Genomic DNA, 288,358 nt, shown 5'->3' on the forward strand with positions numbered 1-288,358 from the left:
GAACATTCATGTGGCCTTTGATGGTAACACATACTGTGACCATCAACACGGCCTTCTCTGGGAGCACAGACCACGGACATCCATGCAGCTTCCATTGGCAACACTGACCATGGATCTCAACATGGTCTCCAGCTGCAGTTCTGAACACTGACACCAGTAAGTACTAAAAAGCCCTTTCAATTTTTGTCCACTTAAGAACTTTAAAAAATGTGTCTTGAAAATACAGTTGCTTTCCAGTGGCACTGGGTAAGCTAGATGACAGATTAGTTTTTCACAAACACAATTAAAACATGAGGAGCTAGCTGTTTGCAGAAACTCCAGTGTTTGCAAACAGCGGAGTTGTAATTGATGGTGTTGGGCTGATAAATAAGTTACTTCACGAGCAGCTCTGAGACAGAGCCTGTGGTGTGTGTGTGTGTGTGTGTGTGTGTGTGTGTGTGTGTGTCTGACCTCTTCACTGCTTGCAAACTGTGAAGCTTCTGGTGTTTGTGTGAATCTCCTTCTCCAGGTTATCACTGGCTTCCTTCTGCCAGGCTGCCAACTGAGAGGTTGGTCAGGAGGTTGGAGTCGTGACTCCCTCAGAAGCACACTGAAGGACTGTGAAAGAAATGAACTAATGTTCCATGTAGAAAGGGGTTGAGCGATCCTTTGGCTCTTCAAAGACTTTTAGTTCACAGAAAAGTGCAGTGAAACTATAAGTTGAACTGATTCTTCTATGAGGACAGATATTGTGAACTTATGCTTTTTGAATTCCAAATACTTCCAAGTTAATTTATTACTTAGGAGATTTTTTGTGAGTCAATGACAGTCTCCAGGTTTGTCATCCAGGGCATTGAGAACTTCAGCACATATCTTTGCTTTTAAATGACCTAACCATGCCCACTCCCCCATTTCCATGGTGTCCTCAGCTCACTTACAGAAACCATTTTTCAGAATATTTTTTGTAATGTTAAAAAAAAAGAAAGAAAGACAGCGGTGGGCAGAAATAAAACCTGTCATGTTCTGCCAACAGTCACCCTACAAGTCAAAGGTTTGTTGTCATTTTCGAAAATTCAACAATGTGGACAAGGATTCTGGATCCCCTCTGGAATCTGGATCCCTGGGTGCTGGGGGAAGTAGGGTAAAGGTTCTGCCCAGGGCCCCTTGGATGCTAAGGAAAGATGCCTTTAGCTCTGGTTACTATTGTTCTTGATAGGAGGCTGGTGGCCACCTGATTGCAGAGTCATAGGGAAAAAGACACTTCTAATGTAGCTCTCCTGTGTTCACCTAGAAACATGGCTTTTGCTTAGTGGTACACTCCTGTAATCCTAGCCCCCAGGACGTGGAGAATCATATGGAGATACTATTGCAAGGGAAAAAAACATAACAAGAAAGAAATGGAAGAAAGGAGGGAGGGAGGGAGAGAGAGAGGGAAATTTGTTCCTCACATCTCTTAAAGCTTAAGTTCCTTTCAATATGGTAATACTCATATCAGTCATACGCATTTCAACATTAGTGAGTTTGCTAGGTCGTCCTGATTCAAGATTTTCATTAAATTGAAGACTGGGTGAGAGGAAAGATTAAGACATGGGGAGGTAGAGGGGACAGTATGCTCTTCAGATCAAGCTAACATTCTGAGGTTGTCAAAGGCTATAAGCTTGGACTGCCTCTGACTTGAAAATGGTGTCCTTTGGAGCCATTCAATTGGAGCTGATTGAGTTCATCTGGGCGTTTTGCTTGGATTAACTAGTGCAGTAAATGGACTCATGGCTAAGGCTGGCTCCTGGCTCCTGGCTCCTGGCTCCTGGCTCCTGGCTCCTGGCTCCTCCTGGCTCCTGGCTCCTGGCTCCTGGCTCCTGGCTCCTGTCAGTATCGGTGAGACCATGAGAAAGAACACTACCTGTGAATCTCCAGCTTGTGGCTTCCAGGTGGCAATACCTTGCCACCATCAGGACCTGATTCTTCTGGAATATGTCCCTCTTTTCCTCAGTTCTGTCTCTGTCACTGTTCAAAATGCAAAAGTTCACCGTAATACTTTTAATTTTTAAATGCTGGTAGCATTAAGGTTTTTTTGTTATTGTTTGTTTGTTATTTTTGGCTTCTGCAGAAGCTCTCTCAATGGACAGGCTGTGGCTCCTTGGATAATGTTAAGTCAGAACAAGAAGGGAGATTCTGGTTCCCTTCCTACTCTAAAGTTGAAGGTTTAGAAATGGTAGGGTCAGAGGTCATGGTTTGAAGGCTCAATCCCTGACAAGCATGAGAGTTGCTGAAGGAGTTTGAGACATGATAGACCACAAGGTTCCATTTAGACACTGCAGGAATCATTCATAGATCCATCCACAAACCCATCAATCCATCCCTTTGTCCATGTATCCATCTGTCTTAGTTAGGGTTACTACTGCTGCAGTGAAACACCATGACCAGAAGGCAAGTCGGGGAGGAAAGGGTTATTTAGCTTACGCTTCCACATTGTAGTCCATCACTGAAGAAAGCCAGGACAGGAGCTCAAACAGGGCAGGAACCTGGAAACAGGAGCTCATGCAGAGGCCACAGAGGCTTACTGGCTTACTCTCCATGGATTGCTCATTCTGCATTCTTATAGAACTCAGAACCACCAGCCCAGGGGTGGACCCACCTACAATGGGCTGGACCCTCTCTCATCAATCACTAATTAAGAAAATGCCCTACAGCTGGATCTTATGGAGACATCTCAATTGAGGTTCCTGCCTTTCAGATGACTCTAGTGTGTGTCAAGTTGACATCATTTATCTACTTGCCACTGGCAGATACTATTTAAATGTTCAATATGTGCTGGGGAGTGTTATGGCTATGGTACCCACAGCAGTGAGGGGAAGTTCATGGCTGGCTGTTCCCAGCTGATTAAGATGCTATCCCAGAAACCCACTTACCAACAGGCTGTGCCTCTGGTTCCTATAAACTCAGATAGCTCCTGGCCCTTTGACTCAACTCCTGGACAACATCCATGTATGGGCTGCAAGACGGAACCAGTGACCAGTGGTCAAGAGGAAGTTTGCTTAGGATAGGTAGAAGAAAGCTGTCTCCATCCCCCACCCCCAATTACCTGGAAATGACCTCAGGGCAAGATTCCACCTAACTAAGCTTCTAACTTGTAGAAAGGAATTAAAGAAAAGCTTAAGCAGCGAAGGAAACCATCAGCAATAGACAGCACATGTAACAGAACGAGGGGCTCAAGTTCCGGGCCCAGCAAGCAGCAGAACATGGCAGCTTTGGCCATGTGATTCTGGCTTTAGAGACAAAGTTACAAGAAAGGAGTTATAGAATCTTCCTCTGTGACTGAGGAAAGCTGCTGAGGCCAGACATGTGTCAGGGGTGTCCCTGAATGGAGGCCCAAAGGGGCTATTGTGTAAAGCTGTGAAAGTGAAGCCTGGATTGCCTCAGAGATCCCAAGATGTTGGAGATGCAAGAGCCATGGGATACCTGTCGAGGAGAGCTGCTAACAGGGAGAAGTAAATTGCAGTTAACAAAGCTGTAGCAGTTAGAGATCTGAGGTGTGCCTTGACATCAGACATGGAGATGCAGAGTTCATATGTGCATCAGTCCTACTCTGTCTGGAAGATGCTGTTTCATTGAAGTCATCCATTTCCTCTGACTCTTACCATCTTTTCCGTCCTCTGCATAGATTCCTGAGGCTGGAGGGGAGAGGTTTGATGGAGACATCCCATTTAGGACTGAGTGTGCCCAAGTCTCTCACTCTGCACACTGTCCACTTGTGGGTCTCTGTGTTAATTACCATCTATTGCAAGATGTTTTCTCTGAGTGAAGAAGTGATCTATGGGTACAGCAGTATGTCATTAGGAGTCAATTTATTGCTATGCTCTTTTAGCAGAATAAAAGTAATAGGTTTTCCCTTAAGGCTCAAGACCTGTGTAGTCTTCTGTGAATTACTTAAGTGACCTTTTCTGTTGATCTCTTTTTTGTTTCCTTCTCCCTGCTTCTCTGTCTCTGCTATGTGCTCAGTTGGATAAAGCCATGTAGCTCTCAGCACCTCTTTATATCATACTGTTCTTTGATAGTGTTAGCTTCTTCCATGCATAGAGATATACACTATTAGAGGTCGCATTTCCATTCAGGGAGGGCTGTAGCCCTGAGCCCTTGAGCAGAAATGGTATGTGGTCCTGCAGAGAGACTTAAATCTACTCCCATCTTTGACCTCTTTTATGCTGAATATGACTCTCTCCACTCCACTTATTCTCTACATCACTCTCCTTCCGATTTTCCTTTCTCAACAAAATGTCCATGGCCCTTTAAATTCTAAGTGAGAATAATTAGCAAAGTAAAAAAAAAAAATCTAGTTCCCTTTCTTGTGGGTAAAGAACAGTTAATCTTCCAAATTTTTGAGGGAATAAAATGAATTATGTTCCAGTCTTCCAATGCTGTAGGGAAAAATAAAATTAGGAAATTCCTAGCCGGTTGTAGATCTGTCTGTTTCTTCCATGATTATATCCTTTCTACATGAGTTTTGAAGCTCTGTTGTTAAACACATACTTATGGAGGATGGAGCCTCTTATGCAGATGTCCAGTCCCTCTTCTCTGTTGGCAGTACCCTTCTTCCATGTCGAGTCCCTGTTGTTTTATATGGGTCTAATCTTTACCCCTGATAACCAGGCTAACCCTTGACATAGATGTGACCAACCCAAGTGTCCAGTCTTGCAATATAATTAGTTTCAGAGTATGAGCATAATGTCAGATGGGCTGACCAGAGCCAGAAAACCCATTCCAGGTGTTTCACTGGACTCTTAGGAACTGGACATCCACCTTGCTCCATGGACTGGCAGTTAATCAGTTCCTGTTATTAGACCAGGTCCAGCTGCTGAGCTCTGAGTTGCTCGTGACCCAGCATTCCTATCTCACTTCCCATGCTTCCTCTAAGTGTAAGGGTCAGACATCAATGGGAGGAGATCCAGCCGCTCCTCAGAGCAGTTCTGTCCTGAGCATGTTCTTCAGAATATGTTTATGGATGCTGCCTCAGTTACTCTGACATGATGCTTTAGATTCTTGTTAAAAACAGAAAAAGTACTCTAAAAATAACTTATGAAGTCAACTTCTGAAGATCCTCTCCACTCTATAAAATGTCTCCTTTGAAAACCTTTTATGTTTTTTTTGCTCCTTGCCTTGAAGTCTGCTAGTGGGTTAGCCTGGCCTGGCCTTGAAGTCTGATGATGGGTTAGCCTGGCCTGGCTGAGTTCCACTCCTTCTCATAGAACTTACTTTACAGAATCAGCGCTTAGAGAAACTTGGCCAGCCCAGGAGAGGCCCGGGACAAGCACTTGCCTATCACTGGGAACCATAAAGTGTTCTTTCTATTGCTAATATCTCCCGTAAGACTTCAGGCTCTAAATAGCCAGCCAATGATGCATCACCCTGAACCAACTGGGGACCTATATGATCCCTGGCCTCATGAGCCTGACAGTGTAGGGCAGAAGTGAACCCGAAGCAATAAAGACACAAGTATGTAATTGGTTATTATGGTGATAAAGTGTTAAATTGTACAGGTCTGTGTGAAACTCTAACAATGTGCTGGACCCTGGTGTGGCCTCTTTAATCACAAAACTCCCCTCCGTGCCTTGCAATTCTGTCTCTAGCCTTTTCTGTGCCAAATCTAAAGCTATTTTGAAAGACAAGTCACACACATTTTTCATTTCCAACATTATTTTATTTTGGGATTTCTAAAGAAATTCTATCTTTATTGTCATATCTTAGGTTGACTTTCTCATTTCATTCATCTCTTTGCTTTTGTTCTTTTTAGAGTACATTATGCCTTCTTTTAATTGTTTGAACATACTTATGATTGTTCTTTTACATTATTTGTCTGGTAGTTCTTCAAAGTCATTACCATTTGGTTCCATTATTATGGGATTAGTGATTTTCGGAGTTGTCTTCTGACCTCTTCATGTGTGCCATGGTATACACACACACACACACACACACACACACACACACACACACACACACACAGAGAGAGAGAGAGAGAGAGAGAGAGAGAGAGAGAGAGAGAGAGAGAGAGAGAGAGAGACAGAGAGACAGAGAGAGACAGAGAGAGAGAGAGAGAGGCACACACTGACACATACACACTAATAATATATTTGAAAAGAAAAATGAAATGTACTGAAGTCTCTAATTGTGGGTTTTTCTATTTCCACTTTAGTTGTATCAGATTCTTATTTCATGTATTATAGCTCTTTCATTAGTTCTACATACAAATTAGGCCTTTAGTATCATTTAAAAAACTTGGCCTCTTTATAATTACTTAATACCTGTCTTTATTGCTGATAATATTCCTTGTTCTGAAGTCTTCTTTGATATCAGTGTAGCAATTCCAATTTTCTTTCGGTTAGGTTTTTGTTATTTTTTTTGAGGCAGAGTCTCACTCTGTAGGCTAGTCTGTCCTGGAACTGAAAATGTAGCCTAGGCTGCCTTGAAGTTCTGAGTCTGGGGTGTGGTGGTTTGACTAAGAATGGCCTCATAGGCTCATAGATTTGAATGCTTGGGCCCCAGCTGGTGAACCTATTTGAGAAGGATTAGAGGATATGGCCTTGTTGGAGGAAGAGTGTCACTGCATTAGGGTTTGAGGTTTCAAAAGCCCATGCCATCCTCAGTTAGCTGTATCTGCCTCCTACTTATGGATAAGGATGTAAACTCTCAGCTACTGCTCAAGTTCTGTGCCTGCCTATCTGCTGTGATGCTTCCCACCATGGTGGTCATGGACTCACTCTCTGAAACTGTAAGCTCCCAACAAACTCTTTCTTCTGTAAGTTACCTTGGTCATGGTGTTTTGTCACAGCAACTGAAAAGTAACCAAGACACTGGGATTACAGATGTGAGCCACTATGATTGTTTTATGTGTATATTTTAAACTATGTTAGTCTTTTTGTTTTGTTTTGTTTTGTTTTTTTGAGGCAGAGTCTTACTGTATAGTTCTGGCTAGGCCAGAACTTGATATGTAGACCAGGCTGGCCTCAACTTGCAGTCATCTTCTAGTCTATGCCTCTTGAGTACTAGGATTGCAAGTGTATGCCACCATGTATGGTTTATATAGGTCTTTATATTTAAAGGGGTTTCTTGTAGAAAGCATGTATTTAGGTTTTGCCTGTTCTTTTTTTTCAGTTAGGAATTCTCTTTTATTTTAATTATTTACTGTTATTGTTTAGAGTGTATGTGTGTGTAGTCTGTGTGTCTGTGTATCTGTGTCTGTGTGCATGTGTGTCACATATGTGGAGGTCAGAAGACAACTTTGTGGAGTCAGTTGTCTCCTCCCATCTTTGTGTGAATCCAGTATAGGGACTGGATTTAACTCTTGGTTAGGCCAGCAGGTTGCAGCAATTTCTACATCTCCCAACAGCTTTCAAATCTGTCATTCCTTCATCTTCTGACTAGCAAGAGATTTGTTATAATTCTTCTTTGTTCCTTCATATATAATGTAGTTTTTCTAATGGTGAAAAGGTGTATATTTAGAATTAGCCAGCTGGAGTCAGTTTAGATGATTCCAATTTTGTTGGCACATCCAGAGCGTCATGATCAGAAACCCATGGAACATATACCTTCTCTCTATCAGGCCACATCAGTGTCATAGAGTTTCTTCATAGCTTGTTTGATCTGGTGCTTGTTGGCCTTGACATCCACAATGAACACAAGCATGTTGTCTGCTATCTTCTTCATGGCTGACTCAGTGGTCAGTGGGAACTTGATGATGGCATAGTGGTCAAGCTTGTTTCTCCTGATTGCACTCTTTTGAGGGTATTTGGGCTGCCTCCAGAGCTGCAGGGTCTTGGGCTGCTTGAAGGTGGGTAACATATGGATCGTCTTCTTTTTGTGATGTGGATGCCTTTCAACACTGCCTTCTTGGCTTTCAAGGCCTTTGCTTTGGCTTCGTCTTTGGGAGGGGCAGGAGCTTCCTTTATCACTTTCAGTGCCATCTTGGCAAAACCATAATGTAGCTTTTTAAAAATCTCTACATTTGCCTTCTAGATGTCCCCCTTTTCTGATTTAAGTAGTTTTAATATTATATTCCTGGATATGTATGTTTTTAGCTTTCCTGTTCATCTTGGCACCACTGAGCTGTTATAATCTACAGCTTGGTGTCTGTCAAAGTTTTGGAAAATTCTCAGCCATTAATATTTCTTCTACACTATTCTCTTTGTTTCTTGCAGTCAAAATGTCTGGAATGTCTGACATTGGCTTTTAACATATGGATGTTCTGTTCTCTTTTCTTGTGTCACAGCTTGGGTAACTTCTATCAAAGTTTGTTAATTCTTTCCTCAACTATGCCAAGTCTACTGATGAACACACCTAAGTATTCTGTCTTTCTTTCCCACTATATTACTTCCTGTTTGCTGATCTAGTATACTGTCCATCTGTTCCATTTCATCATTAACACAACTATCTCAGGTATTCCAAGCCCTATGGCAAATAGTTCCAACATTAGCATTGTACCCCAGTCCAAAGACTCTGCTCTGTTCTGTTGTCTGTTGTGGTCTGGATTACACATATAATCCTGGAACATGTTTCTGAATTCTCCAGGCAAAGAAGTTTCCCCCTCACCCTTCCTCCAGATCCAAAGGACTTTCACCAGTGTTCTGGGGTATTGTCCTTTTCCCAGCAGAGCAAACCTTTCCCTAGAGGAGGTGGGGGGGTGACATTCTGCTTAGTCTGAGCCCCTGCCTACATTCTTTAGGCATGTATGCATGCATGTATGCACTGATGCACAGACACATATAAAGACACAGACTTGTGCACACACACAGACACACACACAGACACACACACATACAGACATACACATGTGTTTATTTTGTGCTGGATATTGGTATTATTTATTCAAACATACTTGCTTTCAATTAAGCCACTTCTTCATTCATTTATTTACTCATTTAATAAATTATCGACAGGCTCTGGTCTCGTACGTCATAGCCTGGTCTTCCTGAGTAAAGGGTGTTGGTGTGGAGAAACATGCAGTTTAGTGGTCTGAGTGCTCTGGTCATCTCAGAGATGGTCTGAGTGAGGGTTATGGAGGAAGGGCTGAGCATCTGCATGAACCCACCCCCCACACACAGGCAATGCCCTCCCTGATGTGACCTGTGTGCTGGCCAGGCATCAGATCTCCATGGGTGACACAAACAAAGAGTACAGATTCTCATCACACCATGTAACAAAACCTGTGGTCTTGCCTTCACTTGCTGCTTCACCTCATGGGCCTGTGTTCAGAACCCCATGTTCCCACAGCTAGCATCATATTCTGGATCTTAAAACATCCCTCCTCCCCACTGCCTATCTGTTGTAAAATATTATTTTAAGATGTGTTACATTCGTTTATCCTGTGGAACATTTGTTTAATGATGCAAAGATGTGTTGCATTCTTTAATATTGCATTTGTTTAACTCTGTGAAACTGTGTTACTTTGTCTAAAATACCTGATTGGTCTAGTGAAGAGCGGGATAGCCAATAGCTGGACAGGGAAAGGATGGTGGAGCTGGCATGCAGAGAGAACAAACGGGAGGAGAAAGCTGGGAAAGGGAGGAGCAAGGAGTGAGAAAAGGAGGAGAGGAGGATGCAAGGGGCCAGCCACCCAGCTACACAGCAAGCCACCAGAGTAAGAAGTAAAGAAAGGTATACAGAATAGAGAAAGATAAAAGCCCAGAGACAAAAGGTAGATAGAATGACTTACATGAAGAAAAGCTGACTAGAAACAAGCCAAGCTAAGGTTGGGCATTCATAAGTAACAATAAGATCTGTGTGATTTATTTGGGAGCTGGGTGCAGGAGCAAAGATTAAAAAACAACTAACAACACCTATCCAAATTTCCATGCCCATCAATGCCAATTTAGGTGCCACCTTCTCCAAAACTTTGTCTAAATTCCCCAGTTAGAACTACTAATGCTAGTCACTTAGCTCTCATATCTAGTTGCTTGTGTTTCTCTTTACACTTAGCCTTGCTTGATCTTGCTTCACTGAGGTGGCTCCTGAGGGCTATTTTCACAATCCTCTGCTACTCCTAGGTTGTGCTCATTATTGTTGAAATAAAACCATATGTTTTCTGTATGAACCGTTCCACTGCCTGCCATTGCTCCCAAGATCAAGTTGAACTTATGATGCTCTGTGTGATTTGATCTTCCCCTCCCTTCTCATCGGCAGAGCCCTGGAAGCAGAGCCAGGGCATATCTGCGTTATTATCTCTTAGATGTTTCCAGCATCTACCTGGAACTGAGTAAGTACTCCATAAATAAATGTTAAAATGAAATGCAATGGAATTCCAGGTGAATCATTGATTAAAATGACTCAGCAATGATGGACTTGTCTTCATTGTTCACACCCAGCCTGATACTCTGCCTGCCTCATTCCATACTCCTCCAGTGTAACTTGGAGGGAAATTGAGTTATCATCACTTTATAAAACATGCAGATGGTCCCCTCAGTCTCAAGAATGCTATGACTCTGTTAGATATGGTGGTTCATGCCTGTAGCCCTAGCCCTTTGGGATTACAAACCTAGATCACAGGAGTCAAGAGAGACACAGGATGAGATGGTCTCAGGCTGCACACAGTTCAGAGTCAGTCTTAGATCCCTAGCTAGCCCCTATCCCAGGGGTGGGGGTGGGGGGAGGTAGTTTATGACCAGCAAACCCTCATGACAGCAGACTGGCTGTTTCCAATTCTTTGGGAATGACAGCAGCAACTGGAGTTCTGCCAGCCTTTGTCTCTGTCTCGTAAGACAGTGAGTGAAAAGTCCCTACATTGTTTTCCACATTTCATGGGAAGAAGAGACCCAGGGTTCCAGGAAACTGTTGAGGTGAGGTGGACAGCTCCTCCTGCAACAGCAGAATCTAAACTTCAGCCTATGGACCAGGACACATCCTAATATGTCCCTTCCTCCCCTTCTGGCTCATGGAGTTTTGCTTCTCTGTGTCATTGTTTCCATGGCTGTCATGAGGTGATATGAGGCCTTGTTCTTGGGAGACCGAATGAAGTACAGCCAGTGATGATTCTAAAAGCATTATAATAATATGTGGAAGTCTGTGTCATTGGACTTTGGGAAAAGTAAGAAATGGTGTGGAGTAAGGGGACACAGGTTCTCAGGAAAGCCATAGCTCAGTTTTAACAATGTTGAACTGTATCTAAAACTGCAGTGACATCCTGGGGCTTTTTTCTTAAGATTTATTTTATTTTATTTCATGTGCTTGAGTGTATTGCTTGCATGTATGTATATGCACCATGTGCATGCATTGCTAATAGAGGCCAGAAGAGGACACCGACTCCCTGGAACTGGAGTTATCCATTGTGTGGGCACTGGGAATGGAAACATAGGTTCTCTGGAGGAACGGCCAGAGCTCTTAGCCACTAATCCATCTCTCCAACAGCTGGGGAAGCTGACTCTCACATCTCTACTTTAGAAAGAGGCTGACTAAAGTTCTCCTAAGAGAGTTCTGATAAGTGGAAACTTTTTTTTTTTTTCTTTCTGGGGCCCTCATGAAAATGCTGGTGCTAGCTAGGGACATGCAACCAGCACTGGCCCCAACTCCTTGGCAGAAGGCCTTGGAGTCATTTGGGGGATTTCATTAACAGGGTAAATTTGGGGGCTCCTGAGAACATGTATTTTGAACATTGAGCTCAAGTCAGTAGTGAGATCATCCTGAAGACATGAGGATGCGTCAGAAATAATGGCAGGGTCCAGGTAAGGGTGCTCTGAGGGTCAAATCTGGAAGCTGCTTGCCTTGACTATCTGAACTAGCCAGTGTGAACTAGCACAGTATTCTGTACCCACAGTGTGTCCACAGTCAGAGCAGCCTGGGGGAAAGCCCTTCATTACCCTGGAAAAGGTGAGGCAAAATGTACAAAGAGCTTTCCCTCCCCCTTTTCCCAGAGTGTGAAAAACAGTTTGGCCAGCCCTTCCCTTCTGATAAAAATTTGGCTCAGACCTGTGCTGGCAGAGGCCTCCATGTGATGCCCTGGAAGCCCATGCTGCATCTGTGGAAATCCCCCAGGCAACGTCTTCCCTGAGACTTTTCAATCTTAATCATGCTGTGTCAGCTTCATGGGCCCTTAAGAGAAATGCCTATGTATTCAGGATATGATTCTGTTGCATACCAGATATTTATTATACTACCCGCTGCTTCCATGCTCCAGAAGGTGGAAACAGTGCACATGAAGTGTCCATGCTCATAGGCCCAGCAGGCATGGCCTCCAGACCACCAACCTTGAGCATGAGCTTGAGACAGCCTTGGTTTTCTTTGTGTCTAAAATAATAGAGGGAGGAATCCTTTGGAAGGAGAGTTACATTTTTACACCCCTATCCCCAGTGGAAACCTTTCTTCACAGGTTACTTATATAAAGTCTTGGGAAATGCAAGGCAGTCTATAGTGACAAACAAACAAAAACAAACACACAAACAAAGTAGTGTAGGGATCACCCTGGAAGTGGCCTTAGGGAGGAGGGAGGAGTATTAAGAGCTTTAGGGGTGTTGAGCAAATGCTCCATGCTTTGACCTTGATGCTTTATGGGTGTACACATACACCAGCATATACAAAATTACCTAACTGTATAATTAAACATGTTATTTGTCATGTTGATTATATGTAGAAGACATTTGAAAAGAAAACAGTTGCAATACTTTTTTGGGGGAGGGGTTGGATTTCTAACTTCAAAAGCACAGAAATGCTCACCAAACTCTCTCCAAAGCTGATCCTGTGAACTTGTTCTGTTCAGTGTTGAGCCCAATTCCTGTCCTGCTGCTCCTCGGTGGCCCCACCAGTAGATAGATGCCAGAGGTCCCCAGGAAGATAAGCAGGGGAGCTCTTTCCCTTGTACCAGCAGGAAGGCTTGAACCCTCAGTGTTTCTTTCTCCTCTCTCCCTCCCACTTCTTTATCTCCTCCTCAACCCACTATATAACCCAGGCGGGCAGCTCCCCATGCCTCAGCACCACAGGTGTGTGCTGTCACCCCTGCCTCAGTTTGCTTCTAACTTTTGCACCATGTGCATGCTGGTGCTCAAAGAGTGTGTCTCTCCTTTACTGAGCTTTCCATTTGCAGAGTGAGAGCAGTAGTTGTGGGTCAAGTCCTCTTTCTCTCTGTGTCCAATCATGATATGTTGGGTGTCCCCCATCCTGTCCTCCCGCCCCCACCCATCTGCTCAAGTGCCTAGGATCTGTACCAGGACTAGAGATGAAAATAAGCCTTGAAGCCTTTTGGTCAACAGTTGCTACTCTGAGACCAGACGGCTATAATCATTCCAGGGATGTGACCCACTCAAATGTACTACCTCCTCAAATCAGAGACAGAGCTACATGTCATTACCTGCACCCCTTTCTTGCTTACAGATTTTAAAGCCTAACTCAGCCCCTGAAGTAGCATTGTGTCTATTCATTTAAAATGAACTAAGAGGCTGGAGAGAGGGCTCAGCAGTTAAGAGCACTGGTTGCTCTTGTAGAGAACAGCGATTTGGTTCCCAGTGCCCACATGGTGGCTCCCAACCCTCTGTAACTTCAGTTCCAGGGGATCTGATGCCATCTTCTGATCTCTGTGGGCACCAGGCATGCATATGGTACACACACATAAATGCAGGCAAAACATTCACATTCATAAGATAATATAAAACTATTTGATTTTTAAATTAACTAAATAAATTCCTTTTATATTCCTAGAAGGAGTAGGTGTTATTGTACTGGGAGATTTCCAGTTGACAAATGTGACCTTGGAGTATAGCTTAGCCAGAGCCTTACTGTAACAGCAATCCAGCTAAGGCAGCTTTGAAAGTCCATGTTGGAGGGCCTTCCTCTGCCATTTCTTCTGCTTGGATTGCCATCGCCTACCCTGAAAATGATAATCTGTTTGCCAACACCCTGCTGAGCCTTGAGTCCTCTGTAAAACCTTTCTTGGCTCTACAAGCATTTGGAAATGTGTCCCCCACCATGCTTCCCCAGTACCTCAAGGTCACTTAGTACAATGTAAGTAACATCCCATCTTGACACTCACATATGTGGCACACAAGTGGCCTTTGGGCATTGTTCATGATCGACTTGGTGCCAGGGTATCAGATGAGGCAGGAGCAGGCTCTAGTTGTTTCTTTGGAGAGTGAGAGATTCCAGTCACCAGGCACACACTGAGAGGATGTGTGGTACCCCTGTGCCTGCTGCTCCTGTGGAGACTGCCCTCTCACGGTGAGCGGTGTGCGTCTTTTCTCAGTGTGGTGGTGAGCAGTATGAGGGCTGTACTGAGAAAAGCCACACCCTTTCCTAGACACTTTCTCAGAAACTTGAGCGTTGCCCTAACATTGTGCCCTGCCAAGCTCTTCTGGCTCATGGCCAGTTTCTGTATCTCCTAGAGGCTTCCTGACTCTGCAGAGACATGGGCTCCCTTGTGCCAAGGCCAGAGATAGGCTGGGAATGCAAGGAGACTGCCAGGGAGCAGCTCAGGGGCTGGATGCCCGTGGAAATGTGGACTCCTTCTCCATGAAGATTGTGGAGAGGCCAAAGCTAAGAAGACGGGTTCTAAGGAGTCCTGCTGTGCCTACCCAAGCCCAATCCCAGGTTTCCCTGTCTTTGCCCAGCAAGAGCCACAGTTGTTTTGTTTTTGACAGGGTCTCTTTTTTAGCCCTGGCTGTCCTTGAACTCACAGAGATCCTCCGCCTCTGCCTTCTGGCTGCTAGGATTAAAGTCCCTGACTTTTCAGTTTTCTTTGACCGGATCTGATCTAATTTAAAGGTCTTAATCTTATTGTTATCACATCTCATTTCTCCTCTCATCTTTATCCTCTTACCCCAGCTTCAAAGAGTCAGCAAAACCTTTTAACAAAGATCCACTAGTAGCTTTAAGTCTCTTGGCATTAACTATTGTTATTAAATATAATTTAAGTTCTTTGTAGGTCTCCCCAAAGGTTACCAAAAATAGTATGACCATATCATGGAAAAACGGAAGACAGAAAGGGAAAGACCTTGTACACTCACAATCCCTTCATTGTGAGTAGTTACTGGGCATGCTCCCTCCTAGTTAGCGCCTCCCTGAGCCAGCATCTGAGTGGCTGTGAATGCCATATGCCCTTCTCTGCTTTTCCTCTTTAGCATTGGGCTGTAGTTATTTTCCACCTTGGAACTGAATGGTCTCCATAAATCATTTTAGAGTCTGTAGACTAGTAAAGGATGAAATTTCTTTGAAAACTATCTCTCATTTTCTCTTTTAAAACTCTGGAACTACTTACTCCTTTTAGAGTGCTGGCACTCTGTCCCAAGGCTCACCTCTGAAGCCCCACGTCTTTGTCCCAGACTTTGGTATTATTATTATTTGTCTCACCTATGGAGGACATCAAGGGCGGTGGGTGGGCTGGGCGAGTGCTGTCCAGACTTGTGGAGTAACGGAGTGAGTTATCTTAACTGGTTCCTGAGTTGCATGTGGTGGTGCATACCTGAAATAAGCCCAGGGAGGCTAAGGCTAGCGGACTCCAAATGTGAGGCTAGACCCTGCTGCACAGCAAGACCTCATCTCAACAAACAAAACTGTTTCTTGATTCATGATGGAGGAAGTTCAGCCTGTTTTCGAGTCTTCAGGTTGACAGTTTCCCAAAATCCCTGAACAAGAAATGAAGCAATAAATCAAGAACAGAAAGGACCTCTGTCTCCTTCAATGTCTGTGCTAAGCTAACTCAGATGCCTTTTTCTAAAGGGGCAGGGGTGACTTAAGTTCATAAAAGATTTCTTGGGTGTCCCCATTACCACGTGATAAGGCCAATGTGTTTCCTATATTGCATCGAAGAGGAATTACCAGGAAAAAATTTGCATAGGTGTCTTTTCACCAATAACTTCAGATGCCATTAAGACAGACACATAAGACCAACTGTGGTGTAGTTGGGGGAAAGTTGAGGGTTTTCAAAGGTCATTTGTATTACTCTGGTACTCTGATTCCACCCTGACTTTAGGACAAGACGTAACTCCATGAACTGGCGCAATGATCTGAATCAGTTTGGTTGTTCTTTCAACATTTGTCACTGTGGCTCCCACAGTGGGAAGTGGCATGTTACAGGAAAAGCAAAGAGAGGGAGTTCAGGATAGTGAAGTGTCCCGCGCGATAGTCTTGCCGGCAAGAACAACACAGGACACTCGGATCCTTCTGCAGTAAAGCTTTATGCGTCTTGAGAGAGAGAGAGCATAAGCTTACAAAAGCGGAGACCCCGAGCCAAGAATCCCATCCCCTAATAAAGGCTGGCAACCGCCGCCTGGGACGTGTCACCCTATGATTGGCTGCAGCTCATCGGACCATATGACGCCACGGAATAGGCAGAGATCAAGGAATGGAAAGTTACCCAGCGCCTGCGCGCATTAACTTGTTTACATTCGGTGCCTGCCGGATGCAGGCGCCATCTTGTAATGGAGAATGCAGGGACGGCTCCCTACAGTGAAGCAGGAAAGTTACACCTACCTCTTAACCTGTTGCCTTAAAGCCTGTGTTAAAGTCCTTATTCCAGGGGAAATGGGCCAGACAGAGTCTGAACACCACATTCCCCAGTTTATAAAATGAGATATGATGCCCTGTCTTCCAATCACAGGTCTCTATAGCTATTCATTTGGCTGGTGCCGGTTGGGTTTTCCTTTTTCCTTCCTTCCTTCCTTCCTTCCTTCCTTCCTTCCTTCCTTCCTTCTTTCCTTCCTTCCTTCCTTTCTTCCTTTTCCTCCCTCCCTCCCTCCCTCCCTCCCTCCCTCCTTCCCTCTCTTCCTTCCTCCCTTCCTATCTTTTTGTCAGCTTGATTCAGCTACAGTCATCCGGGAAGAGGGAACATCAGTTGAGAAAATGCCTCCATCAGATTGGCCTGTAGACAAGTCTGTGGAGGCATTTTCTTGGTTAATGATTACTGTAGCAGGGCTTGTCCCACTGTGGGTGGTGTCATCCTTAGGCAGGTAGTCCTAGGATATTTAAGAAAACTCAGGTTATGAGCACTGGCTGCTCTTCTAGAGGATCCAGGTTTGATTTCCAACATTGTCTTGGTCACTCACAATCATCAGTGACTACCATTCCAGGAAACCAACACCGTCTTCTGGCCTCTGAGGGCACCAAGTACACTCATGGTGCATAACACTCGTGTAGGAAAAACACAACATAAAAATAATATTTAGAATTTTTTAAGAAAAAAAAACTGAGCAAGCCCTGGAGAGCAAGCCAGTAAGCAGCATTCCTCCATGGTCTCTGCTTTACTTCCTGCCTCCAGGTTCCTACCTTGAGTTTCTGACTTCCCTTTATGATGGCCTGTAAACAGTAATATGAAAATTAACTGTTAACTCCCCAAGTTGCTTTTGGTCATGGTGTTTATCACAGGAATAAAAAGCAAACTAAAACACTACCTTCAATAAACGTAAGCATAAAAATACACATTTTTCTGTTTCTTCGGGTCTTTGTTTTTGCATTTAGTTGTTTCTGAATGCTGAACTGAGATGTGTCACTTCTTATATATTTCTTGTTAATCTTCCTTTTGTTAAGGTCCTCAGTCATGATAGAGATGGCGGAGTCAGAGGCTGTATCTGATTGGCTGCTGTTGTCAGTGTCAGGGACAGTCTGGGTGGCTACATGGCTTGTGCCTGCAAAGGCCCATGCTTGCTTTGATGCTGCCTGAAGATGATCTGCAACCTGAATTACTTTATCTTGCATTAAAAAAAAATCATATCATGGAACTAGACTTCCTTATCTGTGGAGAATACATTCCACGGTGCCCTGTGGAAGCCCCAAATTCCAGATGGTACTGAATCCTGTATATGTTATTTTTTTCTATAGATGTTAATACATACCTAAAAATTAATTGTAAATTAGTCACAGTGATTAACCAGAACTCATAAAATGCTGTAGTAAATGTGCTGTAGTAAATGTTATTTACTGTTTATGAATTGAGTATTTCTGGAATTTTTTTGTTGCTATTTTCAAATTATTGCTGGCCACTTGCAACAGAAATTGCAGAAAGTGACACTCTAGGAAAGAGGGGACAATTATAAAAAAATACACAATCTAAAGTTTACTATTTTAGACCATTGTAAGAGCCAGAGAGATAGCTCAGTTTGGTAATGTGAGTTTGAGTCCCAGAACCCATGTAAACAGGCACGGAGGCACAGACAGGTGGCTCCCTGGGGCTTGTGGAGCAGGCAGCTGACTTAATTGGTGAGTCCTGTGAAAGGTCCCCATGAAAGATCATTTCCTAAAGCCCAAGGTGGATGGTGCCTGAGGAGTGACACCTAAGATTGATCTCTGACCCAACCTATATACGTGTACACAAACACACACACACACACACACACACACACACACACACACACACACACTTACACTCCCCCACACATGAACAAACATATACTATTTTTAAAAATCAAACCATTTTTAAGTATACACCCATTACAATCAGAAATATAAAATAGGTCATAAATATTATCATCAAGTACATTCACAGCCCTTAATGCCTATTACCATCATCTAGCTCTAGAACTCATCATCCCAAAGAAAGATGCTATCCTCATTAAATAATAATTCTCCATCTCCCTGACCCCAACCATGGGTAAGGCACCTCAATCCTGCTGTCTCCATGAATTCCACAGGTATATCATTCAGAAGAAACAACATAGTATTTGTCCCTGTTTCTGGCTTGGTTTACTTGGTAAAAGATCTTCAAGTTTCATTCACTTGATAGAGTGTCAGAATTCACCATCCCCTTTAAAGGTTGAATTCTAATTCTTTACATGGATATACCATTTATTCATACATCTCTCTATGAACTCTTGGGTTATTTCCACCTTTTGTGCAATGTAAATAATGCTGCTATGAATGCCAGAACACAAGTTGTGACTAGTTTTAATTAATTGAAAAAAGGAGGCTAGATGACACAATAGATAAAATCTGATGAAATCATGAAAATCTGATACCCTGAGTTTCATCCTTGAGCCTGCTCCTCAGAGTTTTCCTCATATGGACTTCGAGACACACACACACACACACACACACACACACACACACACACACACACACACACCCCACTAATAAATGGAATTTGACAGGTAAAAAAAAAACAACCCTTCAAACACAAAGGACAATGGGATGAAAATTGCAAAAAGATTTTGTGGGTATTGAAAACATAGGGACCTTCTGTTTAAGGCACAGTTGTTTCCTTGTTGATTTCCCCCCCACCCCACCCCGGTTTGTTTGATCCGATCTGTTTACCCATGACCAACTGTCAGACTTCTCATTGACTTAGTTGTAGAGCCAGGAATGGGAACGAGGTAGCAGCCATGATGTTAAGGGTACCTGCCACGCCGTGCCTCCCACTTACAGAAATGCTAAATGTGCCTCTTGTGGCTCATCACAGAAGCTGGGTGAAAGGTGTGTGGATTCTTTCATTTCAATATGGTTTTCATTTTAATAAGAAAACAAAAACTAATTGGAAGTATATGCAGTGAACAGTGTGTCTAGGATTGAAGGGATAAGGGCCGAAGGGTCTAACCACTGACTTAACCTGCCTTTCTTTTCTTTCTTTTTTTTTTTTTTTTTTTTTTTTTTTTTTTTTTTTTTTTTTTTTGGTTTTTCGAGACAGATTTCTCTGTGTAGCTTTGGAGCCTATCCTGGCACTCTCTCTGGAGACCAGGCTGACCTCAAACTCACAGAGATCCTCCTGCCTCTGCCTCCGGAGTGCTGGGATTAAAGGCGTGTGCCACCAACGCCCGGCTTAACCTGACTTTCTTGGCTCAGTCCTCATCTCTGGGAGCTGGCATTCTGGAACCCAGGACAATTTGTTTGGTGCTCCTCATCTTGCTCCAAGGCCAAGAGCAGGCACTGCAGAATCAACTCCTCATCTCTGGATCATTCCTCATCTCTGCACCATACACATCAATTGCCCTGATGTGAATTCCAGTAAAATGGACTTCCTAAATGGAAGAAGAAAGGAGGGAGGAGCCCTTGTTCCCAGGCAACACCTCTAGAGGTCACCCGCAGATGGCCAGGCCTGGCTGAGCCCCAGCTTTGGGGTGGAGTGGCTGTAAAACCATGTTGCCTTCAAGCCTCAGCCCCCGCTTCCATGTAATAAATTGGGAATCTGAACCAAAGCATGAACCTTGGACTTGATAGTGATCCTGAACCAGGTTTTCAAGTAGTCCTCAAACATCTGCTGAGAGACCATGAGCTGAGGTGGGATGGGGTGAGGGGTTGAGTCACTGGGGTCCAGCCTCCTATTGGCTGGGAGGATCTCCTGATCTGGCTAGGGTGGGGTAGGAAAACCAGTTTGGCAGCCCTTGGAAGGCAGCAGTCAGCAACTGCCTGGCTGGACCATGCTGGAGAACAACTCCCGCCCCCCAGCCTCTCCCAGCCCTGGCAGTGTTAGTGGCTTCCCCAAACTGTCTGCAATGTTTGGAAGACAGTCCAGGCTAGACAGATGAAGGGAGACAGTCCACCGTGGCTGCCAACACAGTCTGTGTGAGTGCCCGCCTTGTAAAGACCAGGTCATGGGAGCTGTCTGGTTTCAATGAAGCAAAAGTCAGAGATGTCGACTCTGAGATGGTTGAGAGCCTGTGAGGGCATCTTAATCCCTCAGGAAAGTCATGCTTTCCATGGCAGCTGCCCCTGATGCTTTGACTCTTTAGAAACGGGCCTGGCAGGCAGTTCTTAAAGTCAGCCTGTGTAAAAAAAAAAAAAAAAAAAAAAAAAAAAAAAGAGAGCCAGTCTCTCTATTGCAGCCTTCATAACACTGTGACCCTTTAATACAGTTCCTCATATTGGGGTGACCCCTGACCATAAAATTATTTTCACTGTTACTCCATAATTGTAATTTTACTATTATAATGAATTATCATGTAAATATCTGCATTTTCCAGTGGTCTTAGGTGACCCCCGTGAAAGCATCGTTCCACTCCAAAGAGGTTGGGACCTACAGGCTGAGAACCACTGCTCTATTGAAAGCCAGTGCTCTATGATGGGGCACAACTTCTAATCACAGTTCTCGGAATTCCTAAAGGCTGGCTCTCCAAGAGTCTAGAAGCAACTGGCCAGTTACCTTGGGCTCCTGGTTGTAGGTTCCCAGCCTGCTCTGCTCTTTCTGCCACAGCTGCTGGCTGCTCCTCTATGTGTACCTGCAACAGGATTTTCTTTTCTTAAAAAGAATCGTAAAAATATAGCATGTTAGCTGATAAAGTAGTGACTATCTACTATTCAGGCACAAGCTCAAGGTTTTTAGGTTTATTCTGGTTGTCATCTAAGTATAAACTTAAAGGGCTTTTCATCAGGCCAAAGGCACCTCTGTCCAATCCATACCTGGCTCTCTGGACAGAAGAAAAATGTACATGCTTCTAGTCCAAATCTATAATTTTTGCTAGGACTCAAAATTATAAATATGTTCCTGCTGTTTGAACAGATCCAGATATCTGCTTTTTTCTGCACTATGGGCTTCAGTAAAGTTTTAATGTCTGTTCCCAGCTTAAACATGTCTTAAACAGGTTTCTGCTTCTGGCAGACACATCTGAGTATCAGTTGCTGACTACAGGCTGCTCCTAAGTAGACTGAGAGCTCTGGACTTGCTGTGGATGTGAACCAGTCCAGCTGATGTGGACAACCCCTGTCTCTGCAACAGAGTCTGCTAACCAGAAGCTCCTGATGGATTCCCCATTGCCTAAATTCCCTTTTTTGCTTTTGACTAGCATTTTAGCCTTCTTGGGTCCCTAACTTCATCCCAAAGTCAGCAGGAAGTAGAATGGGAAAGAATACATCACCCATTTTTCCTGGTTGAAATGCTAAGTCAAAAAGTACTCCCTTACATAGGGGATGCCAATACCTCTCACTCCCTGATGGGGATGCTGGAGAGACAGCAATTCCATGATTGGAATCTAAAAAAAAAAGGGGGGGGGATGAAGGGACCAGCTCCCCATTTCGGCAGCCATAACAGCCGAACACGTACTTGCCTGACCTTGCCTTGGTCACTAGGAGGTCAGATGCCAGTCTCGTGGCAAGGAACCAATCAGAAGTTAGCTGGTGGTGCTATGCTCTAGGGCTCTGGGTGTGCTTTATGGACAAGTGCATAGCAATGACCCTGGGAAGGCCTATGGGCCATAACAACCAGTTGACCAATCAACACAGGGCAAACCCTCCAAGCCTGGAGGCACACCAATCCTGAGCCTGTGCGTACCCCTAGACACTCCCCTTACACTGCCCTATAAGATCTCTATGTAGACTCTTTGCAGCATCTTTAATAGCCATCCGCCATGGTGGGTGGATGAAAGACCCGAGCTAACATGGAGTTAGCTGGTTAAACAACTACAATAAAGCCTCGTGCAGTTTGCATAAAAAAATTACAACAATTATAGTACATTTGGGGCTATTGCACTGTCCTGAGGATGTGGTGAAAAGGAAAAGGGAGAGGAAATACTGTTAGTTGTAGGAATTAAAACATAATAAATGGCTTCTAAAAGTCTGTTGGCTTGTTTACACACACACACAACAGAGACACACATTTTAAGATGGTCTGGATGTATGCCTCAAACTCAGATCCCCCTGCTTCAGCTCCCAAGTGCTGGGATTGCAGAGATGGGCTACCACACCCAGGCTTAAAAAGTCTTAACATTCACCAGCCTGGATGTCGAATGCCCACACCGGTTTTCTTTAATCTTCACTGCAGGTCTCTGGAGGTGGTATCCACATCCTATAGGTGGAGGCAGATGAAGTAACTGTGGCTCCAGGTCATGGGTGACTGAATCGCTGTTCCCACTAAGCTCCACTGGAGTCCCTAGCCCATGCCTCATCAGTGAGAGACACCCTTGCAGGCCCTCCGTAGCCCTCTCATTACTCAATGAGGCCGAGGCTTCAAGGTCCCAAGGGACACGCTCAGGTCTTGAAATGAGTTCGTGCAAAAGCAGGGCCCAGAAGCCAGGTGTCCTCAGAGGCAGCCTGGGAAATGTGGTGGTAAGAGCTTGTGTTGATGAGGAAACTTTAGGAGGTTGATTACCATAACCGGTGCTCCCATGTTCAGATGCTACATGGGAAATAAATCCCCACCTCGGGAAGGCCAGGCTGTGGGAGCTGCACCTGGTTTCAGCTAGCACAAGTCAGAACCCAGGACTGTGTGAGCGCTGTTGCTTGGGCAAACCCCGTGCTTACTCTGGCAACAGTGCCATCATAGCTGACCCCTTGTTTTCTACAACGCTAATAGGCAAGCCTTCCCTTGACTGGGCCGATCAGCACTGGGTCCAGGGAGGCTTTTGCCGGTCCTGGCTAACAGGCAGACGGAGCCTCTCACTTGGACTTTTTTCAGATGGAAAATCAAAACTGGAGCTTGGTTTCTGAGAATTTGGCTGACATGGGCTAGAGCCAATTTAGTAGGAGGGAGAAGATGGTAGAACAGTGATGACTGTGTTGGTATGCCAGGCCTCAGGGGATTCTGGCCTCCAACCGGGATAGTTGAGGGCAGTAGTTCTCAACCTACCTAAAACTGCCACCCTTCAATATAGTTTGTGTTGTAATGACCCCCCAACCATAAAATTATGTTGTTGCTACTTCATACCTGTACTTTTGCTACTGTCATGAACCATAATGTAAATATCTGATATGTGACCACTAAAGGGTCATGAACCACAGGTTGAGAACCACTGTTTAGGGGTAGTTGGTCAGATGATAGCAACAAGTTCAAGGCCAAGGTATGTTTCCGTGGGGATCTGTTGGCATTTGTAGGGTGCCATGGTTAGAGGTGACCCCTACATGGCAGGAGATCTCACTGGACTAAAGCTGGAAGCAGTAATCACTGGATCCTATTGAGGGAAGCCAGAAACCTAACCAGGACTTCACTGTGAAACTGCCCAGCAGTCACTGGGCGAAGACTTAAGGGACTCTGCCTCATTGGTGCCCTGGGCTCTTTCAGGGAGACCCTCAGGGCAAGCTTCTTGGTGGTAAGGGCCCTCCAGCAGCTCCTAGCACCTCAGGGACATTTAATATATATTATTTCCCCTGAAGGGGTTTCTCCTACTTCATAATATTGATGGTTCCTCAACTCAGTCCATAGTTTTCAGTGCTAACCTTGTGTCTCCCACAGAGCAAGTGATCCTTCCAGAAGAAAGTTTGAGGCAGTAGCTAGTATGAGGCTGTTCCCAGAGAAGGTTCATGACTTTTGAGCTCTGGGATAGGTGGGTCAGACCTCATGAAGCCCCTAGACGTTATTTTTTAGTTTAGTTTTGTTTGAGATGGGGGTCTCAAGGAGCCCTTGCTGGCTTGGAACTCACTGTGTAGAGCAGGGCTGTTTTCAGATTTGGTATCTATCCTCCTGTGTCTAGGATTACAGACATGGGCCACCATGCCTGGTGAGTACTGGGCTCTGATATTGAGGGGCCCAGGATCCAAGGGACAGGGACCATTAAGAGAACAACCCTGAGAAAGGGGGTAGGTGGCTGAGGGTACTCCATTGATACCTAGCTCCTCATGGTAACATTCCCCTTCTGGTATTGTTCTTAATGCTGTAGCATGGGAAGGGGGAAGGCTATCTGGCGCCCCCTAGAGCTCCAAGGCTGGAATGCAGTCTGGGAGCAGAAGCCATTGTAAGGTCCTGAGCTCAGAGGCAAGGAAGCACAAGCCATCCTCTCTAGGGCCTGAACTCTCTTAGCTGTATAATGTGCCGAAGGGACTGTTGGGAACAGATCTGAGATGGTTGATGCAATGATTCGAAGGCATCAATACTACTTGATCTCTGTAGAACTGTCCTGATCCATTAAAAACAAAAACAGAACAAAAAGGACCAAGACCCTGGCCATGAGATAAAGCCTGCCTAAAGCAACAAACTCAAGAAACAGAACAGTCTGGAACTGCCTCTCACAGCTTTGATAAACAGAATGTCCCTCAGCTTCCACAGCATTGTGGCAAAACAGGAAACCGGGACTTGGGGCTGGGGGGCGGGGCGGGGGCGGGGGTGGGAGTCAGCGCCCAAGTCATCACTGATCAGTGTGTGATGTGTGTGTGGGAGGGGGGAGAGGGAAAGGGAGAGAGGGAGTGGAGGAGGGAGGGAAGGAGAGAGAGAGAGAGAGACAGAGACAGAGACAGAGACAGAGAGAGACAGACAGAGAGAGACAGAGAGAGACAGAGAGAGACAGAGAGAGACAGAGAGAGAGAGACAGAGGAGGTGAAGACATTAGCTCCACCAATGGGGATTCTTTGTCTCGGGTTTGCTCTGTAGCATCTGGAACCATTGGGGCAGGTAGCAGCTCTGAGGAAGCTAGAGGAACAGAAACTCAATCCCAGCACAAGAATTCTAGACTTCAGACAGTGATAGCTAGAGTTGGGAATGGCTGGAGGGACTGCCAAAGCTGGGCTCGATGGGGTAGAAGCTACCAGGATGCTGGAGTTTAGAAGAGGGAAGGTTGGAAAAGAGGGGCATGCTGAGACCCGGGTGTAGTTGGTTGTTTTTACTCTTTGGGGGCCTGCCACCCAGCTCCCAAATAAATACATGGAGGCTTATTCTTTCATATGAATGCACAGCCTTACCTTGGCTTATTTCTAGTCAGCTTTTCTTAACTTAAATTAAACCATCTATCTTTTGCCTCTGGGCTTTTACCTTTCTCTGTTTCTGCATCTCTTTTCTTTACTTCTTCCTCCCTGGCTTGCTGTGTAGCTAGTTGGCTGGTCCCTGGTGTTCTCTCTCCTTTTGTCGAACCTCAATCTCTTCTTCCCAGATTTCTCCTTCTATTTATTCTCTGTCTGCCATCTCCACTTACCCTTTCTCCTGCCTTGCTATTGGCCATTCAGCTCTTTATTAGACCAATCAGGTGGTTTAGACAGGCACAGTAACACAGCTTCACAGAGTTAAACAAATGCAACATAAAAGAATGCAACCATCTTTGCATCACTAAACACATATTCCACAGCATAAACAAATGTAACACATCTTAAATTACTATTCCATGATGCCCAGGAGTCTAGCTACATTGTGTGAAAAGGAGGTGAAGCCTGGATTGTGGTGTGCAGTGGCTTGGCGGGTTTACACACTGATCACTGGCTGAGCTGGGAAGCCTATTCCATAACTCTTGAGCCAGCACACCCTACTCAGCTTTGTACAAGTCTGTTTGGTCTTTACATGCTTCACCATGGCAAAATAGCTGGAGACTGGCTAGAATCTATCTTATAGCGGCAAAGTCAGAATGGCTCATTCCTTTGGTTTGGTGACTGATTTGAAGTAGAGAGTATTTCAGACAAGCTGGTGGTAATTGACACCAGCCTCACTGGGAACAAGGTGCCTGCTTTTTCTCAGTATGCACAGACCTGCACAGTTGAGTTCTTAGATTAAGTTCACCTGAAGTTCTCCCAGGACATTTTAGCCATAGAAAACTGGAACATCTTTTTTTGTTTTTTTTCCTTATGAACTTGAGTCTGATCTCCATTGATTTTCAGTGTAGACAGTGGCAACTCAGCTATGTCCTATGTCCGTCATTCCCACCATTGTTGTTCCTCTGTTCTCTGGTCGTCATACTCGAGCAGATAAAGCCTCTACCTGCACCCTCCAATGATTTCCCCGGAATTCAGCAGGGTTGGAAGCCTGTTTACTTACTGCACAGGAACACTGCCGTACTCCAAGTACCATGATCTGCTTCAGGGGAGAAGCAAGATCAGCAGGACACAGTTCTTGCTTTCAAGGAATTTGTAGACTCAGGACGTGTTATTAAATGAACCATTGCGTGCAGTGTTATGTGCACTTACGAAAGTCTGTGCAAAACCCAGAATGTACCTAGGGGAAGGAATTCTGCCTGGGGAGGTGAAGAGAGCCACCAAGGACATGCTCTGGATGACAAAATGGGAGGCAGGTAGGTTGGAAGCAGGCTGTGCTCCTGTGATGCCACTTTCCTTGGCTTTGCTTTAATGCAGTGGTTCTTTGGTGCCCCTCCCCCATGGACTGACCCTTTCTAACTCATAATGTTGCCTATAGAGAAGCTGGACTTAATCTCTTTGGTCACAAATTGAAGTCATTTGGCCACATGGGCTACTCTGGGCTCTCTAGCCTGAGAAGAGATGAGTAGGTTGTTTTTTTAAAAAAATTGTTTACTGGGCTTGGAATGTAGCTCAGTTGTTACAGCATTCTTAGTATGCTTACCTAACATGTGTGAAGCCTTGGGCTTGACCCTCAACACCACATAGAACCAGTGTGGTGGCTCATGTCTGTGATTCCAGCAATCAGGGGATAGAGATAGGAGGAACAGATGTTCAAGGCAACCCTTGGCTACTTAGTAAGATCAAGGTCAGCCTCGACTACTTGAGACCCTGTCTCCAAAGACCAGAACAACAACAATGAAATGCTGCCAGGATTTATCTTGCTTTTAGTTTCCTTGTGCGGCCAAGTAAGAAGTGGCTTTTAGCACAAGCACTCTCCCAAACCCTGCTGCTCCCACAACAATGCTGTAGAATGGATGCACTATGAGAAAATGTAAAGACAAAAGCAGCAAATCACCCAAATTCCACCTAAAGTCAGCTGATGATAACCTTCAGCTAACGTCATGCCTGACATCTGTCTATGCACAGGAAGGAACATCTGGACGAAGGCAGAGACAGAATCAGTCGAGCTGATGAAGATGCTTCCCAGTTTGGCCACCACTGTGCACCCATGATCACATGTGCAGAAGTGAGTTCTACACTGAAGTTGAAGTGAATTTAGTGGGAACTTCAAATAATTGTTTCTCATTACCAAAAATAAATTCCTATAAGGTGCTACGAAATGTAAGGAAATTCAATAAGGTGAATTCAGTGTGTGTGTGTGTGTGTGTGTGTTTGGTTATGCATGCAAGTGTGTGTTTGACTGCTTATGCAGATGTGTATTTGGGTGTGCATACCTGTGTGTGTCTGGATATTCATGTATGTGTGCACTTGGATGCCCGTGCACGTGTGTGTTTGAGTGCACATGTATATATATGGGTGTAGAGACTAGACAGCAATCAAGGTTTTATTCCTCAGGAGCTCTCTGCCTGCCTGTTTGTTTGTTTGTTGGGGTTGCTCATCCTGGAGCTCACTGAACAGGGTAGCTTGGCTGGCCAGCAGGTCCACAGACCCAGCTTTACCTCCCCAGTGGGATCATGAGTGCACACCACCAGACCTAGCCTTTACAGGTTCTAGGGATCAAACCCAGGTCTTATGCTTGCAAGGCAAATGCTTTACCAGCAGAGTCTGCACAAACTGTGTGTTTAAAGCGTGTCTTCCCATGAACAGCATGGGCTGGTTATATCTAGGGAAGACAGAGGACTGACACTTAGGTACACACTCACCTTGCCTTCTTCCTCCCAACTTTGGTGCCTGCATTAGTCTAACTTTGTCGGCCTTTCCCTATTCATTCTCAAGCCACTGTTCTCTTGGTGTCTAACTGCCTCCTGAGTAGAAACCTCGTTCTCACCAGGCACCAGAGAAACAGGATGTTTCATTTTGACTCACGCTTGAGATCACAGGGCTCCACTATCAAGTCCATTTTCCAGGAGGACTCTTAGATGTGAGTCTTTCTATGCCTGGAAATACAATCTCCAGTCTTTTAACTCTCAGTCCAGATCAGCTGTGAGGGGTCCACTTGGATCGCACTCTCTTTCCTCCTGGGACATTTTGGCTTTGTTATGGCACTGGTTGCTGCTGGAAGAGCATCTGAAACTGCCCTATTCTTCTTCCGGTGGGCTTTCTTTTTGTCTTGAGTATGAAAGTATGTATATACTTCTAAGTTTAATGGGTTAGCCAGAATGTCTGCTACTGTAGATGTTTCCTAATAAATGATGTTTTCAATCTTTAAAAAATGTTTTATTATTATTTATGTGTATGGGTATTTTGCCTGTACACAGATGTCTGCGCACCACATGCTGTGACCACAGATCCAGAAGAGGGCATTGGATCTCCTGGGACTGTAGTCACATATAGTTGTGTCCCACCATGTGGGTGCTGGGAATTGAATCTGGGTCCTCTGGAAGACCAACCATTACCCTTATCACTGAGCTGTCTCTCCAGCCTGTGTTTTCAACCTTTATACTCCTAGCTAGACCCATCAGTAGCCATGTAACTTCAGAGAGATTGCTTGTGTTCATGAGCTTTTGTTTCTAGAATAAGCAAGTAGTAGCAATATTTGTCTTAATCACTACACAGAGCCAGCAAGGCAATAAAGAAACAGGCATGAAGTCATCCCACAAGTTGTGCAATATAAGATATCATTATTCAGGTGCCAGGTGGCATGAAGTCAGGGTGTGCAGGGCCCCACTCCTCCAGTTTCATTGTAGTCAACTCCAGATTCTTGAAGGGCTGGCTCAGCTTGTCAGTTATCTAGAAGCCTCAGTTCCCCTTCTTTCTGCAGGGTGACCGATGATGCCTTTCTAGAATGTAAACTGCCCACAAGGTGTAATTGACTTGATGCCAATTAACCCCAGAGCATGTGGTGGCTGGGGGCTAAGTTGAACAAACCTGAACCTGAGCTTAACCGATCGTAAGAATTCCGGCGATTTGAGCCATCCTTGTACTGTGCCCTGACAATGACTTACAGAAACTGTGGTGTGCTGATTTTCTCCAGGCAGAGCATCTCAAGGTGGGTTCCTGTATCAGTTACTTTTCCCAGTTACTGTAAGAGACTACTATAGCACGTTTTCCTCTTTACCGCCAGCTCCCAAATAATGACACGGAGACTTATTATTATTAATTATGAAAGTTCAGCCTTAGCTTAGGCTTGTCCCATTTGCTCTTATAACCAAAATTAGCCCATATACTTTTATTAATCTACATCCTATGTAGCTCATGTCACTGATTTCTGACACTTTTAAAGTCTGTAGACTCATAAGTACAGTGGCCAGGGTGAGAGAGAGAGGTGACACTGGGTCCCATGAAGATAGAAGTGTGGTGGTACCATAACTGATGTACCATCTCCTCTGCTGTTGGAGACTGTTCTCAGCCATCTTCCCTGTGCTCTCAGCTGGTGGGAATGGGCAAGGGTCCACCTCCCTGGCTCTGGTGCCCTGTGCTTCTCCACTTCAGCAAGGGCCTGTGAGCTGCTCAGAGGCTCAGTCATGTCAGCTCTAGGGGTTTTACCTCTGTCTCATTTTCACTTAGGAGAAACACAGGACAGTGTTCTAGGCTAGGGGACACCAGGGTGCTGGTGACAGGAGGCATTTGTTCACACCAACCATCCTGGTTGTCCTTATTGTTGGTTCCATTTTCTCCCTTGTTTGATACCTAGGACACTAAGACAAGATTTTGGCCACGGAAGCTGAGATGCCTATTAAATAATTATAATTAATTACTTAATTGTAATTAATGCCTATTAAATTAAGTTGCCTATTAAATGCAATTGAGAAAGGGAGGAGGAAGCACGAGCCTGGGGCGCCACCTAGGGGAGGAGGTGTCCCTGTGCTTACTGCTAGTTCAAAGTGACATCACTCCGACACTTGGTTTATGAAAATCTAAAACCACACACACACACAGGCAATGAGATGGAAAGAAAACAAATAGCCATTCACAGCCTGAGAATTGTTTCTTTGTTTCTTGTTTACAGGGCAATGCCACTATCAACATAGTTTACAAACCTTTTCCCCATGGAGGGGAAGACAGTGGCACTTGCATGAAGCACCAAAAGCAATCCCTGCCCTTTCCTGAGAGCAATACACATGCATTCAGACAGTCTTCTTTTTGTCTTCTACATCTTTCTTTAACACAAGGAAATGAACACGGAGGAGTGTCCCTGGAAGGACAGCTGATCTTCATTCCTTGTTGATGTTTCATCTAGGACAAGGCTGATCAAGCTCTAACTAAGGCCAGGAGGTTCTCACATTAAAATCTCCATCTCTAACTCTCTCCTATACCCAGCCTGCATCATCTCAGGGCCTGCTGGGCAACTCATCTAGACCAATGACCTTCCCTAAACCATAAACACTCCCCCACAAACAGCTCCCTCCCCCACAGCTTGGTGGCTCCGAGAGGCAGCCCAGAAGTCAGCCTGGACTCTTCTCTCTGTCAACTCCATCCAATGGATCCACTGGGGACTTCCCAGGCTTTACCTCAACATATGCCTATAATCTGAAACTGCTCACCACTGCAATGCAGTTTCAGATCCCAGAACAACGCCTAGTCCCAGATTCTTGCAATAGCATCGTTGCTGGCCTCCCTGCTCACAACTCTGCCCTCACTGGAGGAACTCTGAGATGTGAGATGGTGATTACCCTCTACTGGAGAGCTTGCAGTGGCTTCCAAAACAAACAAACAAACAAACAAACAAACAAACAAACAAAAAGCTCAAGCCCAGTAAGTTCCAAGGCTCTGCATGACATGTACCTAGGCAGCACAACTTCCTCCATTATTTGCCCAGCTCACTGCTCTACACACTTGCCTCTTCTCTGCCCTAAGCTGGCTGTGCACTGGCTGTCATCTGCTCTTTTCCTTGATGCCTGCACAGGCATCTTTCACTTTTTTCAAGTGTTTGCTCAACAGTCACCACCCCGAGAGAAGTACCTGAACAACTGCATACATGGAGTGTATTTTCTCAGTTCTCTGGAGCTGAGGAAGTCACAGTAACATACTTCAGCTTAATTAAAAGTAGAGTATTTTTATGTCCTGGTTTGCCTGGGATCATACCAATTTACACCTATTACCCGAGTATAATTAAGTGTTGCTTCCACAGTTCAGAAGTGATATGGTTTGGATTATAAATTCTAGGATTGTCCTGCGGGCAACCTTTGGCACACTTGGCTTTCTTCCCAGCTCTTGTCAACAGCGTGCTAAAGGTTCACTGCTTATCATCACCTCCTTGCTTTCTGCTGATCTTCAGAGCCAGACAACAAACACCTCTGAACTTTCCCTCAGTCACCCACCCACCTTTCTTTCAAACTGTACAGACTCATATGAGCATGGATGAACAGACACACAAACACATACTTCTGTGATATTCTGTGGAGATAGAAGGTACACTATGTAAGGGCAGCTTCTGACTACTGAAAAGTCTGTCTTTTTTTTTTTTTTTTTTTTGAGATATAGTCTCATGTAGTACAAGTTAGCTTTGAACTTGTTCTATAGCCAAGGGTGACCCTGAACACCTGATTCTCAATCCTCCTGCCTCCACTTCCAAGTGCTAGCATTACAGGTGTGCATGACAATGCCTGGAACACACACACTCTCTCTCTCCCTCCCTCCCCCTCTCTCCCCAGAAGAATTCATTGCCACTTAATTAACTTTCCTGTGTGGTTTCAAGCCAACAGGATACAGGTGCCCCAATACCCTTAATCTTTTCCTCAGCTCTCCTGCTGAAAAAGTGACCTCGAAGACAGGCTACCTGGTGGACTTTCCCTTGCCCAGAGTCATGCTAAGTAGCCTGATTGCACCACATCAGTGATGGGGTGGTTTCAGTCTTGTTTTTGGCAGCACTTAACAAATGTCACTGTTCTATCAGCATCAATAGGGCAGAAGCTCCACTTCCTTTAAGTGGTAATGCCTACCAACTTTCCAGAGCCACCTAGATGATGTTTGTCTGAGCTTACCCTCTGGTGACACATGCCACCAGCAATACCCTAGCCTCCAGGTTGCTTCTGGTGTGTTCCTATGCACCCATAGCTGTAGTTTTCACATGGGTCCTAAGTTTCCAGATCTTCCTAAATCTAGATGGCATAGTGGTGCTAAAAGGAAAGAAACGATGTTGTGGAATATTACTTAACTAGGCAAAGATGTGTTACATTTGTTTATGGTGTGGAATATTGCTTTAATTAGTCAAAGATATGTTACATTTGTTTATATTGTGGAATATTGCTTTAACTGTGTAAAGGTGTGTTACATTTGTTTATGCTGCATGTTTAATTATGTTAAGCTGTGTTCCAGTTTCACCTTGCCTGCCTAAGGCACCTGATTGACCTAATAAGAAGCTGACCAATAGCGAGCCAAATGAGGGACAGGTGGGGTTGGTGGGCAGAGAGAGTAAGTAGGAGGAGGAATCCTAAGCTCAGAAAGAAGAAGGGAGAAAGAGAGGGAGACTTCTGGGGCCAGACAGACAGATATGGAGTAGGACATACAGAATGAAAGAAAGGTAAAAATCACAGAGGCAAAACATAGATGAAGAGAAACATGTTAATTTAAGTTATAAGAGCTAGTAAGAAATGAGCCTAAACTAAGGCCAGGCATTCATAACTAATAGTAAGTCTCCGTGTTATGATTTGGGAATTTGTTGGAAACCTAACCACATATAAAAATAATACATTTTTAAAATGGAAAGTTTCAGCTGTACAAGATGAAAGAGTTCTGAAGATGGGTAGTGATGCTATTTGCACCACATTGTGAGTGTCCTCAATGCTATTGAACTGCACACTTAAAAATGGGTAAAATGAGACATTTTGTGTAATTAAAAAAAATAACAAGAAAACATTAGCTGAAGTTAAGGCAACATTTATTCATTTTGCAATTGTATCATATAAGGCATATATAGTGGTGGCTATTGACAAAGACACCATTTCTTTTAAGGCCTTCGATGGTTGGGTTTTTATTCTAACACAGTATGTTAGGCAGGTATGAAGTGGACAGAACCTAATATATTTCGCCTCATCAAGGCTTGGTCAATTGCAATCACTGTTGCAGTAGTGCTACCCTGAAGGTCACCTGGCTACCTGTTCTGTGGCCTGGCCAAGTAAAGGTGGTCACCGTGCTGTGATCTCTTCAGGCTGTGTTCTGAATGATCAGGGCAATGCCTTGACCACCTCCGATGCAAGCTGACCCCACTGCATATTTTCCACCTCGGCGCCTAAGAAAGAATGAAAAATTATTATTGGGGCCAGTGAAATGGCTCAGCAGGTAAAGGGGCTTTCCACCAAACCTAGATCAAGTTCAATCCCTAGAACCCACATGGTGGAAAAAGAGAACCATTTTCCTTCAAGATGTCTTCTGACCTCCACACACATGCTGTGGAATGTGCTTACTCTTCCGTGCGCGCGCATACATACACACACACACACACACACACAATTAAATAGTATTAATATTCACTCTTAACCAGCTTATCTTCCAAGATCCTTCCCCAATGCTTGATTCTGGTTTATGGTCACAATAGATAAAAAAATTCAGAAAGCACAATATCCTTACTAAAAAAAAAGAACAACAAGAACAGCACAAAGCAGCACACAAGAGGGAGACAGTGTAAAGGAGGCAGGGCAGTTTCAGGTTAGAGGATGGGAACAGATGGACTTATGCAGGCTGAGGAGAAGCTGCAAATGCAGAGGTCATTTACATAGTGGGGTGATGGGGGGCAGCAACAATGAGCATGATTTTAGATTCCCAGGTCACTTAGAGTAAATGCAACTGATGCAGTTCGTCTACTGAAGGGGCGGGTCATTTAGGAAGGGATCATGTCCTAGTCATAAGAAATTAGTCATCTGTTTTCAATTCTCTGTCTTGACCTATGACCTTAAGAAATTATCCAAGCATTATTTTTCATGTCAATCACTGATTGCCATCTCATGCATCATTAGGTAACAGAAGTCCTCCCTGTCAATCACTGATTGCTATCTCATGAGTCACTAGGTGGCAGGAGTCCTCCCAGTTCTACCTAGCAGGCCGAAGTGAGCTTGCAGCCTCACACAGTCAATACATTTTCAACTCTCCTAACAGAACTAAATGGCCCCAAATACACAAAGCCAAGAGTTTTCCTACCCAAACTGGAGAATATCAAATACCTAGGACATAGTAAGGTAAAAATGTAGCTTGCAGAGATTGCCAGTTTGCTCAGGTGTCTTTGACAGTGTCATCTAGAGCTGTACCTTCTCATCATTTTGACTTATTAAGTAGGTTTATCTTATTACAGCTGTAGACACTAAAATGTGAGCCATAGAAGTTGGGCCTCACTGTTGGTCACCAGCACCAGGGTGACCTAATGTGGCTGGTTTCCTCGGTGAGCACTCATCAAGTGCTTGTATAGTGCACACAGCAAACTCCAGAAAGAGCTTGCAGGGTCACTAACGAACTGACTAGTGCTTCTGAAATGCCCAGTGCAAAATGTCTGCCAAACAACTTGTTTCTGGTCAGAACCAGTACAGGGGATATAAAGAAGGAAAAACATGATTGTGTTGAGAAAACCTAAACTCATGTGTTTCTATTAAAAAAAAAAAAAAAAAGAGCTACATTTGGGGCCTAGAGAGATGGCTCGGTGATTAAGAGTACCGACTGCTCTTCCAGAGAACCTGGGTTCAATTCCCAGCACCCATATGGCAGTTCACAACCATCTGTAACTCCAGATCCAATTACCTCTTCTAAACTCTCCATGTACCAGGCACATACATGACACATGTACATACACGCAGGCAAAATACTCGTACACATAAAGTGATAAAAGAAATAAATCTTCAATACCAAGTGGCACATCAAGCAAGTACCTTAATTCGTGAACCAAGTGTGCAGTGATTCTCGATCCAGAGCCTCCCAGTGGGTGACCCAGGGCAATGGCGCCTCCATTCACATTGCTTTTACTGGGGTCAAGATCCAAGCCTTTCTGAACAGCCAAGTACTGGGGAGCGAAAGCTTCATTCACCTTAGAATAATTAAAACCCACAGAATCATTACACACAGGCTAGTTTTTAGCAAGAAGGTCTAGTCCTGTTAACAGCTATTTCCTAGATCATCTTATTTCAATTGTCTCACAATGTTATTCAAACTTATCTTCAATTACTCCATGTCAAGACTGTAGGTCCTCAGGGGTGTGGGGGGCGGGGGGGGGGGAAGCTCACAGGGATAGCTTTCATTATTATTTGTCAACATAATCTTGTTTAAGGTTATTTAGAATTATCTTCCTTTACAAATTATCCTTCCGTACAAATAGGTTTAAAAACAGGCACAGAGCTGGGTGCAGTGTCACACAACTCTAATTCTAGCTAATTGGGAGATGGAGATGGAGATGGGAGGATTCCAAGTTAGAGGCCAGCCTGGGCTCTATAGGCAAAATGTACCTCTTTAAAAATAAAAAGAGTTGTATATTTCCTAAATGACATTTCGGATCAAAAGCATTCCTTAAAAAAGCTATCTATAATAAAAATAGATGTGTGTTAGAGGGAGTAGAGATGGTAGAGAGCCCAGGGGTTTAAGAGCTAGATGGAAGGTTCCAGTTTCACTTGTTAGGATGTGACCTTGTGTGTACTTTTTAATACCCTTTTTTACTTGAATTTCCACAGCAAAGTTCAATTCATTTTTCCCAGGTTAAATAAAGTCATGGTTAGAAAGTGTCTATGTGCATTTCCTGACACTACATGGCTGCTATTATTACTTGGTACTAAGCCATCCTTCCAGGAAGACACTGACAGATAAGAATACACCGTCCTTGCCTAAGGCACAGGAATTGATAACTGTGTTAGGTGTGGCAGAACTGCCAAGCACCATTCACATCACAGTGACACCTGCCAGCTGCCCATGAGAAAGGCTACACTTTGTCTACAACAATCTCAGCTCAGGAATTCCATAAAGAAAATTGACTGTAAAGAAGGTGATTGTTACAGAGTTGGGGTCAGATTTCAATCTCCTTATCTTTTCTATTAGATTTTTATACTCTCCCAAGATGGAGTCTGATTCACCCTTCTGTTTTATGTAGTAGTTCTCAAGGAGCTGTGACAGGATCTGGAATATGCTGGGAAAGCAGGCTTCCAAAGCCCAGGGAACAGTGTGTCAGGCTCTGTCTTGAGTATCTATACATCCAGAGATGAGCACAGGCTGCAGGCAGGATGCTCTAGCTCAGAAATGTAGTGGTAGCTTGCTGATAAAAAAATGATAGGTAAGCAGCCCCCTTGAGGCTTAGAGCAAAAAGCTACTGAAGAGGGAAGAAATATTTATGTTTCTTAAAACTTGGTTTCTGGAGTGAGGGGTTATTACAGAGAAAATCATCCAAGTGCTTAGCCCTTCTCTATGAATTTTGTTAGCGATTGCCTTTGTTATATTGCTTCTTAATACCAAACAGCATCAGTTTAATTACCTACAATTCTTAATATTCCCCATATATGGAACATTGATAGTCTATCATTGAGAAGTTTCTTCATTGTCTCTTGATGTTATGTAGCCCTTGGATTCATCCCTTCTTTTAATTATGCTAAATATTAAGATGCCTTTGTTCTACTATTACCATTTATAAAAGCTACTCAGGGCTGGAATGTAGCTCAGTGTGGAATATATGTTTAGCATACATTAATTCCTAGAATGACACACATATGTGCACATGTGCAAGCACACACACAATCATTCTACCAATAAATTTAAATTTCCAGTGTGAAAATTGGGATAATCTTTTTGTACACTGTGTGAAGATTTGTCTCTGTCCTTGCTCACCTACCTAAGGCATTTTCTGATTGGTTTAATAAAAAGTTGTATGGCCAATAGCTATGCAGGAAAGGATAGGTGGGACTTCCAGGGAGAGATAGAAATTCTTGAGTTGAGAGATTCAACAGCCAGACAAAGAGGAAGTATAATGAGCTACGTGGCAGAATGTAGATTAATATAAATTGTTAACTTAGGTTTTAAGAGATAGTTGGTGGTACTGAGGAGAGGTAACAAGCCATGTGACAGAATGTAGATTATAATATAAACAGGTTAATTTAAGTTTCAAGAGCTAGTTGGGAACAAGTCTAAACTAAAGTCAAGCTTTCATAATTAATAAAAAGTCTCCGTGTCATTATTCCAGAAAGACCGGTTACAGTAAGTGTATTCTAAATCAAGCCACAACTATGGTGGAGAAGCCAAATATAAATTTGAAGAGCCTTGAATTTGGGAGAAAGGGCAAGTAACTTCTAGATCAGCATTATGTATTGTTTTTCTATTAGGTAAGTGATTTTATCTACATTTCTACTCTTCATTCTTGACAACTTATTTCCCACCCTCTTGACACAGCGTCACAGGCATGCTAAAGTCTAAACGATAGCAGTATCCTAAGAGGTTCTAAGAAGTTTCCAGGATTAAGAGAGATCAGAGTGCTTGAAATCACTCAGAAGCAGGTGAAGTGAGACTGGGGAGATGGCCCAGTGGATAAAGTATCTACTGGGCAAGCTTAAGAACCTAAATTAGCTCTCTACCGCCCCTGTGAAAAAGCTGGGTAATCCCAGTGGGGTTGTGGAGATGGGAGGGTTCCCTCAGGCTTGCTGACTAGCCAGTTTATCCAAATTGGTGAGAGATCCATCTCAAAAACTAAGGTGGAAAGAGATGAAGGGAAAAAAAAAAAACTATACAACCTATGTTCCCATACATGCACACATATATGTGCATGTGTGTGCACACACAGACACAAATCACAAAAAAATAAGCACAACACTTTAATACAGTGGGTAACATGCCAACACAAAGCATGCACAGTCAATATGTATGTGGGTGGAGAACAGGTGGCAAAGTTCACAGTACTAAAAGAAGAGCTACAGGATACCAAGCTAAACCATTTGCGTTATACAAGTAGGTGGCTTATTCCTATTGTAAAAGAAAACACTTACATCAACCAAATCCATGTCCTTAAGACTCAGTCCAGCTTTCTTCAATGCGCCATTGATTGCAGGAACTGGGCCTAAGGAAGAATAAAGGAATTAGATGGAAATATATGTTCTCTTGTTATTCTTTAAGCCAGGCGTGTGGTGCACACCTGTCACCCCAACCCTCAGGAGGCTGAAGTGGCTGGACCGTAAGTTTCAGATCATCCCGTTTATACAGTTAGAACGTAGCTCACAGAACAAAACTCCCACTCCTATAATATACAAGGAAATGATTGCACATCAGAAAAAAGGGACAAAGGCGAAAAGCTGACTGCAGTCGACTGTGGGTGAGAGACCTACATGAGACAGTCTACCTGGCTTTAGGATGTTGAGCAGCCAGGGGCTATATGCAGGACTTACATATTATACTGATCTCAAATGACCAGGCAGACCAAGTGTTCCAAGGTGGAAACTATTCCCATTCATTCACTTCGAACCTTTAGCCCATTTGGATAAAAAGCAGGGAACACAGTGGCATCTCCATAAACCAGATGTCTGCCTAGGGATAATTTCCTTCTCTATTTATCCTTTGAGGAAGAAAGTGTGTAAATGACTCATCAGAAAAAATCTGCTGTGAAGTCACATGGCTGAACAGGTTTCACCCAGTTAAAAGGCTCTTTGGACCAGTTTGCTTGTCAAGCATGACCATTCAGATAACATGATTCAGTTTAAAATGCAGTTCCAAATAGCTACTGATTTACTAGAAGCTAACTCCAGATTCTTTACACATCCAACATGAAAACAGGATGACTGGTATTATGGTTAATAGTGACTGTCAACTTGACAGGATCTAGAATCACCCAGGAAACACCCCTATGAGGGGTCAGCTAGACAAGGTTAGCCTCTGGGCATGCCTGTGAGAGATTATTTAAATCAGGTTAGCTGAGTTGGGAAGACCCACCCTAATGGTGGGTGACTGGTGGACTGGTGCCTTGGATTAAGAAAGAAGAAGTGAGCTGACCTCTAGCATTCGTCTCTCTGTTTCCTGATTGCAGACATCATGTGACCAGCTGCCTAAAGTTCCTGCTGCCATGATGTACTTGAAGTGACAGCCAAAAATAAAGCCCTCTTCTTTAAGTTTTCTTATGGTTAGGTATTCTGTCATAGCTACAGGATAAGTAACTAATAATATAGATGTTGGTTGGGGCTGTTGCTGTGATAAACCTGGCCATGTGCTTCACAGGCCTTTGCTTAGCCCCACACTATGGAGCACACAAGCTTGTAGGTGACACAGGCACCGGACACTGAGGGGCCCTTGGCACGGACAGTTCCACAGTAGCGCTACTTAAGCATTTGAAGCCAGGGAAACATTTCCTTTGCTCACCAGTTACTGCTAATCCACCAAACCCCATTAAATGAGGTTCAACTGAAAAACAACTATAAAAGAACTGATTGAAACCAGAGAAATTTGATAGCTCATCAAAGTACCCAAGGACTCAGAAATCAAAAGCAGAAACACTGACCGCAGGTTACAGACCTATTGCAACAAAATCCCCAGAGGAAGAGTTAATGTGGGAACCAGTGCAGTGGGTGTGATGTGATGAATGCCATTTCACTCCACAGAGGTTTTATTTTTCAGGCTACCTTCTATTTCCAAGGTAAAATCTTTATGTAGCTTTTAAGTCCATGACATAAAAAAAAAAGCCCTGATTTTAGCAGTGTCAAATTTCCTGCAGTTGATGACATAAAGTTGACATAAATTTGAGATAAGCAATGGAAGGTAAAAAGGTGTGAGCACGCCAGGCTTGTTTCCTAGTAATTCTTCCCGGAGGGAAGCCTTGTCTGAAGGGCTTGGCTTCCAGGGCACCTGGGAGCTGACTTAATCCCCGGGCAATAGTCACAGAGTCATCTGAACATCTGCTGACATGGCAGTAACGCATTATCCTCCTTCCATCTTGACAGCCATCTTAAAAAACAAATTAAGGAGTCAAAAAAGGCCCAAACTCACAGAAAACTCTTTGGTCTGTCAAGAATCTGAAGTCCAGACTGTACGGAAGGCTCTTCTTTAGGACATGGGGCCACGGGTGAGATGCAGAGTACCAGGGTCACGTGTGCAGTGAGCACCTAATTGGCCTCTTGTTTCCTTAAAGGTGGGGATAATAAGAAAGACTAAAACTCTCCTCACTGGGGCCAGTGAGATGGCTGGGTGGATGAGGGTGCTGGCCACCAAGGCTGGTGGCTTGAGTTGGATCTCCAGAGTACATAAAGTGAAATGAGAGAGATGACCTTCAAAAGTTGTCCTCTGACCTTGACATACAGGCTGTGATTTGTGTGTCTACATGTGCGTGTGTTCACACATACTCATTCACAGAGTAAACAAAAAATTAAAAATTTGCATCAGAGTCTCTGTGTACTTAGTAAAAAGAGCTTTTGTTTTTTTGTTTGTTTGTTTTTCTCTTCTTTCCTTTCTCTCTCTCTTTCGAGATAGGTCTTGCTATATAATCCTAGATGGACTGCAACTTGCAGTCCTGCCTCTGCTTCGTGAGTGCTGGAATCAGATGGACACCACCATGCTCATATATCCTCTGTTCCATTTCTAATTAATAAAAATAGTCTGGGCCTGAAAAATGTCAACAGTTTCACATCTCCCTCACATTAGTGCCTGTCACCCGACACCTGCCTATAGTTCGCTTTGCTAAGAAGCCTGGGAGGAGCCAGGGGACATTACCAGCCTAATGATGACTTCCTGAGAGAGACCTAGAGGCATGTGCTTACCTTTTTCTGGTCTGGGAACTACACACTCATTTACCAGAAGTCCCACTAGAGTTGTAAGGGAAGACTGAGTGAGAGTCACTAGTGACTGCAGAGCTGTGGTACTGCCTCCCTGAGCAGGTTTTTCTAAACCACATCATGACTTCATTGTGCAATTCTGTTTCCTTCCTTTCCCGTGGTGCTGGGGACCAAGCCCAAAGTCTTACACATGCTATGCTCTGTCACAAAGCTACAAATCCAGCACCCTCTATTATTTTGTGTTGATTTTTAAAATTTATTTCTATAATATATATATATATATATATACACACACACACATACATACACACTCCCATCTCTCTGTATTTGTGTGTATGTGTGTGTGCACACGTGTGTGTGCTCATGTGCAGCACACACACACACACACACACACACACACACACACACACACACACACACGAGAGCATGCATGTGTGTAGAGTGCCCATGGAGGCCAAGAGAATCAGATACTTCTGGATCTGGAATTACAGGCAGTTGTGAGTCAGCTGATGTGGATGCTATAAACTGAACTTGTATCTGCAAGAGCACTCCCTCTAGCTTCTCTGTGGGATGACTTAAATACCCTAGACAGACACTGTGCCATGACTGCTGCCCACAGAGGGTTTGCATCAGACAAACAGAATGCTATGACTGCTGCCCACAGAGGGTTTGCATGGTCTTGGTTGCTCTGTTACATACAGGACAGTTCTTCATAAAGATGATCTAAGGGATTTCACCAGTAATCTTGATTTGGTTGCATTTCTGAGACTCTGAATGCCCAAACAGACCTAACTCTAGTAAGAGAACAGAACAGTTTTCAATGATAAACTCACCAATACCCATGATACTGGGATCACATCCAGATACAAAGTAGCTCACAACTCTGGCCAGTGGTGTGAAGTTATGTTTTTTGACAGCATCTTCACTAGCTATGATGACAGCTCCAGCACCATCAGAGACCCCCTTAAAAATAAAAGCAGCAGATTAAAAACAAAACCAGTAAAAGAAGCGACTTAAGGTTAGAGCTAACAGTACTGTAGATCACAGAGTAGAATTAGGGTTAGGACGTCCATAGGAAGCTCTGACAATGTGTGGGATATCAATGGAAGGACTTCAGAGAACATTTAAGCATGGAGTAAAACTTGACCAAAGGACAACAGGAAGGAATGCAAAAGAAAAAAGAAGAAATTAAAATCTTAACATCAAATATGTGCAGATATAAAAAGAAATCTGATAAATTATGTGAAAAAGAAAATGTATGAGGTATGAAAACTACCATCACAAACCAGGAGGGTCTCCTTTCAATATACTGAAATCAGATTATCTGGGTTCCTGGCTACAGGCTTTGCATTAGACCACGAAAACCCAAATTAACAAAATATGAACACTATCAGTCTAAGTTAAACAACTTAAGGTAGGAAGTTTCTAGACATATCTGGAAGGGACACTTCACCATCACTTGGCAAGTACATATTGGCAAGAGCATAAGCCGATGCCGTGACACACCGAGGCGTTCCCCGCAGTGACAGTCCCTTCTTTCTTGAACACTGGAGGGAGCTTTTGCAATTGTTCCAGGGTTGTTTGGGGCCGAGCATGCTCATCCACTTGCATCATCTGTTTTCCTTTCTTTGTCTTCACCTCAATGGGTACCATTTCCTCATTAAAGTAGCCAGCATCGTTAGCTGAAACAGTAAAAGACTATCATCAGAGTGAAAACTCCAAAAGGAAGAGAAGCCAGCGGAACCGTATCTGTCAACTTAACTCTTGCTCTATCTGATTGGAGGGTTCTTAGTCCCTTCCTACTTAGCAAGCTGCTTCCCCTTTGGAGGATTTAACATACCCCCTGGAGTCTACACAGTAAGTCTGCACCTTTTTGAAATTATCATTCAGCATGTGTGCTGCAGGGGTGTGCATGTGTGTGTGTGTGTGTGTGTGTGTGTGTGTGTGTGTGTGTGTGTGTGTGTGTGTGTGTGTCTATGTAGGTCAGAGAACAGCCTTGGATGCTGGACCACACCTCCCACATTGCTTGAGGCACAATCACCTTGTGTTATTGTTGTTGCTTCTTGGTGTACACCAGACCAGCTAGCAATGAGCTTTTGGGGATTCTCCTGTCCCCACCTTCTATTTTTCACTGGGAACATGAGGATAGCAGATGGAGTTACCATGCCCAACTTATGTGGGTTCTTAGGATTTGAACTCAGGTCCTCATGCTTGTATAGCAAGGGCTTTTACAAACATAGCCTGAGCTCCTACTCTTTTTTTTTTTCTTTAATTAAATGTTTTTATTATGAGATGCTAGCCTGACAGTTGTATTAGATACAGATCTAATAGTACTAAGTACATCTAACTCGGGCTAGAGAGATGGCTCAGTGGTTAAGAGAACTGCCTGCTCTTACAGAGGTCCTGAGTTCAATTCCCAGCCACATTTACATTAGGTTTTGATGCCCTCTTCTGACATGCAGGTTTACATGAAAAACACTCATACATAAAATATAAAAAAAAAAAAAATTTAAAAATGCATTCAACCTTTCGGGTGAAAAAAAAGTAACTAAACTTCACAGAGTTGCCTCTGCCACCAAGAAATTGATGGTTGAGACAATGACAACCTAAAGAGATTGAAAGAGCTGTAACTCATGTAATTATATGTAAAACACTGTATTTATCTTGAACCTCCATGGATTAGAATGGAGTGGAGTCATCTTGTCCGTGTATGTGTGTGTGTGTGTGTGTGTGTGTGTGTGTGTGTGTGTGTGTGATATCCATGTGTACACACGCATGTTTGCACAGAGACCTGAGGTATCCTGATACCCTGCTCTCACTCTCTGCCTTGTTCCCTTTAGGGAATATGAAGCTCACTGTTTTCATTAGCCTGGCCAGTCAGCTAGCTCCTAGCATCCGTGTCTCTGCTTCCAATGCTGGACTGTGGCCATGCCCAGCTTTACATGGGTGCTGAGGTTTCAAACTCAGGTTGTCATGCTTGTGCAGCAACACTGCCACCACTGAGTCTCTTGACAGCCCTTCATCTGAACTCTGATATCATATTTCAGTTGGAAAACAAAAATAAAACTCCTCCCCTTATCTGCCCTTATTTAGTTTGACTCTTCCTGTATGAGAAACAGGAAGGTTAGGTTTATCATCTCTATTTTATAGGTAGTCTGGAAATAACTGTCTTTGCTGAGGTCAGGCACCTTCTCCACAATGGAATTAGAAATCCATGAGATGAGATGGCTTTGTGCCCTCTGGACTATGAGTGCCTATTGGAAATAACTGAAACTTAGATGAGCTGGATGGCATCAGCTCCATTCCACTTAATTCCTCTCAATGGATCAACTACATCATCCTCATTACATCAAAAACATCCCTAAATAAGAATTTGCATTGGATTATAATAGTAATAGTTCATTTAAAGTCCCCCCCTCCCCAGAGGACTGGCAAATTCCTTCAAGCTGCCATTGGTAAGCCAACGGCTGTCCTGTTGCTCATTCTGGAGGATCAGGACAGCAGAGTGAGGATCTTGGAAAAATTAACTGAGTCAGATGCAATGAGTAATGGGAGAAGGAGGTATCCAAAGACACCCAGCTGGTCACGCTCCGGCAGCAGACAGATCCCTCTCCGAGTAATTAGGATATGGCTCATGGGAAAGGCCAGTTATCTACTTTGGACTAGAGTGGACTGTGTTATCCTACTGCTTCTGCAACTAAGTCAAGTCAGGAAAAAAAGATCAATTTAATCCCCTCACCCCAAGTCAGGGTCTTACTTTGCTGTTCATGGATTGCCTGGAAATCACTATGAAAACCAGGCTAGCCTGGAACTCACAGAGATGTGACTACTCAGCCTTCTGAGTAGTGGAATTTAAGGTATATAACCTCCATGCCTGGCTACTTTATTCTTGATATCATTTTACAGTTGGCAAACAAAATGAAACAAACAAACAAAAACCCCAAACAAAACCCTGCCCCCACTGCTATAATGAACAGTTCCCTCTGGTGGAGTGAACCAAATGCCTCAGTGTGTTCTGTGGAAAAAGGACCAGTTCAGGACAAAATCCCCATGTTCAGATTGTACCAAGTGACATCCCACTTTTTCTTTTATTAGCTTTAGTTATTAATTTATTGCTTATGCGTATGTGTGCCTGGGTGAGATTCTATGTACCAAATGTACCCATGGATGCCAAAGGGCATCAGATCCATAGGAACCTGAGATATATGCGGTTGTGAGTCAACTGATGTGGGTGCTGGGAACCGAACCTGGGTCTTCTGCAAGAGCAGTAAGCACTCTTAATTACCAAGGCATTTCTTCAGCAACCCTAAATACCACTTAAAAAGAATTTGAAAATGTATTTTATGTGAATATGTTTTGCCTGTGTGGATGTGTGCCACATGTATGCAGTGCCCACGGAGGCCAGGAGAAGATATTGGATGCCTTGGAAACTGGAGCTATATGCAGTTGTGAGCTGCTATGTGGGTGCTGGGAACCAAACATGCGTTCTCTGCAAGAATAGCCAGTGCTCTTAACTACTAACCCACCTCTTCAGCCCTCAATACTGCTTTTAAAAAGTAGCATTAGCTTATTACACAAGAGAAATTCCACATGAACCTTTCAATACAGAATTACCTGATCCTCTAAAACCTAAAGAAACAACAAAAACATGATTTTCAAAGATATGAGTTTTAAAAATGCATCACTATAATCTTCGGGATGAAACCTCCCCTATGCTCTTGTCTTTATACCAACCGGCTTTCCACCTCTGCTGGGACTGCAGTGCGTATCTGTCACAGTCTTCTCTGCTTATGTTGTATTTTGCAGCAAGGTTCTCTGCAGTCATTCCCATGGGGAGCTTAACATGCTGATCTGTTAATCCTGCCCACAAAGTATCTTCCAGCTATAAAGACAGTCAGGCAGTGATATGTTAACACACATCTTTGGAAGGAACATGCCATAATCTCTTTAGATTTATATCACAATTGCATTTATTATTTCTATTCACATTTGATTCTGGGACATTAAGAAAATCTAATATTTAAAAAGGAATATCCAATGTCTCACAAATGTTCATTTTATATCACTCTAAATACACAACTCTAAGTATGCAACAGGAGTTTACCCCACAACCCCAAGTGCATCCTTTGACCCAACACTGGGCTTATGTAGGGTTTTTCTGCAGCCCCTTTAAGTAAACTATCATGTGATCTGGAGGGAGGAACACATGTGTGTGGCTTTTCCATCCCAGGCCTTCAGTGTCAGGTACAGCTGGCTCTATTTGTTATTACTAGACTAAGAATAACCAGGCATGGAGTAACCGAGGAACAGAAAAGATTGCATCAGAGCCAACTGAAAATGACATTCCAGTCACTGCCCACAATCCCTGTGTTCAGCTGTCTCTGCAGAGTTTTAAGTACATCCCATGTCTGAAATACTCATGTTCTCAAAGTCTCACTCCTTAAGTGCCAAAAGGCCATATCTTATTTATATTATCTAGTGTGTGCATATATGTGTGTGTTGTGTATGCATGTGAGTTTGAGGGTGTGTGTGCACAAACACGGATGACTTTAGGTGGCTTCTTTACTGTTCATTATTTTATGCCTTTAAAACAGGGTCTCTCACCGAAGTGGAGGCTTTCTCTTTTATCAAGGCTGGTTTGCCATCGTATTCCTGGGATCTGCCTGTCTCCATTTCCTGATACCAGGGTTAAAGACACTTGCAGCCATGCCTGGCTTTTTAATGTAGGTGTTGGGGACTTGCCCTCAGGATCTCATGCTTGAAAAGCAGGCACTCTTATCACAGATTCATCTCACCAGTCCTCGGAAAGTGCTTAGAGATACAGAATGCTACTAGCCCTTCCCTATGCGCAGGGTAATGAACTATCATTCTTTATCCGAGCTGCTCTTATGGAATAGCTGTCAGAGATGAAGGATCAGATTTTTCCAGACCAGTTCGGATCAATAGAAGTATGCAGACACAGCACTTTTTGCGATGAGGAAACCTATTCAATGGACATTGCTCCACAAGCACAACTCCCATAAGCCATGGCAAAGGTCTAGTCCCCAGATTGCCTATGAATCTATTTCTTTTCTTCCTCTGCCTTTCCCTATGGTTTCTTCTATATGAGAAGTATAACCCTATGTGTATTCAAACACTAACACAAACAAGTTTTGAAATAGTCTGTAAAATTTAAATCATGCAAATCTTGGTAATATTCCATGAACAAAACTGGGTTCAAAATTAGTTTTTTCTCCCTTAAAAAGTTATGCTATTAAAATTACTTATATAACTAGCAGAAGTCTAAATTTAATGGTCCAGACCTTGAGATCTAATCCAAATTTGGTCCCAAAGCGCACATTTCTCACACAGTAGGGGGCTTGGCTCATGCTCTCTGTTCCTCCACACAAGACGACTTCTGCATCTTTGACACAGATTTCCTGTTTAAAAAATTAAAAAACAGACAACGAAAGTCCTTCTATGGTATCCAGAGTAAAAATTGAGAAATACAAAGACTTTATAAATTAGTGGTGATTCAAACAAATACTGTGTTTTCATTTGCAGCAACCTGAAAAGAAATGTTTAAAGTCAGTGAAAAGCTGATGTTAAAGAATCCATTCCCCAGATCTAGAGAGTAAGTGAACAGACCTCAATTGTGTGTGCTAAAGTAACATACCCTACCTATTTGCCTAAGACTAGTCTGTTTTTAGAGACAGGGTCTCATTCTGTAGCTCACCCTGGCCTCCTAAACTCTGAGATTATACAGATGCAAGACACACCCAGCTCTAAGGACAGTAATTCTTATTACAATATTAATCTGGAAAACCCACAGGGATACTTATCTCTGGTTTAGATATGTAACAGATAATAAAGGGCACATCTATTTAAAACTCACAAAAAATGAAAATAAAAAAAGGTCTTATTAATGAAACTGGTGAACTACAGGGCTCATAAAGGGGTCTATTTCATTCTTCCAGTTTCCATCTCTCAGAAAAGATATAAGTAACGTGCTCCTAAGAGGCTGGCTTTGTGTTTCAAGTTAACCCTGCGGGAGTAGGGACCAGAATATAAAGTGTGTTGTCATAGAGACCAATGTGAAAATAACTTACCCATCATACCATGGCTGTGCCAATTACCTAGAGCAGTGAGAAATCAAAAGCTACAATGTCATATTGAGGAGGAGCAGTTATTAAAGTAGCTGGCACTGTGTAGAGAGGAAGTAAGGGCTGCCCATACCTGACATCCACTCACGATGGACTGGAAACCAGAGCCACAGAGCCTATTGAGGGTGAGGGCTCCGATCTCTTTTGGGACTCCCACTCGCAAACCCACATGCCTTGCTAGGTATGCTGCATCTGAAGAACTCTGGAAGAGAAAAATAAGTCACTTAGAAAGGCAGTAACAATAATAAAAGAAAAAAGAGATGAAAATGTTGTTAATCTGTAAATTATATGGATTCAGGGAGAAAGGATATATGCAAAGACTATATACATGATTTTAATAAATACTGCAATTTAGTCAATAGTGTTTTCCATTGTTTTATTGTGGTAAAATGCATATAACAAAATGCATTATTTTGTTTATTCTTAAGCATACAGTTCACGGCCATCAGAAACATCTGTAATGTAATATTCTGCAACCATTAATAATTTGTTTTTTAGACAACTGAATTTTAAACACAAGAAAATTTTCTTCTACTTAGGAAATTTACATATTAAGTCCTCCAATGTAAGATGGAAATCATAACAGTTATCACAGACGCAATCAAAGAGGCTATCTCCAGATGAAGAAGTATCCAGATTATGGTTTTCAACCTTGGCTATATGTTAGGAAGATTCCAGAAGCTTTGCTAGAATTGCTGTATGCAAGCTCCTGACTGGAAAAGCTGGATATGGTGGTATTTTGTTTGTACTCTAACAAATAAAACTTGCCTGGAGATCAGAGTGCAGAGCTTGCCAGTAATCAACCATAGATGCCAAGTAGTTGTGGCACACATCTTTGGTCTCAGCACTTGGGATCTCTTGCCTTTGATCCCAGCACTAGGGAGGTGTAGACAGGAGCTTACCCTTTTTCAGTCTGAGGATTTCATGGTGGTAATAACTATAGTGGCTGGCTGTTCTGCTTCTCTGATCTTTTAGCTTTCACCCCCTAATATCCGATTCTGTTTTTTTATTATTAAGACCAATTAGAACTTGAGCTACAGCTAGAGGTAGGCCCTCATCAGCAGCAGTTACTTTTCAATGCATCTAAATACCTCTACCGTGAAATTAGTTGAGAAGTGAAATTTAGGGCAGAGATAGATGAACACACAGTCAGGAGAAAAGGAGGTGGGTATTTGATTACCTTTTATTATAGGAAAAGATCAAATAAATGCAATAAACCATGAAGAATTGGTTCATAACAGTAGAGTTTGCAGGATGCTCATTACATTGTTCTTTTGTAGCAGTTTGAAATTTTTCAAATTAAATTCAACAAATTTTACACACTTATGCATTGTTGTAAACAAAATCTCAATTGTTTGGTTTTTTTAAAATAAAGACTGGGAACCCAGATGCTGGGGTGAAAAAGCCTGTTAGCTCAGAGAGCAGAGAGAGCACCTAGATGACCTTCCTTCTCCACCATCATCCCAGAATACCCCCAAACTCAATGTCTCTCCTGACTGCCATGAGATGGGCAACTTTCCTCTACCACTTCCTTCAGTCATAGTCTTGAAAGCAAAAAGCAATGGAGTCAACTTAGTATGGGCCATGGCCTTTGAAACTATGATCCAAAAGACATCCTTCCAGCCAGCCATAATGGTGTATACTTTTAATCCCAGCAGAGGAGGTGGATCTCTGTGAGTCTCAGGACAGAGTGTTCTACATAGTGAACAGTCAGACAGTCAGTGCTATATTATAGAGATCCAAAAAAAAAAAAAAAAAAAAGAAAGAAAGAAAGATCCTTCCATTTTAAGTTGTTTTGATCAGGTATTTGTCACAATGGTTAGAGCATCTCAGAAATATACAATCAGGCCTGTGTTGCTCTATCTTACTGTTGCCTGCTGATCCAGATGTAGAACTCTCAGATAACTCTCCAGTACCATGTCTGTCTGCATGCTGCCATGCTTTCCACCATAACAATAATGGACTAGACCTCTGAAATGTAACTCAGACCCAATTAAATGTTTTTCTTTATGAGTTGCCATGGTCATGGTGTCTCTTCACAGCATCAAAACCCTAACTAGGACACTAGGCAACTAGTAAATGGCTGTATACTTTAAAGGAACATACAGCCTTCAGTTGTCTTCATATGGATGATCTAGTTTGTAGATGATGCATGCCAAGATAGAGAGAGGGTAAGGAGGCTGCTCATTGACACAAGAAATCCTGACCCATTTCCTAGAAGGTGTAAAAGATTATGTGAGGTACATTACATTGCTTGGACCTACCACTTCCTGCTATAAATTGGATCTAGAATGTCCCTAAATCAGTAATTAGGGGCATGCCCTCAGAGAGCAGATTAGAACCCTGGCTCTCTATCTCTCTCCCTTTGCTTCCTGGCTACCATAAAGTGAAACAGGCCTTCTCCAACACACATTCCTCTCATGATGTGGCTGAAAACAAGAGAGGCAACTGACTATGGACAGAAACCTCTGAAACCATGAATCAAAACAGTCCTTTTCTCCTCCAAAGTTAACATCCCAGGCATTTTTGACTCAGTGATGGGAAGTTGACAGGTGTACTTCCTTTAGCAATACATGGAAAAAGCTAACTTTCTTCTCCTAAGCCTAGTGACTGCTTTGTCAGAAGCACTGAGGTGGGGCTGGAGAGAAACTCAGCACTTAGGACTGATCTCTACGCCTGCAGAGGACTTGGGTTTGGTTTCCAGCCATCCAAGGTGGCTCACAACTGTCATTAACTCTAGTTTCAAGAGATCTGATGCCCTCTCCTGACCCTCATTATTGTAAGATACACATGTGGTGTACATACTCACAAACAGGGAAACATTCATACATAAAATAAAAAAATAAAAATAAAAAGCAGCACTGAAATGTGTTCCAAGTCAGATGGGACATATGTTATGCTGCTTTGCGTTATGTTTGCTATTGCTCTTAGAGTCAGAGGGTGACCAAGGTTACAAATGTCAAACACTGATAACTATTATTGTGTCACCATGCTAACACAGTAAAGAAGTTAGTCCCAGAAAATGATCAAAGAAAGAAACAGACATGAACATTCACCCCTCCCCACTAACCTGCATGACATTGCCCACGATGACACTGTCAATGGTTTCTGGTGGGACTTTGCCAGCAGCCAGGGCAGCCCTGGCAGCAAATTCAGTCAAGTCAGTAGCAGAGAAGTCCTTGAGAAGACCTCCGTAAGCTCCAAAGGGTGTTCGCTTAGCAGCCACGATAAACACACCTAATGCACGGAGGAGCAAGCAGTCACAGGTTAGTCAGCATCTCTAACATGTTCAAGTTACCTTTCTTTGAAAATTCATGGTAAAGGACAATTTCCAGTTAGGTAACTGAAGAACTTTGTCATCCAATAATTCATAGAACCAACCACACAAACAGAAACAGAGTATCCAGTGCAGGGTCCAAGAACTACATTGTAAATAAATTCTTCTTAGGCAACACTCTTACTCTGTTTACAACACTGGAAACATTTGAAAACTGAAATGCCTTTTCTCTGTGCTGAACCAAAGAATCTCCAAACTAGAGGGCACCCTAGGTCGCTGAAAGTTGTCTGAGGTTAACTGACCTCCTAGAACTCCTTCTGGAACATTCCTGCCAAGAGGCTCTTTCTAACTTTCAATAAGAAAGTATACCCACCCCCATGCAAAGCAGCATGCCCACAGACACACATTAACAGTTTATGACTGTTCTCCATCTAAGCTGATTTGCATCAAACAACCCCCCCTTCTCTCCAAATGCACCCCAAGAGAGACAGATACATGATTTCCAGACCATATGGAGCACTGAATAACTTACATGTGCCACTGCTTCTGTAGTCATAGGATGACTTGAATGATAAATTTCCAAAGCCCTGAACTATAATTTTTTTTGCTATTGTTATCTTTTACTGTGCAATAAAATGGGCAGATTTGGTTGCCATTTACACATGAAATTCACTCGTGGTTGGCTAATCTAAGGAATTCTCCAGACTTAGTGATTCTTTTATCAGGTAAACAGAAATCATCCTTGCTGGGGCCGGGGTTAAAGCTCAGTGGTAGAGTATTGCCTAACATGTATGAGGCCCTATGCTCAATCCTCAGTATAATAAATAAATAGGTGTAGAGGCCAGAGGTCAACCCCAGGCATTGTTCCACCAGTAATAGCCACTTTTTAAAAGATAGGGTCTCTCTCACTTTACCCTGCTGTTTCAGTGAGGCTGGCTGGCCAGTGAGCCCCATGAGCCTGCCTGTCCTTTTATCCCAGTGCCGAGGTCACAAGTACACATCACTATGCCTGGCTTTTTTCATGGTGGATTTTGGGATCAGACTTAGGGTCTCATGCCTGAACATCAAACAGTTCATCAACTGACACATCTGATCAGTCCCTTGCCCTATTTCTGTATCAATGTCTTCTTTACTTTCCAATGCTGGCTTCCTAATTTCATTAGTTCTAACTCTGCTTTTGCTTTCATATGCTGCCATCTGACCAACCCTCTCACAGATAACAACAAAGAACTATAGATGACGTAAAGTCACTGGAACAAACGGGCTCTGATGCACCAATAATGTTCAGGGCCATTCACAAGCACTTGAACACTGGGTTGTAAAGAGCTGAGTAGATTGTGTGCAGCTGGGGTGCACATATTCCCCCACATTCCCTTACATTGAGAGTTTCTCAGAGCAGGAATCAAAGCAAACCAGAAACATGGTAAATTTGATCTGCTCTGTGTATGAGGTCATACACATAAAACTGTTGGAACTCAATTAACAACAGTGGTATAATGTCTGGAAATTAACTATACTTAGTACTGCAATACAAACTCACTGTAAAACGTCTTATAATTCCCCCCCCCCCATCTTCTTTTTGTGGGTAGGGGAACAAACCCTCACTATGTAATCCAAATTGGACTCAAACTCACATTCTGCCTGCTTCGGGTTTTGGGAAATGAACAAATCGACGCAGGCAAGGAAAAGAGTTAACTGGCAGAGAGTGAGTGTTCAGTTTACTTGCATAGTATCTAACTGGAGGGCTAGCAACCCATGCTGCATGGAGTGGCTGGAACTCACAGTCACACTGAGGACAAAGTTCACAGCAACAATACCCACTGGAGAGGGAGAGAGGAAGGGAGGGAGGGAAAAGGAGCACCCCAAAAGAAACCCAAGCTGTCCCAACACACTCTACCCAGATAGTTCAGCCTTAGTCACACACAAATGGGCTGGTTACATGCATGTGACTGCAGCTGAAACACTGCATGTGGATTCTGGCTACTACTTCTTGTAAGGAAAGACAGCTTGTAGTCTGACTTCAGCCTGCAGGGAAACATTGTCAACTGATTTGTGGTTGGTATGCATTAAAGGAGAAAACAGAATCCAGTCTCCACACTGTTTCATCTGCTGCATCCGAAATACAATTAAAAATTAGGGTCAGCGAGATGATGGCTTAGTGGGTAAAGGTGCTTGCTTCTAAGGCTGACTATACAAGTTCAATTCCTGGCACCCATATAGTAAGATACACCCGCAGGTTCAACAGTGACAAGTGTTTTGGAGGGTGACTAACTGCTTTCTGATTGAATTTCTTCATAGGAGGAAACTCATGTCTGATACTATAAATTTAGCCAAGAACCTATGGTTGGAGAGCTCACAGTCCCCAGGGGTGGACCTACTATTTGCTAAATAAACATGGTATCAAGCTGCCTTCTAAATTCCTATCTCTACATCTATAAGTTAGTGCAGCATTCAGACTTCTGTAGAGGAGTTTCCTTGTGCAGTGGATGGCAGTTAATGCAGAAACTCAAAACTGGCAGCAAAGTATCACTGAAGTGCTCAGCCACAAAACAGTCTCTATTACCCCTCCCCCAAACTCAGGGACCATTGTGGAAGAGGAGGCTGAAAGGCTGTAAGAACCAGGGGCTAGGAAGAACCAGAGTGAGACAGTGTCTTCTGGACATGACAGTGCCACTGTCCTGGTGAACTCAGAGCAGTTGAGACTGCCTTCCACAGGAAGGAGGCAGGCAACATTCCAGCATGAAGTAGGGAGGGGCTCAGGAGCTCCCTCCCAAGAAGCTACTGACAGCTGATGGCTTCTAAGGGAGGAGGGGCCAGTTCTCTTTCAGGGTGTGTATTGCTTTTCTGATTCTGTGATAAAAACACCGTGACCGGCGGCGTCACGCCTTTAATCCCAGCACTTGGGAGGCAGGGGCAGACGGATCTTTGTGAGTTCGAGACCAGCCTGGTCTACAAGAGCTAGTTTCAGGACAGCCTCCAAAGCCACAGAGAAACCTTGTCTCAAAACAAAAACAAACAAACAAAAACACCATGACGAAGGCAGCCTAAGGAGGAGTTTATTTTGATTTAAGGTTCTAGAAGGACAAAAGCCCATTGTGGTGGAGACTTATGGCAGGTAGTGGCAGGCATGGCGGCAGGAAGCAGAGTGAACTGCATGAGGGAGGGACAAGGCTATTAGCTGGTGAATGTCAGTCTGGGTTGTGACCCCTTTGGGGGTTGTACATCAGAGATCCTGCATATTAGATATTTAATAATTTATAACAGTAGCAAAATTATAGTTATGAAGTAGCAAGGAAATAATTTTATGGGTGGGGCTCACCACAACATGAGGAGTGCATTAAAGGGTCGCAGAATTAGGAAGGCTGAGAACCAGGGCTGTAAACTCTCAACACCTGCTTCTGAGTCATGTACTTCCTCCAGCAAGGCTACACCTCCCAACAATCTCTGGGACTGGGGACCAAGTATTCAAATCTGTGAGCCTATGGGGGACACTTCTCATTAAGGCCATCACAGTACAGCTGTTGGTAGATTGATCACACAGTGCATGGTCCCATACCTATGAGTAATTTATTGGCAGCACAAATTGGGCTCAGCAGTTATTCAAAAAGTAAAAGGGAAAAAAAGAGGACATGAAATTGGGAGGGGATAAGAAGTGGGGTCTGAATCTGGGAGGAGCTTGAGGGAAGAGTGGGGGTGAAGATGATCTAAATACAATTGTAAGAAATAAAGAAGAATTCTTAAAATGTTTCAAAAATGGTCAAAGGATCTGAACAAACTGTTCATCAAAGAAAACACACAGATGGCAAACAAGCATATTGTAAATTAAAATGTTACAACCACACAAAGGTTCCCATGGCTGAAACCCAAATACTGACACTATTAAATACTAGTGAGGCTGTGTAGCAACAGAAAGCCATTTGTTGTCAGTGGAAGATAATACACTTTGGAAGGGAGTTTACCCATTTCATACAAAAACATATCTTAATCACATGCTCTAGAGATTCTGAGCCTTTGTATTTCCCCAAGTGATTTGAAAGCCTACACACATGGATGTTTACTTGTGATTATCAAAACATGGCAGCGACTAAGATGCTCTTTGATATGTGATAAAATGTCATTTATAAATGGAATGAAATACGGAATCTTTTGTACACACTGCTAAGTGAAATGAAGTCAGTCTGAAAATGTCATACACTGTATGTTCTTACTTCATAATATCCGGAAAAGGCAAAGCTACAGATAGTACAAAGATGACCACTTGGAAAAGGGCTCAGAGACAGGAGTGAACAGGTGGGACATGGGATTTTTAGGGCAAAAAAAAAATTTCCTCTGCATTATGCAGATGATACCTGTCATTTATGCGTTTGTCAAAACTCAAAACCTGAGTTGAACAAAGTGTGGACCTTGATGTAAATTATGGACTTTGGTAAATAACAATGTGTCAATATTAGCTAATCAATTGTAACAAACACACTAAATCCCGCAGGATGGTGAACGTACACCTTCCTCCTACACCCTAGCACACCATTGTGAAACCTTTGAAATCCCAACACAAGGATTTTTTTTTTTAAAGATTTTTATTTTAGTTATTGAGTGCAGTGCTCATGGAAGCCAGAAAGGGGGAGTAGGCTGAGCTCTTAACCACTAAGCCATCTCTCCAGCCCCCACAACAAGGGAATTTTAAGCCCGGAGGGTGGGGTGGGGGGGTGGGGAGTGGCTGAGGGGGAAGTACCTTATCTACATGGAAGATGGAATGATCACACACGATCTTGCAGAAAAAATGGAGGCTAATTTCTTGTTTCTTCACAAGTCCCTTTCATGGCTACAATCCCTTTTTCTTTACAAGCCCCCTTTGCCACAATCCAAAAGAATACGAGCGAAGTATTAGTAGTGAAATAAGTGATATCAACAAAGAAGAATGTGGTGAAATAAGACCAAATCCACAAACTTCCCTTTCCTTGTATTATTTACTACTCTTCCCCAGTGATCCCAGACCAGAAATGTCAGCCTAACTGTATTAGTTCAACTATTTAAAAAATAATGTGGGATGCGATACAAAGACAAAACCTTACAGGTTATTTCATAAGCCATTTCAATACCAAGCCAATATATGGATATTTAAAGGTGTAAAAAATCTTTAATATCAAATTAAAATCTAAAATGTTCTGAGAATTCAGATGCTAGAAACTTCTAAAAGATAACAGTAACAAACTAAAATGCCTTAAGTCAGGAAAGAGACATTAATCCAAAGAACATGGAGTCAGAACTTCATGGGAAAACATGAACTGTATTGACTTGTGTGTGAACTTTGCTACATAAGTTCTCATTTTGGGGAGCAACTGTCAACAACTAAGGGAAAGGCAGGGAAACTGCAAGTCATCCATTTGTTTCAAGAGTAAGTCGGCAGCCCTGCCTGCTTGCCTGAAGGGTCCTGAACCTTCCCAACAAAGCTAAAGAGAGTAGAACTAACACTGTCAGGTGAAATTTCTTGACAAACAGTGGAGTGGGTGCTAACAGTGTTTCTCAACCTGTGGATCTGGGTCACCACCCCTTTGGTCTATGACCCTTTCACAGGGGATGATTAAGACTATCAGAAAACACAGATATTTACATTAAAATCCATACCAGGAGCAAAATGACAGTTATGAAATAGCAAAGAAAATGATTTTATGGTTGGGGTCACCCCAACATGAGGAACTGCATTAAAGGTTGGAACGTTGAGAACTGCTGGAGATCATTTATAATGCTCATTACATTCCCACTCAAATGTGTCTTCCTTACAGCACTCAGTCCAGTGGCCTTCTTCCTCGCTAGTCTCACAGGTAGTTGGTATGCAAATTGAGAGCAGAGCCTTGTCTTCTAACTAGCCAACAACAATCACTACCTCAAGCTCAAGGCTTGGGTTCTTTCTCCTCATACGCAATATCTGCCTATGACAGGCCATCATTGACATTCTAGATATTTGTGTCCTAGTTGAAAGTCAGAGAACTAGAAGAACATTAACACAATCTCTAACACACACACACACACACACACACACACCCCTGTCTCTGAGTCTCCTTTGACTTCGAGATCCCACTCACCAGGGCCTGCTGACATCTCCCCTTATGTACTTCATAGGTATCAAAAGCTTCACCTAAAACGAATTCTCGGTCGTTCCAAGTCTTTCTTCCCCAGTGTCCCTCCAAGTAGTATCGCCCAGAGCAAAGAAGTTCCACAGGACCAAACTTGTCATTTGACATTTCCTTCACATTTACCCTCCGCAGTCTATCTATTGCCACCTTACTGTCAAACTCGAGTCACAAGTCAAGGTTATTGCCTGCAGTCCTTTATTTTAAAAGCAGCGCCAGAGCTGAGAGAAAATCAAGACAGGGTAGCGACCAGACGGTGCCCTTCCGGCTTGAAATGCTTGCATTGCCTTGCCCTGGGTTTATGATAACTCCTGCAGAGTCCATTATTTGCATCACCAAAATGGTTTTAATGTCACGTGAAGTCTTCTCCTGCCTCAGGAATTTGATATGCATTCTTTCACCCTCATGGTCAACAGAGACTTGGGTCTCTAAGTTAAAATTCCGTTTCTTGTGATAAGTTGCTATGAAAAAGGAGTTTGACATTTCTTAAAAAGAAAACAATAACCCTGCAGTTATGTACTGAGGGCCTGCACTTGTCTGCAGTCGCTCACACTAAAGGAACGGAAGAGAAAAAGGAGTAAGGTGGAGTTTCATACAGACCACTACCAATTATTTTGAGGGATCAGGGCACCCAAGCGGAGGTTCCCTGAAGCCTCTTGGGGAATATTATCTTCCCCACACACGCGTGACTGAGACACGCTTCATTGCACACCTGCTCTGCCCCAGTCCCGCGTGCTTCTGGCACAGAATTCACTACCACACCAGCGACCTCCAAGGGCAGGAGCATAGCCAATCCTGCTCTCTAGTCTGTCCTCTGGAAACTACACCGAAATCGCTGTGGCCCGGGCCTTCTACGTAGTTTCCTCCTCAATGCAAACCATGTCCACCCCGACCCCGGCACCCGACACCTCGGCCTGCCCACAGAGCTCAGAAGCCGAAGCTCGGACCGCGGTCACCAAGGGTGGGGGGCTCACCTCGTAGCAGCGCCATGGTAAAGGTCTGTTACTCCGCGTGGCTGTCTTGACGTAGCCCGGCCACCCTCCCTAGCCTAGCTTTAAGAGTGTGGGCGGCGACCCGCGAGGCCGCGCCCCTGCCCTTTCCCCTACATCGCTCCCCGCCACCCCAGCTTCCCAGCTTGCTCCCAATTCCTGCGCCGCCAGGGTCAAGGTTACCCTAATCCTTGCTCCGTGTGCCTGGCGCCCTCCCCTGGGAACCAGAGATGACCTGGGCCACACATCCATTTGTCCTATCCCTGGCTTCTAAAACTCCGCCCTCTGTCTATCTCCAGGGGTGAGCTCGGCAGAATGGGGCTGGCGCCAAAACTCCAGCCCCTCCACCGCGCCCCCCCACGGCGGGAAGTGGGCGGGGCTGGCGGCGACTCGGTGAGATCGGCTGCCTCTGCGCCTGCGCAGTTTGATGGCCGAGGCCTGGGCTAGTCTACGGGTTGCAGCAGCGGCTAGCTGGGGCGTCTGGAGAAAGGATGGGGAATGCGGTAGAGCAGGGTGCGCCTGGGTCCCCGACCCAGCCCCGTGTGAGCCCGAGGTATTTTCCTTATATGATCAGGCCTCACGTGGCCGGCGCTGCTGGTCTGGAGCCTGAGAGGATTATGAAAACGTGGCAGGTGATGGGCCCCGGGGACCCGGCGCGGGGAGCTGAGGGTGAGGGACCGAGGGGGAGGTGAGGCTGAGTGGGGGGCGCAGGTTTAGGGATGCCCACGCCGCCTGCTTGAGCCCTGCCGATGATGACGTGACCACTGCGCAATCTGAGTTCTGGGAACCAGGTGATGGAGTGTGCTCGAACACTGAGGCTGGGCGAGCAGGAGGCGGCCTGGGCAGAGGGAAGATTGAGAGCGCAGCCCCCACCCCCACCCCAGGCGCCGAGCGGCCTGGACTGGGAATAGGAACAGGGCGTGGGTGGAGCTATTGCTTTGTATTAATTCCTCAGCTGCTGCCTGCTCCACAATCCAGCTTTGTGTATGTTGTAGGGACTGCTTTTTAAAAATGTAATCTTCTTCTCCTCTCTCCCGTTTTTGTTTGTTTGTTTGTTTGTTTTTGAGACAGGATTTCCTGCTGTGCTGTTCTGGAAGACTAGGCTAGCCCCGAACTACGAGATCCGCCTAAATGCTGGGATTAAATGAGTGCTCCACCATCATAGCTTTAAATTAATCTTTGTGTGTGTGTGAAAACTTTCAAGAATACAGAAATGTGGAAAGGTTCGTGCAGGGAACCTACTACTTATAATTTTACACCCACCTATTAAAACCTTATTTTTTTAAAAAAATTGAGTTTACTTCACCCTTCGAACACTTGAGCACACGTTTATTTACAGTTCTTTTAGGAGTTTTCATGCAGTCATTTGCATACAAAGCTCAAGCTAGGTGAACATACATCTGTGCTCTTGCTTGTGTTCTTCTATTTCATTTGCCTTCCAAGTCACCACTAAGAGGGGCTTCCAGGTTCAACATGAAAAGTTAGTATACACTCAAACAGGTATGGGTATATCTGCAGTTTCAGTATTAGAAAAGGAAGTAAGGCGCTCCCTTAACCAGATAATCAAACTTAGAATCACCAATAAGGAGACCATGGACTCCCTAATTGGGAGGAGGACATAACTCACAATTGAATCTAATTACAGCAAGACAAGCCCAAGTTAGCTTGCATGTAGGAGACTGGCTTTTGGAGGCTTTGCTTTGTTTTGTAGTTATAGGCAGAAATGTTTAGTTGCAATATCTGCAACTAAAGTCAAGGGAAAAGAGATGCATATAAACAGAGTAAGGAGAAGGAAAACAAATGGCAAAAATGTTACTGAGGAATGGGAAAGTGTGTTATGCTCTACTATTTTCCCATTTCTTCACAGAAAGGGGAGGAGAGTATCCTTCAACTAAGCTACAAAATTACTTATAAGTATCTTTAAAGTAGTTTAGACAGATACACTTGTAACACTACACCTTTCAAAATGTAACAGGGGCCTAGACAAGAGGCTTCTGAGATAGTGTTATTCTGTTCTTAGAGGTTTAGCCTCCAGTGTTTTTAGAAATGCAGTTATCTCTTTCTTTAGTTAATTTTGGAGGGGAAGATGTAGTGTAACATAAAATTGGAAATTAGTGAGTCCATTGTAAATTCTACTGTTACGATTACCCAGGATCTCAGAGCTGTCCAGCTCCAGTCCTTCTTCCTACTCTTTGAGTCATTTTTCCATGCTTACACAGTTTTCCCTCTTTTCCTATAATCAACATTGATAGAAGTTACAGTACTGGCAGCTGAGGAGAGCAAGCAAAGTCCTTTGGAGCTGCAGTAGTTTTATAACAAATGTATGATGGTGAGTCTGGTGCATGCCTATAGTCATAGCACTTGAGAGGCTGAGGAAGATAGGAAATCCATCCATGTCGGCATGGACTACATAGTAAGACCTGTGTCACCCCCACCCCTCCACCACCAAATAGTGACTGTGCAAATGGAAAGCTATGCACATACACACAGTCTGCCTTGGTGAGAACTTCAATTATAAGGCAAATAATAGCTTAGCTGTGGTTTTTGCTTATGGCAAATATCTGCTCTCCTGGAAGTTCAAATTGCCAAACAAGGATAAAGAAATAAACTATAGACATGCAGTGGCAGAAGTTGATTTGAGGTTTATACAATGGAGTACTACTCAGCAGAAAAAAACAATGGAATCCTGAAATTTGCAGGAAAATGGATGGAACTCGAAGAAACCATTCTGAGCGAGGTAACCCAATCACAAAAAGACAAACATGATATGTACTCACTCATGTGGATTTTAGACATAGAGTAAGGGATTACCAGCCTACAATCCACACTGCCAGAGAAACTAGTAAACAAGGAGGACCCTAAGAGAGACAAACTTTGTGCCCTGGAGAAGGGTCACGATCCCCTGAGCAAATTGAGAGCATGGGAAGAGGGGTGAGGGAGCTACGAGAATGAGAAGGGAAGAAAAGGAAGAATGCAGAGGTCATGAGGGAGCAGAAAGGTTGAGTCAGGTTAGATTAGAAGAAAGGATATATGATTGGTAGGGTTTTAGTTGGGGGGTGGTAGGGGAGGAAGGGAGGGAGAATGGAACTGGGATTGTCATGTAAATCAATCTTGTTTGTAATTCAAATAAAAAAAGCAAGCAAACAAACAAAAAGAAATAAACTATAGACATGAAGTGGTAGAAGTTGATTTGAGATTGCTTATTTTAAGTTTACCCTGTCTTGATGAGTTCCAGTAGCTGTGAGGCATTGTCTTAGACATGAAAGTGTTTTTCTTCTCTATTTGTCTGCAGGCTATTTGCAGATTCTAACAAGCCTTTGTTAAAATGTCATGTAGCAATACAGCTTAGAACAAAATTTGGTACATCCTTGAGTACAAAGTCACTCTGTAAATCAAAAATGTTTGTCAGGGAAGACAACATGGTTTCGATGTCTTTCAGTCAGATGGGTTCTGAAACACACTTGTGGTTAATGTTCATACTAGGAGGGAAAGTGCACACCAAGGGCATACCTCAAGGAATTGGCTGGTATCTCAGCCAGAAGGTATTAGGATTTGGTGTTTGGTTTAGGGTCCAAAGAAGCAGGAGCTCCTGTCTGGAGGTGGGGGATCAGGAAATACTAGGCCAGCTAGGTTACGTAGTAAAACCTTATCTCTAAAACAAAAGAATAGAGACCTGGTCAAAGATGTATACTTATTCTCATTGAGCAATACAATTTATGGGAACACTGTTGTATACAGTCTGTGAGAAAATCTTGTGGAGTGCTTGTGTAATCATCTCTAAGATTAGAGCTTGGCTAAAGCTACACTTTGTGAAGAAGCTACAGTCCCTCATAGTAGCTGGGACACTTAGCGTTCCATGGTTTCCATTTTTCTGTGCTTAGATGAACTTACGGAGTTGTCTTGTTTCATCTCACACCAGTCACAGTTGGTGCTGGCATTTTATAAGATCATGTGTCTATCTGGTTGTACCAACCATGTGGGCCTTAGTCAGGTCCCAGATTTGGAGCTGCCTTTCTTTCTCAGCCATTGGGGGTTAAGGGTTTCTTGTGTAAATACAGCTTATGTAAAATGTTAAAGGCCTAGCTTGGAACACCAGGTGAAGGCTTCCTTAGACTGTATTCTACTGCCAGTTGCCAGAGAAAAGGACTCCATCCTCTTGGTTGGAATCTGGGTCCAGAGACTTCATTAATACATTGTGAACATTATACCGTTTTTAAATGCAGAGCTGGAGACCAAACCAGAGTCTGATACATGCTGCACACGCCTTCTACCTCTGAGCTACACCTCTGCCTAGTGAGAGCATTTCAATAGTGGTTCCTAGAGATGTGTGTCTGAGAGCATCATCTATCCATGGAGATGCCTTGTTTTGTAAGTGTGGGAAGGACTTGAGATAAGATCTTTACCAATTCCCAGGTGATTTTGATGCTTTTTCCAAGGGAGGAAGTAGGAGTTCCATGTTTCTGACTCCAGGCCAATCTCACATAGCTAACTGGCTGGAGAAAGGCTTCCCATCTTCTAGAGGAGCTTTTGCTATTTCATAGAGATTTTAGAATGGGCTTGAATTCTACAGCTCTAGAGTAACTGCTCAATAAACCTTATCTTCTAGAACAGTGGTTCTCAATCTTCCTAATGCTGTGACCCTTCAATACAGTTGCTCATGTTGTGGTGATCCCCAGCCATAAAATTATTTTTGTTGCTACTTCATAATTGTAATTTTGCTATTGTTATGAATTGTATATATGTTTTTTCCCAATGGTCTGAGGTGACCCCTGTGAAAGGGTTACTCAACATCTAATGGGGTCATGACCCACAGGTTGAGAATCCTTCTAGAGTAAGCCCTTTCCCATCTCCAGCTCACAGGTGGCTGCATACTCAACCCTAATTCAAACAATCATGTATAATTGAATCTATGCCCCAGAATTAAATTTCTCAAGGAAACATTAAAAGTAGGGGTCAGGGAGGTAGCGCTGGATAAGAGAGAGCATATTCTGTGTGAGTAGGAGGACCTGAGTTCAAATCCACATCACACACACACAAAACTGGATGCACACGCATATTTGTAACCCCAGTATTGGAGGGGCAGAGATAAGTGGATACTGACAGCTTGCTGCCTAGCCCTGGAAGTAAGCATCCAGTTCTACGAGAGACCTTGTCTCAGTGGAGTAAGATAGAGAGTAATGAGAAAGGTCCTGAGCATCCTCCCCTCACATGAACTGGTATGGGCAGGTGTACACACACACATGCAGACAGACAGACAGACAGACACACACACATACACACCACGAGACTATAGAGAGATGGCTCCGGTTAAAAGCACTTGCTCAAAACTCACAAGGACAGATTTCAGTTTCCAGTGCCCACCTAACAAGCTAGAAGAGTCACTGGGGTTGTGGTCTTCCAGCCCAACAGAGGAAACAGAGCCCCAGGTTCAGGGATGAGGTTTTGCCTTGAAGAAATAGGCAGAAAGATTGAGAACACAGTGCGCACACCCCACACATGTATGTACACACTTATATAGGTACATATGCATACACGCATGCATACAAATCTTTTAAAAATAGACTTTAGGCAGCACTACTTTTAGTCAAGCTGTCATATTAAATTTTGTCCAGGTTTGGCACACCACTTTATTCAAAAGCATTTATTTTCACAATTTTTTATCCACAGCTGAATAATTACAGCAACCATTATAAGCATTTTCCTATAACAAAGCTGTAGTTTACAGACTTATCCAAAATGAAAAAAAAATATTTTTCAGTAGTATTTCTTCTGCAATGTTAGATTAACCCCTGAATACTTTGTGAACTCTCTCCGAGAGGCAGGCTTTTATCTAAATGCCAGCTGATTGCAAAATGTTATATCCAAATTGGCTTCTTCTTACCAGCATGCTTTCAGACAGTAGCCTAATTCCATCTGGTCGATTGCCTTTGTTGGAATGTACTTTGTTAATAGTGTCTGTGAGTGCAGACTTGTGCCATGGCTCATGTGTGTAAGACCTTTCACTGTGGCCTCCAGAGATTGAAAGGCAGGTTGTCAGGCTTCCATGGCAAGCACTCTTACCCACTGAACCATCTTGCTGTCCCAATTCTTATTTTAGAAAAGACAAATTTTAGTATCCAATGATGATCATAAGAAAAAACAATCTTGTTTGTCATTGGCATTATCCTTTAATTTTTCTATACCCTGTAATTCTGTGATTTTGGGGACCAATGTGCAAAAACAGGAAATTTGGGGTATTTGACTCATAGCAAGTTAACTTTAGAGATCAACTGCAAATACTATGAGGAGAAATGAAAGCAGTTAATAACCACTTATAGTGCTCAAGTGTTTGGGAAGTAGTTGTTTATGCAAAAGAATTGGATTCCAGTTTGCTGCCATAATCCTCAGTGCATTCATTAGGGCTCTAAAAGTTAAATTAGGGGTAGATTTTAGGGACCTACAGTCTCCAGACTCCTAGTTTTCACAAGAGCCTTAACATTTTATCCTAAGGAAAATCGGGAAGCAACTCCTCTGCTGTGTTGTGTTCCATGGAAAGGGGGAAAGCCTGCAGGTGCAGCTGGGATGGCCTGGGGAGGATGTGCACAGATCACATGCTTGTCTGCTCCAGTGACAACTAGTTTACGTGGAAATGCACCATTGCTATAGGGAGGTGGGTAGTGCCCGGGTGATAATGCTTAAAACACAAATGGTAGACTTATGAATATTGGTTAGTTTTTATGGTGCTTGCTTCATGAGATGAATGGGAAGTCCACAGGGTGCTACCTATACCGAACATTAAATTCTTCCCACAGCAACTCCTTCAGGGAATAAGTGGTAATGTCTGTTATTTCAGCAACTGCTAAAGGCAAATGATGGAAAGATAAGCAAAGATACCTAAGCTTTTATTTAATGAGCCTTTGCACTTCCTGACCAACCAGCGACAGGAGAGTCATAACCCAATGGGGTGGTTGGGGCAGGGAGATGGTGGTTTCAAACTGTATGGGCAGAGAGCCACATTTGGGAAGACATTGCTTCTTAGAAATGCTTAACAAGGCATTTTTGGTGTTCTTGGGGGTTAAGGACAGTCTTTACATGAGTCAATTTTGAACACTAAAGTGTACTAAAAAGCAAATTATATTCATAATCAACTTTAAAGAGGTAGCCACAGATCCAGTTGTTTTAAACTGGCTTTCCAAAGAGTTTGCATTTGGTGGTTGAAAGTTCTGATATCAGGGGCTATAACTCAGGGTGGTGGGCTGCTGTTGGAGACAGACACTTAAGAGCCAGATGTCAGGGGCTATAATGGAGGGGGGCTGCACTGCTCTTGGAGACAAACACCCAAGAGCAGTTGGGGTGCTTACTGTGGACACAGAAGGGACGATGCAGATAACAATGCATTTGTTGTCAAATTTAGTCTCAAGCCAGGTGCTGTTTCTTGTTCTGGCCCCACCAGGCAAGGAGGACTATGGGCACAGACCCATAAGAGCATGGGATTTTAGGGCTTGGAGTCTTCTGTATTCCCAAGAACCTTCTAAAGTGGGTGACACTCCGAGAGGTCTTCTAAAGTATGGAGAAATCTCAGTGTGATAATGAGGCTCCTGTATGATTTGCAAAGAACCTGAACTGTCATAGGGACAGCACATAATTTTAATAAATATTGATTATAAAAATGGGTAAAAAGAATACATAGGTTGTCCAACCAAACCTTTGTTCTTGAGCCCAGAAAAGTCACCCAGAGCAAAACAAAATCCTAAGAGCAGCAAATACATAAGCCTGTTCCATTATTACTAAATATTCTTTAAATCCTTATTTCATAGTAAAGTATTTACATTGATTTTAAAGTTTGAAAAAATGTTGAAAATAACTTGAGAAGGGAAAGTTGGCTCTAAGCTATTGTAGTTTTTCAAGGCAATTAAAAAAAACTCATAAATCTTTGGATAATAACTTAGTGATCCTGCATTCTCCTACAGACAATTGGTTTCTGGAACTGAGTCTGTTTCCCTTATGCTCTTGGGATCTGGAATCCACAGCACACTGTGAGGCCCTTGTCGAAGGGTTAGTGTCATTGGGGAAGTTAAAAGCTTTCACCCTGGTTTGGCTTTTATACCTGCAAATAAAAGTTATCCATTCTCATCTACTATTTTTCATACTTATATTATTGCAGAAGCTTTGCTGGCCCCATAGCACAGGAGACTGTATTTGTTCACCTTTCTCACACTTGGTACCTGTGATGGCATTATGTTTAACGTAACTCTCACAAACCCGAGACTATCGCAAGAAGTCAAGCATATCTGCATCATCCAGTTTGCTTAGAAATGGTATACAGTATGCTTAGTGTGGAGGTCAGTTGTACCATTGTCTCCTATTCACCAGCATTAGTGAATACTTTGGGGAAACTTCTGCAGAGGTTCGGGCCCATACGTTTGTTTTTAAAACACCTCACTACAAGTTCACGCACACCTTTGGTTTATCAATGTATTCCATTTTTTTTTTTTTTTGATTTTTCGAGACAGGGTTTCTCTGTGTAGCTTTGGAGCCTATCCTGGCACTCGCTCTGGAGACCAGGCTGGCCTCAAACTCACAGAGATCCACCTGCCTCTGCCTCCCGAGTGCTGGGATTAAAGGCGTGTGCCACCAACACCCGGCAACGTATTCCATTTCTATGGCATTCGTATCATTCTTTGTTGAAAGACCCACAAAGTCAATTTATGTCATCATTTTTTAATATTATCTTAAATTGGACATTTTTCCAGTTATATACAAAGATCAAAACTAGGCACTTCCACTCTGTAGAACTGGCATTTTTATATGGCAATTGGAGCTACACAGTGGCTATTCATTATGATGTGTCTTTGTTTAAACAATCTCCCACATTTCAAGTGTTTTTATTCTGAGCAGCATATACAAACACTAGTGAAATATGTGTGTCACTTTGTTTAGTTCGGTACTCTCCACGGGTTCTCTAACTCTGGTTTGATCTACTTTGGGTGTATTTAACAGATCTAGAATTCTCTCAGCTGACAGTGCATGCCTTGGAAACACGCATCCTCAGACTTCATTGAGAAACTCCAGACTGAGACATGCCGGGATGTGGATTGAGTCCATGGTCAGGGCAGACGGATTAAATGGAAACAGAACAGGAAACATGTGTTTGGAGTCCAGCAGTAGCTGCTGAGGGTCATTCCTCTCTTGTAGTTGGGCCTGGGGAGGGAGAGTAAGAGCATGTAAGTCTTTAGAACTTAAAAAGTTTATGTAATTTCACCAAAGCGAGCGGACGTAAGGTATGGAAAGATTCCTAAGGTGATGAAGAAGGTGTGCAGGGTCAGGAGAACATGGTCTCCCTGTGCACCTGAGGCATGTAGCAGAGACAAGCCCTAGTCTGGGGTGTTGGAGATCAGATGGTTAAGGACTTTCTCTATTCTAGTATTATGTTAATGCTTCCAGCTACAGGAGAAGGTGCAACTATGGCTTAAGTGCAAATCCCATGGAGAGACTGTTGTGGCGTGGTTCATGGTCCAGGTTCTACAGCAGTGGTTCTCGGCCTTCCTCATGCTGTGACCCTTTAATACAGTTCTGCATGTTGTGGTGACCCCCAACCATAAAATTTCATTGCTGCTTCATAACTATAATTTTGCTACTGTTACGAACCATAATGTAAATATCTGTGATTTCCAATGGTCTTAGGCAACCCCTGTGAAAGGGGTGTTTGACCACCAAAGGGGTCATGTCCCACTGCTCTAGAGGCAGACTCCCTGCCCTGAACAAATGTCCAAACCCTCCTATGTCTTAATTTTGTCATCCACAGAATGGGACGTCATGGAACTTTCCAAGGCAGGAAGTCTAGAGGTCAGCCCCCCACTAAAGCAATTACTGAGTTTGAAAGTGTGATTCTTGTTAGCCATTTCAAAATTCTGGGACCCACTTAGAGACTGTTATAGCCATGCTGATGAAGAGAGAGGCTGATCTCTGGGAGCATGTGGCTGAACCTGCTTGTTTGCCCCATTCTTCAGCCTCAAGTACGCCTAAGATGATAGACGCCCACATTCCCAGAGTAGCTGGGGGGTTCCAGTGAAAGCAATGGAGTTTTGATCTCTAAAAGTTTGAGATTGTGCACTTTGGTTCATCTGGTGGGATTCAGCATGGATACTTGTCTTGGATAAGGTTTTTCTTGGGGTATAGTGGTTTGTCTTAGTGGCATCAATTGGAATATTTAAAAGGATGAATTCCCTCTTCCCTTCCCCTCTCTTTGAAGACATATGTTTTAAGAAAAGTACAAAAACCAAAATGAAATTCACTAAAGGAGTTCCACAGCAGACTGGTAGAAGGGAGACCGAGTGAGCTGGAAGATAATAGTGTTGAAGTGGAGGCAAGAGATCAGGGTTCAAAGTCATTTTCAGCTACATAGCAAGTTTGAGGTCAATCTGGACTATGTAAGACCCTGAATGAAAACAAACAAACAAACAGAGCTTGAGGGTTCGGGAAGCAAGGTATTAACATATATACTATAGAAGTCCCAAAAAGTAATGAGGGAGAGCGGCAGAAAAACATTTAAATAAAAACTAAACCCATCCCGAATCCAATGGGCAGTATGTATGAGTACATCCAAGCTCACTGAACTTTAAGCAGGATAAACTCACACACCAAGACATACAAATTGTCAAAACCCAAAGGCAGGGAATATTAAAAAGAACAAAGAAACACATTTGTCATAGAGCAGCCTGTAATGAGATTAACAGCTGATTTTTCATCAGATGCAGTGGACATTAGGAAGCAATAGGATGACACACCACAAAGTGTGTGTGTGGGGTGGGGGGATGAGAATTTTACATCTGACAAAATCTCAAGAACAAAGGAAAATCTATGTCATTTCTGGACAAAGACGTTTGATAAAAATTTCAATTCACCATGAACAACTGTAGATGGAAGCACAATCAGAAACAGAATATTTGATGCCCAAATGGACTGAACTGAAGGGAGAAATAGCTCTCCATTAATAGCGGGACACTTTAACCTCCCACTTTCAATGACATAGAGCATTGTAAGGTGAGGTCCATAAATAGACAGTTTTTTCATGATGGAAAAAACTTTAGGATGGAAGTTCATCTTTAGGATGGAAGTTAGGTCACTGGGGCATGCCTTTGAAGAGATACAGGGACACCAGACCTTGCTGTCTCTTGCTCCCAGGGTGTTGTGCAGTGAGCAGGTATCCCCTGCCCAAGGCTAGCATCATTACATACTGTGTGTTCACAGACCCTTAGAGCAAGGTTGAGTCACCATGGATTAAAATATTGGAACGTGAACCAAGATGAACCTTTTCCCTTGCAAGTTGATTATCTCAGGTACTGTGCCACAATGACAGAAAGCTAAATTGTATACATACAGATTTCCCCTTTGGGGGCGATGGAGAGAGCTCTATTCGATACACTTGAGTTCAGTTGCTGGCACCTGGCAAGTGCTGTATTTGTCATTAGTATGTCCTACTTTGCTCTTCCTCCCTTGGAATTAACCATTAATGGTTGAACCATGGACTCCAGCCAGGAGTTGTACTTTTAACTAAGGTCACTGAACTATGGGAGTGTTGTCAAAAGGAAGATCTATAAATCTTCATCAAGAAAATACAGGTCATGCCATACCAGCTTGAGGCACAAAAACCTTGTTTTGTTTTTCCTTCTTTGGGACAAGACACTATTGTTTCAAATAGTGACAGTGCTTGATATAGTATAACTTTCTAAAGTTTCCTTGTTACCCAATGTTAGAGTTGGAAGACCAAGGGCTGTATCCATAGCAGCTGGCTTCACCAGCTCTAGCACTCAGAGCATGTTTACCATTGCTCTTAAACCTTGAAGCAGGCTGAGGCCTGCAAGTACCAGCAGCCCTTTAGAATGCTATAGAGGGCGAGCCGTTTGAGTACAGGCCTCTGTGAGCTGGATGGGCTGTAGAACATCAAATTGCTTGCACTTTGTTCATTTACCTGCCTGATGACAGAAAGTGCTGCTTAAGCCTCCAGATGTTAGCTACAACATACGCATTGCTGGCATCTGAAGCCACAACTTCAAAGTAATTTAAAGGGTCTGACAGAACAGTAGGATACAAGAGGGGGGTTTGGAGGAGATGAGGCTATTTATGGAGGAATAATCAACAAACTTCACTGATTCAGAGTACCAGTGGTGGCTCTGGTGGGACCTGGCATGGTCTCTTACTGACGGTTTCATTGATTCTTACAGAATGGCCACCCAGCCATGATGGTGGAGAGCAGGAGGCTCTGCAGAAAGCCACTCAGTGCTGCTATTCCTCATATTTCAGGTCATTAGCTACATTGTGGACTCCACTGTTTAAAAGCCCCAAAGAATGCTCACTTAATTTTTAAAAAAGGAAGCAAAAAATACACCCTGAAAAGAAAGATAGCCCATCAGCAGACAGTGCTAGCACAACTGCAGAAGAACAAAATCAGATTTCTATCTTTTACCTTGTACATCATCAATTTAAAATGGATTAAAGACCTTAACTGTAAACCCCAAACCCTGAAACTTTTAGGGAACTTTTAGAAAACAAGATAACGGGGTAGGCTACAAAAATGGACTTCATGAAATAAAAGATCTCCACACAGCAAAGGAAACAACCAGCAGAGTCATCAGTGCACAGAACAGGGGCAAAGCTTTACCAGCTACCCACAGGCCAGGGGAAAATATCCAACATTTACAAAGAACTGCAGAAATTAAATACCAAGGGAATAAAGCTGCCAACAACAAATTGGCCAATGAACTCAACAGACAGCTTTCCAAAGAAAACAAAAGAAAGAAACACAAACGGCCAGTAGCTATTTTAAAAAGTGTGTAATTCCCCAAGTCACCAGGAAAATGCAAATTAGAACTACTTTGAGTTACTACTTCACCCCAGTCAGAATGGCTATCATCGAGAAATCAGAAAAAAAAAAAAAAAAAAGCATGTTGAAGAGGATATGGAGAGAAAAGGTAGGAGTGCAAATTAAGACAGACATTATGGAAATCTGTTTGGAGCTACCATATGACCTAGCTATTTCACTCCTGAGTATATAGCCAGAAACTCCATACCCACTATAGAGATTTCTATAGTAGTTGTAGACCTGGTTGTCCACAAACAGATAAATGAAAATTTCATATATATATATTAGTGTGTGTGTGTGTGTGTGTGTGTGTGTGTGTGTGTGTGTGTGTATTCCACTGCATATATAGTGGAATATATTAAGGAAAAAAATGAAGTTTAAAAGTTTCAGGAAAATGGATGAACTCAGAATGTATAACATTAAGTGAGATCACACAATCTCAGAAAGGAATAAACATGTAGCATTTAGCCAATAATATATGCACATAGATAAACACGCACTTGATAAACTTGAGGTACCATATAACATGAAGAGAAGAGAACAAGAAAGGCTGACAGACTGAATGCAGGTAATGGGCATGAGTTATGAGAGAGGACATAAAACTAATTGTTTTTTCTAGTTCTAATTTGGTCATAGATTTTTTTTGTTTTGGATGGTAAACATGTACCTAAAATATATTCAATACTGAAAGTGTAAAATTTAACATGAAGACTCACAGCTTCTGTTCCGAATGCCAACCCTAACTGAGTATAAGCTCACTAAGTTGTATAGATTTTGGGTCTGGTTAATTTCTGTATGTGATGTTTTTATTTGCAAGTTTTTTTTAATAATAAAGTTCTTAAACAATACCTTGAGGAAACTGTAAAAGATTTAGAGGTGAACATGAAAAGGGGAGGACAGGAGAGGCTACGTGACAACAGTTTCAGCTGGGCCTCAAGGCATAGGTACATGGTCTCACAGAAAAGCCCTGTGAACCCTGTGGTGGGGTCTAACAGCTCTCAAGCTTACAGTATCAAGTTTTAATATTTAAGTGTTTTGATGGATATGTGGAAATCATACATATTTATGAGTTGCTGTGCAACGCTTCAGTAGTTCAGGTGAGTGTTTTTAAACATGTAGACTGCGTACAGAATGCAGGCAATGGTATGCCTTACAAGCAGCTTTGACTGTTGGACATGAGACCAAGTGTGGTGGGGTTGGGGGTGGTGATGGGGATGGGATGGGATGGACTGGGGGTGTGGTAAGGGGACTGACTGCTCACCGGTGCCTCTGAACACTGCATAGGGAGAAAAAACTATAGCTGGCAAAAACAAACAAACAAAAAACAAACCCAAAAAACTCCAAAACCAGTTTTTGACAGGATTGCCATTATTTTCTGTCAATATTTAATCCTTGCATTCCAGGTTATGGCTTTCCTCTCTTAGGCCTGCAGCCTGCTTGGCATATGTCAGTGTACTTTGGACTGAACCCCTTCTTGCAAGTTGATAGTTTATAATGAGTTATGGTTCTTCCTCCAATGTGTCTCAAATTCAAAAGATGACTTCCTAAACTTGTACTTTTGTTTGAGTTGCTTTTCAACCTTCCACAAAAATCAGTAGTGGGTCAGGTATCTCATGGCTTCTCTTCTGTCTCCCAATTCTTGGTATTTGGGAGCTGGCTCTATGCTCATCCTAACCCATCCTCCCACTCAGCACCTTCTCTCCTCTACTTTGATGCATCTGTTGTGTGGGTGAGCTGGCCTGCTCTGAGGGTTGTATGCTTAGCAGGCCCTGGCATTTCTCCACTACCCTAGAGGCAACAGCTACCTTTAGTCTGATTTGGCATCTGTCATTCGACCTCTGGCTTTATCTCTACTCAAATACCAGGCTAAAGTTCAGTTATTCTTTTCTGTGGGTCTCTTCAGAGCCAGGATGCTCTTTCTAAATCTCTACATTGCTTTAAATCTTGGAATAAAATCCCCAGCCTTGCAAAGGAGAACAGCATTCTATACAAAGCTCTTGTCTTCTCGGGGCCTCTTTAACAGCTTTGGTAAATCTCCATTTTTCCAGTCTCCCCTTCTAGGCATGTTCCTCCATTTCCCATCCTTGGTTCATGCTGGTCAACACAATGTGTCTGTCCAGCGTATCCCCCCACATGTCACTGGGGGAAATGAGTCCTACTTAGTGGAGTCACAATCAGCTCCTGTCAGTCACTGTCACACAAGAAGGCCCCCCGACTAGACCCAAAAGTCCCTGAGCTCAGCTTGAGAAAACTCACGTCTAAAAATTCACATTTCAGGATGGATCTAAATACACATCTGCCCAGTAAGTTTCTTCCTACTGTATCCCCAAAGACAAATACTGCATGGATCAGAGACACAATTTAAGAGTTGATTGAATTCTTAGTGTACTTCTTAGTTGCACATGGGTGGAATTGAGATTAAGCCCCTGTGTTAAACCCACCCGGTGCCTTGATTCAGTAAGCTATTCCTAGCCAATGAAATGCTTCAGTCAGAAAGCTGAGGGGCAAAGGTAAGTCCACCTGTCTGTGTGTTACTATTATTACTACTACTACTACTACTACTACTACTACTACTACTACTACTACTACAACTACACTGAGGCTCATGTTCATTTAAGCAGGAAACCTATGAATGCAGGCTTTTCTAGCACACAGTGTAGCCAGCATTAGTAAAGAGAAGGTTAAACCCTGCATTTTCAATGCCCTTTCTGGCTTCTGACTAGGACTTTATGAAACTGGTACAAGACTCACCTGGATTGTTCTTATAAAGGACACTGTCACCCGCTCTTCAAATTCATTCAAAGGGGTGTAAAGGTTTAAAATTTTGACAATCTGTTGGAATGAAAACAAAGTTTAGCGCAGAATTAGGCAAACTGAAGACAACTCTGAAGTTTGAGACTCTGTGACAGCAGCACCGTACAAGTGTATAACTCTCTGGAGAGACCCCACTGGGTGTGTGGTCAGGCTGTTGTTTATGGAGTTTCTACCCATGGCTGCTCCTGCAGGGTTTGAGCTCCTGTATTACATCCAGGTCTTCAATGTCCACCCTTTCCCTATGCTTGGTAGCTTATACACAATGAGTTCAGAAAACTGCTGTCCGGAGCCCGCAGCCTCTTTTCTGTGGGCAACTTAAAGGTTCTTCAGAAGAGTGCCAGGGATCTTAGATGAGGGAGGGCTTAACCATACTTAACCATGCTTACACCTCTTCCTTAAGAAAATTCATCTATGCTGGGCAGTGTTGGAGCACACCTTTAATCCCAGCACTTGGGAGGCAGAGGCAGTGGCAGGAGGACCTGTGAGTTCAAGGCCAGCCTGTTCTACAGAGTGAGTTCCAGAACAGCCAAGGATACAAAGGGGGTTGGTTGGGAAGGGCATGCATTTGATTGGAAGAGACCGGTTTCCTTTGTCTGTGGCCCATTTATAATTGGCCATGATCAAAGGTAAGATCAGGGACATATCTCTTTATGGACTAATCATATGTCTACAACCAAATTATGGTATGAAAACTGTTTTGGGGGAGAAGAATTTAAAATGACACTTAAGAATCTTTAGATCATTAAGGCTTCATCTAAGATGATATAAATGGAGTCAAGGCAGGGAGGCATTTAACTTTTCCCAACAGCATGAGAGTAGCTTAAATGCCCCATCTAGTAGCCTGCTTTTTGCAGTAAAGGTGAGGGAGAGAGCAGCTTGCTCAGCTGAGCTCAAAGAGAATTAAGTTCTCATACATACACTGAACTTCTCTCCAGAGAAACCTCCAAACTGTGAACAAATAGAACTTTTCTTGAACTAAATGCATGGGTTTTGGTAAGGTCTGACTGCCTGGCATCTATGAGGAAATTGGAAAACATTTGAGATACAAAGCACACAGGTGTTGGTTTATAAGGAATCTTTTGTTGTTTCCCCTCCCCACCCCCAGGGGTTTCTCTGTGTAACAGTCCTGGCTGTAGACCAGGATGGCCTCAAACTCAAAGAGATCTGCCTGCCTCTGCTTCTGCCTCTGCTTCCCAAGTGCTGGGATTGAAGGTGTATGCCACCACCGCCAAAAAAAAAAATATGGCCATATGAAAATTATAGTTGTAAAGAAAATATATAAAGAAAGCAAACAGCCTCATACTGGCAGATTCAAAAAAAAAAAAAAAGAAAGAAAAGAAAAAGAAATCTCCTAGGTAATAAATTATCTGGAACTGTTTTTTAAAAAGTTGTGACATGAGGCCAGCAAGATGGCGCAGTGGGTGAAAGCCCTTGCCACCAAGTCTGATTGCCTGAATTCAATTCCAGAAACCACATGATGGAAGAGAGAAGCGACTCCTTTCCAGTTACCCTCTGGTCTCCATAATACACATCGTAAAACATGTGCACATGCACACACAGTTTTAAAAAGTTGTTATCAAGGTTTGTGGGTTTACCACCTTGTAAGATAGCACATAGGAAGGATCAGAAATTTTCGGGGAAATAGCATCAGGTTTTACAGACCAAAGTGACCTCTGCTTCATCAAGACCATTTTCATCAGTTGCAAATGGGAATTGTGTTAACAAGGCTGGGAGCACCACATCCAAAAACTCCTGGGCAAGAACAGACTGGTGGGGCCAGCACTGGTCATGAATGGCTGTTACCTGCTGGGTGCTGAGGGCAGTACACAGAGAGCAGATGGCCTCAGCATCCTCTTGTGTTTTCTTTTTCAACTGGAGGAGCTGGGCCGCCTGGATCAAAGGTTCCATGGTCTGAACTGCTCCACTCTGGTGAAGGTTTTTTCCTCGAAGCCATTCTTCAAGTTGACTTATGTTGTACCTGTAGAAAGGGAGCTGTGTTAGGCCCTAATTCTTGGGGGAGGGAGGGCACCTGTTGTGTTTTGCAGGCGAGGTGTAACTAATGTTATTCTTGCCCTCACTTTAATCATCTCATGTGGTTAAAAGCTTGCAGAGTGTGGGTAAGGAAACAGCTCAGTTTGTAAAGTGTTTGCCTTGAAAGCGTGAGGACCTGAGTTTGATCCCCAGACCTATATTTAAACACACACACACACACACACACACACACACACACACACACACCACCACCACCACCACCACCAACAACAACAACAACAACAACAACAACAACAACAAAGCTAAAAATGATCATGGTGGCACACAGATGTAATCCTGGGGCTGGGAGGTGGAGACACCTCATTAGCCAGCCAGGCCACACAACTTTGGTAAGTTTCAGTTCAGGGAGCCTTTTTTTTTTTTTTTTAAAGGTGGGTATTTGAGTTGTCATCTAGCCTCTGTATGTTCATGTACACATGTATGTAACACTCCTGTAAGCACACACACATGTTAAAAAGAACAAACTCTGCAAAGTGCCTAGCATTCAGTAACCATGTTGAGAAAAGAGTGAATAGAAGAGGAATGCATGCTTAAAATTAAGCAAAGATGGAATACCTAATGTGCCTATATGGTAACAGGGAGGGAAGCATTAAATATGTTAAAATCTATATTTAACATTTACAAACATTTACACTTGAGAGCCGTGATAAGCCATAACTCATCCATCTTTCTCACTGACCTAGCCACATTCATTTATCTTCAAAGGACATTTGAGCATCGCTAAGCTAGTGTGAGCATGTTTGTACTAGTTTGTTTTTCTAGATCATAATCTCAGCAGGGTAAGCATTACCAATCAATAAAAAGGTAATGGATTTGAGTGAGAGTCACATACTGACTATGACAAGGGCCACCAGTTAGATGTGGATTTCACCTTGGAGATAACTGTCTTGTGTGCTGCCACCAGCCTGAGTTGGGCCCTCAGCCTCCACATGCTGGTGTGAGCACCTCTCTCACCTGAGCTGCATGCCTGTGCTCCAAGAGCAGGCATCTTTCCGCAGGAGCAGGTTGTTAAGAGTCACAGCGTTGATCATATAGAAGAGCTGTTTGAACACCTGCAGGATAATCTCAGGGTCCAGGCCCTGGTCACACATGACAGTATGAAACGAATTCATCTGGCGGATGATAGCCTCCAGGCAGTATGAGTTCTCTCCATCCACCATGCTAGAGGAGCGCTTCCTGTAGCCAGTTGGCCTCACACCAGATAGTGCCTGGATGCTCTCATTTTCCAACATGGCAGAAACTGAAAGGAAGGTGTGGTTAGACAAGTTTGTATGTTCCCTTCAAAACTCTGCTGTAGGATCACTCGGCTCGATGAAACCATTCAGATGTGCACAGTGTCAACATATGCAGGGACTTAATACATTTGGCAAAGAATTCTGGATGTAGTGAATGCCCATTGGACATAAAATAACTATGGAGCAAATTGTCACTTAAATTCATTGGGGATTGGACAGATAAAGGATGTGTACTAGCTGGATTTGGTACTACCTGTAAAGCAAGGCAAACTTGCCACACAACCCCCTCCAGACCGCACAATGTGTGCTGGGAACCTTCAGCAGCAGCTTACCTATCATAGGTTGTAACAAGCCCTCGGCAATTTTAATGAGCTGCTGATAGATCTGAATGGAAAGGTCGCTTAGCACCTGCCGATATTCAGTGAGGTCAAAGTTCTTGAGACAGTGCTCATTCTGCTTCGGAGTGTTCTGCTTCATGAAACCCTGAAGAGGAAGAATGTGCATTAATGAGCTTCTGGGGGCTCCTGGGCTCTGCGCACCTTCTGGAACATGGGCCACCTTTTTGCAGGGCTCCACTCAGGCCTTCCCTACATGTAGTGTTCTAGAAAGCAGCAGGCCTTTGGGACAGCCCTGGACCTGGAAGGTGGTGAAAATCGTATGATGGACAAGTCAGAACTGTGTAAATAAAAAGGCCTACATCATTCAGATCCTCAAAATAAAGTGAGTTCTGTATATTAAATACCCAAAGCCAGAAAAAAAAAATAATCCCGTGCTTTCTGAATGTTTATCTGGTATTACCTGCATTCAGATTGCCCTAAAATATCTTAGGCTATACAAGACTCTACAGGAATATGGCATAGGGCAGGTTCTGTTCGTAGGAAACATCTATGGACTCTGTCATTTATCACTTACCAGGTCAGCAGGAATGGTGACAGCATTGTCCTCTTACCCTGCTGTGCTAGGATGAACATGTAATCTGGGAGAAGTACTGACACCAAAAGGACTTCGTGACTGGGGTCTTCTTACTGTTCTCTCTTTTGTTTTGAGATGGTCTTGCTATATCGTCTAGGCTGTCTTTAAATTTGTGGTATTCCTACCACAGCCTCCCAATTGCTGGGATTAAAGTCATATGCCACTGAGCTTAGCTCCAGTGTCCTTTTTATCCAGCCCAAGAGGAATCAACAGCAGCCAAAAGAGATCAGGACTGTCAAAGAGGCAGCCATACCCCTCAACCTCTTACCCTCATCTCAAATTAGAAAGCAACTTCTAATAAGGGGCAGAAGTAGGAGTGACTGTGGTTGCTGAGAGATGGGAACTTTCACTCTTGTTTTTAGACCACACAAAGTTAGTTACACTGTGGTTAAAATCTTGTTTCCAAGAGCAGAAGTGCATGGAGCAGCCCAGGGTCATGGCAGCCTTAGGCTTGCCCTTTTTAATACTCTGGATATGCAAGGTAACATTGGTTACTTCTAATTGTCAACCGGGCAAAGGTCTAGAATCAGCTGAGAGGCAGGCCTTTGGAGCATGCCCATGAGGGATTTTCTTAACTGGGTTGAGGTGAGAAGACCCACCCTGAATGTGGACAGCACCATTTCAATGGCTGGGCCCTTGACTGAATGAAAGGGACAGAGGGAGCCAAGCACTGGCCTGCATTTATCCCTTGCTCGCTCTTCTCTATTGTGGCTGTAATATGCTTCTGCTGCCTTGATTTCTCACAGTGGTGGTCAGATACCTGGAGTTTACTGTAAGCCAAACAAACTCTTTCTCATTAAGTTGTTTTTGTTAGGGTATTTTATCACAAAGGACACTAAGACACTGTGTAAAATGATGAATCTTGATGAAGTAACATTAAGTGCTCCACAGGTAAAGAGCTTGCATATGCTATTGCAAACAAGGCATCTGGTCTGAAACAAAGGGTATTTCTTCCACCTTTACCTTCCCTTTCATTGTAAAGGCAAGTGCCTAAACTCAGATTCTAATTCTTGAAGGGAGGTGGGGTCAAATGCATTCCAAAAATGACTGATGGAGGCAGAGCAGTTCATTACCCTCGGGAGAAGAGTGTCCTATTTGTTCAGGCACAAAAGATAGAGTAAAACTTTAAAATATTGTTGCATGGCTTTTTGTTTGTTTGTTTGTTTTGGTTTCTCGAGACAGGGTTTCTCTGTGTAGCTTTGGAGCCTATTCTGGCACTCCCTCTGGAGATCAGGCTGGCCTTGAACTCACAGAGATCCACCTGCCTCTGCCTCCCGAGTGCTGGGATTAAAGGCGTGCGCCACCAACGCCCAGCTTGTTGCATGGTTTTAATTCTTGTTCCACCTTGACTTTGGGCAGGGTGAGGTATGTGAAAGTGGGGGGGGGAGTTGAGACTCTGGGGATGGAAGGCCTGGATGCAGCAAAATTCTCACTAGGGGAACTGGAAAGTGTACTGTGTGGCATGGAGCTGAAGGCATTGCACGGCAGAGGGCAAACCCACCTGTGTTGGGAATGGTGAGTTCAAGGTAAAGCTGGACTCAAGAGGTCTAGAGTGGAACGGGAAGTGATTTTTCAACTGGGCCTCAGGTCAGGGAATTGAACTAAGCTGGAAGCATGAAGCTTGGCCTCAATGTCCATTTGTACCTTGATGTTCTATAAAGGGTACCTCTCTTTTTTGTGGTCAGAGCTTAAGAGACACCCTAATATACCAGACACTTGACCTTTCTCCCAGTCTTCACTGCCATGGCTCCTCTAGGACAGCTTTAAAAATACAAGTTCATAAGGGTCCCTTAGAGAATGAAGGGGATTTCTGGCACTGTGTGATTAAGCAAACTCAATTCTATAACTATGCTACTCTTTTGATTAAGGAGTGGTTTTTCAGGGGTTCTTGGGCCCACTGAAGCCCAAAGTCTCCTGTGCCCCCACCCAGTCCTGCTAACATATGCCCACAATCTGAGGTCCCAGCAGGTGCCTCACAGACCTTACACCATCATCTAAGGGCATCCAAAGCACCCCAAACTGCAAATAGATAAAGTGGGGCCCACTGTGGGGCACTTTGCTCACCACTCACCTCATCCCCACTGTACTGCTTCAAACAATGAAGGAAGCGGCAGGTGTTGGATAGCCAGAATGATGTCATCTCAAAGTCATCATTGTGCTTCTGTGAAAAGAAAAGCACAACACTGGCTGACATATATCCTTGGTGCCTCTCTTTCTGTTTTTCTGTGTTACCTAGCATTCCCGGGCAGCCCCAGTGTATGTAGTCTACTTTGCAGTCACACAGTGGATGCCCTTTGCTGAGGTTTGCTGTTCCTCCATTCCCTGAGATGGTACACAAGATGGAACCATTCTCTGGTCTCTTGATGAGTGGTGTCTGCACCTGCACATGTGGGAAGAACAGGCTATCTCCCAGAGCTAAAGAATGTGAAGCTATTTTACAAATGGAGCTTAGGCCCATCAGCCCCAGGCTCTAGTCTAGGCTAAAGCTTGTCCTGGCTGACCCTGATTCTAACCTACCAGCTGGCCAAAACAAGGTGTGCCAGGGGCACAGCAGTAAAGTGCACTAGTGTCCCACTGATCTAAAAGTCAGATGTTCAGGGGCAATAAACTGAATGAGCAAGGCTGCTTAGCAACCCATACACAACTTGACCTATCCAGCTCCTGCATTACATCCACTGACTTCTCAGAGCCCATCCTGTAACACAGCACCATTACTTAAATGCAATGACTATGATCTATAACAATAAAACAAGGCTGACCACACAGGCTATGGGCTAGAGCTGGCTAATCCAGCTCAGAGCTATAGAAGACCTCTCTGAAGAAGTGATGTTTGTCATCCTCGGCTGCCTTAGACTCTAGCTAGAGCTTATAAGAGAGGCCAAGGCCAGAGACACAAATTTGAGAGTGACCAGCATGTGCATAATACATTTCAGGGCAATTAGTAGGTAACTATGGAGCCTGCCGTGGAATAATCCTTTGAACACTGTGAAGATTTGTCGCTGTGATTGGTTTAATAAAGAAGCTGACTGACTGACACTGAAAAGGATAAAGTTAGGTGGGAGAGCCTAATTGAGAATGCTGGAAAGGAGAAGGGCTGAGGGACGAGTCACCCAGCCAGATGCAGAGGGAGCAGGAGATGAACGTGCCATGCTAATGGAGGTACCGGCATGTGGCAGAGTGTAATTAAGGGATATGGGTTAATTTAAAATGTAAGAGCTAGTTAGTATTAAACCTGAGAATTTGGTCAAGCATTTACAATTAATATAACTCTGTGTGGTAAGTCAGAAGTGGCTGCTGGGAGAGGAAAACTCCACCTACAGGAGCCTGAGACAGGGAAGGCAGGACAGCTGCCAAGGTCATGCTGCCAGGAGCAGAGGCTAGGTCTCTTAAATCATGGATCACAGGCTGGCTAGACCAGAAGAGGTCTGGCCACGGTGCTCTTGAGGATGGTTTGCCTCTTTGGAATTGGCAGTGTTGGGGAGGTCACAAGTCAGTCTATGACACAGAATGAGCTGTCTCTGTCTCTAAAATCTCTTCCTGCCACCTGGCTCCAGCTCCTTTGTGAACTTGCCTCATCACCAAACAGCTGCTCCTACATTGATCTTGTGTTTTAAGGTGACATTATTGAGCTGTTTTAACACCCACCCTCACCCCCCAGGCTGCCTCATCTTGTAAACTGATGAATGGCAGCAGCTCTCTCTGTGTCACCAAATTGATAGTGTGTCCCAGCCCCTTGGAAAGGTGAAAGAGAGTATGGCTTCCTGAACTTGGCTCAGAGGCAGTCCCTAGCTATGCTAGTGGGCAGCCAGGCTTTCCTGTAAACACAGATTCAGCAGGGAGGTTGCTGGAGGCCCACACTGGAGTTCTGGGCTTCCCGGCATTTGCAGTCTTGAGCTTGCTCTGAGACCTGCTAGGCATCCCGGGTAGTGTAATTGGTGTACCAGCACAACACAAGAGAAGCGATGGAGGTCCTAGCTTTGCTTGGGCTATCGGGAACTGAATCTGTCTGCACAGGCGGTTTACTCACCTTGAGGACTTTCTTAATGCCGTTGATGGTAGAGCTCAGCAACGAGTGTACCTTGAGGTCATCATTGGTGTAATCCGCATGCCTGATGCACATGTAGAGGATGTAGGCAGGCAAACAGGGCACGGTGCCCGACAGCATCTGGGGCTTTAGGTCTAACAGCAATAACGTGGGAGTTAGAGTTATTGGGACAACACTCTGCATTATTTCCCTGCAACTCACCTAGGAATCCACTTCTCACAGGAACTGAAAGAGGAATAAGAGACTGTGATAGTTTGAAACCCCTATGGACTCACGTATCTGAAATCTTAGTCCCTACCTCTTGGTGCTATTTGGGGGCAGGGTTATGGAACCTTCAGGAGGTGAAGCCTTGCTGGAGGAAGTGCATCTTTGAGGGTTTATAGACTTGCCCTACTTCCTGCTTCCTGTGTGCAGTTGAAATGTGATCAGCCAGTTTCTTGCTGGGGCACCTGTTGCCATGTCTTTTTTGCCTTTATGGCCTCTATCCTTCTGGAACTGTAAGCCAAATAAACTCTTTTCTGAGTTGCTTTGCGTTACGGTATCTTATCACAGCAACAAGATCACTGATGTACACACTGATGTAGACACAGGTCAGAAAGCAAATGTAGGGCCTGGCCAGATGTACTGGCACGTGCCTTTACTACCTGCACTCAGGAGGTAGATGGATATCTATGAATTTTGAGGTCAGCCTGGTCTACATAGAGAGTTTCAGGTCAGCCAAGGCTACAAAGAGAAACCCTGTCACAAAACAAAAGAACATATTACATTTCTAGGCGCTTGTATTGTAGCAATAAAATAAATAGGCCCCTAGTGATTTATCTGACACATGGAGGAAAGGGCCACAGGGTACAAACTCATGCCATGGTCCTTAGGAAGGGGCTTACAGCTAGAGACAGGTTGTAAGATGGCTCATGCAATGGGGTGAGAATGCCTCCATTTCTTGGCACCTGAACTTTTAACTAGGCACAGTGGGCTTTTTGATATTGAGGATTGGTATCAGGAGAATTTAGCAATATTATATCTCATAGACTATCATGTTCCCAATGATAGCCAGTTGGCCAAGGGCTGAGAAGGTTGGAACAACCTCTGGTCCATGGGTGTGCTACTTAGTTTTTTGTCACCTTATACAAGTAGAAAGAAAGAGCTTCAGTTGAGGAAATGCCTCCACCAGAGTGGCCTGTAGGGCATTTTCTTGATTAATGATTGATGTGGGAGGATCCATAACACTGTGGGTGGTGCCACTCTTGGGCAGGTGTTCCTGGATGGTATTATAAGAAATCAGGCTGAGTAAGCCATGGGGAGCGAGCCAGTAAGCAGCGCTCCTCCTCGTCCTCTGCATCAGTTCCTGTCTCCAGGTTTCTGCCTTGACGTCTCTTCATGATGGAGTGTGATCAGAATGGTAATGGTGTTCACTGCAGCAACAGAAGTCAAACTTGAACAGTGGGGCTGTCAGTTTGGAGTGACTTCTGTCAGCCCTGATGTTGCACAGCTGAACTGATCCAGCAGCACACTGCCACTCTGCCTTCAACTCAACAAGTAACTTTGTCCAGCTGCTCTCTTCTGTCTCTTTCCCTGCCTTGGACTGTCACCCTATGAACTCCATGTTGACACTCAAGCTCCTTGCCCCTCTCTCCTAATGCCCTTGGGAAACTGTATTATGGATTACAGTGTCTTGGGGAGCTAAGAAGCCAGGTTTAAAGCAATGAGTAATGGCAAGAAACCAGAGCAGTGGGAAGATAGGTCTGGTGCCAGGTTAAGATGATGGGTGAGAAAGGGCCCTAGCATCTCACTGTGGCTCTGTCTGTATCCCAGCTCTCAGCCTCAAGTTTCCATATGCTGCCAAAACCAAGCCCCCAAAGCCTTCTGGGCTTGGAACTCACAAATGGGGAGGCCTCCCATCCTCTGCACGGGGCCAGCAGGATCCTCAAGTCATCTACCAAGGCAGATAAGGGTTGGGTCCGGCTGGGCTGCAAGTATCTTCAGTTAATTTACAGGTTACATCATTCTCTCAAATATTTCCTTCTAGTTAGTGTTACAGCCATAACACTCTGTATACATGGTCAGCATTCTGGCATGTTCTAGGTTCTAGGCTACACATTGGCTCTTGGCTCTAATTAGAATGCTAGCAGTCTCCATCCAGGAAAAAAAATGCATTTCATAGGCCCATGCTTCCAAACTCTAACATCTTGCTTCAAGTTTTTCCCCATGTGCAGATTTTAAGTAGCTTGCCTTGCCTTGGAATGTTCTATTGTGGTAGAACAGGCTCACTTCTACTTTTTATTAGGCAGATGTTAGCATCTCAGGGTGGGGATTACAACTCTACTTTCTTCTCTCTGAAGCAACTAGCCAGTGATGGGTTCCTAAGAGGTGGTCCATCTATGTATATTGGGTTGCTATATAGGCAGGAGGTGATCACCTAGAGCCATATGAGCAATAAAAGCAGGAAGGGACCCTTAACTCAGACTTATTTAAGTTATAAAATTTAGAGACCTATTTACTTAGTTAACTCTGATATTGTAAACTTTCTGCTTCATATTCACCACAGAGTAACCTTTATAAGAAGCATGACAGCCATTAGCAAGCTACTAAAAATGCCCAAATCAAACAACCAAAGGGAAACCATGAAGAAGTCACATTCTATATATATTGGCCCGGGAGCAGTTCTCAGCAGAGGCCTCACTGCCCTGGAGTGATCTGCTCTAGGGTAATGTTTACCTCAAGCTCTGACTCCTTATGTGAGAAAGCCCTGCATTGCACCCAGTTTCCTCCCTGGCTCTATTTCAGAGGCTGGAGTGGGCTGGGTCAGTCCCACCATCTGTTTGACAGAAGGAGACACTATAGCACCACGGAGCAGAGCCAGTGATATAAGACTAAATGATAGGATTACTAAAGGATCCTCCTTTTGCCCATCAGGACTCTTTTCTCTAAGATCTCATCTTGGTTCTGCAGGAAGCTTCTGGGCTGGGCTGGATGGTGCATAAAGGGGCTTGCTGAAGGCAGATGAGAAGAGAGGAAGGGGACTGAACCAGAGTTAGTGAGGAAAGTGGCTCCCAGGAGTCCTGTATTCCATTCCTGAAGGTAGCATCCATTACTGACCAGAGAACTATCTTGACATAAACCTCAACAACCTGCAAACATGACTCAGACCCCTAAACTGAGCATCCTTGAAGAGTGACCCCATGGGCAGGAGGCTCTGCCCTAACTTAATAGGGAAAAAACCTTCCCTTTCCAGAGCTGTGGGGACTAGAAAGTGGGTAGCAGGTGTTCTAGTCCCGAGGACCAAGCTGGGAGGAGTCTACCTTTCCCAGAGCTGCTGAAGCTGCTGGGTCACTACCGAGCTTCTATCACCCTGCTTCTCATAACGTCAGTGTGAGGGTGTTCAATCCCTTAGAATAGGAGTTATAGACAGCTGTGAGCTACCCTGTGGGTGCTGGAAATTGGACCTGGGTCCTCTGGAAGAGCAGTCAGTGCTCTTAACTGAGCTCTCTCTCCAGCCTGGTGTTACAGGCTTTATCACTTTCTCATGTCACACACAAGAACACTGGTCCTCAACTACATGGCTAATGAGGAAAGGGGTAAATTTACATATAGGCTGTCCAATTCTAGTATGTGTGCTGGATTGCACAGTACTACAGACTGTAAATAGAGGGATTAGAACCTCTGACTCACTGTTTATCCCTTGTGTGACCTGAGCAAGTTACAAGAATGATCTCAGTTATACTCCAAGATGAAGTCAGGATTTGTATAGTGCCAACTGACATAGATGCTGGGAGAGTTAGACAATCAAGGAGGGCATGGCATTTGGCACAGTTAACAAGCCTGCACTGCTTGTCCCACTATTGCCAAACCATCATGGCCTACCGTCAACTTCCCCAGAGAAAGAAGGGGTGCAGCAGCCACCACAGAGAAGCATGTGGTGGGCAAGAGCCATGCAGCCACTGGCAGAACAGAGGCCCCCCTACCTTGTGCTGATACAAGGCTATAGGGGGTGGGATTTTGGGAAGGCAGAAGGGGGAAGCACAGGAACAACTGGAGATGATGGGCTGAGGAGAAGGAGGACATTAAGAAGATCCACAGGGAGATGAGAGGGTTGGTGGGGGGGGGGATAGAAATTGGAGAGGAAGGAGGGCTGGCAGCATGTCACTGCAGATCCTGACCTGTCACCAGGTTCCGGATGAGGAGAGCCTCGTCCTCTTTGTGGTACTCCAGCATGCCTTGGAAGTCTTTTTCTTTTCGCTGGACCGTGACCTGTCTTGTGAGTTCATGGTGCCTCCTGTCACTCTGTGCCAATGCCTGGGCAGCTGAATGGGACAGAGATGCCAGAAACAGGGTGAGAACATGCAGCTGAAGGTGGCTCACGGGACTGGAGCGCCCATACTCTATGTAGCCTGTTCCTGCGGCCTGAACCCTATCTATCTGTGGGACGTCAGCACTTGTGCTGGGATCTACTGCAGACAAGGGGGAGGAGAATACCTGAGAGGAAAATGGGTAGGTTTTGGACCAGAGAAAATATGAGAAGTGGTGGCAGTCATGTTCAGTCTTCCTTGCTGGCAAGTACTTCCCTCCTCCTACCAAGATGTAAGGAAGGTCCCTGAGTCTGGGAAGAGAGCCAGCCAGACCAGTTCTACATAGTTCCCTGTGCGTACTACAGCACTGGCCATCATGACACTATGATGGTACAGTTGTGAGCTGGCCAGGGGAGCAGGTGGTGCCAGTGGGTGGAAACACTGTACCTAGCATCTAAATGCAGCATGAGCCTACGTAAGCACATCTATCTGGGAGGCATCTTAGTGGTACCCACCGGGGTATCAAGGACTTGTTAAACTCCAAAACTCCACTCAGACCTTTCCCCCAGCCCAGAAGAGGATAACAGACTCCCAATATTTATTCATTGCACACCTGGGCACCAACAGTATGAGGGTATTGTCATCAGCACAGAACAGATGTGGAGTCCCCAGTTTTGTCCCCACCAGTAGAGCTGAGGAGATGCATTTGTGTGTTAGCGTGGAAAAACACTTGACAATGCAGCTTGTCCAGGTGCCATGCCAGGAGTGTGCACCATAGGTGCTGGTGGAGGCGGGACACTGAGAAGGATGAAGACTGAGGGGTCTCAGGGCTACAAGCAGGGTGACACTTGTTTATGGAGCAAAACAGTTACAGGAAAGAATACGCCCAGGACTTTAGGAAAGTAATTTAGCCTTCTGTCTGCCCCTCCCTTTGGGCTAGACTCCATATTGGGAGTTTAATTGTGTCATCCCATGGTGTGAGGTGAGGGCCCCAGGTCTTTGTGTCACAATGTTCTTTCAGACCAGAAAGCCTCGCCTCTGACTCTATATCCTCCAAAGGCAGCTGCCACTATGAACCTGTGTGTCACTCCTCCAGCCTCCAGAGTCTGGTTCATATCCTCTCAAGCAGCTCTCTCTGCCTGCTGAGGTGTGAGCTCCCAGGAAGTTGAATTCTTCCATGACAGGGCTGGAGCAGGCACCGTCACCAGAAAACTGATGAAGGGGACTGTAGGCTGAAGTCCCACAGGCTGGCAAAGTCACCTCTGCCTCATGCACACACTCAGGCACATACTCATGCACACCCAGGAACACTACCTTCTAAGTCCTGGGCTTTCTTCATGTAAATCTTCAGCTGCTTTTTCAGCTTCCTCTCATTCTTCTCCAGCTTCTCTACCAATTCCTTAAAATCCTGAAAGCACAAGAGAGCCGTGTGAGAGCAGGATGCTCACCTCACACTGAAGGAAAGGGAAAATCCTTGCTAGGAACAGAGGGGCCCAAGAAGGCTAAGGATCTCCACTCAGGTAGGGGAAGAAGGGCTGTCTCACACCGGCTCAGCACCTGCTCAGAGCCCAGAAGGGCGATGAGTCAGAGTTCATTGTGCCAGCAACAACAGGGTGAACTCCTCCCAGGGCAAATTCCTCCCACTGGGGCACTCTGGCACCTTGTGAATCCTAGGGCTCCCTAAGTCAAGGCTCCTGAGAGGACACCCAGCCAAGGTGTCCAGGGGAGTGGTGAGCAGCACTCTGGGTGGAGGTTGGTGATGCAGGCATAGAGCTGGAAGGGCCAGCAAGCCAAACAGGACAGGAATGGTGGCCTCAGTTCCTAGCAACTGTTGCCATTGGAAGCGAGTCAGTCCATTGGGACCTAGAACAATAAGCTGTCTAGGGAAGGACTTTGCTATCATGATCCTTATCCAGATGGGCAGTGGCTCTTTGAGGTAGGGAAGGGAGAGAGGAAAGGAAAGGAGCCCTGCTTTCACCATTGGAGCCAAGCCTAGGTAACTAGAGCAATGGAAAAGGAGAAGAAGCACTTCATCCCGGGACCTCTGAAACATCTTCCGTGTGTATTTTCACACCCACCCCTATGTGTGTCACAGGGTGTAGAACCCAGGTTAGATATGTGCTAGGGAGTGCTCTATCACCAAGATAGAACCTTTGCCTATGGAGTCCAAGGCATAGATGACATTTTAAAAAGGATATATTTTATTTTTATGTGCATGTATGTCTTTGAGTGCTGTGTGTGCCTTTGTGAACAGGAGTGCAGGTGCCTGTGGGGGCCAGAGGATGGAGAAGGCTTTAAGGTAGACCTGCAAAGGAGAGTCAGTTACAAGATTAATACCAGTGCTATGGGCTTCGCAGACAAGTCTAATTATAGGTGTCTTGAGGGACTTTCTCTTCATTTAAAAGGGGAAGAGGCTGGCAAGGTGGCTCAGCAGGCACTGGCACTGCTTCTAAGCCTGTTTGATCCCCAGAAGCTACATGGTAGAGAACTGACTCCTGGAAGCTTTTCTCTAAACTTCCACACGTGTGGTAGGATTCTCCACAAGTAAATAAACAAGCAAGTAAGCAAACAAACAAATCGTTAGATAGTATAAACCACAAAAAAAACTTCTCAGATTGAGGGGCATCTAAATGTTTACCTAGTTCAAAGGATGGGGTGACAGCACAGACAGCTGGGGAGGAGGAGGGGGAGGGAGAGAGGTGGAGGGAAGAGGACTGAAGGATCAGAGATTCTGCAAGAAGTTAGTTGGTACAAAGTACTTAAGTATCTTGCAAAACTTTAGTAAAGATTCTTAGGGGACAGATGAAGTCTTCTGTTATCTTAGTCACTGTTCTATTGCTGTGAAGAGATACCTTGACCAAGGCAACTCTTATAAAAGAAAACATTCAATTGGTGGCTGGCTTATTGTTTCACAGTCTTAGTCTATTATCATCAAGGCAGGGAGCATGACAGCACACAGGCAGGTGCTTGAACAATAGCCGAGAGCTACATCCCGATCCACAGGATGAGAGAGAGACTGTGGGCTTGGCATGGGCTTTTGAAACCTCAAAGCCCACTCCCAGTAACACTCTCTTCAACAAGGCCACGCCTCTGAATACTTTTAATCTTTTCAAATACAGCCATTCCCTGGCGACTAAGCATTCAAATCTATGAGCCTATGGGGGTCATTCTTATTCCAACCACCACACCTGTGAGCCCTCCGGTTTATCCTGACCCCATCTCATCCTCAGGCATCCATCCAATTGACTAAGCCAATCCACTGAATGAGGAATGTTGCAGACCTAGTCAAGGCTCTGATACTGCAACTGCCAGATGATGCCCATGAATGTGATGTTACCAAGTCCAGAAGACAAAAATGTGTTCAGGTCTTCCCATAATTGTTCTTAACAAACTTTCACAAAACCCAAGGGGATAATCAACAAATTCCCTGATACCTGCGTGCACCTCAACACCAGACATAACAAGTAAAATGTTGGGTAAAATCCAACATCCAGGCTGCAGCAATCATTCTGTTTCGAGGCAGAGACTCCACAGCGGCCTCTCCACAGGAGTCTGGGAAAGGCAGCCCTCCACACGAATCACTCCCACAGTTGCTGACTGCAACCCATGGTGCTGAATCTTGTTGGACAGCTCTTCAGGTTAACAGGCCCTGTTTAAAATGCCAGGAGCCTTCTTCTTAATATGCTAAGCAGAATCATGTAAAACTGTGCTCCCCACACGTGCAGCACCCTGGAACCACCTGGGAGTCTTTAAAGCCTGGGCTCAGCAAACTTGGTTTTATGTCCATGTGAGTAGGAGCCTGAGGTTCTGGGTCTATGAAGACCAAAGCAAGACCAAAGCTGGCAAACTTGTGAGGCTACTAATGAGGTCTAAAGCCACAGGGGCCACAGTGATGGTGACCAAATTAACCTAAGAGAAATCTTGGCATCGAAAGTTGAGTGTGTCTGAAGCCATCTCTCTAGTGAGATGCTACTGAGACAATGACATCCTCACACCACCCACAAGCCTCCCTAACCTCTTCAGTCAGAATTGCCCTGAATTCCTGTACATTTAGTTCTTAAAGTTCCCAGCATGCTGTGTTGTGGACAGTTGTTTACACATGTCCCCCTCCTTGCCCAATGCCCATGCATGACTTATCTACTAGCAATTAGCTGATATAGATATTTACTGACAATGGGGACATAAAACACAAATAGTCCCTAGAACTTGCTACATGTTGGCTCTGTTTCTGGGTCACAGTTCTAGACCATGTGACACAAGTCTTCCCAAAGGTGGCAAACTGTAGCCTCCTGGTCCCTCTCCTCATCTTCATAGACCCAGAACCTCAGGCTCCTACTCACATGGCAAGGTTCACTACTCTAGCAGATGGGCCCATGATACAGTCTCACACATAGTTTCTTCTCAAGATGGGACTGTCTACTGACTCTCTTAGGCAGCAACTGAATACAGCAGCTCTATGTAATACAGCTCTCTTTGCTAGCTGGTCACCCACAATATCATATATCCAGTAGCCCTCTAGGAAGTATAGACCTGCAAATGCATTTTCTAGGCTATGTCATGTACCAGAAGCTGGCTCAACAACTTATTTTTTTACTTGGCTCTTGGTTATATACAAAATAGGTTTCATTATGTTTTCTTTTTTTCTTTCTTTTTTTTTTTTTGGCTTTTCGAGACAGGGTTTCTCTGTGGCTTTGGAGACTGTCCTGGAACTAGCTCTTGTAGACCAGGCTGGTTTCGAACTCACAGAGATCCTCCTGCCTCTGCCTCCTGAGTGCTGGGATTAAAGGTGTGCGCCACCACCACCCGGCTCATTATGTTTTCATAAATGTATATTATTGCCAAAAATGTGTACATTTCTGTGCTTCAGGCCAAGAGAACATAATATAGGAAAGAAAAGGAGGAGGAATCGTGTGAATCCAGTACCTCACCTCCTCTCTTTGGATTGGCCCAAACCCAGGCTTCTTGGCCATCAGGGGCAATGGTGACCCAGCTGGGCAGGACTGGGAGCCCTGTCAATGTATGCCCTGCCAATTAGGCTTGAGTACCTCCTACTGTTCCCTCATAGGCACCCCACCCCAGAAGACATGTGAGCCCCACTTTTGTTCTCCAAATATCTTCTCTTCCAATTTCTTCTTTTTCTGTAATGTGTGCTGCTAATCCCATGGAGAACCATGTTTTTATGAATACTGTCTTCCTTGTGCCCTTCATTTGTCTTCCTTCTGCCCTGCAAGTTCTCACAGGGTATATACTCTCCACCCTTCTAATAGCTGCCATGGCCACCAAAGGTAGCCACCAACAATTTCTGCTCCCCTCAAGGGACAAGCATATCCCTACTATATCCAGCTGAGCCGTGATGTTCTGGTCACTTAGCATGGGGGCAGATGTCATACTGGTTCTGGATGGGTCTTTAGGAGCCCCATGGCTCCTGCTTTCATTTTCTTGGAAGCCAGTACCACATGTAACATCTCAGGCTAGTGCCACATATAGCATCTCAGGCTAGGCTAGGGAACGAGACAGGGCACACAAGAGAGACCTCATGGAGGAAGACCAAAGTCCAGACACCAAATGAAGCTATATTAGATCTTCCAGGTTCACATGGAGCATGGAGCATAGGCAAGCTGTCCCCATTGGGATCTGCCATTTTAATACATGAAGTCCTAGGCCCTTTGTTTCAGTTATCACTCCTCAACAGATGGGTTTTCTAGGTCTCTATTCCTACTGCAGAGCTAAGGACATGAGCCCTGCCCATCTGGCAGCTCCTGATGCCATCCCATCCAGAACTGATCCTAAGAGCTACAATCCACGAGGCACAGCCACTTACCAGGTTCTCATTGGTCAGGCGGGATATCTCCTGCTGGACACCAAATTCCAACTGGGCCTCTGGGGAGAGCAGCAGGGTCTGGCAGAAGGTCTGCTGCTGTTTGTCCATCTCCTCCTTCAGGGTCTCCACCTGGGCCTTGAGACGCTCTACCTCTTCCTCATGCTCCAGGCTCTGGGCCTGCAACTGTGCCTCCAGCAACCTGCACCCAGGAAAGCAGGCCAGGTCACCATGTGGCTGGGATGGGCACCCACAGTGAGGGGCCAAAGACAGACACAACAGGGGAGCAGCCAAGCGCATAGCAGGAGCAGTCATACGGCCCTAACAAGGATGAATGCAGTGGTGAGGTAGGTATCAACAGGCAAGCAAGCTAACTTGCCATCCTCTCAGATGACCAGAAACCAAGGCCAAAGGCACCTTTGAGTTTAGGCTTCTTTTGCCACCCCCCCCCCCATGGGCATAGATTACTGGTTTGGGATTGAGAGATTGTCTCCATGACAATATGCCATTAACACTGATAAATGTCTCATAATGTCCTTTAGATAGCGGCATCAACGTTTGCTCAACGTTTGTAAGAATATCCTTGTAAAGACAAAATATTGATAAACAGCACTAAGCATATTAGTTTATTTTCCCTTCAGCAGATTCCTCTTATTTTATTTTATTTTTTTTTAGAAGGAGAAGAGGTAATGTCTTGCCTTTCGTTTCCACATTTACTGCCCTACTTTACCTCATATGTCACCTTTTACAGTTTTCCCTCTGGTCTAAAAAGCTAAGACTATTTGGGGGGGGGGATGTACCATAAGAAACAAAGATCCCGAGGAAGCTTGGGGAGGCTGGAAAGAAGGCTCAGAGACTTCTGTCTAAGAGGCTCATAGCTAGGGCACCAGGCACCCAAGGAGAGCACCTGCCTGGTTTAGCAGAGGCAGGGGTCTGTAGCTTAGCAGCAGCAGCAGCCTCAGCTTGGATTTGGCCCTGACATGGCCAGATCCAACAGGGCCATCTTCTGGGACTTCAGTCAACTGATCTAGCTTTCTGATCTAGTTAGCCACCTTCAGCAAGAAGGGACATGGTGGGTGGGGTTCTGAAGGACACAGTCCCCCAGTCTTTTCCTGATCTGTAGTAAAGATTCTGCCAAAGGTGGTGCCCAGGGACATCTCCTATAGTCCAGATGGCAAGGAATGGGAAGCCACCATGGGTATGCTGTTCTGCTGGTTTAGGAGCTAACTACCATAGGGAAGGAGGAGCAAAAGAGAAAGAGAAAGTCTGCTTTGTTGGCAGAAGTGGCCACATTTTAGGCAGCCAAGTCACCTCTATAGACTGGCATGTGTAAGGGCTTCTCAGCAAATGATGCAAATGAAAGAGAAAACGATGAAGGGATTTGCCTACCACAATAGGCCTATTACTAATGGAAAAAAAAACAGTAACATGAGCTGGCAGGAGATACATTAGTAAAGAAACCAGCATTTCAGCTAGCACACAGTATTCAGACAACATTCAGCATTGGCTACAACACACTAATACTTCATCAGTGTAAGATGTAAAGTTAACAGGAAAGAGGACATGGACCTTTTGGTTCTAGGGAGCTGTCCCAGGAACTCTTTCTGACCTGCTGTGTGTCCCCTGCTTGCATCTGCCTTACTCAAGTGGATTCAGCTCAGGACTCTATGCCAGGAGTAAGATTCCCATCCAAGCATCTGAAAGATCTCCTGAAGCACAGACCTGTGTGTTATTTTCTAATGCATTCACTTGATTGTTCTTTGTACTACATCCAATCTCATGATGGAAGCGAGGAGTGCCCTAGAAATGCACACATGGATTCCCGCTCTGACTGGCGGGGCTCTGTCCTCATTGAATAACCATCACAGTAGAAACAGGCAGCAGCTAAAGCATCTGTGTTTTCTACATATGGAAAGCTTCACCTGGGGCAATCCTTTTCCTTGTGGTGGCTCAGTGAGGCAGAGCCTGCTCTGATCCAGGTTATGGGGCCCAGCAAAGGCTGCAGCACTAGGAGATTTGCTGCTCCCCTCACTGCCATGTAGGAACCTCCATCATCTTACCAGCAGCAGCAGCAGGGAGAGGCCACACGACAGATCTAAGCTGAGGTATGGGTACCACCCAGTCACTGAGGGAGCCAGGCCTCCCACTCATCCACATCTCTGAGCCAGTTTCCTCTTTTGAGAAACTAGCCCTGATGACCACCACCACATTTCTTGTTTTGCTTCTGTTCTCTAAAAGTCACAGCAAATGTGACAGGTCATTGTGCCATCTGCATATGCCCCTGGATAAACTGTTAACCTGCTGCTGAAGGTGGATGTGTGGGGGGGTCAGTTTTGTTGCTGATATCAAATGTTAGATTGTCTAGTGAACCAGGACTTAACCAGTCTCCTAAAACTGCCCCACTGAACTCACAAGGATGCTGTGAGGGTCAGACAGCACAATGTACCCGCAGTTCCAGCTCTTAGGACCGGGACCAGCTGCATGCTGATAGCATGTACTAAGGAGCCTTGCATTTGCAGCACAGCCAGCATGCAAACTAGGCCAATGACTGTGGCTAACCCAGAAGGGTTAAGAAGGTTGGCATGTAGCATGTCAGTAGCATGGGCCCTGGAGTCCCACAGCTAAGTTTCCTTTGCAGCCTAGTTGTGTGATTTCTGCTACAGAAACCCTCCCTTTTTACTCCATCTATAGAATGGGCCATGTGGTTTCTAAGGTTCAACTGGGCCAACTAGTGCCACCATATTGACCCAGGCAAGCAGCTTTTGCTGATGTCATCTACACTGCCCAGACATAAATGATGAATGGATGCCACAGGGTCTGCTAGTGAGAAGCCCATATGAACTGTGAGAAGTCCCATACTCTCACAGTTGCTCATGCCAAAACAAGGAACACAGACATGAGCAGGCACATAGATGAAGCACACACAAGACGAGAACATGTTTGACCTGGCAACTTGCTTTAGGCCTTGGTAAGCCAAGCCGAGTTCTCCATCTTCATTCAAATATCCCCAATCCTCAGTCTTGCTAGAAATAAAGTACAGAAAAAGAGGGTGTCCAGTGGAGAGGAGAGAGGCATTCAGAGACTGGAAAGAGCTTACAGGCAAGGCTTGGAGTCAAGAAAAGGGTACAGACTGCAGGCTGTTTCCCACACTTCTCTCTAGCTCCCAAACTCTAGGTGCTTGCAGACAACATCCTCCTCGAGTTTCCCAGGTTTCAGGTACTGTCTGGGAAAGAGGTTCATGTGGTCTCACAGAGATCCACCAACAGCTGCAGATCAGGTACATGTTGCCACAGACAGCAAAAAAACCTGTAAAACTGTACTTGTTCCAGTAACTCTACAAAGAACAGTCACACAGTAGCACAGGCTAGGCCATGGCACTTCCATGTCTCACACCCACAATGCTTTCTTCCATCTGAAGGAGTTGAAAGAATAGGGAGACAAGTCTAAACAGGGTCTGAAGAGAAGATACAAAATGTGCATATGGCACCACGGGGGCTGAGCAGGCCCTCACAGTATGGAGGATGTTGTACCACAACATAGAGTGGCAGGTAGGGCCCCCGGGGGATGCTGGCCTCCCCCAGGGTAAGGAAGGAGATTGCATATTTACCTTCCCTTTCCATGCACAGCTTTTGCTATTCTCTAAGAGCATGTAGTTGTTTACTAACCTTAACTCTAGCTCTCTTTATAAAGGAGTGTGTGTGTGTGTGTGTGTGTGTGTGTGTGTGTGTGTGTGTGTGTGTAAGTTAACTACAACAACCTTACAGGCTGAGAATTGAATGATGTCTTCCCTTAAGTTACATCCCCTGTCCAGTCAAACTGTGAAAGCAGATCCCTGGTATCTTCTATTGGTCATGTCATTGGCTTGATGCCAGCCGAGGTGGTTCTTGGAGGTCACTGTGCCCAGTGCTCTTCTTATCCCACCCCCAAAAGTCCTGGGCACAAGGGTATTTTTAAAGGCCAGTGGGCTAGCAGGTGGAGGACATGACTCATGGAGCAGAAGTTACACCACATAGCCTAACAGAAAGGTCACTCAGCCCATCCCACAACCCAGATAGCAAACCAAACAGCCCTGGTCAAGCCAGCTATCATCTTGCTTTGTCACATTTTGAGTAAAGTACAGGGGCTAAAAGGGTATCCATTCCAGATCCTTCTAGAGCTAGCCTCTAGCAGGAGGCCCCAGAACTGCATGCTTACATAGTCTGCTTCATGGTCTGGGGTGCCCAATCTGTACCAAGCCCTCTCTGAAAGTCCACTTCTGGGACCTTTCTATGGCTTGTTCCTAGTCTATGGCCAACCCTTAGTGTTAGAGGCTCCCATCTCTATGTCAGGGCAGTGAGGATGACTGTTGCCAACAAGGTTATTTTGAGGAACACCCTTATCTAAGTCTTCTGCCTGGTAAATGCCTAGAACTTCACTAATGTGGTGGTTTGGATGAGAATGGCCCTCATAGGCTTATATGTTTGAAAACCTGGTCCCCAGTTGGTGGGAGTATTAGGGAAGGATTGTGTGTATTGGGGGGGGGGGTCTTTGTTGGAGGAGGTGTGTTACTGAGGGTGGGCTTTGAGATTTTAAAGGACTTTGCAATTCTCAGTATTTCTCTCTCTGCTGTGTGCATCTAGACCAAGATAAAGGTGCTCAGCTACTGCGCCAGCACCATGCTGCCATGTTCCTCACCATGATGCTCATGGCCTCTAACTCGATGAAACTGTGAGCCCCAAGTTATCTTTCCTATAAATGGTTTTGATCATGGTGCCCTATCACAGTAATGGAAAAGTACCTAAAATAGCCAGATACTGCTTTCTCTTCCCATGCCCAGTGGTTAGATGCCCTGGGTAATCCACATGTCCCAGAAAATCCATAAGGACCTACGGCTGTGTTGAACAGGGGCTGATATTTGAACCTCCTGTTCTCAGATGCTGAGTCATGCGTCTTCCTAGGGTCCTTTGTAGTAATGCTTTACTCCAAAGGAGGCCCTGGGGGTGCAGGAGTTATTGGAAGTGCCCAGCAAGTGTGCATCAGGGCTAAAGAGGGATGAAGGCCAGCATGCCGTACTCCAGCCATCCGCTCTGCTGTAAATGGAGACATGGCTGGACCTCTGGGGAGGGGAGGGGTCTCCTAATCGTCTTTTGAAACTTCCCCAGCCTTGCTGGCTGATCTTTCGAGCCTGAGGGCGACTGCTGGGTCTCTGAGAACATTTCCTCACTTCTGTAATTGTCATCCTTTCCAGAGTGGCACATGGGTGATGCCCAGACATACTTCTTGGAAGTTAGCATCAGTCCTTGTGTTTCTAGGGGAATTAGAGTTTTGAATTCTGTCACATGCTGGAGATCATGGAGAAAGGTAAAAGGTAATAATGTACAGCCCAGACACTCGGCTTCCAAACATGAAAACAGTCACATGAATGAATTAAAAACTAGTGAACCGACTCAGGACTACTGAGGCTTTTGTTCCTAGGGGAAAGATACCCAAAATACCATAGTCCCAGACCTCTTCCTGCCTATGCTTGGGAGTGTGGCTGGGAGGGAGTGACACCTGCTGGTGTGAAGAGGAAAAACCAAACAGCGCAGCTCCAGGAAATCAACAAATATTCGGATTCCCCTGTGCATAGGCACACAGGAAGTGGCTAAATACAAAGGAATAAGCAGCAAGGCTGCAGTTCAATGTGGAGCCAGGAGCCCTACCAGGGATGTCCTTCTGCATTCCATGACCTGATTTTCCATGTGTTAGGTTAACATAGTGAACTGGATGACCTCAGAAGTATTTTCTACTAGTGTAGAGATCATGCATCAGAAATGGCTTCAGAAAGGATGCACTCCCCTCTCAGACTTTGGAAAATAGGACCAAGCAACCATATTCTGGCATATGTCCATCCATGTTGAGGCTGGTTGGTACCTTGTGTATAGGAAGATCTCTATTTGCTCTGTGGGTATTTACTTCTTTAACTCATACTGAATGGTCTCTCAGCAGCACAGGAGCTTTGCTGGGGCCTCTGAGAAGTAGATCAGGAGCACAGACAGAGGGAGAAAGAGGCCACATGAGGGAAGAAGCTGCCTTCAGAGCTAGGCTCTGTCTAGGTGCCCTTGTCTCTCCAAGAACTGGCACCTCCAATGGGCCCAACTCTAGACAAAGGCAGTAAAGTTTTTCTGTGCTGAGGTCTCCTGCTATTTCCTGGGTCCCCAAGGGCAGATCCAACAATGCACTCACTCTGACTTGCTGTGGAGGACTTGTACAGCCTTGGCAGGACTTTGATGGAAAGGGTCAGAGGAGTACTGTTCTTGGAGCCAGACCTAAGCTGAGCCCCAGCCACACTCCTAAGCCAGCTTTGTGACTTGGAGCGTCTGCCTAGGGGAGACTGACCTGGGGGTGGCAGTAGCTTCTCTCCCAGTCCATATCCCCTTCATTCTCCCAGAGCCAGCTGGGAGAGGATGATAGACTTTTGGCTCTAAGTTTTGCTTCCATGGCTATTTCTTTCCCTTAGCTTTGCTGTAAGTAAAACATTTAGAACAATGCTGGCAGCTCTTAGGCCCCAAGATGGCAGCATGAGCTTGCAGAAACAGAAGAGGGAGTGTTTCACACCCTGGAAGCTCTCGCCAAAGCAAGCTCACAGTGCAGGGGAGCCCCTTGCCTGCAGGCTCACAGTGCAGGGAGACACAGAACAGGTGAAATCTCTTTGCGGATCTCAACAGACCATGAAAGCTCAGCAAATGGGAAGATTGCTGAGCCTGAGGGACTGCACACGGGACTGAAGTGTAGCTGGAATCTTCTCAGAATTCTAGCCTGAACTCAAGATATGTACACTGAATCTAGATACAGATTTCATAAAAATTCTAAAGGGACCCCACCCAACCACATGTGTAAGACACAATTGTATGTATGCAAAGCTCTCCTTATTGGCCAACCACAGGAAAGGCATAGCAAATCTCCATCTTTACAGCACCCTGTCACAAGGGGGTGCCTGTCTGGGCTCCCTGGAATCACAGCCTAACTCCCCTTCCTTGCTAGTCAGTCCAGCTTCCTTCCCACTTAATGCTCAGATTTGTAGCAATCACAAAACTATCTCAAAGTTGAAACTGGAACAAAACTGAAAGAGACAAAGTTCTATGGTGCCTAACATGGCAGGTATTGGGGGCCTGGGTCCCCTGACTTCTCTAGGCAGTTGCTCTTTTCTTAACTCAGGTTATCAGCTGTTAGTTCACTATTGCTTGCTGAGTTTTCTGAGCATGAAACGATTGTAAGATATACTATAAAGGCTATTTTTGTCTCATCACCTCCATTGTTATTGAGGTAAGAAGACAAAATTTGGGCACTGAGCAGCCCCTGTTAAGACCTAGATGGAGGACTAGACTCCTGACAGCTGAAGACGTGAACAGAAAGAGGACTGGGAGCAATTTCGGTTCTAAAGATCAGAGCGATAAGCTCAGCACGGCTGCCAGCTTGCTTTCTAATTTAATACTACCCGTGCTCTTTTCACTCCTTCTTCTCATTCCTTATCTTCCACCCAAGAGAATTTAAGCTGACTGAATCTCCAGCTTTAGCACAGGGAGTCACCTTCATTCCTTCTTTTTCTTCTTTAGGGAGAATTGGGGGCTGGCTATACCTCCCCTCTGGTTTACCGCTTGGGTTAGGAGTGGAGCAGTGCTGCCTGGAAGCCAGGCCTCCTGGATTTTATCTTGGTTTGGCTTTAGGCTAGCTACCTGCCTAAAACTACTTAATCCTTCTGGGCCTCAGTTTCCTCCTCTGCAGAAGAGGGATTCCAGCAGAAGATATGGAAATACTAAGTCTTCTGAGGAAGCAAACTCATGCTGTTCTTACAGCATGACCCCCTGGCACTTTCTGAAGGGTTGACTGCTTCTAGAAATTTTAAACAAACAGGGCAGAGTTCCAAAGGAGCTTCTCTTTCCAACAAATAATTCCCCAAGGTTGGGCAGATGGCCAGTACCTAAGAGACAGGTTGTAACATGTCCCTCCTGTCAACAGACTGCCTGTCACTTTCTCCAGGGACAGCTCTCAGAGGTGGGCCCTACCTGTTTGTCTGGCAGACCCCATGATAGGCCTCAATGGCATCCTCCTGGTCCACATGTTTTTCACTGTTGGGCCAGCTTGTTCTGGCATTGATGTTTGGCTCCTAGAAGATACCAAATAAAAATTAACTCTGGTTGCACAAACGTTGTCAAGGAAATGGCTCTCTGATATCAAGGCATATAAATGTGCTTTTGGGAAGAGAGGGAGACCCAGAGAGAAATAACCAGCTGCTGTTAGATGCAGGCAGGGGCAGGATTTCAAGAGGCCATCTTGGGTGGAAGGACACAGCTTTTGCGGTGCCTGCCTGTGAGGTATGAGAGCAAGTAGTGGGGCAGCTGACCAGTATCCTGGGAGGAGAGAGCACCCACATCAGTGGACATGATCCAAGGCTCATTTCTGAAGTATTTCATCCCCCAAGCTATACATGCCCCATGTCCAGAGTTCCAGCCTATTAGAGCTAACTGGATGACTCCAGTCCCCTCTAGTCACTCCCTACCACTCTATAATCTGTCCTTGAAGGTGAGAATACCAGAAACAAACCTGAAGGGGGCCCACCACTCTGGAAGAGCTGATAGAGAAATCTCCCCAGAGACAAACTGAGCAACAAGGGGTATAACATAGAAAACAGCCACTAATATTATCTGTGTCTTGTTTCTTTTGAACATTTTCTTAATTGAAAAAGAATCATGTGAGGAAGCTGAGCTTGAGTGTGGCGCCTTAGACCACTAGGCCACCCTGACACAACTTATCCCTAGTGCATGAACTGGCATTTTGGAGCCCATTCCCTATGGAGGGATACTCTCTCAACCTAGATACCAGAGGGGGTCTTGGTCCTGTCCCAAATGATGTGACAGACTTTGATGATTCCCCCATGGGAGACCTCATCCTCTCTGAGGAAGGATGGGGGTTGGGATGGGGAAATGGTGGGGTCATGGGAGGACAGGAGGGAGAGGAAACTGGGATTGGTATGTAAAATAAGATTGTTTTAACTTAAATAAAAAATAATTAAAAAATCATGCTTGTGTCTGTTCATGTGAGTGCAGTGGCGATGGAGGCCAGAAGAGGGCATCAGATACCCATGGATTTATAGGCAGTTGTGCTTTCCCTGACATGGGTGCCAGGAACTGAACTCTGGTTCTCTGCAAGGCCAGTGAAGTGTTCTTAATTGCTAAGCCATCTCTCCAGCCTCCTTGATCACTTTCTTAAGTTCAGTAAATTCTAGAAACTTCTAGCTCCATCTCTTGATCATGAAGAAAGGACATCAAACCCCTGTGCTGCTGTAAGAAACCCCAAAGACAGATTCTTGCTCTTCAGGTTTAAGACCCCCGCCCAGAGTAAAGACACATAAAAACACAAGCCTACTGGGTCTGTGTCACCCCAAGAAGCACAACCAAGGCTGCCATCTCCTTACCATGTGCTTGCCAGACAGTCGGCGCTGGTCAGTATTCATGATCTGGGTCCTGAGGATCAGCACCTCCTCTTTTCGGACCTCGAGCTCCTCATTGGCCAGCTTGAGCTGGTTCAGCAGGAGACTGTAGCTGTCTGGGGAGCTGTGGCTGGAGTTGTCCTGCATGGCTTGGTCAGCGACAGCTTTCCTCAGTTCATTCAGGTCGTTCTTCAGCTTCTTGTTCTCTGACTCAAGTTCTTGTCTCTGTAAGACAGTCAAGGGGCACAGCTTGCTGCTGCCTGGATCCTCAACAAGTTCCAGCTAGCCCATCTCCTCTCTTGCCTTAACTTTCCCTGTCTACTGGGAGAGCAGCTTTCCATTTTTGAAGAAGACATACTGGCTCAAGTTCTGATGTCATCAGTGGTCAGTCAGAACTAGGGATTAAACTCATCACCTCAAGTTCTCAGAGAAATGCATCTCATATAATGGCTTTGTAGTATCCACCAGTGATGCAATATATGTTCTGAGCACATTTGGCCATGAAATTCTTCTTTGTGGAAATTCTGGGCTGATGCTCTGTGTGTCTGTGTGTGTGTGTGTGTGTGTATGTGCGCGCGCGCATGTGCGCGCGCGCGCGCGCACACACACGCACACGTGCATGCATGCATGTTCATACATATGTAGTGTTGGAGATCAAAGCCAGGACAAGTTCTCTATCACCAAGCTATGCCCCACCTCAAGCTGACAGCTGTAAGTAACATGCTGTTCACAGGACTTCCTAAAGCCTTTGTGTATTCATATGCTCTGTGACTTTCTAAAAACTTTAAAAAGTGATATGCTTGTTAGAGATACAAGGCAACTGAGCCAAATCCCAATGAGTAGAACCTCTATTATCCGAGCAAGAAGCCAAAGCTGAGTCCAGGGAGATGCAGGCTCATAGCTAGTGCCTGAACTAGGATGACAACATATATAACATGAATGAATCTTGAAGGCTTTAAGCTAAATGATATAAACTGTCATAAGAAAACAAATACCGCACGTCAGCTGTGTGAGGCATCTAGAGTAATGCGTAGAGACAGGAAGTAGAACGGTGTCTGACTGGGGCTGTGGAGGAGCAGAAATTCTTCAGTGGAGATAGGTATTGCAAAATAAACAGAATTACAGGGATGAACAGCAGTGAGCTGTTTGCACATTGTGAGTGAATCCTCTATGACTGATCCTTATATACACTTAAAATTGCTAAGATAGTAAATGTTATGCTATATATAGTTTACCACAAAAGAGTTGGGAGGTGGAAGCCATAGGAATAACTCAAGGCTGGTTTTCTGGGCAATGGCTATTAGCAAACTGTTGTTCTATTAGGGACCGACAGACTGTTGAAACTGCCTCATTATGAAGTCTTTGGGAGGCAAGGGTGTGGTCTGATGTCCCTTCCCTCCTCCTTGGATCTGAAGCCTCCACTGTTCTACTTTGCCCTCTCCTGCCAACTCAGCATTTGCCACACAGGAAAACCCTCTGCCTTACATCTGGATATTTTTTCAAAGTGATTTTATTCCTGTAGCCACGTTTTAGTTTAACTAGATCTGTTTCAGTAGGAGAGGCATGTATTTCTTGGTATAGATACAAATTCCCCTTCATTTCAAAGATGGAAATATGAAAGTGTAGAGATGCAGTCACCTGCTCATTGCTCCACTGACGAGCAGACTGGAGCTTGGGCCCCAGTTTCCCGAAGCCCAGCTCTGTCATTTGTCTTCTACTAGAGAACAGCCAGCCTTACCTTCAGACTGTTGTACGCTAGATCTGCATCCTGGTCCACATCTATGCCATTGCTTTGTTGTTCCACCTGCACAGAAAGGACAGAAAGGTAAGCACAGACCACAGCATAGTCTCTGCAGACATTTCTGACGACAGCCAAATTCTCATTCTTTCTCATTCTGCTTTTGCATGAATAGCTGGCAACCTCACCCTCCACAGGTGTATTCCCCACCTCCTTCAAAAAGTAGCCCAGTACTCTGGCTACCATGAATCCCCCCCAAACAACTTCCTCCTTCTCCCACTGTAACACGTGGTCCCCACAGGTACTGACAGGTTGAATATGAATAACACTGTGTCATGGGTTAAATTATAAGTCCTAAATTCCGCTCCCTGTGAATGTGAGCTCATTTGGAAACAGGGTCTTAGGAGATGCAATGAAACGAGTCCTGATGCTAGAGAAGGAGAGGGCACACAGACAAGATGGTCACATTAATATGGAGGTGGGACTGGAGTCGCTCCGGGTCAAGAACGTCAGAAGCCAAGAGAAAGATGTGAGGTTAAGTCCTTCCCACTGCCTGCAGGGGACGGTTACAGCAGAAACTTCACTTCTGATTTCTGGCCTCTGGAAGAAGAGATTTTTGTTAATAAGTGACCAATTTGGTGGTATTTTGTTTCAGCATCTCCAGCTGTAAAACCTGAATATTGATGCTATGCTCATGTTTTGTGGGGGCTGTTTGCACTCATGGGTTTGCTTCCCAATTCAAAGCACCTTGTATTGAAGCTGCTTCCTCTAGACATTCTAGCAAGGCAGCTGGCTCACAGTAAGTATGCAGTATTGTAGCAGACTTTAGAAAGCCAATGCTGGTGGCTTAGGGCAGCAGTAATGGAAGTAATAGTCCACCAGGACTCAGGTTGGCTAAGGACTCTTCTGATTATGTGGCAGCCAGTAGAGTTGAACTGGCTGTTGAAAAGGGGGCACAAACAACTTTCTAAGTGACTAATTGCTTGGAGTGAGTTTAAGTGGGGAGGGGAGTCATCCCTGAAGAGCATGGGTCTTTAGGACTAAAACACAGTAGAGCACTTACAAGATTACCTAAGCCCTAGGAACCTGAAGTCCAGGCAATGCTATCATTGCTGTGGTACCTGGGGTTAGCATGAGCATTTCTTGTAAACTCTTCAGATGAAGGACATGTACATTTGCCGTACTTTTTCCTGCCCTGTAAGCCGGGGAAAAGCCCTGCCAAGGTACCAACTTCTGCCTTGGCTCCCTCCATCATCAGTTGTATAGGGATGTGAATGACTCCAGTTGAGTCAGCAGTCCTGCACTTGCCTTCCATGTGGCATAGATTTGCTACACAACCCTCTAAATGTTGAATAAGTCAGATTCTCAGAGAAAGTGGACGGTGTAGTCATACCCATAGGGCCATTTAAGTGATGTTTCTAAGTACACAGTCTGTTAGAGTCACTGTAGTGGACAAGGCATCTGTGCTAGGTAAGAGGAAAAGGGACTGCAGAGATGGAGCAGTCTGACTAGCAGCCACCGAGGCCCCACTCTCACAGTGGCTTAGTCATGCCACATGGATGGGAGACTGCACAGATACCCTAGTCAGGCTGTATTGAGTGCATGGCCTCTAAGGCTGGGGACCTGGGTTATATCTCTCTAGGGAAGCCTCAGAAACTTGATCTCTTGGAAGTTTAATCTCAGGGGATGATAGAGGGTCCATATTATTTCCTGTGATACCCCTGTGGGCAACAACACACAGGCCACAGGCCACCAGTCTTGCTTGGTGATTATATTTTGAGAGAGTCCCCTTTTTACTTGGTATCCAGACAAGCCAATTCTGAAGCCAGGCTTCCATTTCTGAAATGGGGGATCCGGAAATCATGCCTTTAGGCACAGCAAAGTATTGAGGAACATTTATGCCAGGCATATCTAATGCTATCCATTTCATACACACAGATCGCCCATGACTTATGATGGCTGACTCAAAATCCCTTGACTCTAGATGGCACAAGAGCACCTAATGTTCACTAGAAATTGTCCTTCATTTTGAATTTTGACCTTTTCCCAGGCAGGTGATTTGTGGTATGAGCCCCACTGGTGCCACAGAACAATGGAAGCCCTCCATCATCTCACTGATCATGGGGGTGAACAGCCAGCACTCTATTGTGTGTGGTTGCCAAGTTAGTGTCTGGAAGCTTGGAGGATGAAAGGATATTTTAACTCTGCACATCTTCAACTTGCAGTAGGTTTTGGGGGGGTACAATTTTAAGAGCATCTGTCTAGTATTTGGTTCGTGTTTGTCTGTCAGGGCAGGTTTCCTTATAATTGGAAGAGTCATTTATGTACCTCATGCTTTCACACTCCCCACTCTGAATCTAATCCACCTGAGAGACTTAAATCCACTCACCAAGACCTCCCTCTTCACTTACAGCTTATTAAATAAGACATAACAAAACCAAACAAAGAAACCAAACAACAACAACAACAACAAACCAGGAATCTGACGGCAAGCCATACCAGAGTCCGCACTATATCTGACTGGAAAGGGAGGAAATCCACTATGAAAGAAAATTTGGGGTACACGCGGCGAGGGTCAGGGATGTGTGAAGAGAGTCAAGTCACATGATTTTCAGCTTAGGCCTGAGAATAGATCTGCTGGTGATATGACCCAGAACTGGACTTCAATCCCACGAGAAGTATTCCTCACAACTTCAAAGTAAGAAAGCGTGGTTCTTACCTCCTGCATAGCTACAGTCAATGGCTCTCTGATGTATGCGTAATCAACTCTGAATTCATATACACACTGAAGCATTGTTTATCTTGTACATTGGGCTACGTTTGCTACTCTCAAACCTGATTCAAGTTCTCCAATGGCTAAGTTTTTCTCTTGAATTTTTACCTGTCTTAAAAAAAAGAAATACACTATATACTAGGGAATATGTGCATGTGTGTCTGTCATGGCTTGCATGTGCATTGGTATGTGTGTGGAGGTCGGAGGACAACTTGCAGGGATCAGTTCTCTCCTTACATCCTGTGTGTCCCACCGATCAAAGTCAGGCCTTCAGACTTGGCAGCAAGTACCTTCACTACCTTGCTGGTTCTGCATTTTCTTTTGTAACACACACTTGGAATACTTGCTATGAACCCGATACTGGTATGGTTCTACCGTGTAGCCTAGGTGCCCCAAGATCCTGGAGATAGAGCAATTACTTTTTTCGGCATAAAGTTTCACACAGTGTTCTTTCAAGACTCAAGAAGATGAGGATGACTTCCGCTGTGGTGATGGCACAGCCATGGGTAAGAAAGGTCTTGTCTGACTGCGCCAGGGGGATGGGCTCATGCTAGATTCCAGGCTAGATTCCTGGAAGGGTTGTAGACTTCCTCTGCTAAACTTGACTTCTGCTGTATTATTTTCTCTGCATCTGCTGCCAGCCCTCTCGGCATGAGTTCCTACAGACTCCCTACAGCTTCCCAGTGGAAATCCTTTGCCCTGGAACATTCAAGGAGTACACCCTGCACAGAGGCAGTGTGGGACACTCACAGAGGAGTGATCAGTTTGACTCCAACAAGGGAAGGTTCCGAAACCCAATACCATCAACACCCCACAGGCTGTCACAGGTTTACAGAGCCACACACCTGCACCTTCTTGCTGTCCTGTTGCTCCTTTTCTAGCTGCACCTGCAGCTTCTTCCTCTCCTGCTCAAGTTCCCGCACTCTCTTCTGCAGCTTCAGGAAGACAGTCATGTCCATAGCTGCCTTCTCTACACCAATCTCCTGCAAAGGAAGAGGGGTGCACAGAAGATGGTTTCCACAGCACAAATGCTTTAGGGAACACTCAATGCCTTGCTGCCCACCTCTATATCAGCCACCTGTCTCCTTGCTCCTCCCCAACACCAACTTTGCCTCCAACACAAAGCCAGTGCCAAACCACTAGTGTTTCTCATAGGAAAGCTGGTGCTGCGGCCTTATTCTCTTCAAGATTATATCTCTGTCTCAGCCATTCACATTCCTCTCATGTGAGCCATTTAAATGACCAATCACATATTCTAAGAACAAATGGATATAGGCACAGCCATTTTCTTTGGAAGCTAAAAGGGAATTTATTTCTGGAAAATGGCATTACATGAGAGAAACTAAATCTCAGGACACAGTGCTTCCTGACGAGGGATCACTGTGGCCACCAGTCACTGTAAATGTGATGCCAACAACTATCTGATTGCAACTTGAAATGATCAATACCCCCTACCATGGAGCCCATGATCTTAATGCACTGATGTATTTTCAGTGTATTTCTATCCTTTCAAATTCATATCTGGATTTTACTATGTGGGTTAAGTGTGTGCACAAACATGTGTCTGCCTGTGAGTGGGTAATGTGTGTGAACACATATGCAGTCTGTTTTAACTATGCTGTGTACACATGTGGCAGCATGATCTTATTCTACCTCATGTAATGAGTACTTGGTGCTTGGCCAGCTCAGGATCTGCCTTAAAGAACATAGCCTCAGGGATGGCATGCTCATATCTACATGGAAACAGTATCTACACAAATACTGGGCTATACATCTGACTGCATGGCTTGCACAGGCTGTAAGTCCACTGCAACCCAGTGACCCTGTTCTCAATGCCCATCCCCTGCAACTCCTGAGCCACCACCGACAGAGCAGGAATCTCCATTGGGTAGTTCCATGCAGGCAATTAACACATCCCAGGCAAGATGGCTGCAAACAGTGCCCAGACTTACCTCCACCTGCTGAAGGGCATCCTCAGTGTCTCCAATCTCAGAAGTGGAAATGGAGGGGTAATTGGAATCTGATTCTAAGCTGCTTTGATTTGATGGGTTCTTCCTGTGGCCCGGAGTTTGCTGCTAAAGGAGAAAAATGTGACAATTCATAACCAGCTCGTATTAATAATGAGAACTAACTACTCAAGGAGCAGCAGGCCCTGGACATCAGCCAACTGCCTCACTTGTCAACAAGGATGGGCAGCACTGCTCCTTGGAACAGTGGATAAATAGCTACTCCCATGTATGCTAGGCAAATGCTCTATCAAAGAGCCACATGCTCAGCCCTTCCCATGTCTCTAATGCTTTACAACCTATGACACCCAGAAAGTGAGGAGGAACAGCCCTTCCTTCCCCCTGGAATGCACACATTGTACCCTTCTCTACGTTCTCGAAAGGAATGCTGCAACCCTACCCCGAACAGCCTCTCCTTCCACCGCATTCTGCTCATGGAAATGGTAGTAATTAGAAATAGAGCGGACCTTCCGTGCTATTCATTTAAAAAGACTTTTCAGTTTATTTTTTGGCAGCCGGTTTGTCTTTAGGAGTGAAAACTGAGCTTGGTGGAATTTTTAGATTTCTATTTCAGTTCCTATTCAGATTGCTTTCCTGGTTTCCATGCAACTAACTTACTGATGTTGAATATGTATGTTGGGAGAGATTATTCATATGGGTAAATAAGAATGTCAAATCTTGAAATGTCACAAAAATATATTGCATTTTTGTTGGATTAGGAGACCTAACCCGGCCCCAAGGGTCTCTCTCCATATGTACCAATGTAGCTAAGGTCATAGCCTACCATACCATTGTCTCAACACTCGAATTTTCTAGAACAAGTAGTAGGATGACAAAATACACACACAGGAAAATAATTCCTAGCCTCCTAAGATCTCAGAAGACCTCAGTGTTGAGAAAGTGCATCCTCAGGAAGAGACCACTGGCTGGCAGCTTCCTAACCATAGGGTTCCCATAGGAATGGCAGAATAGGTGGTCCTTGCACACATGCATGTTTGCTGAGCAGGGCAGTGCCAGAGAATAAGGGCTATTCAACCAGCTCTAAAAGGACAGAAAAGGAAGTCATTTCCACCTGGCAGCAGAACTTCCCCCCTTGCCTTTAGCATGGTCACCTCATCTCGCAGGTTCTCGTATCTCTGCTCCAGCAGGGAGTATTCCTTCACAAGATTCTGGTACCGGGACCTCTCCTCCTCCAGTTCCTTCTTCATCAGGAGGTTCTCCTCCACAGAGCTCTGGGAAGATTCAGCTGGAAAGCGGGCATGGGAAACTGGGTTTCAGCAACTGAGGGGGATCCTCCAATGCGCATGCCCTGCTGGGAGCATTCTGACTAATCTGTTAAGAGGCTGCCCACGACAGGCTCATCACAGAGGCTGTGCATGAGTCTCTCATTCCCCTCACCTACTGTGGAGTTGAGGAGGGGCTCATTATCTCGAAGCAAGGGTTCCTACAGGAAGAAGGGTGACCCTGCTCTTGGGGAGGGGAGAGAAAATCTCTCAATGCACATGAGCACCCCCACCTCGTCCACACGCCTGCCTCTCTGTGACAACTGTCATAAGGACTACTGTCAGCATTTCCAGCAGAACCAGGGTTCATTCTGAACTCTCATCATAATCCTGCTCTTTCAGGTCCTTGGAGACCAGATCGGAGGTGATACAGGGAGAAGCGGGCTAGGAACCTAAGTCATTCAGATGGGCTTTATTCTCTTGCCAACCTTGTATCCATAGTAACAGAAACCAAGTTGGTTTTTTTTTAAAGGGCAATTTGAAATCATCTTATATTGTCACAAGATCTTAGGTTGGTGAGGGGGTTGTGAGATTATGATGCTCAGCTGCCCTGTGAAATGGGTGAGGACACCAAGGATGGCAGGAGATCTGGTTACACCGAGCAGACAAGAACTGGACTTATGCATTCCACTGTCCCCAACTCAGACAACTGAGCCACAGGGGTGGTTGGCAGCCTGGAAGTTGGTGAGCCCTTAAAAGGTTCAACTAGGGTTTAATGAAAGACCCTGTTCTTTAGCAAACAGAGTGACGGTATGGTAGGACACACAGGTACTAAGGATGAGCAAGACAAATGTAAAAACACACATGGGCGAGGGGAGGGAGAGAGGAGGGAGAGGGAACTGAGATTGATATGTAAAAGAAACTTGTTTCTAATTTGAATTAAAACACACACACACACACACACACACACACACACACAGGCGCTCTCTGTGCTCAGCACCAGCTTAAGCAGTTCACCTGCATATCTAGCTCACTCCTCCCATGAGCCCTTCCAGGTCTGCCTTTCCTGCCCATTTTCAGATGGATACTCGCACAAGGTCACAGAGTTGTGCACAGCAGTGTCATGCTTTGAATACTTGGATCTCCTGATACCAAGTCCCATGTGTGGTTTTACATATTAGGAATGTGTTCACATTCCAACAGACTCTTCAAAGGAATGTCACAGCAGGGTGTTAAGATTCACCTTCCATTTCCCCAGAGCTCCTTAGCAAGCCATTCCTCCTCCTCATCACCTAGGAGCCAGGAAAACCAGGAAGGAAAAGACCTAACATTGCTTTGGAGCTTACCTTTTGATTGGCGCAGGATTTGGTTATTAAGGTATTCTTTCTCATCCTTCAACAGAGCATTTTCATGTTCCAGGTCCGCAACTCGCTGAAAGAGAGAAACAGGTAAAACAAAACAAAAGCCAGAAAAACCAAAACCAAAACCAAAACCCAGCATGGATGTGGCAGGGGACTCTGAGGTTCCACCCCTAGTGGAGGAACTATTGACAGTTAATGTCTATTCAGAGGAGTGTCACTCTCCTTTGAGGACATGGCCCCTGGGAGGTAGCTCATGCCCCAGTGGGTGTCCCCACACCCATGGATATATATGGGGAGCACTGAATGGACTCAAGAAGCTATTAAAAACAAAAAAAAGAAGATATGAGGTTTTAGAGTGTGGAACATCAGGAGGAGCTGGAAAGAGATAGTAGCAGACAGACTCCAAGAATAAATTAAAAAATTCTAAAATCTAAGGGGTGAGAGGCCAGTGAGAGGCTGTGTCAAAGGGAAGGGTGTCTGCCACCAAGTCTAATTACCTGAGCTCAATTCCAGATGGTAGAAGGAGAGGGCTGATTCTTAAAAATCATCCTCTTGATACTCCCTGAGCCAAGACACACAGGGGTGGGCTTAGGCCCTATCCCAAAGGATATGACAGACTCTGAAGACCCCCATATGGAAGGTTTCACCCTCCCTGGGGAGCAGAAAGGGTGTGTGATAGGTAGGGTTTTAGTTGGGGGGCTGGTAGGGGAGGAGGGGAGGGAGAGGGAACTGGGATTGACATGTAAAACAATCTTGTTTCTAATTCAGATAAAAAAAATGAAAAAAAAATCATCCTCTTACCTACAGGCACACACGCGTGTGCATGCACGCACACACTCACTCACACACACACACATGCACGCACGCACGCACGCACGCACGCACGCACGCACGCACGCACGCACGCACGCGCGTGCGCTATGATGACAATGGTGTTAAATATTTAGGCAGTGGAATCTTAACACAAAGTTGAAATTAACGTCCTTCAGATACTTAAGCAACTTCAAAATAATGACTAAAACTTGCATCTCCAGGATAGTCTGGGGGATGTGTTCCAGTTCATTCCCAAGCTCACAGAGCCTTCAGTGCTGAAGACAGAGCTGCTTTTCTCTGGAGGTTTCACAGGCTACAGTGTCATCACAGGGTGCTTCCAGGTTTGACACCCATTTCTCTGCCAAATCCTTACTACCCTTCTCCTCCTGGCTTCTCAGTACCAGCCACTACAGAAGTCCTCATGGCTCGCTCTCACTCACTCAGGTGTCTTCTTAGAGAGGCACCTCTGGCTGTCACACATGCCCCATGCCCCACTACCCTACAAGTCACTCTTCATCCCCCTGCTCAGCGTTCTTTAATAGCATGTGATGGATAATGTCTCCACCTTCTGTTTCCTAAGAATGAGATGGGCCTTTGTGATTATTCTTTTTGTCCCACTGTGTAGAACAGTTTCTAACACACAAGGCACCCAATAAACACCTGCTGAGTGAAGGACAATGACTTCTATCATTCTGTGGCAAGACCTGTCATCCACAGAGATGAGCTAAAGCCCTTCCTAATAACTGTCAGCCTTTTCATGAAGCCACAAATCCTGAGCCAATGAAAATGCACCTCTGAGTAGGGCAGGGCCAAGAACCCCGGTGCCACATTTTGAGGAGAGTCAACAGGTGAGAGCCATGTGCTCCCTCCAGACAGATCCCTCTGTTAGCACTCAGCCATATGCTGGAATTACTGAAGGAGACCAGCAGGGTGGTTCTGTGACTGATAAGGTGAAACCACATACAACCTGATACACCAGCCTAAGCACTCAATACCTAGAGCCTACTAGGCACCAGGAAAGGACCAAGGATGCCAGAGGATCAAGCAGTTGGCTGCAGGTCACTCCCCCGCCCCCCCTGCAACCTTGTACCAAGGTAGGCTCTGTGTAACCTTCAGAGCACACTCTGAATTAGGAGCTTGTGGTGGTTTGAAAGAAAAAAAGCCCCCAAACGGAGTGGCACTATTAGCAGGTGTAGCCTTATTGAGGGAAATGTGCCACTTCGGGGTGGGATTTGAGGTCTCCTACACCTAAGCTATGGCCAGAGTCACTGGCTGCTGCCTGCGGGTCAAGATGTAGAACTCTCAGCCCCTTCTCCAGCACCATGCCTGCCTGAATGCCACCATATTTCCTACCTCTGGAATAGAATAAACCCCTGAAACTGTTTGCCACCTAAATTAAACATTTTCCTTCATAAAAGTTGCTGTGGTCATGGTGTTTCTTCACAGAAATTGAGACCCTAGCAAAGGCAGAGCTATTGCCTCCATGCCAATAGCAGCCCAGGGAGGCACCTCCCTTCCAAGTAACAAAGTGACATAAAACAGCACAGCTGCATGATGGCAGCCAGGGAGGGATGTTGAGACTTTAGGAAGAAACAGAAAGGACAGAGTTAAGAGCCTTAGCGAGGGCTACTGTATTGGAGAGGTTGAAGTCATGTCTCCCTTGCTAGAAAATGATAGGCTTGGTTGTGATAGGGGCAGTTCCATGCTCTGTGGACTCAGAGATGAATTCCTGACTCCCAAGGGCTAAGGCAGCATAGCCATGTGGCCTACTAGGTAAGACCATCAGAGGTGGCAGCCCCAAGTGTTCCAGGATGCCAGTTCCAATACAGCACTTGCAGTTTCTGCTGACAGAAACATCAAACCCATTAATTAAACATCTACCAATGGCTGTCTCTGTCTCTGTGCTTTGCTGGTCTCATCAATCTCACTCAATGCAGAGAAAGCCCCTGGACATGACTAGAAAGAAACCAACTGTCTTATTATTCAGCACTTGTTCAGGCTGGATCCTGCCCTTGCTAAAAATTAAACTCCAGCTAGGCAGATACTAGAACAGAAACTGGGAACCAGCCGTCCCTTGACAATTCCTCAACCACTGGAATAAAATGTTCCACAGACCATTAGAGAAAGGAGAATGTCTATTTCCCATTTTTTCATTTCCTAGAAAGAGTGGATCTTCCCACTTAATGGATCATTTTATTCCAGTGTTTTTGAGGGCTGTTAACATAGGCTTGTATTCATTTGGAATTAGAGAAGAGGGTCTTAGCTAGGTGTATTGGTGCAAGCTTTTTATCCCAGCATTCAGGAGGCAAAGGCAGATAGATCTTTTTTTTGAGGCCATTCTAGTCTATATAGCAAGTTCTAGGCCAACCAGGGCTAGAACCCCATCTCAAAAGATGGTATGGGGAGCAGGTGTCTTTATCCCAACTACTCCCTTTCTGGTAGTGCCCTGGGCTTTTTTCTTGCTAGTTCCAAGCTCCAGTTGTATTTGATCTCTAGGTCAACAGGCTTCTAGGCAACAGCCATTTTTTAAGGAGAACAGGGTGAACTTGGCTTCTCTGGTTGGCTTTGCCAAGGAAGTTTTCATACAATAAAACCTTTGAATGGAAACCCAGCTATTTTAGGTGCTCTGAGGCACCAATTCAAAATTTTTGTGGGAAACGGGGAAGGGAAATGAGAGTTCGTAGTTCTCAGCTATAAGGAAGAAGCAGGGCAGTAGAAGAGCCAAGGACTTTAGAGCAGGACTGAAGCCTTCCATTCAGTTTAGAAAAACATATAAAACCGCATGTACTGGCTAATCCAAGTCCAGAAGCAGACTTAGAGATGATCAAGGCCATCTGTCGATGTATGTTTATATACACACATACACACCTACACATGGACACTGTGGCCAGCAGGGATCCTTGTATTCATTTGACAATACAGAGTCATGGTTAGGGTCAGCATTTTGACAGACAGCATTGTCTGTCCCAGTCTCAGAGCTTTTCTTCCAGCACTAACTAACATAGACTCTCTCCTTCCTCAGGTTCTCAATCCACGTGATTCTGTACGGTGGACAGATACTAAACATGTGGATGGTGCACTATTTTCCTTCTAGCTGGGTCATGGTAGAGATGGGGAGAGCACACAGGTGTTCTCAAGCACAGACAGCCTTCCAGTGTGGGACTTTCCTAGTTGGGAGAGCTATCTTGGGAGTTCATAAGAGCTTCTTCATAGCTGAACATCTGGAGCAGTGGAAGCAATCCCAGGAAGTCCCATTTCATGGACTGGGAGAAAGCCTTGTGAACCAGAGTGGCAAAGTCAGGCTACAGCTAGCAAAGCAGACCCCACAAAATATACAGATTTCCTTGTGGGAGTGACAGCTACAGGCTGCTGAAGCCCTAAAACTCTTAACACCTGTTATCTCTCTCACTAAGGACTAGATCTGTAGAGTTGACCTGGGAACTGCCTCTAGGCTTCAAGAAAGAGGAGCAGAGACAGACAACTATTTACTATCCCAGTGGATGCCACAGTGTTTAGCTAATGGTAGCAGCTCAATCAACACTTGCTTGGGGGAGTAGACATTTGTTGCCTGACCTAGAAGCAGAGCCATTTACAAAGTGAAGAAGGGCAGCTGGTCTGTGGACACAAGCCCTGGAAATCAGGGAAATTTCCCAGCCCACTCATCACCCTTTCACCAACCCTGATCCCAGGGTCCACACATACCTTTTTCAGCTCACCATTCTCCCTGCTGTGGGCATCCTCTAGGACCTTGCGCTCTGACTGAGCCCTCTGTAGTTCAGTGCGCAGGCTCTGCACCTCCTCCTGCAGCTGCAGGCTGGTATCAGCCTCCTGGTTCTGCTGGTAATGTGCCAGCTCCCTCTTCAGCTTCTCCACCTCCATGGCATGTGTGGAGGTAACTGCAGACAACTGCTCTGACAGAGTCTTGAACTCTTTGTTCTATAGAGAGCATAATGGGGCAGGGGAGTGGTGGTAAAGAAGAGAGGGTTATTGAGCTACAAAAAATCATGAAGGCCACCAGAAAAGGACTTTTAGGGCAGAATTAAATCTCAGAAACATTACATGCCCAGGCACTCTCCTGCCATCTCCCTAACATTTTTAACTTCTATTGTGAACCTAGAAGTGGAGGGAGACACCAACAGCAGCACTGACATCGAAATAGTCCAAGGAAAACACGTGAGTACTCACAGGGTAGACTGGCTGACTACAGGAACAAAGCAGCCAGCTTCCTGGGTCTGCAGCCTTGGCTTCTTAGGGTTCCCCAGCATTTCACATGGAGCCCTCCTGGCCTTGGACTTACTGGCACAAAGAGCTGTAACCTAATCCCTTCCTCCGAGACAAAGGACCCCTTCAGCATCCCCTCTTTCAAGGAGGCCCTCCAAGGGGCCCCAGGATCTCTCTTGCCACCTGTCAACAGGGCTCACACCACACAACTCTCACTGGAGAGACTGACATCTAACAACACCCACCCACAGGCTATGTAGCCAATCAGCAGCCAACTGGTAAGTGCATCAGAACCTACTTCCAGGATCAAGCTTTGTGTAAATGATGGGCTGCAAGAACTGGGAGGGATAAGGCAGAGTGGTCAGTAGGGGGAGGTGGAGCAGAGGAAGGAGCACTCTTTTGAATCAGCAGGCAAGCAGCACACACTGATCGTTCTTCATTGCTGTGCTCCACAGGAACTCCAAGCAGAACAGAGCCATCGGCTAAATGCCATTAAGCCAGGGCATCAGGAATCAATGACTAATTCACAGGGAAATTAAACCTCACAGGAACTCTTCAGGAAAAGCTGCTGGCATCTACACAACAGCACACAGCTTGCGATACTGTGTTTGAGCATGCAAGCAGTGCATTCCTTGTGTGCAAGATTCTCCACACTCTCTGCAAGCTCCAGGTACAGCCTGCTTCTCCCTCACCTGGAGAATCTAGAGAAATCCAATTAAACAGCATCTATTTAGAAAGACTAATACCTGTGTGAATTGCTCACCAGGGTCTGGGTCTACACTGGAGCAGAGGATCCTTACCCAGGTGGAGGGCATGCTAAATTAGCTACTCTGTCTTCATCTCTGCTTTGGGATGTGAGTTAGCACAGATCAGTTCTTCGCTGCCACTGGCCTGGCCTGGGCCAGATCAACAAGGGTAGAGAGGTGGCTGAGGTTCTAAACGGAGCTGGTTGGGATATAAAGAGACGAACACATGGCGGTGGAGGCAGACGATGCAGGCACATCTCACCCTGATATGGGCAAATGTGACACTTTGGAATGCTGATGTTTCTGGGAGGCCCAGCTTTCCTGATCCTGATGCTACCAGAGACTGGGTTCAAACCCTGGGGAAGGTGTCTGAAGCTGGCAGACCTGTGGCTAGGCTCATCTTGTCCTTGACCCTCTGGGTGTCTCATTTAGCCACCCACTTTTCTGCAGCCCACTTCTTCCCATATAAACTAGGGGTAAGAGAGATTCCCATCTTAGAAGGTCATTATTAAGATGTAGGAAACAAATTGCTTATCAGGTATGTGCCACACAGTTGCTGCTTGGTAACTGTCAGTGAGCCTCACTGGCCTGTGTTCTCTATGGAGTCCCTTTGGCTGCTACTCAGAGGACTCTGTTTCTACCAGTTCCTACTCCCACTCATCACCATCACACTTGCTGTTCAAACAACCCCCGCACTGGGCTTCCTGTGGCTGTATGTTTTGTGTCTTAGGCACAGAACCCACACAATCAAGACTCATTGTGCTTCTCAGTCAGACATGGGCTGGTGTGGGAAGAGGGAAAATCATTTCAAGAATCTTCATGGTGAAGTCACAGCCTCCTGCTGATCAGCGCTCTCTTGGGACTGTTACTGTACCTCACTTATGCCTATCAAACATCACCTTCAGGGAGCGCGACTGATAGCCCCCACATAAGTCACTGGGGCCCAGAAAGGTCCCAAGGCTGTAATTTACAGCAGACTGTTTTCCTAGCATATACGGATGCCCTTGACAATCATAAAATACAGACTAATGAAACATTTACAGAGTGGCTATTAACTATCTTGAATCCAACTGATTTAAAGGTCACTGACTGAACTATTGATTTGGGCTATATTATAAAAACATTTAAACACAGCCTTATATTCACAAGGGCCTAAGGATCTTGAGTTCTGTGACAAGGAACTGTAAAATCTGGCCATGTCACTCTACCACATTGTCAGAGTTCGTGAACTCTATCATTTTGGTTGAACCATGTCATACCAGAAGCTAATACTAGGGACACTGTGGGACAATTTCGGGGATGGTCCCTTAGAAGAACTGTGAAGGAGGTGGCATGTGACACCAGAGACAGCTCTGGCTCACCCTGTTTCTTCCTGAGGGACTTTCAAGTGAGGATGTCCTCTTGATTACTCACACAGGCTTGGTGCCAACTAGAGTCTGTTCTCTGCAGCTGGGGTCCTCATCCTCAAGGCATGAGCTTGGGGTGCTCATCTCCCCTGGTTTTGTCTTTTGTTTTCCTTCCCATGTGGTGGGAATACTCTCACCTGACTCCAGTCTCCTGTATTGAGACACTACGCCTTATGTCATGCTATTCTGACAAGTGACCTGGGACACTTGTCTCTGGTGTCCCTGGCGATGTACATCTTTTCCTTCTGTCTTAAAGACTGTAAAGAGAGTAGCTGTCTAGATTACCTCTGGAGTCACAGGGGAAAAGACACCCAACTCACTTCCCAATAGCTGTTCTGCCCACCAAGAGATCTCCAGTACTCATGGTGATGTGTGCCCATGACTCACCCACCATGGGTGTTCCACATTGCTCACCAGCCCCAAGGACGTGATACTTAGTGTGCTCATTATTAAAATGGGGACAATAGTAATACTTGTCCCATAGGTGTGGTGAAGATCAATGTGTTAATGTATGTATGGGACTAGTGCCTGGCATGACAGTCACATGGAGAATAGTGTGAGAAAGATCTCATGTGTCCCCTGATCACCTGCAGCATACAGGAAGCCTTGCCCAGGGTGACAACATCTGCCACTGCTCACAGATGTTTGCCAAGCAGGAAGCTTAAGTCAAAAAGCTCCCTTTAAAAATAGCCCTTTCAAATCTACTTCTCTCTGATGTGCTAGTTATGTGGGGTATAAAACACTATATTATTTTTATCATCTGGCATTGACTTCATACATCAGCAAGGCTGATGCTGAGCACTATCTGAAACCAGGGCCAGGGTAGCCTGTGGCACACAGACTCCTCCCTAGTGGGAAGAGTGTTTAAACTCTCCACTGTACCAAGATTTCTCTCTATAATAACAGCATCCAACCTGTGCCATGCTTCCTGCTATCTGGAACCTAACAGAATATCTGACACAATCAGGCACCAAAAGAAGGTCTTCTGGGGTATGAGGGAACAGATACTGGGCCACCTGAGTGGTGTGAACCTATTTCCAACTAGTACTCTACCCTGAGTTTCTATGACACCAAAGTAAGAGCTTGCCTCAGACCCTCTTCACAGAAATCCACCTACAGAGGGCTTTAGCATAAACTTGCTGCATATCTAGTTGGTTGATGTATGAAGGTGGCAAGGGTAGATAGAGTTAAAAGCTTAAGCAATGATGCTAACATTTATCTTGTTAGGACTGCCATACACAAATAGGGAAGCACAATGTGGGTATACAGGAACCCTTAGTAAACACCAGCCATTGCTTTAGCTGTACCACCCAGCCTCTGCAGGGGCAGGGCCATAGGAGTCTGGACTAATCTATCAATTTCTTATTGGTGCTTTAAGAATATGATGAAGTTGGTGGCTCAGGACAGCACAAGCTACTATTTTATAGTTCTGGAGTGCAGAAGTCCAAATGTGGCCAGCAGGACTGTGGTTCTTTGGACACTCTATGGAAGAACCTCCCACTGTTATTTGTAGCTCCTAAAGGTGGCCTGAATGTTGTAGCTTGTGGACCTGTGTGGTGATATATTATTTTTAATAAAGCTTGTCTGAGAATTCAGAATGCAAAGCCAGCCACAAAACATAGAGCCAGGCAGTGGTGTAACACACCTTTAATACCAGGACTTAGGAGACAAAGGCAGACAGATCTCTATGTTCAAGGCCACCCAGGGTTACATTAGAGTAAATCAGTCTAAAAGAGAAACAGCTCACACAAAGGTGATCTCAGCACTTGGGATCATACACCTTTAATCCCAGCATTGGGGAGGTGGAGACAGGAGTGATATATGGCTGGGCAGAGAGAGGTATATAAGGAACAGGCTCAGAGATGTATTCTCCAACCATGCTGCAGACAGGACAGTCCTTTCAGCCTGAGATAGAGGTAAGAACTAGGTGGCCAGCTGCTTTGCTTATCTGACCATTGAACCCCAATACCTATCTCTGGGTTTTTATTTTCCATGTTTCAGACCTGCATTCCATCACTCGATTCAGTCTGCAGCTTTCCTCTTACGAGCATCCTATGGTCCCATGGGTATCCCTGGGTCATTTTCCAATCCAGACAGATTTACAGATCCTGGGGATTAGGACCTGGCATCTTTTATTAGGGCAAAGCTCTGTTCTGAGTGCTATAGTCAGTAACTATTCTTATTGACTGGGCAATATTTCCTGAGGTCTCTGGTACCTGCAGCTTCCTGAAAAAGCTTGGGGTCCCTCTTAAGCTTGTCCCAGTATCCCACAAACCTCAACACTTGGGTAGGAATCTCCTTCTACTGACCTGGTCATCAATCTTCCGCTGTAGCTGGACCACTTTGTTCTCCATGCCCACATTGAGGCGTTTCAAATGCTCTGCAGAGCGGGCCTCGATCTTGAGGGCCTTCAGCTCCTGCTTGGCCTTGAGCCTCCGGAAGGCACACTGGATGACAATGGCTGCGTCCCGCTGCTGCTGGAAATGTCTACGTGCCATCCAGCCCCGGGCATACTTCTGGATGATGGTGGCTTTATGTTCCTTGAGGAGCTGGTGAGGACAAGCACACACAGGCTGCAGGTTTACTCTGTAGGATGGGGACAGGTGCAGCTTCTGCAACCACCCAGAGGTGAAAGTGGGCTGCCTTTGGGGTTAGGAGACAGAACACATGTAGTCCATAACACCTAAGGATTTGATGGAAAGTTTTACCTAGGTTCTGTAGATCATGTGTCCACAAGGAAGCAGCTGTCAAACTCTCATTTCTACCCTTATTTTACTAGACAGGAAACAACAGTCTAAGAAACTGTATGTATTGGGAAGCCCAATGATTATTCCATTCGAAAGAGGCAGTGGTCCTGGTGGAGGGGAGGTGGAAGATAAAGTGAGATGCTCATGGCAGCTACTCACCTGGCAGTAGTTTCTTCGCACAAACATGGCCCGTGTGAAGGACTGGATGATAACCACAGCCCTGCGGACTCTTTGGTAGGCCAGGTGGGCCCTCTGCATCCGGTAGTACTTCTGGAACACTATGGCTGCCCGGGTTCTCCTCAGGTGCTCAGCCAGCCTGGGAGTAGTGGTGGAAGAACACAGGTGGCATCAGGGACAGGGACCTGGTCAGCTGAGCTATTCATGAAGTAATCCCTTCCCTCTGTGGCCCTAGTTGGACCCCCACCTAGATTGGAGTTAACAGACAGGTGTGAGTTGCCATGTGGGTGCTGGGAATTACACCTGGGTTCTCTGGAAGAGCAGCCAGTGCTCTTAATTGCTGAGCCATCTCTCCAGCCTAGCATCTCCTATTCTTAAGGGGTCACACTGCTGTTTGTCCCCCTGTGCCTCCACAAGTTCAGAGATAATTCAAACACCCTGCATTCTTTGTGTGTAGTTCAGGACCTGAATTCAGGATCAGGGCAAGCGTTTGCTGAATGAAAAAGTCCTCAGGCCAGCAATGATCCCTCTTAGTTTTCTCATTTCCCCCAAATTTCCCACTATTTCACTTCCCTAGTCCACCCACCTTTAGAGCAGATACTTCCTACCCTTCTTGAGAACCTATCAAGTTCATTGCAAGGGCTCAGCCTCGATGCCCAATGCTGGGGAGGACCTAAGAGATCACTTGGCATAGCCCTGGGAAAGGAAGTGCTCTCCAGGGCCACTCAGCACCTATGTGCTGAGGTTCAGGGGTCCCCTAGTCTATCTCTCTGTCCTTTCTTCTCTAAAGGCCTAGTCCATTCCCTGGGTCACATGTTCCCTGCAGGTAGAATGCAGCATGCTGTTGCAGGATCATCACCAGGAAGCCCGAGTTGGTGCCCTCTCCAGTGAGGGCCAAGAAATGATGATGGAATTAGTGAGTAGGGACTGTGAGGAGCCACTCAGAGGTGATCTGACTGTCCTTTTATCTCCATAGCTTCTACACTGGAGCTTGTCTTAACAGTATAGAGGTGACAACAGCAAGAGCCACCTCTGGCTATGTGTGAGAACACATGACCAAAGCAAACACATGACCAAAGACATCACCTCCACCTTTACCACACACAAGAGGCCTAGACCGAACCTAGGGTTGGTGGGTCCATGATGTGGGATGTCCTGTATGCTGCATAAATGCATTGCTTTTATTGGTTGGTGAATAAAGCTGTTTCAGCCAATGGCAAAGAAAAATATAGCTAGGCAGGAAATCCAAACAAAGATGCAGAGAGAAGAAAGGCAGAGAGAGGGAGGTACCACGTAGCCACCAGGGAATTAAGATGTGAGGTAACAAGTCACGAGCCTCATGGGAAAATATAAACTAATAGAAATGGGTTAATTTATAAGTAGAGTTATCCAGTAAGAAGTCTGAGCCATTGGCCAAACAGTCGTGAAGGGTATCAAACCTCTGAGTGGTTATTTCATAAGTGGCTGTGAGGACCCGAGAGTGGGAAAGAAACCGGTTCAGGGGGACCAGGTGGAATGCATGAGAGCTTTCAACTACAGGCCTGTGTTTCCCTTTCTCCAGTGTAGATGGTGAAGCAGGCACCTGAGAAACTGGCTCTGAAACACTAGATTCCATGGCAATTTCCACCATTTCTCCAAGGCAAAAAGGAGCAAGCAAGCACTGCTTCGAGGCAGGCTGGGCCTTAATCAGACAACCCATGTAAAGGCCTAGGAGGAGGTAACATCTCACATCTCACTGTGAGCTCTGGCTCTTACACCTGCCTCAGTGGAGATGGCCTCTGCCATCCTATTATTCATTAGCCCAGGGCCACTCTTTAGGAAGAGAATGTTGACAGTAGTTCCCCCTGCATGGTAGTGCATAGGGAAGAGAATCTGGTTGGTGACCTGGTAGCTGCTGTGGCTGGATGAGGCATGTCTTCTCTACACTGTCTCAGTGCAGGAGCAATTCACAGAAGGGCTTCCCCAGACCTTCCAGCTCCATACAACATCCCAGGGGAATGAAGTTACAATGCAAATTAACTGGATTCATCTCTCTTACTAAAAGACACTGGTTTTACTTTGGGGTTCAGGCAAAGGAGAAATGGTTGATTTTCAAGCAAATCAGATGGTACTAGGTTAATATTGGTGGGCTGGGGATACATTGGGTATCAGGAGACACATGACTAGATCTGATCCCTGAAGCAAGGGCATCACAGGGATGCACACAGGAACCAGGAGCAATTAAAGAAGCAGATTGGGCCCAAGAGGAAGCACTGCAATTCCAGACAAAGAGGCCCTCGCCTTTGTCCTGACTCCAGGTGCACCCCCGAATGGCTTACCTGCGGGCCAGGTGTCCTCTGTAGAACCTCTGCAGGGTTAAAGTAGCTGCCTTCAGTCTCCGATACTTCACCTTCTGCAGCCAGCCTCTGACAGTCTTCTGGATCATGACAGTGGCCTCCCGGAACTTGTCTGCCCGAAGCTTCTCCAGGTAAGCTACCTGGCCCGCCCGGAAGAAGATCTTGGTGCGGCCAAACTGGAACTTGTCTGGATCCTTTACAAGGTTGGGAGGGAGACTGGCTAGTTAGTGAATTCTGCAAAACACACTAGCCTTTCCTGCCAAGGCTTACCTACTTGCCAGATTGCGTGTGTACCCCCTGCCCCAGTAGACACACCTAGATTCTCAGTATTCATTAAACAGACTTGAATCTTCAAGGTAAGACAGACATGGATCCAGGATGTGGCCATTGAAAAGATACCTGCCCTCAAAAATCCAACATCATGGGGAGGGCAGATGGGAAAGTAAACAGAAGAGACTTTTTTTTTTTTTTTTGAGACAGGGTTTCTCTGTGTAGCTTTGGAGCCTATCCTGGTGCTCGTTCTGGAGACCAGGGTGGCCTCAAATTCACAGAGATCCGCCTGCCTCTGCCTCCCGAGTGCTGGGATTAAAGGCGTGTGCCACCAAGACCAGAAGAGTAGGGATTAGCAAGAAACAAAACAGGCAATGTTCAAAAGGGATGGTCCAGGCCAGTGGTTCTCAACCTTCCTGATGCTGTAACCCTCTAATAAGTTACTCATGTTGTGGTGATCACCAACCATAAAATTATTTTCACTACTAATTCATAACTGTAACTTTGCTATTGTTATGGGTTATATTGTAAATATCTGATATGCAGAATATTTGATATGTGACTCCCCCCAAAAAGGATTTAGGCTCCACAGTTTGAGAACCACTGATCTAGGCAGTTTTGTCTGTGGAGGTGAGCAAAGATCTGTGTGAGCCAAAGCAGGCAGCCATGGAAGGCAACCTGTGGCTCAGCCAAAGTCCTACTTAGTGGAAATGTTGTATCTGGAAGACATGGCCCAAGGAATGAGGGAAATGAGGAAGAAATGTAATGTCTTCCGGGGAAGTCTTGAAGCACAAGTAGTGGTATATCTCCTGGACAGACAACTGTGCACAGTGGCCCTAACCAGTCACCCCAGATCAGTAGGAACTGTGCATTTGAATGTCTGTGAAATCCTAAACAATTTACAGTCACTTCTTATACTTCTGTTTCCTCATCTGTGGATGGAAAGTTCTACTAATAACCTTGGAGGAATCCAGGTAAGGGTGAACTATGACTCAGGACAAAGTGGAAGGCAGTCACATGGTCATGGAATCTACTCACAGGCTTGGGGTATACACCAGGAGACCAGCCCTGGCAAGAAGAAGGGACGTGTTATATATTAACTGAACTCAGCTGACCTTGAACACATTTTTCTAACTGATGAAAAATGAGATGTCAAAACATGTACAGTGGTGATGGATGGACCACAGCAACACCATCAACCAGAGTCCATCAACCAAGCACAAGCTACAGTTAACCACACCACCACCCTCTCAGCACTGTCTTAGCTATCTAGCTTGCAAAAACATGTTTAATATAATTATCACGTTCTGAAAGATGCTTTCTATAGTTTAGCACCTTATGGAGACAGATTATTATACTTTGTTATAACCCTGGAACTCTCTAGAACTATTGAAATATTTAAGGATTTGACCCTCGAGGCTCCGCTCTTATAAGTTTTCAGCCTCAATGTGATATTTTTGGGTTGTTTCATTTAAAACAAGTTTTCAAAGGCCTGATAATCTGTTGTTTTATTTATAACAAGCTGATGCTAGCTACAGATCAGACATCCACTGGGTACAATGGCCCTGAGAAGCCAGAGATGCTGAGATAGCAACAGTAGCAGCGGCTGCCACCATCAGGGGTTGCCTCCACACACACCCTAGTGACCTGTGCTCTCTCTGTGTGTGAGGTACAGGAAGGCAGAGCGCTCTAGGTAGGGGAGGGGACTCCCATTTCCCAGCCACTGTTGCAGGAAATGGCTTGATATCTTAAGTAGGTTTTCAGGATAAAGATAAAGCTGTAGGTAGGCGTTTGGTCCATGCCTTCCTCTAGCTGTATCACCTTGATGAGGCTCTCTAGGACAGATTTGCAGATACTCTTCTTGTCAGTGTTGGCAAGCTCTCTCTTCATCAACACGCGATACCGAATGAAGAAGTCATGGTAGGTCCACCTGGAGGCAAAAAGATGGTGAATCAGAAGGTGACCTCAGATGCTATCTCATGGAGTTGTGGCTGTTGTATAAGTTATTGTAGTAGCTTCAGACCAGTCCCAGTGGAGCTTTGTCCTTTCCATACCCTACTAGAAACTCCAGTGTATCAGGATTCCGAAGTTGGGTTGGGGAAATTGTGTGTTTGGAGGTACCTCTCATGGAGCCAGGGCCTCCGTCTGTTCACACCTATCTATTCTCTCATCTGTTGCCACCACTGAAGAATTTGGGCACCTTATGTAGACACAGCTTTGTCTATGTAGTTTGTTTTTCACCTTTGAGAACTCATACTGATCTTTGTAAACACATTTCTAAATGCAGGAAGTGTTTGAGAATGAACATGTCCCCATCACCATCTCTTATATCACTACTCTTAATTTGGAAGAGAAGAATAGGTCATCCTAGACATTTTTCCACTCCAGACTCCTTTTCACCTGATAAATTTTTACTGATCCCAAGGACATTGGTGTGTAAAATAGGTATACAAACCAAACATGTACTGAGAACAAATCAAAGAAATATGATGTGCCCATGGTTACAGTAGTGGCAGGAAAGTTAATGGGGCTAAATAACTACTTTCTGATTGGGTTTAAGGACTGGTCTACTAAAGGAAACACATGCTCAGTACTGGAATCTGGCCAAAATGTAAGGTTAGGGAGCTCATGGACTCCAGAGTGAACCCACTATTGTTAGTCTGTTAAATGGACATAGTATTATGCTGTTAAATGGACATAGTATCAGGCTGTCCTGTAACTCCCACATCCAGTTACAGGGTTGTTACCAATGGCTTAAGAAGCTATAGTATTGGCTTCTATTTTTATTATTTTCCTCTGAATTGGGAGTAATTTTGGCTTCCCCCACCCCAAATAACTGAAGAGACCCCTAATCCACTGCCCACACAAGGCAGAGTTCTTGGCTATGTTTTGGCAGTTGTTAGAGCCTTCACATTACCCCTGGTATCTGAGACTGGCTGCACACAAACAGATGCAGTTTCCTAAACAGGATTGCTCTTCCTCAGGAAAGCTGTCTGGGTTTACACTCACCACTACTCCAATCCTCCTGATTCAGAAATGCTCATGACCTCCTCAAGCAATGGCAGAGTCAACATGAGCCCCCATTTAATATGGCTTGGAGTTACACCTCAATTGATCAGGAGGTCAGTACAGACTATCCCCATCTTTCTAAGTCCTTGACCATTGCAGAGTGAGGCCAGCTTGTCCCTTCAGAGACGTCAGGGAGGAATGCACAATGGTCAGTCTGGACAGGCTGTTGGTAGTTTGTTCAGATATTATTAGGTACTTCACTGAGGTGAGTCACGGGCTATTTCCTGTCACTGGAGACCTCGCCTAGAGACCGTCTAGCTACTTTAGACCAACCTGTTCAAGTGTCAGTGGAGAGTGAACAGATTGTGTCCCTTTCCCAGGGACTCTCTTGCCTCTGCCGAAGGTCCTTCAGAAGCTTCAGAGAAAGGGGTGCTATGGTGTTCCAGGAACCCTTAAGGTGCGTAGACATATTATACTCAAGGTGCCCCAGTCCCTCTGCTTCAATAGTTTCCAAGGGGAGGGAAACAGACTGATGTAAGTGGAAATAACAAAAGGACATTTCTACTTATCTGTATTTCTCCCTCTATGACACACTTGGTTAAAGATGGTTCTTCTCCTTTTTGAGAAAGGATTTTATGTACCCCAGGCTGACCTCCACATCATCACAAAGCTGAGGTTGACCTGGAGCTCTGGATCTTCTTTGCCTCCCACTCCCAAATGCTGGATTACAGTTGTGCATCACACCCGTAGTCTGCTCCTTTTTAACAAGCAAAAGCTTTTGGGACATCATATGCTATAAATTTATCCTTTTGTGACTTTTTTATATGTATGGTATTTTGTCCACATGTATGTCTGTGCATCACATGTGTGTCTGGTGCCTGCAGAGGCCAGAAGAGGGCATTGGATCTTCTTGGGACTATAGTAATAAATGGTTGTAGGATGCCATGGGATGGTGAAAATCAATCCTGGGTCCTTTGGAAGAACAGCCAGTGCTCTTAGCCACTAAGCCATAGCTCTAACCCAAATTTATCTTATACAGTCAAAATATTTTTTAGTGTATTTGTGAAGTTGTGTAACTATCCCAAGCATTCAATTCCAGAACATTTCACAACCCCCAAATGAATTCTCATATCCCTGAGCAGTTTTGCCAGCCCCTGGCAATAGCTAGTCTACTTTGTCTTATACTTCTTGGTTTTAAGATGGCATTCAGAGAGCACTAGAGCCCCGAGAACTCTACCTCAGGAACAGGAAAGTGGTCCCCTTGACCTTTACTCACTGAGCAGGAATTTTTCCACTCTCCAGTGGTGGACTACTTGCCATCTTTAACAGCTACACCTTACAAAAATGGTAAGCTTGTTTTCCCAGCTAAATGCAAATCAGATGTGCATTTTGTTTAGTAGTTAACTCTGTTGATGCTTTCCTAGGCTCTTTCTGCCCTGACTCTGATACTTCTAACTAGAGAAAGAGGGCCTTGGCTAAGAACCCAGTGGAATTGTGCCTGTGAGAGCTTCCTGGAGTCTAGGCCTCCTTGCCACCCTTCTTCCTCCAACTCCCCACTATCAATATACACATCTCAGAATGTAATGGTTTGGTGTGGGCTTTCCCCTTAAGCTGCTGGGCACTTTCTCCTGACTGTCTCTCCTGACTCTTGAAGGGCACTTCTCCTATTCTGCATCATGGTTATTTGTGTGCTTACTATTTGACTCTGTGAGTTTGCAATTTTGCTGCAAAATAATTAAGACAGCATTTAGTTGAGCTAAAATCCTTAGATGTTTCTAATTCAAGGAAATTATGAGGGTGGGGGAAATGTGACTACAAAGATGTCAAAACCAGTTTGTAATGAGCTCAGAGCACAGGAACATGGAATCATGGCTCTGACCTTGGCCATCACTGTGACTCAGGTAAAGACCAGACTGCATGACATCTCCTCTGCTTACAGAACAGAGTCACCCATCTCACCAAAGTACCTGAGCCTTCATAGCCAATGAATCATCATAGGAGTTCTGGGAAAGCTATCCAGTATGCTCCTTCCTGCTTAAGGCACCCAGTCCTTTTTATTTGCAAACACATTTTGAAACACATGAGGAGAGGGTGGTGCAGTGAAGTGGAAAAGAGGGATGCTGAGAAGACAACCCCTGGCCTTGGGAAGGAACCCAGTCCCCCAGAAGGTAGACTAAGGGATGTGCATCTGCTGTGAGGCCTTGGCATCATAAAGCCTATAGAAACATCATTTACCACAGAGCCCAGGATCAAACATTGGTTCCCCCTTTCATGGACCTGCATGTGCCTAGTGAGTAAACCTTATCAGCAAAGTCTCTCTGCCTGTAGTGTGGCATCTTTATAACCAGTTGCTTATTATAGTTGAATAGTATTTTATTGGCCATTCAAATGGCTGGACCCTCCAGGTTTTAAACCTTTTCTACCAGTGCCTCTTAAAGAGGGTGCTAAGGGATTAGAGTATGAGAATCCCATACAACACAGGTGATAGTCCAACTGAAATGTTGGACTATCACCACTCCCTCATTGAGTCATGGAACAACAGAAAGCTCTCAATATCTGCAAAAACATTTGCTATAGAATATATGTTAGTTTTTGGTTTAGAAGGCTTTAACAAGCAGCCACTGCTGTCCTCTAATCATGTGGACTCTTCCTAGTCAGGTGACCATGATATATCTTCTCTCATTCAGTATAGCACTGTGCCTCACTGGCTGCAAAACATTCATTCTCGAGGATGGCATGAAATGTAACTCTACCTCATGTTAGTAGCAGAAGCAAAACACTGAGAGACTAGGACTTGCTCTTGACAATGCTCTATGGTACCTCAGCCACTTTGGAGGTAGGCTCCCTTGCTTCCTTAACCCTGACTTTCTCCAATGCATATTCTGGGTGCTCAGCTGTGCATTCTTGTCTTCAATATCATGCTTCCCTTCCATAAATGACTTCCTTCATCTGTACTCTGGCCTGGCTAAACAGTCATAATTGGGTGTATGTGACAATCCAAGGGCTGTGACTGTTTCCAGACTAGGCAAACATTCATCAGAGTCTTCAGTCTGGAGAAAGGCCTTCTTAGAAATGAGCTCCTTGGGTTTGAGACAGCAAGGGAAAAGGCAGCTGCTGTGAATGTCACAGAAAGCAGAGCTGCTTGGAGGCTGTTTTGATTGACCACGTTCCCATCTGGAGCCTCACACAGTATTTAACCATGACCATGTGAGGCCATTCTGCAGAAGATGTCTGCCTACAAGGTCATCTGTGAAGTGGGGTGGATGGAGTCATCAGTGGGCTGGAGCATACAGAAGACATAGGCTGGCCACAGATGCACAACTCTGAGTTGCTCCTACATTGAATGAGGATATTGGCTTGATTTCCTCCCGAGAAAGACCTTGGTATGATGCTCTAAGCCAATTTCTATGATGCCAGATCACAAATAAGTTCCCAGAAGATGTCATGGTCAATAGCCTCTAGGACCCTTTAGAAAATTGTGAAGAATCCTTCAGGATAGGATTAGTATTAATTAGTAACCTATACTTTCAGCTACTACAAGGACAAACACATCCTTAACTATTTCCATCTGGGAGGACTTGATTCAATAACAGTTTTCCTGGGATTTGTTTTCTCATTCATAAAATGTAAGTGATACTACCCATCTTGCCAACCTCAAGAGTTAATGCAATTGTTTCATAAAGTGGTGCTGGGACAACAGCATATCCAAAACAAACAATGAAGTTGGATCTCTTATCTCACACTGTATGTATGTTAATTCAAAATGGATTACTGAAAGCTGTGAAACACTTGGAAGAAACAGTACAAACCTTGTCCTTGGATTGGACAATGATTTCTTAGATATGATATCTAAAGCACAAATAACCAAAGAATAAAAGCAGATAAATTTAACTTCATTAAAACTGAAAAAGTCATTGCATTTAAAAGAATGCTATCAAGATAATAAGAAGACTAATCATAGAATTGGAGACAATATTTGCATGTGATTGATAATGGTCTCATATAAAAAAATAAAACTCATTACTCAACAACAAATAACCCAATTTAAAAATGTGCAAATGATTCAAACATCCATTTCTCTAGAGAATTTATACAAATGACCCAAAACATGTGAAAAGAGACAACATCGTGAGCCATTGGGGAAACACAAATCAAAAATTACAGTGAGATACCACTTTACATGCTGTAGATGGCTATAACAGAAAAGACACAAATATATTTTGATGGCTGTGTGTGATTATGGGGCTCTCTGTCTGCTGCTGGTGATTGTAAAAATTTAGCTGCTGTGGAGACAGTATGGCAGGTCCTCAAAGGGGTAAATGTTTATCATAAGACCCAGTAATTCTACTGACAGCTATATCATGAATAAAAATGAAAATATATGTCTGCACAGAATCATGCACATGGCTTGGCATGGGGCACACAGCTGTAATCCCAGAACTTGGGAGACAGAGACTTGAGGACTGCAAGTTCATGGCCAACCTGGGCTCCACAGTACAGTCCTGTCTGAAAACAAAACCAAAAAAGCGTGTATAGACATGTTCATAGCAGCATTCTGAAAAGTAAAATCCTAAATGTCTATTAGCTGATGGAGTGAATAAAATTTGGCAAATCCAAATATGGAACCAGCAAATGCTCAGGGCTTAGTCTCAGAATCTGACCTCACAGGTCTGAAGAGGAGTTCTGGCTTCTTGGTTTGTAAGTGAATCCTCCTGGCTGTGATGTAGTGGCCAGAGTATGAGCTACTGCAGTGATTCTCAACCTGTAGGTCATCAACCCTTTGGGGGTTGCATATCATTTATCCTGCATATCGATACTTACATTGTGATTCATAACAGTAAAATTACAGTTATGAAGTAGCAACAAAATAATTTTATGGTTGGGGTTCACCACAGCATGAGGAACTGTTGTTGCACTAGGGTTGTAGCATTAGGAAGGCTGAGAACCACTAAACTACTGGGTCAGACCCCAGTCTATAGAAGGACAGACAAAGCTCCTACAGCAGAGATAAGAAACAGCATCATTCTGGGCTAAGCTCTGCCATATACATTCTCGGTAGAAGTTTAAGAGCAAAGACAGCAGCTGTATGATTCACATATGGTAAGTTAGGAGATGAGTAGGTGGTTCCCAAGACCTCCATCTATCTATAATTTTAAACCAGTTTTTCCACCTGGGTTGGAAAAGGTAAAGTTGGGAAAGCTGGAAGTCTTTTCAGCAAGCACTGCTCATGGTAGCACATTCCTATAGGCTCAGCGCTTGAGAGGCTGAGGCAGGAGGATTGATACCAGTTTGAGGCCAGCTTAGGCTCTACATGAGTCCAAGGCTAGTCTGGGCTGCAAAGTGAGACCCTGTCTCAAGATGAAAAACCAATGATGGACTTCCAAGAATAGGATGAGAACTGAGTGCATGCGGTTTTGTCTTGGCTCTTTTTTTTTTATATACAAATGTTGTATGTCTGAGGAGTCCTCCCACATCTGTTTTTGGCTGAGTAGTGTTTGCCTCACAGTTCTTTTCAGTTATAAAGCCACAAGAGAGCCTAGAGATAGTTAACTGCACAGACACGAGAACAAGGGGGCATCAGGGAGCTGCTGTCCTACCTAGACAGTCCATCCATCACCTTTCTTTACGTTCTTTACAGCGAGCACATTTCTTAGCTACTGCACAGCGTTTCGGATTGAATGATACATTTTCATTATAAGTCAGCTTCCTAGAGAGCTGTAATTCTCAGGGAGGATAGAAGTAGACAAGTACCTTGAAGCCTGTGTGAGAGTGGGAGGCTCAGAACACTACTGCTGGCTAACCGTGCCATACTTGCTCTCACTGATTAAGTTCGGGAAATTTAGGGGTGCTAGTTAAGTCTTTATTTTCAAATAGGGGAAAGAATTCCATTCACATCATTACTTGGGCTGGGTGGAAGAATTATCTGAAAGGCTCAAGCCCTTGAGAAGAATTCCAGAGAAGAGTTGTCACAGTTCTCTGTAATCCTGGACAGTTTTTTTTCTTTTTCTTTTTCTTTTTTTTTTTCTTTTTGTGAGTCAAATAAGAGAAACACTGGAGGATGTTACAAGCTGGAATTTCTCCAATCATAGGAGTTCACTCATGGAGGCTTGGGAAACACTCTGCAGTTACTTGACAAGCAAATGCAAGGGAAATCACTCCCCGGTGAGCTCTGAGCAGCTGGGGAGGTGAATCATTTTTTGCAGGGGAATCCCAACCTGCTCAAATCCTTCTGGTCCCATGAAGGTCTCCCTAAGTCAGGTCAATATATTTGGCTGCTCACAACGGCATACTGGATGCTGGAGCTTGGTGAGGACAGGGGGATGGAAGGGGATTAGGAACCACATGCTATAGAATGGGTGATGCAACTCCACTTCAACACCAGCCGAAGTGCTGCTTTCTGTAATGTATCATTTCCAATGGTAGCTTGGGAAGGGAAATCACTCTTGGACCCTTTAGCAAAATGTGTTAAGGCAGCAAATGCAAGAAGGACACGGGAAGCATGTGTTGGATCTAAGCCCATGCATTTAAACCATAGCTTTCTGTAGTGCCAGAAACACATCCTTTATGCCCTGAACATTCTACAATACTTGCAATTACAAAAAGAAAAAGTACAGAGACACTTGTAATTACCTGCTGGAAAGAGCTCTGGAATAAATAGGGCACAGGAAAAGATATCTAATAGGTGAACTCTAAGAGGCCAGCAAGTTGTGGAATGCCAGCCCTGCTGGTGGCAGTTCTACCTGCAGCCAGGTAGGCTGAACAGTCAATGCCACTTCAATGTGGAGCTAAAGCCTCAGCGGGCATGGGTCCTCTTTGCTGCCTGGGTGAGACATTGGGCAGACCCACAGTATAAGCTTGTTATGACTCACAGACTAGCAGTTGCAAGAGGGCACAAAGTTGGCAGACAAGTACTCTAACTTGCCTGCCATCAATAGAGTGACAGCTCCTGCTGTCTTCCCATCAATCCGAATCTTTGCTCTTTAAGGCCCAGCTTAACTCACTCTTCTGAGAGGCCACAGCTTTTTCATACCTGCACTATATCCTTGCACCTGCATGTGCATTGCTCCCTAAATGGCTTCAAGCTTGAGTCTTCTAGCTTTGAGCTCCTGGTGGGTAGGGGTGTCCACACAGGTCTCGATGATTCTCAGAGAGGTATGGAGAGAGACTGGGAGAAGAGGAGCCTATGAAGGCAAAAGGCTGTTCTCACTCTACACGAAGCTCTCGTGAGATCAAAGAAATAAATCGCCCCCTCTTCCACCTTGAAAACAGACTGTATCGGGCTGCAGCAGCACACCCTGGAGGAATGCAGTGGCACACTCCATCACTATGTTTTCACATGGCAAGGCTGTGTGAAATCTCAGCCAGTGGATCAGAAGTGGCAGGTGGATACAGAGCCCTGGCTGTGAGGGCATACAGTTAACTGTGTTAAGCACATCCATCCTCCTCCTGATGTCCAAGGAGACACTTTTGGAGTGACATCTTCTGAAAGTACTTGTCCTACCATGAAATAATTCACTTAGAAAATTCCTGGTGAAATAGGCTGCTCTGTACACTGAGATAGGTCTTCTCCCATTGGCCCTTTCTGTGCTAGACTATCTCACTGTCATATGCTATCCCTGTGCCTTCATAGCTTGACACAATCCTATTGTACACACTTCACAAGTGATCCATAGAGATGACTATCTCAGGCTTGTCCTCTCATCCAGGCCATGCTGAGTACCCACCTGTCTGAGCTTCTTATACAATACCACCAGTTTGCCTTGAGGTGTGTGTGTGTTTGTGTGAGCACACTTGTATGTGTGTGTGTGTGTGCTTGTGTGTGTACACACTATGTATGTTTGGTGCTGGGGATTGAACACAGGGCCTTATACATACAAAGAAAGCACATTACCACTGAGCAACACCACCAAACTTTTTATACAACTTGTAAACTAACTTTTTCAGTTTGCCTGGAGAGTTTAGGGGATTTCAGAATGTTGACTTGAGGTCACAAACTTATGGGGATTTCACAAAGAGAAAACCAGAAGTCTCTCTCATGCTCCCTCAGATACTTATGCCCACACACAGGCAGCTATGTGTTACAATAATCCTTTGTCTGAAGTGTAGCACTTGACTGACTTGAATAGTACTGTTAGGAAGTATCACAGTACAAGCAAAAGGGTGTTGGTTCTAGAACCAAGTCAATCGCTGGCTGGTGACTCAGCAGCCCACATCCTTCTGTGGGCCTCACTGGGAAACATGTTAGATTTCAGTATGTCTTTTCTATCCATAACAGAGATGTGGTCACGCCATACATCCTTTCTTCTACACACAGTCCTATGACAATTCCAACCCAATTTTTTTTTTAAAATCTGGCCACAGCCCATTCAATTGATTTGCTGACCATTAATGGGTCTCAAAACACAACTCTGAGAACCAGCAGGCTAGTAATAGCGGGACTAAAGATGCTCTCTTGTTAGATGATGTCTTGGGAGACTAGCCAATTCAAGAGCCAGGAGAGCAGCACTCATAAAGAAGCATCTTGGGAGCACATAGGTCCTCCTCCAGTTCTTCTGATGCATTAAACTGTAGGTTCTGAACCCAATGCCTATGGCAACAGAGGTGATGAGAATACATATGGCTTATGTAAGATCCGAGTTCTCTTCTACCAATCAAAAGGCAATGCCGGATACTGCAAGGACAGACAGGGAAAGCAGGTAGAGTCTATAACCATCTGTTCGGACCTTCAGATCAAAACAGGAGACAGGCCCCCAGGACACTACCTCCTGCTTCTCGAGGGAAGATGTGGTCGAACAGCTTTTCCCATGGCTCCAGCATTACCCTGAACAATTGCCTAAACCTTCTTGGCCTGGAAAAGCTCCTGGGTGCTGCAGATGAGTAACCATTCTCACACTTTGCAGTTCAGTGCAAACCCCTGATTCTACCTGCAATTTCCCCTCCAGGGCCGACATGTGGAAACTGTTTATGGTTAATCTGTTTATGGGCCATTAACCACAGTGTATGAAACTGGTCCCTCCACTGCCTGGAAAAGTGCCAGGTACAGGGAAGAGGTGGGAGGCCTGGGTTACCCCCATGATGGCTCCTCCCACCTCCAAAGAGAGGTATCTCAGAGCAGTGGATCCTCATGAGCAGCTTCCAGGGCTGCTGCTCCACTCTGCCCCATATCCTGGTTGATTGACAGCAGAAGGCATTTGGCTTCCACAACATCACTAGTGTGCATTGTGACTTTGGAAGAGCCAGTGTAGTAACCACCCACCTCTATCTCTGGGCAAGTGCCAAGAGGAGAGCCATGGTCTTGGTGTGGCTTTTCCAGGCTGTAGTGTAGTTCTGTGGTATATCCACAACCCAGGTCAGATCATGAGAGTCGTGTATTGTGTGTGTGTGTGTGTGTGTGTGTGTGTGTGTGTTTATATGAGTGTGTGCATGTGTGTGGATATACACATAAGGGTCACTGGGTGCCTCCTTAGATTGTTCTCCACCTTACTGCTTTTCTCATTTCACTTAGAGACTGATCTTTGAACCTGGTCCTCATCAAGCGGCTGGCCATTGAGCTCTAGAGATCTGCCTGTCTCTGATTCCCCATCCCTGGCCCCCCCAAAGCAATGGGGTTACTGACAATACTTCTGACTGGGTACCTGAACTCAGCTTATCATTCTTGAGTAACATCTCCCCAGTCTCCTTGCGAGTTATTCTTAACTCAAAGAAGTTGTATTTTCTGCAATAGATTTGATTTCACGTTGAGAGTTAGAGAGGTCCAACACTAGGTGAGAGACATAGGCAAATCATGATAACATACATATAAAGGCTCACTCTTATGCATCAAAGAGGACATTCTATCACATGGTAAATACAACACAGAACCTTAAAGATATAATGAAATAAGCCAATCACATAGTGGACAGATACCACATAATTTCACTTAGATGAAGCATCTAGAGTTGACCAAAAGAAAATTTGTAGACAGACTTAATGTCTTTTGGTCAAAGACAGAAGTAGACAGGGCAGCTGCATGGGCTGGAGGCAGGGATAGGAATGCTGTGCCACGGTGTGGTATGGTTTGCCCCATGAAGGTTCCTGTGTTAGAAGTTTGGTCCCAGAATGGCAATGTTGGGAAGTGGTGAAATAATGGGGCAAGCAGGGCTAAGGGGAATTATGAGAAAGTTGTTAGACCAATTGAGCTGGACCTTTAGGAGGGATTGTGGGACCCCAGCTACTCTCCCCCTTCTCATTGGATGATGTTCTTACAGTCCTACATAACCTTGGGTTTTCAGATTAAAACTGTGACCAACATGAGGCAGTTAACAAATGCAGTTTGCCTGTGTGGAGTGCTTTGTTCATTCAGGCATTTCATTACAGTAATGGGAGACAGACTAAAACAGTCAGCTGTCTTGAATGGTTCTAGTTTTGTAGGATTAAAGGGATTTTTGAGGTGGCTGGTAAGAATGGCTACATGTAATGCCACTGAGCTGTATATTTGAAATTGTGAAGACAGCAAGTATTATGTCACCATATCTTGTCACAATTCAGTCAGGGAAAAGATGAAGGTTAAGACTGAGAGTCCATTTTATAGCTCTAGCTAGCCCATCACCCGGACCATGCTACTCTGAAATGCTTCCCCAATGCCTGTTCCTGTTGACTCCCGTGTTTTCAAGCCAGGCTGAATTCTTTCTGTCAGCATCCTGTTTGGGTCTTCAGGATGTAGTGGCTTTTGTTGAGGGTCTGTCCCAGGCTGACGGCACACACCATGGCTCACTGGGGCACTACACTTGGCTGCTCTGCAGCAGTCTGAGGAAGGCATGGGTGGGGACATTACCTGGATGGGTAGCCGGCTGCGCTGATCCGAATGGTCTCCAGTACTCCGCAGGCTCTGAGCTGCTGCACAGCTCTCTTTGGGTCGAAGCTGCCAAGTAAGACACACCATGAAGATATGCTGGCAGGTGAGAGAACAAGAGAGAGGGAAAGCATGCCTCTCCAATAGCATATGACACCTGCTGCCACCAGCTGCAGATGGCCACACATGAGGCCGGGGTAAAGAACAGACTAAAGGATGAAGGAGCTATGTCAGCAGTCTTGAGATTGTGCACATCCTTTTTTTTTATTTTTATTTTCTGGTTTGGTTTTTGAAGACAGGGTTTCTCGGTAGTTTTGGAGCCTGTCCTGGAACTCACCCTGTAGACCACACTGGCCTCAAACTCACAGAGATCCATCTGTCTTTGCCTCCCATGGGCTGGGATTAAAAGCGTGCACTACCACCACCCAGCAATGGATTCATCTGTAGAGTTGATTCATGTAGGAAGCCGTTTTCCTGCATTATAATGGCGCCTAAAGACACCAAGATGTAAATTACTTCACAGGCGCTGGGTAATCTCCATTCCTTTGATCTCTGCCTATCCCGTGGCTCATTTTGGCCTGAGGAGCTAAAGCCATTCATAGGGTAACACGTCCCAGGTGGCTGGTCAGCCTTTATATAGGGATGGTTTTCTTGGTTTAATGTCTCTGCTCTGGGAAGCTTATGCTCTCCTCTCAAGATGCATTAAAGCTTGTCTGCAGAAGGATCCGAGTGTCCCGTGTATGATTTCTTGCTGGCGAGAAATACAGAACACGCGCGGGACATATGGTGCCGAAACCCGGGAACATATGAACATCTCCAGCACCGCGGAGACCCCTTGGCTACAAGGCGGATTCAGAACTGCAGGATGGTAAATTCGGAGAGGTATGATTTTTCTGGACTTTGGCTTGGGAATGTTGCTATTGTGGGAGGTTAATATAGAGGCTTCTATGCTTTTACTAGGAGCTATTTTGACTTTTCTCACTGTTGTAGCAATCTTAAAGAAGTCCAGAATTACATATCAGAAACCGAATGTAATGAGAGAAATTCGGAGAGGTATGATTTTTCTGGACTTTGGCTTGGGAATGTTGCTATTGTGGGAGGTTAATATAGAGGCTTCTATGCTTTTACTAGGAGCTATTTTAACTTTTCTCACTGTTGTAGCAATCTTAAAGAAGTCCAGAATTACATATCAGAAACCGAATATGGTAAGAGATGGGGCGCGCCTAACAATAAAATATAAGAAAAAAGGACCTCCCGGAATGTCTACTAACAAGGGAGTGTGTACAACAACAATAAATAAGAAAAAAGGACCTCCTGGAATGTCTACTGACAAGGGAGTGTGTAAAGCTTTAAATCTTGATAGCTCTGATGACTCTAAAAGCTCAAGAGATAAAGTTTTAAAAGGAACAGCTCAGCTGGATGAGGGAGAGACAGAGAAGGAGGGAGAGAGAATGGGGAATGGCCGGTCACACCCCGGTAAATTTAGGAGAGATGAGGACTCGAAACCTAGCCTCTGCCCTGCAACGAAACTGAAAGCCTTGGAGCTGAGCAGCTCAGACTCTGAGATTTTAGACTCTAACAAGGAAGCAGAGCTAGAGAAAGAAGAAGCAGCTCGATACCACCCCGATAGATATCGGCTGCCAAAAATGCCAGCGGGTGTACTTCTATCAACACATCCACTATTTGGTACCGACTCCTTCTTACCATCAGAGGAGCGGAGAAAATTGCAGATGGCTTTCCCAGTCTTTGATAGGGGAAAAGGCCATGCCTGCTATTCAACACTTCTTAAAGGCCTGGAATGCCTGGGGCTTTAAAGCCTCATTAACATTGACGCTCGGGCCAAGCGTCTCACCTCAAAACTAAAAGGCCAAAAGGAAATAGTAAAATGGAAAGATATCTTAACTGATCTTTGGAGAGGCCGGGATCCTATTCTCATAAGATCCAGGAGAGCGATATTGTGTTTTCTCACAGGATGAAGAAAATCCTCTGTGGATCCCAGAAAGACTCACCCGAAGAGCCCCTACAGACCTTCAAAAGTCGGAACTCCACCCTCTACCCCCGGGAATTGAGAGCCGCTATTGTTATCCAGATTAACTCCTGCCCTTGGCGGAGAGATTGTCACTGCTTAAGGGGTGGGGGTGTTATTGTTTGATGCAGCCGTTTGCGGATTGCTGTTATTTTTGGCTGGTCTGTGAGAAAAGGGGTGGGGGTGTAATTGTTTGATGCAGCCGCTTGCTGCATGTAAGCTCCAGGGCTCAAACCAAGAGATCACCCAAGCGCTTATATTTTGGCTAAGCAATAGGCCGCCGGCCAGACAGCTCTTGCACACCCGGAGCCTAGGCTCATTGCACAGGGTAGAGTGTCTGGTCTGAGCAGCCCAAAGAGGGATGCTGAGCATAGGCATCGCACAGAGTTGCCTATTATGCAGGCTTCTCTGGGAGGTACGTTGACCTGCATAAGGGTTACCTGCCCCAAGACTTCCCTTTCCCAGAAAAACGGCAGAGGACAGGTCAAGAGCGCTTCGGGTCAAGCTAACAGCCTGAGGGCGACTCTTGTACACAGTCTTAATGTTTGATTTTGGGAAGGTTCAGCCTCTACCTCTATCCCTCAACATTTGGGTGACCTATTTGCTTATAAAAAATATAAAGCCTTTTCATTAATTAATAAAAAAAGGGGGATATGTAGGAAGCCGTTTTCCTGCATTATAATGGCGCCTAAAGACACCAAGATGTAAATTACTTCACAGGCGCTGGGTAATCTCCATTCCTTTGATCTCTGCCTATCCCGTGGCTCATTTTGGCCTGAGGAGCTAAAGCCATTCATAGGGTAACACGTCCCAGGCGGCTGGTCAGCCTTTATATAGGGATGGTTTTCTTGGTTTAATGTCTCTGCTCTGGGAAGCTTATGCTCTCCTCTCAAGATGCATTAAAGCTTGTCTGCAGAAGGATCCGAGTGTCCCGTGTATGATTTCTTGCTGGCGAGAAATACAGAGCACACGCGGGACAGATTCAGTGTTGGGAATTGAACCCAGGGCCTTGAACATGCTAGGCAAGTGCTCTACCACTAAGCTATCCCAGTTGGAGACTATGCACATTCTTACTCCTTTCCTTTTCTTCACCCACTTGCCTCTCCGAGTCCCGCCCACCTTCCCAGACTCATTCCTGTCCACTCTCCAGAGCTTTCCCTGAGTACTGCCTTCCATACAGACTTTCTAAGGGCCTGTGTGTGATGCTAGGAGGGGAGAGAAGAGGACAGGGTTCAGCTATAGACACTTCAAGGCATGTAAGATCTGTGGGGAAGCAGGCGCTGAAGGGAACACTGGGGAAAGACAGCAAGAGACTAGGACAGCCAGAAATCCTATTAAGAACCAAACTGACCAAGAATAAGCCATTTTTTAGAATTTGTTCAGACTATGTCCCCAACTTGGAGAAGTGATGAGGAACGTACATACCCTTCTTTTGTGACTGTCAGTGGCTCAAATGAAGCTAAGGACTATGCGTCTATTGTTTCTTGCACTCTGGAGACCCATAGGGTCTACAGCTTTGAACTGGAGAGCACAGTGGCTTTGACCAAAACCCTGAAGAGGCTGTAGGCAGCTGGCTTATCCTGGTAGACAAAGAAACATGGGAGCAGCTCGAGAACCTACATTGGCCCACAGGACAAACCCCTGGTATTCTGTCTGTCACTCTCCCCGACAAACCTGGTGCTCCTTTTATGGCTGCACAGCCCACCAGGACTCTGGAATTCCAAGGATGGAGGTGGCCTAGGGACTGCCACCCTCATTCAATCTCTTTGTGAATAGACTATCTGTTTACTCATCTTTGTGTGACCTGTCCTTGGCCTTACCCACATCTCTCTCACACTCTTTGCCACACAAGCCTCCCTCATGAGTCATAAAACTGGAAAAGGGTGTCCTGTGCTTGCCTAGCTTCAGCAGGTATTTTCCTGGAGACTGAAGGCTCTAAGCTGTTACTGCATATCAGGGACACTATGACTCCATTAGGTCTTACATTTGAGGATTCCCATTCTCCTTCAGGCCTGTTCTTGTTTCTACCTCCTCATCTCCCTCACACTGTCTTCCCAGCCCCTAATTTCTGCTGCACCCCTGATCTGGATTCTCCAAATTCTCTTCCTGCTTACTTCAGTTCTACATGAAATAGCTTCAGGTCACTAGTGACATTTCGTGTATAAGGGACAACTCAGCATTGAATTTTACATGTCTTGATGAGAACAGTCACTTGATGTCTTAATTTCCTCTGTAAGGGCCAAAGCTCTGCAATGTAAGAGGCTTAAAAGACAAAAGAAACTGCCAAGCACCTCACTGGAACCTACCCTTTCCCACACCATGCCTCAAGGTGCTTCTGTCCACTTTGATCTGCAGCACAGTTCTGGGATCTGGCCCTTAACTGGGCCAGAAGAGGCCTCTCAGGACACGAGCTCTGCTCACAATGCCAGGAAACCCTCAGGATGCAGGCTCTGTTCCTCTTACCTCTAAGACAGTCAGTCAGAATGGATATTCTGGGGTTTTAAAGAATAGTCCCAGGGCTCCATATCCACTACAAGCCTGCCCTCTGGGTTACCATCTAAAACTTACAGAGGTCGCCTGCCTCTGCCTCTCAAGTGCTGGGATCAATGGTATGAGCCACAATGCTCAGTGCCTCCTTCCTTTTTTAAGAGGGCTACTCTTTGTCTCAGTGGTTCACATCTTTCCTCACTCTTGTACCATCCTGTATCATGCTTTTTGACAATTATGTACCACAGCTCTGAGACTGGGCTTTGTCTGGTGGCCAGAGTAGGGCTTGTGGAATGAGGATACCTCATAGCCCAAGGCAGCATAGTGAAATGCTGAGAGAACAGTGCGGTGGGGGCAGTCTTCTCATGTGCCATGCCTGGAGCTGGTCTCATCAGAAAATAATTCTTTTTGAGACATGGTGGGGTCCAGGCTGACCTTGAATTCAAGATACTCCTGTCATATGTACCATCACAACTAGCCAAGTCATCTCTTAGCTTAGCCTTAACATCTCCTTTGGTGATGGGTTCAGCAAAGTATTCCCTGCCTGCTCTTTCCCCACCCCAGATAGCAGCAGCATCCCACCCACAGTCCCTGTGTGGACTACTGCAGCTGGAGGAGAAAGAGTGCAGTTGGAGGTCCCCACAGACAGCTGGGACCACTTCAGGCAAGACATGACCTCTTGTCTCATTTCCCTCACTTAGTGGGTGTGGAGAACATCTGCCCACCATGATTCCCAGACTTGCTACAATAATTATAGATGGAAAGGGTACTTTCAAGAGAAAATCACAAAGACAGGACAAAGAAGACACTGCACCCTCCTCCTTGTCCAGGTGACTGGAAATCCCGGATCCTTCCATATTCTAATCTTATCTCTGTTTCACTATGGTGTGATGGGGAATGGAAAACCAACCTTCTACTTTAAATATGGAAGATAATTAACACCCAACTGTAATTAAGAAACCACCAGGCACAGGTGTGAACTGCTGAAAGCCAGGTTTACACTTCACTGTTCCCAAACAGTGCAGGAATAGCATGGCCTGGAGCTGCATGGCTGCAGAGGGAGAAGCCCATGGCTGCAGTACCTGACTCTGCTTCTACAATCACTCACTACTCCTACTTTGTGTAGGCTACAAGAGTTCAACCACTTCCCCAGGCCTCACAGCATCCCTACAGTCTCTGCTCAGCAACCAAGACCCTGAGACCAGTTAGTCAGCAAATGTCACCAGGTCCTCTACCAAGTAATTCTAGAGTGACACTCACTCTGGGCCACTTCCTCCCTGGGAGAGGAGAGTCACTTCATTGCATTCTTGCCTTCTGCCTCCATAGTATTTTAGCAAGTCAGTTCTCTCCTTCCACTCTGCGGGTTCTCAGGATTTGAACTCAAGCCATCAGGCTTGGGGCATGCATTTTTAGTGGCTGAGGCATCTTTCCATTCCTACCCCCATAATATTTTCATAGAATTGTTGATAGTCACTTTTGTGACAGTGCCAGTTATTTGTGACATGCAAGTCCTCTAGCCCTGGGAGGGAGGCACATATCTTAATGCCATTCTACCTGTCACAGCCAAGTGTCTCATGAAGAATTAAGATAGATGTTTCTTGACTAAAAGCAGAGGGAAAATACTTTTTATATAACAAGTGCTATCAAAAATATTCAGGACAAGGGCTCTTAATGGGGCTATTATGTCCCCTAGGGAACACTTAGTTACGTGTATAAATATTGGTTGTCACATTGATGGAGATGCTACTAGCACGTGGCAGGTAGAGGCCAATGATGCTCCTGACCTCGATATAATCAATTGTCTATGACAAAAAACTATCTGACCCACACATGATTATTGCTAAGGATACTAGAAACAGGGATGAGAGCAGGGATATGGTGAATTTTGTTTCTTATTAATGCTAATAGTTTATGTCAATATACGTAGTGCTACATATGTATAATGTGGGTGTACATATGCACAAGTGTGTGTGTGTGTGTGTGTGTGTGTGTGTGTGTGTGTGTGTGTAGGCCATAAGTCAACCTCAGATGTCATTCTTCAGGTACTACCCACATTCTTTTTTAAGGTAGGGCCTTTCAACTGGCCTGAGGCTTGCTGATCAGACTACCTTAGCTGTGCCTGGCCACTGAGCCCCAGGGATTCACCTATCTCACATCTCCAGTGCAGTGAATACAAGCACCCACCATTACACACAGTTTTTTATGTGGGTCTGGGGACCAAACTCAGGTCCTCACACTTGCAAGGTGACTATGTTATTTCCCAGCCAATAATAATAATAATAATAATAATAATAATAATAATAATAATATATTAATCATATAAATTGTTATATTTCTCACTAGTAATTCTCATTATCTCCTTGTATTTTTTTCAAAATCAGGATATTGTATAATCATAATTAATAAGTGAAAGATTAGCTTGGAACCAGCCAACTCTGGTCCTGCACTACAGTTCAGGTTTTCTGCATTGGTGCTACTAGCATGTGGCAGGTAGAGGCCAATGATGCTCCTGACCTCATTGGAGCAGTCTCTCTCATGGTCTATCTTATTCTGTCTTATTCTCATTCTCTGTTTTCCTCCTTTCTCATCCTCCTTCCTCAGGGGTGGTGGTGGTGGTGGTGGTTGTTGTTGTTGTTGTTGGTGTGTGTATGTTAGGCCTTGCAGCTGGTAAACACTAGTATTTGATGAATGGACTGATGGAGTCGCAGTTGGCTGGAGCAGAACAGGCAGCAAGTTCCATTTCTTTTCTCCAAGGCCCTGGATGCTATTCTGCCCACCATCTCTTTGGAGCCAACAGATCCAGGTGCAGAGGGATTCCCAAGCATGTCTCAGAAGTGTGGAGGAAGGGAAGCGAGTAAGCAAGCAACATGCACAGAGAGGGCTGTGGGCAGCTCACAGCCCACTTGGGAGTGGCTGACTGGTCAGAAAATGACTCTGTAGAGAGCCCACCCTGTTCCCACTGATCCTGAGGTAGGATAAGGAGGCCAGTGTAGCTACACCCAGCTGGCACTTACTGGAAAGGGAGCTTTTCATCGTTGGGCTTGATGCATCGAACGTAGTGTGGCGTCGTGGCATTCAGGGTCTCCATAAGCAGGTTTAGGGAAGTGCGGAACTGCAGGGACAAAACCAGACCTTTGTTATTTTTAATATTCTGTTGAATGCACTGTGAAGAAACACTAATATGAAAGTGACAGCAGGAATCTCTATTATTATGATGATTAACTCAGAAGGACAGGGAAAGTAAGACATTCAGTGACCAACACTTGCTTTGAGTAAAACTGAGTCCTTTCATAGTAGGGATCTTCAAAATAAATGGGAGAGACTACTCCATAATGTGCCTAACTCCCACTGTTAGGGGAATCAATGAGATAAAACATGAGTGCTAAGAGATGAGAGATCTGCCTGCTGTGTGCTAGAGACCTGCTATCCCCTAATATGGGGAAAGAGGTTGTAACACCTGTACCCAAACATGCAGGAAATGGTGGGGTTTGCATGAAATGTCCAAAAAATGGCAAATCCTCTGGAATAAAAGCAGGTGGGATTACCACAGCTCTGTCTAGAGAGCAAGCACTTCAATTGGACGATCCTTCCCCACATTTTCTGGAGACCTTTGTGGGACCCTGCTTCTAGTCCATTTCTTTGTTCTGTAAGTCCCTTCCAAGCCAGCCCTGTTACAGATGCCACAGGCCTGGGACTAGGACTGACCTGGAAGCCCACAGATTTCTTGTGCTCCTTGTTGGAGACCTTCATGGGGGGTCTGGAGGAGCGAACATTGATCTTTGAAGATGATCGATTCTTAGCTGTGTTGGTGGCAGGAACAGAGTCCTTGTCATCTTGGAACAAGTCAGCCACTAGTGGGAACTAGACATAATCACAGGAAGAAGGGTACAAAGGAGATTTCTTGTAGTTTAATGCTGTTTATTCTTTGGAAACAGCTTATATATATATTTCTGAGAAATGAAAATACACATCCACACAAAACCTCGTGCAGCCATGTTCATAGCAGCATTACTCAAAAAAGCTACAAAATAACAACTGGTCAAATGATAACCATGTGATGAATGAATAAAGACTGGTATATCAATATACTGGAATATTACTCAACAGTGTAAATGAATGAAGTTCTCACACATGCTAGAACATAGCACAGATGAGCTTTGAATACATTATGTTAAATGGTAAAAGCCACGTATAAAAGAACACAAAGATGTGAGTCTGTTTACTTGAAGCATCTAGACAAGAGAAAGTGCCCTACTGGTTATCCAAGAGGGTGGCGGCTGATGAGTAAAGTTTTTCATTTCTGAGTAATGAAGATTATTATTGAGTTTGGAGCATGGTTGCACAACTTGGTTAGCTTACTAAAAACCACTGAAGTTTACACTTCAAAAGGGTGGGTTTTATGTATGTGGAGAACAATACTTCAGTCTTTAAAGGGGTTGGAAATGGTTGTTTTCCCCAACAGTGTTATTAAACATTCATCTACAAAGACAGTCTCAATTCCTTGTGATGTAGTAGGAGGCAAAGACAGGCATTCACAGAACTACGTCTAAATGTTATTGTTTTTTAACACTTATTGTTGCGTCTTTTAATGCTACTGTGGTCCCCGGAGTCCTGGGTTGAGACTGCATCTATTAGAGAAGATTACTACAAGGACCCTGTTATGTGTTCCTGTGTTAGGATGACAAGGTGCTAATGGCACACAGAGTTTGTCCATCAAGACTCTCAGCCTGATGAGGACACATCTGCCCTCATTCCATGAGCAAATCAGTGCTGGACTATCACTATGAGGTCTCCAATACAACCTGACAGTAGGGAGGGAAATGAGTATGGATTCTTTCCTCCTTTGTCAACCTCAGCACACTGAATCTCACTAGAAAAAAAGGCTAACGGGCAATGGCTCAGACTTGGGATTCTTCTAATCCATTCTGCACTCTTCCTTTAAAGACCACTAAAATGCAATAATCCCTGTTCCCTACCATGTCTGGATGCCCTGGGCTAGCACATCTGATCCCATCACTTCCCAGAAGATACTTCTGGTACAGTTACCAAGCTGCTTTCCCTGCTCTTCCTGACCCATCCTTCCACCTTTGCTCACTGTGTTCATCTTACCTCAAAGATTCTACCTTTCATTCTCTCTGCATGTCTGAGAGCCTGTCTCTCCAGGACCAGCCCTGCTTCCCTTCTACTTTCTCCAACACGCTCTACCCACTCCTAATTCTCTATCCCACAGGCCTAATCTATAGCACATAGAAGCCATCTTAGCCTATATGGGCCTACAGCCCTATTCTTGCTCCGACCACAGTGTCCTTGCTGCTCCCAACACAGAGATAAGGGTGATATGAGATGTCCACTACTGAGACATTATCTACTTTTACTATTAGGTTATACATATAAAACCAACAAAAACTGTGAAAATGCAGGTAGATATTTCACATCATACATGGAATCTAGAAAAAAGATGACAAAAATAGAAGGGGACTATTTGGGTAAAGGAAGGGAGTGGAGGAGAGGGGATAGGTGAGGGCAATGGGAGTAAATATAATCAAAGCACACATATGGATACAAATGTCATAATGAAAGTCATTATTTTGTATAATTAATATCCTCATGACAATGAGCTGTTACAAAAATTCAGATGTTCATTGTGATAATCTTGGTGGTGAATATGATTGGATACAGAAACCCCTTGGAGATTAAGAAATCATGTTTTAGGTGTATCCAGGAGAATTTTTAGTTAAGACTAACTGAGGGAAGAAGAGCCCCAGCTCCTCCTCTACCATGATAGATTAACAATCTTGAAAACTAGGAGCCAAAAATAATTTTCCTCCCTAAAGTTGCCTTGCTTAGTATTTTGTCTCAGCAATGAAGAGTCTTCCTAATGTACCAAGGAGGATATATATATATATATATATATATATATATATATATATATCAGCACAGATTTTAGATTGTCAACCACATGAGGCAAAAGGAGTCTGAGAAAGGACCAACCAGACCCTGCTTTAACCTTTGTTCCTACTCCATGGAACACAGCAGCTGGCATAAGCCCTCCTAGGGCTTCCAGACAAAGCGGAGCCCAAACGTGAGGCCTGGTCCCTGGATGTTTGCTTCTTTAGGGTTCTTGCAATCAGCATAAAGGGCATCAGTGAAAATGGTTCTCCCACTAGTGACATCCCCAGAACTCAAAGAGGGAACGTTAGGCAAAGAAGGGAAGCTCTGTCCTTAAAGACATGAGGCTACATGTCCTACATGGTAGTGGCAGCAGTTCATGCTCTGATCCCATTCTGCAACAAATGTCCCAGGCCTTCTTCTACAGGAGTCTCAGGTTAACAAGTATTCATTAGGCACTTAGAGGACAAAAGCAGGGTGTCATGTCAATAGCTCAGGAAGTGACAAAAATCATATGACAGGTCCACAACCCACAAAACAATTCAATAGCACACTCCATTAGTCCTTCACATGACTGTGTCATGTTTTCAGTCCTCATTCTCTACTTTTCCTGTTGCTAGGATAAAATACCCTGACAACATAACCCCACAAGAAAGCATCCATTCAGGCTCACAGTATAAGGGTTTAGTCCATTGTGGTAGGGAAGCCACTGAGGGAGGAGCTTCAGGTAGGTGGTCACATGACATTTATAGTCAAGAAGCAGAGTGACAAATGCTGCTACTCAGGTAGAATTCTCCTTTCTATTCAGTCCAGGATTACAAGCACAGTAAGCATGGGTCTTCCCACCTCAGTTAATTAAGATAAGCCCTTGTTGGCATGCTCAGTGACTAACCTAATCAAGATAATCCTCAACAGGCAAGCTCAGGACCTTGTCTGCTTGGTAATTCCAGATCTTGTCAAGTTAACATTCAATATTAACCACAATATAGCTCTGGACTTTACGTTATAGCCTGCAGGAGGTCCTAGCTCATCTCAGCTCCTGGTAGTCAGACACTTGACAGTGCAGCTATTTGAATATGTGACAGTATCCAAATAAAACAGCAAGATGGTGCTGGTGGCACACGAGAGCTGAACTTGGGTGTTAGAATCAGGTGACACAGTTCATTCAAAAGCAGGCTCTACAACCCTGTTAGGTAATTAAGCTGAGTGGCAGGCTGGGGTGACTGGGGCATACAACAGGCCAGTGAACATCTCATTCCCTTAGGGCTTCTTGCAACTCAACTATACCCACAGTGACATAAGACCTCTGGCCGGAAGTTGGTTGTATGTCCACTGCACTGGGAGGTGCAGACACTGCATAGCAGACAGTTCCTAATCCCACGTGATAACCTCTGGTGTTCTTTGCATAGTAACAAAACATGCATTCTGAAAAATAAAGCACTAGTTCTCACCAATTGTTAGGCCTGAACACATGCATGGACTCCTGAGAGGATCAGCACAGGTGTACTCACCTGCAGGTGCAAGGTTGTAATGGCTAATGTTCACAACCAGCACTCAAGGCTTGTCTCTATACCAATGATTTAAAACTAAAACAATGGATGTAAACAACTATTTTACCCTTAAGTATTAGAAATTTACATTTTAAAAGTCAATTTTAGAGTCAAGAGTACTTACATTTAAGTGTTTTTTTTTTTTAAATTTTATTCATTTATTATGTATACAGTCTTCTGTGTGCATGCCAGCAGAGGGCACCAGATCTCATTCAAGGTGGTTGTAAGCCACCCTGTGGTTGCTGAGAATTGAACTCAGGATCTCTGGAAGGACAGTCAGTGCTCTTAACCGCTGAGCCATCTCTCCAGCCCCCCATTTAAGTGTTTTATACTGCCCACTTGCCAGCAACTTTAGGTTATAAGCAGCAAAACTGTACACTGTGCCTGTGCACACACGTGTGTGTGTGTGTGTGTGTGTGTGTGTGTGTGTGTGTGTTTTAGCTTAATGGTTTGAGTGCCAATCACATTTACAGTTCACTGGCCCAGGAAGTCTAAAAGCACCAACCAATCTGGGCAATGGAGCTGTAAAAAAGACGTTTGTATAGCACACGGGAGGCCCTGGGTTTGATAGCCAGCATCACAAAGGTAAAATGAATGACTCAAAGTATAAACCAATAGTGTAAGGTCAAAGACCATCTCTTGTGACAGCCGAAGCACATTCTTCTTCAAAATATGCAGAACCAAATATTTATATAATAGGAAATAAAGGGACTCCTGTACCATTGTTGAGGACAATGTTGTCATGCAGGTGGCTTTGAAGGTCCTTCAGTGACACAATTATAGAAATTATTTGAAGTTTTATCTGCCAACAGGTGGCAAGTCTGCATCTTTACAATGGATTTTCCTTCTCTTCACATATGGCATTTCAAAGTCATAAGTGCTTTTTTTTTTTTTTTTAGAGGAGAAGGGAACTAGCTAATTGTCTGAGAAATATATTTGTATGCTACTATTACAGTAGCGTTACTTTTACTAGGCATTAAATTCTATGTGCTATCATAGAAATGAAACCAATCCTTCCTGATTCCCAGATATCCAAACCCATGTTGTGCTAGGGCTGGCAACACATAAGTGAACAGAAACAAATACAGCCTTTTACATACTGAGGAGCTCATGGTCTAGCATGGAAGGTGTGGCTTCCTGTCTTCTTGATGGCCTCCACCCACAGACCCATACTTCCTTTTCAGAGGTCTTTTTATCGACATGACAGTTCCACTTCCTGCTAGTCTTTGTTGCTTTTCCATTCTCCAGTACTCTCTATTGGCCCAGCTTCTGGTCCCTCCTTCTCCTGCACTGCTGTCTGCTGGATCCTAACTGAGGTCTCCAACACGCATCCCTTGCAGACCTGAGTCTTCTACTATTCCTCAAATCTGACTCCCCAGTCTGGAGCCCTTGCCATCACCATGATCCCTAGTTCCAACTATTTGCTTTGCATCTTTCTCCCTCTCCAATGCCATAGAAGCATCAAATTCGACATGGCTGACTTCTGAAACTGAGGGTAAGATCATATCCCACACCTCATCCAAGTCTCAGGATCTGTGACAGTACAATATCTAATTCTTCCCTGAATGAATCAGAATGTGGTTGCCCTCCTTTAGCACTACCTGGGTTCTTTTGTGAACCACGATTCAAATACATTTCACCAATAGTCGGAGCTTCCTCTCAATGTAAATCTTACCCAGAAGCCCTAGATCTTGTTTAAAGATTTGTGGGTCCTAACTGTTGTATGGTAGAAAAGCAGCATGACCTGCTAAGAACATAGGGTTAGAAGGGACAGAATAGATTGTAGGCAGGTGACTGCCAGCCTCTACAATTCTACCAGAGTGCCCAGGCGTATCTGAACAAGGGAAGATCATTGTTCAAAAACTTCTACAGGGAGATAATGGGTGGCTAAGTGTTTGCAGCATTGGTAAGGGTTACTGATCTATGTAATTATACTGTATGAGAGATCTAGAGTGCAGAAGTCAGAAATAGCTTGTGTGAAAAAATTTGTTAAGTCCTATAGTTGGGAACAGATCAAAAGTTTCATGAATAACTTGAAGTCAGACTGAGTAATAAGTATTTAAAACTTTCAGCCCTTTTTTCTTAGGTAAACTCAGAGATGCCAACTATCTATCCAAGGGGATTGGAGTCTACACTGGCACCAGTCATCTAAGGGGTCTGAGGTTTGTTCCAAAGCTGTGTTTTAATTGCAGATCTCTGTTATTGAGATTGCACCTGGGAAGAAGAAGTAGGCTTCATATGTGCAGGGTTTGTTTCAGCAATGCAGTCATACAGAAAAATCTAGGTTGGTCATGAGACTCAAAGGCTAAGAGGGAACCTTATATAATCCTGGATTGTAGGCAACAGTAAAAGAGCCAGGCAGAAAATGCCTAGCATGACCCCTATTCACCCATCTGCCAAGGAGGGCTGGGATAGATAGGCACTTTACTTGGGAATGTCCCAAATAGAAACAAACCTGAAATCACAACAAAAATCACAACTTGACAAAGGACTCAAAGAACAAATTTCCACACTTCTGGGCAAGGCAAAGAAGAAATTGCAGGTTTGCTGTTAGAGGTGCTGAAAGCCTGTGTTGTAAGCAAGAAGACCAGGAATTGAAGTCCTTCAGTTCTTCCCATGACATCCACTAAAATGTGTCCACCGAGGCTTTTCCACAAAATGCTCCCTTCTAACTTGATCGAAGTCACGGCAACACATTCAGATAAACCAAACACATCACTAATCCCGTTTGCCATTTATGTGAAATGTCCCCATAGATATTGGCTTCTCTCCTTTCTGCTATTCAAGCCTAGATACAGACTTTAAAGACCCGAGGCAAATCTATTTGCAAAGGGATTAAGAGACGTATGAAAACACCTTTTAAAGACTGACAGTCTAAGGAAATTTCAATTGCAGCTATGTGCATACTGTTTCCTTGGAAACCACACCTATTCATTTGTGTTTATAAGACTATAATGGAGATTTCCTTTCAAACAGACATATGACACTGAAAGAGGACATAGGAGAACAGTTTGATCAGGAGTTCTTCCTCAAAAACTGCTGCAAACATTACAAAAAAATGCACTTTCTTTTCAAGCAGTTCTTTCACATGGTTGGTGTTACACTTTGGTGGGAGGGGGTGAATCCTCAACATTTAAATAAAACATATTTAATGGGCTTTGAAAGACTCAGCCCCACTTTGGAAAAGAGAAGGCAACAGTGTTTATCAACTTAAGTTCTAATCTGCTTATTCTCAGACACATTTTCCAACAGCCAGGGTAGAGGACTCCAAGCATACTGAGGAACACGTGTATCATAATGCATAGTCTCAAAAAGTACTATAGAAGCTTATAATCAACAGTAATGAATTTTAAAAGCAAACTGTGATGGTGGGCTTTAATGTCAACTTGCTACAGATAAGAATCACCTGTGTAGGGAAATTACTCTGACCACCTTAACTGATTTGGCCAGGTGCATTCCAAACGTGGGCAGATGTACCCCAAATTGTGGGCAGCACCTCCAGATAAAAAGACCTTTTGCTCACTTGGTTCTCCCTCCTACCACTGAGTAGATTTGCCCTGTTGCTGCTGCTGCTGCTGCTGCTTCCTTTGCTGATTTCAGATCACTGACTAAGAACTAGTGGCAGGAACCCTTCAGGGTTGTGGCCCCAGATTGGGACTGCTGAGGCACCTGACCTTGTGCACCAAGTTCTGACCGGTTCTTGAGCCCCCTGGTGTGAGACAGTCACTGTGGGGCTCTTCTGACTGCTGGGGCCCAGGCCTCAAGCACTGATCATCTACCAGGTTTTCTGCCTCTTGAGAAAACTTGTTACTGATTTACAAATTCTTATATATTATATATATATATATATATATATATATATATATATATCACACACACACACAGAAACACACACACACACACACACACACACACACACACACACACACACACACTTTTTACTGGTTCTGCTCCCGGGAACCTTAAGGCATAAACATTTGTTCCCATTGCAGCACTGGGGCTCACTCTGAGGGGCCTCTCTGCTATGCCTGGCCTCTAGGGACCGCCAGGATCAGGGTAGGTGCTTTGGACAGATTCTCTAGCTGGTACTGTTCTTGAGGTCATTTCTCTGATGACATGCAGTAGAAAGACATTGCCACTTGTGTCCATCCAGACTCATGGTCCAGGTTGCCTGGCTCACACTGGCATAAATTTCCAACTGAATAGCTGTCCCTCTGACCTACACACAGCAGGTAAGAGAACATCTTCAGAGGAAAAACACTGTCCTTTGTAGGACTTTTCCCTGGGCTTCCCATACACTAAGATATTCCTTCTCTTGAGCATAAAAGTTTGGAGGGAAAACTTGTCATTCTTAGTATATAAGAGGAATGTGTTAATCCTGGGTTTTAAAAAGGTATTTCTATGCTGTGTCCCTATTTATAGCTCTGTAAGAGCTGAGAAGCCATTAGCTCCATTCTACCTCTTCACAGTGTAACAGGCTTCCCTAATCGCATTCTCATTAGCACAGCATTGCTTTATCCCCACTAAGTGTAGTTCTGTGATGGTCCCCCTGGCTGGTGCCAGGTGGGAGTCCTCTGTTTCACACCACTTAATTACTCTAGACAAGGTGATAATTTCTTATCAGGTATGCCACATAAAGGATAAAAGGCAATAGAATTCTCATAAAAGTCCATGAAATAAAATTATAAATTTAAACAATGATTTGAGAATTAGCTGTGTTTAGAGATTAAAATTTATCTTTAAAAATAGGCTTTACATTATTCAATCGATGTCCTAGGGTCTTAAATGTTTATTCATTTTTGGTTTCCATTTCAAACCTAAGTCTCGAAGGACTGCTACTACAGCAAAACATTTTTAAAAAATGAGCGTGGCTTTGTAAAGAAAGATGTGTAAGTATTCATAATGACAGATGTGCCAGGCACCAGGCAGAGAACCCAGTGCCTCTCTTTACTCTGCAGTTGCATCTGTGCAGGCTCATCTGTAGGTTCCATTTGTGAGTGTAGAAGAGGCAAAACAAGCGAGTCTGTCACTTTCCAAAAAACATAGCACAGACGTTTTTCCCTTCAGTTTAACAACAATTGATGCAATACCCACTGAACTACCAATTTCACTTGTAAAATAGCAAACTACCAAGAGTTAGTTATTTAAGAAAGGAAAAGCCTGTGTGTATGCATGTGGAAGGGTCGCCAAGATACAATGATGTGTACAAAACCAGAGGGGACCAGGTGTACATATCTTGATCGTTCCACCCTTAAAAGGACACACCAGTGTGCTGTAATGCAGACTAGGCACTCACTGGAAGATGGCTCACAGAATAGGAGAGGGGCCTTATATATAACTCTGTGATATTTGAATTTTTACGACTAAATTTCTAATAAAATTCCAGTATGTCTAACCTAAAACACCACCATATGGGAAAAGGGCAAGAGCACCACCCTTCCCAAGGCCTGCTTCCCAGGCCAACTCCTGGCTGGCATCTGGCAACTTGGATTTCGGATGAGTTTTCACCATTCCATGACATGACTGCTCACTATTGCTAAGTTGGCTGTGCAAACATTATTCATTGGTGAGTACCTGCTTTTCCCCTGGGAGTCTGGAGGTTTACTTCATGCTAGACCAAGGATGCCTGTGTAAATACCCATTGGCAAACATTCTCCTAGGTATCATTGCACTTGCTTCTCTGGAAGAACTCCACACACCTGTGTGAGTTCACTCGGAGAAGAGTTTTGGAAGCTTGCACCTGCTGTCTCCAAGAGACTCCCTACACACCTGCTCTATGCTGAGTTTGCTTTGCATTCTTACGCTGCAATAATTGTCACCCTAAGCATGGCCACATTCAGCTTCTACAGGTCTTCCTAGCAAACTGCTGACACCGAGGTTACCAATACACTCTATTCTGTACAACTTTCTTCTTGACCTTCACACTCCTGCATCACAATCACACATATCTTTCTGCATCTCGCATGTATGTACTAACTCCATTTTGTCACTTGACTAAGATCCCAGTGATTGTCTAGATGTGTCTATATATGTTTCTATATACATAGATATTCAACAAAGCTGTTAAATAAAATTAGATGGCAAAAACTGCTCAGCTAATAATACTTGCCTTGCCAGATAGTTTTCCTTTATCAGTAATAGTCACTTTTAGGTTATGACATCCCTGATTTCTGCAAATTAAGACACTTGAAATCAAAATAGTAGCAGAACTAAATTGTATTTAAGTCATCATTTATGTTCTTCCTCCAAAGGAGGAACTTACATAAAGATGATGGGGGGTGGGGGGGGTAGGGGGAGTGGTGGGGGGTGTGGGGGGGTGGGGGAGGTGGGCGGGGGTGGGGGAGGGAGGGGGGAGGGGGAGCTCTCTTGTAGTGGATCAGTACTTATTGCTATCATAGGAATGGACTTTAGGAGCCCATCCCACATGGAGGGATACTCTCTGAGCCTAGACACAAGGGGGTTGGCCTAGGCCCTATCCCAAAGGACATGACAGACTTTGAAGACCCCCTATGGAAGTCCTCACCCTCCCTGGGGAGCAGAAAGGGTATGGGATGGGTAGAGTGTTAGTTTGGGGGGGGCAGGGGAGGGAGAGAGACCTGGGATTGACATGTAAAATAATTTTCTTTCTGAAAAAAAAAAAAAGATGACAGAGGCTCCCATGCCTGAAGGCCACCTCTTAGAATCCCAGGCAACATGGGATGGGAGTGGAACACAAAGCATTCTCTTCCATTGTGACTAGAGGATACTTTCCTACACTCCATCCCCATTATCGTCCTGCTAACTACCATGGGCTAGAGATCTAAGACATTGATCTGAGACCAAACTCCAAAACACTATGCCTGTTTACAACAAACTGATTGTCTCTGTGGTTTGTTCCCTGATGTGGATATATCCTGAGATGATAACTATGGGCTGCTGCTGACTCAAACCCTACCCAAATCCCATCTTTGGCCCCTGATTGGAAAAGGGTTTACCTGGCTTTAAGCACCTAGGTCAATGCTGCCAGCTGCTCTTTCTCCATTCTATCATTTCTCTCTATTGCAGTCACAATTCTAAAGCTTATCACAAAGAGAAATTACTCTGTCATCTCTCCAGTGTTATCAGGGCCCTGCAGTGAGTTTGGTGCCATATGGTCTGGGAGAAAGGCTCCCAAATCCTGGGTCGTTCTGGATCAACTGAAGGGCTGAGGCTGGTAACGTCATCTACATCAGCTGTTAGAATGCAGGTTCACTGGCCTCTCCTGGCTGCAGGCATGCCCAGACTTCCTTTCCCTTCACGTTATCTAGGCCTCTGCTAGCAAGTCTCTGTTTCCTTCATATTTCTTGTGTGGATGTTTATCAGCTCATCCCAGGGACAATAAGAATGTAGCTTTGTTCATCTCTGAGTGCAAATAGTGGGTTTGGGGGGGTGACTCACAGGCAAGTGCTTAAAAGTGTGTAGTGAGGAGTGCAGATAGACACAGTATCTACTTTTCTTTGCTATGCTTGTGAGAAAGAAGCAGATGGAATTTTGGAGATGATAAATACTCCAAAGTAGGTTTAACTGTCTTTGAACATTTTATTACTGTGATTTTATTACTGTTCTTAGCTGTCAACTCAATTACATCTGGAGTTCACTAAAACCCAAGCATTTAGCACACCTGTGAGGGATTTTCTTGATTGGATTATTTGAGTTGGGAAAATCCACCTTTAATCCAGGCCACACCTTCTGGTGGCAGACTATATAAAGGGCATGGCAGAAGGAAGCTCTTGGTCTTTGCCTGAGGACCCTCACTCTCGATGGAAAGTGTTTTTCTTCATTAGTATTAGAGCCTACTTCTTTGAGATTCTGACATACACTGAAGACCAGTTGAGACACTCAATATCATGTACCAAACAACTGTTGGGTCCTTGGACTTTCTCTTGGGAGATCGCCATTGTCAGAACAGCCATGTAAGCCATGCTAATAAAATATTATAGATATTCATTCTACCAGTCCTGTTTCTCTAGGGAATCCTGACTAATACAATTACATTCAAGTTTTGCCCTTCAGATGGCTGAAAGGAAATGAAGTACACAAACACAGGCTTAGAGTGGTTCAAATAGTCTTATGTATGCAAGCAGGGGAAGGAAGACAGGTGACTTGAATATCAGCAAATCTTTCACCACAGCTTACTCCTATGCCTCCTCCTGGTTGTCATCTGTCTTACACCTCCCATGTGCTTCATCTGGGGTGTTATTCCTAGTTTTCCCTCTTGGAATTGATGCATTCTTCCTGCTTTTTCCCCTCCACCAGATGTAACCAACAAACTTCACATTGCTATCGTCCCGTATTCCACAGTGGGGCTCACAGCAATATAGCCCATCCATGATCTGTTGGTTTATGTATGTTTTCTTCATTCTTTAGCCCCAGCCAAAACTTGCTATGTAGATTGGGCTTGCCATGACCTTTCAGTGATCCTTCTGCCTCTGCCTCCAAAGTGCTAGAATAACAGGCATATATGACCACACCCAATTCCCATATATCTATTTTTCTATGGTGCTGGGGATTGGACCCAGGGCCCTGTGCAAGTATTCTAACATGACTAAGCAAGCATTCCCCACTGAGTCACTTCACCAGCCCCATTCCCAGTGTTCTTTACCTTGCTGGCCTTCAGGATGTTGATCTGTTCTTCATATACCGTATCCCTATTTTTCTCAAGAAAACCATCTGAAAGGTACTCCACCTGAGACCATGGCAATGAAAGAAAAAAGTTAGTGTTTCAGGAGTCTGGCAGCTTCTTAAGTAATTTCATCTCATCTAGTAACATTTTCTAAAGGAGCTAAGAGTAGATGGAGACCCACAGATGTCCCTGCTTAAAATGCAAATCTGTTATGTCGAGATTTACATGGAGGAAAATGCTGTCTTAAGAGGGAATTCCCATGAGAAAGCTTCTTTGGGGCTCCATGAATGCCACTTCTCAGCCAGTAGCCCAGATGCATTGAATGGGGATATGCAATTACACACACATTACCACCCAAGAATTCGGTTGAAATTCATTTGGAGGCATTCAATGTCTATCCCCATCACTGGAATCAGGCTACTCCAGAAGGAACCTTGTCTTCACTACTCCCTCTGCTCAGGCTCAATGACAGAAGACTCCTAACTGCTCCACTGCTGCTGTTGTCCCAGGAGAGCAACCCTCAATTACTAGCTGCTGTTCATGTGAAAGGCAGCTTCGATAGCATATGCTCAGCTTGTGTCTAGTCTTGACAGTCTGGTATACTAGAGTTGGGGCAGGGGCAGGGTCAGGAAGAAAGTGCAGAGGAGAACCTTCCTACAACCCGAGGCCACTTCCTTAGACTGGAAACCCTTTATTCTTCCTACTGTGGGCCTAAGGTGTCCTAGGTCAACAAAGAGGACAGATACCTTATCTGCAAAGTGGATGACAATGAAGGCTGTGTTGGACATGCGTGGTTTCTGGAAGTGCTGGCAGTTGGAGTGTCGTTCGTAGAGCTTCTGGGCCCAGTTCTGATCAGTTCCTTTGGGGACCTGGAAAACCACAAGACCGGTACAGTGCCTCATGAAGCAGGACAAGGCATCATGGCAGAGGGTTGGAGTCTGGATTCAGCTCTCAAGCCAGGACACTGACTGTGATAAGAACAACTCAACCCTAAACTCTTGGGATCCTGCTATGAAAGGTCATTGACCTGCTGTGTGTAAGCCGGCATCTATAGGAGTGGATTGAACCTCAAAAGACAAGCTAGCTGGCAAAAAGGGAAGTCCAAGAAAGGATAAAGATGGACACTAAGACCACAGTGGCAGAACAGTCCATCTGTTCAGCTGTCTGAAGATGCTCCTTCCTGTAGTATTACCCCCATTCCCTTCAGCACCATGCTCCTCCCTGCTCACTGGGAAGACTGGCATAATTAGCCTATATCCCTCCCCGGCTCATCCATACTACTGCCCTGGCCCAGTCTGTTGCTCTTTTCTTTTTCTGAAACCTTGCCTGGCCTTTTTTGGCCTCATGTATCCGTTCTTTGGAATTCCTAACAACAGAACTTACACACATAGGCATAATATTACAGGTCACTATCACCTTCCAGGTACTGCTAGTACATATTATAGTCCATAGTATCTGTCTGTCTTAGATCTTTTCCCACACATCAAAGGTGGTTTCTGGCCACACACTATGGGATGCTTTATTTATTCCCTGTCCCCCAAAAATAGATCTAGCCTTAGGGGTGTCACTGTGTGACAAATTCTCAGGAGCAGCAGCCTCTTTCTACACCTCTACAGACGACTTCCAAAGTAAATAAGCAACTTGCTTCCTTGAAGCTTTAACACAGATGGCCGACTGTGCTCTGAGATTAGTTCTGTTCTCAGCCGTCATCAGAGAAGCTTCTTTTTGCAGTAGGTCATGCAGTCACAACTGCATGTGTGGACAATAAGTGACACTGCAATGCTCAGCCCTAAGTGGGACATATGTATCAGATACACAAACACAAACATGGGGTGGAAGTGGGGTATGCACACCCAGGAAACATCCTGGAAGAAAGAGTGGAAATAACCTAAGTGGCAGAACTCTTGGAGATATGCCATGAAACAGTGATTGGTGTGACATGGCAACTGCAATCATGAACCCACTGAAGCTTCGTTACCTGCAGAAGATTAGGTTCATTAGTATCTACAGGGGAGGGACTCAACAAGACTCCACCTCTTTACAGGCAGTTAGTGGTGCTAGGGTGGAGGGAGTCATTTTCTTCAGTGGTGAAGCCACTGATAAACTGCCCATGTTCCAGTCAAATAGCACCCCCCCTACATACACATAGACACTCATACCCATATAGGAAGCACTGGGTACATGAGGTTAAAAAACAAAAAACAAAAAACAAAGACACTGAAGTAGGAGGCACCTGCTGGAAGAAGAAGGGTTTTGGGGAGAGAGAGATTGAGAGACAGAGACAGACAGACAGACACACACACAAACACACACACACACTCTCTCTCACACACACACTCTCACACACACACATATTCTCTCTCACACACACACTCACACACACACTCTCTCTCTCACATACACTGCCTCTCACATATACACACACTCTCTCTCTCACACACACACACACTCTCTCTCTCTCTCACACACACACACTCACACTCTCTCTCTCTCTCTCTCTTTCTCTCTCTCTCACACACACAGAGGGCTGAGAGAGGATAATAATGGGGTGGGAAAGAGAGCAACACAGTCATTGTGCCTGCTGTTCAAATGGTCAATGATGGCTGTGACGGATCCAACGAGACATCACTCATTCTGTTACCCTTGACACCTACTGACAGTCCTCAGTTACAGGTCCTCGCCTACTCTCCATGAGTTATGTCATGCTTTCAGATCAGGCAAGATTGGAAGTGACCCTTGCTGTGGACAATTAGAAAAGGGATTTACTCAGTAAATAAGATGTGCTCCAAAAGAAATGCTTACAGATGTGGAAACAAGTCCTTCGGCCCTTTGCAAGCAAACAGATTTTTCTCCAGATTCAATTTGGTGTAACCAGTATTGAATCCCCTGTGCCATATGCCAGGGGAAATTCAAAAGAAGAAACCTCTTTCTTGAAGGAGGCTATTAATTGTGTTGGACAGACAATAAAATACATTTAATTCAGCACTTTCTATATATATGCTTTTATATTTGTCTCCAAGAGTTCTGTTTTAGAACTACCAGGTGTGGGTGAAGGAGGAGTCAGCATATAGCTGGGCTTGTCAGGACAAGGCAGGCCAGTAACTGGGAGCAGAAAGGACCTCAAGGGACTTGCCCAAATGGGTCAGACAGAACCACAAAGAGAAGCTCCACTAAGCAAATGCTGTAATCTGTTAGCAACCAAATCACCTCGCCTTGAAAATGTGCTTGTACTTCAATGAGAAAATCCTATGATACTATATAGTCACTAACTTAGATGGACATGAACAGTCAGAGGAGACCAGTGATCAAGGTCATGTGTATACATATTTTCTGACTAAGATCCACCTCTCTTGTAACTCCCCATTGACTTCCAACTGAGACCAGCCAGCAATGATTCTCAGTCAAGATTCTCATCACAGTAATAAATAGCCAATGTCCACTGTGCTTATTATTGGCCATAGTTTCAACACATTTTCATTGTACTAACTCATTTATCTCCATATCACCATACTCAGAGAGTTCTAGGCTATTCTGGGCTATAGAGTGTGACTATGCCCCTCAATTTCTCACTGCCACTCCCAAAATTGTGCCAGCTACTGGATTTGGTATGATTTGGTATGATTTGGTATGTTTCTACTTCTTTTCGAGGGGCGGGGAAAGGTTTTTGTCTTTGTTTGTTGAGACAGGGACTCAATAGGTAGCACAGGTTATCTCTGAACTCACTTTTTAGTCTAGGCTAGCCTTACACTTGAGTGATCCTCTTACCTCAACATGCTGAGTGCTGGGACTATGGGTGTGCACCAAGGCAATGCTTCAGAAAACCGTTCTAGAAGGAACACGCCTTTCCTTCCCTAAACACCCAGCCACACTCAGTGCTTTTCCAGAAAATTATGGGAGAACAGAAGTCTAAGCAATTGGTTCTTTTCTTTCTAGAATAAGCCATATGGCTTCCATACCTTATGACACAGGCTTCTATCATAGAAAGGAGCAAGTGCTATACATTCAGCTCCCTTCCCAATCAGGCACCGCACGGGGAGAGACTGTCAACAAGTTCAGTATGCATCAATTCACAGTGCAGGAAACCAAGGATGCTGGAAAACTGATGAAAGTTGCATCTTTTCACCTTACATTTCTCCCTGCCAGTTGCTCTCCTGCTGTTGGTACAGTTCTCTTTTATATCAGAAGTCCATAAAATTCATGGGGTAGGGGAGATGTGGTTCTCACTGTCCCATGGATTTCCATCTTTCACATCCATATGATTCTATAAAGACCACCCTAGGAACACCTGTCTAGATGTTGGCTTGAGAGACCAAATCCATACCACCAACATAGCAAGCACCTGCTTTCTGCCACAAAAGGTATACATTTACTAAATCTGTCAGTTACATTCAGTGTGTTATAGTTTAGCAAGCAAGATGGACAACCAATACTCCTTCCAGACAATCAGATTCAATTCCAGCTATGAGATTTCATTTGTTTCCTTACCTCACACAGGAGCCTTCTGCCCAATACCTAGACCTGCACCACTCAATGACAACACAAGTATTACCTTACACTCTTCATCCAACAGGTCCAGGATGCCCAGCTTTGCTTCTATGAGGTCTATACAAGGTTGGTTATCATAAAAGTCAATCAAGGTCCATGGGATCTGCTCTTTCATGTATTCTTCTTGCTCCAGCTTGAACACATGCTAAGACAAGAAGCAAAGGCAGGGTGAGTGCATTACAGACACACTTGCCAGGTATCTCCCCAAGCACTTGTAAAGTTCTTTGTCTTGAAGGATAGCAGATACCTGTCAGAAAAGGTCTGGACACTAACTCACAGTCATGATTGGAAATGGCAGAGCTCAGCTTGGTAATTTCCATTCCTCTGTAACCCTTGTCTTAGGATATTATAATCCTACATGTGTTGCTGGACTCTAGCCAATTCAAGGAGTCTTGCATCTGGCCTTCAGTTCCTTAAATGCCCCGGAAGCTTGGGTTCAGAGAGAAGTGGGTCAATCAAGGGAGATAATTTACCCTTTCCACCCAGCTGCCTAAATCACATTTCCTCCCCAGCAATGGAGAGCCAATTCCAAAAGTCCAAAAGTTGGGAGCATCACCAGGAAGAAAGGGAGGCCTGGGCAGAGCAGAACCACACCAATCTCAGAAGAGAAGTGGCCTTGGTGTCATGCCAGGGGACAGCGAGTCCCTGCCCTGGCAACCTAGGTCTTACATTGAGCCTACCGAATTGAACTGTTGCTGGAGCTTTTCATTGGCATAGTTGATACAAAACTGCTCAAAGCTGTTAATCTCGAAGGTCTCAAACCTGCAAAGGAAAAAGTGAAGCCACAGGTAAGATACACCTTCCATAGAAGCAGTCCCTGGGATTTAACAAGGCTGCCTTCCTCCTTATGCCAGCTGCCACAGTCTTCTGCACACAGACTTCTGTTGTGGATAACAATGCTGCAGTCTTGGGAAATTAGAAGCAGAGGCATTAACATCTTCCTTCATAACTGATAAAGGACTGACAGTAGGAAATTAAAGGGATGACAGACAGAAAATTAGAAGGTCATCCATGATTCTCTTACATAGTGGTACGTCTTTTCTTGGTGTTTTTTATAAAAGAAAATCAGATACATACTTTACTCCTGTTTTTACCATTTAACTTCCACTCCAAACACGTCACCACACTACTCTTTAGGTCTATATGGATCTGTGGGCTAAGACCTGGGAATTGTGGATTAGGGCAGACAGAACATAGGCCTGTTGCTACTTCTCAAGCCTAGGACACATTCCCCAATTTACAGAAGCACCTAGGAGCTGGCAAACAGATGTGTCAATCCCCCACGAAGGATATTTGGTTCTATTCCATCGTAAACTGCTATCGGTATTTAAATACCTCTTCAAGTTCATGATTCCTTCCTAATGATATTATCCATGTCCAAAAGCACTTTTTTGCACACGTGTGTGTGTGTGTGTGTGTGTGTGTGTGTGTGTGTGTGTGTGCGCGTGCGTGTGCACGTGCACGTGTGTGGTATTGTATGTGATGTGTATGTTATGTGAAGTTGTTTCTGTACGTCCATACATCTGTGTATACATGAAGAGGCTAGAGGACACATTTTGTTTTACCACTTCTCTTATTCCCTTAAAAATTCTCTCTCTGAACCTGGAGCTCGGTTGGTGGCCAGCAAATTCCAACAATCCTCCTGTTTCCACCCCCACAATGTTGGGGTTATAGCCACTCATACAGCTATGCCCTTTTATATAAGTGTTGGGGATTTGAACTCAGGTCCTCCTGCTTGCACAGCAAAGATTCTTGGCCAGATCCATCTCCCCAGTCTCCAGAGCACTGTTTTGTGAAAGAGAGAAGCAAGCACACCCCCAGAAATGTGGAAGTAATTTGTTATTTCTCTATCCTCACCCTTGCCATAAATGAGTGTTATTTTAACACTAATCAACAGCGTTACATTTTTAAACATATTTTTTTACTGAGTTAAGTATGCCAATGTATACAATGTTTAAATATTTTGATGCATTTTTACAAATGTCATGGATAATGTATTGCAGATAGAGACACAGATAAGCAACATTTTGCAGATAGAGAAATATTTTTAGTACATAAAATTTCCTGTATTCTATTTAGGTCATTCTTCTCTCTATCCCTACACCTCATTAGGAGTATTACCATAATTTTTGGTTAAAAAAAAAAAGGTTTGGTGTGATTTAAAGCCCACTCTACAAGATGGAACTCATGTCTTGTACCATTAACGGGACTCCAAGCTAGTCACTGTGTAAGTCATAGGACCTAAGAGAAAACCTAATACTATTAATTCTGCTAAACAGGCACAATAATTAACTGCCCCATAAGATCTTATCTTTATACTCACAGATTAGCAAATCTCTCAGCCCTGGCTAGAGAAGGTTCTTTTTGCAGTAGGTGGCAATTAATAGAGACCCACACCTGACCAACCTGCAGAAAACAAGAGACCCTGGAGTGACCAGCTCTAACTGGGACACTCATATCACACCCTTCCTCTACCTACAAGACTCAGGGATCCATTTCAGAAGAGACTGTGGAAAGATTCCAAGAGGCAGAAGTATGGGCAGGATTTGTCAGACGTGACAGTAACACTGCACAAATGAACTTAAAGCAGCTGTAAGAGCTTGCGCAAAACCTGTACAGCAGTGGTTCGCAGCCTTCCTAATGCTGCAACCATTTAATACAGTTCCTCATGGTGTGATGACCTCCTACCATAAAATTATTTTTATTGCTGCTTCATAACTGTAATTTTGCTAATGTTAGGAATAGTAATGTAAATATATTTGTTTTCTGATGGTCTTATGAAATCACTTGTGAAAAGGTGACTGGGCCCCCAAAAGGGGTTGTGACTCACAGGTTGAGAACCTCTGCTGTACAGGCTCAAGCTAACATGGATGGGGAGGGGCTCATGAAATCCTACTACCAGGCAAGAGTTATCAGCAACTGATGGCTGTTAGAAGACAGAAAGTTACTTTTCTTCAGGGATGTAAGCCCTGAGAGGCTACCTATATTCCAGTTTAAGGGCCTGCAATACAGATGGATTGGAGGTCAGGGGAAGCGCATATAAAGTTGGAAAGGAAAATGGTGGTGGGGTAGGAGAGGACTGGATGGAAGTAAAGGGGGGTAGAGATTGATAATGATCAAAGTGCATTATATTCATGAAGGAAATTATCGAACAACATCTTTTTTTTTTTTTTAACTTTCTGGTTACTTGGTGTAAAAAATACCTTTGAATTTCTTTGATAATCAAGAGAGTTCAACATTTCTCCTCTGAATCATTTATACTTTGTGACCTGTCTGGGAACCTCTGTAACTTTGTTAGATTTTAGTCCCCAGAATGGACTTATACGACCTGTTCATACTTTAGAATGTCAATACTTTATTGTTCAACCCACACATTTACAATATGGCTGAGGGTTGGGATGGAGGAAGGAAGCCTACAGAGAGGAGAACAGGAGAGGAGAGAAGAGGGGAGGGTATGTGAGGAGAGACTTGGTGCAGCAGAAAGAGAAGGGGCCCTGCCTACAGGGCTTGTATAAACTATACTATCTAAGGCCTGGATTTTCCCAGGGTCAGTAGGGGATTCTGGAAGATTCCAATTAAGAAGTGACTATTAGATATGATCCCTAGACAGGAGAAAGTTGAGGCTAAGCAAGGGAGGAAAACAGGCAAGACTCCAATTAGGGCTTGATATCTGTTGGTGGCAAGTAACAGATAAGTTCTCGAACACTAAGGAAGGTTGGGACACGAGGACTGCAGGTGACCTATATGGATGTTCAGAGGGGACCTCCATTGGAGGGACATTGGAAGGGCGGTGGGGAAGGTGTAAATATGATTCAGGTACAATTAGATATGGGACACTGTTATAAAATTAAAAAAAAGCAAGACTCAAACAGCTGGATAGCAGTGGAATCTCTCACAAGGGCAGCATTGGAAGCATTGGAAGCTTTGCCTCAGATGTGTGGGGCCCATTTGTACACTAAGGAGCAGCACTGTGCCCAGTGGTGAGGTGAGAGAATTGGAGGGAGGTGGAAACTTTCTTTCACACCTCAGGCTGAAAGCCTGCAGTGGCCCTGCTCACAAGCACTGTCTGAGTCAAGGGTTTCTTTTGCTGCCATAAAACACATGACCAAAAGCAAGTTGGGGAGGAAAGGGTTTATTCTGCTTGTACCTTCATATCAGTGTTCATCATCAAAGGAAGTCAGGACAGGAACTCAAGCAGGGCAGGAACCTGGAGACAGGAGCTGATGCAGAGGCCATGGAAGAGTGAGCCTTACTGGCTTGCTCTGCCTGCTTTCTTACAGAGCCCAGGACCACTGGCCCGGAATAGCACCACCAACAATGGGCTGGGCCCTCCCCCATCAATCCCTAGAAAATACTTCACAGGCTTATATACAGCTGTATCTTATGGAGGGATTTTCTTAATTGAGGTTCCTTCCTCTCAGGGGACTCTAGCCTGTGTCAAATTGACGTAAAACTGGCCAGCACAAGCACCTATTGGACACTGTGTTCAAGGGCTTGGGGTGGAAGGTTTCCTTTAATGTTAACAAGCAGGAGTGAGGTCTCTTATTAATTCCACTCTATAGCCGAGAAGCTCATGTATGAGGAAATGAACTACCCAAAATCAGAGTGTCAGAAGATCTGAACATCTGATCCCAGAGCATCTGAACCCAGAGAATCTTCTGGTCAAAAGTAATTCAGAGAGGGGGCCAAACTTTAAAAGCAGTCACCTGGAAGGGCTGTGAACAGAGTGTTTTTGAAGGGAGGAGTATCTGAGGTCTGGAGAGTGGGTGAGGAAGTGGTACTACTACCAACAAGGGCAGGCTGGAGTTACAGGCCTCACCTGGCCTTCTCCACAACCTACAAGCTCCACCCCTTCCCACTCTTAAATACGGACAATTGAATTTTCTGTTTTATGCAAAGTGTCATTGCAAGCCCTTCCCTGAACACTACTTTCAGGAAGAGGTGACAGTCCTGTCCCTGGTGAGGAGCTGGAGATATAGTAGTGGGGAGATAGTTCTCTGTGTAGAGTGGCTACCAAGAATAGATTCACTAGACGCCTAACAGGCCCAGAGCAGTGTGCAAAAAGCCCCAGGCTTCCCCCATACCCACCTCCCCAGCAAGGTCTAAGACATGGAAAAGGGAGAACCACTTTCAGATCAAAGGAATCAAATGCTTGGAGACAGCCACATTAAAGTACAGCCTTTGGCCATGCCCACATGGTAAAAATGACTCCAAGTTAATAAAACAAGATCAAAGATTTAAATGCCACAATGAGTCACTGCTCCATCACAACGCAGCCCAGGCAAGTTATTACACTGTAGAATGGCCCCTTCCATTCCAGATAGCCCTTCTGTAGACCAAGTTATATCACTTAGAACCTCAGTCATCCCCTCCTTCCACCCACAGTGGTAGCTGATGACTGTCCAAACCTAGAAGAAATTTAATTAACATAGGCCAACAAGGAAGATTTAAGAGTCGGCCCAGAAAATGGCCAGATAATGGCCATCGGGTGTGCTGGCAGAGCCAGCCCTGAGCTCTACAGATAGGGGATTTAAGTATCTGCCACTTGTCATTTTTTAAAGGTTTACTCTGGTAGCACTCCACAAAGAACATTCTCATTAATTCGAGATGGCTGAAATTAGCTCATAATTTCCCTGTTTCTAAGATATTATCTGGTATCAATTCCTCTGCCTTCTAGCATAATTACTCTAATGTTGGAGACGAATGGGAGGCTAAGCTGACTTGGAAAATGACTAAGACGCCCAACCTCAGAAACACATGGTCAGGGAGACAGGACAATGTCTCCTTTTCAACAGAATTATATTTGTAGTAATTCTGTCCATCAACAGAAATGACTCTTAAAAATAAACACACTTAGTCCATAGCATTAAAATGCCACAAGGACATTCATATACAGGAGGGAAATGGATTTGTCCTAAGAAGAGTTAGACAAGAACTCTCAGGTGGAAGGAAGGAAAATATACATGATGAGGCTGAGATACGACATCTGTCCTTCTGATAGGGCAATGACCACACTGTTGTTTCTTTTTGTTTTAAAGATGTGACTTGAGCAATGAACAATTTCCTTCTCATTGGACCCAGTTTCAGGAAGGATGAGATATACAAATGCCTCTAAAAATACAGCTAAAGCCATTGCTGGATGAAACTGCAGTGACAAGGCCATCCCTTGGCTCTGAGTTATTATTTATCTCCATGAACCTGCTGCCCCACAGAATGGAGACCCAGCAGAGTGGTACCTGCTGCTTGAAGGCTGGGAAACAGCATCTCCTCTGAGTGTGGGTTGGGGCCACCAGGACCTCAAGCTTCCACCGTTAGCAGAATGTAAAGATGTGGATGGATATAGGCTTCACACAGGGGATGCTGACCAGCACTCAGGAAGCCTACCTTGGGGAGATTTGTTCTAGATGAACCTTCAAAAACAGTCATTATGCATGGATGCCATAGATCAGAACAAAATATCTTTTCCAGGTCCCTTCTCACCCTGAAGCCATGAACTCTCTCAAGGGCACCCTAGAGTCTGCCAGTGAAACTGACACACTCATCTGTCTACCAACCATTCTCAGTCTGCTCATTGGACTTTCAAGTGGCAGGGTTTCCCACTGTCCCTGTGCTTGTGTATGTCCTGTCCACAAAGCTTGTCCTTCTGTGAGAACCCAGTCCAATGTTTTTCTTTATAAGAGTTGCTGTGGTCATGGTGTCTCTTCACAGAAATAGAAACCCTAAGACAATGGGAATATTAACTTCGTCTTCTCTAGGCTTTTAGAGGTGAGGTTACAGTATTAGGAGGGCTGAATATACACAGAGGAAAAAATGGGGCTTCATCTGAGCATTCAATTATTGGGGGGCACATATTCTAAAGGACTATCTGGTATGCCCAGCCCATGGTTCACATGTGGCCAAAAATTGCTGTGAATAGAACCCCTAACACAAAATCATAAACTATCTTTGTGAATTTTGTGTACGTGTTCATGTGTGTGAGGTGTGGGTACACATGTATAGGGGTGAGCACACACATATGTATGTGGATTTGGAGACCAGAGGCCAGTGTCAGTGGTCTTCCTCAATCACATTTTCACCTTATTTTTGAGATAGCATCTCTTACTGAACCTGGAGCTCATTGATTCTGCTAGCCCATTTGGATAGCAAGCCCCAAGGATCCTCTCATCTCTGTCTCCTCAGCATGTCTGTTTTTTGTTATTGTTGTTTTTTCATACATGGATTCAAGGAACCAAAGTTAGGTTCTCTTGCTTGGATGTCATGTACTTTACCAAGTGAGCCATCTTCCCATGATTTTCTTTGATAACTGACTGCACAGTCCTACAGTATGAACTTTGTAGGTGATAGCATTGTTTTGCGATGTCAAAAGTCTGGAAGATTGCACATGGCTTTGGAGTACCCCAGGATGTAAAGCTCTCTTCAGATGTCAAGACAGTACAAGATCAACATAATAGCATGACATGGCCTGTGAGGTCTAACACTGAGGTTAGCTATCTATGCTTGCTCTAAAGTTGACAATGTCCTGAGGCCTTCTGGGCACCAAGAACTGGGATGCTGTCTATAAGCCAATGGGTAAATCACAGAGTTTGTTCCCCTTCATTCTCTACAATACCTTTTTACACAGGACAGGAGAAGTTGGCAGTCCTCTCTGAGTAACTATACTGGGACTGTATAGTCACTGCTCTGGAGAGTGAAACCAAAAGCAAAACAAACCAATAACACAAAGATTTTCTGTCACTAGCAAATGAAGGCAATGGTAAATCTAAGAAATTTACTTACAAATACAGGACAGTGAGTCTGCAGAGTAGGAATGGAGGATGTGTAAACTCACCTCCACTAAGAGATTAATGTTCAGAATATTCACTAAATTCCTGAAACCCAAAAGCAAACATTAAAAGATCCTGGACTGTACAGAGAAGCACAATGAACACTGACATTCATACTTGTTTCTGAATTGTGGATACATATGATGAGATGCTTCAACTTGCTGGTGTGAATTCTACCTTGATGGGCTCAACTTTGAATTCTGAGCTAAGACAAACACACTCTCTATTTTGTTCATTTTGTTAGAGTATTATCATAGCAACAGGCAAAAAAAAAAAACCCACAAAACTACCCCCAAACCCAAAATAGATAGCAAATCCCATGTCCTTCTTCCTAGAGTTCAATTTCCCTACTTCTTACTCCAGCTTCTCCTGCAGTGTTCCTCAGAGTAACATGCTTATCTACTGCATCCTTCATTGTCCTTTGCACAAATGGACTGGCTGGAACCAAATGTTGGCATTTGAAAGCTGAAGTCAAAGACAAAAAATAATAATGCGTACTTCCCCCAAATTGAGCCATTTATTTCTTGATGCCTCAAGGAGGAATAAAAGATTACCATTGTAACTAATGAAGCCAATAGAGGCAAATGCTGGCTAATCAACGTGCAAGGCAACTCTAGCCAAAAGCTGCCAGGCTGTCCTCTATCAATGTCCATCCTTGCCTGGCAGGAAACATCCCATGGGGAGTTTCACAGGTCTTTAGTTAGAACAGCTTGGCTTGGCACGATTGCTCTGGGCATTGCTGATATTGCACTATTTTGGAGAACAGAAAAGGGAGCTAAAGAAAGCGAAGCCATTCCTATATTCAGGCACTGGGTGTCTGGAACTGGTCTGCTCAGAGGCCTGCAGAGAGCCCAGTGGGTAGTAGACTCCCACAGACTTCTAGAGGCAGCCACAACCTTTTCTCCTCCACAAGCTACCTCCCTGTTAGTGCATGGGGAGTACAGATGTGCAGCAAGGTGCTGGCTCCTGTGTGCTCCATTGTATCCTTCATAAGTGCTTATTTCAGGGTGGGCTCTGATTTGTGGAAATGCTTACATTTACAGATTAACATGACATGAAGCAGCTCCCCTGTAGTTCAGTCCTAGTCCACACTAAGACTTATGGTTGACCTTTAGAACCATGTTTGGAAGGAAGACCTGGAGACACTCCGTTATAACATCTGATCTAATTCCCTTAACCTACCTGTCTTAATTATTTTTCTATTACTGCAACAAAATACCCAAACAAAAGCAACTTAGGAAGAAAGGGGTTTTGAATTCATAGTTGGAGGTTAAAGTCAATGGTTTGAAGGAAGTCACAGCATCTGGAGCATGGAGCAGATGGTCATACTGTGTCTTACAATCAAGCACAGAGCAATAAATGCTCGTCCTCAATTCACCTTCTCCTTTTTAATACAGTCCAGGATTCTAGCCCAGGGAGTGACACCACCCATGGTGGACAGGTCTTCTCACCTGAAATCCTCAAGGTGGAGGAAAAATAAGACAGAATCAGTTATTGACAGCCAGGCAGTAAGTTCTGTAAGAATGAGGTGCTCTCACAATGCAACAAGAAGACTGAGCAGAATTGGTGCCCTGCTGACCACGGAGAGAGATGCCTGCCCTGAGAAGCCATGGCGAGGATGCACCTCCCACTTCATCAACCGTATGACTTCTTTTTACATTTAAGTTTTTAATATTTATTTAAATTTATGTACATGAGTGTTTTGCCTGATTGTAAGTCTGGTAGCCACAGAAGTCAGAAGACGACACTGGATCCAGTTAAGGCATTGGACCCCCCTCAAACTGAAGTTACAGATGTGTAAACTACCATATAGGTTCTGGGAACTGACCCCAGATCCTCTGCAAGAGCAATATGTGCTCTTAGTTATCGAACCATTTCTCCAGCTCCTACACCTTGAGTGTTTTCTGCCACCTTGATTGTACCTCTGTTGCCAATGGTTGACTCTCCTGCTTCCCACATTCTATCCTCCTCCATCTAGTTCACATCTCACCTCTGCAGAAAAGTTTCCCTGGCTATATAAAAATGTATGGTTTCTCTGGTTTTAATCTTATACATCCATCACAAAATATCTAAACCCTCAGATGGACTTTTTAAAGTCTCTAAGACTTACTGCATTATTTACCTTGTGCACAAGACTTAACTCTTCAGCATGCTCCTGAGGTCTTTGTGATTCCAGAACTAAACTTAACTCTTTTCTTATGCTCCATGCAATACGGGCAACCAACAAGCCAAGACATCAGGGGGAAGTGTGGGGGGGGTGGCGATCTGCCAGGAACTGGTCACTTTGAAGGGATTCTCCTTTATGCCACACTCAGGTGGTCCCACCAGTTCCAACCCGCCAAGCTGCACTTCACTAGAGTGTCCTTGTTCTTGTAACACTGCAATCTATGGTCTGGGTTGCTATTTTAAGACAGAAGCATTGATTCTAGGAGAATTTAATCTATTCTTAGTTTAAAGAGGTCAAGGCAGCTGTGAGAAAAGAAGAGAAAGGGGGATACAGCCCTGTCACAAAACTTCATGAGTCTAGATGGGTCTGCAATAATCTCAGGAAGACTGACACACTTGAAGCCATAGAAACAGCTTGAGAGGGGTCATGATCTGTAGTCATACAGCTCTTGGTGGCAGCCTGACTAGAGAAAGACAGTCTCTTGATGTCTCCTCATGTATACTTCCTTCTAAGCTATATGACCTCACCCTACAGAGATTAGTCATAAATAAAAGCCCATCAGTTCTCTCCAGATACCAAAAGAAAGGTAATCCTCACAAATGCTAACATACAGCACTAGTCTATGCAGAATTGGGCAAAATTACTATTAAAACAACCACCTTCTTTGAAGACAGTGAGATCAAATGGTAGATTGAAGTAGGATCTAACATAAAAACTGAGTGAGGTTCCTAGAATGAGTATAGACAAGTCATTTCCCTCTCAGGGTCAGTTTCCTAGCAGTAGAAATGGAGGTCTAATCTGATCCTGGCATTATGTATACAGTCCTAATCCCTGTACCTGAGAAGCTGAGGCAGAAGGATTCCAAGTTTGAAGCCAATCTAGGCCACATAGTAAGTCTCCATCTTAAGAAAAATGGTGCTATAGAGTTTGTGATGGGCACAGGGCTATCAGTGCTTTGACAGGGCACATTCTCCCTTGGGATCTGTCACCTGTAAAAAAGCTTGGCATCTCTGGTTTGGGGTCAACAGTGACTCTAGTTATAACAGCCCCAAATGTCCCTGTATCTCTCTAATTCTCCTGGCTGGAACCACTAGGGAGCCATCGAGGTCTTTGTTGGCTCTTAAGTGCTAGCAGGGACACACTGGTGACCAGCAGGCAGAGTGAGACTAGGGAGTGCAAGCCTACCCGTAGATGTCCAGGACCCCGATGAAGGAGTGCTGCTTCAGGGATGAGTGCAGAGCCTTGTTGATATGCTCCACAATCCAGGAGAACAGCTGGGCATAGATGTGTTTGGCCAGGGCATTCCGGGCATTGACCACCTGCTGCAGGGACATGGTCTTGATGTAGGTCTCTGAGGTGGTGACTAGCTTGCGGTGGCACAGCCAGTGCTCCATCTGACTGTGCTCCACTCCTAGCAGGCGGCAGAAGTTGCTCAAGTGTTCATCCTGGGGCTGAAGGAAGGAAGACAGGATCAGGAGGGGGATGGGAGACAGCCTGCTTTGCACATTTCCCCTCCTGCCCAGAAGTTTAGTTCCCCATACCCCATATCAGTAAGTATAGAGTGTCTTGCTCAAACTTATTGTCACACCTGCCAATGACCAAATGACAAGGACTTAACAAAGTAAGGCACTGTGCACTGCTCGTGTGCCTTCCTGAATTGTAGGTTACTGCCAGGTAACTGGTAGGAGGGGGCAGCATGAGTGAAAGGAGCAGCCTGTGAACTAATAGAGTAGGAATGCAGAGGCAGTCTAGTGGCAGGAGTCAGAAAGTAGAAGATGCAAGCTGAGCATGCAGCATGCATCTGTAGAGGGCACATGAGGCACCCACAGCACTCCAGAAAAACAGTTCTCAGCCTCCCACCCAAAGCCCTTCACACACGAGATCTAGGGCTGTCTGACATTCAGCCATCTCCTGTCCTCAGGCTTTAGTTCCCCCTTCTGTAACAGGGCCAGACTGGTGGCTGTCCTACAGGTAGACAGGACATGGGAAGAAACCTGGTGTTTTACACTCCAGTCCTCTAAATCATACGTGGCTTCAGTGGGTGTGTTCAGATTTGCTGGTAAGAAACATGCCCAGACCTAGGGGACAGTGTATCTCAGCAGTGATGGAATGCAAACAGGCTCCATTACACAGTGTTCCTACTAGCTGCCCAGCTGCCACAAAAGGCTGCCTTTGAATCCTGATCTGTGTTTACCAGTCACACCGCCTGGCTTGTAACCTGCTAGAAAATCAAAGCCTCCCCACCTCCCACAGGGCTGTGCCTCACTTTATTAAACCATCTAAGTTTCTTGGAAAAATCCCACAGAAAACCTATCTTCCTTGGTGGCTATTCAGACCCTCATCTTGCTGTACTTGGCAAAATGGTTAAGCCAGCTTATTAACGCTAAAGCTGGAAGAGAATCTTTTATATTTATAACATGCTATGTTACTTCCTATTGGCTCTAGATTGCTTATGGGTCTCAATTTCTGATGATGCCAACTGTAGGATTTAAATGAGGGCTTATTTAATAAAAAATTAACACAGACATCACTATCATTTCCCTCGTAACATATCCTCAGGCCATTTACCCCAATCAGTATCTAGCCATCTAGCCAAAGCAAACATTAATATAAAATAGGATGTTAGAAAAGAAAGCTCCTCCCCCAAAACTCAAGAGCAGTGTGTTCTCCAAGCATGGGTGGGAACATACCCTGGAGAGAGCTCTAACCAGTGTTATACCAGGTTAAACACAGCTGAGCTCATGAGTACCAAAAAACAGGCATGTAAAAGAACATCCCCACTCCTGTGGGCTAAGATCCTCATCTCTTTGGGGTCAGATGAGGAAAATGTGGGTGAGTGAGGCTCTCTGCCCACCCAGCCAGGCAGCCAGCTTGAGTAGGCATGGCATGGTGTGTAGAGACCTGCCCTTCACACTCCCTAAGCATCACTAAGCATCATGGCTACTTCTGGCCACAGTTTTCACTCTGCAACCACTCTACCCCTGCCTGCTCCAACATAATGTTACCATTCAGGGTAGAATCTGGAGCCTGCTTGGCAAGCAACAAGTTCACAGGTGGCAAGTGTCCAATTTGTTCATCTGACCTATTTTTAAGGAATTCTTAATTGCTAGGCACACACTACAGATGGATCCCCTGACATTTGAATGAGTCGTTTGCCTGCAGGCAAACAACAAGGACCAGCTCCCAGGCACCCTCTTTCCTACCCACCCCCCATTCTACAGTGTGGCAGAGATGGAACCACAGTTAGGGATCTAACTCTTTAATAGCCACCAGGGGACAGGTCTCCAGAACACCACAATGGGGACTTCTCTGCTACCACCCACTTCTGACTGTTGATTAAAGGTGCTAACAGAAACCGACTTAACATCATGCAATTACATTTAAGCATAATTAGATGATGATAAATCCATTAAAACAGTCAGTGTAACAGACAGCAGGTTAGTTTTATGAGCCTGTATTGCCAAATTCAAGGGGGAAAAATTGCCTCTGGTGTCCAAGTAATTGGACACTGCTGCATCTCTAAGGTAACACTGGCAATCATGGAACATTCTCATACCTTAATTAAAAATAAAAACTACAGAGCAGAAGGCACATTGCTTGTGAGTAGACAGCAAATCTACCGATGGTCCTTTTGAATGTGCTTCTCAGCAGCATACTTCTCAAATAGGCAACAGTGGGCCACTGGCAAGTGTGTATGGATGGCCCAGGTCACTTGGACAAAAATTTACTTAAGTGAGAAGAAGTGGTACTGGAAAGAACCCTGCTTGGGCTTTGTCCTGGCATGAGCATTAGTCATTCTGCCCTTTATGAAAGGGGCTTCTCTCTCTGGGACTTACTTAGTTTTGTTCCTCTGTATAGGAAGAGTCATGCTCTGGAAAAGGTTCATTCTGGCCCAAACAATCAGAATGGTACTAGTCTAGAACTTAAGGACCACCATCAGCCCGGAGTGAAGGCCTCCATTTGGGGGGCTTCATTCTCCCTCTATTCACAGTGTGTAGAGGAGGAAGTTACATACCTGAGAAGGTAAGTTACATACCTGAGAAATGGCAGGGTCAGGATTTGAACCCTGGCAACCCTGATGTTGTCATCACTCCCACAGCCTAGACCTTCAAACTGTGCTCACAAGTTCCCCACCTCAGGTCACCTTGTCTGCCACCTGCATCCTCTGTCCATTTTTCTCTTAGTATGTCCTGATGGTCCTATCTTTGTGCAGACCTCACAAGTACACAGCACTACTATGTATCAAGCAGAATAGTGACACAACAGACGTGGTCCCACAGTGTAGTAGTGATGGTGGGCACTGATTAATGACTTCCCCCGCATCTGAACACCCACTAATTGCAATATCAGAGACATGGTACCTACAAGCTCAAGGCTGGACTTCCCAAAGAAGGTACCAGCCCTGACTCATCTCCAGTACAAGTGCTCAGGGCCTCACTTCCTCACTCGCACCCACTGAGTTCTGTCTCAGCCACACTGGCTCTCATTTTTAACATCATCGTGGCCTATACAATCTCAATGAATAATATTCAGATATCCATTCTGGAGTGACTCATGGGCCCTGTGTCACAAAGGTGACTCAGAACATGTAGACTTATCACCTTCATTAGTTTGTAAGAGGGGGAGGATGGAGACAGAAAGAGACATAGCGAATAACCACACAAGGAATGCAAAATCATTGTGAGAAGGGGTAGGCTTGACATAGTGTGAGAATCCCTGGCAAAGAGGCCGAGTGTGTAGCTCAGGTGGAGAGCTCACGCTGAGGAACCTAAGCCTTGATCCCTAGCAACACACACACACACCAAAATTGCTATCACCAACCTAAACCAGGACTTTGTCAATGCATGTCTTTCTTTCCAATCTTCCTGGTCCCTTGGAGGATTCAGCTGCCCTAAAGATACACGTGGCATTTGCCAGGAAGGGGTGGACATATGGGAGGCATAAATACTACATACTTTTCTCCCTATGGCAAAGACCCCAGAGGGCCAATTCTTCCCCAGCCTCAAACCCTCACTACCAGGGTCAATATGGGCCTGTATTCACCAGTAGGGCCACAGACCTTGGAATTCCCCACTTGCTATCCAAGCATCATAGGTGCCATCTCCACTGCACTGCAGGCTCCACCCATCCCACAGTGCACACATACAAGGTAGCTTGTGAATGTCAGATGTCAGAAACTGCTCTGGGATACTACAAGCTCCAAAACCCCCTCTCGAAGGTACAGGTGGGAGTCTAAATGCTACAGAGGCTACAGAGTCCATGCTGGAGTGGGTGGCAGATCCAGCACCATTTCACTCCCAACAACATTTCTCATTTAAGGCTGGAGCAGAGATTGGGGAGGAACTCTATTGAATCCAGGTAGAGTTCAAGTCTTTTCCTCCCTAAAGGCAGGGGCATTCTGAACTCCTGCTAACTCCAGTCCTACACAAATAGCAGTAGCAGTAAGTGGGAAGGGCAAGGGCTTTCTTTAGCTTGTGGCACAGGCACACACCCACATCTGAATTTTGTATCAACATCTTTGGACTTTTTCTAGAATCTGGTTATTTAAATCCCACATCCCAAGAAGTAAGAATCACTTTGTACTTCCTTCTAGGCTAGTCACAAATAGGCAGATGTGCCTATTCAGGGTCTGAGGTCCAGTTTTAGTCCTGGCCACAACAGCATGAAGTGGCAGACAGGACACAGCAACTGTTGTCTACCCAATCACACGAACCCCCTCCAGCATCCTCATTCCACACTGGCACTCCTGTCTACCATAAGTCAACTGCAGCACTGGGTTCAGGGGAAAGGACCTTTGTTATGAGCCGTTAAGGAACTTTTGTGGCTGCAAAGTCTTTGATTGAGATGCTTCACTTAATACTCTGCCTTGGAAACATGTAGAGACTACAGATAGACCCTGCACTTTCGCCCTGCACAAAACTTAAGTCAAAATGGATAAAAGACCTCAACATAAACCCAGCCACACTAAACCTATTAGAAGATAAAGTGGGAAATACCCTTGAATTAATTGGTACAGGAGACCGCTTCCTGAACATTACACCAGTAGCACAGACACTGAGATCAACAATTAATAAATGGGACCTCCTGAAACTGAGAAGCTTCTGTAAGGCAAAGGACACAGTCAGCAAGACAAAACAAGAGCCCACAGACTGGGAAAAGATATTCATCAACCCCACATCTGACAGAGGGCTGATCTACAAAATATACAAAGAACTCAAGAAGCTAGTCTCCAAAACACCAAACAATCTAATTAAAAAATGGGGTACAGAACTAATAGACAATTCTCAATAGAGGAATCTAAAATGACTGAAAGACACATAAGAAAGTGTTCAACATTCTTAGCCATCAGGGAAATGCAAATCAAAACAACTCTAAGATACCATCTTACTCCTGTCAGAATGGCCAAAATCAAAAACACCAATGACAGAAAATAAACCCATCAAACACAATGCAGAGGATGTGGAGAAAGGGGAACACTCCTCCACTGCTGGTGGGAGTGCCAACTTGTACAGCCACTTTGGAAATCAGTATGACGACTCCTCAAGAAAATGGGAATCAGTCTACCACAAGATCCAGCAATTCCACTCCTAGGCATATACCCAAAAGAAGCACATTCATACAACAAAGACATCTGTTCAACAATGTTCATAGCAGCACTATTTGTAACAGCCAGAAACTGGAAGTAGCCTAGATGCCCCTCAACTGAAGAATGGATATAGAAAATGTGGTGCATTTACACAATGGAGTACTACTCAGAAGAAAAAAAAAAACAATGGAATCTTGAAATTTGCAGGAAAATGGATGGAACTCAAAGAAATCATTCTGAGTGAGGTAACCCAATCACAAAAAGGCAAACGTGATATGTACTCACTCATATGTGGATTTTAGACATAGAGTAAGGGATTACCAGCCTACAATCCACACTGCCAGAGAAACTAGTAAACAAGGAGGACCGTAAAAGAGACAAACATTGTCCCCTGTAGAAGGGGAAAGGGTCACAATCCCCTGAGCAAATTGAGAGCATGGGAATGGGGGTAGGGAGCTATGGGAATGAGAAGGGAAGAAAAGGAAGGATGCAGAGGTCATGAGGGAACAGAAAGGTTGAGTCAGGTGTAGATTAGAAGAAAGGACATATGATAGGTAGGGTTTTAGTTGGGGGGTGGTAGGGGAGGAAGGGAGGGAGAAGGGAACTGGGATTGTCATGTAATTCAATCTTGTTTGTAATTCAAATTAAAAAAAAGTAAAAAAAAAGGTTAATACTACAAGTTGCAAATGATGATTCTTCATGTATTTAATTAAAATTTTTGTTGTATAATACATATACATTCTGTGACATTTCTGTTGCCAAGTACTATGTAGTCCTTTAGGTTCATTTTACACCATAAGTTGATATTTCCATAGATATTTTTTTACTCTTTCCTTTTTCTTTATATCATAAATGTCCCCTTGATGCTGAGGTTACTTTCTGATAGGGATTTTAAAGCTTTTCTTTTAAAAAAATTCATCTACTCTAAGTCATCAAGAATAGTTAAATTATCTTATTGTAGCTTTAATTTTGTTTCCTAATGATAATTTCTTATGGATGTGTAAAAATAACATGAGTTTCAATATTCCATGTATTCATTACAATTACATAATGACTCTGACATGAAGTTTTCATGTGCCTGTGTATTTTCACTTCATTTCATCTATTCTTACTGAAATATTGTTGTTAGGTAAAAATACAAAAAAAAAATACTCTGCCTTGGGCTGGGAAAAGGTCAGCATGAGCCATCCCATCCCAGCCACTCAGTTAGAATGCCGGCTCTTTAGAAGTGGTCACCAACTATGGTGCCCAACACTCCATCTTCTTGCTGCAAAGACTTCATTCAGTCTGAGGACCATATGGTACTCAATAGATTGATGACACTGTGTAGAATTCTATGTCCTTCAGAGTACTTGGAAAATAAACCCATCAAACAAATTTATTGACTAGCCGCTAAATCCCTTGCCCCAGTGATAGAAACTTGATGGCTGCTGATTTGAAATGGATTAGTTCTTCTAAAAAAATTATCATCGAGAAAACAGAAGTCACTATTGCTCAGAATAAATAACCAAGGGGTGCCCTCTAAGCTTAGAGGCAAATGGCCATGGTGTCAGGCTAGAGGATGTGAGTTGACTGTGCACATTTTATCTCTGGTGCCACTTACTGGTATGCTGCAGGAATCTCCATCACGCTCGGACTGAATCTCCACACTTCCAAGGTGCAATATGGAAGCAATTATCTTAAAGATGCTTATTTGATGGGACTCCCGCACTCCTGAAGAAGAAAAAGATGCATGAATGGCATCTAATCTCTGTCCTAAGATAGAAAAGACTTTTTACCCTTTTAAGGACTTTAAAAATTGTTTGATTTTTCTTCCTGGGTTAATGGTTCCCAAAACCAGTCAAGCCAAGTAATTACCTCTCAGGGAAGCATCTCAGAGGGCAAAGGGGCTCCTGTTGAAAGGGAAATAGCCTCGCTCTGATTGCTGGATCACACCAGATGGGGCACGTTATCATTGAACTTATCCAGGAGCATGGAGAGGCAGCAGTAGGACTGATTCATTATGGGCTTCATTTCAACCAGACACTTTATGGGTGCTTTTTATGAGTTTAATAAGGATGGCCATTTATCTGCAGTCGTTTTTCTCCAAACTTAATATCCTGCAAACATCTGTGATGCAACCATGGAGCCAACATGGGAAGAAAAGGAGACCCCTCCACCACACCCCTGGGATTACTGTTCCAGGGACTGGCCAGCCAGCTGGCTTATGGGAAGTGCCAGCTGAAGCTGGCTGTTTGTCTTGCCATACATGCCCCAACAGTGACAGAAACACTCACAGCCTGGAAACACTATAAACAAACATAATCGTCAAATTTGTTATTTGCCTGCACCAATTACCAAAGGCATATATATCTCTTAAGTTTTAGATTTAGCTTGAAGGCATTTAGTTCTTTTTAAATTTCAAAATATTTCAAACTTATTAAAAAGTTGACAAGATGGTATGATGAATGTTAGTAAAGTTGCCTTCAATTGAGAAATGGCAGCTATTCCCGACATTCCTCCCCAGCTACACCTACGCATCCCTTAGCCTTACTCAGGCTACAACAGCCACTGCACTTGTATAAATGCGAAGCAAAGACAGCTTTCACTAGCATTAAAAATTTCCCCAGATAATCCACAAAGTGGACAGCCCAAGCATGAGCTAAGGAAAAGAATTACCAACCACGAAGCCCTTTCTTATCATGGGGTCCTCCGAACAGGCAAAAACTAAACATTCCATGATCAATGACTACAAATGGTAAATGACCCAACACTACAGTGCAACCCCTATACCTAAGGCCAAGGGGAAATCATGAAAAGGAAATAGAAAGATTGCAATGACTACCGAGCCAGGGTGCCTGCTGTTAGACTGTGTATTTTAGACATGACAGGAAAGCTGCACACAGAATCTCAACAGTGTAGTTGCCTGAACTAGACTTGCAGTGATCAGAGAGCTGACATGCCAACATGGATGGGGGAAATTTCATAAGGTCCCACGCTTAGATGAAACGTTACTGGGAACTAATGGCTTCGAAGGGAGGGTTACAGGCAATCTGTGGCTGTGAAGAGAGGGGTACAGGGAACCAATTGTTGCTAAGGGAGAGTTTGTGGGCAGCTGATGGCTACAAAGGGAGGGTTATAGGCAACCAATAGCTGCTGAGGGAAAATTAGTTTTCTTCAGAGATGAGCTCCCTGATAGGTTGCCAGATCCCAGGAGATCAGTCATAGAACATAGCTCATCTACATACAAACAACAGAGAACTTCCTGCTTCCAGGATTGCAACACATATGACTAGCACACTAGTACTGCATGTGCCACGGGGCTCCCAGACTCTGGGGTCTACTTCCACTCATATGCTGTGGCTAGTATGTAGGTGGCCTGGTTTAGAGGGAGTGTCTTTCCTAGTAAACAGGTGGTCTGGCTCAATCGGAGGGTCTTTCTGGGGGCACACAACGCCTCTGAAGATGACCATAGCACACAAAGACATGGCTACACTGGGCTTCTCTCTATGTGTTTCAACACCCAAGTAAGTGGTGAGATACTTTGCAGTTGCTGGCTCAAAAGTTTATTTCTAAGAAAGCTCCCAAATTCTAACCTTTGGAGCCTGTGGACTGAGAGAGATAAGAGCACAAGAAGGTATTCATCAAGGCTCAGCAGACTTAGTAGGTTAGTCAGGGAGACCTCCCCTATCTTCCTTTCCTCTATGGGATCAGACACCATGCAGGCTACTCTCATTCAGCAGGTCCTTACCAAGGAGTGTGAGGGCTTGTCGAGTCTTCTCAAAGTCCTCTGCATCATCAACACCCTCAATGGCTGTGTTTCCACCATGGGACGTATAGAAAAAGTCCTCTGCACAGGCTGTGGGAGGCAGAAGAAGTGAGACACTAGAGAGATCTTCATTCCTCAACACCCCCAGATCACTGCCTATGTGGGTATCTACTCTGAATATGCTAGCTCACATCAATTTTTGGCATTAGACAGATGTTTAATCCCCATCGACAATGGGGATTTGAGTTTTTAAAGGACATAACATACAAGGAAATATATAGAGTCACATCCTAGAATCTCATACTTCTAGCCTTGGGTGATATTCATCTAGCAGCCACATTTGACAAATGAGGGACAGTGGAGGGTGTCAGGGACTTGGTTTCATCTATTTTACAAGGTCAGGGCACACAGGAGCTATTCTGCTATAAGGACAAGGAAGGGCTGGTATCCTTATGCATTCTCTCACCTCCCAGTTCCCTCTCCCTCAGCTGTGCCTCTGACAGCCTTTGACAGCTTGTAAGAGAGGAGAGTCGGTACTGTGTTTTACAAGCGAGAGACAAACAGCAAAAGGCAAACATCCAACAAGCACTTAGAATGGCATTACTCAGAGGACGGTAATATCTGCTCTTTTGAAGGGGCTGGCCTCAGAAGTAGGACAGAACACCGATTGACTGCAATAAGAATTATAGGGGTGGGGGCTGAAGAGAAGGCTCAGCAGTTAAGATCATGCATTGCTTGTAAAGGATACAAGTCTGATACTAAGTACCTATTTATGCCAGGGGGCTCAACACCTCCTGTAGCTTCAAAGTGTGAAGCCTCTGGCCTCTGTGGGCACTGACACTCATGTCCACCCACCCACCCAGGTACACACAATTTTTAAAAAGCTGTCTTTGGGAAGCACTTAAGTCTTTGACAAAATGTGAGCACAGCCATATGCATGGTATTTCATGCTCAGCGTGTAAGGGTTTTAACTGGAGGCCAAAACTGGACATGGGCTATTTTTCCTCTTTCCCTGAAAACCCCTCACTGAATTATTTTCCCCTAGACCCAGTAATGCACACTGAATACTTGTCAGCTAAACACACTCCACAGTAACTCCAAGCTCTTCAACACCATGTCCTCCCATTTATCTCCCAAGAACATCTTTGGTTTTTTTCCATTCTGCCTGCCTGCTGACTGCCATTGCTATGGGTCTGACCTTCAGCAAGTGTTGTCTGGGGGAATGTTGTAAAAGATTCTAAACCTATCTTTGTATTTTGACTTACACCACTCTCTGCCCAAGCTGGTAACTTCAGTCATATCACTCTCCTACATACAGCCCTTCAACAGTCTGACTGCCCTCAAGGCAAGGGTCAATATCCTAAACATTTTGTGGCATGGCTACCTTCTACTCCTCCAAATTCATGGCTTGTTCATCTCTTGGTGTTCAACACATGCCTGTCTCCTCACAGCTGCTCCTCAGCCCTTCTTTTTGTCATGCTTTCCAGAGTCCCTAACTACCTATATTTTCTCATGTCTACCAATGTCCCAGTACTCCTAAGTAACATCAACACTCCAGACCACAATGAAGTCTGCCAAGAATACTGGAAAACTGAGCACTAAACAGTTCCAGTGTCAGAACTCAGTATTGATGTTCAGGTTGACTATGCAACCACACTCTAATAGGCTAGACCAACACTTGAATAGGAATAAATAGAAAAGAATACAATAGAACATTGTCTGTGTGCTGAGAGAAATTTCCTGGAGGATCAACTTAACACACTTAGATGAATGGAGGCCAGAGAGAGGACTTCAACCTTTTACCCATTCAGAGCTTCAACAGAAGTGAATTTTATGACATACACTCAAAACATATTTAGCACTTTCATAGTTAATTACTCTACAAGCTCAGGGTGCTGAGCAAGAATAGATCCAAAAGATTAATAAAGTAATCCTTCCTCTTTTACTCACTTTTCAAAATAGCTTACCTGGCGACTTTCCCAGTGCCACCTGAAGACAACTTACTACATTTGCCCCACTTTTCAGCATGTAAACCAGGCATGACAACAGCATGCTAAGGGGTTACACAGGCTTACCAGGAGATGACCAGGATGGACAGCCTGTTACTGGAACATTCCATTTAAGAGATGGTTGATCTTTATTGTCCCATGACTTTGATTTTTTTTTTTTTTCAACTCATTACTGAATGTCAGCCAAGACAGCAGACTCTCTAGATTCCAAAGGAGGACATCCGGCTTCCACATTGGAGGGAAGGCATTTTCAGCATCTTCAAAAGATCCTACACTGTCAACAGCGAGGGCCCCACTACCTGCTGTTCTGTGTCTGACAGCACACCCCACCTTTCCTGCTCTTCATTCCCAAATTCAGGTCTAGCTGGGTTGTTTCTTAGGCTGAGGTGACACGGCCTGTAGAGGTCACCTGAGTGCTATCAACAAGGTCATTTCTTTCTCCTCTGCTTCCCCCTGCCTGCAGTCACTAGATGTCATCACACAACAGATCCCCATAGTAAGAGACATGAAAGGATACACTGGTCCTTCCCTACCTGCCTGGCTGGCTGCAGTTCAGCTCTCCTCCATTCAGGTCCACAAAGCCAGCACTATCCTTCCAGCAACAACACCTTCACTCATTCACTTATGATCTCTCTCTCCTCATTGCCTCCTCCCCCCCTCTCTGTCCCTCTCCTAGGAATTTACAAGGAGAAATAAATACTAAAATGCCTATTAACTGGTTCATCAGACAGACACTGGCCCAGGCAGTCAAGAGAGCAAAAAGAGGCCATCAATCTATTGACTGGAGCACCAAACATCAAGGCTTGTGTCACAGAGCTTGGACTTTACCTGGGGAGGCTGTATTCTGACCTGTGAAAGTGTATGGCAACTGTTATAAAATGGTATCAACACACTGATGAGAGTAAAAATGTCTCAAGCAACTGTTATAAAATCATATCAACACATTGATGGGAGTGAAAAGGACGAAGAACTTCCTTAACCACCTGAGCAATAGATTTAAGGAAGATGGGAAATTTACCATCAAATATCCCCTAGCAAGATTTCCAGTGGACTTTGTTCTAAATTTCCCAAGGTCATTTTAAGCATAAAGAACAACAATGGGGTAGAGGAAGACTTGAACAACAAGGCACAAATCCATGCCTCCCACCTTCAGACAAGCCCACAAGTTCATGTCAGGACACCAGAGATTTTTGTATAATGTGCTTTAGATGAAGAACAAGAGAAGGATTAAGGTGTCCACAGAATCTCTGGAGCTTTTGGCTAGTCTATTTATTTGACTTTGCCAGCTGTTTATCAGGGTTATCAGTGAAACCAAAAGCCCACTTTCAGGGCTCATAGGCAATCTGCACGCAAGGCCACAGGCTTATCATAGGCTCTTCATTTCACTCCAAGATGCAAGAAATTGATTGAATTGGGTAATTTTCAAGGATTCTGGCAGAAGCCTGGGGAGTCTGTACCTTTCACAAACAGTGAATAAGGAAAAGCCATTTTAAATCTCAATACAACTCACTTAAATGAAAAAGTTAGACAACTTCCCTATTAAGGTTCCATTCAGGACAAGGTGGCCAGCCAGGTGGATCTTGTCAGTATTTGATTCTCCATAAAACTGACCTAAGAGAAAAGTGGCTTCTGCAGCTTGGCCATGAAAACGCCATCCCCCATTCTGGAAAGACAAGAGTATGACGACAGTGGTCCATATTGTGGCTGCTTATCTGGTCACTTGTGACTAAGAGCTGGATCCAAGCCAAAAGGCCCCAGGTCAGGCCAGTGCTCAATCAAGGGCCACTGAGAACCTGCACTGACTAGCTGGAGCATGTACTCACTCCTTGTCCTTCGGAAGTTATGGTAACACTGGAAGGATCTAACTTGTCAGCAACTGCACAACAGGATAGACCAGCACAGTGGGTGCCATCCAATGTGTCCTTTCTGGGTTCCAAGTAAAATATGACTTTTCATAGGGGACACTTTGGCTAATGCTAAATGCTCTTGCAACATAGCATTTACCATTATATACTGTAATTGTCAGGCTAAGCTATGGTAGAATCCACAGCTGTGCCATTCAATATTACATCAACATGGCCCCAGTCAAGTTTCATGAATGAATCAAGTTACGTGATACATACAAAATACACCATAGGAACTTATCAGGAAGGAAGCAAGTACTAGAACCTCTTAGGGTTAAAAAAGAATTGCCTGCCAAGAGGGCATATATTCAAATGCTTAGTCACCAGGTAGTGGCACTATTTGAAATGATTAAAAGGATTAGAAGGTATGGCCTTGTTGGAGAAAGTATGTCACTGGGGGTGGGCTTTCAAGGTTTCAAAAACTCATGCCAAGCCCAGAGTCTGTCTCTCTCTCTCTCTCTGCCTGCAGATCAGAATATAGCTCTTAGCTATTGCTCCAGTGCCAGGCATGCCACGGTGCTCCCCACCATGATGATAATGGATTAAACCTCTGATCCTGTAAGCAAGCCCTCAATTAAATGCTTTCTTTTATAAGAATTGCTGTGGCCATTGTGTCTCCTTACAGCAATAGATCAGTGACTATGATACCACTTGATATATCTTAGCTACTGGGGACACAGCTGGGACTGGGACTGAATCCTTAGGATAGCTAAGATTTGGGGACATGGTCTCAGCAATCTGTTTATCTCAGAGCTGCAAAGATCAACCAGCCTTTACCTAGATAAACAGTTCTTCACATCATCTTTTAGCCAAGGCTCTCCCTACACAAATGCAAATACAGATAATAGGCCAAGGATAGGATGCTACTCAGCTCTGGCCAGCCCCTCATCACTCGGGGTCTGAAGTCTCAGAACGAAGACTCTATGCAGTCTCAAACAGGTGAGACAGGAGCTCCAGCCCAAGGAGAGATGCTGCATGCAAGAGAGCTAGGAATAAAAGCCAGTCTACCACTCTGTCTCCATATCAATGCTTCAAAACAAGGAGGACTTGTTAATTCATTCAGGGGGAAAACAAAGGATGGGCCCACTGGCTTGGTAGGAACAAATGTGTTGGCTATGGAGGCACTTTTGGTTGTTTTACTTCCTTCCAGTGAGTGCTCCACCACGGATATGCTAGAAGCTTCCTTGCCTATTCAGAAGGGATCCACAGTTTTGCAGCACTGAATCTCACTTGTTTTAACTGTGACTTATCCTTCATATGTGTGCTCTGTAGGCTTTCCCATCATGGCCAGTACTGTTCCCTACCTTTCTGTCTCAACCCTAAAATACACACATTGGTAAAGGTAAACTGCTAAGCATTATATAAATCTCTAGATCTTCTGAAAGGGACCCATTTCTCATGGTGCAGAAAGAAGAAACACAAATTTTCTTAAAAAAGAAATCTGTGCATGTATGTTGCATATGTACACACTTGTGTGGGTCTATGTACACCCAGGGAGGCCAGTGATCACAGGTTCAGGTGCCTTCCTTGCTCATTTCTCTCCCCTAATGTTTGACACAGGGCCTCTTACCAAGCCTGAGCCCATCTATTCTAGCTAGGAGACTTGTTGGCTACAGAACTTCAGAAATTCACTTCTCTGTTCCCCAGTGCTGGGGTTACTGACATGGATTCAAACACGGCTTTGTGGGGATCCAAATGCAGGTGCTCACACTTGTGGGGAAGCCCTTGACTGAACCATCAGTCTCACAACACACCCTTTTAAAGTGGTGACAACTGCACTGATCTGCAAAACAAGCTTCCCACCTCTGAAGCTCATTTCTTGCAGGTAGCCTGGACATAGTTAACCCTGTTTTACTAAGTGGCAGTGAGGTTCTGATGGGACTAGAGGACAGGACCACAGTAGGGACAGAATTGAGACAAGAACCCACAACCCAGGGTTCTGGACAGAGTTTCTGGTTGCCCGTGTGCCCCAGCAGCTGCCCTTGCAGAGGGCCTCGTGTACCTGGTGACTTACTTAGAGCAAGCTCTTTAAATTCGGGAAGGCTAGCAGCAGCACAGAGCTGGTAAAAGATGTGGTAATTCCTCTCATCTTCTGCCTGGGGGAGGAAGGGAGATCAGTTTTAGGCAGTGATTCCCCAGATCATTTCCATGATCATTTCCATGATCATCTCCTTGGCCACTCTGATACCAGGTATTCCAGCGGGTCGTGAACTAGACCACACTCCCTCAGGTTTTTCTTCCACACTCTAATTACCTGCAATTTTAGCTGCCTTGTTTTCCACTTGCTGTGATAGGGCACCTTCTGTGAGGACTTTTACATCTTGGCTTACATGAAAGCAGGCATTTCCATTTTCATCCTACATTAAACACCAGTGCCATGCCAAAAATGGTGGGTCAGTCAGCAAACACTACCATTCTTGCTGCTTGACTGACACTCAGTCCTTTGCTTCCCTGTTGGAAGCTCCTCTGGGGCTTGGGACTAAAGCTGAGCTTGCCTACTTTTTTTGGGCTGGGCAGTCAGGATGGTTCCAGAGGACTTTCAGTGGATGCTCATGACTAGAATAACCTTAAATCGGCAGGAGGATGTTGTATAAATATTTAGGAGGCCTGGGTAGTGACCACCATGAAAGAGAAAAGCTCAAAGCCAGGGTGGAGTGCAGGCAGCTTGTCAGTCCACCCAACAGAGTCACCTGCTCTCTCTGCTGTAATGACAGAAGTATGTAGGACTGTCCAACTAACCTGTGAGGGAAGACAGGGTTGAGGTGGGAGCTGGTCTAAAAGTTCATGAAATATTTGTTATCTATCAGCAAGGAGTCATCACTAAGAAGCAGCTCAGGAGACTCTGGGGAGTCCTGGGGGGCGGCTGAACCCCAAGGACTGGGAAGCCGCTGTGCATAAGGAAAAGCAAGCTACAGATTCAAATCAGGCCCCCTCTGCTAACTCAGCCCAGTAGCAGGAGGACAAAGCTGCTGCAGGAGAATAGTTGACAGGGTTGCTAGTACCAGTGACCATCTCCAGAAACAGGAAGAAAGGGTTCAGACAGAGGCCAAGTTAGCTAAGCAGGAGGCAAAGGAGGGTCAGCAGAGGACCCCATGGTGGGGAAGAAATGAAGACTCTGCTTCCTAGGAAAGAAAAATGTGTGTGTGTGTGTGTGTGTGTGTGTACACCTATCTTTCTAGCCACACTCATATTTTGACCCACCAAACAAGCAGGCTCCCTGAAAAGCTGAATGCAGGCCCTGCTTTTAACATTGTCTATTGCTAAAACTGTAAAGCCACAAGAAGACTGCTCTGTCATTTATCCTGGGAAGCAGTACCTGTTTAACACACAACAGGCAAAGCAGTGTAAAACATTTGTGCACCCAATGCTTAGTCCAAATGAATGTTTACTCTGAAAGAGAAGAATGCAAACAAGAATCCTGATCCCAGGGCATAAGATGGACTGCTCTGTGAGCACAGGGTATGGGCAGAATAATACTAGTAGCAAAATACAAATGCCCGTGTCCTGCCACTCACCTGAAAGACCACCCTGGACTTCTCCAGCAAGTACGTCCTCATGTTGGCCCCAATGATGTGGTACTTTTTATCAAAGCCAATCTCAATAAACTTCCCAAAGCGGCTGCTATTGTCATTGCGAGTGGTCTTGGCATTTCCGATGGCCTGGATTGACAAACAATAAAAATGTGTAATGATGAAGGTAAGAGGCTGGGAAGACAGCTCAGTCAGTAAAGAACACAGGCACCTCCCATACAAATACCATTCCACCCTACATTGGGCTTCCTGACTTCAAGACTGTAGGCCCATGGCAACATGGTATCCCTTCTTTCCTTCCATATTGTGCTATTGTGAAGACAATAGGCTGAGTGAGAAATTTTGCTTGGTTTGATTAAAACTTAACCAAAACCAACGTCACTTTTCAGCCCCTTGTACAATTACTGGCCAACCTGAAGAGCTATTAGCTGAGCAGACACAGGCAGGTCAGAGAGCCTCTAATCCACCATTTCTCCACTCTGCTTCTTTTTTTCTGTCTAGAATACACACATGACAACTGTACCAGTCACTGTGGGCCCATGAAACACAGGACTAGAGAATCAGAGACCCTGGCTATGATGTCATGGAGCCATCAAGCCAGTACTTGTGCCCATGGTTCTGATGTGCTCAATCTACTATGATCCCTCATGCAATCAGGCAGTCAAATGCTTTGCTGTACTGGTGAATGACACTTTCTGGAGTGGCCATCAAATGACATGCCTACACTACTCATTACTAAGGCAAATGAGGAAGTCATCCACCCTAAGGATCATTTTCTACACTGCAAGGTCACAGATCAAACACTACACAATAATTTTTTTTGGGGGGGAGACAAGGTCTCTATGCAGCCCAATTGCCTGGACTTGGGTTCTGTCCCTGCCCCAACCCCTGGTCTCCTGATTAGTAATGCTCTCCTAATTGGTGCAGACTTGGGGACAAATCCCTCCTAGGATGCTCACAAGGTATTAAGAAAAATGGGTAAGGGCAGGTTAGCACTGTCAACGAATCACACCAATCTACCCCAGCCAGTCCCAGCCCAGCCTCCAGTCTCCTTAACTCCACTGTTGCCACTCAGCTCAGCCTACTGGTCCTTCTGCATCCTCAGACTATGTTGGGCTCTCAGTCTCCCCAGGAGTTGTCTGCAGTGAGAGCAAGGAAACATGGCACAGCAATGGATTGCGTGAGGGTGAGCAGGGGAACTCTTCCCAGGGACTGGGCAGAATAGTCAGTAATCAGCTGCTCCCAGTTGAGACAGTGTTCCTTAGACCTCTCTGAGGACCTGCAAGTTGATGACTTCCTGACATACAGGCTGGCTAAACCTTGAACATTTGAAAAGTTGTTCTCTCGATTTTGGAAGGGCAAAAAGTTTCTCACTTTATGTTGACAATACTCCAATCCCAGCCAGGATTCCCTCCTGATTCTGCTGCTTCCTCTTCACAACCAAATTCACACTCCCCCCTGCCCCAGACAGCACTAACAACTCATATCTGATGGAAGGTGTCCTCAGCCCTTAAGTGGATGGATTCCAAAGTAGCTAGTTTCCAAGGCAGAGCATCAATGCCTGGGACCCAAGCAACTATATTTATATACAAAATCATGATTAGGGCAGATCATGTCTTCACTCCTCCTTCAGATTCTGGCAATTAACCACACCCTGGTCTCCCTTGGGGATATATGCTGCTCTTATATTTCTCCCATGCCAAAGCATCCTTCTCACAGAACTCAACAGCCTACTTGGGTTGTAATGGACAGTGCATACTTTAAATTATTAATAACCATTATAATTTAAAGTATTTCCAGGGTAGAGATTTAAATCGATAACTTCCATACCAATGCCCACAGGAGGAGTATTAACAATAACCAAAAGGTAGAAACAAAGCATATTTCCATCAGAAGAGGAATAGCCAAACAAATCAAAGTATTGATAAACATAGATGAAACTTGAAAACACCATGCCAAGTAAAGTTAACCAGATAAGCATGGACCAGGATTACATGCTGCCACTCATATGAAGTTCCCAGAGTAGCAAAAGTCAAAGAGGTTGAAAACATTCTGGCAAGGACTTGGCGGAAGGAAAAGTAATTGTTCAATGGGAATAGGGTTTCTTCTTCTTTTTCTTTTTTAAAGATTTTATTTTTTATGTATACAACATTCTGCTTCCATGTATATCTGCACACCAGAAGAGGGCACTAGATCTCATAACCAATGGTTGTGAGAATTGTGGTTGCTGGGAATTGAACTTAGGACCTCTAGAAGAGCAGTCGGTGCTCTTAACCTCTGAGCCATCTCTCCAGCCCAGGAATAGGGTTTCTATTGGTGCAATGGGAAAGTTCTGGAAGTAGATGGTAGTGATGGATATCCACAATGAACGTATTTAATGCCTCTGATTCATGCACCTGAAGAGGTGTATGTCTGCCATGAATATTTTACACAATAAAGATTTTGGAAATGCCCCTTTTTGTCATATTTAGTAACATGGTGTCTTGCCTGTGCTGAATTCCAAGAGTGACTAACATGTACTTTGATCAGTCACCAGGCATCAAAGAGATAACTCTCTGCTGTGCCAGGATAACTACTTTATCTTTAAAAGAGGACCCACGTCTCTGAAATATGCCTGAAAGATAAACTGAACATTGAAAATCAAGCAAGGGAGAAAGCCTGCCTTCAGTCTCATTTGAGAGGAAATCCAGTGCAAGCTGCAGAGTACTGACCTAGCTGTTTTAATGCAGACACACACCAGGAGCCAGAGAGGCCAAGGTCTATCTATCCATTTCTTCTGCACTAGAGGCTTTAACCTGATACCAACTAACTGTTAGACAATAGAGTTACACTGTGGAAAGCAACTTACTAATGCATGTTGTGGCTATTAAGTTCACCCAAAATTTCATGTTACAGAGATGAGGCTTATGTGAAACACCTTGTGAAACAGCAGGCAGCAATGCATCAGAATGTGCAGTATCGGCTACAGTACCACAGGGATTCTGTTGTTCTTCCACATGTTCTGTGACTCCCCTCCCCCATGTCTTGATAATAGACAAAGGTTCTGCTAGGGTGCTATCTGGATCAGAACATCACCAACACGTTGGTGCTCATGAGAGATGCAAGCTAATGGTCTTTTTTTTTTTTTTCTAGACCTTCTGAATCAGAAACTCCAGATGTGCAGTCAAGCATCCCAAGCTTTAACAAGCTTCCAGATGTGAAATCTAGCACTCCAAGGTTTAACAAGCCTCCAGAACCCACCCTTCCTTCCTTCTTTCCTTCCTTCCTTCCTTCCTTCCTTCCTTCCTTCCTTCCCCCTCCCTCCCCTCCTTTTCCCTTCCCCCTCTCCCTCCCTCCCTCCCTCCCTCCCTCCCTCCCTCCCTCCCTCCCTCCTTCCTTCCCTTCTTCCTTCCTTCCATCCTTCCATCCTTCCTTCCTGTTTTTGAGACAGGGTCTCTCTATGTAGTCATGGCTATTTTGAAACTTACTATTTAGACTGGCTGGCCTTGAATTCACAAAGATCCGATTGCCTCTGGCTCTCAAGCATTAGGATTAAAGGTGTGTACCACCACACCCAGCCACTTGCAAAGTAATGAAAGATCTCCTTTTAGTTTTTATTCTCATTGTAAAAACACCTTCACTTATACTGGACACTTTATAATTTATATAAGAATAATGAAGCTAGCTTTTGAATTCTTAGAGAACAGGTAGGGTCTTGTCACTGAGCAGGAAGGACAGTTTCCCAGGTAAAGCAATTCTGAAGGCAGAATTTTGCTTGAATATTCAAAAACGTTGTGACCTGAGACTCTGAATTTACTCCTGCACTTGGCAAAGGCAGAGGGAAAGAGAGGGACCCAGAGGTACCACCGAAGGTTCAGGAAGCATAGTGATATGCAACAGTGCAAAGATCTATGGCTGCAATGACTTGTTTAAGTTGATGGGGCTCAGGACCTACAGTGAAACCACACTTTATCTAAACTGAGCCGCTTCTGTTTCCTTCCAAACCAAACTCCATCCTACTGTATCCAGGATTCTTTTCATGATGGGCAGATGACCATTAATATAGAATTTTCTGACTCCCTTCTTGTACAGATTATTAAAATCAAGTAGCTCCTGCAAAACCCAATAAAGTCTTCATTTGAGGCTCTGAACATGAAGAGTTCACCATGATGGTTGACTGCTCCTAGGGAGTGTGTTCCTTAAATGTTTACAAACCAGTCCTGACTTTCAGGAAAATAAAATGGCAGAATTACTTATCTGAAGACTCGCAGTCTAGAAAAAGAGCTGAGCCTCAAAGCTACCAGCATAGAATCCTGATGATTTGATACATTGTCCCCAACAGGTCTCTGGATTTAAGGGAGTTAAGTCCATATTTGTGGAGGAGAGGAAAGAGTATAAAATGGACTGAAGTTTTCATTCACTACCAAGACTTGTGAAAGTGGCCATGGGTCTGGATGGCAGAATGCCTTCCCTTGGAGCCAAGAGGAAGCCTCTAACACAAGCAGGGAAGATATTTCCTGCATACACCAGTCTAGTCAGGGAGACACAGCAATACAGTTCCTTCCCCACAACAGTGAAGTTTTCTGTGTGTTAACAACATACCAAGAAAAAAAAAGCTGCTTTTCTCTAAAACTTGATAAAAAACACTTCCAAATATATACTCACTGGTACAGTTGCCATGAGCACACACACACACACACACACACACACACACACACACACACACACACACACACACACACACGGCATCTAAAGTGCCTTCAGGTTTCTGTGACAGATCTGTTAGGAATGTCCATTTCTGCAGCGATGACACCCTTGCCAGCATCAGCTTTCCCCTTCTTTCTGCACCCCACCCTGCTTTTTTCAGTGTATCTTCAAGTTTGGACTCCAGCTTTCAAGAAGTGAGCTCAGCAGACAACCCTGAAAATCTTCTCTGTGGCTTGTTAATATCTTTATTTCATATCTCCCGAAGCATCTGCATCACCCTTTTTCGAGTGTCATGCTGGTGATGGTAGGATTAACACACAGAATGTGGCGACACAGCTGTACATGGCTTTTGGTTGGTTTGGGGGGGGGGTCATTTTTGCCCTGTCCTCTTCACGATGTGTCTACTTTTTTTTTTTTTTTTTAATAAAACAAAGGTGCTGCCTACCCTGAAAAAGTAAGCAGAATGCAAACCTGCCAATAAAAAGAGCATTGGCTTCAAGAGTGGGTGTAATAGCTAGCTTTGATTGCCAATTTAACATGGCCTAGAATCATTTGAATGGAAATCCTCAACTCAGGAATTACCTAGATCAGCCTGGTCTGTGGGCATATCTTCTAAAGACTAGAGACTGTCTTGGTAATTAAATGATGCAGGAGTGCCCAGCACACTATCAACAGCACCATTCCTTGGGCAGATAGTCCCAGAGCTGTGTAAAAAAAGCTAGCTAAGCATGAGCCAGGTAGTAGCATTGCCCTATGGTTTCTGCTTCAGATTTCTGCTCTGACTTCCATGTAAAATAAAATAAGCCTTTCCTTCCTTCCTTTGCTGCTCCTGGGCAGGTAAAGGAACTAGAACAGTGGAGTATCCAAAGTGATCCAGGCTATGAAGACATTTGGTTCTCGTTTATCAGAATAAATCCTTTAAAGAGGGGAGAGACAGAGACAGAGATAGAGACAGAGACAAAGGGAGAGAGATAAAGAAGAGAGATATAGATATCGCTATATCTAGAGATAGAGACAAAGAAGGAAGAGCAGGAGAGGGAGGGAGGGGGAGAGAAGAGAGGAGAGAGAGAGAGAGAGAGAGAGAGAGAGAGAGAGAGAGAGAGAGAGAGAGAGAGAGACCCTCAACCATCGTGAGCTATATCGAGATCTAAGTTTTAGAAACAACTTTGGCCTGAACTCCACCTGTGCTGGCTTTCCTTCATCAGCCTTCTCAGTAAGAACAAAATGTTCCAGTTCTTACCTAGTCTGCCTCACACTCCATGAGAACTGCCTTCTCATTCAGAGAGTCTTTCAAAGTATCTACTGGTTCTGGTGAGAGGCTAATTTTCTGGCCTATGATGGCAGTGAGAAGGGGAGGGCAGCAGAGGTGGCAGCAGCCAGGCAATGACCATTACACAGAGTCTGAGAACACAGAACATGAACACATTCCGTGTAACACTGGGCCCCTGCAGGACACGACCAGGCCAGATTATCTTCAAACCTGAGGTTTCAGAGGCACTCTCATCTCTCCCTGATATAGGAGGGTGTGAATGCTGCTAGGTGAGCCACTTTAAAGATGCTCTTCATCACCCATGCCACATTCAACCCCCAGTGGTCCCCTGGGAAGGCTTTACCTCCATGATGGGACTGGATGCCAGGACCTTCTCTTCAATGTTGGTATCACTGGCTGAGCCACCAACCGTGGCAAAATAGCGCATGGCATACTTGGCTGACACGGTCTTCCCTGCTCCAGACTCTCCGCTGACTATGATGGATTGGTTCTTTTCATCCCTGAAAGAGAAAGAGCTCAGGTCACTCATTGGCCAAGGAAGGTGTGCTGCCTTCCAGGGACTCCAATGGAGGTGAACCGGATAAGAGGCATCTCTCAGGGATGAATGTGGATAACTGTGTAAAGTCAGCCCTCCCTCATAGGCCTACACAAGCCCTCAAGATGGGAGGAAGAGAGCAGGTACAAGCAGGGCTTTCAAACAGCACGAGCTCTCCATCACTCAGAAGACGGATGGTGTGGCCAGTGGCTCACCCCATAGATGGGGATACAGTGCCTGTTATCCTAAGAATTTACACGTGTCCTTTCATCTTTGGTTCATATACTCTGTGCCACTCAGTTCTCCAGACGTTTCCCTTTTTAAGAACAAGGATCTTCTCTTGCACTCAGCCTAGTGTGCTGGTGGGATAGATTTGAAAATTTCTGTTCATACAGATGTATGACACAAAGGGCATGCCACCAGCCCGGTCTCACATCAAATAAAAGGATGGCAGCCAAAGGGATTAGAGACTAAGTTCAAGAAAAAAAAAAAAAAAAAACAGGATACAACTACAGTTATTCTTTTAAAATACAAAGTAGGAAGACAGGTAAGAAATGGAAGACGTGTGCTTTTATGTCCCCAAGGGACACTAGCATTCAACACAGAGAGGAATGACAAACATTTGGGACACAGATTAGGGCAAAAAATTGCTTAGGATGGTGAACTAAACCATCATCCTTTCACAGTTCACAAAATCAAGAGGAATGCCAGCACTCTACTTCCAACTCTTACTCTGATAACAGTGCCTGGCACCCACATATGCAACCAATCAGCTAGTGAACTAAAAGTAATCTAATTCCTCCTTTCCTAAATGAAGGCCTACTTAAAACTCAGGACTGGTAGTGCCAGGTCCTATGGTTTCCTAGGCAGAGTGGGTACAGAATAACTGAAAACCCTCCATGATGGGATACTCTACCTTGCTAGTTATTGAAGCTATCAGCATGGGTGAAAAATTGCCTGCCGCCTCCAGGTCAGGGCCAAAGCAGAGGAAGCAGGCAGCAATGGTGTGATGATGTAAAGGAACCTGTCTGACTTGAGAGGGACTAGAAAGAGAGAAGAGTCCGGCTGGAGGCGTGAGTGCATATGAAGGAAAGGGGTGGAGCTGAAGAGATTGGACCCAGATGGCCATCCCTATTAGCATGGGACATAGAGGTCTCAGCTCACAATCATGGACAATCAAACAGGGACCCCAGGGGCTCTGGATGAAAATCAGACACAGAGAAGATGAAGTTGAACATCCATATCTTTAAATTGGCTACCCAACCAAGTCATAGAATGTATATAGATTCCTTCTTAGCTCTCAGGGAATGAAGCCTTCCACGTCTTTCTGAGAACATCCTTCACTCTAAGTTATGGTTGCTGTCATCAATGACCATTTCTTGTCTCTTTGCTCTCATAACAACACGAAAAGGTAGCCTCCAAACAGGCCCATATGTGGCCATTTCCCATTTTCAACCCTTTACTTATTTATTATTATGCGTGTTTGCCCACTTTTATGTATGTACACCACGTGTGTTCCTGGAGCCCACGTAAGCCAGAAGAGGGGCCCTTGAAACTGGAGTTACAGGTGGTTGGGAGTCACCATGTGGGTGCTGGAACCAAACCCAGCAAGTGCTCATAGCTACTGAGCCATCTCTTCAGCCTCCATTTTCAGCACACACACACCCTTGTTTTGCTTTACATTGCTTTACATTGGACATAATGTCAGGGGTCACCTCTGTTCTCATTACTTCAATGACCAAGTCCTTAGAGAGCTGATAAGAGGCACAGCATTCAAGATGGCTGGGAACATAGCCTGGCTTTACACCTTGGCAATAGGCATGTGGGTCATGCATTTTTTCTCATGTCACCCTGAGAGCTCCCTGTGTGTGACAAGAACCAGATTGGGCAGCCATACCAAAGATTTTGGAATGAATGCAGGATGTGCCTGAGTCTTGGTCCTCAGCAGAGAGCCACATACTGTCCCACTTACAAAGGATCCAGGGAGGGATATGTAGATTGAAACAGCTCAGTTGGGGAGGTACACATGAGTGCTCAGAGGCTTCCTGCCACAACACAGTGCACACAGGAAATTGGACAACAAGGGGATCTGGGGAAAACATCTTACCTGGCAAAGACAAATGAAGCACAAAGCAGTGGTCCTTATCCCTTTTCACTTTCAGGGTCCAGGTGCCAATTACACTGCACAGCACTGAGAATGCCTAAGCAAGTGCTACTCAGGGGAGGGGATGATTCACACAAGAGGCGAGATGCTTCAGGAGCCAAGCAGCCTAGTACAAAGGTTAAGTGGCCAAGAAGGAAAAATGGGGGCTAGTTTATGTGACAAGTGTCAAGGGGGAAAGTGTCAAAGGAGTGAAATAATCAAAATGCAACAGGGTGAGGCAATGAATACATAGCTAGGATCCCATCAGGACCACAGCTATCCTTGTGCTGTTCTGGCAACAAGGCTTAGTCAGCATAGTGCTCCCTGCACAACCTGAATTTGGATTTTCACTTCACACATAAGAGGCCAAGTGTGGGGTGTACACCTGTAATCCCAGCACTGGGGAAGTAGATACAAGAGCATCCCTGCAGCGAGCCCTTCTAGCTGATAGGTGAGCTTCAAAATTACTGAGAGGTTGTCTCAAAGAACAAATTGGAGAGCAATTGAGGAATGTAGTTCTCTCTCTCTCTCTCTCTCTCTCTCTCTCTCTCTTCTCTCTCTCTCTCTCTCTCTCTCTCTCTCTCTCTCTCTCTCTCTCTCTCTCACACACACACACACACACACAAACACACACATTTTAGAGGAGAGCTGTTAGAAGTGACTATAAACTCCCACTTAATCTGGTGATTATTGGGCAGGTACTGCCATGCAGTTTCAAGTCAGATAAATTCACTTAGACCTCCTAGTACCTTTGAATAGACCTGTGAGGTATGTACATTACTGTGTATTGACCCACAAGGATGATGGGGCAATAACACCTTCAACTTTGTTCTTCCTATGTTAGATTTTCTCCTGTCTCAGAACTGGAATACAGCCATTAAAACAGACTTGAATTTGAACCTCAGTTGTATTACTGATTGGCTGTCTTACTTTGCAGGCCATCTTTAACTTATCAATCACTTCAGAATCTCTTAGGCCTGGGATCCCTAAGGCATAAGCTGTTCTGAGTGGCTGCCCTGATTTGGTACTGGTGTCTCTAATTCATTCTCACACCCTTGGCCAGATTAAATTTCTAAATGAATGCTTTAACTACGTGTTTACCTTTTTAAAAGTTAAAAAGCTCTCCAGTACACATCAAATCAAGTCCAGGCTCCTCAGCTGAGCATGCAAACCCCTCTACAATCTATGATACTAAAGCCATTAAAAAGTATGGGGCAATCTAAAAGAGTGTAGAGTGTGCTGAGCCCTGCTGTTGCCATTAACAAGCTCTGTAAGCCACTCAAACATGCTACAGAGGAAAAATCTGTACACTGAATATCTGCCATGAGATCATATGACAGTTTTGTGAGTTAACCACAATGGACCACTTAGTCTATGACGAGTGCATGCTTTCCCCAGCACTGCATCTGGGTACTCTCTCAAATGAAGCTCCTCCAGTACAGACCCTTTGGGAGTCATCCTGACTCCCTACCCCAGACATCTCAGAAAATGTAATTTCTCATCTCTTGAAGTCTAGTGCCATTTGTTTCATTCCAATTTTAATATGTTGCCACCTTTCATGCACACTTCATACTGGCTGTACTTGCTGGGTAACTTCCACCTTCCTCCTTTCTCTGGCATTACGTCTTCTCATCTCTAAAGCAGAAAGCTGAAGCATGAGGCCTCAGGTAAGTTTCTCCATTTTTGACATTTAATCATTCTACAACTAATACATTAATAGGAGTGGTGGGTAAGGAAACACTTAGTTCCCAACTTCAGGTCATTTGGGGATGGGCATAGGGATATAAGTGTCAATATAGAATCTACCCAACAGCCTTCAAGAATTACAACCAATGTTGGCTTCAGCCATTCAGCCCCCTTATAGAGATAGTCTTGATGGTGGCTTGAGTTAATCTGCTTTTTAATAAATCCTTTTCTTTTAAGCCCAGTAAAATTCCCCTTAGAGAAGGCAAACCATGGCCAAGAAATCTATTGCCCAGCTGTCATCTGCAGTTCAAGCTGTCTCCTGGATGGCACTCACTCCTGAAGATAGGAAATGTGCAGAAAGGCCTGTGCCTCACACCAGAGCAAGAGGGTCTGAGATCAGCAGCTCAGCCATTCTGTAGTTTCTGGAAAAATGCCTGACACCAACATCTTCATCCTGCCTCTAGTCAGCAACATCCACATCCTACCTCTAGTCACCATCATCTACATCCTGCCTCTAGTCACCACCATTTAAATCCTCCCTCTAATCACAACTTACCCCGGGTCTCCTTCTGGACACTTGGGAGGTAAGACTTGCCTTTAAGATCCCCTAAGTTTTCTTCCAAGCTTCCTACTGCACACTTTAAGCTGAGACTAGTGATCTCCCCTGCCCATCATTCAGATGGGTACAGAACATGACACACGGGGTAGTTGAGACATGTTCATCCTAAGATCATATGGTCAACCATGGAACAGTTAGGAAGTTTGTTTTCAATCCCCTGCTGAAGGGTTGTTTTGTTTGGGCTTCATAAAGAGTAATTTGCCACCCGTGGTCTCCCAATCATGCATACAGGAGCCAAAGAGAAATCCTGCTTGAGTCACCTCTGAGTTCAGAGACCTGAGGTCTGCTCTGCAGGTCTGACTCACAAGCAACTGGCCTGGCTGTGACTTGGGGCGAAGTATCTCACCCGCACATGTGGCACCTTTGGCATCTCCTGTCCTCCCATCCAATGATCTGTCAGCCACATCAGTTAACATGTGTGGTGCTTATCTAAGAATTCCCAGACACTGGCCTTAAATCCTGATACCAAGACCCAGAAAATCCAACTAGAAATAGAAAGCCAGGGCTTTCTTTGTGTGGGCCACCTAGCTTTTACTCATCCCCTCCCATGAATACAGAAAACACCATGTTGGTGACCCTTCCACCTCCCCATCAGAACAGAAATCAGTACATCCTTCTCCATTCATCTCCAGGACACAGTCTGCTCTCCTCTTGGTAAATTTCAGGCCAGTCATTATCTGTAAGTACTGGGCAGCAACTGTCCAGCCTCTTCCTCACTTCCTTTATTTAGTGGGCAAAAAGGCCTTGTGCAGACAGGTGAGCACTGGAGAAGCCAGGAAGGTTAAACACACAGTTTACCTCTTCAATAGAATGAAGTGCACAGCTGCTCTTCCTGGAACACTAGGAATGATGTCATTTTATAACCTGGTGATGCTCTGCTGTCTGATGGGACAGGCTCTGCCTTATCTCCCAGAATTTGTATTTTTACTTATCCAAGACCTTTACCCCTAAATCTTGAGCATTGTTTTTAGACCATATAACCCACTCTTATGAGTGAAGTCACTTGTGCTTACCAACAGCCTAAGTGACTGCTATGCTATCTTAGGGCCAGGCCAATCCTGACACCCACAGGTGTTATGTTTACCTCAGTCAAGCTCCCTAGACACTAAATCTTGGGCACTATCTCTGAGTCAACAGTACCCATTCTTGTGAAAAAAGCCAGATGTACTTTGTAAGGAAATCTCAATGTAAACATGTCTTAAGTTGTTGTGTACTTGGCACTGAGTTAACTGTTATCTGAATACTTTTTTTCAAAAGTGTGCTGTGTTTAAATACAGCTAAAGTAAAACGATCTGGGCCAGACTCTAGAAGTCCCGTCCAGCACTTGTTACAATAAAATAGGGCTGAGCCAAATTTCATTCTTTTTTCTTCATGGATATTTTCCCTACATGCTATAAAGTGAACACACTTTGCATGCCCTTCTCACACGACTTTCTGGAAACCAGTGAGGCTGTACCTGCTCCTTGCTGTTAAGCCTTCCAGCAGCTCCCTTCTGCCTCTGAGGAAGAGCCACACTCCATTGGGCTCAAGGCCAAGGCAGCCCAGCTTATCTGTCCAGCTTCACTGCCTACCAGTCTTCTCCACTGACTATATCCACACCACAACAAGGCTTTCATTCTCTCCTGCTCTGTGGCAACCTGATGCTTTCCTAGATCAACCTGATTGCTCACTTTTCATTTCAGAGATTTTAATGCCTGGTACTCAATCACATCATGCCTCAAAATGGCTCATGAATAACTAACTGCTTTTTAATTTAATTACTAGCCTATTTACATCATGCCCAAGTGTTCACAAAGCTCTTAGTCATGTATCTCACACTTAATAGTCATAAAACCAACAGATATTAATCTTCATATATTGAAGAAGAGAAATCAGAAGCTGAACATATCCAAGAAATATGCTCACAGTGCCCGAGCTCGGGATGCATCCTGTCAAAACTTGAGCACAGATGTGCCTATCTGTTCAACCTTCCATGGCCTATGCTCTGTCTTCTCTATGACCAATCCTTTCTGGTGTTATGCAGCAGTGCTAACAAATCTAGCCCTAGTACAAGGTGAAATTGGGTCAGACATCCTCAGCATTGATTGGCTCACTGTCAAGTCCTCTGCTCAAACACACAATTTGCAGAGGCCTTTCTCCAAGGACCCCACCATCATGGCACTTACTGCACAATTTACTAGGGTATTAATCATCTACCGAATGACCTTAAATCTAAGTCTCATGATAAAGAGTCTCAGATACAAGGACCAGGACGGGCAGTGCCACAACTGGACTGTGCTACAAGGACAGTTGACATGCAGCCTCTTTGACACATATAGAGGCAAATGCTGTGCCCAGAGCCAGAGCCCCTTAGAGTTGTGCAGTTTCATAACTGTAAAACCAAACCTGCTATCCCTGCCCTCATGGGCCACTCATGGTTGGAAGAGGGCTAGCTGTTTGGAGCCTCGGACAGGCACAAATCCGAACTAGAGACTCTGTGAGAAGATGAAGAAATGGGACCATCACACACACTTAGTCTTCTAGTACCCAGCGTGGTTGTAAACCAGGAAGCAGAGGAGTCTGGTTTCGTCAAGGTACAGAAAAGACTCATTGGCTCTGATATGTTGTTAAGCCATTCTATTGTTTCCTCCATAGTGACAAATCATCTGTGAACATGAATGTCAGCATATATTCTGTTTGTCCCAGGGATAATCAATCTATTGTTTCTTGCTGTCTACTTTCTAATTACCTTGTCAACACCACCACTGAAACACACAGCATCTATGATGTCAGCAGTGGGAAACCATCATGCTAGAACAGGAACGAACTGTTCAACAAAGCTGTCTGTATCAGCACCGTGGACAGCGGTGCTTTGCTGCGAGACAATGGGAAAAGTCACAAACTGGGAAAGGATGGCTATTTCAAAATGGCAATGTTGTATCCTGTCTGTTTGGATACATTCAAACAAAATTAAACAACCATATGTATAACAAATTCATATTAATATACATCAATAAAAATCTGTTGAAGGGAGAAGGAAGAATCTGCAGAGAGATATTGGCAATATGAGGGAGACAGCAAATAGGGGAGAGGAAGGTTAGCTTGGAGGTAAAGTTAGGTGAAGGGAGAGAAGGACGCAGAAAACTAGAGCCACATAGTCACAATCACTTTAACATTATGGAGTTCTGTCCCGGCAACGGGAGCAACATAAAAGACACTGCTGCTGTGACCAGAGTCTGGACCAGATGGATACAAGCAAAACATTTAATGTGCTACAAGAGAGCCAAGGGAAGGGATGGATTCAGACATGTGGAGAAGGACACTATGTGCAGGGCCCTGCATGCTTCAGGTTCCATGAATGAGGGTGACAATAGGCTCTTCTCAATCACATCAGCCATTGGGCACTGGCATCCTGCATATCTGTATTCTCCTCTCAAGCCTAGCTCAGAAGTCAACCCAAGTCATCCAGAAAACTGCCATAAATACACACAGTAAACTGTTCATTTGTGCTTAGCAGTCAGAGTCCCGGGTGTGTACTTGAAAGATGAAGATGGACTTCTGTGTGCAGGAAAAGCACTTAGTACAATTATCACCCAAATACCATTTCCCACTTCTGCTTCACAGTGGTCCTGGAAGCCAGGAGCTCTTCATAACCCACACAGATGTAGCATGATATGTGCAGCAGTGAAAGGGATAGAGCTCAGGTCGGTCAGTGCGGTTCCCAGTGGGTCTGTCTCCACTACATCTGAGAGAACCCCAGCCCACCTGCCCGACATATGAGCAGGGACAGACTGGGGACCCGCCCTTGTGAATGGGAGTGTGCCCATTCCTGTGCTCATAAAGCAAGGGGCCATAAGAAGTTACAAGGCATCTGAATTGCTGCACTTGCCTGAGCATATTCACACAGCAGCTGATTTAACAAAGCTCTAGTCCGTGATTCTCAACCTGCAGGTCAGGACCCCTCAAATGACCCTTTCATAGGGATCCCCTAAGACCATTGGGATATCAGAAATTTACATTTATTATGTAACCCCATATACAATGTAACACAGCTTTAAAAACTGGCTTGAAGAGATCGAACAGTCCTTAACTGGAGAATGCATAACTGTCCTTCCCAGTTCAGAGAACAGGGGTCATTACTTTTCATTCTATGCTCCAGCAATAGGCTTATGATTCACCTAGAAAAATCAAGCAGTTTTCTCATTAGCTGGATTTATATTCTTGAATGTATGAGGTTCGAAAGCAGTATAGCTGGACAATTTAGAGAAATCAAATGCAACCAAGTATGGTGGCACAACCTGTAACCCCAGCCTGAAGTTAACTAGGCCTGGGTTATTTTAGGGGGTCTACTTCATAGGCCATTGAGACTAACTGGAAAGAAACAGTGATTATGGGGCTCCCTACCCATCTCATGCAGTTTCTGCAAGGCTCTCATATTTAATTCAAGGTTAATGTTTTCCTGTCTCCAGTCCCTTAAATGCATGAGGCCCAAGACTCATGAGTCAGAAGCTGTTTGCTCAACCACAGAAATCCCTGAGACATGGGGAGGTGTGCTGATGGGGGTGAGGGACAGATGCTTAGCACAAGATGGTGTCAGGAGCCAAAAAGGCCTGCTCAGGACATACGACAACGGTTAAACAATACAGAACACAAAGACACATTGTGAGCAAACTGCTACAGCATGTCCACTACACTGCCATTACTCAGATATTTCTTGATGAATGAATACATACTGTGGGTGAGAAAAAGAAACATCAGAATATTGCTTGGCTATGGAAAAGTACTACTAATTACACCCATTCGTGTCAAGTATTTGATATCTATGACTAAATTATGCAGCACAATGATTATGAATAGCATTAAACCCGATACATGAATGCCAGTGTAGGCTTCATTCAACTGCAAAAATAAATGTTCCATCTTCTGAGTTACCTCTAGAGTTTTTAAAATCCAATAGATTTCTCTGTCTGGGAACAGATGCACACACCTGCAACATAGGCAAGCCAATTGCCTCGGGATTCTCACCTATTATACAGCATTCCAGGGGGGAAAAAAAGTGTTCTAGAGGCAAATAAAATAAAAGTCTCAATGAAGCAAACAGCTTCTAAGAAAACAATAAAACAATCAGGAGAAGTGATCAAGAACAAGGAAGGCTCATGCTGAACAAGTACTTGAACCTCAGTTTCTCAATGACTTACTAGGTCAGAGTGGGCTTAGATTAAGAGTTGGGAACTAAGGTTCCAAGAGATACTGGCGATATGATGAGATGGAAGGCAGATACCTCTCCTCTTCTTGGAGAAAGTGTAAGCTAGCAAGGCTTGTGGCACACCTCTGCAAGGCTTACAGGAAGAGGTTTGGGTACACATGGTCTCCAACAGACTGCACAGTAAGAGCACTATCTCTCTCTCCCTCCAGCAGGGGATTGGGTAGATTGAAGTGTCTCAAGATTCTCAGAGCACAGAACTGGGGGTGGGGGGTATCAGCATTTACTGTTCTCTTACATCAATCAGTCAAGACCCCAAGAGAGGAACCTGTATCCTCACAGATTATTTGGCAGCTGGCTCTTTACTCTAGGAATTCCTCTTCTCCAGCTTCATCCCCAGCTTTGACACAGCTCATGCCTCTCTCACTTTGGTTACTTCACCAGCATTAGCATGGGAGTGAAAGGCCAGAGTGATGATGGCACAGGGCAGGGATCTTACCTGACCACACCAAAGGATTTCCTTGGCTGCCTCAACCTGAGTGGCACAGCCTCTGCCTGTAGGGTGGGTCTGGGTCAGAATTCCACTGTGTTCTGTGTTGTAGAAACTCAGCAGTGACCTAAAGACCCCTTGGGGTTCAGACTAGCCTGCAAGGCTGTCTATAGCAGAGTGCACAAAACTGTGGGAACCCAGGGAATGCCATGTCAGATGTGAAGGTTTGAGAGGTCCAGCATAGAATGAAGAGCCAAGAGACAGGAAATCAACGTGACCAGGCAAGCTTCATTCGTCATCCAAGAAGAACTAGTGTCAATGTACATCACAAGGGACCAGCAGCATGTTCTGAAGAACCACATGCTCCAAATGGGACTGCTGGTGCTGGTATTCAGTCTGCACTTCCTTCTTATGTCTTCTTTCATGTGAAAATTCTCCCCAAATTCTCCCTTCTCTATCCCCCCCCCATGCTCCCTTACCTATTTCCTTGAGGCTGAATGCAAAGATCATCTTTGGAACCCCATGATGAAAATTCTCCTAAGAGTGGCTATTTCTCCCTCTAGGGGGCCATCTCCTATAGCTGCTTCTTTTCTAAGTGAAAAGATTTGAGAGGCACACAAAGTTGAGGAACCCAAACCAGATACCTTAAGTCCAGAATTCTTCCCTCACACCATGCCAAGGTCCTTTAATCACATCACACATCCAACCTCCAGATCCTCTTCTCTGTGAAATGCCTGCTTCAGACTGAGGCATTCAAGCAGGTGCAATCAGCCTGAAAGCTTGGCTAATAATTCATGGCAATGCTCAAAGCAGGCCCACAACCCACATCAGTGCTATTCATCAACAGTGCTCCTTTATCTGCTGGTCTCTTTGGTGCAACGTCCCAAGTCTGTGGATCCCTGAGCACAAATGATTTCTCTGCATACAGTCTCTAAAGCATCTGAGTCCTCAAAAGGTTCACTTTAATGAGCTGGAAGAGGCCCAGTAATAGAGAGCAATCAATTATTAGTTAGGCAAGCAGGAAAACTTGTCGAATCTCAGACAGCCATTTAACAAAATTAAAATTGAAGTTGTCTTTTCTCACCCATGCAAGATCTGGATAGTACCTGATGAGTCCCATCTGGAAAATGCTGTCGAGAAGAGCCACCTGCATCTCTCCACTCTTCACAGAGCCCCTTTCCCACCCACAGCTATCTGAGGGTTTAAGGTGACAAAGACAGGAGAACACCACAATTAAGTCAATGGCTGAACTTCACACTAGCAGCCTCTGGGCAAAAACAGATAGCATCATTCAAAGAAAACAAAATCTGCCAATACTCTGCCACATGGGAGTGCAATCAAGAACTTGCTTGTAGCCAATGGTGTCTCTACTGATGGCTTACCTTCCTGCCTTCTCTCAAGAGCCTTTTTATACAGCACACGTGCATGCCTATGTGTGCACATGCACATGCACATGCAAGCATGCGCGCGCACACACACACACACACACACACACACACACACACACACACACACACACACAATGGACACATTCTCACAAAGGCACACATTCATGTAGGCACACCACATACATACTCATGAAGGCACATGCTCATACAGACACACATACATGGATACACATGCATGCGTGTACACACACACACACACACACACACACACACACACACACACACACACACACGAGCTAGGAGTAGCAAGAAAATAAAATTGGGTAAGAACAAAGCTTTGGTGATTTTGTTGGCAAGACCCTTGTTGCTACTGCTCCCTGCACTGCCAAACCCAGAATTTGACAGAGACACTTTCCACAGGTTCAAGGTCCAGTTGCCCTTGGACAAAACGAATGCTTCCTCTGGGCCAGGCATCTAAATGACAATTGATTCCTCCATTTTATTTCTTCAAATGTTTTGTGGAAAAGAACAATAAGACCACAGCACATGTATCACAGTCTGAAGAGGGGCCAGAAGCTTCAGCTCATAGATGAAAGATGAGCTTGCAAAAAGGACAAGGGTTTCCAAACATCTGCTAAAGAACACAGCAAAATTATAGGGGAAATGGACAAGTTTGGTGAGTCCACACAAAAGCCCAGTCAGCTATCAATGACAAATGAGGATACAATGGCCTTCCCTCAGAGGGTTTAGAGGGACATTTCCAATTTGGATAATGTAAATCACTTCTTTGAGCTTCAGTGTTCTCAATTGTAAAGCCAAGTACGAAGGACTTCCCAATTCCTTAATTAGGGTGTAAGACAGGATTTGTAGACATCCACCTCTCAGCAGAAGCCCAGATTCTCTCAAACCAGTGAATGGTTCTTAACCTGTGGGTCATGACCCCTTTGGTATGGACCCCTTTCACAGGGGTCACCTAAGACCATCAGAAAACATACATATTTACACTACTATTCATAACAGTAGAAAAATTACAGCTATGAAGTAATGATGAAATAATTTTATGGTTGGGGGTCACTACAACATGAGGAACTGTATTAAAGGGTCGCAGCACTATCTAAAGGTCACCTCAGAGCATCTTCTTGGACAGCCACAGGTGTATGCTGCCTTTGTTCATTAACCCCGCCCCCCCCCACCCCCACCCCACCCTGAGTAAAACAACCTCTACAAGTTGTTGTTTTCTGAGCAGTCTAATGGGAGCATTTCTGTGCATAAAGGCCCAGGTAACTGTTGTAGAGGAAACTGAATTCACCATCCTTATGCCACCATGACTGTAAGAGGCAGCACTGGAAGTGAATGGCACCTGACCCCTGAGAGCATGTATGGAGTTGATGACATTTTTGTTATCTGGACACCTGAAGTCAAGAGGAGGACGAAGAAAGGATGATGCTCCACCTTTTCCATGTTGGCTGGATATGCTGCCACAAAAACCACCATTGACTTTCGTTTCATGTTCTTTAGCTCTGTGAAGTGGGAAGTATGTTTGTTTTATCTAAACACTGATAAACGTATTCTCAAGGGTTGGGGGGTGTGGTGGGCAAGGGCTCAGCTGCTCCATTTGGGAATTCTTTACCATACATTTGGGCTGAGGAACATTCCTGGGATTTGCAATGGAGCACGGGAAAGCTACAGCTGAACAAAGCAGAGCATTTGTATTCTAATACAGAGATCATCAGAAATCTGAAAGGCAAATTTGAGATCCCAGGACTACATGCTTTGGGTGACTGAGTAACAGAATATGATTTTTTAAAAATCTTCAAATATCCCAGGTTTATTTTGATTTTAAAGCCATTCTAGGTTTTCCTTTAATAACTCTAACTCCTTAAATCTATTTGCCATAATAGGCATTTGTAAAACTGAAAATCGTATTTTTTAAGTGTCTTTCAGTGGTCCTTTAGTGTCACTTATCAAGATAGTGAAGTTTTGAATGACAAGACATTTTACCAAAGCAGAGTAAGGAAAACTGGGCTCTGAAGCAGTTATAGCCACCTCCCCTGAGGATACAGGAAAGGGACCCTCACACCCATCCTCATAGGCTCATCAGACTTGCTCTTCCCTCATTACTGACATGAGCAAGTGGCCCCTGCAGACCTCCGTCAGTGTGCCTGTGCTAAGCACTGTGTGTGTCCTGGAAGGCAGCTCTCTCAGGGCCATGTTTGTCAGTGACAGTATTGATTAAACCAGAACCTATTAAAATTCTTGAGGACACTTGGGTTGCCTATAAGAAATCCAAAGACTGTTGGATGAGATTTCTTTACATTTTAAAATTATTCACACCTGCCTCTCTGCCTCCATGCAACCAATCCGAACCTCATCTACTTAGGTCTCAAATGATACCAGCCAAAAGACCCCTTTTCCTCCCCATTTTCCCAAACTGCAAATACTCTACTCACAGGGTTAGTGATGTTTTCTGAGCTCTAATGCACACGTCATACCATTTACACAGTGGAACAACCACCAAATTACCCTTTAACATTTCCACCACTCCAAAGAAACCCAATGTCTATTATGATCAGCTGCTTCCCATTGCCGGTAGTCCTCACACCCTACCCTACCCTGAAGAACTTACTGTACCTACAGATTTGTCTATTCAGGGCATTTACATAAAATGTAAATGAAATGTATCATGTTTCTCCCATGACCAGTTGATTTCTTTCAGTATGCTATGCTATTCTCAAGGTTCATCTGTATCATATGTCAGTACTTTTCTTCAATAAACTTCTGAAGAACGTAATTTTCATTGTATCTTGTATCTTGTTAATTCTTCTTCAGCTGATAGATACAGGTTATTTCTACTTTGGGCAATGATGAATAGTGATGTATTTTATCTGCCCCATGCTTCCCATAGCAACAGAAGGATTCCATCTTCTCTATGAGGGGCTCTTCAGCCTTCAAGCTCCATCACTCATGACCTGCTCTACCTGCCTTGGCCCCTCAGCCTAAGCTCTCCCTTCTGCTCATTCCCATCAGCATTCTCAGAGATTGAAATTATTTACCTTAAAAAGACAGACAAGGATGGATTTGGGAGTAGAGATAAACAGACCAAAGCCTGCTCAGGGAATACAGCTTTGACCCAGGGGAAGACGGACAAGAGACCTGAGTCACATTTCAGAGGTGTGACATAAATGGCATTTTCCATCTTAGAGATGGTGCATATTTTAATAGCTTTTGACTCAGAGCTGACAGCAAAGGTAACACTTTAAATGAAGTGACAGGCCAGGGAGATGGATATTTTTCAGCAGGAAAATCTCTGGGCAGTCATCTCAAAGTTATTTGTCTATCTGGACAGTTTTAAAAGCTGTTCATTCCATGTGGACACTGATACACAGAACACTCAGTCACTCAAGCCTACCAGTCAGGTACTGAGTGGAGAGGAAAATGTGCAGACAAAGGTGATCGAAGACCATTTCTATTCTAAAACTCACCACTGACCCTGCACTCCCAGGCCACATATGGGGACATGTAGGTAGGTACATGCTGAGGAAGAAGTGTCACTTGTATTGTGACATCGTTGGAGCAGCCATCAGTAGCAAGGAGGCTGTGATACACTTGGCTTCCCCGTAGACTGCCTGTGCTGCAGTTGTGAAAACTTCACACTGGAACTTGCTAATTAGTCAGGACACAGGTAGCACTCTTTGGAGATGAAAACTAGAAACCACCTGTGTCCAGGTATGAGCCACAGAGATACACAGAAGTAGTGGAGGAACAGAGAGCCCGATCCCAGGAAGCAGGAGTCTGATTCCAGTCCCAGTCCTCCTGTTTATGACTTGGTAACTGACCCAGACCCTTCACCTCAGGGCCTCAGCACTCCACAGGCCATTCTTCTGCATCCTGGAGTTAGAGAGAATAGCTACAAGGCAAGGGAGAAACAAGAGGTCAAAAACCAAAAGGCAGAACCAATGTGAGAGGTACAGAGAAAGCTAACAATCACACTGTGTGCTGCATAGTGCCTGATGAGAGGCAACCCTTAGACACACAAGGCCAACTCCACACACAGCTTGCTCGATATCTCTGAACTGATGCCTACACAGTGCTATTGGTGCATGCCCCATTTGTGTCAAGCAGAAAATAAACAAATAAAACTATCTTCCAAGATGTTTCTGAAGCAGAGGGCTCAGGTGAGAGTCACTCACTAGGTTGGAAATTTGCATGTGGGTTCCTCCTCCTCTTCCTCAATCAGAGATTCAAACATTGATTGTCCTCAGGGTAGATCTTAGTGGTAACTTCCTTATCCCCACACATTCTCTCTACTGGACACCTCAGTTCCTAAGGTTGGGTACCATGCATAGGCCAAGAGCTCTCTGCATCCAGCTAGGAGTCACCTCTCTTGAGTGACATGAGTCTAGAATAGAAATAGATCTAGAATAGAAATGGTTCCAAATAAATCCCTTTTTCTCTTTCCTCAAGAGTCCCCTCCTTCATCCTCCTTCCTACTTCCCTGGTCTCAGCAGACAGAATTTCCATCTACCCAGTGTCCCAAGTCAGCAACACAGGCTTGTACCAAACTGGTTAACAGCATAGAAACTGGGGTTATGGCTTCAAGGTCCATAGGGTCTCTGCCAGCTACCAGCCATGTGCCTTCGGAGAGATGGGTAGTTTCTCAATGGTTCTACTGCCAACCCTATAAAACTGAGCCATATCCTAATGTCGATTAAATAACACTCATACATCACTTAGGATAGCAGGGACATTCCCTCTCATTATCATGCATACCAACAATGTGGGGAAATATTTTTGAAGTATATTAATATGCTTTTTTCTCCCACATTTCTTTTATATGACATCCTCCCTTTTCAACTTAGGGCATTAATCTGTCACAGAAGATTAGGATTTTTATAGTAGGCAGACAAAGATGAATGAAAGTTGCCACAAGGTTCAGTCTTTGATGGCCAAAATAAAACATTTTGGTTCATAGTATGACTGCCTTGAAATTCTGCCAGCTGCTGTAGAGATGGGATGCTTCAATGTCTATTAGTTTCTACTTAGCTACTGCGAGTCAAGTCTGCATATTCAATAAATATCATGGCCAGAGAGAGTTCAGAACATGACATGATATGGGTCCCACTGGCTGAGGGGAGCTAGAAGAAAAGGGAGCAGAAACAAAGGACAATCATTCCCTGTTTAGAGCCTTTACCCCCACTTCTCAGATTTAGAATAGGTTTAGGGAAATCCCACGGGACAGACTTAAAAAGGCAAACCTCTAGGAAAGGACTGGATTTAGCTTTGATACTCTTCTGGTTTGTGTGTGACAACAGATGGAGGCCATGGAAGGCAGTGCTGGGAGATGTCAGGGGTAGAAATGGTCTCTGTTAAAGTTAAATAGGGTCTTCCTTCTCAAGAGTAAGCCATGTTCTAGTCCTATGACTCAGCTAAATGAACACCTCTGCTCTGTCCTATAAAAACCCTTTTTGGCAACCCACCACCAGGACAGTAAAGATCGTGGTCATTAGTTCTAAGCACATTGCCCCATCAGATCAACTCTACAGCAGAAAGAGCAATAGAAGAATATAAAGCCTGGTTGTAGCTTGGACATGGCTAGTTAGCTATGGTGTAAGACCATTTATAACCACGATGGGCCCACAGCACACTCTACAGCAATGCTTTACCAACCAACATCACAGAAGACCAGAGTCGGGAGACAAAGCGTATTTGGGTTGACTCAAAAGCAACCATTGTAGTTACCTCATAATACAACTCCAAAATATTCAGATTCCCAGGAAGATGGAACAGAGTCACAATCCTCCACTCTAGACAGACTAAAGCTGGAATTCTACTTCAAGTATGGAAGCAACCGTGTAGGATAGCTAGAAAAGGGTGGAATATACACCCAATCAAGTCTGTCAGAATGGTAAGCTATCACATGACAGATGGTAGTCGGAGCAGGAAGAGTTCAGTCTGGTGAAGACAAGACAAAATGCTCATCCCCAGCTGCCTCATAACGAGGCAGATGCTAGGGCGGGAGTGAGTAATGGGGATGCAGATGTCTGTCCACCTTGGAGTGCTTCCAAAGACGGAGCTGCAAGTTTCCACTAGACTGAGTTATCGCACACTGAAAGATGAAAATGCTGAAGAAACAACCTTTTGTCCCAGATGACGTGACCTCAAAAGCCTTTCTCTGTCAGGAAGAGACATGCTCCTCACACATAGCACACCACATCAACACACATACCACAAGATAAAATATAAGAGCATCTATAAATGTAAGAAAGTAAAATGAAGTAGTATACTGTGGAAATGGCAACCATGGAAAGAAAAATCTCTACTGAGAATTGCTGAGCAGGATTTGTGCATGTCAGGTAATTATGATAGATCAATATGGACAATGATGAATGGAATGACCCTCTGGGAGCCCAATGACCCAGTGGGAAGCAGAACAAGTCAGAGAGAGCACAGATCCCAAATACCCCAATTGAAGAGCATCCCCTACCCGCCCCAACCCACACCAGCTAAACATAATGAGAGAGCTGACTAGTTCACCCCTATATCAGCAGGCAAGTGACCAGAAAGGTTACTTAGTACTCAAATTTTCTCCTCCTCCATCTTTGCTACTGGGTTCAAGCATAATCTGAAAAGAAATCCCACAATTTTACATACATATTCTTGGTGTTGGCTCTTACAAGGATGTAATTTCTACTCTTAGCCAAAAAAGGACATCTTTTTAAAAATAAATCATTTATCATGAAGCATTTTATTCTTTGGTTCTAGGAGTGTAGAGGACAAGCAAATTAATTTGTCATCTTTTAGCCGCAGGTGCTGCTCCTTGAGCTTCCAGCATCATTGATCTCTAACACAGGTGGGAGCCAGACAGACATAAATGGCATTTGTTGTTTAAGCTTGTCCTCTGAAGTCATGGAGGACACACATGTGGAGTGTCCCATGGCCATGCTATGCCACCTTCCAGTCTTCATACCCTATTGCTCTTATCTGGGGTGAATAGACATTTGTTCACATCGCCCCAGGAAAAGTCATGTAATACCTATCCAGTTTTGAATTCTCCCCCCAGTACCAGCTCCTCCAGGACTCTGTACTATGATGGCATATATCACATATTACTATCAGCCTCATCACTCTCACCACCATGCTGCGTATTCAATGAACTCCCTGTGCTAGAAGTCACACTAAGCACTTGTACTTATCAACCTGTTTAATCATAAGCTAGACATTACACTTCTATTCTCTAGACAAAGATGCATCAGGGACAACAGTGAGGTGGACCTGCAGAGCTTGGTCATCACCTCACCATACTGGACCCTTTGCAACACACAAGCAACACTCTGGTCTGGGAAACCAGATGTTATACCTGTCCTTGGGACCCTTGTTTGGCCACCTTGCTTCATACATCTTCCTTTGCTACTGCACTCAGGCATGTCAGTACACATGGTTCACAGCTGCTCTGTCTTCTGGGATATACAGGTGGAAGTATGTAGTAGAAAAAAAAAAAGAGTGGTTACCACAGCGTGAAAGGCATTACTGTGATATAAATAGAAACGTCATCCCATTCTGTAAGACTTCAGCTTCTATTAGCTGTTTTCACCGAAAACCATTTCTGACACCTTGAAAAACGAAATCTTGCTTACATGTCACTACCATTATTAATTTCAGAGAAGCACAGGGGGTGACAAGCTTGACTTTGACACCAGAAAAAGGCTATATAATGAGAACAGTATGAAATAAACTCAAGTACTCAAGAGCCCACCTCTGTGGAGCACAGCCTAGCACTGGGCTCAGTTGCTCTACACAGTTGAACCCTTCTGTGCCTTCCACGAGCCTTAGAAGGCACACATAGACACATACACACACAGAGACACTCATGCATGCACACACACGCACATGCACACACACACACACTTGTGCTCAAAAGGGCAGTTGAAGCACAACAACATGACCAGGTGGGGATGGGATGTTGCCTGGGGTCTGTGCTGCTGCACTTGCTCAAGACACTGTCCAGAGCACAGCTGACCAAACTACCAAATGCACAGGCTTCAGCAGATTTTAGATCATTTAAGTTCCCAACTCACATCTTATTCTATGAGATTAAAAAAATGGCATTTGGAGACAAATTATCAACTACTAGCTCATTCCTCCATTTAATGGAATTCATCAAGATTAACACAATTTTGTATGCCTGTGTGGTGTCTGAGATTAAATCCAGAGCCTTGTGTGTGCTAGGTGAGTGATCTCACTGAATGAAACTCCAAGCTCATATTCTTAGCTGATAAGGAACCGAAAATAATATCATTGAATTTCACATGTATCAAGTTAGAAAGGTCATATCTGAATGCAAAAATCATAATGCAAAAAAAATACATACACTCAAGGAATCATAGTAAGTTCAGTGGAATATACTAGAGAATCTTGATCATCACGTGTGTGTGTGTGTGTGTGTGTGTGTGTGTGTGTGTGTGTGTGTGTGTGTGTAAACACGAGTGCAGGGAATGAGGACAACAAATCTTAAGGTGGCTTGAGTTTGCAGTGACAGAAAGTGGTTACTTGGAGCTGACAGGGTGGGTTTTAACTCAGAACAATTGAGGGAGTAAAGAAAGTGCTATCACAATTGTGGTGATGGTTACATGAGTTGCATACATGAGTCAGAACATGTTATACCAGTTGCCCAATATGTCTAATTGCATTTTACATCGACATTACTTCGAATCATTTAAGACTGATTGAAGTTCTGAGATATATCCTTGAGCATGGGCATGGTTGAGAGGGACACAAGTTCAATACATTACAAATGTACTGAAAAACAATACAAAGTAATAGCCTGAAATAAATACTTTGTGTCTCCTTTCTCAGAAATCCACTGTAGGAAGTAACTTCATTCCATTCAGAAAACCACCTAGTGCCCAGATGATGTGTCTGAGAGACAGATGGGAATGATTACACAGCACCCAGAGATCCTTGCTGCACATACTGTCTGGCATTCTTATGCCCCACAGTCATGGCTGCAGGCTCTTTTCTAACATGCTACAATGCTCCACGTAAAATAAAGTCTACTAGTGAAGTATGTTCTAATGTATGATTTTCATTCAGGATTTAACATCACAACAAAGGAAATGTTGCAGATATGTCACCATTAATGAATATTTACATCCTTGGGGGGGGTGGGGATTAGCACATACATAGTAAATGCTCAGGACATGGTTTTAAAATCATACACAACACCAGAAAAGAAATAAAGAGCTACCCCTGGGTCTACCATCTGGAGCTCCTCCTGCACCATGTGCTAGTGCAGCTAATAGTCTTACTTATGTCACAAGCAATGATGGCAAGGCAAATAAAACTCCATGCAAAGATGAGCAGCCACTAAGTCAGTGTTTCATGTTACTATGAAATCCAGCTAAACTGCACTGCCACTTACAAAGCTCCCAGGATCTCCTCCCTCACATGCAACAATAGCCAATGATATGGATCTGTCACCGGTAACAAGTAGACCACAAAGATTATGATAGACAGATGTCACCAACTCCTCCTAACTTCTCATTGGGTTTGATGATCTCAGAGGTAAGAACTGTGTTATCCTTAAAAGAGGATGACCCTAAACCACGGAGGGCAGGGACAGTTGAGTATCCATCAACACTCAATACCAAGATCACTGGAGGAAAGCCTAGATCCTCATGCATACAGATGACTCACAGAGAAGCCAAACGTAGCCCTGCCTTCGTCCACCAATGATGTTCTCACTCAGAGAAGATGAAGGCTCCACCAGGAAGTACTTTATAAGCCAGACTTCCAGGAACCACAACAAAGAATCTATTAAAGATAAAAAGAAGAAAGTAGCATATTGCTCAATTTAAAAGTTGATCCCAAAGCAAGGTATGAATTTGACTTACAGATATTTGTGCCAGGTTTATTTTTTTCCTCAAACCATGTCAAGTTCTACCAAAGCCGCATCTAAAAGAGACATTGGCACATCCCAAGTCTATTCTCATGCACATGAGAGTACTCTACCTCCATGACTACAAACTTGTCAGTTATTTTACCCCAGAGATGGGAGTGCATAGCTTTCCTTCTTTCTTCTCCCATTAGGCCCTTACCATGCAGAGAAGAGCCGGGCTGCCAACTCTTTACCATCAGTGATAACCAAGGAGTCTCCCATCTCCATTGATGCCATCATCCTGAAAAGCCCTTCTTCCCGGTCTCCATATGGAGCTATCTTCAGCTTTTCACTGGGGACACGTTTCTCATTATGGGCACTCACTTTCACCGAGTTCCTCTGGAAGGTTTTCCTGTTCTCTCTGCACTGTAGGAACCCAAGCTAAACAAGACATTTCCACTCAAAAGCCTGACGAGGGAGGGCCTTGAACTAAAACACTGTTTTCAGCGAGCACAAGCTTTCCCCTTCCTGGCTCCATCTTCAGGAAGGCGAAGCTCCTGCTGGGCAAGAGTGTGTGTTTCAGCCATTGCCAGGAGTCACACCACTGGTGCATGCAGCTGCACTCCACACCCCTGAGTTCCAGGCAATGGCAGTTCCATCTTTCATTATTAGTCATGCCTTGGCAGCATTGAGGAGACAGATGGGGAATGTGGGTGCTCAATTACCTTGGCTACCTGAGCAAACAGACTTGCTCTGCAATGTTCCTATTCATTTTCAGGAAAGCAACTCAAAAAAACACAAACAGCTTTTTAAAACAATCAGACGCAGCCGCCTCAGAGAGAGGACCACTCCCACCAATGAGTTTGGAAAATGCACCAAACTAATGAGGTACTTCTGAACCACTGAGGGGAAAGACCTAGCTCAAGACACTCACTGTGGCCTTGGGCATCAAAGTCTGTTCTGTTTTAGCAAGCCTATGGGAGCAGTCAGTGGACATTCTTCTGGGCTAACACAGGAGGCTGTGGGCAAACCCACTTGTCTGGGATTTCACCTCAACCCATCTGATTTAAAGACCTTGGAGCATTGTCTGGAGTCCTGCCCCATGTCAAGGGGTAATGAATTTTACGTGAAACTCTGAGAAACAAATATATCTATGTGACAATTTTTTATACATTCTTGTACTACAATTACATATCCTTGGGTTAAGTGTGAATGCCATAAGAAATAACACTGAACCACAGTATCACTCTTAATTCTCTGCTGTCTGTTCATTCCACATAGGTAGGTGGATAACTTATGACAAAACAAGTTATTTTGACAACAAACTAATCTTCTCATGAGAAAGCATTCTTATCCTTGGTAATGGCACAGTAGTGGTGGAGGAAAAGATTGTTATGAAACAGGGCCCACCAGAGAGGAGCTGTTCTTCGAGACCACATACATCGCATCGTGTTCTTATCCAGTCAACAGAAACATCCCCATTGCTCCAGGCCAGTGTTCCACAAACAGTGCTACATAGAACATGGGTCCCCTGAGATGATCTTTGAAAACAGTTTTGTGCTGAAATATGATCCTGTAAACCCAGCAAAATGCAGCCCATTGGTAGAGACTCAGAACACATCCATAAAGGTGCAGCCCACTGGTGGAGACTCGGAATGCATCCATCAAAGCTCTGAGAAGCTCTGCTGTGAAGATGTTTGACTCTATGGTTACCTCAGCATTCCCCACACTCATCTGAACACCTTTTCACCTCTGTCACAGAAGCCTTGCTTATTCTAGTGGCTAAAGGACTCCAGCCTGGGCTCACCTCTGTAATTCCCACACTCTCTATGGACCACTATGAAACTAAAACCTGTTTGTAAACTATGCCTTTGTTCATAATGGCTTTGTCAATACAACACACACACACATACACACACACACACACACACACACACACACACACACACACCTGACAGACAACAGAAATTACTTTGTATGTCCCTCAAACTGCAACCCTAGAAAACCACTGACTGGGATGTAGAGATGTCTCAGTCAGTAAAGTACAGGATATGAGTTTGGATTCCCAGTGGCTACATAAAAACTTGGAAATGGCAACAAGTGACCATAATCCCAGCGCTGAGAAGTAGAGAGGAGGATCCTTGGGATCAGACAGACTAAACAATCAGTAATTCAGGTTCAATGAGAAACGTCTCAAAAAATAAGGTGGAGATTAACTGAGGGAGACACCCACTGTCAACCTCTGGTCTTTGCATATGTGTGCACATACGTATATACATGCGCACATATAAACACATCCAAGAAAACTGATAATCTACATCTTATTCACCTGCCTACTTTTGATATTTTGTATCAATGGAATCTTAAAATATATAGCTTTTGGGGGTCTGTTCTTTCAGTTGCCATGCTTTCAAGGCTCATAAATATAGCAATATGCACATCAGCTCTTTGTTCCTTTTTATGGCCAAGTAACATTCCAGTATATGGATAGTCTTCATTTTGTTTACTCTCTGAGCACACAGATCCACACCTGTTATACAGAACTATGGAGAGAGGGAGGGAGAGAAGTAGTGAGGGAGAGAGAGAGAGTGAGGGAAAGAAAGCAAGAGGGTGAGAGGGAGGGAGAGAGAGAGAGAGACAGACAGAGAGAGAGTGAGAGAGAGAGAGAGAGAGGGAGAGAGAGGGAGAGAGAGGGAGAGAGAGAGAGAGAGAGAGAGAGAGAGAGAGAGAGAGAGAGAGAGAGAGAGAGAGAGGAGAGAGAGAGAGAGAGAGAGAGAGAGAGGGAGAGAGAGAGTGAGAGAGAGAGAGAGAGTGAGAAAGAGAGAGAGAGCACCAAATCCAGCTGTTCGCATACAATTCTGTTTTCCACTGCAATGCTTGCTACCTCAAGAAGTTGTCAAGGAGCCCTTGTTTCTTCAAGTGTCTTCAGGGACAGGATATGGATTGAACTTCCCTTAATGCATGGTGAGGCCATGAAATGGTTCTATTATAGCAGCGTGGGAGGAAAGAAAGACAAGAAGCATCCAGGGAGAGATAAATACAGGGGATCATTCCATTGCTCAAACCTGAAATAAATCTAAGCAAGCACTGTTCTCCAGGTACACACAGACAAGAGAAAGAATGGAGGGACTAGAAACCTGGGTAGCTTTCTTTCCATGAGGCTTCTCAAGTCCTACTCTCACCACCTTTTGAGCAACTGCAGTCAAGCAGAGTAGGCACCCCCCTTTGTGAGCCTCTCTCAGGGAACTGCTGAGCTGAGGTGCCTCTCACCTGGCCATCTGCTTGTAGGCTTCTTCTGCCACAGCAAAGATGTGGGGATCCATATCACCCATATTTTGGCCACTGTAGGCATAGATGACATCTTGTCCATAAATTGGCAGCTGCTCATATGGATTGATGGCAACAAGCACAATACCTGTGAACAGACAAGACATTGGCCTAAAGCACTGTTCTCGTGTGGAGACGAGGGGGAGTGTAACCAGTCAAGTACAGAAAGAGCTATCCTTGAGCTGCCATGGAGGCCCTTGTGGTAAAAAGAATGAACAGAACACAGGCCTCAGGCTGTCCCACAGGAACACACAAACACACTAACACTCACAGTACTCAATGACTGAATTCATAACATAGACAGAAAGTGTTGCTGGACTAGAGAGAACGGAGTGTTTCACTTAAAACTCCACCTGAGAATTAAAATCTGGAAAAGACACTTTCCTCTCATTTATATATGAGCTATTTAAACAAATATATAAACTTGAGGACAGTATGATTTACCTGTCTTAACATCTAATATTGATGTCATCAGTGACTGTACTTATTTATTCTCTGAGTGCCTCTGATGTCTCTGCTACAAAGTGGGGTTAACATACACATGCACCTGGGATATGCTCAAGAAAACACAACCATTGGAGAGAAGGAAGCCCAGAAAAGTGTCCTGCATGCAAGGCTCTGTGTTTTCTCTCTATTGGATCACACCCACATTGCTGCACCCGAATCTCCCAAGGTCTGCACTGCAGTGGACTGAAAGATGCTGACCAGGTGAGGAGGAAAATCCTGCTAAGGTTTTAAACCTCTTTTGTGGCTAGGTGAGGCAAGTTGATCAATGAAAATGTACAAAGGAAAAAAAAGCTAATTCCATCTTCAAGACATGATAGCAATATCTTTTTGTTCTCTCCCATGAGATTACATTCCATATATCTAAAGACTCATGGAGTAAGGTACAAAACTGGGCAATTTCCAGTCATCTTGGAAAGATGAGGAGGGACCTACCATGATGAGAAGTTTCCTAAGTTGTGTTCCCTCCTACTGGTCCAGTGGGAAGAAAAATATATATTCCCTTTCAACAAGAATTTGAAAACAAACAAAAAGAAACAGTTCAAATGGGATCAGTGTCCTGAGAAATTCCACTGAGGCTTATCACATGGAGAACACTTTTAGGAAAAATCATACAAGTTCTTCTACTTTTCAGATGGTTCAATTTAACTCTCATGACATTCAGATGAAATTTTAATCTCATGTCCTGAGGACACCCATTTTCCCAAAACACCATAGGCCCCTCTGGAACAGAGAGGAATACTTCCACGATTACTACAATTCTGGGTGGCACTGGATTCTGTGAGAGCTGACAGGACACTGGATCATTGGAGGAACCTCTGGTCTGTACAGACACCAAGGCGACTCCAGCAGGGGATTCCCTGAGATTGGAAAATTGATGGTCATTTAGTCCTTTCCCCTAAAAAGGGGAGCTTTGCAACAGATTCATACTGGAAAGGTCTGTTTTCTGGAGTTTCTGATAATCAATATTTCTTCTAAATTAACATTTACTATTAGTTGGGGGTGAAGGAGAGTTTGTAAACCATTCCTTCTCAGCACTAAAACCTAGCAAAGCAGCTCACCCAGCCTAAGTAGCCAACCCCCAAGGCCAAGTGGAATATAAAAGTGGGAAAGCTCCTGGGCACCTGAGCTGTCACTGCAGTTACAATGAGGCCAAGATATTCAGAACAACTCAGACATCCCACCCACAGTCTGGTTCCCCACCAGGCCCTTGTTATTTCCAGAAACTACTGGAAGGTTCTGTTCTCAACAAACTATTCAACAATACCCAGGGACAGAGGAGGCTGGGGGGGGGGCTGGAAAGGAGGGAGGGAGGGAGGGAGGGAGGGAGGGAGGGAGGGAGGGAGGGAGAGAATAGATCAAAATTTGGGCTATACACACAAGAAATTTCAGGACTTTATGTTTTAAGCATTTGTTATTGGTTTTGCACATTACTTGAACAAAATATTGAAGCACTACATTTTTACCTGGTCAGCAAGAACTCCAGTGGGGAAGGCAGCCCTCTCCAAGCAGAAGGGGCAAACAAAATTCATGTGATGCACATGCTTCAGACTTGCTCTTCTACAAGCAACTACAAGCAAGAGCCTAAACCAACTTCCCCAGCAGCTGTGGCCACTTCTCTGGCATCCCACTAGCCATATCCCTCAATGGGTCTCATAGGAAAGGGTCATATGCATAAGAACAGAGTCATGGTTCTTAATGTTTGAGTTTCCTAAGTGCTAGCTAAACATCACACATACACACACACACACACACACACACACACACACACACACACACACACACACAGAGCAGGTGCCTCCACTTACCACAATAAGTGTAGATGTGGTTGGACTCCAGGAAACGAACTTTTAAGTTATGCAGAACCGCGGGCTCGTGGAGATGGCTGAGTGTAGTGAGATCATTTTCTCCTACTAAGATATCTGGATTCCGTAAGAATGGCACCTGGTTATTTTGGACATCGATTGGGTATTCCAGGATCTAGTGACAAGCAAGCAGCACACACAAAAGAGCAAAGTTATGAAGCATTTGGCTTATATTTGGTGTCCTACTTCTTTGGCTAGCATCATTATTCTAGCAAAATCATAAGATATATGATAAGTAACGTTCTAAAGAAGACAAGATGAACGAAATACCTACGATTCCCATAAGACAGCAGGCCATGTGGAACTCTGATTATGTAATCCCAGCATACCAAATACAACAGACTGACACAAAAACTGCGGAGGCACAAGCCGATTGAAGGGTATTCAGCTGCTTGATAAAGATGACACTGGACTTTACATTCCAGTTAACATGGGAGGACTCTTTCTTCCCAACTAACAAACCTTCCTAGATTGGTATTTCTTTACTAGCTCTGTCTCTATTTTCTTTTTAATTAAATTTTTTCCATACAATATATTTTGATCATGTTTTTACCCTTCCAACTCCCCCATAACCTTCTCACCTCCCTATCCACCCAACCTCCCATTCTCTCTCTTTCTCAAAAACAAACAAAAGAAACACTCTAAACAAATTAAAAAAAAAACCATCAAGATAAAAACTGTCCCCCAAAACAAAAGCCCTCTCCGAAAAAAACCCCAAGGAGTCCGTTTTGTGTTGGCCAGCTACTAGTAGGCATGGGGTGTGGTTGATATGCACAGGGACATTCCACTGAAGCAAACGAATTTCCCTTTACCAGTGGGTATCAGTTATAAGTAGCTTCTTGCTTAGGGGCTGATCCCATGGTTCATTTCCCCTCTCAGCGCTTGAACCTATTGTGTGTGTTTCCTTACTAACCCTGACTGGCTGTCCACATGCTCACTTCTTATTTGGAGTATCTTGCCATTCATGTCTTGCCCTGTGTAAACAGATTCAAGCCTCAAGCCCAATCATTTGCACATACACCACTTGCTCCACAGCTTATCTATAAGTTCTTCCAGGACAATAATTTCTCCTTGGCTGCAAGTTCAGTAGGAACTTCAGTTCTGTGTAATTTGGATGTTGGACAGTTTATCAGGGAGTGGAAAGATGATCAAGAAAAAGAACTGTGTTGTAGTCAGCAATGCTGAAAGAAATTGGAGATCTGAAGAGTGATTTGACATCAGATATGGAGATGCAGGTTTGGAGTTTGCCCAGCTGGTTTTTAGTCTTGCTTTGGTCCAGCATTTCTTCACTATGCTCCCTTCCCAATGTTTTGGAATGGTAATATATGTCCTGTGCCATTATTTTGGAAGTATATGATCTGCTTTTTGATTTTGATTTTATAGAGGATTACAGTCAAGATATTACATGAATCTCAAAAGAGACTTTGAACTTTAGACTTTTAAATAAGTTTGAGACTGTTATAGACTATAGGTACTTTTGAACTTGGACTGAATGCATTTTTTGCATTATAATATGGCTTCAGGCCTCTGGAGTGGAATGTGGTGGTTTGAAAGAAAATGATCCCCAAAGGGAGTGGCACTCTTAGGAGGTATGGCTTTGTTGGAGTAGGTATGCCCTTGTTTGGAGGAAGTATGTCTCTGTGGGGGTGGGATTTGAGGTCTTCTCTGCTGAAGCTATTCCCAGTGAGACAAACCACTTCCTGTTGCCTTCAAGTCAAGATGTAGGAATCTCAGCTCCATCTCCAGCACCATGTCTGCCTGCACACTACCATGCTGCACCATGATGATAATGGACTAAACCTATGAAAATGTAAGCCATCCCAATTAAATGTTGCTGTGGTCACGGTGTCTCTTCACAGCTAAGATAAAAGTAGGCACCAGGGACAGGGGTACTTCTGTGATAGGCCTGACCATGCTTTTGTTTGAAGGAATATGGACCTTGGGACTGTGGCTTAGAAAAGAAGTTGAACACTTTAAGTGCTGCTTAATGGGCCACACTAGTAGATGCTTGGAAGAAGCTGAGGGGACTGGCTCAAGAGATTTTGGAGGAGAAGAATATTAATTGGTTGCTTAGAGATCTTTCTTCTGATATTTTGGTGAAGGTGGATGTTCTTTACCCTTGTCTGAAAAGTCTTCCTGAGGCTAATGTGAAGAGATTTGAATTAATTCCTTTGGTAAAGGTAATCTCAAAACAGCCTAGTACAGACTCTGTTGTGTGGTTACTCATGTCCATGCTTATAAAGATTTATAATAAAAAGGAGCAAGCTGAGCAAGGGAAAGTTTTTTTAAATTATTGAGGAGAAAAAGAGTACCAGGAAGTGGAATAGAGCTAAATCCTGTATTCGAGTAGATAAACAGATTAAGAAATGGAATAAAGGGAGTGCTGACCTCAGGACAAGCCCCCACTCAGCTAAATTTTGGACCTTTGAAAAGGAATTAAAGAAGAGCTTAGAGCTGGGTGTGGTGGCGCACACCTGTAATCCCAGTACTTGTAAGGAAGAGGCTAGCAGGTCTCTGAGTTTGAGACAGCCTGGTCTACAAAACAAGTTCCAGAATTGCCCAGTTTAGGGAATGAAGGTACCATCAAAACCAGAAAACTGGTAAATACGTAATTAAAAGATCTCCAAGTTCAAGACCAGACAAGTCTACAGAGCAAGTTCCAGGACAGCCAAGCTTAGGCAGTGAAAAAAACCACTGAAAACAGAAAGCTGGTGAAGATGTAATTGAATGTGGGGGCCATGTTCCAGCCCCAGAAAGCAGCAGAATTTGGCAGCTTTGGTCATGTGATTCTGGCTTTAGAATTAAGGATTGAAGGAAGGGGTTATGGACACTCTGTGAGTGAGAAAAACCACTGAGACCAGGCATGTGTCAGGGTGTCCCTGAATGGGGGCCCAGAGAAGCCACTCAGTGAATCTGTAAAGGAGAAGCCTGAATTGCCTTGGAGATCCTAAGATGTTAGAGATGCCAGAGTCATGGAATACCTGCCAAGGAGAGCTGCAAACAGGGAGTGGAAAGATGACCAAGAAAAAGAACTGTGTTGTAGTCAGCAATGCTGAAAGAAATTGGAGATCTGAAGAGTGATTTGACATCAGATATGGAGATACAGGTTTGGAGTTTGCCCAGCTGGTTTTTAGTCTTGCTTTGGTCCAGTATTTCTTCACTATACTCCATTCCCAATGTTTTGGAATGGTAATATATGTCCTGGGCCATTATTTTGGAAGCATATGATCTGCTTTTTGATTTTGATTTTATAAAGGATTACAGTCAAGATATTACATGAATCTCAAAAGAGACTTTGAACTTTAGACTTTTAAATAAGTTTGAGACTGTTATAGACTATAGGTACTTTTGAACTTGGACTGAATGCATTTTTTGCATTATAATATGGCTTCAGGCCTCTGGAGTGGAATGTGGTGGTTTGAAAGAAAATGATCCCCAAAGGGAGTGGCACTCTTAGGAGGTATGACTTTGTTGGAGTAGGCATAGCCTTGTTTGGAGGAAGTATGTCACTGTGGGGGTCGGCTTTGAGGTCTCATACATGCTCAAGCCACTCCCAGTGAGACACACCACTTCCTGTTGCCTGCAAATCAAGATGTAGAATGCTCCACTACTTCTCTAGGACCATGTCTGCCTGCACACCACCTTATCACACCATGAAGATAATGGACTAAGCCTCTGAAAATGTAAGCCACCCCAATTAAATGTTTTTCCCTTTATAAGAGTGGCCATGGTCATGGTGTCTCTTCACAGCAATAGAAACCTTAAGACAATTGGTAAATATACTAGATAGATGCTTAGGGGGAAAATTAAGACACAGTTCTTCTCTTAAACTAACACAAATCTTAACTGGAATCAAAAGAAAAATAAAGCCAAAAATAAGGAAAATGAACAAATGTTTTAAGTTTCAGGGATGAGACCTTTAGAAGGACACAAAAAGCAGAAACATGTAGGAAGACACACCTAAGTTCCATTATGAATAACATTAAAACTGCCACCAAGTGCACTATTTGCAAAGACAAACTAAGTAGGGGGCATGTTTCTACATCACATGACAAAAGTCGAGAAGGGACCATACCAACAGAAAGCAAGAAACAAATACAAAATAAGTAACAAATAGGCGACATGTGAAAACTACCGACCAGTAACAAAAGACTTCAGAGTTAGACAGTTTGGGAGCAGTATAGGGAATGTGCCTGTGATCTCAACACTCTTGGGGGGGGGGGTGATTCCAAGTTCAAAGTCAGCTTTTGCTACACAAGACCTCCACCTCAGAGAAAGCAAGCCTGTAGCAGTGATAGTCCCACTGTGTAAGCCAGGCCTTGTAGACACTGCAAAGACCCTCATGGGAAGAATGAGAGCAGCATCCCTCACACGAGCCGCTGCCATCTCCCTGCAGCACAGCAGGCAACGTGCATTCAGAACCCTTTCCTACTTTGCTCCCCTTAAAGGCCTAGCAAGATAATCTCACCATTTAGCCAAGACACAGACCCAGGAAAGTGAAAACAGTGGAGGTGGGAAGTAGCATGGATCTGTACGGATGACCAGACAGCTGTCATGGCATGCCAAGGGCATTTTGTCAAATGTGCTACAGAATGAATTATTTCATACTACAGAAGTTGGTCTAGAATGATGTCTCTAAAATATTATTTCTTCTAGTATATCATATTCTGCTTGTGAATATGTCATGTTCTGTTAGATCTTGTTTTCTTTTTTGAGACAGGGTTTTTACATGGCCCTAGCTGTCCTGGAACTCACTATACAAACCATGCTGGCCTTGAACACACAGGGATGCACCGGCCCCTGCCTCCTTAAAGGCATGTGCGCTAATGCCTAGCCTGTTGGATTCCCCTGCCCCATACACACATTTATCATTGCCCCTTTCTGTCTTTGAAATCTCTGTAGCAAGTATTCCCCATATAGTAAACTGCTTGACAATTAGCATGGAGATGTTACAGACAACAATCCCAGAAGGTGGGAACAAGGAACTGGATAGTGTTGAAGGTTAACTTTCAGCTCATTAAGTTCTGGAGTTTGTAACCATAAGTTTTCTGAATAAAATGCTCAAGATCTTCAGCTTCTGAAGGAAAATGATTTGTTTTGGTTAAGGGTTTTGGAGATTTCAGTCATGGCCTCTCAGATACATGCCTTTTTGGCCTACAGCAACGCAGATCCTTATGGTGGAGAATGAATGCAAGGGCAGGATTGCTCAGCCCAGTGCAGCCAGGATGGATAGATAAAGGAGAAGGGTGCCAGGATTTCAAGCTTATTCAAGGGTGTGTCTCCAGCATCCCTTATAATAGGCCTTCCTAACAGGGGCAGTGAGGCCTTCAACACAGGCACCTTCATGGTTTTTGTCATCCGCTGAGTTAGTGGGATTGTGTGACTGTGCCAGACCTCCCTCCCAGAGCGTTCATCCCATCCTGCCCTTCGATTTTCAAACTGAAAAGCTTTAAATTCAGGCCAATATCTTCACATTCCAGGGCAGAAACATGGGTTTTCTATCATTTCCAAATGATTCACCTCTTGGAAGACCTTGTCAGGCAGGAGGAGACAATCACATACAAAATTTTGGGAAAAAAACAAAAAAAACATATCCACAGATGAGCTAGAGGTATTGGTTACAGAAAATTGATAAGGAATTAAATGCCTTGCACAGCACAGGAGAGGTAGGAGTTGCAAACTCAGCGGTCCAGGCCACAGATTCCTCAGCTTGTGGGTGTCCAGGGAGAGCAAGGAAGGATACTTAAGAATGGATTTCTTTTACCCACTGACAACAGGAACTTGGATTTAACACAGCTACCAGAGTCCAATATTCTCAGCTAATTATGACTTCAGAGGGCTTCCCCAAGTATTTGCAACCCTATTACACAATATATGAAGAATGATTTCCCGCATTGATCTTCAGTTGTGTTCCTACAGAGGAGAGGCTACAATGTGCCTAAAGAAAACATGCCACTTCCTTGAATTGGTAGTGGGGTGGAGGTTCGCCAGGCCTGCAAACAGCTCTATTCTTTGGATAGTTACTTAAATATTCAAAATAATAAAAGTGCTAGGTAGATTTTTAAAGCACTCTCAGTAACTGAACATCTGGGTAATGGTATAACATCCTTTCACCACATGCTGGGTAACAATATAACATCCTTCCACCTCAGCCCACTTGGTTCAGCTTAGACAAATCACAGTGCAGGGAGAGCAGGTCACTCTCCGCCAGTCTCATAGCTCCATTGCAACCTCCCACTCACAAACATGTACACAGGAAGTCTCACTAAGGCTGCTAGACACACCCACAGACTTAGCTGGAACTCAGCAAAGTGAAAGCACAGAAACAGGGAATTTTCAGCCAGTAGAGGGCAGGAGTGGAGCAGTTTGCAAGGGAGGCGGGGAACAGGAAACAGCATTGGACCTGCACTGAGCTCTGTTCTGGTCAAAGCATAGATAGGCTGCGCTCATCAACCCAAGGCTGGCATCTGACAAATGCCCAGCACCACCTAAAAGCAGAAAACCAGGCCAAGTATTAGCACACAAGCATGTTATACTTATCCTCACTCTAGAGAGAAAGAAAAGACAGATGACACTATTCTCCAGAGAAGTCACCATCTTCTGGCTGTCTGCCAAACAGAACATCTTAGATTATGAAAAGTGACCTAAGACAGAGGAAAAAGCACCCACACCACATGATGGTACTTGTATGAAGTACCTAGTGCAGCCAGAGTCAAAGACAGAAGGTGGCATATATATAAGCAAGGGCAAGAAGGAAGTCGTTCCCTTCTCTCTTCCTCCTGGTCTCTACTCTGGAGTCACCATGTGATCCGCCGGCAAGTGAGGGCATCAGCGGATGGCGTCCTCTATAAGATAAGTCTTATAAAATATATAGATTTATGAAAATTAAGACTGAGCTAGCAGATGAGAAATCCTAGTCATTGGCCAAGCAGCATTTGTACCTAATATAAGTCTCTCTGTGTTACTTGGGACCTTAATATGGCGGCGGGGGGAACTTGGGTGGCCTGGCAGAAAGCACACACATGGCAGCAGGACTCAGACTGCTTGTTACAGTGGCACAGTGGCAGGCTGTAAAAAAAGATACGAGAGGTGTTTGATGGGGGTAGTTGCAGTTTTGCCATATGTTAAAAGAGCATGGTAACCATTTGCAGTAGTGCAAATGGCACTGAATTGTTCACTTAGAAATGGACCGCCTGGTTACATTTATATTCTACAGTTTACTAGAAGAAATAACCGAACAAAAGTGGGAGGGGCATCTAAGATGAATGGTGAGAGGCCTGAATACCTCATCAGAGGCGGCTGTTGGCAGTGAAGTAGGCATTCCTGCTATCAGCCTGGGGTTGGATTTCCTAGCAAAAAATCTGGCCTACCCTCTTTGCATTTGCTTCTGCACTAAAACCAACAGCATTTTACTTTGGGGGCTGGGAGGTCAGGATGGTAGTACAGGATGGCTTCAGCTTCAGAAGAACTGCTCTTCAAGCACTCAGCCTCCAGCCATGCAGTGCCTGTGTCCCTACCTCCAGTGGACAGTGCCCAGTCACTTTTGGGGCCAGCTTTATGCCAGCCGTAAGCCACAGGCAATAGAGAGAGAGACTTGTATGCTCAGAGCCTATGCTGATCTCCAGCCCGGGGCTTTCTTCCAGTTCCACCGTGACCAGTCTCATAGCCGGATAGGAAAAGATGGGCCATGGGCAGCTTCCAAGATTTGTCGTTCAGGGCCAAAGCTGTGTGCAGTCAAGGACACAAGTATCTGCTGTTTTAGCAACATGACAGATCAGCCCTTGCTTCCTCCATACAGCTTTTAACAACACCCACCCACATGAAAAGACCAACTGAAATGAAATCTGTTGGAGTAGAATCCACTCTATTCAAGCGGGTGGACTAAATTCATTTTGTTTCAGGGGCAGGGTGGGAAGTTATTCAAAATGGTAAACAAGATTCCATCTGCTGACAGTTTTGTTTCTTCCCTCAAAGCCAAGATATGACTAGCAAAGCCTGTCAGCTAGAGGGAGAAGGACATGCTAACCAACCTGAATTCACCTGCCCCAGTGCCATACTCAAAGTGACACACTCGAATTCATACAGCACGGGTTGGTGGTTGGAGAATGTTCAATCAACAGGTTGCTCAACCAAGCATTTGGAGTGGGAAACAGAACAAAATACTTCGAAGAATGAACAACACCAAGACAGTTAATAATTCACAGGCAAAGGACACAATATAGACATTCCAGGCCCTGGATTTCAACACAAACCTTTCATTCACTCTATCCTGCTCTGCAGCCCATCCATTTAGCCATCTGTCTGTCTTAAAGCCAGTTCTTCATGTCATCCCACCACTTTGTTTAAAACCAGGCTCCCTGTGTGTACCCTTTGTAAAATGGCTGTCTGTCACCTCAGCCTCAGGCCTCCTGGGTCCCAGGATCACTGGTCTGCCTTCCTTCCCTTGTGCACATGCAACACTGGGGTCTCGGGCACTGGGCACACGTAGATCCTGCATTAACATTACCCACTGTTGGCCAAAGGTACCCTGAGCCCAGGCTCCCACCACCTGTTCTGTTCCCAGGGATTGTTCCCTCTTGCTGATGCCTCAACACAGCAGACTTGTTCTCTTCACTCCAACATAAAGACTCTTGTCTCAGCTACCAGTCAAACTCCACTTGCTAACATGAGTGGGCAGACTCATGGTTTGTCACTTTTCACATACACTATCATTAACAATGACAGAAGAATTTGGAATTCAGAAACACCAACGGGCAGGCAAATCTAAGTCCATATATTTTGGGCGCCCACCCTAAGGACCAGCACTTACTGTGTCATCTTCCAGTCTGAGCTGCAGGCTTTTATCCCCCTCTTTGTAGTCCTTGGTTAATTCAGCTGAGCGCCACACTTCATCTGGGTCAGGGATCCAGACCCTTGTGTACTGAAAGATGAGAAGAAAAGAGACTTAGACACAAAGCAAAGCATCCAAAGCATGTGTCAGCATCTATAAAGGAGTTGTCAGGAAAATATTCTACAGCAACATCCATATACCATGAGTCCCACTAAAGACACAAGATGATTCAATATTATAAATAATAAATAGTTCATAGGACTAGTTTACAACAGCACCCTCTCAGTCTTAAGAAAACGTGATAGTCACATTAAAATTCTTTCAGGAGACAGCTCAACACAGGCTTACCACCCTTTTAAAAGGAGACACAAAACAGAAGGATGGAGCATGTTATAATTAGTAAAATAATACTGGTCAAACACAGGGAAGCACAGCAAGACTTCACAGTCTACATTCAGTGGAAGTGGCCAACAAGTCAAAGGCACCCACTGTTAATGGTATAAATCCAAAATATCTCCTCATGCTCTAAATGATTTTGGACCCTGGACCTGCTAATCCAGGAGGCCCTGACCCTTTAGGATGTTTGGCCTAGCTGAAATCATGACACTAGTGGACTTGTGGGGGGGGGTTGTGATGGTTATACCTGCCTTCATCCCTTGCTCTGATCCAGCCACTGTCTTCTGACTCTGTGGCCCACCATGATGTAAACATCCTCAACCACACATTTTCACTGACTACTATGATCACCTTTTCACTGACTATCATCACCTTTTTATTGACTACTATCATCAAAAAAGTTAGCCTTTGAGACCATAGTAAATCTGTCTGATTAGCTTCCTTTCTGGCTTCACAGTCATTTCTTTCAAGTGAGTCTCATTTCATGATTGCAAGATCTTCTAGACACATTACTTTGAATCCTTAGGATTCAGCACATCTAGCAGGTGTGCTCAGTGATTAAAAATGGAATGCATCTTATAGGGGAGCCTGGTTTTACCTAAAATATATTGCCCTGAGCACCACATAATCCAGTACAGACATGGAAATCAACTGCCCAAACTTCAGGAACCTACCTAGTAGGGCAGGTGATACTCATCAAAATATAGTTGAAGGAGTGATGGGACAACTCCTAAGTGTGTGTGTGTGTGTGTTGGGGGTCAGGGTGGATAATGGCTACTCAGTCCATGCAGAAGAGACAAGGAGGGCAGGGAAGATATATCTGGCTGAGAAAGAAGAACCAGGCAGCTTCGTTCTAATGTGGCTTTAGGAAGGCATTGCAGATTCAGATCTTACTGGACAAACCTCAGACCAAAATCCAGTAAACACTTGGCGAGTAGCCTGTGCCAGTCCGTGCCACATGCTATCATAAATCTTCCCAGTCTCCCTCCAATAACAACCTGTGTGACATTTCTCCTCTGTTCTGAATGCAGGGTGGCTGCATCTACAGGCTGGCTTCCCCGTGCCTCTGGCCTCTTACATTTATCCTCTATGGGTTCTCCACTTGAAGCTCCTACAAATTACTCAACAGGGACACTCACCCAACATCATACTTAGCACACACAATGGGCAATTTACAGCACGTTCAAGGGTGATTTAATGATACACCAACTTTGCATTCTAGCTTTGCAAACACTGCCACCCTCACTTGCCCACATGACTTAAGGTAAGGCATGGTCTCTGAAATATGCACAAAGTATCACCAGCACAAAATAAACAATAAGAAAGCAGACCCACAGACTGGAAAGGGAGAGACGCCACAGTAACTAGCAAGGGACTTGAGAAGGGGAGGGTAGCCAGGTGTGATGGGGCTGTGGAGAGGAAAGGGATTTGAAGGAGACATCTCCAGGAGTGACGCAAATGCTATACAGCCAGACAGAGTGCATGCATGAAATATTTGCTCTCAGTTAAAACGATGTGAGTATAAAGCCTGGAGCAAGTGCAGCAACCACGAAAGTGCAGGAGGAGAGCAACAGAGGGGAGTAGCAGGGTACAGTTGACCTGAAGAGGGAAAGGGGCAAAATGGAAAGATAAATACAGTAATAATGTATGAAAAAGTTATAAAGAAGCATACTGTTATCTCCCTGCCTAAAATTATATATCATAATTTAGGCAGAGAGATTATATATATATGTATATATATATATACATATATATATATATATTCTGTGTACACATACACATATACAATTGAAATGCAATCTTCTCATGTGGACTGACAACACTTCCTCCAAGGGCCATAGACTAACAAAAACTCCCAAGCATGAGACTCCCCTTTTGAGTTGTTGGTCAGGGTTGTCCAAGAGATTCCCCTTTCCTGCCCCCAGAGATGGAAAGTAAGTCCTTATTGCTGAAGACATCATGCCCTTCAGATGCAAGACCCAGAGGACTGGAGCTAGGATTGACTTAAAGCCACCTCCTGGAGGACTACCTTTCATGGTACCAGAAAGAGCCATGCAATCTTCCAAAGGAAAAGAGAAGTGGTCTTCCCGAGAGAAGAGCCCCAAACTGCTTATCTAATACCAAGTGGTCAGCCCAGAGATTATATACATACAGGTAACATTATAGGTGGAGCAGATTGTATTTGTGTATTAAGGAATATGTGTGTGTATACACACATATATATTCATATATATAGTCCAATAACTAAAGAGACCATGAATTTGAGAGAGAGCTGGGGTGGGGGCATGGGATGAGTTAGAGGGAGAAAAGGGAAGGGGAAAATGACATAATTGTAATTTAAAAAAATTATAAAAACCAAACAGCAACCCTCCCCTAAAGTCCACCACATTGTTGTACTAGAGAGGGTCCAAAACCATGGAGTATGCAAACCTTCTCTTGTCATGCGTTCTTACTACTAACCTGTAGGAAAACTGTAACAATACATATTTTCAAGAAACTTGTCTTCTTTTATGTGTGTGTATGTGTATTTGCCTGAGTTTATGTGTATCAGATGTCTGCAGATTCCTACACAGGACCAGAGAGAACATGGGATCCTCTGGAACCAGAGTCAAGTGGTGTGTGTGAGCCATCATGTAGGTGCTGGGGACCAAATTTCAGTCCTGGACAAAAGCAGTAAATCCACTTAAAACAGTTCTGAATTGAGTGTGTGTGGGAGGACCTGGAGGACTGAACCTAGTACCTGGCATATGTTAGACAGTGCTTTACCATTGAGTTACTTCCAGCCTTTTATTTTTCACACCTTTGAGAGTTTCTCTCAGATCTAAGCTCTAGCAGCTTCACTGAATGTAAGACAGCAGACTGTCTGAGGACAAGTTCACTCAGTATCCTAATTACAGAGTTACAGAATCTGTCACTACTGTATTTTAGCCACGCTTAGCTCCTTTATGAAGAGCAAATGAAGTATTATTATTATAACCAAGTAAGAGGTAATCTGGGAAGGAGCCCATATATTAACTAGGGATGACTACATCAAATGTTAAAGATTAGCACGGAGCTGTTCTCAAGGCCTTTGCTCCCTGCCTCTGTCTCCAGTGGCATCGAAACATGCAGCTGGAGAGTGGCTGCCTATGACAACCGTGCTCTGAGCTCTGGCTGCACATTACAGTCACTCAGGAGCTTATTAATTCCCAAGCCAGACAATACCCTAGACTATCTCCATCAACCTTGGGGGTGGGAATCAGGCAGTGTGAAAGCTTCCCAGATGAATCCAATGCACAAGCACCTTGAGAACCAGCAATCTGCGTGGTTTGCCTGAGTAACCTCTTTGGGGAGTACAGAGATCCTCATGGATATAGAGGCATCCTTTTGCCAGCATTCTCAACTAAAACGTTTCGGGCAAATGCAAACATGATGTCTGCAAGAGCACACCATTTGTCCACATATGCACTGTGGTAGGTTTCTGGGCTCTACAAGACAGGTCAGTGGCCAAAACTTACTGTCTTGAGTGGGCTGTTGCATATGTCTGAACGCCATCCTCCTCAGATGAACATTAGGATGAAAACTTTATCTACCTCAAACAGTTACCAAAAATTAAATGGGTATCAGAGAATGATGGCAGTGGTGCTATGTATACCATGTTGTATGAAAAGCAGGACCCTGGTAGGATTCTAGATACCAACACCAATTTGGACATAAGTCTATTGCTTCAATTATTTTAGTGTTCTCAGGTCTCTGTACTTAAGTTACTAAACCTTGCCTTATGTTTAGTAACTGAATCTAGCCCCTTTCACTCCAAAAACTGAGAGAAGTGATTCTTGGTGCTGGCTGATAGATAAAAACTATCTGTAGACCTTTAAAACACAAGGACACTAACAGCCACATCCCACATTTGAATAATTAACTCTCTAGGGGGTAGATCCAGAGCAGTACATTAGAACAAAACAAAACCTCAAACTAACTTTCCAAATGATGAAATAATCACATAATTACAATCACTACTTCAGTGATCCTCAGAGCAAAGAAGAAACGTGCAGTAAGAGAACACGGGCACTTGAAGGATTCTCCTCCTGGCATTATTAGTGCCACCTCTATCACCTTACACTAAGGTAACTCACATGAAGTCCTTTAATCATATCAGCTTGGTCTCAAATCCAAGTCAAGGACAGTGGTGTTATAAACAGAAGAATCCGGGGTTTAGACACAATAGACAATCTGCCCAGGCTTCTGAGAGCTGAATGTGAGGGGGTTTTGCAGACCCAGAGCAAAGACCCCAGCCTCTGCCTCTAAACCTTCCACTCTGACCACCGACCAAGAGAAATACTGATCTTCTTGGGGAGGGGTCCAAATCCTGCTGAGTAGGTATTTTATATGAATAAAGTGTCATGTATAACAGTATCATACATGAAAACAAGTGTGAAGGCATAAAGGTAAGGCCTCCAGGGAGTTTCTCTGTAACATATCAGGCACACTGACAACTCAGGTGCAATGACGACTTGGTCTAAAGCAAAACGGTCTGGATTGTGCTCCCTAAGAAGAGCCAAAAAGGGCAAATGGCTTAGCTTGGTGACTGAAAGCATTCTCTGCCTGCTGATGCATATCTGTGTGGGGGCCAAGTGCAGAACAGTCACCTGATTCGGATGTGTTCAGTGCTGTAACTAAATACTAGCCAGAGTCACTTAGCCCAGGCCATAGGTAGGGACCTCCTAACAGAGTGGAACATACACACAGTCAACAAACATTTGACCAGAGACATATCTTAGTTTTCTATTGCTGTCATCAAACACCATGATCAACAGCGATTTGGGAAGGAAAAGGTTGATTCCATCTTACACTTTCAGATAGCACTCTACCACTGAAGAAAATCAGGACAGAGGCCATGATAGAGTGCTGTTACCCATTTGCTCTGCCTACTTTTTTCTAGTGCCACACTGAGCTGGGTCCTCCCACATCAATCAACAATCAAGAAAATTGCCCACAGGACAATCTGGTGGGGACATTTTCTCAATTGAGCTTCCCTCTTCCCAAATGAAGGTCACTTGTGTTGAAGTAAAAGTAGCCAGCACAAGGCATAAACTCTGTCTGGAGCCCATTGAAGAAGGAAAATTTGAGTGCATCAGCTCCCATCCCTAAAGAAGCACAGAAGCCAAACATCTCCAATTAAGGCAATTCTGAGTTAGAGCATAGGGTCGAGTCATAGACTTAAGCCACCACCATAGAAGTGAGTTGGTAGTTGGGCTATCCGTTTCCAGTAGAAATAAGTACTAAAGAGGGAAACTTGGGTGCCATCTGTATTAGTTGCTTTTCATTTTTAGTGATATTTAATTTTTCAAATTATGCATATGTGTATATATCTATCTCTGTGCATGTTTACACACATGAATGCAATGTTCGAGGAGGGCAGTAGAGGACATCAGAACTCCTGGAGCTGGGGTTACAGGTGATTGTGAGCCCACGACATGGATGCTAAAAGCAAACTCCGGTCCTCTGTAAGGAAAGTATGTGCTCTTTAACCACTGAGCCCTCTCTCCAGCCTCTTTAGTTTCTTTTCTCATTGCTTTGATAAAATACTTGATAAATGAAACTTAAAGACTACTTTGGCTCATGTTTGAGGGCTTGGTCTATAATGCTGGAGGGAGATGATGGAACAGGAGCATGAGGCAGCTGATCACATCGAATTCACAGTCATAAAGCCCAGACAGACAAACACTAGACACCAGCCTTTGCAATGATGCCACCCACATTCAGGATGCTTCTTCCTTGGGTTAAGCCTTTCTGGACACACCCTCACAGACACAGCCAGAGTGTCTTTCTATGGTCGTTCTAAATCCTGTCCAGTTAACAATATGGATTAATCATTCCACACACCTGCCAATCCCAGCAGGAGGGGGAGGTGAGAGACCTCAGATCCTCCAGGTAACTGAATTTAAGCCCCTTACTATGAAGATATTTAAACTCAGCTCTTCAGAGAGCTTAGGCCAACACCCCTGACTATCAGCCTGCTGGGCCTAAAGATATCCACTGTATGTTTCTTGATGGATACAACATGGGAGGATGGAGAGTAAAAAGAGGGCAAAACTCCACAGAAATTAAGCCTGTGGTTTTATTTCAGCATCCCCAAATTGGCACCCTCCCAAATGACCTGGTACCTGACAGGAGCAGTCACATGTTTTAGGAAATATGAAAACAGCTAGCCTAGCCGTGCTTATGGAAACTTAGTCATGTTCCATTGTCTCCCAAATTTTTAGTTTCATCAAGAGAAATGAGGCTCTTTACTGCAGCTGAGTGGAATCTCACCCACTCATCCGCACATTTACTGATATCTCAAGATAGTGTCTATGGACCCAGACACCAGCTGCACCCAGTGAAGAACCCCTGAATTATGAGGGCTGAAGTAAAACAACTCTCCCACAGTGGGTGGCTGGCCATCTTCCTTTAACAAGGAAATTTAAGAAAAAAACAACCCTGAAGAGTAAGGTGTTTGCCCCAGCTCCCATCAACAGGCAAGATTGTCTATTTCTGCAACTCAACTTCCTTGTCTGTAAATCAGGAAATAACTGCTCCCGTCAGGGCTGTTGCTAGGACTCACCATGTACATAAAACTCTCAGCACAGTATCTGGAGCTCCTTGGAGAAAAGTGCCTCACAACCCAAATCCCACCAGAACTTTGTTTCCACAGGGTGTCATGGGAACAATCAAATTCCTTGCTTCCAGGTTATTTCCACATGGTTTAACTCCTCCTCTGGCCAGCAGTAAGCCAAGCCTTAGTTTCTGTTTATTCCTCCCTAAGAAAATCTTAATTCATATTTTGTATCTGGAGTTTAAAAAGAACTGAGCCTCCATGTAGCTGAAGACACACTAAATAGAATGTATACTATGTCCTCAAGTGACAATTTGCTGGAAAGCAAGTGTTTAGTGTACAGGGAAAGTGACTGACATTGTATAGAGCTGACTTGGATCTACCTTGTTTGTGGTGGAGTTGCAGGGATACTAAGGTTTTGGGAGACAGCTATGGAGAAAGGTGTTAGTGTGGAAGCATCCAAGACTCCCACATTCTATTTGCTCAGCAGATGTATGTGTTGGGTCCCTCCTGCATGCCTATTCCCAACAAACTTGGATATAAATCTCTTTGTTTAAATTGGGCACTGGAGACTCTGTTTAGAGAGTGGAGTGACCCAAGTAGAAATACCATTGAAATTCCTCTATTTGAAAGGGCTGTGTCAAACCTGATTGCTATAAGAAGTGGCGAGTGTGGTGGTTTCAAGAATGGGCCCCACCAGCTCATGTATTTGAATGCTTTAGTTGCCAAGGAATGACACTAGCTGAGAAGGATTAGGAGGTCTGGCCTTATTGGAGTAAGTGTGTCACCAGGGTGGACTTCAAGGTTACAAAAACCCACATCAAGACCAGCATCCCTTTCTGCCTATGGATCAGGATGTGGCTCTCATCAACTGCTCCAGGGTCATGCTTCCTGCCATGATTATGAACAAGCCTCTAAGTGTAAGTAAGCCCCATTTAAATGCTTTCTTTTATAAGAGTTTCTTTGGTCACAGGGTCTCTGCACAGCATAGAACAATAGCTAAGAGAGTGAGCAAATGAATATAGAAACTTAATATGCCACACTCAGGGGGCAGAGGCAGATGAATCTCTGAGTTTGAGGCCAGCCTGGTCTATAGAGTAAGTTCCAGTACAGCTAAGGCTACACAGAGAAACCCTGCCTCAAAACATGAGGGGGGGGACTGACTTCGTATGCATGTAGGTATAATATATATATATATATATATATATATATAATATATATATATGTGTGTGTGTGTGTGTGTGTGTGTGTGTGTGTGTGTGTGTGTGTGTGTGTGTGTGTTGTGTACACCACCAACGCCCGGCTACAAGATTTCTTTTTAAATTAAGAATATTTATGTGTGAGTGTATGTGGGTTTGTGCACCTGCATGCAGTACTGGAGGAGGCCAGAAGAGGGTGGAAGATCCCCTGGAGCTGGAATTACAGGCAAGAGACAGAAGCACCTGTCACAGAACTGAAATGCCCTACACACTGGCAGATGGGATTCAAAGCACATCTCCATCTTCTTTCTTTAGGATTAAGCATGCCTGATTCACTGCCCCAAATGATTCACATACTCTGTCTTCAAGGCTGTTCATCATCCTTGAACTTCTACAAGTCCCCAGTGAATGGTTTGAGTCTAGCCAATCGCCCATCCACAAGCCTTAGTGAATACCTCTACATGACTGGTGCGGTGTGCAGCAGTGGGGACTATAAAAGACACACCTCTGTCTTCAAGGAGTACCACCACGCTCTATGGCTCATCCACTGTGAGAGTCAAAACTGCTTCAACGGCAGCAGCATTCTCATCACACAACAGGGGCCTAACTTACTCTACTTATCAGCAAAGACCCTATTGAAGAAGTAGAATTGGAGCTGAATTACAGATGGGAAATGAACTAGGTCAGAAAGATGGGAGATGAAAAATCTCTAGGCTAAGTGACAAGCATGGGCAGAAAGGAGCAGTGTAGCTAGGGAGGTGAACGGACAGGAGTGGGGGTGGGGTCATGGCTCAATAACACAGTTGATAGGGGTAGGGTTCCCAATGACCCTGGGAAGAAATGTAGAATCCAGATCCAGTAGATTGTTAGAGGTCTTGTTACAGATTTTTAAAAGTTATCCTATAGCCAATGGAACATTACATTTGGGCACTGAACATAGGCAAAATGGTATAATTAGATCAGGTCTTAGAGATTAATGCATATAGGGAAATTTTCAGCATGGGAACACAGGTCAGTCTTTCAACATTCATGACCTAATTTCGTCCTATGGGCAGTGACAATGAAAGGGTACCAAGGACATTAATTATCCTACCCCTGCTCTCAAAGTGTCTTTCAAAGTTGGCTTCTAAGGGTTTCCTGTTACTTAATTTTATTTTACTCATTTATTTACTACTGCTCCAGACTGCTAAACTGCCATTCTCACCACACGCTTTCTAAGGTATACCTACACGGCTTTTGAATCCTCTTTTCGTGAGCCTTCTATTTCATCAACTCTAAGTATTTCCCAGGGTTTTACCACATCAAGTTTACTCGGAATTTCAGAAGTTTAACACTGAGGAGAAAGAAGAAACCTCCAACTGGGGTACCCTGGCAGCAGGCACAGTAGCAGCACAGAATCCTCAGTACCTCAAAGGGAAGACGCTGTTTTCCAGGGTCTGGGATACATTCTCACCACTAAGAGCTCAGTGACCCATAGAGACCTGTAAAACAGCCTTACACATTCTACAAGAATGTTCCAGAAAAGTTATTTATACAACACTTTCAACCTAGAAGTATTTTGAACCCAGATAAGAACAGAAACACTGGGGCAGTATGATAAGCCTCATTTTCAACAAAATGCTTGCTTCTTCCCAGATCCCTTATGCTCTAAATAACCTGTGAGCTGTTGGCAAGTGTGAGGCTACATTATTGATAGTTGTTGAAACATCTAGTTCTTAAAACAGATACACATGCCAGCTGTTCAATTATGTAGATTCAGACATGGCCAGAGTCACACTGCTTCCTCCAGTACCATTTACAGAGATACATCCCAAGTCTGTAGATCTAGTCTTCCCGAGGAAAACACAAGCACCACTCTCCTACTGTATCTTTGGGTGATGCTTTGTAGAGTCTGCATTTACTGCAGCTCTAGGGATGAAGAATAGCATCATGTCATGACAGAGCCACAACTCACAGCAGCAACATCAACCACCCCATATCCAACAAACGGTTTCCTACTCCATCCTAACCTTTCATGACCACATTCAAACCTGATTGGTAGAATGGTACAAGCACCCAGTAGGCAAGTGTGGTGATCTGAAAGAGGAATGTGCCCCTATAGTAGCAAAGCTGTTTGGGGAGGTTTAGATGGTACAGCCTTGCTGGAGGAAGCATGTCAGATTGCAGGGGGAATAAGAGTAAAAACCCTGCCTACTTTCAATTTGCTTTTTTTCCCCCCTTACTTCACAATTACAATTGAGGGTGTGAGTGCTCAACTTCCTGCTCTGGTCACCATGCCACTCGCTTCCATGACTCATCCCTCTGGAACCATGAGTCCAAAGAAACTCTTCTATAAAAGTTGCCTTGGTTATGGTGTTTTATCGCAGAAACAGAGAAGTAACCAGTAACATAAGGCTCAGGGATGCTGAGGACCATTCTAGCAATGCACGGCCAGTCTCCCAGTCTCTACGAAATAAACAAAACTCTAAATATTCATACTGCCAAGGCAACTATCAATAGAAATGTCATATTACCTAAAAAAGAAAATAGAAACATGAAACATCTCATCCTCCTGTGTCATTCCCCTGCATAAAAACATCCTTTTTACTTACAGGATAAGGCTCGTGTAAGACTTCATGATCTGGTCCAATGACTCTACTGATCACCTCCCTCTGTCACTGCTATACTCACTATTCTGTAACTCCAGCCACATTAACTTATTTTCAGTATTGTTGCTACCTTTCCTGTCTGTGTGTCTTGGTTCAATCTTGCCTTTCTTGTACTCTAAATGTCTCCCATTCCCCTTTCTCACTACTGCTGCTCCAGGGTCCAGTTGAAATATTATGCCCTGGGGTGGGCAGTTTTGTTCCTGCTTCCTTCAGTGCCTCTTCTATTTTTACTGCAACATTCTTGGAATGTGCTGCATTGACTTATGTTCATTCTCCTGCTCTCCAGGACAGGAGTGACATGCTGTCCATCTTTATGTCACATACAGATGGGATGGTCCTTGCAAAGGACTTCAGTGCATGCTGATGGGATGTGCTGTGGAATAATCCTCTTGTACATTGCAAAGATTTGTCACTCCAATTGGTTTAATAAAATACTGACTGGCCAGTAGCCAGACAGGAAGTACAGTCAGGGTGACCTAACTAAGGAGAAGGGTGCAGTCAGGAGACCCTGGCCAGACACAGAGAGAGCAAGATGGACATGCCATACTGAGAAAAGGTACAATCACATGGCAGAGCATAAATAAGGAATATGGGTTAATGTAAAATGTAAGATCTAATTAATAATAAGCCTGAGCTATTGGTCTAGCATTTGTAGGTAATATGAAGTAATATGGTAATTTGGGAAGTGGCTGCTGGGTATTTGGGACAAAGCACTTCTAAGACAGGAAATTTCTGCCTACAGGGATAGCTGAACACATGAACACACTTTAGCACACAGATTTTTGTTTCTCTTGACCAGAAAATGCAGCCTCTTTCCTACCAAAAATGCTAAGTGTAGTACCTTCTAAATAACCCACCAGCACAGGGATGTCACAGCTCAAGAATATCTGGGCATCAAATCTCATCACGAGTCTGAAGACTCTGCACTTCCCTCTGCAGAGCTGCACAGCCAATGCTCCCGTCCCAGATCTCATCTGTGAGAAGTTTAGCTTTGACAGATTGTCTGTGACCTGAAGCTCAAGAAGCATTGAGACAAAATGCTGTACATAAACAAAGTGTTTGACAGCCCTTAAAGTGGAAGAATGTCACGAACAGGATTCTTCCCCTTATGGCCATGAGGAACATCCAATGACATTCCACTAAGTCTTAGGCTTTGGTCTCTTCATAAGAGAAAAGTCAATAGCTAACTTCTAGAACATGTGTCAGAGGCAGCAAGCAACTCCTAAGGAACCTTACATAACCAACAACCATTACAAAGAGGACTACAAAACATCCAACACTGTCCACGGCCTGAGAGGAGAAAGCAGGAGGCAGTATAGCTGAGGCTCTACCAAGATCCAGGCCAAAGGCTGCCAAGCACCCTTGAACACCACTCACAGCACAAGACTCAAGAGCCATCTCTAAGTAGTGCATACTCAGAACACCTTGGGAAAGTTGGAAATGCAGTAAATGCTGGGCTTACCCTTCCCACTTCCTGTTTCAGTCTCCCCAACCCTCCACCTGCCCCCCACCCCATCTACCCTCCATTCCCCAGGCAGGGTAGAGCCCTTGACGGGGCTCCCCAAAACCCACCACATCATCTTGGGTCATGCCTAGGCCCTCTCCCATGTGTCCAGGCCGAGAGAGCATCCCTTCACGTGGGATGGGCTCTCAAAGTCCCTTCTTACACCAGGGAAAAATACTAATCCACTACCAGGGGCCCCCTAGAGTGCAGAGGCCTCCTCATTGACATCCATGTTCAGGGGTCTGATTCAGTCCTGTGCTGGACTCCCAGACAACAGTCTGGGGGTCCATGTGCTCCCCCTTGTTCAGGCCAGCTGTTTCTGTGGGTTTCACCAGCCTGGTACTGACCCCTTTGATCTTAATTCCTCCCTCTCTGCAACTAGGTTCCAGTGTTCAGTTCAGTGTGGATAATAAGTCTCTGTTTTTGTTTGTTTATTTTTTGTGAGCTGACAGCCTAAATAAAAATCCATTCACAGGAACCAGTGATTTGTGGAGCAAAAGGAAAATCCAGAAGGCAGGTTGGGTCCACAGCATGACATAAGATTTAGCCATCACTAAAGGAATCCTGCCTAACTCTTATTTATTTAGTTATTTAGTTGCTGGGAATTGAACTCAGGACCTCTGGAAGAACAGTCAGTGCTCTTAACCTCTGAGCCATCTCTCCAGCGCCCCCCCATCCCCCGTCCTAACTCTTTATTCAGGAAAAGGCAGAGGAAGTTCATGAGTAGCTGGATGACCAGTAACAAAAGGAATTGTTACATGGTTAGCAGGAGCAAGCATTATACAAAAATGCCAAGCCTCATCACTACTGCTCTAGTGTTAAAGAGGAGAACCACAGAAGGGTACCCAGATGGCACAAATAAAATGACTCAAAGCAACAACCAAACCATTGAACAGTTTCTGTGAGTTTAATCGCAGTGATACTCTGCACACTTGTAAGATGAGAAAACGCCAAGAGGCTCTCTAGAAGGTGAGCCAAGGAGATCATGCCAAAGTTAATTAGGAGACTACTCTTCCTCTACAAGAAAGCTCTGTGAGAGCAATTAGCTTGCCTGCCCACCCTCCTGGTGTCTTCTATCCTCACCGGTCATGGTGGTGCTCACATCTCTGCTCTGCTTGCCTAGTGTCCCACTGTGGTTACATGCTATAAAGTGCTGGTATCCTCTTGTCTAGCCACCTGTCTACTAACACAGTGTGTATGACTGTCAACCACATCTTCTCTGGGACCTGCACCCACATATCCAACTCAGTGTCTGGATTTGGGGTCTAATGTGTAAGGTGAACATTTGGAAAACTTAAGTTGAGCCTCTGAGCCCATCCATCTCTTCCCTAGTCTTTCTCACCTCTGAAACTGATATGCCAGTCTACTCAGTCACTGTGGCAAAGAAGCCCAAGTGTTACTCAGTTTCCTATCTTTCCCTCTAGACATGTTCAGCCATCAACCCAGGCTCCTTAGTTCTACCACCCAAAGGCTCCATGTTTTGTTGATATCCATGGGAGACCTGCTCTTTGCTGAACAGAATGAAGGAGTGAATTGGGGGGTAGGCAGAGGGAATTTGGGGGAGGGACTGGGAGAAGAGGAAGGTGGAGAAACTGTGACTGAGGTATAAAAAAAATTAAAGGCACCTTGGATCTGCCACATCTCCCTTTATTCTACATACTCTAGCCTAGCCCCTCTCTGTGACCTCTGCTTCTAGTCTTGCCCACACAGACTCTTTTTTCCCCAGCAGCCAGTGTCTTCTTACAAGGGTCCACTGGATCATGTTGCTTCCCTGCTTAAAATCTACTTGTTTGATATACACTGAACTGAACACTGGAACCTAGTTGCAGAGAGGAAGGAATTAAGATCAAAGGGGTCAGTACCAGGCTGGTGAAACCCACAGAAACAGCTAGCCTGAACAAGGGGGAGCACATGGACCCTCAGACTGTTGTCTGGGAGTCCAGCACAGGACTGAATCAGACCCCTGAACATGGATGTCAATGAGGAGGCCTCTGCACTCTAGGGGGCCCCTGGTAGTGGATTAGTATTTTTCCCTGGTGTAAGAAGGGACTTTGAGAGCCCATCCCACGTGAAGGGATGCTCTCTCGGCCTGGACACATGGGAGAGGGCCTAGGCATGACCCAAGATGATGTGGTGGATTTTGGGGAGCCCCGTCAAGGGCTCTACCCTGCCTGGGGAATGGAGGGTGGATGGGGTGGGGGGCAGGTGGAGGGTTGGGGAGGAGGGTTGGGGGAAGGGAAGGGAGAAGGGATTGACATGTGAAGCAAGCTTGTTCCTAATTTGAACTAAAAAAAATTAATTACAAAAAATTAAATAAATAAAATTCAAAAAAAAATCTCCCTGTTTTACTCAAATCTGAACGCAGGCTGTCTGTGCTCTTATCTTTCCAGTCTATGGGTTCCATAGCAGCTACCCCCGTGTCTCCTTCCTTGTAGTCTGAATTAGCAACCTTCCTGACCACGCTCTGCCTGGGGAACTCTCATAGATGGTCTCCCCCATATCACAAATCTCAACTCAAGCCTAACCTTCCCATAAAACTGTTCCTCAGCAATTAACCTACAAACAGGCTCATCAATCACTTTTGTTCTCTGTCATAGTCTCTTCACTTCTCCTGTCAGGATAGCTTAGGTTCATTTCCTGTCTGTCTTAAGTCCCTCAATGTGAGCGAGCTCCAGGCTCACTGGTCCATCTCCAGTGTCATGAACAGTGCCAGATATGTGGCAGGCACTCAGGTATTTGTAGGGGAGCCTCATTTGCCCCTGAATAGCCCATGTGTGTTATAGATGCTTCAATGCTAGAGCTAATGACCACATTTCTGTCAGTATTGCTCCTATGTTAATACTCAGAGAAAGAGAGGTCTCTCTAGACCCCCAAGAATATAGAACAAAAGACATAGGCTGGACAATAAGATACTGCAGGTAGGTGACATGGTCCTGAGGAATCTAGCTTTAGTTTTTTATATTTTGGTTGAAAAAACATATGTATGTCCTCCATGGTTGTGTGCACATAAATGCAGTGCTTGTATGGGCAGGAAGAGGGTGTTGGAACCCCTGGAGCTAGAGTTACAGGCAGTTGTGAGCTGCCCTATGTGAATACTGGGATCTGAACTTGGGTTCTGTACAAGAGTAGTTCATGTGTTGAACCATTTCTGCAATGCCAGAAATCTAATTTAAATATCCATTGGACAGTGCAGGTGACTAAGGAGGTCCATACATAGGAAGGTGTCACCCATTCCACAATGCACAGCAGCCTATTGTTTCTTTGCATGGCAGTGAGATGAACACATTGATCAACTGGTCTGAGCACCATCACATGTCAGCTACCAAACCATGTATTCTCTAGCCATTGTCAGTGAGTCCTCTAAACTCCTCAGTGAAGTATTAGCCCTATTTGTAAAGCATACTGAAGCCTGTGACTCGTAGAAGAAACATGTATCTTTTTCTGCCTAAGGCCATGCAGCAACGGCAAAGCAAGCCCAGGTCTCACTATGGATAGGGTCCTTCCTTTTTAGCCACACTACCCTCTTCCCTTAAGAAAGACCAAGGACTTCAGAGTTCTAGGTTCAATAAAGATGTCAAGAAAAGAACACAAGACAATAAACAAAACCTGCTACAACTAAGTCTTGGCACTCACTCCTAGAGACAGGCTTTCACCCCTAACCAGGAGCTGGAGGCAGAATGACTTCCAGTTCTCAATACGCCTTCCTGCTACCATGCCCCTGTTTCATAAGGCAAGTAACAGTGGCAACATGCAGTTCTACCAGCAAATGCTCATCCAAGTCCAGAGCACGGCTGCTGGTGGAGTGACTGACTGAAATCACAAACCGGGTACCAAAAGGCCTCAAAGAGAACCCTGCGAACCCTCCACAGGCATCTCTGCCCACATTCCCTGGATGAAGTCACTCTGAGAAACTGCCTCAGATGACCACAGGTGTGAGGGCAACAAGGAAGGAGAAATGGCAAGATGTTTCCTTTGTTTTTAACTGCTAAAGATGTGGCAGAGAGCAATCGTCAGCCAGAGGCAGGACTCGCTTGTTATTAACAACAGATACTGGGAGCATGGCAGAGCCCTTCCCCTGGCTGGGGGAACTGAACAATGGAGAGGGTGCTGAATTTTGAGCTTACATACTTAGGGAGGAAAGAGATAGCCATGTAATGTTCTCTCTAGCCCCCAAACACTCCACAAGGTCAACCTTGCCTCAACAGGGTAAAGTAAAAAACAACTTAATAATATTAAGTAGAGAAAGAAAGGTATTCAAACAATAAAAGCACACTTTCATCCAAGTCAAATACACTAGCTGAAGGTCACCTCCATCTTCCCATTCAGAACTGGCAGTTACTGACCAAGAGCACAACATGTTAGTTCAAGAAGCCATTTACCCGGTTAATAGCCTTCAGCACTAAGGACAAGACAACAGCACTGGTGAGCCATCCAGCAAGCATCTATTCCAAGGAGCATCCATGTAGGAAAGTCTGCACACCATCCCAGAAGCCAAGGGAGGTACCATCCAGAGACATCCACAGTGGTAGTACCACCTCCCAAGGCCTTCCAAAGCCATCACCTCCCCAAGTGCATCAGGCAGCCATCCCCGCCCTTCCCACCACAGGCTCGCCACAAGCCTTCAGTGAGCAAGCCCAATGGAAGCTGAACTGATAGTTCCTTCCGATGAAACAATCCCAAAGCCAGCCAAGAAATACTTTACGCTGGCCATGGCATCCTTCTTCACAGGCATGCCTTGAATTCTGCCTCCACACCCACAACTTTGAACCTTTGCCCTCACTGTTCCAGGACGTGTTAGGAAAGGTTAGACAGAGAGCAACATTCGTGGCAATTTAATACATAGAGACCAAGGGAGGTAAATACATAGAAGGTTACATGGGAAGAGTTGGAGGGGGAAATGACATAATTACATGTTAATTTAAAAACATCATTAACTGAGTAGCCTGACAATGACTGTGATGATAAGAACCTCCCAGGACATTCATACTTACATCAAGTGAAGGAGGTCACACTATGTGCTTGCATCTGAAAAGAACACCTTGGCACAGTAGCTCATTCCTGTATTCCTAGCATTTGGGAGACTGAGGCAGGAAGATTGTCCCAATTCAAGGCAATCCTGGGCTACATAATGAGTTCCAGGCTAGCCTGGGCTACTATTGTGTGCAAGCTTATCACTTGTTCTTTCTCTTCATTAGATATTGCTTTTAAATATATTTCTTGTACATGTATACCTGTGTATGTATGTGCATGTGAGTCCAGGTGTACAAGCCTGTGTACCTAAATGAATAGGACAGAGAAAGACTTCCTCTATTGCACTTCCTTAAGACAGGGCCTCTCTTTAGAAGCTCACCATCTTGGGTGGGCTGATTGTTAACTAGATCTTGTGATCCACTTGTCTCTGCCCCTCAAGTGCTGGTTTTACAGGCGCACACACAGTCATACCCTCCTTTTTACATGGGTGCTGGGGATTTGAACCTGGGTCCTCATGCTTGCACAGTAAGTACTCTTATCCATTGAGCCATCTCCCTAGCTCTACATACAGTCCTTTTACATGCCTGTAAAGATGTCACTCTCTTCTCAAGCAAATGAGATTCTTTATACTGGGATTTTATCTTTTTTAACAAAAGACCAACAAATAAAAAAAAAACAAGAACATAGGATAATAAATGGCAGGTGGGGTTCTTTTGCTTGTGGTTTAAAAGGACGTAACCTCAGACTAGGGCTGGCTCAGGCCTCAGAGGAAGTTCCTTTGTGCAGTGGAAAGCAGTTAATACAGAAACTCACAACTGGCCAAAGGGCAGAGAATAAGTGACTGTGAGGTGCACAGCCACACACTGGACATCTATGTCACGCACACCACACCCCAAAGCTCAGGAACCGTCACAGGGAGAGGGCAAAGGATTTAATAGCCAGAAGTCATGGAGGACCAGAGTGGAACAATGCCTTCTAGACAAGACAGGGCCGCTGCACTTACCAGTCAGCAATCTAGCCTGGAGTAGGAGGGGCTTCATGAGTCCTCATTCCAACTGAGGAGCTGTTGACAGCAGATGGTTTTGGGGGGAGGGAGTGGGGGGGTTGTTTTTAGGGTATGACTCCCAGAAGGTCTACCATACTCCCATGGAAGGCTCCATCCTCCAGTGGAGGGCCCCACACCCAGGAGTGTACAGACAGCATGAACTGGATGGATGGATGGAAGGAAGGAAGGAAGGAAGGAAGGAAGGAAGGAAGGAAGGAAGCACCTGAAGTTAGGAGATAGGGTGTTGGAGGGGAATATAATCTAAGTATGGTGTATGACATTCTAAAGGAATAAATACAGTTTAATAAATAAAATACAAATATGTGGTGGGCAGTAGCTAGGTTTCTTGAATTTTATCTCTTTTTTCCTAGTCCACGAAATCCAACATCTGAGGACTACTGCGTCCGTGTTTTGGTTTTCACAACACACCATGATTTTGATTGTGAGCAGAGTAACAGAAACTAAGAAGTGATGACTGCATCCCTGCAAACTTACTATGGGAAGAGGCCATGAGAGCAATGGGGAAGAGGAATACTAACGACAAAGAGTGGCATGTCTGTACAGGGACACCATAATTTAACCTGTTACTTAGTATGCTAACCAGGAAACTAATTTTAAAACTGGAAGAAAATCGTTTAAGAAAAATGAACTTTTAACTCAAGATGGTTGGATCCAGCCACTGAATTCATACCTACCATGCAGTGTGAACAGGAGACCCAATCAGAAGAAGCTACATACTCAGAGCTTAAGAATTGTGGGTAACCAGTTGCACCTACAGATTCAAAGTGTTCCTCTGCACAATTCTCAATCTTAAGTTTTTGTAACATTTGCTCAATTATACTTTAAGCAAATCTCACTAGGAGACTTTATTCATTTTGAAGAATACCTGCTTGGGTTACATAAAGGGCAGGTGGGGAAAAAGGCTAAGAGAGGAAGGAGTGGTTAAAAGTGGTCAGCAGGCCTCTACTTGCTGCAACCCGAAGGTTCTGTGCTCACAAGGTAAGCATCCTATTGCAGATCAGGAAGAGCCAAGTTCAAGGAGGTCAGCTCCTTCACTGGTCCGTACAAGCTGCAACATACATTAGCCTCCAGCCAACACACTCTTTGGATAAAATTTTACCAGGACAACAATCCATTGTGAACTGGAGGAAAAGGTGCATGTTCCCACACAAGGCAATGATTCTGGGACTTACCATAGCTCATGGTCTGTGAGAGCAACAAAAGCCAAGCAATTGGGGCCAAAGTAGACATGAAACCAACGGAAATACAAGAATAGTTGGGATGGTCCTTTATCCTGAAGTCAATCTACCTCCTAAAGACTGAAAAAGGACAGGAGTCTCCAAAGATCTCATGCCTGTTAAGTTGAATCCAGATAGAGGAGGCCCCACTGGGGAAGAACTGCATCAACACTTTCTATCTTTCCGATATCAGTCTCAGATCTCTGAGCATCCTGGAAAACGACTTCCTTCTAGGTCTAAAAGGTTCAGAGCACACTCCAATGCCCATTAGGGCAAACCTAATGACAAGATGGGGCATAGACACAGTTACCTATCAGAATTCTTTACCTTTATCTTATACCTTCACCTTTATCTTATATCCATATAAATGGTTAGAAGTGCTCAACTTCAGTCAGAAATGTAAGTGTGGCTCCATTACATACCACAAGAGAAGGGAAGTTGGCACAAGGGAGGGAGGGAAGGAGAAAGAAAGAGAGGGAGGTAGGTGAAGAAGGAGCAGAAGGAGGAGGGAAAGGGAGGGGAGAAGGTATGAAGCTCTGGCAAAAGATGTGGACCAATGTAGTTTTTCCACACTGTTTCTAGACATACAAAGAAGAGAATTACTCTGACCCACTGAGGCTGTAAACCATGTCTTCTGTGACAGCAATGCTACTTATGTTCACCAAAAGGCAGGTACTATAAATAACACAAAGTCCACTAACAATAAAATAAACAAATTCCAGGATATCCCTATCATAGCACACTAAAATCAACAATGATACAAACAGACTGCAAGTACACACAAGGCTGATCCTAGCTGTGACCAAAGCATAACATATTCTAAATCACTCTATTCATGTAAGCCTCAGAAACAAGCAAAGGACAAGAGCATTCAAACATCCTTGTCCTCAGGAAAGAGACGGGGCTGCAAACTTCCAGGGACATCTCCTCTTGACTGGATAGTAACAGGTAACACCATGAATCCCTCATTAAGTCTTTGCATTTTACACACCTTGTCTCATGTATATTCCTGGGTGTGTTTTATTTAAATACTGTTAACGAGGAATGTAGTGAATCTTTCATTCTGGTCTAAGGCCTCACTGTAATTATGCATGTTTTTCCTCAAATCTTTCATTAATGTGCATGTTAGGTTAAAAAAATTACATTCTGGGGAAATGTGACATGCTTCATCTGTGACTATATTTCCTCTTCAGAATGCTCATACATATCCCAGCAACAACAACAACTGCCTCTGTGTGAGAGAGGTCAGAAAGGCCTTCTTCTTCCCACCAACCCTAAAGGTGTCTAACCCCTACCTCTTCAAAAAGATGACACATGGGTTAAGAAATAAAGCCTTCTTAAATTCTTTCCTTGGGGTACAGATCCCCACACTCCAAAATAGAGAAATCTCACTGTCTATACATTACCTAATTGCCTGCCATCTTGCTGGCACTGGAGACCATGAATGGAAGACTGCATGAATGGCTGAGCCTCTTTAATACAGGCACTTGGGGTTTTCAGTGGAGTGGGTGGCCTCTAGAGAACTGCCAGATCATCCAGGCTTAGCGCTTGGGCAACAGTCCAAATGGGATGTGTCCAAAGGAATCCCTGCCCTAAATTCTCCTGAGAGTCTACCCAAGGGTAGCTGGATCTCCTTACCACAGGGCATTGTGTACAGCCCAGAGACTTCTCATGTGGGGAGGGGCTGCTCCTGGTACTGTTCTCAAATTACAGTTAATTACACTAAAAGGTAACAACACCTACCATTTTAGTCATTTTAAACGATCTGCGGTATGAAATATATTCAGATTACACAATCACCACCATTTAGCCTCTGGGATTTCCATCGTCTCAAATAAAGGGCACACAAGAAATAACATCAGTGCCATTTGCAAAGGCACAAGACAAAACACAGAAAAATAAAATGGGACTAGGTAGAAGGGATTGTAGGGGCAGTTAGTACACCTTGGACAAAGTGGACAGCCTGACAGAATGGTGGGCTGGCTCTAGTGACAGGGTTAAGAGACATAAGCCCCCAATTCTAAAGGCTCTACAGCTTAGTTCCAGGAAGCCATCTGGGCAGCCTCTCAAACCACAGCTTTCCAGAGTAGACCCTTGCAAGGATGGACTCATTTCTATGACCATCTTCCTGCCTGCCTTCCCTCTGTTCTTGTATATTCTTCCAAGTAGACATGTTTATAAAGCTCATAGAGAAAACAATGTTGATATTCCCAGTGCCACCACTGAGAATAGCTTTTGACCAGAGGCCAACAGACCTCTCTATGTGCATTTACAGGCAAGTCCCCAGTCAGCAGAAGGCTCCTCAAGTATTGGGTGTTAGAAACAAGGACAATGGGAGGGGGGAAACAAGGAAAGAGAACAGAGTTAAAACTGTCCCTGGAATTATGCTAAATAATATGCACTTATGGAACATATACTACATACAGAAGCCTGTATAAGGAACTGTGCTAAGCTGGCCTACGGGAACTCAGCAGTCAAAGGGCTGCTTGTTTGAGTCCCTGCAGCCTTTGATCTCTGAGTCACTGCCTGCCATCCCACTCTGACTAAGGCTCTAACTCACCTGCAGCATCTCCTTCAAAAGCTCAGTTGGGTAAACCAAGAAATGAGCAGGAGGCAGACTTGGGACAATATTCTTTTATAACGAGTGTACAAGCTGAACTTGGAAGAAAGTTATAAATGATGTCAACTCCAAAAGTTCAAGAAAACATCTGCCATTTTCTCCTCAGGTGACTTCATTTCCCCGCCCTCCCCATCCTCCTCCAACTTTCAACAGACCATCAAAGCAAGGATTTAGGCTAATCCCTTGGGGGGAGGTTGCCTTCCCCAGGACGCTATCTTCCAAGCAGCCCTCAGATGGATTCTATCCTACTCGAAGTCACCAAGATACTTGACAGTTTGGAAGAAGACATCCTACTCCAGAGCCCAGGAGATTCTCCAGCTCATTCTCAACCCCTTTATCCTCATTGGAGAGGAATGTACAACCTTCAGGAAAAACAAAGATCTGCCATTTATCTAACCAACAAAATGCTAACTGATGGCTCTGGACTGTTTCAGCTGACTCACCCATCCTGTACACATGTGATTTAACCACCAGCCATTGTACGGGTGCAGGGAAAGGGGAAAAGAACGCGTAAGTTCTTTTGATGAGCCTCAAGTCATGGCTCAGCCCCACAGCACTGGTTCCCAGGTGAGAGGTGCAGGTCTCATGTTTCTGTCCAAGCTGTTGACCTATCAGCTGTAAATGACAAGAGTGGGGGTGTCCTTATGATTCCCTCAATTGCTGGGATAACTCATAAAATTTACAGAAATGCTTTACGAACACAATACATTGTAAAAGGTATAACTAGGGAACAGCCAAATAGAAGAGATACACAGGATTTAGGGGGCGGGGCTCAGTCTTCATGCTTCCTCCAAAGGAACACAGCCCCCTGAACCTCTATGTGTTCACCAATCTTGAAGTTTTCCAGACTACATCATTTAAAGTTTTATGGCAGTTTCAATGGCATAGGCATCATTACTTAAGCTACTGGCCACTGGTGATTACCTTTACCCCAGGCTCCTCTCCTTACAAGCAAAGCAGTAGAACTGAAAATCAGTTACAGCCCTCTAATCATGCTTTGCTTAGCATTTTTGGCACCCAGCGCCCATCCTGAAGCTATCCAGAGGCTGAAGCCACCTTGGTATCATAAAAAATTAAAATTAAAACTAAAAAATTAAAAAAATAAATCTGTCAATCCACAGAGTTCCATGGTTTTAAAAGCTATGCACCAGGAACTGGAAATAAAAGCCAAACATATAATTACCCTGGGCACACACATTCTGTGTGATGTATGGGCACTAGAGCCCTATGCACCCAATGACAAAAAAGAATGCAATCTTTGGTCAAGGACAGTTAACTCCTCTTTAACATATAGTCAGTTATTCTTCACATACATAGGTTTGCTTGCAAAGTTGGTCCCCAAGGCCACATATGGCGATGGGTGGGATAGGTACATCCTGCAAGTGTACCCAGGATCATGGGGGATCTCTAGCTCACTCAGCCTCAAGACATCTAGTCTACCCCAATGGGGACCTTTTTACTTAAAAGCAAACTAACAAGACATGGACATTTCCATGAATAATTACCAAAGTATTTTTACAGAAAACACATTCCAGCCAGCCAGATACAGTAGCAGCTGTGCAACTCCAGAGAGTAACACAGTGTCCTTTGTGCTTCAGAATATCATGCGGTCTCTTCTAAAAGAAAATAGATGGTAGAACTCCACAATAAAATTTGCTGAACAATACCCAGCCAAAGTAGCACATAGTGTCAATTTGAGCTCCAATTTTCCAATCTGTACAATGAATGAGGAAAAGGAGAACCCGTGATCCTTTGCTCAGGGTAAAGCACGCAGTGGGGGTATTTGTCCTCTCAGCTTTCTCTCTGTGAGTCCTATTTGGATTTTTTATAATACCACATCAACCATTTGCACCGCTCTCCCTAGGCCCCTTTATCTACAATCTTCCTTATAGTAGATTGGTAGAGCCAAGAATAATATGTCCATGATGGATCTAAACCACATAAATGGTGAGAGGGAGGAGACTAAAAGGAAATGTGTACTCAATCTTCATATCTCTTCTGGATCTCTGGCACAAGGGTGGTTTTAAGCAGTTTGGGCTTAAATACTTCCAGTCCCAGAGAACTCATTACTCACACAGTGATTGCTTTACTTGCTAGAGAGGCTCCTAAAGTTCTCAGGTTCTGCCCTCCGGGAAAATTTAAACATATAATACATATGGCTCACCACTTATTCTAATGGTAATGGTAACAGACTTGTTTATCATTTGGAGAATGTAAAATCACTGTCAAGCTCAAACCTCAGAATTCCTCTGAGATGTAAACAGAGAATAGATTATTTCCACTCAAGAAAAAGTGGTTGGGAGGTTGGGCTTCAGTAAATTTGACTGGCTCTGTCCATTCTACTTATGAAGTGTCAGCCTAGAACCACTTCCTTCTAACTAAGCGGACTTTCAGACCACTCTCATCCACTTGCCAGGTCAGAACCACAAAATCTCTAGGCAGCCTCAACATAATCAGTATTAGCAGCCCTGGAACCTTTCTTGGTATATTGCCTAGATCATCAAACATGATCATTTCTTCATCATACTAACAGCTTATTTTCATTAGCAAACACAAACATCATTGGAAATATATTCACATCACTTGCTCTTTAGAACTTTATAAAAATAGAAATCCATAATATCTGTAGCAATGACTATCTAATAACCATCTCCAGGCTAAACAAAGAATGTTTCACCCTGTTACTTTTCCCAGGGACATCAGCCATTTACCCAATTAACATGGCCTTTTGAAATTACATATCAGATGAAACTGGGATAACCAGTTGAAACCTTAAACTATATGGTGACATAATGGACCATAAAAGTGCACAAAGATAATTTAACATGCAAATGCTGTTCAGAACAGTGCTATTGCCCAGAGGCGAGGGCAATATTCAGCAAGGCAGAAACCTGCCCTGTTTTATTGCCTGGGAAGCTGGACTTCTCTTTTCAGCAGTTGTCCTTTCAACCATGGACATTGGACATAGTACTCATGGAAGGAGGGGTAGGGGAGACGTGACTATACATCTACTCTCACCACACCCAAAAACTGAAATGCCTCCAAAAATGTCTCAATTATTTTCCTGTGGGAATGTGGGTATTTTTGAAATTTCATTTCTATTTAGTTTTTTTGAGAATTTCATACATGAATTCCCTATTTACATAATTCTTACTCCTTCCCCCTTCTCCAATTCCTGTGTGCCCCCCTAATCTCTCAAACTCATGACCTAATCTTCAATTATTGCTGACATATATATATATATATATATTATATATATATATATATACGCACTGTACTTTGCTCCTGTACATGCATTTAGGGATGACCACTTGGGACTGGATAGCCTATCTGGGTCTTATCCCTGGAAAAAAACAATTCTTTGATGAGAGGTGAGGGTTATACTTATTTGTGGGTATAAAGATGTGCATTTGGAATATAGCTAGAGATCATATTAGTTTAGAAAATGGCACTATTAGGCTTTTCCTCTTTGGTCTATGACCTTTCCACGAATGCATAGTTGGCGAGGTTTACAATACCAGACATGAGTTTCCTCCCATTAAGTGAGTCTTAAGTCAAATTACAGTGCTATTGGTTACTCCCAAGATACTAGGTAACAGTACTGCATCCTTGTATCTTGCTGGGCTGATCATTGTTGTGGTCAGTAGGCTTTGGAACTCAGTAGGTTGCTTTTAGACCCAGATAGGCTATCCAGTCCCAAGTGGTCATCCCTAAATGCATATACAGGAGCAAAGTACAGTGTGTGTATGTCTACATATATATCAGTAATAATTGAAGATTAGGTCATGAGTTTGAGAGATTAGGTGGGCACACAGAAATGGGAGAAGGGGGAAGGAGTAGGAATTATGTAAATAGGGAATTCATGTATGAAATTCTCAAAAAAACTAAATAGAAATGAAATTTCAAATGATTGTTTTTTTCCTTGGCAGCTGGCATAGCATCTTCTACTATTAGGACTTCCAGGCCAGCTCCAGTTCAATTCCTCTAAGTCCTGTCTGAATAACAAATACATGTTCTTTCTTATTTGTGCATCTTAGATCTAAATCTTTGGGTTATGAGCATATAACCTAAAGCAATCACAGAGGCCAGGAGAGAGGGACAAGGGGAATAGGGAGGAACAAGGCACTCTATAGAGGGGGATAGCAGAACATAGGTGCTATGAAGGGGGAAATGGGAAAAGTAGAAGGGAAGGCCTTTAAGGGGTGGGGAAGGGTAAAAGAGATGAAGGAGAGAAATAACACTAAGGATGTTTTCAAAAATAGAGGAACTTATATGCTTATTTTAAATATGTATATGTATGCACATATGTGTGTATACATATATAATTTAAATGGAGTTATACCACATGAATTAATAACGTTCCCTTCAAGAGCCATAAACTAACAAAAACCCCAGCTGTCAGGCATGGAAATATCCTTTTGAGTTTTGTTCAGAGGAGTTCAAGAGATTCCCCAAATACTGTAAGTCATTGCTATTGCCCTTTGGTTGCCTGCCAGAAGGTGAAGGTAAGACCCTATTTCTCAAGGCACTACACACTTCTGACAAAGATCTTGGAGAAATATGGCTTTATTCACCAAAAGACTGTGGGATACTGTGCTCTTGAGAAGAAAGTGCTGAAGATCACAGTGAGGGTGGGAAAGAATATTGTGAGGAATGGTGCCAACACAGGGGGTGTGGTCACCTGCTTTCTTCTGTATGCTGAGGTGAACGGCTTGCCCTAGGCACTAGAACCTGAAAATCTTCTGTTAAGGGGTGAAGGCAGGTGACAATGAGTTCACTAGACCCAAGATAAATGATAAATGATAAATGGGTGTTTTATTTGGGAACAACTTAAACAGATAATAATAATGAACCGCCGCAGCCTTTCTCTGCCCTTCCGATCTAATGGTCAATCCAAGAGCAAGAGAGCCTGAGAGAGCGAGTCCGCCTCACTCTTCCCTCTTTCTTTCCGGTTCCAGGTCTATCTGCACCTGAAGCCACGCCCAAAGGGGTGTGGCCACTAACACAAATACACTGGCAAGGAAGAGGCCAGCTTCTCCTAGGAGACTCTTTGTACAAAGGTCATTCCCACTCTGTTACTACTTTTGTAAACCTAATATATCATATTTTACTCTCAGCATCCAGGGAGAAGATCTCATACCCACCCTGATTAACAATTCCACATGAATAAAACATTCTTAGATGCATTAGTTCAAATAAATATTTAAGCACCATGTGGCAGGTGCCAAGACACATGGACAATAAACAGTTCCTTATGAAGCCAACTGACATTTCCTAGTGCTTGGCCTCTCTCTCCCCAGTCCTCTGAGATCAATAGTGTCACATTGAAATTTTAGACAATTATGTGAGTAGCCAATCATATAAAAAGAAGCCAGTAAAGATCTTCTTTAAAGAGATGACAAAACATCTGTACAAAATTGCCCTTCAATATAAGCTGCCAAGCCTGTATCCAGGATGGATCTTGACCACCATGTAACAGGCAGTCACTATCTGTGTATTGGAAAATGGTAGTTTTACAAAATGTCTGAGGTCTCAGTACAAAGACCTGACATAGACATAGACAGCTCTTGTCCGGACTCTGGTCTTCTTCTGTCAAAGAAGCAAGGGCATAATCAAGCTGCTGCACATTGATCTTAGTTCTGCCTACTATCTTAAAGAGTTTCCCTATGAAACAGCATATATCTTTTGAAAAATACAGAAAAGTTCCGTCCGGTAAGTATCCATATCCCCAACATTCAGTGTTAACATTTTAGCCTGCTCCAATTTTGGAATTAAATTTCCTTCACCTTTGTGAGTTTCATCCCCATTCAACCGCCCTCTCAAGCCCAAACAAGCCATTATGATGCTACCCTACTAGTGGGTTGACTCTTGCCCATGTTTGTGTGCCAAAGTAACATAAACAAGTACCCCAGAATTCCTAATGCTGTCTATAGATTGTATATTTCAGATAAAATATGACATAATATCCACCCTGCAATTTTTAGACCCAACAATGACTTTATCATTGTTAGTATATGCAGATCTGGTTCACCCATTTTAGCATTCCAGTATATAGATATGGTTACCCATCCATCCCTCTATTGCTAAGCCTTGAAAAGTGTTCACCTACTAACTCCTCAAACTATTACTCATACAACTATGTGTGCCTTACACCATTCAGGAACTGGAAAAACTGAGAACTTAAATGATTCTTTCATTTGGAACTGAAGGTAAAGAACTCCCTTGTAAAAATGTCATGTAGTTAGCTGGATTTGTGTGTGGAGAGCACACAAAGAAACAAAGACTGGAGAAATAGTCCAGGGGTACTATGCATGGCAGACAAGTACTCCTCACCTGAACTATATAACCCCAGCTCCAAATCTTTAGAAGACTCATGTTCCTATCTAGCTCCAAATGAACTCATATGGAATAAAATGGAAAGAGAAACATAATTTTTACATCCAATGTCATGACACATTCTCTTGTACAACCCAGAGTTTCATAGGGTCTTTCAAGGACCCTATGTTTTAAAAAAATTACCACTTTCAACTAATTGCCAGGATTATGCAGTTGAGCACATTGCCATTTAAAACATATTCATTCACACATACATCATTGTTCAAAAGTGATTTATAGCATGCAGTTCATTTCAGTCTTTCCCAGCCTCTGTTTTGCATGTCTATCTTATCTACCCATCTAGATTATAAATTTCCTTTGAAGACAGCTTGTGTATTATTCATCTTTGCTTCTTCCAAAATTCTTGGCCCAATAGAAGGCCTATGTCTGTGCTTGACCAATCTTAATGGATTTCTATTCTTCCCAGCTTCAGTGACATCATGGGCAGGGGGCTCTCCCTAAAATAATCATTTTTCTTTGTCACCCATTTACCTAGCATGACCTTCTGGAAGACAAAGCAACTTCCTTTTAAGCCATCATTTAAAAGTACATTTTATAGGCAAAGGGGTCCATACCAGGCTGGTAAAACCCACAGAAACAGCTGACCTGAACAACGGGGAGCTCTTGGTCCCCAGACCGATAGATAGCTGGGATACCAGCATGGGACTGATCCAGACCCCAGGAACGTGGGCTTCAGTGAGGAGACCTTGGAAATCTATGGGGCCTCCTATGATAGTTCAGTACTTATCCCTAGCATAGGTGTGGACTTTGGGAACCCAATTCACATAGAGGAATACCCCCTGAGCCAAGATACATGGGGCTGAGCCTAGGCCCTATCCCAAAGGATAGGACAGACTCTGATAACCCCCCTATGGAAGGCCTCACTCTCCCTGAGAAGCAGAAAGGATGTGATAGGGTTTTAGTTGGGGGAGGGTGGTAGGGGAGGAGGGGAGGGAGTGGGAACTGGGATTGACATGGAAAACAATCTTGTTTCTAATTCAAATAAAAAAGTACATTTTAACTTTACTTTTTTTCAAACACATAATCATATATTTTTATAGGCTACAGTAAGACATTACAATGTACATTTATAACCATGTAGTAAGGATAATGCTTGATCTGTCTCCTCTCCTCAAACATTTGGTTTTGGAACAATAAAAATCTTCTTCAAACATTTTTCAACTATTCGATTGCTGTTAATCATAAATGTCCTGATGTGCTACAGGATACTGGAAGTCATCCCTTTATTCATATAGAGCCCTGTACTTACTTACTCTCTCCATTCACAACAATATACATCCTTCCAGAATCTAGTAACCACTATTCTATTCTAAGTAGCATTTAAAAAGTTTATCTAAAGATCAATTTGTAGGGACCCTTCTTTAAGGAAAAGAGATATGAAAAGTAAATCCATAGTTTCTTTCTGAGGAAAGTTAACAAAAGATGTCTTTGCTCAGCACACTTGAGACTCTTTTAGGAATGAGGCCACTGATCAGAGACAAAGATCCCAGAAGGATGGTGTACAGTATTACCATCCTCTAGCAGGGTTGTCTCCAGATGCACGTGGGATTCATAGTCAATATTCACATGTTATACAATCAACATGTTCACTATTTTGAGAAATTACTATTGTGCCATGAGAGTGTTCTGCCTCTGTACCCACTGTCTCTACCTAACTCCTCTTTTTAAAGTTTCTCTGGAGTTTTTTTTTTTTAATCAAAGTTTCTAAAGTGTAACTCAAAATCAGTGGTGTTCTAGCATTTCATGTACTTCACATCTCGCTGCAACTGACCTTGTGTGTGTTATAGTGCAGCACAGGGGAGCTATTCCCTCTTGGATCCATCCAGGACATCACTGCATTACCACTTCCCCTGTGGCAAGATCCACAACATCCTACCTCACCGACAAAGAACTTCTTTATCAGTACGCAAACAAGTTGTGTTCTGAGTTCCAAACTGGAATTCAGAATTTGACTTTTCCACAGCAACCATCCTAGAAGTGCTAGGTTCCCAGGATAGCCCACATAGCTTGCACACTTAGAATGCCGTGAAAACCTTCCTATGAGGACATGCATCTCTCTGATCAGTGGCCTTCCTATGAGGACATGCATCTCATCAGGTATGCACCTGGGCCCCAGCTAAAGACAAGTAAAGGCAAAGGCTCTACTGGTAACAGATATGCTGCAGACACCAGCCACCTGATCCAAAGAAACTGGAACAAAGGCCTCTACTATTATTCATGCAATGGTGGGGACGGGGATTGTAAAGGGCAAGCTAAATATTTGGAGGCCCATCTCAAAAGCCTTGATTAATCAATGCATATTTACTAAAGCAAGGGTCTATTTCCCTTCTATGTCTACATTGATAAGAGTAGAGAGCTCCTATCTGAAACACCCCTTGATATGTTTATTCATTCACCTTCATTGCACCCCTATCCTTGTGTTCTTGGAAATTTAGTCACAACTATCACTAATAAAGCTACAATTTATTAATGGTACTTCATCAATATCAGCACCCACAGATCTCAGCCCTTAACCTGAAGGACTGTACATTGAGGTAGAGCACACTCAGGAAGGAGATGCTCCTAACACAAAACTGCTAGCAGCTTCCAAATGTATTCTGAACTCTACCAACGTCTCTGTCTTCTTATCATCTGAAGCAATTTTTCCATTGTGCAGATGTATATATATCTTTCCTAAACAGAAATGGAGGACTGGGAACAGAGGTAGGAACAGAAGGGAGTGCAGGAGTAGAGACTAGAAGGAGAGGAGGGAGGGGAAACTGGCTGGGATGTAAAATAAATAAATTTACTTTTTAAAATATCTTTAAAAAAAATAGCCACCTCAGAGCATGCTTGAATACTACACCCAATTAAATGAAGTGCAGCACCGCTGGCTTCTGTTTAGTTTCTGAGGATTGAAACTTCAATTGCATACAGGTATACCTTGGCTGTATCCAGAAGCTTTTCAAACTAGCATACTTAGAGAAAAGAGTGGAGAATGAAGCTAGAAAATGCTAGGGTTGGCTTACAGGATGCTCATGCACTGAGTCCATCCTCAAAAGTCCAGGAAGCAGGAGACCAATGAGACTACTGGTTAGGACAGCCCCCAAGGCAAGTGCTCACTGGAGCTGTGTAGCCCAAACCTCTACCAGTAGACTTGGGCTATTTCAAGGCTGTTACTTCATGAGACTCATGCATCTGGTCTGCCTCTGCAGGTTTCTAATTTCAGCCACAGAGACAGAGTCCAGGAAATGAGGCAGACACATATAAAGGCCTGCAGAAACAAAGAAGATTCCAAATGAATAACTGCTTGCCTTGAAGGGATTTCAAATAAGAGGTTCAAAGATGGAAAGAAAAGATTAGAAGAAAATGATAGACCAAAAAAGCCCACAGACACAGACACAGCCCGAAGCTGAAATTCACAGAACAGCGATGTGAGAGAGGCATTCCTGCATTTGAAATTGAACCGAGATGAGAAAGGTTTGGGGACAAGCCCAAGGTCAGGCAGTGATGGGGAGGAGAGACTGGGATGTCCAATTCCTGATGCTGTTCCTTTCTAACTCTAAGGATGTGTTTACAGCTCATAACTTTGGTTAAGATTCAGGTTTAAAAAAAAAAAAGTCTGCTCAAAAAACTGTAGCCGAGTTACAACAGTACGATGGAAACTAAGGGACAACAAGGAAATGATGGTGGGCTGCTTAACTGGACTGTTACTTCCAGACTTTCTAACAGGGCAAGCCTCTGCTTCCTAAAAAGCGGCCCATTATCAGGGATGAATGTGTGTGACATTCTGGAACTCAGAGTGGAACAAGGAGAGGAAACAAATTGCTATGCAGCAAGTGGCTCCAACTATTATCATAATATATATATATATATATATATATATCAGATATATAGTATATAACATATATAATACATAAAATATACATATTAGAATGTAATATGTAACTGAAAACAAACTTTTTCATATACTGTAGTCTGATCAGTTTCCTTTCTCCCAACTCTTCCCAGCCTGCCCCCCCATTCAGTCACTGAATAAGTCTCTATATTATTGTCCTCAAAAATATTCCATTTTCTAGAATTTGAAATCCTGACATAGTTCAGAGTCCATAAAAGACTAAGAAATATGACAGCATTCCTTTTCTTTTAAAAGATTCCATAAACAAATGTAAAGTCTACCAGAAAATGGGAAGAAAACGTTCACAAATATACAGAGAAAACTTTAAAATATTGATTACTTCTCACTGGCTATGGTGGCACAAGCCTTTGGTCCCAGCTCTTGAGAGGTAGAGACAGGTAGATCTCTGAGTTGGAGGTCAGCCTGGTCACATGAGTTCCAGGACAATCAGAGCTATGTGATAAGACACTAGAAAGAGAAGGGACAGGAGGGGAGGAAACAGAGAGGGGAGGAGAGGAAAGAGCAGGAGTAGGGAAGGGAGAGGAGGAGTAGGGAAGGGAGAGGAGGAGTAGGGAAGGGAGAGGAGGAGTAGGGAAGGGAGAGGAGGAGTAGAGAGGGGAGGGGATGGGAAAGGAGAGGGGGGAGGATGAGGAGAGGATGGGAGGGAAGGGGAGAATGTCAGTCCATCAGTCAGTTGTACATATATTGTGATTAGGTTTTCTTGAATTGCCTCTAACCTGACCCACCAGAAACATCTTAACCTCTGCCCCGTGAACCCCTGAACCTCTACTGTGCCCTTCTCCCATCTCTTCTGGCACAGGCAGTATTTGGCCAGGCATTACTCACACACTGACCCAGACAACAGATCCTATAAAGGCAAATGCTGCCTTGCCATTGTTCTGAGTCTCCTTCGTTCTTTCCCACAGATTGAGAATCATTGCTGTAGAGCAAAAAAGGAAGTAATCCTGACAGGACCTATTGCATTTCCAGTGAAATTTAGTAAGCAATCATCAACTATCAGCCATTGGGCTGGGAAGGACAGAACAGCAAGCCTCACAAGGTCTCAAGGATGCTACCTTAAGGAGCAGATCTGTGTAGTTATGTGTCCGATGGCAACAAGGGACCCTTAGCAGTCCATCATGGATCTTATAAAGCAGAGAGAGAAAACAAACAAATAAGAAAACAGAAGAAACCAGAGACAGCTTGATTTTGGGAAGAATTCACTAGCCAGGAAATCACCAAAGCTCAGTCTAAAACAAAGAGGATGCTACCACTGTTTCATGACCAAGAATGTAGTGATGTAATGACAGAACAATGACCAACTTCTTACACAAGCAAGGTTCAGGCAAGAGACCACCACTGAAGAGCAAGACAGTAATTCTTCCCCAAGTAATATCTACAGTAGCATTCCCTCCCTGTACAGTAGAATTTGCCTTTAACTTCCTGTTAAGCAGATCAATTAATAAATTCCTGTAGGGTTATACTTTAATGACACCAAAGTTTATGTGGTGATACTACGCTATTTTAGGCAGCTTATTTTATGCATGTTATCATTCTCAAACAATTTGAAAAACAATGTGTCAAACTGTAGTTGTTCCTTTGAACAACTATCAGGTTGTACAGAGTCAAATCAAATTATAACATTGATATTAGGTGTCCCAAAAACCCAATCAAAGTCAACACTAGACTATCTAAGTACTCAGCTATTTCTCAGGATGGAAATGCTTTGAAAGGGAAGTCTTCTGTGCCTTGCTGGCTGCAGGGTGGATTTTTAGATAGTTGCTGTGTGGTGTGGATCAGCAGCACAGTAACATGGGCTGGATCAGCTGGGGAAGGTTTCCAGCAGAGGCAGGGTTTCAGCAGAGGAAAGGAAAGATTTACACTCAGCTATGAATAGAGACACTCTTGCATAATAGGTGCTGTAGAGAGCCAGCTTTCTGTGTGATCCAGGTGAGAGCATGCTCTTGGAACACAAGTAGTTGAGAACCAGCAAATAGCTGAGAACCAGCAAAAGTTAATAGCATGGTGAGCAAAGAAACATTCCCTGAAAGAAGCACAGATGGCAGAACTTCAGATCTATGCAGCATAGCTCCTGTAACTCTAGGCAATGTCCCAGCAGATGAGGTCATCTCTCTGTTCTCTGGGTGGAGGCATCAGTACCCAGGCCACTGGCAAAACTGTAAACCTGCATACTCATCTGAATGAATGGGAAGAACAGTGGCTTTCATGTCAATGAGTCAGAAAAACTATGAAGTGAATGGCCTAAGATTTCAAGCGCTTTAGCCCATTTCATTCACATATGTGTTGATTCCATGCAGGTGGATTACATCTAGTGTGTCTCAATCTGAAGTTCCTCAATGACATCTAAGGATGTGGGTTTCCAACCTGAGATACACCCGGGTCCTTCTCTCTGGTTCCTACTGCTCAAAATCAAATTGAAATAGTAACTGAAATTGCAAAAGAGAGAAAAACATAAAAAATATCTAAGTCAGAAAATTCCCATCAAGCAATGGAAGGGAACAGGCTCGGAGAGGTAGAGGCGCTTCTCACATAGGACGCCAACAGAGGTTATAATATAGTTTAGTGACATGTGACAGTTGTAACAACACAGTGACACACAGGGTGGGAAAGAGAGAAGTCTGTGGTTCCTTCTACTCCCATGGACCTTGTCTCACAGGTAACTCATGGGGGCCTCACTTCTGATGATCTAACCATGAATGTGGGCTCTCACCTAAGTAGGATAATGTAAGCCTCCACGAGACATTTTACAAGGACTTGAGACATTTTTCATTGAACTTTACACTGCTTTTATGTGGGATTGGGCTTCTGAGTCCTCTTAATAATTTTGTACATTTACTGACAGCGTTTGACTAAGATATATCATTTTCCCTGCAAAGTCAACTGGCCTCACCAATGCTAGTCAGCATTTAATATTAGTCATATAAAACTTATCTTCTACCAAAAAAACCTCATTATCAATATTTAATAGTGCGATTCCCACCCTGTGCCTCCCATAGGCTCTCTGGACCAGTTTGGGATACTCAACCGAAGGCAGAGGATCCACAGTTCTGACAGACTCTCACCTAGACATTTCAGCAGAGCCCTGGCTACAAAATGGAAGAGTGGTGTAAGGTCATATGTAAGTACAGGCAAATACAGAAGAAAGGTCATCCTCTCTTTACTACATGGGAATACCTGTTTGGATACTCACTACAGTGATTAACTGACTAGTTCCAGTTCACTCTCAAGACTCATGCAAAGCGGTTTATGTGGCATCTGCTTCTGGAAAATCAGAAACTCATTTCCTCTGAGCTGTCCCACTGAAGATGGGATACACAACACCAGCTGTGCACATGGGGTTGAGAAAATCACATTCTCAGATATATATATCTTGATCTCAGATCAAGATAGCTTTCTTGATCTAATGAAGCCTCTACTCCTCCCAGTCAACAGACCCATTGACTACAAGACCTCAACACTTAACAAGCAAACATGGTGTGAATATGTCCAAGAGCTTAATGGTATGAGTCAGGGGAGACTTTAGCTCTCTGTTCTCTCCACCCAGAACCCCAGTACAGAATACTCTCTAGTCAGGTTCTGGAGTATCAAGTGATAATAGTTATTGCCTAGCATGGTCATGGGTGTTGAAAGAGGTGGAGCCACAAAGAATGCATCTACCCTTTTGTCCCTTCACCTGCTTCAGACCAAGGGATCATCACCTAACAGAACCAGGGCTCAAGCCTCCTCATCGCTGGGCTCTTAACTCACTCCAGCACTCACTGTTGCAGGAGGCATGTCTTTACAGCATGCTAATGCTTCTTGATATTGATGTGACTTGGGGAGGGCTAGAGCCAGTACCACACCCAAGACTGTGCTGTTCCACTCTGCTTTGGTTTGAGGCCAACCATTTACTAAGTGACAACTGACCTTTAAAAGGAGGACATATAGGAAGCTGTTAGTCAAAGCACCATCAAAAGATGAGCAAACTCTGGAGACCTAATGTATGGCATGGTGACTTTGGTTAGCTATACAGCATGCCAAAACCAGTCAGAAGGTCCAATGGAAGGGTTTCCTGCCACAGTGAAGCAAGCCACCAGGACAGGAAGCATCAAAGAAACTGTGGCACATGTTCACTTTAAGCCACGTTGTCCTCACTTAAATAAACAACACCTAGCTCCCACACACATGTGCACCCACCAAGTTTTTTGCTAGCAACCTTAATTAAATGAAATGGGCCACAGTAGGGGAAAGACATGAAAGGATAATGGTGACTTGGGAAGGAGAAAGGGTTTATTCTGGAGAGAGAGAGGGAAGGAAAACAAGATAATGGGGAGAGATTATAATCAGATATAATATATATGTATATTATATATTTCATATATATATGAAATTGTGAGATAGTAAATAAATCTAAAGAAATTTTTAACAAGAAAGAGGTCATGGTCACATTAATTCTAAGATCACTGGGATGTGTGGCAACTAGTGCTGTGCTTTCTGATTAGTGATGTTCTGCCACCGACTTAATCATGACCAATTATAAAGGTGGGCAGCAAGGCTAAAGATGCTAAAGATGCTTGATGCTAAAGCCTGGTGACTTGAGTTTGATTACCCCCAGAAACAAGGTAAGGGCAGGAAGGAGGAATTAATAAACTCCACAAGACTGTTCTATAACCTCAATGTACAAGCATGGCATGCATGCAACCCCCTGGACATGAAGACACCACATACACATACAAATACAATAATTGCAAGAAGGCCTCTCCAGGGAATTAATACAGAAGAGAAAAGGTGGCCATAAAGGTATGAACCCATAAACACTGAATGGACAGAACAGAACAGAAGTTGAAGGCCCACGTTAGATCTGGGACAAGCAGCAGAAACACCTTGATCAGATGTTCCAAGAGCTTCATTCTGGGAGATGATGCTGTAAAAACACACAGTTCTCTACACACGGCACTCCAGCCGTCCCATCATGGTAAGCCAGGCACAGAGACACTCTGGTCAAGAGGAAAGCACAAAACCTCTTCTTTGCCAGCAAACCACCTACACCTATCAGACTGCATTCCAAAGAAGTTGGGGTGGTAGCCCCAGCTCTGTACAGCAGCTAGGCATACAGCAGTAACTCACTTCAAGCATTCAGTGTGACACTTGACAAGCTGTCAAGATTCCATTCCTATCTGCCTCAAGCCAAAGAGGGCCAGCCCTTTGATACCAGCTCTTCCTTCTAACCTCCTCTGATATAGATTAACTCCTTCAAAACAGTATTTCCAAGCTGGCACATAGTAGGAACTCAACTTGGTGAAAATAAATGACTAGTGACAATAACATTCCTATAGTCAAGATGCTCCTGAAAATGAATCGGTTTCACAGCCACCCCCAGCAGAGCATCTTGCTGCTCAGCCACAACAGTGCTAAAAACAAATGGGGCCATTTATTTCAATAAGACATTTATTAACACAACACAAACCAAATCACAAACATCTAGGCCTATCACCCACATTAAAGTTTAAAATAGTCTTGTTTAACGAAGGTTATGCAGTGCTGATTGCCTATGAATAATGCACAATTAGAACATATTCTCATTGCCAGGAATTAATGGTTGTTTGCTGAGATATTTTAGTGGAGCCTCCTGCTCCCTGCCTGGCCCCACCACCCACCTACTGAGTGACAGGAGGCATCCTCAGAAGCTCCCATCCTTTCAAAGGATATCTGCTCAACACCATGCTATGCTGGTAGCACTGTTCTTTTAAATACCTGTTAGAGGATGGTGACCCAAACTGATGAAAATACCCATCCCTGGGGGGGGGGCGAGGCTCTGTTCTGGAGCAATCTCAGGTCTCAGGGGGTGCTGTGACACAAACCACTTTGCCTCCCAGGACCACTCTCTCTCTCTCTCTCTCTCTCTCTCTCTCTCTCTCTCTCTCTCTCTCTCTCTCTGATGTGCTGTGATCATTTTGGCCAACTTCACTGCAAAGCTCATAATCTGGAGGCAGATAACTCTATTTCACATTTGTGTGAAAGATGAGAGCACCGGGCACGTGCATATCAGAGAAAAGCCTATCCCTGGGTTAAGGAACACTGCTCTGTTCACGATTTAATTATTCAAGTCAGAGAGCTGCTTCCCCTTTCCTGATGTCTGAATAGCAAGTGTGGCCTTGTCATCATCAGACTCAGGGCATTTCAATTCCTTCCTGCATATTAAAGGGCATCCAAAAAAGCATTAACTACCCAAAGATAAATACACTAGGGCTTTAAAGTCTGAAGTCATTGCAGAGTTTTGGTAGCAAACTCCTTCAGGGATCGCCTCCCAAGAGCGCTCTTAACCACACTCCTCATCACCTCTGATTGTTGCCCTCTTTGGAAGCAATTCAGCTGCTTGCCTTATCTCTCAGGAATCTCAAATGCTGTTTTAGCTTAAAGAGCATGGAAACTGAGCTACTGTCCAAATCCTAAAGGGCTGCTACACCAATTGCAAAAAGAGAGCACACAATTAACTCATTTTATTGATTTCCCAAGTTCATTCCTTACACTGAGCAAATGGGATCAGATTTCAAAAGATTAAACTTCCATTTCACAGCCCCATTTATAGCATTAAAATCTCTCTGCCACCTGAGCCTGGTTTTCATCCACCGCCTCATGCTTAAAGCCCAGCATGCCTGGTTACTGCTCCAGCTGGCTTGCTGTCAGCTCTATCAGGTAATATGCAAGGGCAATGTGTGGGTGACATCACCATTTTTCAGATGAGTAAACTGAGGCAACGGCCACAGTTTTTCAAATGGTAGAATTTATTTTTCTTTTATGAAATGTCAATGCCATTGTTATGCTTAACCCATGTTGTTTACAAGGCAAAGAATTTGCAAAAAGCCCAGTCACAGTGGTAGGCAGGCAAGAAGGAACCAAGTCTGTCAGTCTGCATTTCAACTGTGACCAAGGCATCAGCTAACAGGCCACTAGCCTAGGCCTTTCCCTGTTCTCCAGTAACTCCTCTTATGGTCAGACTTGTCCAACTTATTCGTTGAAGGAAGAAAGTCTTAGTTATCAGAGGGGAGGGCAATCATAACAACTGAAGTGTTTTATAAATGAGCAACTACAGAATCTATTTCCACACAGGTGCCTATTTTTCCCAAACCCTCAGTGCTTGCTTGGCAGAGGCATTTTGCACTACCAAAACCAACAAATTATGTTTAAGAAAAACAAACAGTAATCACTATTTAGACTGGTAAGCAGTCTAGACTAATAAGCTGCCAGGCCACAGTACATATCCTATAGGCACAGATCACGGAGGGAGGAGAACCAAGAGGAGGAAGGCAGGCGTAAATCAAGTTAGTGGGGCCTTAATACAAGCACAGTGCAGCTTGGGTCTGTTTCCTGCACCAGTCTCCCAGAGCAAACAGGCTCTCAATGCTAAGCCAACTCGGACACCCAGAGCACACACAAATATGAATTTCCTACCTACTAAGACAATGATTATTTTCCCGGAGAAAGGTTTAAGAATGGAGTCATCAATTTAATTAAGGCTGGTGGTCTAAGAAAGCCTCCTAAGAATAACTCATGATACATGTCTGTAATCAGAAGACCAAAGCTCTCAACTTGAGTACCAAGAGTAATGGCTATTTTCTTTTTACCTTAAGCCCATGCCCCAACCTTCAAATGTGCATTATGGTCAGATATCACTCCACAGCCACCTTCCCTATGCTATCAGGATGGAGCACATAGAGGTGCCAACAGCTTTTGTCACTTATTTTCCAGTCAATGGACAGAATATACTCACTCCACAGTCAGTCTTCAGAACTTCACTGTCACCCAATGAATGCATGAAGAGTAGGGCGCTCATTTCCAATCAAAAGAGACAGACAGACAGACAGGAAGAAAGGAAGGAAGGGAGGGAGGGAGGGAGGGAGGGAGGGAGGGAGGGAGGGAGGGGGAAGCTCAGGTACAGCTAAGTAGTAGTTGTGCCAATAAAGAACACTTGGTTGACTTCACTGACCCTAATTGAAACAATTCACTTCTGTAGCAAGAGAGCTTCCAGCTTTAACTAAAAAAAAGTAAGGTATTACATTTGAGGTCTCCAATGTTCCAAGTGCTCATCCAACATGTTAAAGGACAAAACAATCCCTGTCCTAAAGGGATTTAACCTTCAAGTCAGGACAGCTGTTTTCAAAGTGTGGTCCCCAGACCAGCAGCATCAGCCGAGCGTGTTCTCAGTCCCTGCCTGAGACCCACTCAGTCACAGGTCTGAAACTCAAGAATGTGTGTTGATCAAACCCTCTAGGCAACAGGGAGACAGGTAAGGAACACCAAGGTTCAAAAGGTAAGGCACACAAAGTCACCACAGTGGAGAGCCCAATGTCTTCTACCTGTGAACACGTTCCATATATGAGCTACATGTGTGAGTTTCTTGACACCATCACACTACCACGATACACTTAGTACCACCCAAATAGCATTTTGCTGTGAGGTAAACCTCAGTCCTACATTCTGATTGGTTACTTCTGTGTATTCATTTGATACTTCATTTAAAAAATGTTTCCCTTTGTTTTTTTTTGTGGGGGGGGGGAGGAGTAGGGGTCATGACTAAGTTTGTTCTCCTCGCAATTTAGAGAAAGTTAAAGTAACTCGAGTATGAATGTGACCAAGGCCCTATAAAAGCAGGAGATAGCTGTCAGTTTCTACAAATGCCCTCCAGAGAAGAAACCTCAAAATCACATTTTAAAAATGGCATAACCATGAATCTGAGCTCTGAACTTCTTCCTACATGATCTTTTCACAAAGATCCCATCAAGTGTGCAGCAGGTTCCCCACAGCTTTGAAAAACCTGTCTTGCTCCTATGGCCTGGGACAGCACCTCTAGTTACATGACTGGGTCAGAAAGAACTCACTGATCTCTAAACACAAGGAAAACATCTCCAGAAGACATCTGCTATAGAATCTTTAAAGTTTGGATTTTATAATCCTGTACATCTCATCTTCCCAGGAGCCTGACTTTCTTTCTCTCCAGACCGGAACCTCTCATATAAAATGGGGGAATTCGTTCCCTAAATGCTCTGTAAAGCCCAAGGGGGAAAAAGTACATCTTCAGGGCGTTCTGTTGGCCACGCACTGCAATACCCATCTGAGCAGGAAAGAAAAGGGGTAAAGAAAGAGGCAGAACAGCCTCCCAGCGCTTGCACCTAATGGAAATGATATGCTTTCTAAAAACAGCCCTTTTCTCTTTAGGAGCCCTCCCAGGCTCAGGCCTGAGCCCACACAATGGCTCTAGGCTTATGTAATATCATCACCACGTGGCACTTCATGCCTTGGCCAACGGGCTCTCCATCTAGCATGTGCAAGAAGCACTTACTGCACAAAGGAAACGAAGCCGAGTGTGGGGCACTAATCTCCTCCCCCGGACCACTCAAGCTGCCAAACTTCATGTGGAAGTGAAAGACAGATGAACGGGCTCACGTGCGTGGCAGCCGTACATTACTGAGCGCCTAATGAAAATGGCCTTTTTATTACTGCCTCAGCTTCTTCCACTCAATGCAATCAAGGGAATGTTTGTTAAATGATGGCAACTCAATAGAATACAACTTAGGAAGAAAAAACCCAGACCAGAATAGTTAGTAATCCCAACTCTCCAAGTTTGCCCCATATGTTCCTGGTTCAACCCTAAAAGTGTCAGGTGCTTCAAACCGGGACATGCTATCAACAGCAGAGCCCATGGCTACTGGAAAAAACAAACAAACCACCTGCATCTGTCACCAACAGAGATGTTCCCAACCTGTGCAAAGTGTCAAGAAGGACTGGCACAAATCTTGGTAATTTAAAATACATCTTTCTGTCAAAGAGCACTTAGCCAAGAGTAAAAAGCCCAGGCTGGGTCTCAGGTAAACTCCAGGTTTGCAAACCTCCCTAGAAGGCTTTATGAAACAGTGTTACCATTGTCATTTGAGGCCCATGAATCTGCATTTCTTCTTTTAAAATTTTTTTATTATTTTTACATGTTTGCCTGCATGTATGTATGTATGTGCACCACGTACATGCCTGGTGCCCTCGGAGGCCAGCAAAGGGTATCACAGATCTCCTGGAACTGGAATTAATGGGTAGTTGTAAGCCACCATGTGGGTTCTTGGAAATGAACCTGGGTGCTCTGCAAGAGCATCAAGCACTATAAACCGGTGTTGAGCACCATGGACCACAGGAGAGATGTATGTGTCTCTATTGCAGCTCATCCACTAAGCCACTGAAAGAACACGAGCCCACTATTGGCCTTCCTGGACAACCTCAAGCATCTCTGGGACCTTCTCTTTACCTGCAAATGATGACGGGAGGACTCAGGAGCTAGATTCCTGGGAGTGTTTCTCTAGTTTTAGCATGCAGCATTAAGGCTTGCTGTAACTGAGTCCTGCGGGCTTGGGTAGGCCCAGGAATCTGGACTTCTGGCCAGCTTCCCCATGATGCCAATCCTGCTGCCTAGCATCCACTGTGAGCAGCTCTGTCCTACAGCACGTGAGGGGTCCTCCTTACCGCTGATACAGCCACCCCTTGGGCTATGTTCGTAACAATTTGAACAGAAGACTGAGTAGCAACAACCCTACAAGCTTCACATCTTTCAGCTTAATTGTTCTAAATTCTCCATTTTCTCCCAATGTTCATTATATCAACAGCTGCATTCCATCACCCCCAAACTTTTTGTCTGTGGATTTTGAGACTGCTAGTGATGCAGACAGGGTAATCTTGTGGGCTGGGGAAGTTTTCTGTTCAATGATCCAAGCAGTGTGCACAGCAGGGTCACAGGGAAATTCAATGAGGGGGGAGGGTAGAATATCTGAAGCTGGGGAGTCAGATCGGTGGCTTGCCCAAAGTCTCAGAGCCAGTGAGCAGCAAGGACTTACTCATTTGACCTCCAGTCACAGTACTTGCACAGCTCCTTTTCCACTCTAAGGGGCACATGATAAAGAGGAGGGCCAGCAGCTAAGTCAGGCTTCAAAAGACAACCCATCCCTTTCAAGTGTTGCAGGTGGGAAGAGGGAAGAAGGAATTCAGCCAATAAAGGCAATACATTTAGCTTGCTTTGGGTACATCCTAATAGATACTTTATTTTTAAATCACTTTTCATTTTTTCATATATTTTGATCATATTCTGTCCCTACCCCATCTTCCTAGTTCCTCCCTACCCAGTCAATTCACACTTTCTCTCATAAATACATAAAATATAACAAGAAAAGACCAAAAAAAACCTCCAAACCATACCAACAAAACCATGAAAACAATACACAAATAAACATTAAGTCCATTTTGTATTGGTCAACCACTCCTGAGCATCAGGCCTGGCCTGGAGTGTTGTTGATATACCCAATGGCACTCCATAGGAGAAAACTGGTTTTTCCTCTTGCAGCAGGAATCAACTGTAAATAGCTTCTTGGTGAGGGGTGGGACTATGTACACACTTCCCCTTCTCCACACTGGAAATTTTGTCCGGCTTGAATGTATACAGGTCTTGTGCATACTATTAATTCTCTGTGAGTTCATATGTGCATCAGCTCTGTTGTGATTACAAGGAGGTTCTTCCTTACAGCCAGATGATGGACCCTTACTATCTTTCCACCTCTTCTTCTGCATAGGTCCTTGAGCTTTTGAGAAAAGAGGTTTGATAAAGACATCCCATTTAGGGCTGAGTGTTCCAAGGTCTCTCCTTATGTATTGTCCAGTTGTAGGTCTCTGTGTGAATTAGTATCTACTGCAAGAAGAAGATTTTCTGATGAGGGCTGAATGTTGCATTGATCTACAGGTATAGAAGTATGTCAGGAGTCATTTCATTGCTATATTCACTTAGCAGAAAAATGGGTACAGGGATGGGAAGGCAAGGTAAAGGAAGGAATATGGAGAGGGACAGCTAACACCAAAGACCTTTTGAAAGGCCTTATGGAAATCTACCACTCTAGAAGCTTCCTAAAATACATACAAGGAATTCAACTGGAGTTATTATACAATGGGGGGAAGGGGAGAATGCCCCAACTAGACATCATATGATATCAAGTAAAACCATCACTACCAGGAATAGGTTACACTTGTTGACTTGTTGATCAAAGAGGTCCCCAGAGACACCAGCAAACATTACAGCCTATTTCCAATGCTATTAGTTACCTTCCACAATTGGACAACAAAGCCCTATTTCTAAAGACAGCACTCAATTCTTCAAACACAGAGAAACTGAACTGTTACCAAACTAGACATTTGAGTCGGACTGACAAAGGTACTATATATGATACCAGAGGAAAAAGTAATCATCCACCTCTCGCACTACAGCCTTGTGACCTACAACAACAATACTCCTAGAAGATATCCTGGTGCAAGATACTCACATGTTAATGGAAGTAACCAACCACTTTTAAAAACTGGATTTAAGGCCCATACTATGAAACAGAACCCACACCTGACACTGTCAATGAGGCTAAGAACCTGAGACTAGAAGGTCATGAGCCCTAGGAGAAAATCTACTACTACTATTCTGCTGTAAGTAATCTACTACTCACCATTATTCTGCTAAAAGTACAGAGACTTTAAATGACCTGACAAAGTCAGTTAGTTTGAGCAGAGGAGGAGAAATTATGAAGTTCCGCGACCTTTGTAAGCAGCATTCTTCGGGTCACACTCTTCAGTGCCTGTTGTTAAGCCCTTTCCTAGCTCACTGAAGGTAGGGAATGAAGAAGATGAAGGCAAGAGGATAACTCTTCCTCTCAGGACATTATTAATCTCTGTTGCCAGGATCTATAGAACCTGTGTGAGGTCCCCATGAAGTCAGTTCCAAGGAAACACCTGGCAGATGGAATGCTCACTACTGCTGGGATCATCACTACTGCCTCCTTGACTCCTCTGCACCTAGGCTGTTAGGGGAAAGGGTGAGCCCTTGCTTGGCAGGATATTCCAGCATTCTTAGGTCCAGCATATTTTCCTTACACAGGTCTGTCACATGTGAGTCTTGGTTCCACAGAAGTAATAAGGAGATGACTATCCCTGATTATCCTGAGACTAGAGGATAAATCTACCAAGTGAGGAACTACTTGTGGGGAGGAAAGACCTTCTAATCCATACCCACAGGCCTGTCCTCCCTTCAAAAGAAAATGGACACATATGTTGCTTTCTGAGCAGTTGAGAGATAGTGAACACTGACCTCAATCTGCCTGAACACAGAGCTTCTCCACCAGCCTCCTCCACCAAGTTATCAGGTCAAGCCCGGTTCTGCTGCCAGCTCACTATGTCTCTCTTCTAGCCTTTTCACACACCACTCACTCTTCCCATAGTTGAAATATCTTCCTTTCTCCTCCCTGCTTTTCAAATTCCTCCAGAACTAGTCTGGACCTTCATCTGAAATCTTTCTGTCCTAAGAATTCTTTCTCTTTACTTCCTTCATGAAGCCCCTCTGAACTCCTCATGGCACTGCCAAACCCACCATGAATCCAACATTTACCCAGTGCACTAGAGAGTTGGACTTTCAATTTGGGAATCTACTCCCCTTCCAGATTATAGCATATTCCAGACTTCATCTCCAGCATTCAGTTTCCACATGGATTTAATAAATAAACATGGTTAAAATATATGACTCATCTCTCTGTAGAGAAGGTAATTTGGTTATAGCATCAATGAATGACCTTTTAAAATAAAATTGTGGTACAGGTGCATCTCACTCTAAAAAAACTCGGTATGAGAAAATCGGATTGGTCTAAAAGATATAAGGGGCTGTTACAACAGGATTCGCCCGAGGACATTAAATGTCAGGTTTCCGTACATTTAAAATAGGACCCAGTCTTATGTTTAGTTTTTCAGATCATTGTCAATTCAATCCAGCACACATTTCCTGAGCAGTATCACCACTGGAAATAATTCTTGAGCTTTACTGTGGCTGAAGCTTGCCTTGTGTACTTCTTCACCCTCAAGGTTCATTGTAAACAATATCCACTTGAAAGTTGCATGGACAAAACAAAGACCGTGTGGCTCCATACACATATACAGGTGCTCCCTTCCTTAATGCTCTGGGCTCCAGCACAGGATGAGCCCTTGCTCGGCAGTCTTGTCTTTCGGCTATCTCAAGAGACAGCTATAGAATCCCAGGACCCATGTAGCTACCAACAGTCCTTTTTCACTGAAACATGTCAAGTCTTCACTGTTGACTGAAATATTTGAAATAGAAGTCACCTTTACTTTGTTTTACTGACTTCCAGGATTCGAACTCGCCATGAGTTAAACTTTGAGTTAAACTTGAGCCCTGAGCTGAACCCCAAAACTGCTACTAAGCCACTTAAGTAATTTCAAGTGCATCATTGTCTGATACATGAAGCAGGGTGGTATGAGATCTAACCCTAAAAGACAAAAATCACTAGTGTACTAAGGACATAGGAAACATCCACTCAGCAATTGTCACCATCAAAGCATCTTTCCCCCCATGACATGAAATCATCTTAAAAGAAGGAATATGACTCCTTTGTAATGCCACCCAACTAGGGGGGAAAAGGTCCTGAAATGCAAATCAAAATTACAAGGCAGAATCAGTTTCCATACAGTAGGATGGCTAACACTCAATGTTGGCGAATAGTGGATGTCACCATGGATATGAAAAAACCAGAACCCTCAAATACTGCTTGCCAATGTTAAATGATGCAGCTGCTCCAGAAAACTAAAGCCACTGAAACAGAATTTTATGATCAGGGAAATCTGCTCCTAAATGTATACATAAGACTTGAAAATGGGTACTCAAAGGGCTTTTCCAAACTGTAAACAGCAGGAAAAATTCATGATAGCTAGTAGATGGAAACAACTCAAATGCCAATCATTTAAGGGATGGATAAAATATGACAGCTAGCAGAGTGGAAAGTTATTTCAAGGGCTTATCTATCAAAAGGAATATGATTGTTCTATATACTCCAGTATGAATGAGGCTCAAAAACATACTAAATGAAAGAAGTTAGATAAAAAAAACTCTCTCAATTCAACTAATATGAAATATCTAGGAGGCAAATCCATATAGAATACAGATCAGCAGTAGTGGAGGGTTAGCAAGAGGAATGGATAGAGTCTCCTTTATGGGTGACACAAACATTTTGGAACCAGATAGAAGTATCACAGATGTTGAACATGTTGAACACTAGTGAATCGAACATTTTAAAATGATGTGACTTAGACATTTTTTTTAAAAAAAATTAAGGTTCTACAAGATAAAGTAGTTTCTGCTTTGAAAAGTGGTGTGCCACGTAGCCCTGGGAGCACATTCTTCAGATGCCTACCACAAGCCACTCTGTGTGGGCATCAAGCTTGATGCAGGTGCTGACCTCCTATCTGGCAGCCATATGGATCATTTGAATCATCAAATGGTTGTTTGTGTGTACATAACTCAGAGATGCATACCATCTATAGAATAGGGAGCTCCCCCCAAAAAGCCCAGTCATTTCCGTGACTGCTAATAGTATCGCCTAGGAACTATGTCTATTTAAAGACCATTTATACCACAGCATGTTATTTGTACTTTTGTTCTACTTAGCAAATTTGACTAAATTCCCATATTAAAATTTATAAAAAGCCATAGGATTAGCACAAAATGTACCAGGCCTTCTGTAAAACCACTGGGTTTGCCCTTGGCAACAGTGGGTTTTGATAGAGGTTCTAGCAATGGAAAGTTTTATTCTCGGAGCTTCGTGGAGTTCACTTTCAAACCTTAAGATTCTCTTTCAAGCGCTTTCCAACACCCAGTGCTGAAGCATTTTCATCAAAATGTAGGGAATGTGGTTTTAGTTGAGCAGACACTTATTCCCAAGTACAAGATGAGGGCATCTTTTCCCCCATGTGTATAGTTGCATCAGCTTCCTCAGGCCACAGGGCAGCGGCATATCCATTATTGAAATCATCATCCTGCTCTTCTGTTTTTATGGAATAGATCTGTAGAGAAAATCTCAATGTTTTTTCTATCTGTTTTCAAGTGAACATTCAAGAGAAAACTCCTTTCAAAGAATAAGAATACAGTGGGGCTAGAAAAGGCTTTAGAAATAGAAGGAAAGATACATGTCTAAAGTGATGGAACGGAATCCTATACAAATCCCTAACCTAAGATATGGTTAGACCTATGAGCAACATGTCCTACCCATTAACTATTCCACTTGTTCTGAGCACATCTCTCTCACTGCTGAGTCATTTTGCAAAGGATATGCTATTTCTGGGGGGGAAATTTGAGGCTATCTCAAGAATGTTGACATGTCCTTCTCAAGAAACTGCCCATGTTGACTGCAGCAGTGGTCACAATAGACACAGTGTGGAACCAACCCAAGTGTCCACTGATGAATCAATATGAGAAGACAAGGCATATGACAATGGTATATGGTATACATAATCAGAAGAAAAGGCTATTGTGTTCATCAATGTGGATGAAACGTGATAAGTGAAATAAGCCAAGCACTTAAAATTCCTAGAAACACTGATTTCATAGAAGTAGAAAGAACAGAGCATTACTTTTGGAGTAGGGGAGGGATTGGTTAATGGACACTAAGTTAGCTAGCAAGGGTAAGTTCAGCGCCGACTGCACAGTAAAGAATGACTATGGATAAAGTATAGTATATTTCAAAATAGATATGAGAGGACTTTAAGTGGTCTCACCACAAGTTATCTTATACCAAGTTACAAATATGTTAAATATGATGATTTCGTTATTTCATAATATCTACATATGACAAAGGATCACACTGTAACCCCATAAACATGCACAAAGCTGCTGGACTCCTGTCCAAAACTGGCCATTTCCAGTCTTTTCTTCCACTAATGTTACAGGGCCTCCCACAGGACATATACATACTGAACTCATCCCTGTGGCCATGCAGGCCTGGCTCAGGCACTCACAACTCCCAGCAGTCTGAGTGGGGCTACAAGGAGCACAAACCCACTTTCCAGCTCCCCTTCCATCACTACTAACTGCACAGAACTTCTGTGTTATGAGTACTGCCTCAAGGCAAGTGAAAGTACCTATAGTGCTTGCTGGGCACTTAGGTACTGTCCAAGAATGGCTCCAAACACTAGGTTATTTAACCTTCCAAACAAACTCATGATGATCCAACAAATCCACCAACGTCTAGTAAGGTGCCAAAAAGAACTGAAAGCAAGGGCTGAAACAGAAATGCTGGTACAGCAGCACTTGTTATGACAGCCAGAAGGTGGAAACAGCCCAAATGTCCACTGAAAAGTGGTCTAGACACACAATGAATTATTATTTAGCCTTCGAGATCGCTCAGCAATTAAGAGCACTTGTTCTGGCAAAGGACACAGGTTAGGTTTCCAGCACCCACATGGTGGCTGAAACTTCTCAATAACTCCAATTCCAGAGGATTCCATGCTCTCTTATGGCTTCTGTGGGGCACCAGACAGGCATACAGTACACATACATGCAGGCAAAACACTCATACACATCATTTTTAAGAAATTATTTTAAAAGGATGAAAAGCCTGACCCATGTCAACATATGAATAAACCTTTTGACCTTTATGACACATGAAATAAACAAGACATAAAAGTACTAATACCATACAGTCCCACTGAGATAAATACCCCAGAATTGCCAAATATCAGAGTCGGAGAGGAGACAGTGGTTTCCAAGGACTAGGGTTTGAGAAGTTAAGTGTGCAGCAGGCACAGATTTTCTCACAGGACTAATGCACATGCTCTGAAGTGAATGGATGGTGATGGCTGCATGGCATTGTGAATGTACTCAATGCCACTCAACTATGTACTTCCAAAGGGGTAAAGTACAACAAAGGTGGTAAGTTGTGTTATATGCACTAATAATCAAAGTCTTTTTAAAAATTTCAAATAGTTTTTAAATATTTTACCTCAGTCAAAACAAACACTCTGAGGAGACTGGATACTAATAAGGAAACGTAAGTCTGAGTCCTTTTGACAAACCAGACAGTGCCTGGGCACCAGAGACATGACAATGAAGGGAACAACCTCAGCCTGCCCTCACATGGCCCACACTCTACTGAAGAGGCCCATGACCACTGCTGTCTGATTTCCACTAAGGCATAGGCCACAGCAGTGAGGTGAAGGCTCAGAGCACAGGCAAATTCCAGGGGAATTGAAGAGCAGCCTGCCAAGACCTTATCACCTGGATGTGGCAGAATCCCAAGATGTCTACAGTGAATCCAACTGTCACTCTGGTGGGTAAAAGCCGTGCAAAGTCAAGAGCTCTCACACATTTCTGCTCTCAATTCACATGTGGTCCAAGCTCAGCAAACTCCCCAGTGGGCAGCAGTCATGCATGAATCATCTCCAAGATGCTCAAATGAGTCTGCACAGCACATTCTCCATGCCCCAAATGCATTTTCACACCATCTCGCAGCATCTATGGGAGTGGGGAATGGGAACTGCAGAATGCTCAAACTACCGGGGTCAGAGTCACAGACCTGATACTCTATGGTTCTGTGTCCTCTCTGAACTTCAGTTCATAGGGTTCTGAACCTCACTAGATTGAGTGTTTTGGACATTTCTTGCCATTTTTAATAAAATTAGCTACTATTATCACCTATTTTCAAAGGATCTAAGGAATCAGGAAAGGGGGGGTACCAACTGTCTTCATTTAGGAAACTGAGGTAAGGTAAACAAATAGTTCTCCTTTGACTCCACTACTCTCCCCAACTACACCCTAGAATCTTCAACAATCTAATAAAGGCATTTGATGAAAACTTAATCTCACATTTGGCTACCTACTATGTAGCAGATACTGACTACCACTCTTTCTAGTGCCTGTAAGAAACAAGGTCTCAAGTTCTCCAAACTCAGAACCTTGTTGTAAATTCCAGCACTGGATTCAGTAGTCTCTGCATTGTCCATTGGCAAACTGAGCTAAGAGCCTGGCTTTCATTAATCATCTTTATATACCAAAAACTCTTCGCCTTGGGGGAAAGAAGAATGATAAAGCCTTTGGTATTTTGGTATCTGACTTTCAAAGATAGTGGAGATGGGTGACCAAGAGATCTGAACGGAATTAAGTACAGATGGTAGAGGATCCGGTAAAAAATATACACCATGACCTGGTGGGGCCAACGAGGGTAACAGGAGTCCAGCTAAGCTTATTCAAGTTTAGGTGGGTACAATTGGTGACAACTGGGGTGTAAATGGAATTTAATGGGTTTTAAATGTTTTCTGGGATGTTTATTCGAAATTTGACAAGCCATGGGGACCCAGACACTTGCCCAACCATTATTCTAAGCATGTCCTTGATGGTGTTTCTAGATATGATTATTATTTGAACTGGTACCAAAGCCAAACCCATTGCTCTCTTAAATGTGAATGGTCCTCACCTAATGAGCTGAAGACACGGGCAGAACAAAAAAGATAAGGAGGTGGCTCATCCCACTTGCCTGAGCTTCAAGCACAGGGATTTCCTGCTTTCAGTTTCATGATGAAATGCTAGCTCTACCCGGGTCCCAAGCCTGCTGTTCAGTAAGGCTTACCCATCAGTCCTGGTTCTCAAGTCTCTAGATCTGGCTGGAATGAGGCAATCAGTGATTTGAGATCTCCAGCTTGATGACTGTAGATCTTGAGACATATCTGCCTCTGTAGTTGTATAAGCTGATTCTGTGCAGTGTGTGTGTGTGTGTGTGTGTGTGTGTGTGTGTGTGTGTGTGTATGTGTGTGTTTACACTATACATGCAGATTGATCCTGACTTGTACTTTGAGTTGATCATTTTTTTTCTCTATGTCACTACTCCAGCTATCCTGGAATTCATGCTATAGACCAGGCTGGCCTCGAACTCAGAGATCCGCCTGCCTCTGCCTTACGAGTGCCGGGATTAAAGGCAAGGCTCACCACCACCTGGCCAACAAGCACTTTGGTTTATGCTTTATGGCTGTGTGTAACCACATACAAGTACCATTTTTCAATTTAAGTATGGTGTTTCAGAAGTTACACAAGATGAACTTTACAACGTAGTTTGTATATTAGATGATTTTTGCCCAACTGTAAACTAATTCAAGTGTTACTCACATGTTTAAGGTAAGTTAGGCTAAGTTATAATGCTCTATAAGTCACATGTAACAAATGTATTTTTCAATGTACAGTATTCTCTACTGGGATATAACCTGTTGTAGTAGAGGAACATCTGTATGTATTTAGGTATTTACTACTGGTTCTCTTCCTCTGTAACCCTTTCTGAAAAACTAGCATTGGTTTAGACAGGAAAGGGAAAGAAAACTCCCAGAAGTTTAAAAAACTGGAAGGATAAAAGAGCTCTAGGTATAGTGGCATAGGCCTGTGATTCCAGTACTCAGAAGCAAGCAAAAGAACCACTCCAAGTTTGAAGGCAGTGTCTGGGCTACATAGTAAATTCCAGGCCAACAAAGGCTACCTCATATGACTGTCTGAGAAATCAAAACAACTACTACTTCCTGAAAAGAATTGAGAAGGTTAATAGCCAATGAATGGAGCAGTGGTCATGTGATGAGACTTGGCACACTCATGGCGGTGTAGCTGTAGACAGGGGAGCACAGGAATATGGGTTTGGAGGGAAGGGGAAAACAGGTATGAAAGCAACGAGACAGAGCAGACTGTCAAGGGCTGTCGGCAAATTCTGAATATGCCCCTCCATTCAGACAAACAACTATAGCCAAGAGCCTGTGAATCACCCTGCCTTATTCAGGGAAAGGAACACTTCCTGCCTGAATAGAGAAGACTGGAGCCCTGGAGGCCAGCTAAGTGGCACCTGAATGTGTCCATGTGGGAAGAGATGTAAAGGCTAAGATGTCAGCGAGGATGTCTCATGTTCTTCCTTGGGTCTTGACAGCTCAAGGACAATTCCACAGTTTCCAGGGCCTGGGAGACCACCTATTCACATCCTACAGTCTGTGGTCCCTTATGCTTACAAGCCTGTCATTTCCCACTACAGAGTTCCCACCTCAGGCTCAACCATAGAGGATCACCCCAATAATATACTTTTGACTTCAACTCAATTGCTGCTCAACCATTTTTTTTTTTTTTTTTTTTTTTTTGGTTTTTCGAGGCAGGGTCTCTCTATGGCTTTGGAGGCTGTCCTGGAACTAGCTCTTATAGACCAGGCTGGTCTCGAACTCAGAGATCCGCCTGCTTCTCCCTCCTGAGTGCTGGGATTAAAGGCATTCACCACCACAGCCCGGCTCAATCATTTTTATCTTCCACACTAAAATGAGACTGTCCCAACTGACTTAGGTACAATGAGGTAATCTAGGTGAGGTAAGAGGCAACACCAGGCCTTGCCCCACAGAGGTGGGGCTGAAGAACATGGATGAATGAGTAAGAGGCTGAGTCAGAGCAGGACTTTGGACAAAGGACAGACCTCCCATTACAGTTATACCTGGAACTGTGGCTGAAATCTCAAGGAGAACAATCCTACCGATTCTACAACAACCTCTTTCTGCACTCCCTTCACCCAGGGGCTACTCACAGACAAGATTCTGTCCTATATTAATTGTCAGGCATGACACAGTCACCACTGCAAATGCTCCATGTCTGAACAGGGTATAGGAGATAAGCTCTGATAAAACAGAACACTCAAGTCACTAGGGCTCTTGTTCTCTATCTGCTTTACACAACACACATGACCCAGGAGCAGGTCAATATCACTATGTGGTAAGAACATGGGGTACTCAAGAGACCGTGCCACAAGCCAGACCCCATCTCCTCCAGCCTCCATTGTATCAATTCCTGGAATTCTTGTTCCCCGTGGCATAGCTCCATTCTGCAGATGGAGAAAATGAAGTACATAGAGGTGAAATATTGAGAAGATTCTCAATACACAGAAGAGCTTGTCTTTCAACTCAGCCTTGCCGCCCTTCTATCCTAAAGCAGAGGGAAGAGTGCAGGAGCCTCTGCCCAATGAGAAAGGTCAGTGGGGTGGGGGTGGAGGGTGTTAATTCTGCCTCCTAACTTTCCCTGAATGTTCTAAGACCAACACAATATACTTCTTTAAGTAGAAAGACATGAATAAAGTAAAATGGACCCCCTCATCTTCATTTGCTTCCTCTAAGAGGGAGTCCCTGAGATCACTCACCCACCCCAAACACTGATTATGCCCAGTATAGCCCCACTGACTCAGCTCAAGAACATAAACTAGATGAACCCACAGCAAGGCTGAGTGTTAGGCAGGCTACCAAGAGACACAACTGGAACCAGCTGTCAACTACCTACTGATCCGATTAAGAAATGTTGGTTAATACTACAAGTACAATTAAAAACACATCAGCCAAAAAAAAAAAAAAATTACATCAGCCACACAGAGACAAAACCAGCTCCTATAACTTTTATAAGAACTTATTAGACACAGCAAAAGGCTTTGCTGGTTTCTGATTAGCCAGCAGAAGGCACCTGGACTCTTTATTAAGTCTTCCTAGGAGAGGAGGAACTCCACAGTTGTCCCATGCAAGCTCATGGATAGGAGTGGATTAACAACATGGCATATACTAAAAACCTTAGGGCTTCTAGACAGGGGAGTATACACAGTCTCCATGGCTTCTGGGAGTTATGCTAAGAACTGTGTATGCACACATTGTTTGTGTGGCTTTAAAAAAAAATGCAGCACTTCCTGGACATTGGCAAAGCTCCCTTGGAAAGAACAATGACAGCCAGGATGCCTGCCCTGAACTGGTGGGCAAGGACACAGATGTAGACAACTAAAAGCATCCTTGATGGATTTATAGCTTAACCACAATAACCCTGGAG

General features: G+C 44.2%; 2 protein-coding genes, 2 non-coding genes and 1 pseudogene across 4 annotated transcripts; 2 read left to right on the forward strand and 3 right to left on the reverse strand.

Moving 5' to 3' along the window:
- Positions 1 to 7,569: 7,569 nt before the first annotated feature.
- LOC100766124 lies at positions 7,570 to 7,934 on the reverse strand (annotated as a pseudogene).
- A 25,398-nt stretch (positions 7,935 to 33,332) lies between these two features.
- Positions 33,333 to 58,845, reverse strand: Acaa2 (acetyl-CoA acyltransferase 2). Its single transcript, XM_027397909.2, has 10 exons — positions 58,696 to 58,845; positions 51,384 to 51,550; positions 48,387 to 48,515; positions 47,474 to 47,590; positions 45,906 to 46,053; positions 42,678 to 42,853; positions 42,005 to 42,134; positions 38,406 to 38,476; positions 35,325 to 35,479; positions 33,333 to 33,700 (listed from the first exon to the last, which is right to left on the reverse strand). The coding sequence occupies exons 1-10, from the start codon at positions 58,709 to 58,711 to the stop codon at positions 33,616 to 33,618; spliced, it is 1,194 nt and encodes a 397-aa protein (XP_027253710.1). The 5' UTR covers positions 58,712 to 58,845; the 3' UTR covers positions 33,333 to 33,615.
- A 381-nt stretch (positions 58,846 to 59,226) lies between these two features.
- Positions 59,227 to 59,366, forward strand: LOC113833677. Its single transcript, XR_003481794.1, has one exon.
- Positions 59,367 to 59,453: 87 nt separating this feature from the next.
- LOC113833676 lies at positions 59,454 to 59,531 on the forward strand. Its single transcript, XR_003481793.1, has one exon.
- A 7,803-nt stretch (positions 59,532 to 67,334) lies between these two features.
- Myo5b (myosin VB) lies at positions 67,335 to 234,727 on the reverse strand. The gene is made up of 40 exons (XM_035438715.1): positions 234,718 to 234,727; positions 233,162 to 233,295; positions 224,296 to 224,467; positions 221,927 to 222,071; positions 197,083 to 197,239; positions 190,769 to 190,912; positions 189,268 to 189,349; positions 183,323 to 183,430; positions 181,196 to 181,305; positions 174,192 to 174,457; positions 163,697 to 163,778; positions 163,021 to 163,161; positions 159,218 to 159,340; positions 158,451 to 158,534; positions 146,097 to 146,252; positions 145,406 to 145,503; positions 137,861 to 137,947; positions 125,860 to 125,968; positions 123,751 to 123,962; positions 121,415 to 121,571; positions 120,818 to 121,057; positions 115,838 to 116,071; positions 111,308 to 111,392; positions 109,851 to 109,984; positions 108,685 to 108,807; positions 107,578 to 107,715; positions 103,960 to 104,025; positions 102,207 to 102,446; positions 100,798 to 100,898; positions 95,719 to 95,796; positions 92,777 to 92,975; positions 88,270 to 88,363; positions 86,827 to 86,970; positions 82,652 to 82,803; positions 80,696 to 80,785; positions 77,985 to 78,135; positions 77,372 to 77,657; positions 76,169 to 76,343; positions 74,303 to 74,383; positions 67,335 to 67,890 (listed from the first exon to the last, which is right to left on the reverse strand). The coding sequence occupies exons 1-40, from the start codon at positions 234,725 to 234,727 to the stop codon at positions 67,738 to 67,740; spliced, it is 5,541 nt and encodes a 1,846-aa protein (XP_035294606.1). The 3' UTR covers positions 67,335 to 67,737.
- Between the last annotated feature and the right edge of the window lie 53,631 nt (positions 234,728 to 288,358).

The sequence above is a fragment of the Cricetulus griseus genome, chromosome 2 (genome assembly GCF_003668045.3).
Source record: "Cricetulus griseus strain 17A/GY chromosome 2, alternate assembly CriGri-PICRH-1.0, whole genome shotgun sequence".
Lineage (NCBI taxonomy): Eukaryota > Metazoa > Chordata > Mammalia > Rodentia > Cricetidae > Cricetulus > Cricetulus griseus.

What these genes read in the sequence shown, in the direction of transcription:
- Acaa2 (XM_027397909.2), bottom strand. An exon ending in TCGTGGGCAATGTCATGCAG is followed by an intron (nt 48,516 to 51,383) that starts GTTAGTGGGGAG and finishes TTTCTCTTCCAG; the next exon opens with AGTTCTTCAGATGCAGCATA. An exon ending in AATTTGGATTAGATCTCAAG is followed by an intron (nt 46,054 to 47,473) that starts GTCTGGACCATT and finishes CTGTCTTTATAG; the next exon opens with CTGGAAGATACTTTGTGGGC.
- Myo5b (XM_035438715.1), bottom strand. An exon ending in AGCAGTACAGTGGGGATGAG is followed by an intron (nt 78,136 to 80,695) that starts GTGAGTGGTGAG and finishes CTTCCTCTTCAG; the next exon opens with GGTTTCATGAAGCAGAACAC. An exon ending in CTGCCCTCAGCACCCAGCAG is followed by an intron (nt 74,384 to 76,168) that starts GTAACAGCCATT and finishes TCATTCCAACAG; the next exon opens with ATTGTCAAAATTTTAAACCT.